Source organism: Stegodyphus dumicola, chromosome X1, assembly GCF_044657685.1.
Source record: "Stegodyphus dumicola isolate Sdum_Otavi_A_Nest chromosome X1, ASM4465768v1".
NCBI classification, from domain to species: domain Eukaryota; kingdom Metazoa; phylum Arthropoda; class Arachnida; order Araneae; family Eresidae; genus Stegodyphus; species Stegodyphus dumicola.
The window spans coordinates 58295329-58583686 of NC_140780.1; the positions used below are offsets into that span (position 1 = coordinate 58295329).

The following is a 288358-nucleotide window of genomic DNA, read 5'->3' on the forward strand; positions in this document are numbered from 1 at the left end:
GGGGGAAGGAATCATTAGATTTTAACTACTTTGAAATTAAAGAATATCTATACACAAAGAGAAATATCTAATATTGTTTCTTAATATATAAAACTTCGAAAGTAGCCTTCTTTGTTTTAAATTCCAGCAATGTACTACATTGTTACTAAAATCATGATTGCAGTCGATAGAAAAGCAAATGATTTTCCTTATACGACAGAAGTACAGTAAGCGAAAGAGGTTTTTAATGTATGGGTACAACATGAACAATGAAAGGAAAAAAAAAAATTATACAGTTATTACAGATACACAGAATAAAAGGGAAAATGATGTTTGAGATAAGTAGACAATTTTAGCGCAGGTACAAAAATGGCACCGAAAGTCAATAAGCAGGTAATTTTAAATGACAAATCAACAAAATAAACTTTACTGTTAGCTTTGAAGCAGGTGTTATATATAAAACTATCTTAATTCACACACAGAATTAGTGACATAACAGATCAAAAAAGAGTAAGAATCAAACTCGCAATATATTGACATTAAAAGAGCTATACATATATACTTTTATGGCTTTTTTTTTTTAGAAAGGGCTCAAAAACACCATTCTAAAAACAGATTTCGAAAAACATCTTGGAAACAAAAGTCATAAACCATAAAATAAATATTTCATTCAGAATTTTAACGCAAGAACCCTTTCTAATTTTAAGTTCTTTACTTAGGTACACTCATCCATGAGAGACGACAGCTTAGTCCAATGTACAAGAAATTATCCTGTAATATTACCACGTCACTTTAATGAAATTATAGCAATATTTCACTCAGGGAAAGAACATATTGTCCAGCTGCCCGGGTTCGAGCCCAGCTTTAATACAGCAAGCCGAAACACATCAAATCCCATTGAATGATATACCATTTTGAAATGTTGCAAAAAATTTAAATAAAATTTCGTGAATGAGCTATTGCAATTACCTATATACTAAAATTTTGACCAAAAATTCAACAAAACTAAGATACTCTTTTTTTATTTCGAAGGAATCAAAGTCATATACTAATGTAGGGATGCTCAACTTATTGTACTATAAAACCTAAACATAGGAATGAAATTTTGTCAGCTATGTGAGATGTCCAATACCGAGAAATTCCATAAATTGTAGATTAGAACGTACCTCTCAAAACATACGAAAGGTAAAACACAATTCAAATACTTTACTTTTAGTCTTGAAGCAGATGTTCTATATTAAACTGTCTTAGCTCACATAGAGAATTAGTAATATAATAGCTCAAAATATTGTAAGAACCATATTATGTCACTTTCAGTGAAATGATAGAAATTTTCACTCAGGGAAGGGACATTCTGTCTGGCTGCCTGGGTTCCATCCCAGCTTCTGTTACAAAAGTTTCATAGAAGAATTTTAAAAATCTAGAAACGAAACTTATGAAGAAATTATTGTCCATTATTGGTTCTATGATTTAGTCATTCTTACAGACATAATAACTAAAATCTTAAACTTGAGGGGGGGGAGAACTAAACTAAAGTTTTTGAATTTAAGGGTATTTTAAATTAATTTTAAATCAGAATTAATTTTGTAAAAATATTACACAAATATAAGGAATATACATTTTTACCATAATGCAATGTACATTTTGCCACTTTGAAAATCTGGAGAACTAAAGCGTGAAATATAAGAAAACTGAAACAAACATTTGGAAAATCTCATCGAGCTTAAATTAGTTTCTAAATTAGATGTTTTGAGTGTATTTAAAATTAGGCCAACTACTACGTTCACTTCAAACCCATTACATAAAACTAGTATTTAAGAAAAATGGTAAAAGATTGCAAATATGTTAACAATTCTACTGATCTAGATATAGAAATAACTGGTTTTCATCCTAATTAAGATGAAGAATATCACAAAAAGCCATTTGAATAGTCCTAGATCAGAAAATCATGAACTGTTAAACTTTTAAAAAGATAAATTTCTGCTTTCGATCTACCTAAAAATGTGAAAGAGGATTTTCAACAACAAACTTGTTAAAATCAATGTTCAGATACAGAATAACAAACAAACATCCGGACGACTGCATGGATTTAGCAATAACATCGCATGTACCAGAGGGAGAAAAAAAAAAAACTCTCAAAAGAAATGCAATGTTAAATTTCACATTAAAATATGATTTCCCTGTATTTAATTTTCATCTTGCTGAATTTTTTTGTAAATAATACAAAGAGTATACCTTTTCTTTAAGATATTATACCACACATTTTTATACTTTGTGTAATGCACTTATAACTGAAATATTAAAAGTGCAATATATAATTGCAGCTAGCCAAAATTTTATAAACTTAAAATTGGCTCCCATTAAGTTAAAGTTGTTAATAACTGCACCAAGGGAAGGAATGCAATTTTATTTCTTTGTCTGTATTTGGTTTCATTTTCATATAGAAAGAGTTAAAAATAGGTTACCTAGGTAACAAAATTTAAACACACATTTTCAGGAAAAATTACAGAATAACAGATTTTGTTTCCCTGAAGACACAACACCTCGCTATTCCAGCTATGATACAGACTGCATACTGTCATAGAGAAATTCCCTTCTTAAACAGGGAATTCATATACTTTAATCTGTTTTTACACAAGTACTGTTTATGACTAATCCATGGTCCAGGAGTAATATACATTATAGTACACCCATCTAAATTTTTATTATTTCTGGTCATCTATATAGACTGTTTACCTATCACGACTAAACTCCCAATCTGCATTCCACATAACTCATACGATTCTTCAACTCATGTTTCGTAGTCTATCATTTTTAATACCGCCGGTACTTACTGAGCGCAGAATTGTAAAGCGTCATTTCGCGTATAGCAGTACCTTAAAGGATCCCATTTAATTTGTCCACAGCTAGAATTTCATTCATACGTGGTGCTACATTCATCCATCAACACCGGAAAGAATTTATCTGCTACTTTAAACAATTTCCATCGACTGAAAATGAAGTCCCAAAATTCTTACAAATCTCAAAAGGAAACGATGCCAAAGAATTTTCACATATGGAAGACAGAGAATTCAAACAATGAATCAGAAAATTACAAAAGAAGTATTGGGGTCTTATAAAACCCCTTGATAATAAAAGTGCTCATTATGAAGAAGAGCTTTTAACTGAAGATAAGATGAAGGAATTGTTAAATAACACAAAAGCAATGTCTGATCTAGCGGAGAATGACCCAATTAAGGAAGAAACAGGACACTGGGAAACATGTGCTCTTTACAGCGACACGCATACAGTTGCATCAATCATTCTTATAAGCAAAAGACATCAGCTTTCTCAAAAAATAATTCTGTCATGCATTTGCCAAGACAATGGAATATAAGTCCAAAAGAAACTTTCAGAGTGCTTTGCAAAACAAAGTGGAAAGTTATTCTGCAGAATTTTACTTCGATAATAATAAAACATCTCTGATTTTATTTCAAAACGAATTTTTATTAGTGGTATCAATTTTAAATAGATCTTCGCAAATAGGTTCATAAAACTTCACAATATGCCAAAATAGTTGAGATTAAGGGAAAAATATAATAAAGTATGCTTAAAACAACTAATAAAAACACATTTTGAGCAGCCTTAACAGAAGACAATTTGGCCCCACTAACTTTCTTTATGAGTACTCATTAAATTTTTATTTACATTTCTTTTTTGTTCAACATTTAACTTTCAATGGTTTTAAGAGAAACAGCACTTTATAGAGAGAATCTAAATTCGGAAAAAACTGAAACAAAATTGGTTTATATACAGGCAGTGCAATTACACTGACCTGCTGGGAAGAGAAGACCCCATTAGGCAAGGAAAATATTAGGCGAGACAGAGAGGAAAATGCTTAGCCTCCTCCTCGTAATTGTAATATTTAATAATTTGTAAATGGTAACATTTAATATTTAGTAACTTGTAATTAACAACACTTTGGATACAGATTTGAAAAATAGAACTATGCTGGTATTGCAGTTCTCTGTGATTATACATTCTAAGATTGTAAATAAATAGTTTCTAAAAGCTAAAAGTGTACCCTCATAATTTTATATGGTGTGAGGAGTGTTTTGCTTTCAAAATGGAAAGTTTAAAACCACCAGAGCCGATGAAATTTGATGGAAATCTACCTTGGAATTGGCAGAGATGGCTGCAATCATTTGAAATATATGAAGTAGCTAGTGATTTACATAATAATGAAGAGAAGGTAAGAGTTAATACTTTTCTTCATGTAATAGGAATTTGCTTGAAATATATAATACATTTCCTATAGAAGAGGGTAAAGAAATTAAATTAAGTGAAATTAAAACAAAATTTACGGAATATTGTATTCCTAAGAAAAATAGTTTGATCTTTACAATATGGTAACTGGTAGTTTGGCGACATTTTGGAGGCGATAAAGGTTACTACCTGGGACTTTGGTAATAATGTGAGCAGTACTCAGTTCCAATTACGCATTATTTTGTGTGAGGGAAATGAGAGATCATGGGATATGTCATGTGATATTAGTGGACGAATTACGGTTCTTTAATTGGGAAAGGGGGGAAATCGGGAAAAAATCTGGAAATTTTGTATTTGGCTTTATTCTGTGTTGTGTGAAACAGTGTTTGTTAATTTTTGGATCCCATGGCCCTAACTAAAGTGAATTCGAAATGGGTATTTAGGCATTGTGATAAAGAGAAGTTTGCTTTTTATTTAGCGGAGGAAGTATGGAGGAAAAATTCGCAGAAAAAATCTTTCAATAATTTTATTGAATGAATTAGAAAAGTGTATCCGCTACATAATCAAGATTCTGAAGAAGATTAGGTAAGTTAGTATTTTTAATTATTTGAGGATATTATTTTTATGCATTGTTCTAAATGTAAGTTGGAAAGGAATTTGGTATTATTGGGAAAATTGTTATTAGCAATGATTTAGTTTAAAGTAATTAGGATTGTAAGGTAATTTTTATTAATTTAATGTATGTGCTCATTTATATTTTAAGTAGTGTTTTTGAATTTAATTATATTTTAATGAAATGATAGTTATTTTGTGAATTTTATGTTTGTAGGAATTTGGTACACGTTTAAGTTGAAATAAACGTGCATGGAAATAATTTAAATATTTGATACTAAGTATTTGTAATGCTTGCAGTATGAATTCGTTGGTGACGTGTATAATGTAATAGATGATCTAGAGGTAAAAGTTTTTGGATATTTTATTTATTTTATATGTGGAAATGTTCATATTTGTAAAGGGTAAATACTTTTTCGCGATCAGGTAATTTCATATACGTTCTTTTTACTGGGTTTAAAGATTGAGAAAATTGTCATGTATTTTCGTGAAATTTTTCTAATTTATGAGAAAAAAGCAGTGTACATGGATATAGTAAAGAGTGTGCGCAATGCCATTTTTGTGCAATTCTGGGATGTTTTTTTTAAGTAAAAATAAGTCGACGTGTACATGGTTTAGTGATATTTTAATTAAATGATAGTTATTTTGTGAATTTTATGTTTGTAGGAATTTGGTATACGTTTAAGTTGAAATAAACGTGCATGGAAATAATTTAAATATTTGATACTAAGTATTTGTAACGCGTGCGGTATGAATTCGTTGGTGACGTGTACAATGTAATAGATGATTTAGAGGTAAAAGTTTTTGGATATTTCATTTATTTTATATGAGGAAATGTTCATTAAAGGGTAAATACTTTTTCGCGATCAGGTAATTTCATATATGTTCTTTTTACCGGGTTTAAAGATTGAGAAAATTGTCATGTATTTTCGTGAAATTTTTCTAATTTATGAGAAAAAAGCAGTGTACATGGATATAGTGAAGAGTGTGCGCAATGCCATTTTTGTGCAATTCTGGGATTTTTTTTAAGTAAAAATAAGTCGGCGTGTACATGGTTTATGTGTATGTGTTATTTTGAAAAACGCGTAAGGAGTATGGTATTGTGCACATTTTCCCAATTTTGCAGTGAATATTTGTCATGATTAAGCAGTTTTGTTTGATAAAATTTCTAGCATAATTGTAATTCGGCTAGTAGATAGTTGGAAGAAGTGTTCAGTAGATAAAAAGAAAAGAAACATGTCTTTACTTCGTGAAGACAAAATGGCGGCGGGGAAAAAAAAAATAGAGGGTTGCTGTAGGAGAATTGGTTGCCAAATTTTCACCAAAAAATCGCCAAGTTACCATAATGTAAAGATCAACCGAAAAATATTTTATATGAAAGACATTTATTCTTTACTAGAAATCAAACCGCGTCAGAAACCATAGATGAATACATAACTGACCTACGAAATAAAGCTAGAACATGCGAGTTTGCACAATTAACGGATAGTTTAATAAAGGATAAAATTGTTTGTGTTATTAAAGATGGTACAGTGACAGCAAGATTGTTACATGAAACAGAATTAACATTAAAAAAAGCTCTTGATATATGCAGATCTGCTGAAATAAGTGCACATCAAATGAAAATCATAAAAGATGAGGAAACCGCTGTAAACTTAGTGAAAAAGAAACTAAGTAAACATAATAAGAATACTTACAAAGAGGTAAATACTGATAAACAAAAGACAAAAATTTGTTCTAAATGTGGAACATCTCATGAGTATCGAATGTGTCCAGCATATGGAAAAATCTGTCATAAATGCAAAAAGGCAAATCATTTCGCGAGTCAGTGTAAAAGCAATATAATAAAAAATGAAGCAGTCAAGGTAAACAAAAAAGATAGACAAATTAAATTAATAAATCATGACTCTGAGGAAGAGTTAGAATTTTATGTTGGCACATTAAACCTTAATTCAGATAACAAGGAAGGGAAATGGACTGTTGACATTAATGTAAATAAAAGTAAACTAAATTTGCAGTTAGATACTGGAGCAATGTGCAATGTTATTTCTAAAACCAAAGTGAAATTGCTAAATGTTCCGATACAGAAGTCTGAAATTAAAAGATTAGTTACATTCTCTGGGAATAAAATGGATACTTTAGGAAAAGTAGTACTTAACTGCCAATATGGAAAAAATAATTATGTTGTGGAATTCCAAGTTATTGACAAAGAAGTACCTTCTATATTAGGATTAAAATCATGTTTGCAACTAGGTTTGATTCAGAAAGTAATGTCTGTTTACACTGAAGACTTACTGGAGGAATACAAAGATGTATTTGAAGGCTTAGGTTGTTTGAATAGAGAACATAAAATCCAGTTAAAACAAGATGTAACACCAGTCATTCATCCTCCAAGAAAAATACCCATAGCTATACATGATAAAGTTAAGAAAGAATTACAAAGAATGGAAAATTTAAATGTTATTGAGAAAGTAAGAGAACCAACTGAATGGGTAAATTCAATGGTCACAGTTGTCAAACCAAACAAAATAAGAATATGTTTAGATCCTAGAGATTTAAATAAAGCTATAAAACGAGAACATTATCCGATGTTAACCATTGACGAAGTTGTCACTAGAATGCCTAATGCAAAAATATTTCCTGTTTTAGATGCTAATAGTGCTTTTTGGCAAATCCAGCTTGACGAAGAAAGTAGTAATTTGTGTACATTCAATACACCTTTTGGCAGATACAAATTTAAAAGATTACCTTTTGGCATATGTTCAGCTCCAGAAATTTGCCAAAGAAAATTAAGCCAAATAATAGAAGGTCTAGAAGGCGTTGAATGTATTATACATGATATCTTAATATGGGGATCTAATGAAAAGGAACATGAGCTACGACTTAAAAAAGTACTCCAGAGAGCACGAGAAAATTATTTGAAGTTCAATAAGGCTAAATGTAAAATAAAAGTTAATCGTGTGAATTATATAGGGCACGAGTTAAGTGAAAATGGACTAAAACCTGATTTTTCTAAAATGGAAGCAATTGTTAAAATGCCAGAACCTACAGATGTGCCTTCGCTACAAAGATTTTTGGGAATGATTAATTATTTAGCCAAATTTATTCCTAACTTAAGTACTATTACTGCACCATTAAGACAGTTACTTGAGAAAAATGTCCTCTGGCACTGGACTGAAAAGCATCAAAAAGCTTTCGAAACACTTAAAGAATTGATTGCAAAAGCACCCGTATTAAAATTCTATGATGTTAATAAGGATGTAACTCTTTCAGTAGGTGCAAGTTCTGAAGGATTAGGTGCTGTTTTACTACAAGAAAACCAGCCAATTGCTTATGCTTCCAGAGCTCTAACAAAAAGTCAGAAAAATTATGCTCAGATAGAAAAAGAGCTTTTAGCTATTACTTTTGGATGTTCTAAATTTCATCAATATATATATGGCAAACGTATTACAGTTGAAACTGATCATCGACCATTAGAAAGCATAACTAAGAAACCTCTTTTTAAAGCACCACAGCGATTGCAAAGAATGCTGTTAAATTTACAAAAATATGATCTAGATGTACGATACAAAAAGGGGAAAGACTTATTAATAGCAGACACTTTGAGTAGAGCAAATTTGAATACAACAGAAGATAATGATGAAGATACAGAAATTTGTACACTGATTCCAGCATCTGATGACAAAATTTATGCATTGAAGAAAGAAAGTGAATGTGATGCTACACTACAGTGCTTAAAGAAATATATTCTGAGAGGCTGGCCAGAATGGAAGCATCAGGTAGAACCTCAAGTCAAAGTATTTTGGGACTACAGAGATGAGTTGACAATGGAAAAGGACTTATTTTTCAAAGGAGGAAGGGTAATTATTCCTTTATCTATGCAAAAGGAAATGTTAAATTTAATTCATGAGGGTCATTTTGGTATAGAAAAATGTAAGAAAAGAGCTAGAGATGTTTCGTTTTGGCCACTTATGAACAAGCAGATAGAAGATAAAATTTCAAAATGTTCTATATGTAATGAATACCAGAACAAAAACATAAGAGAGCCTATGATACCACATGAAATTCCCAATTTACCTTAGTTGCGACAGATTTATTTGAGATTAACAAAGATGTATATTTATTAATTGTAGATTACTATTCCAACTTTTTTGAAATCTCCAAACTACCGGATACTCGAAGTCACACAGTGATCAGTTACATGAAATCTCATTTTGCAAGATACTGTATACCATTGATAGTGATATCTGATAATGGACCTCAGTTTGCAAGTAAAGAATTTTCAGAATTTGCAAAGAAATACCAATTTAAACATATAACAAGCAGTCCATACCATCCATAGTCGAACGGATTAGCAGAGCGTTCAGTACAAACGGCGAAGAAATTGTTAAAGAAAGCTCAAGCAGATCATGCTGATCCTTATTTAGTTTTGTTAGCTCATAGGAACACTCCAACAAATGAGATGCTAGGATCACCAGCTCAACGACTTATGAGTAGAACAAGAACAATTCTTCCTACATCTGAAGAATTACTTAAACCTCAAGTTGTGAGAAATGTAAAAGAAAAAATCAACCAAGAAAGAACTAAACAGAAGTCATATTATGATCGTCATACAAAAACATTACCATCACTAAATAAAGGAGATTGTGTTTGGATATATCACAATAATCGCTGGAAACCAGCAGTTGTAGAAGAAGTGCATAAGACGCCTACATCATATATACTTAGATCAGGTGGATCAGTATTGAGAAGAAATAGAAAAGATATTAGAGAAAACAGTTCAGCTGTTGATGAGAATATCAGAGGAACAGAACAAGGAGTTAATACACAGAAAACAGATGTAAAAGGATATGATTCCAGATATTCTCAAGGGCAAGGTTTAGAAGATCAACTGTCAAACTCTGCTAACTCAGAAACAAGGAACGGTGAGCTAAGAACTAGAAGTGGGAGACTGATTAGAAAGCCGGCCAGGTATTTGGACTGATTTTAGACTGTTAAAACTTTTGAACTCTTTAAAAAAAAACGGAAGATGTAATATTTAATAATTTGTAAATGGTAACATTTAATATTTAGTAACTTGTAATTGGCAACACTTTGGATACAGATTTGAAAAATAGAACTATGCTGGTATTTCAGTTCTCTGTGATTATACATTCTAAGATTGTAAATAAATAGTTTCTAAAAGCTAAAAGTGTACCCTCATAATTTTATAGTAATGCGAAAGGAGGCCACTTGGGAAAAATTACACTACAGCAGTAATTTTGAAACCACTAAGAAGCAACAGAACTCTAACAAATCTCAGACTTCTGATAATTATAGTGTGATTAACAGTTCAACCTCACTACGAATATTACAATACAATATAAAGAAAGAACCAATTCAGACACTTCAATATGGAATTCAAAACCTAAGAAATTAATGCATAAATGCTACCCTAAACATTAAAACATAATGTGAAGCGTTCACGTAAAATAAATAAGTAGTAAAACTCCAATATAAAGCAACATGTGAAAAGTGACCTACAAATTATAACATTCAAGCATTTCTAGTGAAAATAAAGTTAATATAAAACAAGAATTACCAGCCACAGATGTCTTTTTGCTCTGCACTATTTCTCCGTTCTTTTCATGCTCGTTCTTTTTCTTTCATGATATCATGTTCTGCAATCCAAGATTGCACAAAAATGATGACAAATTACACTAGAAGAGGCCAAGAGGGGTGATCATGCGATGCGTGCGTTGTTATACAACAATTTCAAATTAACTAGAAGTGGACTGTACTAAATATTTTATTCGACAACTTTAATCAAATGCGTGTCATCTTTCAAGCGATGACTTACTACTAACAACTAGAGCTGGAGCAAACCGCATGTATTCGTTACTGAGTAACGGGTACATCGGTTGACTCGAAGTACCGATTCGGTACTCACAAATTCATTTCGTTACTCGCATCTGTGGTACGAATGCGGTTTGTTCGAGTACGAATGATGCGCTTTCTATGCGAATACGAATGATGCGGTTGCTGTTCGAATACGAATGATACGGTTGCGTCACAATGCGCTCATATTTTTCATAGATAATTTTGAATTTTTTTGGGCATCGGGCAAACTCTTGTTTACATTATGTGTTTTAGTTGGAATACTATTTAGTTGTTGATATTTAAGAAAATGAGCTTATGTTTGTAATTTGATAATTTAGATAATTCTTCTTTTTTTTTTTTTTTTTTTTTTTTTTTTTTTTCCCTTGAGCTTGCCATAGTCGTATTTTATTGATTTGAAATATTTATATACTGCACTTAGGTATTGTTTATATAAGAATATGTAGGTTAATATAGGTTCTTTACTTCCTTGTATCAAATAAAATGGTAGTAATTATTGTAATCGAGAAAACTTTTGGGTATCATATTTTAACGGAAATATCCGTTTTTGACGATTACGGAATCCATGTGAATTATTTTTTGGGCTGACGCCTGTACGTACGAACACAATGAAAGACTCTCTCTCTCTCTTTTTTTTTTTTTTTTCAAAAAAACTTATTGTTAAATGTAATCCCATTTACTCTAAGCTGATACTTATGACTAATGATTATTATTATTTAAGTTGATTATTTAAGTTGATACTTGAAAGGGATTTTTTTCGTGATGTGTAAGTACGTATATATGCATTTTGCATAACTCAAAAACGGTTAGTTATAGAACGTTGAAATTTTGTATATGGGTCCGTGATAACATCTAGATGTGCACCTCCCTTTTTATTGGAATCGGTAATACTACCAAACGTAAATAAGTATATATATATCAAATAAATTATAATTAAATGTAAAGTACACATATATATGTCCTTATAATTAAATGTAAATTACAGACACACACATTCTTTCCTTGATATATATATATATATAATAAAAGCCAAGTAAGGCGAAAATAAAAGCTTTGGCTTTTATTTTATTTAATTATCACTAAATAAGTTACTTGACTTTTATTTTCGCAATCATTGGTTGTAGTCAGGACTTAATTTTTAAAATTAGAAGTGCTGGAGCTCTATGGAAGGCAATCAGGAAAGATGAATAAATAAATAAATAAATAAAAATAAATAAAATAACTATTACAATAATAAAATAATTAGCAACTAGAATATTAAATGATTATTATTATAATTCAATAAAAATTTAAAGACAAATGAAAATTTAATTAATGAATAACTAAGTAATGAAATAAAATACCAAACATCGTCTTGTTTAGGGGCTGTGGCTAAAATTGCAATTTAAGAACTAAGCTGAGCATAAGCTAAATTTAGGCTTTTGATGAGCAAATAATATACTGTTTACCAGAGTATAGATAGAAATTTGGTTATGTAGCCCATTCTTCTAAAACGACGTTTCGTAGCTGCCTTCCATCACCAATTCCTTTTTTTTTTTTTTTCTTTCGGTTTCGGTTTATTCGGTTACAGCAAAGCACACTACGGCTATTGCCTACGGGGAGGGAGGCCTTCGTGTAGGATTTTTTAAAGGGAACTGACTCATATGCAAGTTACACACGGGAATAACAATGAAAACGCCCGTGCAGCTAGCCGTTAGCCGGGAATTGAACCCCGGACCGAACTATTAGTGCTCAGCGACTTTACCTCTCGAGCTCTGGTGGGCTCTTTTTTTCTTTTCATTCGCTGTTTGAAAAACGGGTGTTCACGATAAAGTAAGCACCTGTTTACTTCAATTAAAATGGGTTAGACGATGTGACTCTTCCTACTTTAATCTCACTTAGCTTTTGATTTCTAATATTGATTCAATATTTTCTGTAGACAAAGTATTCTGATTAGAATAATAGATTTCAAACATGTTCAAAAGGTGTGTATCTGAATATAATTAGGTTTTTATAACATAGGGCCCATTTTATTAGTTTCACATAGTTCTAAAGCAATTGAACCACAGCATCGTTGTTTTGAAAGAAATTAAAAATGTGAGAAATGTATAATGAACATTAATATACAAGCTTTATTAAAAGTAGTCAGCCTTTTAAAACGTGACCGTCTATGCTTTTAGAGGATTTTTGGAGCTCTGTGCATTTGCTCTGGCATCTTAAAAAAGTGATGTTCAATATCAACGTATGTTTATGTTCTCAAAAATACAGGTTTCTTTCAGAAAGCGACCTCTTAGAAGTCGTCAATAAATGATTCAGTATAAATATTTTCTAATAGACCATACATTAAATTTATTTTAACGTCAATTTAAAAATGGCTGCTTGTACTAAGAGTTAAGAGCAATAAGACTCTAATTTTTCTTTCGCAATTAGTTATCATGCCAGCTGAATTGTTTTCTGCATAACCTTTATTGTGTATAATTGAAATATTTAGCTATGCATTCAACAAATATACAACAAATGTAAGACAAATCATTAAAAAATTAAAATTTGGAACATTAATGATAATTTTTTTGTTATACATAAAATATTATTAATGAATGATGAATTTATATCATATTATATATAAATCAAAATTTAAACTCCTATTCATTTATAATAAATTGAAGAAAAGCTTTAAAGTGAATTAATTTTTAAAAACAAAACGAAAATTAAAAAAAAAAATTTGTCATATACCTAGAATCTAAAAATGACGAATACTGAATTTTACGACTCATGTGTGTATGGGTGCATTTAATTATGGCAAGGCACACTATGGCTATCTGCCTAAGGGAGGATGCCTTCGTGGAGGACTTTCTGAGGGAAACTGGCTCGTATACACGTTACACATGGGGAAAACCACGAAAACACCCATGTAGTCGGACCGTTCGCGGGATTCGAACCTCGGACCGAACTAACAGTGTTCAGCGACTTTACCACTCGGCCGCTGGTGGGCCGTTTTACGACTCATATAATAATAAATGCATGTTCATATTGTAACAGAAATTTTGTTAGAAGTCTAGCATATGTATAGTTATTTGTGATCTTTTAAAACTGTCGTAACATGATGCATATTTATCATTATTGTGAACCAAAACAGTATGCTTTACATCCTTACAAATATACGTGATAGATTTAAATATTTATTTCTGCATATACTTACGTTTCCCAAAGACACGAAAGCAAGTCAAGCAGATTTTTGTTGTATTAAGCAGATTTAAGTTCTCTGTTAGCTAGTGTAACATAATTTCGGATGTTAGTGTAACATAATTTCGGACTCTATGAGCCTTCCAGAATTATTAGCAAAATAGTGGAAACGTCTTTACAAAGTGTTTTTATAAGCAAACAACAGATGTACACTGAGCAGTGATCAACTGATATATTTCTTAAATGATTTGGTTTAGTTGATTATGACAAAACACACTGGGGCTATGTGCCTAAAAGGAAAAATGCCTTCGTAGAGCACTTTCTTAGGAAAGCTGGCTCGTATGGTACGTGGTAAGCTGGCTTGTAAGCTGGTGCGGGAAAAAAAACCACGAAATGCTTATGAAGCCAACCCGTTTGCCTGAGATCGAACTCAGGTCGGAACTACCAGTGTTCAGCGATTTTATCGCTCGACCGCTGGTGTGCCATTTTTTAAATGAATAAAGGTATACTCATAGCATTATGAAATATTTAGTGCTTCACTATTATCTCTAATAAAGTAACATAAAACCTTACCTTTTATAGATTTCTAAATTTCTTTTAAGTTCTTATTCTTACTTAACCTATACATTTGCGAATGTTTTATCGATTTTATTGTTAAGTGTAAAAAGCAAGTTGACATTTATAATACAGCATTCCTTGTCTCAACAAATAACAGTCTCAACAAGGAGTTTTTGGAGAGGGTATGAATCGGGGAAATTTCACCCTTTCGCCATTAGCGGTTCTGATGAAGGGAATGGGGGAAGCAGCAAACGAAATAACGAATAACGGACGAATAACGAAAGCTAATCTTTAATGCGGTCTCCCAGTTTCTGTATTTGTATTTGGGAAAGTTTTATGGTCATTATGAAAAAGTGAAAATTTGATATGGATTCCGCATGACTTCCTTCTACGACTATTTAAATTATGCTTATTTTTTCTGCACTTCATTTAAACTTATTTCCTCGAATTATTCTAACTCAATTAAGCGATACCCAAAGGCAAGTTACAAATGGAATCAAACATTGCAAATTTTGAAACTAAATTTCCTGGTCAATCTTTGTCCTACGGGACTCAAACTTCTTGTATTTTTCTTTTTCATAACGAGTATAAAAGTTTTCCAAATATAAATATAGAAACCAGAAGACGACATTAAAAGTTAGATTTCATAATTTGCCCAAAACTAATTCTTTTTTAAATTTGACATTGACAAAATATGAATATTTTCGTTATTTAAAATACTTCTGTATTCTTGTTGCACCGTATTTAAACTTGCTTCCTCGAGTTATTGACATTAAATTACATAAATTCCATTATCTATCGGAAAATAATTATAGCAAATCATCTATTTACGACATATCTAAGAGGTCACCTTTTAAGAGATCTCTATTTTTGGGAACATAAACAAACATTGGTAGTGAACATCATCTTTTTAAGACCACCACATGTAAAATCCTCTAAAAACATGAATGGTTGCATTTAATGAGGACCCATTACTTTTAATAAGGAATGTAACATTAATCTTAATTATACATGTTTTTGATGTGTGTGCCAAAATAGTGATAACGTACTTCTGTTGCTTTAGAAATGTGTGAAATTAAAAAAATGGATACTATACAACAAAAATGTTTTTATATTCAGATACACACCTTTTGAACACGTCTGAAATTCATTATTCTGCTCAACATAATTTGTCTGCATAAAATATTAAATAATATTAAAAAATCAAAAGCTAAGTCGAAGTAGAAACATTCCTCTCTTCTAAAACATTTTAATTGGAGTAAACAGACGTTCGCCTTACCGTAAAGTAAACACCTATTTTTCAAACAGCGGATGAAACGGGAAAGAGGGAATTGGTGGGGAAAGGCAGCGAACGAAATAACACTTTTTCGAGCTGGGGATTAAATGAGAAAGGACAACGCAAAGTGCATTTGTTAGTTCAGCAATACAACAGCTACAACACCACATCCATTCGCTAGAGACTTGGCTGACCAAATGGAAAGTCAAAGTGAATGTCGACAAGACACATGCCATACTGTTTACTACTAAGAAGAATTTCCCGACTCACCTGCAAATGTATGGTGGGGACATTCCCTGGGTCAAGCAGGTCCCTTATCTTGGGGTGATCCTCAGTAAATCTCTTACATGGAACCCACACGTTACACATATTCTCAGGAAGTTTCGAGCTAGTAAAGCTTCACTCTTCCCCTTAATTGCTCGAAACAGTGTTCTATCTATTGATAATAAGTTGCTCATTTACAAAACCATGTTGCGTCCAATTCTTAGTTATGCATGCCCCGTCTAGGCATACTCGTGCAAAAGTTTGAGAAGGCAGTTACAAGCTGCCCAAAACGGGGTATTGCGTATGATATGTAATGCCCCCTGGTACATTCAGAACAGCCAAATTCGTAAAGAGTTAAGAATAGAGGATCTTTTTGATTTTTATTGCCGCCTATCTAGGGCATTTTATGATAAACAGGAACTTCTGGACAATCCTGTGGTTGTTAACTATTGCTATGATACTAGGAACCCCAATTTTAGTAAACGCCCAAGGGCGATCCTAAATGTTAGTAATGTGTAATTTTGTATATGTGTTATGCAAATTGTTGCTCAGATTCTTTATTGTATATTGTTCTTTTTTCTTGCTTTTTGTTTTTACTAGTGGCACTAAAGCGTCGCACTTCGTATTTTGTTTCTCTTGTGTGTACATGTATTCTTCTGTGAAATAGTTGTTAAAAAACTAGTTAATTATGTATGGATTAGTAATTAGGTACTTAAGGAAAAAAATTGTATTTAACTATTAGCAATTATGAATTTAAACTCTTGCTCATTTAATTATTTAGCACATTCAGTTATATTTCTCATAATTCGAAACTTTTATCATGTTATTCGATGAGGGGTAGGGCTATGGCGCCCAGGCACTATGGTGGTTAAGCACCGCAGTTCAACATAGGATGAGAAAGGACGAAACGATACTAAGCCAATAAGACAAGATCTGGTATTTTACTTTATTATTTAATTAGTCATCATAAATTTTAAAATTATTTTAATTTTTATTTGTTTTTACATTTTTATTAAATTGTACTTATAAGTATTTTATATTTCAGTTGCTAATTATTATGTTACTTTAATTATTCATTATTTTAATCACTACTTTTTGTTATTTTAATTATTAAGTTTTTTAATAAGTAATTTTTTGTTATTTTAATTACTAATTAATGTTATTATTGTAATATTTATTTCCTTTCTTTCTTTATTTTTTATTTTATTTTTTCCTGTTTTCCTGACGGCCTTCCGTAGGCCCTTCTGATTTTAGAAACTAAGCCCTGACAGCAATAGAAAATTTAATAATGAATCATATCCAGTGCACCAAAAAATAATAGCCAAAATAAAGTGAATTATTTCTACCCAAAAAAAGGCGACGGAAAACTAGAATAGTCACGTGATTCAATGCAATGCGACGTTTCAAAGCCCTTTTTAGGGGGAGTTTGAACAATTATGTACAGCCAAACGCCAAATGTTTACGGAAAAATGTACTTTGCTGTGATTGGTTGGAGGGTTATCTTTTTCACGCCAAACTGGACCTGGCGCCAAATACGTAAATCTAGTAAAAATAGAAATCGTATTCCGCCATTCTCGTCGGTGAGTGTTTTTTCTGCACGTGCTAATTCTTAATTTGATTTTGTTATTTGTATTATTTTTATTATGTCTTTGTCTAAGCAAACAGGAAAAATGAAAATACTTATAATCGGAGATTCGATGATAAAATATTTAAAAGAATATTTATTGCTGAATTTACTGGATTATGAAGTTCATTTTCATTGTTTTCCGGGTGCTACGATTGAAAGGTTGACACGCAAGATAACCTTGATAGACAATCAATTTGAGTTAGTTTTGGTTCACGTTGGTACCAATAACTCTTGTGACACTTTGGATGATATTCATCATAAATATGATTGTCTGTATAAGGTTATTGAGCGTTTAAACCCGAAGATCATTCTCTTTTCAGGTGTCCTCCCGCGTGAACGAAATTTATTCGAGAATGGTTTCAACCCGTACAGTTTAAAGAAGCTGAACAGAAAATTAGCTCGGATAAACACTAATCTTTTCGAAGCATTCAAAAGCCGAGAAGCTTTTTCTTTTTGCAGATCTGGTGAGTACTATTGGAGTACTTGTCTGTCAAGAGACGGATTGCATCTGAACCGTAAGGGTAATGCACAGCTTGGGAGAATTTTTGTGAAGGACATAAAGAGCGTTTTGAGTGTGAAATCCCTTCCAAAGGTAAGTGCTACATCTTTTTCCTCTGTATCTGCTAATGAGTTTCCAGCTTTATCCACTGTTTCAGGAAAACATCCTTCTGTACCTATCACGATTTTGGATAATTATCCTCGTGCTTCTGTCATTTCAGATACTTCAAGTACTCACTCTAAACCTCTTTATTCAAGTGTTTTGAAACGGGTTTCTTCTGTTTGCAGCACTTTGGATAGTCATCCTGATACTTTAGGCTTATCAGATTCTAGTGTTTCAGTTTTGTGTGCTCCTTCAAGTGTTCCTTCGAAACCACTTTATTCAAGTGTTTTGAAACTTTCGCATGTCTGTACTACATTGGATAGTCACCCTAATGCTTTAGCATTACCTGGTGTTTTGACTGATTTGGATAACCATCCCAGTATTTCAGTATTGTTGGATTCTCCTGATGTTCTTTCTAAACCTCTTTATTCAGATGTTTTAAAATATGGTTCTACCAACACGTCTTTGGATAATCATCCCAGTGGTTTCTTGTTATCGGATTTTCCAGTTCTTGAGCCTATAGCCGACACTGTTTCGAGTATTCTTGACATCACTGCACCAGTTTCTCAGAATTCCAGTACTCCATCTGTTTCTCATTTTTCTGCTGATCCAAGTGTATCTGTTTCTCAGCTTTCTGGTTCTTTGTATCCTGTTACAGTTGCTTCTGAGCTTGCAATTAATTCCATTTCATCTGCTTTATCAGATTTTCCATTTCTTGAAAGTGCTGTTAACATTGGTCCAAATAATGTTGATGCCATTGCATCTGTTCCTCAGTTTTCTGTTGCTTCTGTGCTCAATTCTGAATCTTCTGCTTTTCAGGTTCTTGCCTATTCTAGTTCTCCTGTTTCAGACTCGGCTTCTTTCATCTCATCAGATCTTACAGTTGTTGATCTTCGATCTCTCGGCTGTTTTTCAACCATTTCATCGATTTCACTTTTTGAAGATGATAATGAATGTTCAAACTTTAAGTTTGGGGGTGCTAAGAGTCCAAATAAATCTGAAAATAACAATAAAATTGAACTCGTGAGTAATTATGATAAAGAAAATTGTGCTTCTAATGGAAAATCTAAGATTTGCCCTAAATGTAAGAAACCTTTTTCTTCTAAACAGTCCTTATCTAATCATAAACGTAACTGTAAAGGTATTGTAGAAATGAAATATCCCAGAGTGTGTGAAGTTTGCATGAAGTCGTACTCCACTAGACAATCATTTTCCAATCATAAAAAATGTTGCAAAGCACCATCAGCTGAATGTATTCCAAAGGCATATATTTGTGACCGGTGTGAGAGAGATTGTAAAAGCCGCAGTAACCTTTTTCATCATAAAAAGATCTGTAGTATTAAAAATCCTACATCTAATAATTCTAAGCCTTGTGTTATTCCTGATTGTAAGGAAATATTTTGTTCTGATAATGAATGTAATAAACATTTGGCTGAATATCATGATTATGAGATGGCTATGCAAGAACTTACATTTTCATCAATAGGAGAATTTCAATTCTGGTTAGAATCGCATAGTAAGCAGACATTCAGTTCTTATAAAAAGTCTGCTGGAAGTAGATGTAGGAATGATAAAACTTTTCATTATTACTGTTGTCAATTTAATGTAATGCATAAAAAGAAAGTTCCTGTTTCCAGTAGAAAAAATCTAAAAGATACTTTACCTTCCAACTTTAAGTGTCCGTCAAAAATTTTAGTTTGTGAAGAATCGCACCTTGTCACAGCCATATTTTATTCGAATCATAATCATGAATTGTCTTTTGAAAATAGCAGGTTCCACCAACTTAGTCAGAGTTTCCGTAACAAAATTAAAGCTTATGCACAGTTAGGTGTATCCACGGATCAAATTCAAGAATTTATCAGAGATGGAAGTGGACTGCGGGATAATAGGGAGGGCATATATGATAAAGATGTATTTGTAACACGAAGAGTGATAAACACTTACAAAAAGCGGTTAGTATGTTCCTTTCCTGGTGATGATTCACTTTCAGTTGCCACAATAGTTGAAAAACTCAGGCAAGAATCATATGATCCAGTACTTATTTATAAACCACAAGGAAAGCCAACATTGTACGGTCCAAAAGAGCTTGATGAACTTTCTTCTACAAATGAGTCTTTTGCATTAGGATTGCAGACTAAACAGCAGAAAGATATGATGATTAAAGGTTGCTCCAGGATTTTATGTATTGATTCTACTCACAAAACAAATCAATATGATTTTTATTTATTAAATTTAATCGTTCCTGATGAGTTTGGTAGTGGTTATCCTGTAGCGCATTTCATTACAAATCAGTTAGACCAGGATACAATGTATAATTTATTCCTTAGTATCAAATGTGTAATACTGGAACTTTATGTCAATTGTCTTATGACAGATGATGATAAGACTACCCATCCTGCATTTGATAAAGTATTTGGTCCTGGTATTACACATTTGTTATGTAAATGGCATGTGCATCGTGCTTGGCAACGTAATTTGTGCCGAATGGTTTCTAATCAAAAACTTAAAGATGAAATCTATTTTAATATGGTAGTATTACTTGAAGAAAGCAATTCTGCTCGATTCATAGTGATGATGGATAATTTCCTTCAGAAGTTTCGAACTATTGCACCATCTTTTATACAATATTTTGAAGAACATTACTATAGCCGTGCTATTCTTTGGTCAATGGCCCATAGAAACTTCCCTCATGCGTTCACAGATACCAATATGTATTGTGAATCGTTTCATAATAAATTAAAAACTACATATTTTAGATGAAAATTTAACAGGCGTTTAGATAAATTAATTGAAGTACTTTTAAAAATTGAAGAGGATACATACATGGCTCACAGCTATAAAATTAAAACTAATTACAAGCAGAGTACTTGTCCACCAACATATAATAAGCGACATGATTCGGGAATAAAAATTTTAGATAGTGATGTAACAGGGGCTGGTTTTTTGTTGTGGATTGTAAAATCACAGACTTCTAATATTCAGTATACAGTTAAATGCTTATATGAGTTATGTCCTCAAACTGATCACTGTTACTCTAAATGTATTAGCTTATCTTGCCTTAATTTGTGTAGTCATTTATATAATTGTAATTGTCCAGATTTCAGTCCATTATGTAAACACATTCATAAAGTACATTCAGTCAGACAAAGAGATCCATCCTTCTTCTTAACAGATACTTATAAAAGCGAAAGCTGTTCATCAGCCATACAAACAGGTACAAAGTCTGTTATTTCGAATGCAGTAGCATGTAACTTAGAACATAAAATTGATAATTGTAAGACTTTAATATCTGAATTACAGGTTATGCTGCCTAATCCAACAGTTAAAAAAATATTGTTGCCTACTATAACAAAAAATTTGAAAGAAATTGTTTCTAATTGTAAAGGTGTAATAGAGTCGAACTATCTGAAAGAATTTCCTGACAAAATGCCATTTGTCAGTGTTCCCCCAAATTTAAAATTAGCCCGTCAGACTTTGTTTCGTACAACTGCTTCAAAAAGTGCAAAGCGTAAAATTTCAACTTACCTGAATATTCAGAATAAAAAAACCGTTAAAGAAGATTTATTAGGCATTAATTTAGCGTGCACAATTAATAAAAGTACTTTTACTCCCAAGCTTATTGATGAGGATATTTCGAAATGCATTTTATATGTTGGAGAAACACCGCTAACATTTTTGGATGTAAAATCTCTGGATCCATACATTCCATGTGAGGAAATTCAAACATTAAAGTCTGCATCTTTAAATTTTCAGCCTGGTTGGCTCAGTGACAATGTTATTGATGCTTTCCTTTTTATTAGTCTTTGTGGTTCTTCTTCAGTAGCAGCCAAGTGTTATCATACACCTTTCTTTCAATCAGGTAGTAAAGATCAAACTGTATGGCAAAAAGAGGATTTAGCTTCTGTTGATTTCTTTTTTATTCCAGTTCTTGTAAAAAATAATCATTGGGTTTTACTGGTAGCAAGAATTAAAGATAAAATGTTTCAATTTTATGATCCGCTTGGTTTTAACTCGGTTCAAAATTCAGTATCTTCATTAATTCAGCTGTGGCAAAAAGTCATAAATAGTATTTTAAACATTAGTGATAGTTGGTGTGTTTCATTTCCAAGTCACACTGTTCAAAATGATGGTATGAGTTGTGGTGTATTTATATGCTATTTTGTGCATCAACTTAGCCGACATTTGGATATCAGCCTTTTAATACATATGATTTCAGAAAGTTTGTTTATACTAGTTTAGGTGGGAAGATAAATGAAGGAAAGTAAGTTCAGGAAATAATTTTGCATGTTTTAATGATAAGAAACAGAAGACCAAGATTTTTGAGTTTTTATTCCTACACCAAAGTACATTAGTCAGGTTATATGGTTTCATCTTACACAGTTTTAATCTGTTTCATTTTTTAATACCTTCATTATGTTGAAATAACAGTGGCTTTCTGAAGCTTGCCAAAATCTTCTGCAGGTCATGATTTAAAATGTTTAATGATTTTTTTTAGTACAATTTAATATTCATGTAATAAAGTTTGTTTTAAGAAAATTTATTTTTGCTTTATTTGTATAAAAATACTGTGTCTGTATAAAAAAACCATGAATCTGTTTAACCATAGTTCTATTGTTTGTAACCTTTGTTTATAAAATTTTAATTTTTTGTAATTTTTTGCCAAGCCATTGGAAATGATAAAAAAAAAAAATTTAAAGATTGGAAACTCAAGTAAATGGATGTGTCTGAGATAATGAGAGCTAAAGTTTTAACTAGTCTGGTTTTGAATGATATATTTAGTATATTTGTTTTTTAAAAATTTTAATTCTCTTGTAGTATTAAATTTATGTAAGTGATGTATTTTATCCTGTTTTTCATATTCAAAATAATTAATATGTCCTAAACTTATTTTTTTATTAGTATTTTATATCATATAAGTAAACACTTTTTAAAAAATTTAAACAGCTTAATTTTTTTTTCTGAAACTTTCATTTCTCATGAAGTTAGTTTATTATAGGCCTTTAACAAACATTTTTACTTTGGCTAGCTACAAACTTTACTTTTAAAACCTAAATTATAGTAATTATGTAGAACTGAATGTAAAAATGCAAGTTTTGGGGAACCATTATGGTAACGAGCTGACACAGTACCTCCTGGGTGGCATGGAAACCTGTGTATTTTTATGCTATGCTATTTCTAAATATTAAATTTTGTAAGATCTATCTACTTTTCTACATACACTGACTTAGATCCTACAATGACCCTGGCAAATTGTCACAGGTGTGAAATAAATACCAGCACAGTAGAGGCGTGCAAAATAACCCTTTATTCACCTTCTAAAACTGGGCCGAAATTCTCATAATATAGCCTTCAGACCGGCGTAATCCAAAACAGTTTTGCCTCCTCTTTGAAATTTCCTAATGAGAAAAGTCGTTAGTCCCCCCCCCCCATGGATACAGTAAAATTTACATGTTTGTCAGACGCTGTCCCATAGTAGATGAGTTGCTAGATTTGTGATTTTTTCAATATTTATTTTGCTTTCATTTAAATGAAGTTCTGAATAAATATGCAGTACTGGATGCATATCTAGTGCACTATTTATTTAGAACAAAATGTATGCAATGTTTATATTTCACTCACTATTTCTGATCAATCTCGTAAATAATTTGTGAATTTTTTAACTTTGTTTTCACTCTTCATTTATATTCGCGTATTTTCGTATTAGAAATAAGAAAACAAGAGAAAAATTTAACAAAACATAATAAATACAAACTAGCTTTGTAAGTCTGCAGGCTGGAATGTGATTTTTAATAACATATTTTCATTAACAAAATAATGGTAATGACTAATTTAATGAAATAATAATAATAATATTTATTACCATTAGACGATTAGAATGAGATTCAATACAATTAGATTTTGAGATGAACTTACAGCAATAATAAAGCTTTACATAACAACTTTAAATCTGCTTTTTTTTCGATAATTTTGTTATTATAAATCACAGAATTCTAATCGGTGTGATACTAAACGGATGAGGCCAAAAGGCTTACTCGAGTGACCGCGAAATTACGAAATGTGTGCTAGGCTAGCGAAACACGCTCTGAATAAACTGATATAATCACACATTTAAATAGCACTTCACTTAATTTTAAATTTATGTCCTGGAGAGAATGTGAAGGGAAATTTGAGAAGTTGAGAACAGGAAAACTTAAAATAAATATGTTATGCAAATTAAGAAAAACCATACAATTTGATACATTCAAAATTTTATATATTAAAATTTAATAATTAAATTGCTGTGATGAATCTTGTTTCGATTTCATATTTAGGCCTTGATGTCTGTCAGTGTTGGGACTGTTTCTAATGTTAATAATTTTAAATAGTCTCCTAAAACTAGTTTAAATTTTTGTTTCAGGAGGGATTTTTTTTATAATCAATTTCTTTTTCTCTGTTAGCCATTAAAATCTCTGCTGACATTTTTTTATTGTTAATATTGAAATAAGAGCTTACATGATGTTTTTGTGTCTGTTTAAAGATATAAATGTAAATTAATTTACGTAGATTTCAATATAGTTTTGACCATATTTCATGAAATCCCAATGGCACTTGTTTTTATGATTGTCTATGTAGTACATTTGGATAGCTTTCAAAAAATAAGTGCTTTTAGGATATTTTCAGATTTCCCTTTTGTGAAAATTAGGACATCTTAGTTCTATGTCTGGTGTCTGGACCCTCCTTAGGATAGCAAGTTCACCTATGCTCAGTTTTGCTTTATTATAGTTTTTCTTGATTGTTATTTTATCATCTGTTGATTATTATATGAAATAAAAATATTTCTTTAATATAATGATATTTGTCAAACATCAGTTACACATGTGCATTTATTAGTAACAACTGTGTTTTATAATGAAATTTTGGTACTGTTTTGTTACCGGGACTGGATTCAGAAATGTACATACATTCATGTGTACATATATATATATATGCGTACATGAACACATACATTTCTGAATCTGATCCTGATAACAGAACAGTACTGAAATTTTTGAAGGAATTGATTTTAACAAATGATAGACAAAAAAATATGTTAGTTTTTGCATGGGGTGAAAACAAAAAATGGAAATGTGTAATCACTACTTTCAATTAAAGTAGCACAAGGGAAACACTACATTTCAAGACATAAAAGAAATGGTAAGATTTATTTCATAATTATAATATGTTTTGAAAATTACATAATGCTTTTTTTTTTTTTTTTTTTTTTTGACAAGGAATTGCAGATATTCCATTTTAAGTGAAGACAGTTTTTTTAAGATTGCTTGGATGTGATTTGCTGTAGATCTTTGAAAACCCTTTGGTAACAGCTGTTCTGACAAGAGAGATTGGATTGATGTGAAGGTGCTAAGATTCTTGGTGTAATGAAATGAATGGCTCAGGACATTATTAAGTAAGGAATAATTTTTGTTGTACTAAACAAGAGTCGCAATGTCAGAGTCTAGTTATGAAGAAAAAGTGAATCCTGTTGCAACTGTCGAATGTCGTATTGGTGATCAATATGATATTAATAGCCAGTCATCTAATTCGTGTAAAAGGTACAATGATGGCTTGCTGGTATGTGGCTGAAAAGCTGCAACTAATCACATTTCCCTGCTTTCCAGTTGCAAATTGCTGTTCTACAACAAGGTAGTGAAATAGCATCTAATGGAAAATATTTGTAGGAATTAATAAATCTCAAAATGTCTGGCATACTTTCTGTATAATCTAGCAAATCACAATACATGCTTTTGATCAATTTGCATTAAAATCTGTCTTGTTCATTCACAAATGCTACATAATTTTTCCTTTTATTTCTTTCCTTTCTCTTTGAATAATTTTCCTCCTAAATTAATTAATTTTCTTGTTTTTAGAGCAGAAAATGCCTTAACTAACTACTCATTTTCCTATGCTATTATTTTTTGAAAGAACTGTTAGTTTTCCATCATTTGTTGAAAATCGTGAATATTTTTTTATTGGCTTCACAAAACTGCATTCTTCTGAGGCTTTATATATTGGGATGCACTGATACGCACCGGAGGAAAAGTTTCCCAAATTATTTTCATATTTGTAATGTAGTATAGTTAGACAGCTGCTGATAATTTATTGAAATATTGGGGAAAACAGCCTTAATTCATCTGCAAAATCTGATACATTTTGGTGCTATGTTTTTGTTTTTTGTCTTTTATGACCAGGGTTTAGTTTCTAAAATGCCGAAGCCCTATGCAAGACCATCAGGAAAGAGGAACAAAAGTAAATAAATAAATAAAATGGCTATGAGAAACTTTAATAATTTAAAAACCTAAGTAGTTATAATAATAATATAAAATAGCCCGGATAAGCTGGACCCAACCAGAATTTTTGGTTATAAATTTCGATAGAAAAACTATAAATAGTTTTGTGGAAATAATCTACGCCTCTCACCTGCACATCCATGTCCATATTATTTGTCTATATCAAATTTGCGGCTCCGGGTGGTAAGAGTGGGATGACAACTATAATGAGTCTTACATCAGGAAGCAGGCAGATGAATTAGACTACAGACAGTACCTTACCAAATATGTAACACGACACAAACATTATAAATAAATAATGGAGTGTGGACTGCCAGAAAAACAAAACGATAGATTACTGTACTGGTTTGCAAGATAGCAGATAGTAGTGAATAAGGTAAATTATTAGTAGTAGTACTAGCAGAGCTACCCGTTCTGAGAATGGATTTTATAGTATTCATCTTTAAAAGTTTTTTTTAAGTATATATATTTCATAAAAGTATTGCTTCTTTTAATCTGGTTACAATAACTCCTTGTAAACTACATTTGTAATATGTTCTTTTGAATCTACGGGCAATGCGATTTTTAAATTGTATCTATTTCTTACTCTACTTAATGTGACAAAAGGTTCAGCTAAGTGTATACCTACACTTTTTTGAATGATTGTCCTTGTGCTTTATGTGTAGTCATAGCAAATGCTGGTATAATTATTATTTTTTTTTTTTTTAAGAATACTGTTTATTTTTATATATATTTTTACAATAAAAATTAAAATTTTGTTTCATTTGTTATCGCTCCTCCTTGGATCTGCCAGTGCCAAGGGGCCCCCTAGATCCTCTGCGCACAGCGCCGGAAATGAGCTTAAACCAGCACTGAAATGTACAGAGATGAATTAAAATTTAATAAGCAATTTTTAATATAATTTTATTGCTAAAAATAAAATTTTCGAGACCATATTTCTACTGAAATTATTGTTCAGTTACATAGAAGTGCCGGAGCGTTCTTATTTAGGACTCCGGTGCGCTCCGTCTAGAATTATGATTCATCTCAAAAAACCAAGCTTATACAATTTTAGGTCTGTTTATGACTATATACTGTTGGTTAGTTGGTGGATATTTTGGCACATGACTATAATGGGTCAAAAGCATGATAATCTATTCTCTCCTTTAGAAATGGTATGAAATTATAAAAATCAGCTAACACATGTTGAAAATGCATTATGTAATGAGAAAAATGCAAAACAACATAAAAGCAACAAAATAATGAAACGCCTCGTAGTAAAACCGTGATGTGAAGGGATGCATAAAATTCACAAGATCAAATAAAATATAAAGCCAAGTAAAATCTCTAATTATTAAAGTACGTTAAAACGCTTTACAACCACTTCAGATTAAGGAATAAAACCCAGTCTCCCTTAAAAACTTAAATGGATTAATATCTGGTTAATGTTTTCATTAAAGTTAGGGAGAAAACATGAAACCAGTACCTTTAGTGCGGGCAGTAATCACTTCCCAAATCTATGATTTTCTGCCAAAGTTTTGGTAGTTTTTCGGCATAGAAACTTGTTGGCCAAGAATCCAAAAAACATCACCCTCATTTCAGACGTCCTGTGCCGAATGGAAGATAGCACCAGCAAGATGTAACTGCAGATGTGAAAAAAGGTAGAAATCCGAAGCAGCAATGTCAGGGCTATATGGGGGGGGGTGTGTGACAAAAGATTCCATTCGAGTCCTTACAGAGTCCAGTCAGTGAAAGCAAACACATGTGGTCTTGTATTATCTTGATGGAACATTACCTCTTTGCTCCGGAACTCAGTTCAACGTTTGCCCTTAATAGCAGCGTCAACACAGACTAGCATCTCGCTCTTTATCTTTTTCCAGATACATATTGCAGATAATACCCCGGCAATCCCATCAGATACAAAACATTATCTTTTTGTTAGCCAAATTGGCCTTTGCGATGCTGCCGATGGGCTCGTCGGGTGCAGACCAACCCCTCTTTTTGGCCTGTGTTGTTGAAGTCCACTTTTCATGACAAGTGATGATCCGGTACAGAATTTTATCCTTGCGTTGATATTCGAGCAGATTAGTGCAGGCCCAAACACGTCCGTCCTTATCTGCTTTAATCATCTCATGTATCACCCAGCGATTCAACTTTAACGTCAAGTGTATGAGATGCATACTGCGACCAATGGACATGGCACTAACTCATTAACAAGCTCTCAATTGGTTGCATACTGCACTTCTTCCACATACTCTCGCAGGCGGACCTCGTCAACATCAGTAGGCCGACTCGAATGCTCTGCCTCTTGAATGTCGTAATGCTTGTTTTTGAAATTTCGATACCAAACCTTCACCAGCACCAGATTTAGATTTGACGAGAGCCTAAGCTATTTGAAATATGGGGCCCTTTATGAGGGATATCAGTCAATTTTTTTATATGGGATATGCTACAATATTTCGGAGGGCCCTAAGCTATGTTCACCTTATACATAAATCCGGCACTGACCTTAAAAATGTCAAACATTAGTAGTACATAAAGCTATACGAGGTTCGAATCCCGTGAATGGGCTGGCTGCATGGGTGTTTTCGTGGTTTTCCCCATGTGTAACATGTTTACGAGACAGTTTCCCTTAGAAAGTCCTCCACGAAGGCATTCCTCCCCTTAGGCAGATAGCCCTCGAGGCTTTGCCATAGTCACACACACACCTAAAGCTATACACACGATTTGGTGACATTCTGTAGCTGACTTTTTGCAATAAAACTGGAAGTAAATGATAGTTTAAATCTCGTAGCGTGATAGTTCCATTTCAGACATCTTGTACATAATAATAATGATATTTTTTTTTTACAAATTTCACAATATAGTGTTCTAAAGCAAGTCTCTTCCTTTCAAACGCCAAAAATTGTTTGACAAAATATGATTCAACACGTCAACGCGAACTATTTGCTCAAACGATATTTGCGGTGGCAGGAAATTTTCGTGAGACCCGATTGGTTTTCCAATTAAAAGTCGAGAGAAGTACCTGAAAAAGTGAAATAGTATTTCCTGAAGTCTATCAAAACGTGAGCATTTCTAACAAAATCTGTCATACAGAACATTAACTCCGATTCGGGCAACATTACCTGGCTGCTTCTAGAGCGCCTTAACATGATACAGAGGCCTTCCTCAGTTGACTGCGCTGGCGGGGCGCCAACCCACCGAACAGCCCGCAGGGACTTCTCATGTTCATCGCCATAATCCATCACACTGAGGGCTACGCGGGGAGCCGTCCCCCCCCTCGGCACAGCACTCAAAATCTACATGAGAGCGCCCTCACAGCAAAGGCAACGGATACGACAGTACCAGTACGGTCCCTGCCAAGCCCGCGCCTACCATAGGATGGACCTGTGGTTCTAGTCCTGTGAAGTCTGATTATTTACCCAACAAATCGAAGCTGGCAGGACACAAGTCCAGCCAGTGGTCTGGGAGAACCCCGGGTCTCCTCCCATAAATGGTCGGTTCCGGAAATTCCCACCAGTCGATCCCCTGGGATTGGTTGTTTAGCGTCATTAGCCTATACGAGCAAAGGCTTGGACCAAGGCACAGCATAGTTTCCAGCGGGACCACGAGGAGGCTGACGCTAAGCTGTGGGAGACGCAAGCAGGCAAGCCTAAAGCCATTCCCACAGTCCCCGCCCATTGATCAAACGCCAGGTCTCCTGCCTTCCGCCACTGCCTACGACGATCTCAAACGCACGGTTCACACCGCCTACAGTGGTTTCCAGCCGGTTTTGGACATTTGTCCTCGGGAGGCCAATCGCCACCCGCCAGTCATATAGGACAGATTAATATTACAACTGGAATATACTGGTTCACTATCCGCTTTTAAGAGATAATTGTGCGTAATTTGGAAGTGACCGTTTGTCAGACAGGTTCAAATGACTTCCTCCTACTCTGATTCCCAATATTTAATTCTAGGCATTATGCTTCTAATTTTATTATTCACTTGCAGGTCCTTGCCATAGACTCAGGATTTTACCCTTGATAATCACTTTAATATTTCTCAAAGTAACAAGCTGATTTAAACAGTCCCACGGCAGATTTTGCTGTGATATCTGCCAGTTCGTTACCCGTTATCTGTATGTGTCCAAGAACCCAGCAGTAAAGGGTCTCGTACTCACGGCTTATTAAGTTTTAAGGTAGTCAATAACACTTCTGTCACCATCGGTTTCTGGGTCTAGAGAAACTTTGAAAAGCTTTTTGTGCACTTAACAAATCGGTGTAAGTTGTAGAGACATTAGGTTATTTCGAAGCAAGAGACAAGAAAAATGAGCAATGCTCTAGCCGGGACTCAAACCAAGGAATGATAGAAAGGCCAGAGAAATAACTTTATAAACTTTTTTTGGCTTAGATGAATATTTAACAGCGTCATACACCGAATTATTTAAGTTCGTAATACCGATACGTAAGTATCAAAGTAAATATACGAAGTAACTTGAATGTATTGTAATACCGATACATTCAAGTTACTTCTGCTTTAAATAGTCAGCAAGCACATTGCAGCCTTCTTTTCTCTACGTGACGTCGAAACGCAAATGATGCTTCCACATGACCTGTTGTTTTTGAGCCATTAATGTATATTGGAATGTAATTGCAGTGTTCGTTCCTTGTTCATAGAAAAGCTATTTGTAAGCTAACTCGTTCGTGTTTCTGTTATCATAATCGTAAAAGTTTCTATGAGCCGAATTTCTGGACCATCTCACGGTAGGATATCACGTCATTCTGCTCGGGGCACGGTTATTCACATCAAGCACTGAATATTTTTCTATCAAAGGCTCAGCTCTTGCAGGGAACGTAGAAATGCAGAGAGGCCGTGCTGCAAATAATAAGCTATAGCAGTCATCAAGAGTACTCAGACAAGGATGTTTAGGTTGCGACATTATACGAAACTAGTGATGAAGGGTCAATTGTTCACGTTTTAATTTAAACGATGATTCTAAGCAATAAATGTACTGTTTTTATACAGGAGATATTCTAAAGGCTCTAGGGCAAATCCGCAGAGCTCAATGAGGAATCGAATCAAGTTTCAATAATACAGAAGTCTCTACCGAATCATTAACTTCTGAGCCAGTCTAGACATCGCTGGTGGCTCTTGAGGCATCAACCACTAGGAGTTTTGACCTCTAGTTGGCGTTGTGCTCTGAGGCCTTTGGCTAGAAATAGAAGGATAAACGCTTTTGCGCGACTTAGATTAGTATCTAGATTAAGACACTGTATTCTAGCGATGAGGATTGAAAATTATATGCAAAGTATATAAATGCGCTAACACTAGAATAATAAAATGTGTTGAGAGTAATAATATGGGTTGAAGTAAGGTACAAACAAAGACCTAATCACGTTTTATCGGGAGTCCAGTCTAGAGCGGATGAATGGCCTATATATGCGGGACAATGATCCCATCCTCTGCACCCCAAAAGGTGTTCGCCAGGACCTTTGAGAAGGTAAAAAATCTGAAACGTTTCTTCCTCAGGTACATCATTCGTGGAAGGAAAGTAAGTTTCCGATTGAACAATCACTCCTAGGAATTTCCCTTCGGGCGTAGTTGGAATTAATGACCCTTCTTCAAGTTAAATCTCAGGATGCAGATTTCCCTTTCTGCAAAAGTGCTTGTGACAGCCTTCCGTTTTGAAGACGCAAATCCATTTTTCTTTGACTATATCTGGATCTTATTAATAGTGATCCGTAATTGCCTCTCCACATATCTCATATCTGCCCCTTGGTAACTTGAAGATTGTCAATGTACAATTATCCTGAAACAGTAAGAGGAAGTTCCTTTAAGATACGGTTTATTTTTAGCGTGATTAAGATAACACTCAAAACACACCCATGAGCAAACCTCGTCTTGTTCAAAGTTATACAAAAAAAAAAAAAAAAAAAAACAGAGCCAATTCTAACTTGAAAACTTCTAGTCTTAAAAAAATTTTGAGTGAAAATTGGAATGTTTTCCACGTCACAGAGCATTTATTTAATTACGGATAAAAGTTAACAGACTAAATAGAGATATAACAGTTGTTTAGCGGTTCCTCGCGCTAGATAAACACAAGGAAATTTTTCATTTTTTTATACAGTCACTTCTTGCCCTCACGGAATCAGAACAAAATCGGAAGTCGATAGCCTCCACCTTCGCATAGTGTCTATCCTTGTCTGTCTCAGGTACGCAGGCGATGATCTGCCTATCAGGTTGTTGGCTGCAGAACTTAGCGTTCTTACACACACACACACACACATTAAAAACGGTGTCACTTTCTGAAGATTTCCTGATGGATTACTAATTATCAGAAACTGCAGTTTATTTTTTATTCTTGTCAGAATTTGCATTTGTCTTAACTTTTATAGAAATAGGACAATTTTCATTTTGTTCATTTGTTTGTGTATTAGAAGCCATATTTAGTGAAATAAAAGATTCAGCCCCGGCAGCAGCCCAGCCCACCACAGAGTCCAACATAGGGATGCAAATTCCTGCGACAGGGTGAACTGACTTTATACGCAATCTGAAGCCCCACAGTAAGCTTTCCAAAAAGCGGAAACACCCGAAACCACTGATACCAAGGACTAGTAACCAACCGACTGACACTACAGGGGACAGCTAAGAGCCTCCTGTTTTAATCTGAAGCAGAGGGCAAAGTAGTGTGTTGGGGACAGTACCCCACCCCTCAACTACCAGGATCCTCCTTTCCAGCTTTATGGGTGACAAGGCACGGCAAACGCGTAAGCGGTTTCCTGTTCATGAGAAACTGGAAAGAAAGTAATGTAACAGAATCACACATTCAGTCCCAACAACCGAAAAGGAAACCCACTAAGGTGCAAGAAACGAAAATAGAACAGAAAAGCAGAGACGAAAAAGAAAGGAAGAAAGATCACTAGGGCTCCAGGATCGCGAATCCCATTTCACCAAGAGGGTGATCTTCTGAAGGATTAGGATACTTCGGGATTGCCAGACTCACAACAAGCTCTGAGGGTGCTGTTCAGCTGTTATCATTGTTAAATTTATAAGGTATTTCTCCCGCTTTCCTAGCGTGCCTTCGTGGTGTAGTGGTTCTGCACGCTGGGCTGGTATTCCAGAGGTCCGTGGTTCGATTCTAGGCGGAGACGGTTGCTAATTTTTCATCTCTCTGGCCTCCAGAAAATACCTAATGTCTCTACAAATTGATTAAGACAAAGCACAAGAGGCTATTTCTCCAAAAGATTTAACTTTGTAGAGGACTTTAAAAGGGATTCTGGTGAGACATGGGAAAACACGAAAATTATAAACATCCAAACCAGGTCAAACTACTGGTATTCAGTGGTCCTATCCATCCAGCCATTGGTGGGTGTCAACTGCTGTTCATAGCTCGTTCACTGTGAATTTCTTATTGTATCAAATGATTCCCAGCACAACACAGGATGACTTATATTGTTCAAGCTTCTATCTCCAAGATAAAAAAGGTAAAAACGTTTACTCATTGATGATTTTCTTGCCTAAAATAGGCATATCTCTGCTTTTCTCAAAGAAATGCCTTTAGAGAGTTCTACACGTCATATATGTAGAATCTCAAAATTAAGTTACACTATAAGGTATTTCTCCCGCCGTCCTTGCTTCCTAGCACGTCATATATGTAGAATCTCAAAATTAAGTTACACTATAAGGTATTTCTTCCGCCTTCCTAGCGTGCCTTCGTGGTGTAGTGTTTCTTCACGCTGGGCCGGTATTCCAGAGGTCCGCGGTTCGATTCCCGGCGAAGGCGGTTGCTACTTTTTCATTTCTCCAGCCTCCAAAAAAAATCCCAATGTCTGTCTTTACAGTGGTGCCCAAACTAAAAGGGTTGTGGATGATGACTCTCCATACCCAGGATTTGACGATTGTCCGCTAAAAACCCCAGTCGCCCTTTAAAAGGGGGGGAGTATATAAGGTATTTCTCCCGCCTTCGTGGTTCTGCACGCTGGCCCGGTATTCCAGAGGTCCGCGGTTCGATTCCCGGCTAAGGCGTTTGCTCATTTTTCATCTTGCCTGCTTCCAAACAAAATCCTAATGTCTCTACAACGCCTGCGAAAAGTGTTATCAATCATATGCTCTTTTTTTTGGGGGGGGGGAACTATTGATCTAGAAATTTTCAGTTCTATCTATCATCATACAGTCTTAATGTAGAGTCATTAGGATATTTTCAAGCAGGAGACGTGAGAAATAAGCACTGCTCTCACCGGGGACTCGAATCTGGACTTTTCAATGCACCGACTGTGCTAACTGTTACACCACAAAGGCATGCTGGAAGGAGGGAGAAAATACAAATGGTTCATTAGGTTGTAAGATTCTGTAAGTAATCAAGAATATGTGATCGATGACTCATACATTCTTGATATTCAAGTAATGAAAAAAAGTCTTAAACTTCAAAATTTGTGCATGGAAACTTGCTTGTGATATGTAGCAAAAATATATGCTCTATTTTGAAAATGTGAAGTTACAGTAGAGAAAAGCTTTTGTTTTAGTAAAAGCAAAATAATTATAAATTTTTACTATGCAACACATATGTCAAAGACAAGCATGATTGATATACACTGATGTGCAAAAATTAAGGACAAGATGGTTTTTTCAATATAACTTTGTACAAAAGCTTTCCAAATCAACACATTTAATACCGTAAGATCCCCAATACGTAAGGACAGGAGTAATGTACACAACACTTACTAAAAGAGAAATCAGAGGGATAAAAAGAAGCTTTATTGAAAAAGTAGCATGGAGCGCAATGCAACTGAAGGCCGAAACATCCCTTTGATGGGTGTCCAGCAAGAAACATCCGGTCTTTAATAGGGGATATGATCTCCCCTGACTGCTAGGCAGGTTTCACAGCGTTTGCCCATGCTGAGAATGAGGGTGTGAATGAGTTGTTGAGGCATTGCTGCCCATTCGTCTTGCAGCGCCAATCAAAGCTCCGGAATCGTTACTGGTGGTAAGATACGAGCTGCCAAGCGTCTGCCTAGAAAATCCCATACATGCTCGATGGGATTGAGATCCGGTGATCGTGCCGGCCAATCCATACGTTCAATATCCTCACTCTCTAAGAGCTGTTTGGCAGCTACTGTGCGATGACATGGTGCATTGTTGTCCATGAAAAGGAACTGCGGTCCCATAGTGCCTCTAAACAGACGCACATATGGAAGAAGAATCTCGTTACAATAACGGGTCCCGTTGACTGAACCTGCATCGAAGATGTGAAGGTCTGTACGACTACCAAGCATGATGCCTCCCCAAACGAGAACACCACCACCTCCATACCTGTCCCCTTCAATGATGTTCGAGGGATGATTGCGGCTTCCCCGCTATCTCCAGATGAGTATGCGATGAGAATCGCTACTCAGACTGAATCTGCTCTCATCTGTAAATAGTACTCGTCCGCATTCATTGTCTTTCCAATTCCAGTGTTCCCGGCACCACAGAGAACACCTTCTCCGATGAGCAGGCATTAGAGGTACACACCGTACAGGGCGTCGTGCAAACAGACCACCACCGTGCAGTCTTCTGGCCATGGTAAAACGCGATATCGGTCGTCCAGTCACCTGTGTTGTGTGTCTAGCGACTTCACCCGCTGTCTCCTGCTTGCTTCTTCTGGCCTGTAAGGCAATATACTGGTCATCTGCGGGTGTGGCTCCTCGTGGACGACCACTACTAAACCCCCGGATAGCTGTTCCTGTAGTTTGAAATTGTCTCCAAAGTCGTGAAACGATGCTGTGAGCAATTCCGAACTCTGCAGCCACACTTGTCACACTGCGGCCTTCCTCCAACTTCCCAATGATTCGACCTCGGGTAAAAGCATCCAGATGTCGTCTAACAGATGGATTATTCGCCATTTCTCGCTGAGGCAGCAACTCGGTGTGATTTTAACTGCTATACGGCGTGCAATCTCTTTGCCAGAAATACTGATCTTACACCGACAACATGCTGTATAATACTCAGACACTCCCCCATTACGTCTACCTGCATATCTGCGCATGTGCTACCATACATCACCTTACTTAATCTCCTGATTGGTCTTTCTGTCCGCTCTACCTCTTCGTTCAGCTGATATGCTAATTTTTCAACTTCATCCTTAATTTTTGCACACCAGTGTACACAAAGCATCCTATGACTCTAAGCCTGCAGAGTATCCTATGATGGTATTGACAGTTCAAGAACACTGGCTACTTATATAAAGGCAAGAACCCCAGATGGCCAGTCATTTCCAATGAAACAGTGCAAAAATTTAGTTTCACATATAAATTAGTAACTGAGCTATAGGAAACTTGCATTAGCCCCTTATTAAATTTATATCTAAGCTATAATAGATACAACTTATTCTTCTTGTTTAGACTCAGAAAATGCTGCTGCTGAATCTACACATGCATGTATAATGAATGGTTAACATTCATACCTATTTTTTTAAAACTATTTGAAGAAAGATTTAATTGCAGTTTGTTCACATACAGCTGGTGTGACATTAAGAAGGGAAAAAAAGTAGCTGTAATCAAACTTTTAGATATTTTTCTTAATATTGTAATTTATTACTGTATACTGCTTAGCTTCTTATTTACAGTAGTATCACAAGATTCAGTAAGCAAAACCATTAAAGAAATCATTTTGAAATATTTCTTGATACATTTTATCACCAATCAATGAGATTAACCCTCCAAAATCAATGAGATTAACCTGAGACTGGTAAAGGTAAACGTATTGAAATATTTAAAAATTGATATTTTGTGATTTATTGGTAAAAGATATTACGTTTTTCTCATTCATATACAATTATTAGTATTTTCTGTTTTTGTAAAAAATATAACAGTTCATTAGAATTGCATAAGTTGTTTATATAGAATAAAATGCAAACTCTTTGTCAAGTTTTTCATAGCTCATCACTGCATGTAATCCACAAACAGGATAGGTCTAAAAATTACATTAGTAGCAAATATGTGTTCTATAACCAAACATAGGGAAGATTTTGCAATGTTGATTACAACTAAAACCATATTATTTACAGATACTGCAATATAAATTTTGCAATCGTATGCATGGAAGACAATTCTTCCACTATCTAGTGGTGAAGCATTTGTTGGATAGGTACGTTTATGTACTGGACATGGAAAATTGTCATGCTGTTACTGAATAGAAATTATATTTACTTGAACATTTTATATGCCATTTCACTGATAAAGGTACATGGGCCCTTTTTTTCTACAGAAACACTGTAAAAGGTATGTCAGATTTTAATACGTTATAGTTGTTATTTCTCTAAATGAAATATGATTCAGAAAAATACACATTTCCTCTCTGAAAACTGTTGTATTACCTAATAATAAATTTCTATCTTTTTTTTGGATTGATCAATATCAGAAGATGACTCAATGTTGTTCAGATGACCATGAGATCATTGACCATACACTCCGCAATCTTTTGCTTTTGGAATGTGCTTTAGACTATATTTATATGCTCCTATTGCTAATAATATCAAAACTCCAAGACTGCATTATAGCTCCTTTGATGACCATCAGCAGGGAAATTTTACTATGTTTGTGAATAGAATTGTGATACCCGGTCGATATGTGTCCTGTACCAACAGGAACACACAATGACCTTTATGGTATTATGTCAAATTTGATGAACTTTTATTTCATTTCATGTAGTAATAATTTTTTATCTGTAATATGTTACAGAATAAAACATTTTAAAACTTACAAATCATGTAATATCTGTATATTTATTAATTTCATTGTACTATAGCTCACTGTATGACTCCCTCTTGAATTTTTGTAGTAATTTAATTGATTTGATTAAAAAAACTGCACCAAATCACAAGGCAAAAATAAAATCCAAATATTGTAATCTGTTTTAGCAGAGTGAATGTACCAAGAAAACAGATAATTCACCTATTTAAATTTTTCATTCAACTCATTTAAGAAATGAAATACGTTCTTAAGTTTGTGTACGATAATTTTAATATTCAATCTTCATACCTTACCTGATTTCACAAAGTAGTTTCAATCTGAAGTATACATGACTAATCATAATTTATCAACAATTCATATAAAAGAAAATAAAAATAGCAAGTTATGTATCATATTAAATACATTTAGTGCAACTTTTTGAGTGAATTTGACATCTCGTGTAATTACTCATCCGTTTCCAATTCATCAGATCTGTTTTACTTTTCGTTTTGGAACCAGACAGCAAATTTCATTTTGTGAAACCACCAAGTGATTTATCTGAACATGATCAACCATTGACTACTTTTTGAAAATAAATAAATAAATAAACTGAAAGCTTTCAGATTTTATATTATGCCCTGAGGTTTTTTTTTTTTTTTTTTTTTAACATTTTGTGTTATCTTTATTTATTAAATATCATGTTCTTCCCACTTAAATCATAAAATTCAATTCAACAGCAATATCACAAATATTTAAAAGAGCATGTCTTTCGAATTCCCAGTACACAGTCTCGCACATTGGAGATAAAAATGTTCCCTCCTCCCATACAGAGTTGCTATTGCTCACTTTGAAATCATTGAGTTTCTTAATCAAAGACTTATAAATGCGTTACAAGATATGAAATAGATAATAAAACAAATTCCAAATTAGGGCTTCCAGATGCCCATATTCTAATGGAGACATACATTATTCAAAATTTGATGGCCCTAAACACAGTTGTTTTATCACAACGTGAGAAACATACATACATTTATGCAGATTCTTCATTATTTAACTTCTTTAAATATAATACTCTAATATTTGGTGGCAACAATTGAAAAAGTGATTCACCATTTATAATGAATCAACGCAAAATGCCAAAACAAAATTAATAGCCTTTCTGGGCAAATTGCCCCTTTGAGCTAAAAAGATTATCTTCAAGAAAGCTGAAAATAAAAAAGCAGGAAAAAAAAAAGATTGGCCCACTTTGAGAACAGCACATGACACTTTAGGAGACATTAATTTTTCCTCCCACAGACCCATCCTTTAAGGAGTTGGGAAAAAAAAAAAAAAAAGAGGAGGAAAAATATTTAAAATAGAAAGCAGATGTCAAATTAAGCATAGCAATGCATATCATAAAGATGAGGTAAATAAAGGTACAGTGAGGACTATACATGCTCTTAATAGAAAAGAAAATAATTATTGATAAAATATTGTAAGCAAAAGCTACAATATCATTTCATCAGAAGTACAGGCAATTATATAAAGCATCGGTTAGAGTAGACTGAAGGGTACCCCTTGTATTATTGCGAAGATGTTGTTTCATTTATTGCCAAGTTGTTGTTTCATTTATGTTGATTGCTGAGTAGTTGAATGTTCTGTACATCCGTAAATATACTCAGTCAGTAAATAAAGTCAAGGAAGTGAACAATGCCAAGTTTCTGCAATTCTCTGGTGATTTTTTAAGTGAAAATAGGTCAACGTGTTCATGGATAAAGAAAGTCAAGGCAGTGCACAATGCCTAGTTTGTGCAATTCTGTGATGTTTTTTTCCATTAACAAATGTATTTGTTATACCAATGTTTTATTATAACTCTCTTGTTCTGATCATAATTTGTAATTTTTCGTGTCGCATTTATGTAGGTCAATGTGCACAAACGAGGTATACATGTGCCGCCAAAAATCACCAATGGGTACTCGTAAATATACTTTTACCAAAACATCACTGTGCAAGTAGTAATACCTTATTGATTATGCCAAAGCATTCAACTAGTTGATTTATACATGTATAATGGAGAGAAAATTTATGTGAAGAGGTCCTTTGCGAATGATTAGCATACTTGATATAAAATAAAATAATGGCTGATAATAGAACATCACTAATAGCACATTTCCTTAGATAACCACTCCCATAATACAAATCTATTTAAGTAAGAGGTTATTCTCTTTGGAAAGTTCGATTGCATTTTCTACAAAAAAAGCACACACTGTTTTGCATATCATTACATTCGTCCATATCTGTGTTGATAGCAAAAACTGAATCATAATATTAAATGATGAGAAATATGCCCAAGGAAATTGCAATACAGTTTAACTAAATAAATGGTTATATAATAGAAATATAAAATTGCATGTTTCCACAGGACTTTTATTAAGAAATAAGAGCTAAAAATTCAATAATAGTGGAGAGCATGCAGTTGTCATGAAAAATTTCATTCATACACAGTTTATGAGCACTGGGTGAGACAGTTTTGAGAAATAATAAGTAAGAATTTTCTCATCATCATATTCAAAGACATTTTTTTTCATATTTTGTACTTGGATCTGTTTGGGAAAGTGACTGATTTTGCCATCAGTAAAAGTTATCCTGCTTAAAACAGTTTATTATTGTGTTTTCTGAAACATGGTTTCAAAATATGTATTTAGAAGATGCAGAAAATACACCAAGGAGGTTAGTCCTTATTAATTCATTTGCACTTTCATCCAAATTTTCCACATTATGAAGAATACAGCTCACCTCACGAAGATCATATTCTTTCATCGCTCTATAAAAATTCCTTAATCGCAAACTGGAATAACAGATATCATGTTTTCTGCAAGGAATAAAATTCCAAATTTTCCTCATTATGAAGAATACAGCTCCCCTCACGAAGATCATATTCTTTCATTGCTCTATAATAATTCTCTGATCACAAACTTGAATAATAGATATCATGTTTTTTGCAAGGAATAAAACTTCGGCATACTTTATGAAGTATATTTTGTGACATGCAGTTGTGAATCAGATCAAAGGTAAAATTCTTTTCATCTTACAGTTTCTAAATTCATTCATTAAAAATTTCTGTCATCATCTACACCATACGTTATTTTTTCATAATTTCAAATTCATCAAGAAAAAAATCAAATACATTTGCTCACATTAAATGACATAATAATTACAACAAACGATGAGTCAATTTCCCATGTTTCTGCACAAGTGCCGATGGAACATTGACATTTTGATACACTTAAAAACTCGCAAAACATTAGAATAAATTTTTATTTCAGAGGCAGAAACAATTTAAAAAATCATCACATCTGAAATTTAGTGTCATTCACTTCACAAATGATGTTAAATTATGCGAAAGCACAGTCATTTTACGATTAACTAAATTATCAACAGAAAAAATGCGTTCAAAATTCAGTATTAAAATAGTATTTTTATAATTAAACAGTTTCAGTGCTTTCGTAAGAGGAAAAAAAACTCAGTTTTGTATCCCTGATGGTAATAGTTTTAAATCAATATGCACAAAATTTATTCATACCACTAAAAAAATTATATGAAGTGCTAACAGAGATATTAAAAATTGAAATTGTTTTGTTCTTTTATTTATAATACGTTTAGCAGGAAATAAATGTTAATTCAAAGAACACTGCAATGGAAGTTCTCACATGTCCTATCAAACTTTTGTCAGTGATTTTAACTGAATTATCACCAGAAGAAATTTATTAATAAGCGAACACTACAACAACGAATATCTAAGATATTCTTTGACTACAACAACGTTTGCACCCTAACAAGAAATCTTCGATGTTTGTTTACATCGCACGATAAATTGTTAATCTTTGCCATAATTCACCGCGAAACATGATAAAAAGCCAAATATTGTAACCCATCCAGAAGCCAGTGACGTCACGGTAAACTTTTCCGTACACCTTTGGCGTGTGTCTGTACATAATTGTGACGGACTACTTTTTAGGGCCGTAGACCGATAAAATAGGCTCAGTATACGGATACCGATCGATTTTACCGAAAGTAACGAGTAACGATACGATAGTAACGAGTACTGGCTCACCGAGTAACGAATACATACGGGTACACAATTTCTCGTTACTTCTACAGCACTACTAACAACTAGAGCTGGAGCAAACCGCATGTATTCGTTACTGAGTAACGGGTACATCGGTTGACTCGAAGTACCGATTCGGTACTCACAAATCCATTTCGTTAAGGCCCGTCCACACGAGGACGCTCCCGACGTAGTTGACGTAACTTTTTTGACGCCGGCGTAAATTCGTAGGACGCAGAAGACGTAAAACTGAGTACGCTCCTGTTCAGCTTTTTCGCCCGCGACGCGCGCGTATAGCCAATAGCAGACCGAGTTCTTATCACGTGTCATAATCAGAAAACCTTCTTGCTTACCCGTTTCAATATGGCGTCAGAGCCACACAGAGATGAGTTTTTGCTTAGAAATATAACTGTATACAGCAATAAAATAATCAGCATTGTTCACGCCATCTTCAGATTTCTCAAACCGTACATATTAGTATACATTTAAAATTCTCATTAAAGGGGAAAACTGTATACTTATAAAGCAATGATCCGACCAGTATATCCATATGCTTCACCTATTTATAACACCGTAAGTAATAGGAACCTAAATAAATTACAGTTTATACGAAATCAAAGTTTCTGCCTTACAAAATTCTCCTTAATTATTATAAATATTGGCTATATGATGTGTACTAAAATGCTCTATAAATATCCCTATATTAAATACACCAAAAACTAACTTCAGCAATATAATAACTTCTAAAATAAAGCAGTTGACTGTGAAAGAGTATTCAATAAAACACAATTGCGAAATTTTGGAGGAAAGTTACAACTTGTGTCATACAGCAATCATTTATTGAAGTTTAATTAAATTACCTTTGCAGCGATTTCTACTTGTTACGTTATTTTTTCCCAACACTGCTGTCACAGATAGCTGAGTGGTCAGCGCGCTGCTTTGTTGGCGGAGGATTGGAAGGTGGTAAGTTCGAACCTCACCCGTAGACGGTATAATTCAGTTAGCTTTTCTCATTTTGAAACGTGTTTCTTATATTTAATCATGAATCATTATATTCTTATTTTACCTATTATTATTGTTTTCATTTCTTATTTTATTCATTATTATTATTGTTTTTAATTTAGTTTAAAAATGTGCAGTGTAAATAGAAATCCTTATGTAAAAATATATCTGCATCTCTTTATCATATATCATCTATAAATTCTCTCTTTATTTTTACTTTATTGCATATTTTATCATGAACATAATTTCTCATAAACTGTCCAAAGTTTGAACCTCATTCTAAATTCAAAAATAAATAAAAAGAAAAACAAAAGACCAAGGGAGAGCGAGTTAAAAAAATATGAAGTTGGTTTTATTATATGGTGGATGGTGTATATAAAGAGAATTAAGTAATTTAATTCTCTTTATATACTGTATTATAAACCAATTTTATAAATCCTAATTTTCATACGATATAGAATCTGCAAGTCTGTCAAACTGGTCGATACTCATCCTGAAGGAATTAAAAAACAAGTAATATACACCCTCCCCCCAAAAAAATTAAGTCATTTCCTACTTAAGTCCACAAAGAAAATTTTAAAAATACAAAAATAAATAAATAAAAATACAAACATAACTTGAATGGATGAATAAAAAGCATTTTATGTACTGAAAATTTGAACAAGATATAGGGAGAGTGTGAGCTAATAGTAGGAATTTAATAATTCCAGATATTCCTTTCGCAAACGAGGCAGTAAAAAAAAAAAAAAAAAAAAAAAAAAAAAAAAAAAAAAAAAAAATCTCTTTGAACATGTCGCTCTAAATAAATCTTTCGGACCCATTCTTGCCATTTTTTGCCGTTTTGCCTTTGCTTAATAATTGCACATAATAGTAAAGTTTCAGCTATAAAAGAAATCATCTGATTTGGACAACTTGCCGCAAACATACAGAAGAACAGCGAAGTAATAAGATACAGCTCTGTTGACGCTATATTACAGCGTCACGTGATTTTTGCGCAAAATAATTCCATTGGTTAAACGCACTCTTCGCAAGCGTACTCGTTTGGACGCTTTTACGCTGGTAACGTAAAAGCGCGTTCGTCAGCTACGTTTCGAGCGTACTCGTGTGGACGGGCCTTTACTCACATCTGTCGTACGATGCGGTTTATTCGAGTACGAATGATGCAGTTATCGTGCGAATACGAATGATGCGGTTGCTGTTCGAATACGAATGATACAGTTGCGTCACAATGCGCTCGTATTTTTCATTGATAATTTTGAATTCTTTTGGGCATCGGGAAAACTCTTGTTTGCATTATGTGTTTTAGTTGAAATATTATTTAGTTGATATTTAAAAAGATGAGCAATTTTGATAGCGTGAAGCGTTATTTTGTATTTCTTTTTACATTAAGATTTATAGTGCATATTATGTTTGTAATTTGGAAATTTAGATGATTATTGATTTTTTTTTCTTGAGCGTATCATGGTGAGATTTTATTGATTTGAAATATTTATATACTGTACTGAGGTATTGTTTATATAAGAATGTACATTTAAAGAAAAAAAAAAAAAAAAAAACCTTTTTATAAAAAATCCGGTTGAAATGGTGTTAAGCTCCCTTTGTTAAATAAATTCGTACTGAATCGATTTATTGAAAGACGAATTTATTTTAAGTTCGTAAAATAGCTAAGTGCCTACGTTTCATGACGATGTGAAAATGGAGTGTGTAGAGTAAAATCTCGCTTTCCTATAGCCCATTATGTCTCAAAATGACGCGATTTCGTCACAAAACATAAAATAAAATAAATTCTAATTCTAATTTCGAAAAAACTGCTTCGAGATGCACTGGCTCTTAACTATATGCACTTACTATGTGCCAAATTTCGTAGCCGTGGGTCTATTAGCTTATGCGCAGCGCGAACGAAAGACACACACACAGACACTTTCTTTTATTATATGTAGAGATTTTTTCAAAAAGAGATATCATATTAATTTCCAAATAATTTAAATCTGCTGTGCTGAAATAAAAATTTAATAGAGAATATTTTTTGTGTTTGTTTATTGTATATGTAGGATTTACTATTATTACGTGTGTGTGTGCCTGTCTCAAAGTAAATATTTCAGTTATGTATAATAAAAAGTATAAAAAAAGAATTAAACTCGCATAACAGCTAATTGCGAAAGAAAAATTAGAGCCATAAATCGCTCATTTTTTTAAAATTACATTAATTCCATTATCTATTAGAAAATAATTATTGCAAATCATCTATTTAAACAACATCTCTAAGAGGTCACTTTCTAAGGAATCTGTATTTTTGAGAACATAAACAAACATTGGTAGTGAACATCACATTTTTAAGACCACCACATGTAAGATGCTCTAAAAGCATGAATGGTTGCATTTAAAGAGGACCCATTACTTTTAATAAAGAATGTAACTTTAATCTTAATTAAACATGTTTTTGGTGTGTGTGCCAAAATAGTGATACCGTGGTTCTGTTGCTTTAGAAATGTGTGAAATTAAAAATATGGATACTATATAACAAAAATGTTATTATATTCAGATTGGATTAGATTGGATTATTCAATTATGGCTAAACACACGAGGGCTATCTGCCTAAAGGGAGGGATGCCTTCGTGGAGGAATCTAAGGGAAACTGGCTCGTATACACGTTACACATGGGGAAAACCACGAAAACGCCCATGCAGCCAGCCCATTCGAGGGATTCGAACCTCGAACCGAACTACCAGTGTTAGCGTCTTTACGGCTCAGCCGTTGGTGGGCCTATTATATTCAGATACACACCTTTTGAACACGTCGGAAATTCATTATTCTGCTCAGCATAATTTGTCTGCATAAAATATTAAATAGTATCAGAAATCAAAAGCTAAGTCGAAGTAGAAACAGTCATCGCTTCTAAACCATCTTAATTGAAGTAAACAGACGTTCGTCTTATCGTAAAGTAAACACTTATTTTTCAAACAGCGGATAAAACGAGAAAGAAGGAATTGGTGGGGGAAGGCAGCGAACGAAATGACACTTTTTCGAGCTCTGGATGAAATGAGAAAGGACGAAACGGTACTAAGCCAATAAGACAAGGTCTGGTATTTTACTTTATTATTTAACTATTCATCATAAGTTTAAGAATTATTTAAATTTTTATTTGTCTTTAGATTTTTATTAAATTTTACTTATAAGTATTTTATATTTCAGTTGCTAATTATTATGTTACTTTAATTATTCATTATTTTAATCACTATTTTTTATTATTTTAATTATGAAGTTTTTTAATTTATTATTTTAATTACTAATTAATGTTATTATTGTCATATTTATTTCCTTTCTTTCTTTATTTTTTCCTATTTTCCTGACGGCCTTCCGTAGGCGCTTCTGACTTTAAAAACTAAGCCCTGACAGCAATAGAAAATTTAATAATGAATCAAATCCAGTGCACCAAAAAATAATAGCCAAAATAAAGTGAATTATTTCTACTCAAAAATGTGACGCAAAACTCCCTATCGCAGCACTACCCAGTTCCCGCGGGGTAGAAAAGCTCACGTGATTCAATGCGATGCGACGTTTCAAGGCCCTTCTTAGGGCCGTAAACCGATAAAATAGGCTCAGGATACGGACACCGATGGATTTTACCGAAAGTAACGAGTAACGATACGATAGTAACGAGTACTGGTTCACCGAGTAACGAATACATACGGGTACACAATTTCTCGTTACTTCTACAGCACTACTAACAACAGCAGCAATAAAAAAAAACTGAGTAAGCGTTTACAGGGTTGCTGTAATGAACATCTGCGCCATGCAAGGCGCCAAGAAGAGAAAAAATGACGTAATCTTACAGTTAAATAGTCTTAATGACTTAACATACCCCCCGGCATTGAAGGGTTACTTCAATAATTTCGTGCAATAATACTCATAATAACCTACAAAATTGTACAATTACTACCTTATACAATAATGCAATACGAATAACATCTCTTAATTCAATATAATAGTATTCAATTTTCAATAAAAATTTTATACACAATACAATGTACAATACAAGTTTTATAATAATAAGCTAACACTTAACTAACTTAGGAAGCTTCTTCTTGGGGTAAAATTGCAATTTTTGTAATTCCACGCTTAATGATGCCCTTTGCTGTCTGTATTTCTACTACTCTAACCTTACCGTCAACTCCAGGAAAAATTCTTGTAATGCGCCCTAACATCCATCTACAGACAGGAAGCTCATCCTCCTTAACTAGTACTAGCAGACCTATTTTAATATTCGTTTGTTCTACCTTCCATTTTGAACGCTGTTGTAGTGTGTTTAAATAGTCCCTATGCCAACGATTCCATATCAACTGGACAAATCTGGTAGTTCGTTTCCATCTTGAGAGTCTGTTTTCAGGTATATCAATTAATTCGGGTTCTACTATAGCATTCAAGGGTCTTCCAATGAGAAAATGACCTGGTGTTAATGCCTCTAAATCATTTACATCGGAAGATAAGGGAGTAATAGGGCGAGAATTTAAAACAGACTCTATCTGAGTTACTACAGTTAATAACTCCTCGAAAGTCAACCTTGCATTACCTACAATCCGCTTTAAGTGATATTTCGCGGATTTTATTCCAGATTCCCATAGTCCACCAAAATTAGGTGTCCGTGGGGGAATAAACTTCCATACTATTCCTTCTTCACCTAAATAATCTGCTAATTTTTTGTCAGAATTTCTAATTAAATTGTTAATTCTTTGCAATTCGGCATTTGCGCCAACGAAGTTTTTTGCATTGTCTGAGAAAATGATTGAGCATTTTCCGCGCCTAGCAATAAATCTCTTTAAGGTGGCAATAAATGCGTCAGTGGTGAGTTCACTCACTAGTTCGAGATGCACTGCCTTTGTTATAAGGCAAATGAAAAGAGCTAAATATACCTTATGAAGAGTTCCTTTCCTCTGTCCCTTGTACCTAATAAAAAATGGACCACAAAAATCGGTGCCGACATGATTAAAGGGTGAGCTTGGATTTACGCGCTCTGCAGGTAATGACCCATAATTTGTTCGATAGTGACTGGTTTATTTTTACTACAAATTATACATTCATGGGTAATCTTTCTAGTTAAATTCCTACCTTGGAATGGCCAAAATTTCTGTCTCATAAAACACAATAATGCTTGCGAACCACCTACGTGTAAATATTTCCGATGATAATGCTCAGCAATCAGCTTAGTTAGTTTGCATTTAACAGGCAAAATTATTTGATGTTTTTGTGAAAACATTACATTGGCCCCTTGTAATCGGCCTCCTACTCTCATTACATTATTTGCATCCAAAAAAGGGTTCAAAGAAAGTAAATTACTTTTATTATTAATGGGTTTACCTTGTTTGAGGGAGTTGTAATCTGAATAAAAACTACATTTTTGAACCTCTCTTACTAAAAAGGATTCTGCCTCATTTAACTCCTTTGAACTTACTCCTCCTGTTCTTCTCTGTGCTCCTTTCTGTTTTGCACACCTAGAGTTCCAAATGAACCTGAAAATATAACTAACAACACGTAATAATTTTAAATAATTGTTAGTGATATCTAGGACATTATCAATAAATTTTGAAGGCAAAGTGCATAAACAAGCAATGTCAGTTCTTTTTCTCAGTTCATTAGAAAATGTCTCTGTTTTTTCTAATTGTTCAAAGTCAATGTTCTTGTTAGGTATGACACCCTCACTCAAGAATGGAGGACCTTTCCACCACAGATCAGCATCATGCAGCTTGTCAAAATTCAGTCCTCGGGAAATAAGGTCTGCTGGGTTCTCCTCTGAACGCACATAATTCCACTGGCATGTATGTGTTAGCTCTTGGATCTGCAACACTCGATTAGCAACAAACGTTTTTAGTACATGCGGAGGATTCTGAAGCCATGCTAACACTATGGTTGAGTCACACCACAGACATATTTTACTGATGTCCAATTTCAATAAAGGCACCACCTTTGCAACAAGCTGTGCTAGCAGTACAGCTGCGCAGAGTTCCAGTCGAGGTACTGTCAGCGATTTTAGTGGAGCTACTCTGGACTTGCTGCAAAGCAAATGTGAAGATAAATTATTGTCACTTCTACAGCGTAAATAGATGGCTACTCTGTACGCGCGTTCTGATGCATCTGAAAATCCATGAATTTGTATATCAGAAAAACTATCCTGTAAAACATATCTACTGACTTTCAAATTTTTGATAGATTGCATTGAATCAATAAAAAGTTGCCAATCCTTAATTATCCTTTCGGGTAGCGGATCGTTCCAATCAAGCTTCAATAACCAAAGTCTTTGGATGAAGATTTTTGCTTTTGTTATCCCTGGACCAAGCAGTCCTAATGGATCATAAATGCGAGCAATATCAGACAACACTGTTCTCTTGTGTAAGTAGTTGGTTTCTTGATGGTTGGTTTGTACGAAAAACAATCTATCTTTGGATTCCATAATAATCCTAAGGTTTTGATGCTCTGATCGTCATCGAAATTACTGAAAGAATATTCCTTTTGTCCATCCGGAAACTGCAAAAGATCAGGATGATTAGCACACCATCTGTGCAGACGCATTCCTCCACGTGATAATAGGTTAATCAATTGCGACTGTAATTCTTTAGCCTCTATTAGAGTATGGGCTCCTGTGAGTACGTCATCGACATAAAAATCCCTTTGTACTATTGGCGCTGCTAACGAAAAATTATTTTTCTCGTCTTCTGCTAATTGATTAAGTGTGCGTGTTGCTAGATATGGTGCGTTGGAAGTACCGTAAGTTATAGTCTTCAGTCTATAGACCTTAACTGGTTCTTCTTAACTACTCTTCCATAAGATGCGTAATAAATCTCTTTGATGTTCTTTAATCAAAATCTGACGATACATTTTTACAATGTCTGCTGCGAAGGCAATTTTATGCGTTCGAAAGCTGCAAATAATATCAAATAGTTTGTCTTGAGCTAACCCTCCATTCAGCAGAATATCGTTTAACGAAATTCCAGTAGTCGTAGGAGCAGTGGCATCGAACACTACCCTAAGTTTAGTGCTAGGTTTCTCGGGTCTGAAAACCCCATGGTGAGGAAGATAATATGAGAAACTAGAGCTATCCTCTTCATCAATTTCTTCGGAATGGCCTAATTTATTATATTCCTTAATGAAATCTTCGTATAAGTGTTTCATTGCGGGATTGCGAGTGAAGCGTTTAAGTAGATAATTCAGTCTTTTGCTAGCGTTTTCTCTCGATTCGCCTAAAAGGCTAAGTCCTTCCTCCTTAATTGGCATTTCCACTACATATCTGCCATCATCTTGCCTCGCGTGTGTACGAAGAAAGTGCTGTTCACAAAATTCCTCTTCCTGACTTTTCACTTTTTTTGCTTCATTAATACCTTCAATCTCCCAAAACCTTCTCATGTTGTCAGATAAATTATCCCCATTTTCCACAAACCCACAAAAATTATCAACACTGCCTTGCTGCGGCATGCGTACTGACCCGCTAACAATGTATCCAAAAACTGACTGATGGAGAATCAGGTCTTGCATATTTATTCTATTTGTTTCCAGTAAATCAAAAAATATTTCGTTAGATAATAAAACATGTATTTGACCAGGTTTATAAAACTCTGGATCAGCTAAACCAATGAGTTGCAACTGCTTAACATCAGGAATGTTTATATATCTAGCAGGCGTTACCCGAGTTATTTTTGGAACAACAAAAAATTGTAAGGTACGAATAAAATCTCTAGTAGCGTTAACTATGGTTGCTATAGCTTTTTCCTTAACACCCATAACTGTGCCATTGATACCTGAAATAGAAGCGTTTATTTTTCTTTTCTTCAAATTCAATAACTCAGCACCTTCTTTAGTAATGAAATTATTTTCAGAACCGGAATCCAGCAAGGCTCTCAGCGAGATAAATTTTCCATCATTACCCTTAACGAAAATAATTGCAGTTGAAAGTAGAACTTGTTTATTAAAAGAACTGGAAATATTCAGCGCAGTACCGTTAATGGACTTTGCTTGGTTGGTTTCATTAGTGTCACTAACCTTTTGGCTGATTGCCATTGGAGTAAATGTATCAGCATTTGGAGAAAGATTACTGCTTAATTTATTAGTCTTGTTTGTGATTTGATTCGATGTGCCATTTGCTTTATCGAAATTTTCTTCATTTCGATCAAAATGTAAGAGCGAATTGTGAAATTTCTGACATTTTCTGCATGTATTAGAACTTTTACAGTCCTTGATTGTGTGGACCGAAGATAAACAATTGAAACATAGTTTTTTTGTCTTTACAAATTCCAATCGTTTCTTGACTGTTAGATTTAAGAATTGCGCACATTTCAACAATAAATGATCAGCTTTACAATAAAGACAACTTTTTGAATTTTCCGAAAGTGATGTAAGAGCTTTGGTATTAAATGAACGTTTCGATTCCCCATGCGGAGGTTTGTAATGTGATAGGGTGCGAGCGTGTTCCTTCAAAAAACATGTCAGTTGTTTAACCGTTCCCATCTCGTCTTTTTTAAGTGACCTTTCCCACCAACACCGAGTATTTCTATCCAACTTTTCAACTAATAAATAAACAATTAACGTGTCTGAAAATTCTTCCACCTTTTGCTCCAATGCTTCCAAGGATCGTAAACATTCATGCACCTTATCGATAAATTTTAAAAGCGACGAAGTAGAATCACTCGTTTGAGGTATAGAAATTAATTTCTTTATGATAGAATTGATCAAATCTTTTTTGTTGCAATAGCGATCAACCAACAGATTCCAAGCTATGTCATAATTCGAATCTGAAATTGGAATGGACTGAATAATATTTAAAGCGTCTGCCTTACACGAACTCTTTAAATATTGCAATTTTTGCGCATTAGTTAATTTGCTATTTTTATGCACAGCTGCGGAAAATAAATCCTCAAATTCAATCCATTCTTCGATTTTCCCACTAAATATTGGAAGAGACAATTTAGATAATTTTATATCCGAAACAATTATGTCTTTACTCGAACCGTTTTCATTTGAACAGCTATTCCTTTGAGAACTGATCTCAGAAATTTTTCTTTTAATTTTCAAATGAATTTCATCGAGATTATCTACTACATTTTCCTTGTAAGGATCTTAAGTTTTACTAACGTTTATTTTATTTTAAATCTTTACTATCACTTCTTATTTTCTACTTCCGGCCAGAATTATAAGCGTGAAGGATTTTATGCAAAGTTTGTCTGGCGAACGCCAAGTACTTAAGTTGTGGCTTTTTGCCAAGCAAGAGAGAGGAAGCAGTAAGTCAACGCAGGCCGCTTACCTTAGAAGTTACGCAGTTGCTGTTCGCCTTCCAGGCCAGAGGTTTTAATCCTCTTGATAAATTAAACGTATTGTAGTGTTCACAGTCTCTGTGCTACATACGCTTCCTGTTATTATAAGGCCAATCTTCCACGTGTATTATTCTAAAGTTAAATTAGAGTTTAGTTTTATTTTTATACTTGTTTACGTTAGACCCCGAGTGGAGGGTCAGTGTATTCCGAAGTACGGAAGTTATTGTATATAGAGAAAAATAAAGGGTTTTGTATACCCTTCGTCTGTATCCTGTCTACTTACCACAATTAGTGAACATAGCTTTAGTAAGCTCTCTGTTCCGAGTCAGGTCCTTGTATGTTCCCGAAGAAGGTTAGAAGGAATATTGAACCTGATAGTGGCGCCCAACGAAGAAGAATAACCATGGCCGAGTTTCAAGAAGAACCTGTGCTGCCTGCAGAAACGGCTCAGAATCCAGAAATGCCAGCTGCCGCCCTGGAAGGATTCGGTTACATCGTCCAGACCATGCGCGCTTCGATGAAACCAGAAGCAACGTTTAACGGAAACTCACCGGTAACCAGTTTTTTGGAAAAATTGGATGACCACTTCATGCTCTACCCCGTGCACGAGTTTCAAAAAGTTACCTTAGCTACCAGCGCTTTGAGGGGCCAAGCGCTTAACTGGTTCAAATGTATCGGCAGAAGTCTCTTGGGTCAAGCAGGAAGTCCCACCTATACTTACGAAAATTTCAAGACTGCCCTACTAAAAGCCTTCCCTGTTGTAAGGGATCGTGCGAAATTAGAAACGGAACTTTTTAGTATATATGAACAACGAATCGAAAACCTCTCGAGCTTTATTTTAAGAAAAATTCACGTTTTCAAGCTCTTGTATGGAAACCGTCCGGATCCTGAAATAATTCAAGTGATTTTGCCGAGGTTACTACCCCAAGTGCAAGACTTTATTGAATTGAGAAATCCGACTACACTGGAAAAATTATTTGAGCTAGCAATCCAGTTTGAAAGTAGAAGAACGGCGGACGTCGAAAGAAGACGCCAATATCAACAGCGAAACCAATTTGGTACGCCAAGACTACAGCAAACTCAAGCATACGGCTACGGAGAAAAAGCGAATCAGTGGGCAAGGAAACCCGAGCATTCAAAAACAGCCGGCGAACGTCGACAGTTCAATAGCAACCCAGGAAAAAAGTCTCAAGGCCAGGGGAAAAAGAAGGAAAGCACGGAAAGGAAAAATAATTTAAACTAAAACGGATTTCTGCTGACGAGAGGGTGCGGAAATCCGAAGGCCACGAAAACCCCTCTTCCTACAAGTTAAATACAGTAATGGTGAAAAATTTGACTCTTCCGAAGATTGAAGTCTTGGTGAATAATATCCCGGCCACCGCACTCCTGGATACCGGCGCGCAGTGTTCCTGTGTGGCAGAAGTCTTTTTTAGAAGGTATTTTCGCAAATACCGCATATATAATGCGGATAATTAGCTGCGCAAGGAGAAAGATGTAAGTGCATAGGTAAATTACCGCTATACATCCGTATCAAGGACGAACAATTAAAAGTTATGTTTTTCATAGTAAAGAATCTGCAAGCACACATTATCTTAGGAATAGATTTTCTTTCAGAGGCACAAGCAACGCTGGATTTTAATGAAGCGTCCCTTACAATGAAACCTGATGGCTGACAATGAAACCAGTGCGTGTAGAAAAGGTTGAACCGCCAAGGTTAAATCTTGACCACCTGCCTAATGACGAGCAAGATAGAATCCGACAATTGGTAAGTGAATTTGCTTCCTTATTTAGTGATATTCCAGGATTTACTCAGGTTACTAACCATAGTATTGACACCGGAGATGCATTGCCGGTTCGTCAAAAACCATACCGGTATGATAAGAATAAGGAAAAAATTATAGAATGGCATATTACCGATATGCTACGTAAAAAGATCATAACGCCCATCTCAAGTAGTTATGCTAGCCCGGTGGTTTTATGTAAGAAAAATAATGATTATCCTTTGGAGCATCCAAAAAGGTGGAGATTCGCTATTGATTACCGTAAATTAAATTCCATAACGAAATATCCGGTATATCCGTTACCGATCATAGAAGAAATTTTAAGGAACATAAAATCAACCAAATTTATGACGACTTTAGACTTAACGACTGGTTATTTTCATATAGGGGTCAGGCCTGAGGACGTGCCTAAGACTGCTTTTATAACCAAGTCTGGCACTTATGCATTTTTGCGTATGCCGTTTGGCCTTTCTGGGGCCCCAGCAACATTTCAGCGATTCATGGACATTGTGTTAAGACCTGTTCTTGGAAAGTCCACATTTATCTATTTAGACGATATCATTATTACTAGTGATAATCTCGACCAACATATACAGGATTTAAGACAGGTGTTTTCTTTATTAAATGAGGCCGGTCTAAAAGTTAATGTCGAAAAGTGCAAATTTGCAGCCCCTGAATTAAAATATTTAGGTTACAAAATATCGCAAAAAGGGATCGAGACAGATGAATCAAAAATAATCGCTGTACAAAAGTATCCGACTCCAAACACGGCAAAGAAGCTCTCTTTTTTTCTAGGACTTTGTTCATATTATAGGTCCTTTATAAAAGATTTTGCGGCTATCGCTGAGCCATTGTTAAAATTAAAAAGGAAAAAGGCAAGATTCTCGTGGACGGCCGAAGCCAATAGTGCTTTCGAAAAATTAAAACAAGCATTAACGCAAGCGCCTGTGTTGAAATTTCCTAAAATGGTTGAAAATTTAGAAATTTCAGCGGATGCTTCGGATTATGCGGTACGAGCGGTACTTTCGCAAAATCAGCAGCCCGTGGCATTTTTTAGCCGAACTTTAAATCAAACACAAAGAAACTATTCCGCGACCGAGAGAGAGGCACTTGCAGTTCTGTTAGCAGTGCAAAAGTTCCGAGTCAATTTTGGAAAGGCGCCGATAACAGTATATTCTGATCATGCGGCGGTAACTAGATTGTACTCAGGGAAAAATTTATCCCCAAGGTTAATAAGATGGGCACTCAAGCTGCAAGAATATAATCTGGTAATCAAGCATACCCCCGGAAAGGAAAATATCGTAGCAGATGCCCTATCACGAATTAAATTAGACGAACAGGGTAATACCGTAAAAGTTGCAATGCTTACAGCGTGTACAATAAATTCCCGAGAAACTGTAATAACAGAACTGGGTAAGGATCCTGAGTTTGGAAGTATTTATGAGTATTTGAAGGATCCTGAAAATTTTAGCCACCAAGATATTGTGGCGATAAGAAATAGGGCGGCCCATTACGAACTAATAGATGGTCTATTATTCTATACAAAAACTACGAATTCCAACAACGAATTTCGACCTGTTATCCCAGCTAGTCTTAGATTAAATATCCTGCAGAAGCTCCATGACAGCCCTTTAGCTTCTCATGCTGGTATTCGAAAAACTATCCAACGCGTACGCGAGGCAGTCTACTTTCCTGATCTTCAAAAGTTAACAAGGGCGTATGTCCAGTCCTGCCCAACATGTCAAGCAGTTAATTATATTAATTTCCGCCCGGCCGGGTTTCTAAATAGTATTAAATCCGAATTTCCAAATGAAATAATTGGCATCGATTTATTGGGCCCTTTCCCAAAAAGTCAGTTAAATAAAAGTCGCTATCTCCTTGTTATGGTTGATCATTTTAGTAAATGGACCGAAATTGTTCCCTTAAAACGAGCCTCCGCGAAATTAGTTACCGATTCTATTTTAAATAAATATATTTTAAAATACGGGGCGCCCCTAAAAGTTATATCGGATAATGGTCCTCAATTTTTAAGTAATATATTTGAAGACATGTGCCAAAAACTGGGCATACGTCATTTAAAAATGGTCCCGTATCGGTCGCAATCAAATATAGCGGAACGGGTCAACAGAAATATAGTGAAAATTATCCGTAGTTATGTTAAAAATTTTCATAAAAGCTGGGATAACTATGTCAATGAATTTGCTTTCGCCCTTAGGACCGCAAAACATGATACAACGGGAAAAACTCCTGCTGAGTTATTTCTAGGCAGAAAGATTATAACACCGTTAGATAAATTATTTTATGTGCAACAAAGAGCCCCAGAATTTAAAATGGGTGATATAGAAAAACTAATTAAGGAGGCAAAGAAGAATACTGAAGTAGCACAGAGAAAACAAAAATTGTATTATGACTTGAAACGACGGGGAGTAACTTATAAAGTAGGGGATGAAGTACTAAAAATTAAGCATTCACTTTCTTCAGCACCAGAAGATAAAACTGCCAAATTTTTTCCACGATTTGAAGGACCATATGTTATAGAAAAAATAACTCACGCTGTTGTAGTGTTAAAGGCCAGAAATGGTGAAACCTGTTCCGCAAATATTGATCAAATTAAGCCCTACTTCGATCGTAATAAAATGCAAATCTTTTCAGATCTTTTGCAGGATCCGGCACGGCAGACACCGCAGGTACAAGTTCCAGAGGTGGGAAAACGACAAGTACAAGGGCAAGCCAATGAGAGACAGAAGCAAGTGAAAAGAAAATTGCCCCGCGGAAAAATTGAAGGTAACAAGAAAAAGAAGCCGTTCCACCGTCCAGAAAACAGAGTTCACGAACACCCCCAGAATGAAGAAGGGAGAAGGACGACGTATGTGAAGAGGACCAGGAGAAATGACGGCAACTATAAACCGGCTTTAAAACGGAAGATCTACTCATCCGACAGAACTCTCCGCAGCAAAAGTCGCCGAACTGCGGAAGGGCCATCAGCGGCGGAGGAAAAAGTACAAGAAAAATTTGAACGGCCAACAACGAGGTCCAAGCAGGATCACGACAAAAGTTTCCCGGTTCCGCCAAGACCAGCTGCCTTCAAACGACCAAGACCACAAGCAGAGGAGAAAAGGAAGGTGTTCAAGGGTGGCCGTACTGCTGAAAAACGGAAGCTTCCAGAGGAAAGCACTGAAGGGCGAGCCCGTACAAGAAGGAGGATAAATCAAGCTACTATCTGCAGTACCTTTAAAGACTGGGCCCAGAAAAGGATGTCCGAATATTACAAAGATAAGTAAAATTTTATGTTACTTTGCAAACTTAAGTTAATCTTTCATTCTTACTGCAAGTGGCAGATTTCAAGAAGTTTTACCTCATGCGAGGTCTACCTTTATCGCCAAAAGGGCGAGAAATGAGTTGTGACCGATTTTCGTATTATGTTTTTAAATTACTCGTGCGTAAAACTAAAGTTGATGTATAATAGCGTTGTGTAAAGACTTAAATATTGTAAAAAGTTATTGTATAAATTTTGTTTAAAACATTCTAGCAAGAAAGAAGTTTTAGTCTGAAAGAGTTTTTGAAATGTAGTATTATTTCAATGTAGAAAGAATTGGCACTTGCTTTGAAAAGAATAGAAGTTAACAATGTACTACTAATGTATGTTTTCAAATGTGTAAAATTAACGGCATGTTGATATGTTCTTATATACATGTGAACTGTTATTTTAAATGTTAAGAAATACCGTGATATGGTAAAAGTGAAAGTAATGTTAAAAATTTGTTATTCGTGTGACTGTAAAGATTAAATCATGGCGAATATGTGGTAAAGGTTGAATGATGTAGTTAGGCTCTCTGACGCTACACTTTAGAGTTAGCCACTTTTAGAATAGTACCTCAGGGTTTAGAGTTGAAAGTAGGGTGTGTTAAGAGGTCTCGTTATGTTGAATTTTAACACGTTAGTGTTTTGATTGTAGGAGGAAGTGTGGCACACGTAGACAGAAACACATTCGTGTTTGGTGTTCTTTTTACAACACATGTCTGAGAGCACGGGGAGAGATAATTAAAATAGTCATGAATGAAATAAGAATGTTAAGAGAAGTATATTCTATATGTTATTTGCAATGTCATTGTGTAACATTTCATTAAACTAGTTTTCCTTCCAGATCTCTGGAAGGAACCAGAATTGAATAAAGCTCCTGTTTAGATGCAGTACAGATGAAAAAAAAAAAGATTGTTGTATATCCTGGGAGCTGCTATTGTAACAAATTTCTTTCTTTTAAATTTTCTAGTTTCTAGCTAAGTTGTGTTTGTAAAAGGTTGGCCTCGCGTTAGTTTCTAGAGCTAAAAGATTTCAAGAAGGTCGTTTTAGACCTCAGTTTCAAACTAATTAACTCTGGCGGGAAGTATGTAAGGATCTTAAGTTTTACTAACGTTTATTTTATTTTAAATCTTTATACTATCACTTCTTATTTTCTACTTCCGGCCAGAATTATAAGCGTGAAGGATTTTATGCAAAGTTTGTCTGGCGAACGCCAAGTACTTAAGTTGTGGCTTTTTGCCAAGCAAGAGAGAGGAAGCAGTAAGTCAACGCAGGCCGCTTACCTTAGAAGTTACGCAGTTGCTGTTCGCCTTCCAGGCCAGAGGTTTTAATCCTCTTGATAAATTAAACGTATTGTAGTGTTCACAGTCTCTGTGCTACATACGCTTCCTGTTATTATAAGGCCAATCTTCCACGTGTATTATTCTAAAGTTAAATTAGAGTTTAGTTTTATTTTTATACTTGTTTACGTTAGACCCCGAGTGGAGGGTCAGTGTATTCCGAAGTACGGAAGTTATTGTATATAGAGAAAAATAAAGGGTTTTGTATACCCTTCGTCTGTATCCTGTCTACTTACCACAATTAGTGAACATAGCTTTAGTAAGCTCTCTGTTCCGAGTCAGGTCCTTGTATGTTCCCGAAGAAGGTTAGAAGGAATATTGAACCTGATATCCTTTTCCTTAATGAATTCGTCAGTGTCCTTTTCTTCACAATGTGCAAATAAAGAATCGAAAATGTTACTTAATTCCTTTTTAAATTCTAATATTTTTGATTCGTATAACTCCAATAAGGAAATATCTGCTTCATCCACTGTAGAATTTACCTTATTTTCAAACTTTCTGATACTGCATTTTAAACTTTTTTTGTTAGCTTTAATTGCTTTCAATTCACTCATCATGAACAAATAAATAATTTATCACTTACCGTGATTGCAGATTTCTCGACAGCAACACCGGAAATGAACGATGACACAGTATCCAATCTTAATTGCGTAATCCACACGAAAACGAAAGCATTCCAAACACTCTATCTGAAGTTATGCGTAATACAACCAAACGAAAGTATTCTAAATGTTCTAAAAAGTTAATTTTAGCAACGATGTCTTTTACCTGTGGCTCGACGGGCCATAAAGTGTTCATGCGATGCGTGCGTTGCTATACAACAATTTCAAATTAACTAGAAGTGGACTGTACTAAATATTTTATTCGACAACTTTAATCAAATGCGTGTCATCTTTCAAGCGATGACTTACTACTAACAACAGCAGCAATAAAAAAAAACTGAGTAAGCGTTTACAGGGTTGCTGTAATGAACATATGCGTCATGCAAGGCGCCAAGAAGAGAAAAAATGACGTAATCTTACAGTTAAATAGTCTTAATGACTTAACAAGGGGGAAAAAAGGAATCATTAGATTTTAACTACTTTGAAATTAAAGAATAATTATATACGAAGAGAAATATCTAATATTGTTTCTATATATATAGAACTTCAAAAGTAGCCTTCTTTGTTTTAAATTCCAGCAATGTGCTACATTGTTACTAAAATCATGATTGCAGTCGATAGAAAAGCAAATGATTTTCCTTATACGACAGAAGTACAGTAAGCGAATGGTGTTTTTAATGTATGGGTACAACATGAACAATGAAAGAAAAACAAATTATACAGTTATTACGGATACACAGAATAAATGAGATAATGATCTTCAAGAAGAGTAAATAATTTCGGCGATGGTAGAAAGATGGCACCGAAAGAGAATAAGCCGGTAATTTTAAATGACAAATAAACAAAATAACTTTACTGTTATTTTTGAAGCAGGTGTTATATATTAAACTACCTTAATTCACACACACACAATTAGTGACATTTTGGAAAGTTATGTCACATAACTTAAAAGAAGTATTTTAATCAGAAATTTAACGTAAGAAACGTTTCTAATTTTAAGTTCTTTACCTAGGTACTCTCATCCATGAGAAGTGACAGCTTAGCCCAACGTACGAGGGTTTATTCTGAAATATTACCAGGTCACTTTCAACGAAATGACAGCAATATTTCACTGAGGAAAAGAACATGCCTAGCTGACTGGATTCCACCCCGACTTAAATACAGCAAGCCAAAACATATCTAATGCCGTTTTTCCAAGATGAAGTCGTCCGCTTTTTCCCAAAATGGCGTCCCAATTCAAAGAGAGGGAGAGGGGTAGGAGATTCTTTGGGCGTGGTGAGCGGTCATATGAAAGAATAGAGCTGGAGCAAACCGCATGTGTTCGTTACTGAGTAACGGGTACATCGGTTGACTCGAAGTACCGATTCGGTACTCACAAATTCATTTCGTTACTCGCATCTGTCGTACGAAGCGGTTTGTTCGAGTACGAACGATGCGGTTGCTATACGAATACGAATGATGCGGTTTCTATGCGAATACGAATGATGCGGTTTCTATGCGAATGCGAATGATGCGGTTGCGTTACAATGTGCTCATATTTTTCATAGATAATTTTGAATTTTTTTGGGCATCGGGCAAATTTTTGTTTACATTATGTGTTTTAGTTGAAATACTATTTAGTTTAGTTGTTGATATTTAAGAAGATGAGCAATTTTGATAGCGGGAAGCGTTATTTTGTATTTGCTTTTTACTATTTCTATTTATGTTTGTAATTTGAAAATTTAGATGATTATTTATTTATTTATTTTCTTGAACGTGCCATAGTGAGATTTTATTGATTTGAAATATTTATATACTGCACTTAGGTATTGTTTATATAAGAATATGTAGGTTAATATAGGTTCTTTACATCCTTGTATCAAATAAAATGGTAGTAATTATTGTAATCGAGAAAACTTTGAGTATCATATTTTAAAGGAAATATCCGTTTTTGACGATTACGGAATCCATGTGAATTATTTTTTGGGGTGACGTCTGTACGTACGAACACAATGAAGGACTCTCTTTTTTTTTTCAAAAAAAAACTTATTGTTAAATGTAATCCCATTTACTCTAAGCTTATACTTATGACTAATGATTATGACTCTAAGTTGATACTTGAAAGGGATTTTTTTCGTGATGTGCAAGTACGTATGTATGCATTTTGCATAACTCAAAAACGATTAGTTATAGAACGTTGAAATTTTGTATATAACATCTAGATGTGCACCTCCCTTTTTATTCCAATTGGTAATGCTACCAAACGTAAATATGTATATATATATCAAATAAATTATAATTAAATGTAAAGTACATATATATATGTCCTTATAATTAAATTTAAAGTACACACACACACACACAAACATATATATATATATATATATATATAATAAAAGCTTTGGCTTTTATTTTATTTAATTATCACTAAATAAGTTACTTGACTTTTATTTTCGCAATCATTGGTTGTAGTCAGGACTTAATTTTTAAAATTAGAAGTGCTGGAGCTCTATGGAAGGCCATCAGGAAAGATGAATAAATAAATAAAAATAAATAAAATAACTATTACAATAATAAAATAATTAGCAACTAGAATATTAAATGATTATTATTATAATTCAATAAAAATTTAAAGACAAATGAAAATTTAGTTAATTCTTAAATTAATGATGAATAACTAAATAATGAAATAAAGTACCAGACATCGTCTTGTTTGGGGGCTGCTGCTAAAATTGCAATTTAAGAACTAAGCCGAGCATTAGCTAAATTTAGGCTTTTAATGAGAAAATAATGTACTGTTTACCAGAGTATAGATAGAAATTTGGTTATGTAGCCCATTTTTCTAAAACGACGTTTCGTTGCTGCCTTCCACCACCAATTCTCTTTTTTTTTTCCGGTTTCGGTTTATTCGGTTACAGTAAAGCACACTAGGGCTATTGCCCCTACGGGGAGGGAGGCCTTCGTGGAGGATTTTTTAAAGGGAACTGACACATATGCAAGTTACACACGGGGAAAACCATGAAAACGCCCGTGCAGCTAGCCGTTAGCCGGGAATTGAACCCCGGACCGAACTATTAGTGCTCACCGACTTTACCGCTCGAGCTCTGGTGGGCTCTTTTTTTCTTTTCATTCGCTGTTTGAAAAACGGGTGTTCACTTTACGATAAAGTAAGCACCTGTTTACTTCAATTAAAATGTGTGAGACGATATGACTCTTTCTACTTTAATCTCACTTAGCTTTTGATTTCTAATATTGATTCAATGTTTTCTGTAGACAAAGTATTCTGATTAGAATAATGGATATCAAACATGTTCAAAAGGTGTGTATCTGAATATAATTAGGTTTTTATAACATAGGGCCCATTTTATTAGTTTCATATAGTTCTAAAGTAATTGACCACAGTATCGCTGTTTTGAAAGAAAGTAAATATGTGAGAAATGTATAATGAACATTAATATACAAACTTTATTAAAAGTAGTCAGCCTTTTAAAACGTGACCGTCTATGCTTTTAGATGATTTTTGGAGCTCTGTGCATTTGCTCTGGCATCTTAAAAAAGTGATGTTCAATATCAACGTATGTTTATGTTCTCAAAAATACAGGTTTCTTTCAGAAAGCGACCTCTTAGAAGTTGTCAATAAATCATTCAGTATAGTTATTTTCTAATAGACTATAGAATAAATTTATTTTAACGTCAATTTTAAAATGGCTGCTTGTACTAAGAGTTAAGAGCAATAAGATTCTAATTTTTCTTTCGCAATTAGCTGTCATGCCAGCTGAATTTTATTGTGTATAATTGAAATATTTAGCTATGCATTCAACAAATATACAACAAATGGAAGACAAATAATTAAAAAAATTAAAATTTGGAACATTAATAATAATTTTTTGTTATACATAAAATATTATTAATGAATGATGAATTTATATCATATTATATATAAATCAAAATTTAACTCCTATACCTTTATAATAAATTGGAGAAGAGCTATAAAGTGAATTAATTTTTAAAAACAAAACGAAAATTAAAAAAAAAAATTGTCATATACCTAGAATCTAAAACTGACGAATACTGAATTTTACGTCTCATGTGTGTATGCGTGTGTTTAATTATGGCAAAGCACACTATGGCTATCTGCCTAAGGGATAGATGCTTTCGTGGAGGACTTTCTAAGGGAAACTGGCTTGTATACACGTTACACATGGGGAAAACCACGAAAACACCCACGTAGCCGGATCGTTCGCGGGATTTGAACCTCGGACCGAACTACCAGTGTTCAGCGACTTTACCGCTCGGCCGCCGGTGGGCCGTTTTACGATTCATATAATAATAAATGCATATTCATATTGTAACAGAAATTTTTTAGAAGTCTAGCATATGTATAGTTATTTGTGATATTTTAAAACTGTCGTAACATGATGCATATTTATCATTATTGTGAACCAAAACAGTATGCTTTACATATTTACAAATATACGTGATAGATTTTAATATTTATTTCTGCATATACTTACGTTTCCCAAAGACACGAAAGCAAGTCAAGCAGATTGAGCAGACTTAAGTTCTCTGTTAGCTAGTGTAATATAATTTCGGATTCTATGAGCCTTCCAGAATTATTAGCAAAATAGTGGAAATGTCTTTACAAAGTGTTTTATAAGCAAATAGCAGATGTACACTGAGCAGTGATCAACTGATATATTTCTTAAATGATTTGGTTTAGTTGATTATGACAAAACACACTGGGGCTATGTGCCTAAGAGGAAAAATGCCTTCGTAGAGCACTTTCTTAGGAAAGCTGTCTCGTATGGTACGTGGTAAGCTGGCTCGTATGGTACGTGGTAAGCTGGCTTGTAAGCTGGTACGGGAAAAAAACCACAAAACGCTTATGAAGCCAGCCCGTTTGCCTGAGATCGAACTCAGGTCGGAACTACCAGTGTTCAGCGATTTTACCGCTCGACCGCTGATGAGCCATTTCTTAAATGAATAAAGGTATACTCATAGCATTATGAAATAACATTGATTGAAATATTTAGTGCTTCACTATTATCTCTAATAAAGTAACATAAAAATGTCCTTACCTTTTATAGATTTCTAAATTTCTTTTAAGTTCTTTCTTAATTCGTACTTAACCTATGCATGTGCGAATGTTTTTATCGATTATATTCTTAAGTGTAAAAAGCAAGTTCACATTTATAACATAGCATTCCTTGTCTCAACAAATAACAGTCTCAACTAGGAGTTTTTGGAAAGGGGATGAATCGGGGAAATTTCACCCTTTCGCCATTAGCGGTTCTGATGAAGGGAATGGGGGAAGCAGCAAACGAAATAACGAATAACGGACAAATAACGAAAGCTAATCTTTAATGCGGTCTCCCAGTTTCTGTATTTTTATTTGGGAAACTTTTATGGTCATTATGAAAAAGTGAAAATTTGATATGGATTCCGCATGACTTCCGTCTACGACTATTTAAATTATGCTTATTTTTGCTGCACTTCATTTAAACTTATTTCCTCGAATTATTCTAACTCAATTAAGCGATACCCGAAGGCAAGTTACAAATGGCACCAAACATTGCAAATTTTGAAACTAAATTTCCCGGTCAATCTTTGTCCTACGGGACTCAAACTTCTTGAATTTTTATTTTTTCATAACAAGTATAAAACTTTGCCAGATATAAATATAGAAACTAGAAGACGACATTAAAAGTTAGATTTCATAATTTGTCCAAAATTAATTCTTTTTTAAATTTGATATTGACAAAATATGAATATTTTCGTCATTTAAAATACTTCTGTATTTTTGTCGCACCGTATTTAAACTTGCTTCCTCGAGTTATTGACATTAAATTACATTAATTCCATTATCTATTTTAAATAATTATAGAAAATCATCTATTTACAACATCTCTAAAAGGTCACCTTTTAAGAGATCTCTATTTTGGGGAACATAAACAAACATTGGTAGTGAACATCATCTTTTTAAGACCACCACATGTAAAATCCTCTAAAAGCATGAATGGTTGCATTTAATGAAGACCCATTACTTTTAATAAGGAATGTAACATTAATCTTAATTATACATGTTTTTGATGTGTGTGCCAAAAAGTGATACCGTACTTCCGTTGCTTTAGAAATGTGTGAAATTAAAAAAATGGATACTATACAACAAAAATGTTATTATATTCAGATACACACCTTTTGAACACGTCTGAAATTCATTATTCTGCTCAACATAATTTGTCTGCATAAAATATTAAATATTATTAAAAAATCAAAAGCTAAGTCGAAGTAGAAACAGTCATCTCCAAGGATAAATAAGTCCTGAAGTCTTCTAAGTCCTGAGTCATCTCTTCTAAACCATTTTAATTGAAGTAAACAGACGTTCGCCTTATCGTAAAGTAAACACTTATTTTTCAAACAGCGGATGAAACGGGAAAGAGGGAATTGGTGGGGGAAGGCAGCGAACGAAATAACACTTTTTCGAGCTGGGGATGAAATGAGAAAGGACGGAACGATACTAAGCCAATAAGACAAGATCTGGTATTTTACTTTATTATTTAATTAATCATCATAAACTTAAAAATTATTTTAATTTTTATTTGTTTTTACATTTTTATTAAATTTTACTTATAAGTATTTTATACTTCAGTTGCTAATTATTATGTTACTTTAATTATTCATTATTTTAATCACTATTTTTTATTATTTTAATTATTAAGTTTTTTAATAAGTAATTTTTTGTTATTTTAATTATTAATTAATGTTATTATTGTAATATTTATTTCCTTTCTTTCTTTATATTTTCCTGACGGCCTTCCGTAGGCGCTTCTGACTTTAGAAACTAAGCCCTGACAGCAATAGAAAATTTAATAATGAATCATATCCAGTGCACCAAAAAATAATAGCCAAAATAAAGTGAATTATTTCTACTCAAAAATGCGACGCAAATCTCCCTATCGCAGCACTACCCAGTTCCCGCGGGGTAGAAAAGCTCACGTGATTCAATGCGATGCGACATTTCAAGGCCCTTTTTAGGACAAGCGCCTGGCCCCAGCCAACACCTCCTTATAGAAGGAAGCCGGGACACTGAAGCGAGGGGAAGCTCTGACGTCACAGGTAGTCGTCTCTGACTCACCTCGCTCCTTCAAACAAAATCAAAGCCCCGTAGTTGAGCCAAGAGCGATGGACGTGGAGCGGTTATTTGCGTTAGCGACAGAGTTTTTATATTGTCTCGTGCTTTTTTTATGTATTGTCTCGTGCTTTTATAATTTCATACGATGCCTCGTAAATGTGCTGTAGCCACATGTCGTGGTAATTATAAAAACGGACCAAAAGTGGCTGTATTCAAGTTTCCAAATGAGACTGAACTCCGGATGAAATGGATAAGGAGTCTACGAAGAAAAGATGGCTTTCAACCTACTAAACATACCAGAGTAAGTTCAATTTTACTGCATTTTTTATGTTTTGTATCTTTACATTTTTTTATTACTTTTATTGATAGGTATGTGATGTTTATGCTTACGGTATTAGATTTTGATCTGTGGGTAAGAAGTTTTATGTTTGAAAGATTTTAATCTTGCCTGTTTTAATCATTTCAAAAAAATATTTTCCTTCAAAGTTTTATGAATGAAATAAAGTTCCATATAACAGGAATAATTCTAAATTTAGTAGTTACATAAATGCCAATAATTTGTAAATGCTTTCTAGTATACTGTGCAGGCAGATTCTGTAGTTATTCCAAATTTATCATAATTTATATGACAAGGAACTACTAAGTAATCATAATAGGTTTCATTTTAAAATTTTTGTAATGATATATGAAAGTTTGGTATGATGTATTCAAGGTAATTATTTGTATTTGGTAACCAGTGTTTGTTGTAAACAATTATCTCAAATATATAATTTTCTTTAAATGTAAATAAAGCTGTAATCATTATGATGAGCATTCCAGATTTTACAAATTACTTAAATTATACACGTAATTGAAATGATATTACTGGTTTTTTAATTCGTATTTATGTATCAAATTATTTATTTAAATCATAGGGCTTATTGACTTCTGTTACTAAATATTAACATGCATCTAACTTTTGTACTCACAACAAGTTGATTTTTGAATATTTTCTTTTATAGGTATGTGAATTACATTTTCGATCAGATGAAATAATACGAGAAATCGAAATGTATGATGAGAAATCAGCGAAGTTAATTAAAGCCCCAATTTCTAGGCCACGTTTGAAAAAAGGATGCATACCTTCTCAGTTCCCTGATGGCCCATCCTACATGTCATCAAATTCTGTATCGAGAATGTCACCAGAAAAGAAGAAAGCTCGTTTAGAAGAGAAATACCTGGAGAAAGCGATAGAAGAAAGTTTGAAAATGAAAGAACGGTATGATAATGAACGATCATTTGAAAGTTTAATTGAATTCAATAATTGCCTAGAACATCAGATTTTAGAAACATTTTGGACAACTGTACATACTGAAAATTCAACTATGTTACTTGATATTTTAAGTGACCCAGCTCCAGAAATTCAGAAATCGGTAGTAATAAATGAGGATTTAACAGTATGTGTTTATATTAAAAACATCGCTATAAAATCTATTGGTAAATTTGTTTTCCCTCTAAAAATTAGTAATGTAAATATGTTTCTAGAAGTACTAAAGGAAGCTGAAAGTCTGTCTCATAACTTACAAAATGAAGAATATATTAAGAATTCTATACAAATTGTGGATGATATGCTTTCAGAATTGAAAAGAGTGTTACCTGAAAAAGAAACTGAACTGAACTTCCTTTCAGAGCAAGTAAATAAACTAAATGTAAAGAAAGAGAAGTATCGATATACTCCAGATTTACTTATTTTTTGCAGTTTGTTAAACTCGATCTCACCGCATGCATACAAGTTTTTACGACATTCAGGTTACATTTCTATTCCCCATCCACGTACTATTCGTAGAATTTGTTCAACGTTTTCTCTTAATCCTATTACTGAGCAATTTAATGATGACTTTTTAGGATATGTTAAACAAAGATGCAAGGATTTAGAAGAAAATGATAAAACTGTAATTATTATGATGGATGAAGTGCATTTAAATTCATGTTTCGATTTTAAAGGAGGAAATTTGTGTGGCATGGCCTACAACTGTGAAAAAGCTGCTACAAGTGCTTATGTTTTTATGATACGTAGCTTATTATCACCTTTCAAGGATGTGGCACATATATTACCAGTTAAATCATTAAATGCTGAGGATCTGTATCAATATCTTAAGAAAATTATAATTGGTTTAGAAAATATAGGTTATAGAATTGTGGCAGTTGTCTCTGACAATAATTCAATAAATAAAAAAGCCATGTCATTATTTTGTATGCCTCCAAAAATTAGTATTGTGTATAAAAACCCTGCAGACTTATCTCGGCCACTATTTTTTTTATTGACTCAGTGCACATCTTGAAGTGTGTCAGGAACAACTGGATAAATCAAAAAACTTCTGGGCAATGTTTATTTTATCCAAGTTTTGAAAATTTTTCCAAGGTCGAAACAGCGGCATTTGCATGCATAAAAAGTCTCCATTCATTAGAGGCAGGCAGAATTGTAAAATATAGTTTACAGTAAAATATAGTAAAATAAGTTTGGTGTTGACATATGGTAAAATGCTTTCTCCTGATAAAAGTTATGTTTCAGCATGCTTACCGAATGATATGTATATAATAACTGCCACTGTTATACTGGTAATGAGTCATTATAATTTTGTTGATATGAACATATACTGACTGTTTTATATTTAGATGACTTGAAATATTGAAGAAGGCATGTGCTTTTTTTAATTTGTCATCGCGTAAAAAAGTATCTCGGTTTGTGTTTTAGTGCGGCCACTACTTTTATCATTTGGGTATAAGTTTGGTGTTGACATATGGTAAAATGCTTTCTCCTGATAAAAGTGATATGTTTCAGCATGGGTACAAAATGATATGTATATAATAACTGCCACTGTTATACTGGTAATGGGTCATTATACTTTTGTTGATATGGACAGATACTGACTGTTTAACATTCAGATGACTTGAAATATTGAAGAAGGCATTTCCTTGCCTTTAAATTGTCATTGCGTAAAAAGGTGTCTCGGTTTGTGTTTTAGCGCAGCCACTACTTTTATCATTTGGGTATAAGTTTGGTGTTGACATATGGTAAAATGCTTTCTCCTGATAAAAGTTATGTTTCAGCATGCTTACCGAATGATATGTATATAATAACTGCCACTGTTATACTGGTAATGGGTCATTATAATTTTGTTGATATGAACATATACTGACTGTTTTATATTTAGATGACTTGAAATATTGAAGAAGGCATGTCCTTTTTTTAATTTGTCATCGCGTAAAAAAGTATCTCGGTTTGTGTTTTAGTGCGGCCACTACTTTTATCATTTGGGTATAAGTTTGGTGTTGACATATGGTAAAATGCTTTCTCCTGATAAAAGTGATGTTTCAGCATGCTTACCGAATGATATGTATATAATAACTGCCACTGTTATACTGGTAATGGGTCATTATAATTTTGTTGATATGAACATATACTGACTGTTTTATATTTAGATGACTTGGAATATTGAAGAAGGCATGTCCTTTTTACTTCCTTGTACGAAGTAAAAAGGAAGTATTGTAATCGCGAAAAGTTTCAGGCAGCATATTTCACCGAAAATATCCATTTTGACCGCTATCGAATGCAATTTAATGATGTTTTTGCACCATATCTGTACGTAAGGACAGAATAAAATACTCTTTTCCTTCAAAAAAATTATAAAACTGCTTAAAAAAACTGAAATTAAAATTAATTCTGAAGAGAATTACGTACGTTCGTGCGTACGTACATATCTCACATAACTCAAAAACGAGTATCCTCAGAACGTTGAAATTTTGTATATAGGACTGCTATAACATGTATATGTGCACCTCGTATTTTGGTTGCAATCGGCCACACCAAACGTATATAAATATATTTATATATATATCCACTCTATGACTTGAAATATTGAAGAAGGAATTTCCTTGCCTTTAATTTGTCATCGCATAAAAATGTGTGTGGGTTATGTTTTAAGTGGCCACTACTCTTATCATTTTGATATAATTTTTGTGTTAACATATGGTAAAATGTTTTATCGAGGTAACAGTTATGTTTCCAGCATGATTAGAAAATTGTATGTTTATAATAGCTGCTGCTATTATACTGGGAATGGGTCATTATAATTTTGTTCATATGGACATGCACTGACTGTTTTATATTCAGAGCACTTGAAAGATGATAATATTGAAAAATTCATTTTCGTGCTGTTGAGTGTTTGCTGCATAAAATGGTATCTGGGTTGTATTTAAATGGCTACCACTTAATGTTTAGTAAGTGGTTATCATTTGGTGTTAACATACTGTAAAATGCTTTCTCATGATAAAAGTTGTGTTTCAGCATGCTTACAAGATGACAAGTTTATGGTAACTGCTGCTTTTATGCTGAGAATGGGTCATTATAATATATATTTTTTATATGGGCATGTACTGACTGTTTTACACATAAAAATATTGAAAAATTCATTTCCTTGTCTTTAATTTGTTGTTGTGTAAAAAAGGGTCTATGTTGTGTCTTTAAGTGGCCATTACTTATATCATTTGAGTATAATTTTCATGTTACCATATGATAAATTACTTTATCAAGATAACAGTTATGTGTTTCAGCATGGCGACAAAATAACAGGTTTGTAATAACTCCTACTATTATTCTGGGAATTGGCTGAATAAAGGGTGTCTCTGATTAGGAGCACTCATTTCACAAACCTGTGATTTTCATGTGCATTTTGAAATTACCGGTGTCCCATAATTAAGACTGGTGGCTTTCTGGACAAATCATTTTGATATATTCTTTGCTTAAATTAAACAAGCCTGATAGCGAGTAACTTAGAAGATCACGATTTTAGCTTGGAAAAATTACAACAAAATTGTGTTGCATGTAGTGACCAGATACTTTCAAATTGGATACTGGTGCATAGGTAAAACATTTTTATTATTTTCTATATTTGAAACATTAACTGATAATCACTTCCTTTACACAACATCAATAAATGTTTTTACATATACTGGTGATTCTGACATCCATTTGCTGTTGAATGTATCTTTATATGCTTCATAAATAATAATAGCCATCGTATAAAATTTAATATCATTTGTGCACCTGAAGTGTTTTAAATGGTAATGGACGGTCTTCTCAAGTGTTTGCCCGATATTTATCCATATTATGGCAGTATCGTAATACATTTTGAAACTATTAATTGGCTGTTGTAAAAAGTTAATAACGGTGTTTGTAATTGCCAGACAAAATGGGTTGAAATTTAACGAATAGAAACTTGAACTTGCAGTATCAAAATTTAAATATTAAGGTCACATAGTCTCATCTTATTGTTTCTGATGAGACCCAATTAATATAGAAGCAGTTTTGAAATTTTCACACCTGTTAATAAATAAGAATTGATGAGATTTCTTAGTATGGCAATATGCTTAATGAGATTTCTGCTTCAATTTTTACAAGAAAGTTTGAATAATTTATTGATAAAAAGAGATCAGCTGGTTTTAACTTATTTGTATGTTATAACTTAGGTGTTGTGTTGTTATGCTGACTGCTTGCATAAAATTGTAAATAAATTTTTTTTATTTTTCACTTGTGAATCTTTATTTTCAAGTTCAGCTATATAACTAACACAATACAGTTAAGTACATATACAACTAATATTATTGGTTCTACAGATTTAAGCAATAATTTTAAATTGCACATTGAATTATTTGCTAAGCAAACCTCTGCTATACTAATTTATTTGAAACTTGCAAGACACATAGCATATTATAGACAAAATTTAGTGCATTTTTATACCATTTTCTTTAAAGACAAATTACTGATTGGAAGAAAAATGAAATGAGATAAGTAATAGTTTGTATGCAGATAATTAGGTTTTTTTCATAAATATTAGAAAAATATAAAGCAATATTAAATTATGAGGGAAAAGTCAGAAATTCCTTTTTTGAGTTAGTATGGCTGATTTTTAACTTTTTAAATGCTGCTGTGAAACCTACAAGGAAGTATAATTCATTAAAGTCAAGAAATAAGAAGAAACAAAAAATTCTTAAATTTATGTCAAATTTTATTGTGTTAAATTTTGAAGTAATTAAATTATTCATTATATATAATTGAATCTCTGAATAAAATCCCACCCAAGTATCTATATCAAATAGTGAAATCAACGTTAAGTACGGCACTAGCGCGCAGCCTGTTTTGTTTCGTTGCTCTCTCGGGGTTTCGACATAGACGACTACGCGTGACGTCACAATCCAGTGTCCCGGCTTCCTTCTATAAGGAGGTGTTGGGTAGGGTGGAAATACGCGAACGGGACAGGCGTAATTGATGATGGCCCGCAACATGGGTTTGTACAGGAGCAACTTATTACCAAAAGGGAGAAAGAAGTTTCGGGAAATCAAGGGGAAGAGTGAAATTTTTGAAGCCCGGAATTCTTTAATAATAAATCATTAAATTCTTACAAATTCCTACAAAACTAACTACTCGAGTCAAGGCCAACTAGATATCTACAGGCCTGCTCCACCGATTTGTGACGTCACAATCGAAGGCGATCGTTCCCACGGTAGACGCAGCCGACTGTTTCATTTATGTAGTGCGCAGCGTTTTATTTCCAACACAAAAGTCAAGTCAAATTAATTTTTACAACTAATATTTCGAATTTTAGGAATAATAAAGTACTATGTTATATCGTAATGATATTTAAATACTAAATACCGATTTATTAAACAGAAAATAAAAATAAGATTTGAGTGATATTGTAAATTTAGCAGAGCTGATTTAAATTAAACTGAAACATATCTGAACTTTTATACGGAAATAAAATGGACACAAAAATTATACGGTATGATAATATCAATGAAAATATAACATATGTAATGAACTAAACATGAGATGTTTTCATTTTGTAATAAAAAGAAAAAATATGTTAAAGCTCTCAGATGATTTTATATTGCTTAAATTATGAAGACTGATTTATACTGCTTAAATAGTAAACAAACATATATAGTATTTCATAATAAAATTAATATCAATTCATTAATTCTAATATAATATTGCTTTATAATTGTTTTTGGTGCAATGATATTGAAGCAAAATGAACTCTTTCTTTTCTTTATTCCCATAAAGATTTTTCAAGATTCAATCAGAGATCCTAAGATGCCTTTTAATAATAAATACACATGTGGATATTAAGTGAAATACATAAATCTTATTAATACATTAATATATTAAAAGTATATCTGAAGTTTAGTCTACATATTGAAAAAAGATTCATTCTAAAGATGTTTTATAGCAAAAACATTACACAGAATATTCAAAAATATATTTCAAGTTCTCTTAAAAAAAGCAAGATCATAACTATGCAATCAATCCCAATGAGCATCATATCATGCTCCGCTCCAAAAAATTCTTATGAAAGAAAATCTTATTAAAAATACACTCTTAATACATCTCATTAAAAATACACAATATTAAGCAATGAAAAATCCTGCGAGTCATTAAGATAGTATAAGATACTGATTAGCCAGTTGAAATTATCATTTCACGTCTGCAATAAGTTGTCATTTGAATTTTTTAAAGATTAATAATGGAACATTATTATTGCAGACTCTGATGCGAGGTCCACAAAAATAAACTTCATAAACTTGAATAAGTTTCTATGACTCACTGATATTACAATATATCATCTATATCATTCTATATACCAAAATGGATATAGTTTACAGATGCTTAGTATTCAATTAATTTAGACATTCTTTTTTTTTCTTTTAAAAATATTTAAACTCTTTATACACCACATACTACTACATTAATTTGTATTGCTTAAATTAATTAGATTGATTTATACTGCTTAAATATTAAAAAGATATGTGATATTTCATAACAAAATTCATAAACATATTAATTTAAATAAAATTTTGATTTACATTTATAATTTTACATGCAATTCTATTGAAGCAAAAGCCATTTTTTTTTTTTTTCTTTCTCATAAAAACATTTCAACATTTTTAATCCAATATCTTAAGGTACTTTTTAATTATAAACATACAAGTGAACATTTTGGGAAATATATGACAAAAAAAGTTTTATTTTAAAGATGTTTTAAAGCATGAACATTATACGAGAAATCTTGTAGCATATCCAAAAATATATTATAAAATTCCCTGAAAACAAAGTGAGATCATAACTATGCAATCTACCCCAATGAGCACCATATCATGCTATAAAAAATTCTTATAAAAGAACATCTGATTAAATATACACTGTAAATTTATTTAATAATAGACAAATAGTAAAAGATGCATGCAGTATTAAGCAATGAAAAATCCAGCATATCATTACAATGTTATAAGATATTAATTATTAAGTTAAACATCATTAATTCACATCAACAAAAAGTGTGCCATTCAAATTTTTGAAATATGAATGCCAAAACAGGCTTATCATTGTAGCCTCTGATTTGAGGTCTACAAAAATAAACATGATTTAGCTAGTTGATTTGGCTTACGGCAAAGGATTTCGATTAATGTGCCTTGAACTACTACCTTTTTTTTTTTTTTTTTTTTTTTTTTTATCCAATCTATTAATGCTTGACAGTCTGAATCTGATTTAAATCCAGGTGGTTGTTCCATATAAATTGGTTTATTCAAGTATCCATTTAAATATGCAGTTTTTACATCAAAAATCTTATTTTGTAGTTTTCGTAAACATCGTAATTTTCTTATTGATAGATCTTTCAACTAATTTCCAGACTTCATGAGCCTCCATTGAACTTAGTTCTTCTATCATTTCATACATCATACTACATAATCTTTTTTCATTGTTCTCGCTTGTCTTTTCTTCTGCTTTAGTTTTGGTAAAAATTTCTTTTAAATCATGACCTACAATTTGTTTATCTTAAAGCTTGTATAATTGAAGCTATATCTTTCTCTTTATTACTTTTGATAATTTTAACAATAATCAACTTTAACGTCCTTCTAGTATGAGGTAAATTAATTTTTTATCTCTTATTTCATCCCAACTTGAATGCTTTTACTTTTCAGAATTACAGCTGTATTCATGTAAGCATCTACAGATTCGTTTTGACTCATTTTCAGCTGAGCTAATTCTTTCTACATTTGATATGAATATCTTCTGTTCTTGCCGCCATTTCATTTTTTATTTTCTCCCATCTTTTCTTTGTATTCTGTTCATTCACACATTTTAACGCTTATGGAGCTGTCACAGTCTAATTCATTAGATTTCTTGCTATCGCATTATCATCCCATATTTCCCAAGTTTTTATTTCACTTTTAAAATTAACATCTTCCTTTTTGTTGGTTCATCAGCTTCTATCACACTTGTCAATATTTTCAAACTTAATTAACTTTTGATTCTATTTGATCATATAAGGTAATTATCAATTCTATTTGCCCGTATAAGGTAATTATCAGCCAGCCCGTTTGCCGAGATTGGAACTCCAGACCAAACTATCAGTTTTCAGCTATTTTACCACTCAGACACTAGTAGGCAGCAGCAAGTTTCTATGGCTCAGTTATGCACAGTTTGCAAATACTAATTATTTAACTTTAAAATTACATAAAAAATTCACCTAAATTCCAGAATTATTTAATTTACCCATTTTTCTTTTTTGGTCATTGGTTTCCTTTAAATTGTTATTTTTAACCTTACAGTAAATATTCTGCAATATATTGGAAATGCATGTGACACAACTTTTCAACAAATCATGCAATGATTTGCCACATTCACAAATACTATCATTCCAAATAATCCTGTTTTCAACTTTCTCTGTGATGAGACTTATTAATATAGAATGTTGATTTTTTGATAAAATATATAATTTCTCATACATTTCAGATATTAGGATTAAAAATATTTTAAATGCAGAGGTATTAATGAAAAGCACGAATTCTGTTGGCCAAAATAAACCACCTCGATCAATAGCAGCTAAGTACGCAAAATCTTCCCAATATTCAACTATCATTTCTTTGTCAAGAATTAATTTTTTCCTGGAGAGATTACAATTTATATGCTTCAATACAGATCTACAAACATATCCAGAAATGTAAATTAGACACATTGTATCTTTTTCTGTAACATTAACATCGTTGGATTGATGCAAAACATCACCAAATTCCTTATCAATAAGTTGATCATCATTAAAATCTTCAATATCATTACAAGAAAAATGTTGTAAAATAAATGAACCTTTCTCAGAAATTGCATTTTAAGCAAACTAATTAATTTTAGTTTTCTTTCCGACTCTATAATCTGCTGTAAGGATACATTATAATTACAGCTACTCATTTGTTGAAATTGACCAAAACATCCCTCAAGGTCATCTGTCTGAAATTTTCCTGAAGGAATAAAAGGTAATTTAAATTCTTTTAACAAATACTTTGAAAGTTCATTCAATGTTGCTGTTGTATGGAGAAGAGCAACTTGGGCTTCTTTTGACAGTTTCCCCAATTTGTGACTTACAATTTTTTGTTGTTGGGCAAAAATCGTTCCATGATATAAGCCACGAACAAAACTGTGATAAACATTCTAAGCTTTTATCTTCTGTTGTCCTTATAGGCTGCATAAATACATCTTGAAACTGTAAGGCCTCTTGAGAGTGTTTAACAGTCACAATTTTCCACCACTTTAAAATTACATCAACAAAATGTTTAGTTCTTGAGACATCTTTTCCATGCCGAGTTCTATTATTCTGCGATTCAATTTGCAGAGCAGCTAAAGTCTTTTCATCAAAAAGTTTAATAGCAGTACTTACATTCTGTTCCTCTATAGAAGACGGAAATAAAACTTTCCTTGATAAAGTTGGAGCCATTTTAATATTATCGTTTTTTTCTATTTTATACAATTTTTTTAAATGTAGAACACTGGAATTGTAAACAATATTTGAGTTTTCAAATGACGGTATAAAAAATGTTTGGTTTGAATCGTTCTGATTGAACCAGTTGTTTCATATAGATTTTGATAAATGAACTGGCTTTAGTGTAGAATTGGGTGCCCCTTCAATTGGCGACATTTTTTTAAAAATTTTGGCGATGAAACCTCACTTCTGGTTACCACAATAGTTTTAAATTTGTTTTAGCTTCCTGATTTTATTTAAATGAAAATAGATTGATGTGTACATGGACATATTTAAGGCGCAATGCCTAGTTTGTGCAATTCTAGGATGTTTTTTTAAGTAAAAACAGATCGATGTGTACATGGACACAGATCTTATGCAATTCTTCGACTTCTTATTTTGGTTTTGTGTAGCGGCCATCTTGAAATTGTGACTTCCTGGCGCCGATCTTGGCGTCAAGAAAGAATCGCCAATAAACGAGGGGAACCCAATTGTAAGCTTTTACCAATGAACTGTATCAAATAATGTAAATATTAGAAGATCGTGCATGGTAGGGTTTATAAATGAGGATTTTAATGCACCACCACAAAGCATTTTGAACATATTTCTGTTAATTCTATTATTGTCTTATATTAGAGTTATGATTCGATAGCCACAAGACTGTACATGGTCAATTACTTGTTTTGTAAATATTAATAATTGATGTGATGATAAGTTTTTTTGCGGGAAACATTGCTACAATATCTCTGTTTTTTGCTAATATAGCTTATCATAAATGTTTGCAGAGTTGTGGCCTCCATCTGCGAATTATCCGAAAAACCTAAAACACGACCACTTTTATACGAAACTTGTGATTTTATATATATCACATCTAATAATAAATTGACAATTTTTTCAGAATCATTTAAAATTTCACATTTTTTTTTTCAAATACATCCAGTGACTTGTTTGTAATCCAGAATCTGCTTGGCCAATTTTCAGAGATAACTTCCTTAAGTATGACGGATGAGGCAATATAAAATACTTACTGTTACGTATAATATTGTAGCTGTTTGGATTACAATAAAATATATAACAAGACCAGGCAAAGAATTCTGCACTATATGAATGCTGTTTCATTTGCATTAATTGAATCTGTTCATACAAAAACTTAAATTTCTCAGAATGTGGATTATTTTCTGTTTCTGCACATTTCAACAGTAGTTCTGATATTTTATCTAAATTTAAATTGCAGTCATCATGAATATCAGAAGCAGAAAAACCATCCAAATGGCTAATCACTGTCTCAAGTTTAAACCATTTATCACATAGTTTTTCTTCTCCAAATATCCATTTGAACTTTTCAATGGGAATTTCATTTTCATTGAAAAAAACTCTTACATTTAAATCGTCCAATATTTTTAAAGATACAAGCACTTTTGAACAGTTTAAAAATTCTAATTTCGATAGCCAAAAGATCTTACCTTTGGTTATGAATATCCATGAAGAGGGAAGATCTATTTTTCTTGCAAAACCATTACTAATGCCGTTCCATCATCACGAACAGCTTTATCTTCTCGAAAGACAAATTTTTTCTTCAAAATGCTTAATGCATACACTACTGTGTTTGCCCGCTACAAAATCTTTGCGATTAATATTTTTTATCCATTTCTGAGAGAGTACAGGATACGAAGAAAATTTGAAAGTCGTTGAACATGTTCATTACTGCTATCGTAATTTGATCGGCATTTAGGTACACTACACTTTCTTGGCATTCTAAAACACACTTTTTCTTATAAATTCAAATTCACAATATAATATTTTACTTTCCGGTAAAATACAAAATTTTTCAGAAGAAAAAACACATGTAAACAATTATCCCACTAGCACTAAACCTACGGCGAAGCAATGTCAACTTACAAAATTGAAGGACTAAGATTATGACGTCAGATCATGTGATCATCAGATTGGAGCAGGCCTGTAGATATCTAGTTGGCCTTGCTTGAGTAAACCGCTACCTGACACTCGAGAATAAAATAGGATCTGTGTGTGTGTGCTACCTGCAGCAGAATAGAGGGCGCTTCTTCTCGAAACATGGATCTCGGAAATTTTCTAGTTTATAATATGGCAACACCTGTCTACAATGCAGAGCGCCATCTATTATCTTTGTCAGAAATTAAATACTCATAGTAATTGAAGTTTCATAGTTAAATTAATACATATTATTTACATTGCTTTTGTTCCTGTGAAAGGTCCAATCTGTAGTTATTATATGTATAAGAAATTTTTATAATGATTCATATAAGAAAAATTTGACTCCTCGTCTTAAGAAATCTGAGTTAAGATAACTCTCCTTCTTCATATTTCCAAATGCAACACTCTTGACAGTTGCTCAGAATTTTACTAAAAACTTTATGATAATAAATACTCTGGAAGAAGGCAGGTATTTTACCTGCTTCTATTGTTTCTTAAATATAGAGTGCGTAGTTTTACCTCTCATTATTTTGATATGCTGTCATATATTCGATGTTGTAGTGTGTGTATCATGATAATCATCTTGCCGGAACGTTCGTTTTGAAAAATTATTTTGTATTAAATTATGTGGTTGCTTAAGTTCGTAATTGTAAGTTTCTTAGGTTGCCTATGTAATGTTTTTTCAGTCCTATGTTACTTTAAAAGTAGGGACATTTCATTATATATGAATGGAATGTAAGATTTATAAGATTGTATGTCTTATATTCCAAGATTGTATGTCTAATATTAGGAACGGAATTGTTCCGTGACAGTGTCAATGGTATTTAATGTTATAATGCATTAGTATGCTGATTACTAAAATTTGATGTGAACTTAAGCATTTGTTCATGCTTATTACTGAAAGCAATTTTCTTTGTCGTTAATTTAATATCTGTCAGCTACTCTGGTATACCACGGCATTATCTGTTTACATACAGATGGTCAGGATTAATACTGAGGCTTTAAAATTCTAAATGCAATGTATTTTAAATATTATTGCAACTGCAGTATTGTATCGAATTCAGCACTGTATATTTAAATGAAGGAACTTCAGTTTCTTATGCACTGGTAGCTGTAAACAAAATGCTTAGTGATTAAGTATTAACATTATCAGTTTCCTTTAGAATTTTTAGTGTTTAAGCTGTGAATATTATCAAGAAAATATTAAAACTTTTAGCATAGCAGGAGAGCTGACTTGTTTATTAACCGATGTAGTAGAAAAAACTGTTAAGTCTTCGAACTGTTCAATTAAATTTTACTGATTGTTACCTATTTTATTGCCCTTTTATTTCATGACTCGGCATTACCATATAAGGTATTTCTCTCGCCTTCGTGGTGTAGTGGTGGTTCCAGTCCTGGTGTGGATATTGCTCATTTTCTGTGTTTTCTTAAAAATGACCTAATGTCCCTACAGTGGCACCCAAACTAAAAAAGGTGGTGGCTGACAGTTCTTCACCATCAGGATTTGGCAACTGTGTCCTCTAATCCCCAGTTGTCCCATTTCTCCAGCCTTCTTAGCATGCCTTCGTGGTTTAATGGCCAGCACGCTCGGTGTGTATTTGAGAGGTCCAGGCGAGGGAATTGCTCATTTTTCACTTCTGCTTAAAAAAAAACTAATGTCTCTACAGTTGTGCCTGAACTCAGAAAGGTGGTGGATGGTGATTCTCCACCACCAGAATTTGGCGATTGGGTCCTCTAATCCTCAGTCGCCCTTTAAAAGGGGGAGTATATGAGGTATTTCTCCCACCTTCTTAGCATTCCTTCGTGGTGTAATGGTCAGCACAATTGGTGCGTATTCAAGAGGTCCGTGGTTCGAGTCTCGGCAAGGGCATTGCTCATTTTTCATTTCTCCTGCTCTAAACAAATTCCTAATGTCTCAACAACTATTCTAAATATAAAACTTCTTGAAAGCCAGCAAGAGTTTTTCCACAGTTAAACATACACATGTGCAAAAAGGGGGGAAGAAAACAGTCCATTATATCATTAGAAATATATTCCATTTATGTTAATAACTCATAGATCATTTAGGGAACTTTAGTTAAATATCTGTATATTATTCATGATGCATATTTTGCTTTGTAAAACCAGAATTATGCGGGTTTCTTTGATTTCATAAATTGTTTTTTTATTGAGCAAGTAACAACCAAAACTCATGTAGTAATTCTTCTGTAATAATTGTTTATCAAGAATCAGTTTCTACTATGTTCATTAGATCCGGTAACTTTGGTCTCTTATGGTGGTAGTCATTTATAGGAAGTGTAGTAGAAAAAACGGCTAATCTTTGGAATGTGGTAACGGGTAGTTTGGTGACATTTTGTAAGGCGATAAAGGTTACTAACTAGGACTTTAGCAGTGTACATAGATAAAGTCAAGAGTGTGCGTAATGCCATTTTTGCGCAATTCTGGGATGTTTTTTTAAATGAAAATAGGTCGACGTGTACATGGATACCGTGTATGTGCAACGCGGCAAGCAGTTTGCGATTCTGCACTTTCTTCCAATTTCTCACCTAATCTTCATCATGATTAAGCACTTTTGTTCCATAAAAGTTCTAGCATAAGCATAAAGTGGCTAGCAGATTGTTGGGAAAAAAATGTTGAGTTAAAAAAAAAAAAAAAAAAAAAAAAGAAAAGCGCCTTTACTTCGTGAAAACAAAATGCCGTCCAGAAAAAAACTAGCAGAGTTGGTCGCCAAATTTTGGCCAAAAAATCGCCAAGTTACCATAATCTGGAGATTAACCGAAAGAACTGTCCATTACAGTTTTTATGAGATATGAATTCATATTCATGTCTGATTGCAGCACATACATCTCTAATTCTGTTCATTTTCCCATATTTTGAAATGCCTTAAACTTTAGGAAACACTCATAGATTTCAATCTAAAATTAATGAATTATTTATAGATCAGAGTGTTATTGTATTGATTTGTTTATAGATAAAAATGTTAGTTTAAGATTTGATCTATAAGAGTGTTGTGTTGATTAGTTGCTGTTCTGTAGCTGATCCAAAAAGAAGTTTTTGTAAAAGTGTTAATCTCATGGTTGTAATGTGCTTATTTAAAAAAATCTAAATAAGAATTCATTTTGCATTAAAATATATTACTGATTGAAAATCTTTGAAGCCTCATTAGTTATGTGTTTTTATATATGTGTATGTGTGGGTGTGTACATGCAGTGCGACGTTCGAGTTCAGACATTGTCAGGACTTTAGTGATTCCAGATCATACATCATAATTTTAAATCTGGTAAGATCATGTGTAAAAATTATAACATTAAAAGTAGAACATTTTATGAAATAATAAAAAGAATATAATTTTATGAAACAATAAGGGAACTGAAATTTTTCAAAAACAAAATAAAATAAAAGAGCCAAGTCGTAACATTTGTTTTGTTTCAGTAGACTTTTTTTAATATAAGCTCTTTAAGCAGTTTAATTTTATAGAGAAATATCATTTCTTCTTCAGGTGCAAATTTTCAAGTCTTTTAATTGACATGTTGAAGATTCATACTAAGCATTCAATTGAAATCTTTTTATTCTCAATAACCTTTTTGTCACTTTCTTCATAACTAATGGTGATATTATCTGGATTTAAAAATATGCTACAGGTTTTCATCGTATGTTAATTGATGACAGGGGCATTGTCATTGTAAAGGAAGATTTCAGTTATCTCATCTTCATGTGGCAATTCTTGATATTTTCCATTAATAAAAAAATTTCAATTTTTCATTTTTAATTTTAAAAAATCTTCATGTTCAGTGCTGTTATCATCATAATGAAACATGCTAGCTGGGATATAAACAGGCCCTGCTGTAGCATTTTCATCTCTCTAGATGATCAGTGTAGTTGATGCCTAGTATTAATAAAACATATTAATAATTCAAAGCAAAATGCATCATTATTAATTACTACATCTGAGAACAACTTAATTGGCACCCTTAAAAAATCAGTTGCATAGACAGCTGTGTATGTAGCCTGTGTCTGTGTAAGCATTTAAAAAAAAAAAAAAAAAAAAAAAAAACACTGGGGACCTGTTTTTAATTTGTCCTTGCAGTACTCTACACAGTAGATGTAACATCAAAATATTTCAAGAATTCTAGGACAACCTTTCTGCTGCATTACTTTTACAAAGGCTACTTTATGTCTGCATTTCAGTACTTGCCAAATTATGATATTCATTGGCTGAATAATGGATATAATGTTTTGATGAAAAAGCTATTTACTACTGTTATGGATAACAGTAGTAAATGTAATCTTTAATCTTTTACTAAATGTACACAGAAATGTAATCTTTTATGAAAACATAAGTTTGGATAAGATAGTAGTTCTAGCAGACTGAACAAAATAATAAACTGAGAAAAATTGAAAGTTAAGGAAACGTGCAGTTCAGAGTGCTTGCCGAGCTTAAGTTAATCGGAACCTAAATCTCTTTTCTTCTTTCCAGCTTAGTCAACAAAAGAAATCAATATTAGCACATTCCATTCCAAATAAATACTGGTCTTCAGGGTTTACTTATTGTGTAGAGGGCTGGATAGAATAATAGAATGCTGCTACCCCCTCCACAGCATTGTGAAAAGTGAAAATATGATTCACTAGCTGCCAGTTGATTAAAGCCGAAACAAAGTGCAAGATGATTCAGTACTATCACAGGTAATAATGTTTTCAAGCAATAGAAACATGACTAATTGGAATAAAAATAGATTTATAGCATACTTATTTTTGCTTGAATGTCGTATTATCCATTCCTACACTGAGAAAAAGAGAAAAAAATTATTATGGGAGTTCCAGGTAACAGGTAATTCTGGTTATTGGAATTCAGATTTTAGCCTTTTTGCTGTATATATGTATACATACACACACTCAGAGGGTGACTGAAGAGTCGCACATATTTGAATTATATTGCCTTGGATTAAATTATATATTTACAACATATGCTCAAAATGGTAGCTGTATGCAGTAATAAATGCACATGCTTGAGGCAACTTTATGGAGCAGATGCACACTGATGTTCTTAACCCTTTAACTGTCAAGTTATTTTGATGATTTGGGTACACAAATTGTCAAATTTTTTTATTGGAAAAACCAAATGTAGCCGAAATGAACATCTCCCGATATATATTCGGGTATGACAATACAATGCACTCAAAAAAAAAAAAAAAAAAAAAAAGTTACCCCGAGAAATACTCGGGCGTGACATTTTCGAACACCAGTTCTCGGGCATGACAGTTAAAAGGTTAAACACCGGCATAAAGTTTTACCATTATGTCCTTCAGTATAAGCAGATTATTTGTATAGGCATTTTCTTTAAGGTATCTCTCCTCATTCACAGGGGAAATTGTGTTGGTAATAAATTTAGTAAACTTAGGAGCTATCGTAATATGATTGCTGAAAATTGTATGCAAGAACTGCATGTTAAGTCTTAGGAAGTGTAGTAGAAAAAACGGCTAATCTTTGGAATATGGTAACAGGTAGTTTGGCGACATTTTGGTAAGGCGATAAAGGTTACTAGCTAGGACTTTAGCAGTGTACATGGATAAAGTCAAGAGTGTGCGCAATGCCATTTTTGCGCAATTCTGGGATGTTTTTTTAAGTGAAAATAGGTCGATGTGTACATGGATACCGTGTATGTGCAACGCGACAAGCAGTTTGTGATTCTGCACTTTCTTCCAATTTTGCACCTAATCTTCGTCATAATTAAGCACTTTTGTTCCATAAAAGTTCTAGCATAAGCATAATTCGGCTAGCAGATTGTTGGAAAAAAATGTTGAGTAAAACAAAAAACATGCCTTTACTTCATGAAAACAAAATGGCGTCCAAACAAAAACTAGCAGGCTGCTGTAGCAGGGTTGGTCGTCAAATTTTCGCCAAAAAATTGTCAAGTTACCATAATCCAAAGATTAACCGCATGGCTTTATTTGGATGTGTGATAAGTAGCATTTTGCTGGATCCATTACCGACAAATGACTTCAAGAAGTACTCTAAACTGTGTAGTGACATCTTTGTGCATTGTACTATTCATCAGTTTTATATAATCCCACCATTGAGAATAACAACAATAATGACAATAAAAAAATTGTTACTTTTGGGAAAATGACATATCTATCTATTGAAAAACAGAGGTTGTAATAAAGACATCGTATTACTAGTAGAGGACAGATATTGTGTACATTTGTTAATATTCCTACAGTGTCATTTAACAACAGACATTGCAATTATTACTACTGACATTCAGTTCATAATAAGCAAGTTGGTACTAGGTTTTTCAAAACCTGGGGCAAATTCTGCAACTTCTAAATTCTGCCATCTTGCATGCCTGCATCGGGACTGGCCCAATAATAAGATGCTTAGTTGATATGCATATCTTCTCAATTTCTCTGTATATACATATACACACATGTATTTTTAAAGATCATAATGAATATACATAGATGTATTTATAAACATATACAGTCAAAAGTCTTTAATCCGGTCTCGTTGGGACTTCGGCGATTTCGGATTATCGATTTTTCCGGATTATAGGTCATCAGTTTAAATTTGGTAAGATGGCATGCAGAAATTATAAAATTAAAAATATGAAACCGTAATTTATGAAATAAAGAGCAATTATGATCTATCAAAATTTACAAAAAAAAAAAAAAAAAAAAAGCTTTAGATTTGTTTACTTTATTAAACATTTCTTTCAACGCGCACATGCATAAAGCATACATTATGCATAGTCAAAATTAGAAAATTGCAGCCAGAAAACTATCTGATGTGTATCCGTGATATTTATAATAAGGAGGAATTTGATTTAAATAATATCAAAGATGGAGTACATTGAGATGAAATACTACATTTGGTAAGAAATTATAAGGCGAATAAAATAAAAACATCTGCCCTGAAGATAAGGATATAGTGCTGACAGATCAACTTCCAGTTCATTGCGCGCTGCCCCCCCCCCCCCCGCAGAGCAGCCTGAAATTGATAAACAGATTTCGGAATGATTAGAGAATCAAAGGATATGCCTTTATTCATTTTTTGCAGCAATTTCACTTTTTGTTTGATGGACATCAGAACATGCTTTCGCTTTGTAGATCCTTTGGCAGCTCCAGAATCGGAAATTCTTTTTGACGTAATCGAAAGTTCAAGCTTACTTTTATAAAATTGCTCAAAGTCTGCAAAAAATAATAAGACAGATCCAATTAGAAGATTAAGGAACAACGCAATCTGCAACATTAACTGAAATAGATAATTAGATAATTTTAGCTTAGCATATACCGTCCGTTATACATTAAACGCGCATGCGTAAAGGTATTATGCACATGCGTTAACGCGTTATGCGTTGACACATGCGCAGAAAGTTTGTAGCTTTGAGGTCCGGATTAGGGACATCTGGATTAAAGACTTTGTATATATACATATGTGTAAGGCAAACAGCCCTTGTGTGTTTTGCAATATTTAAATAATCCACGCTATAAATATAGATTTATGTACATATTTGATCTTTCTCTCTCTATATATATATGTATATGTATATACAGTCAAAAGTCGTTAATTCGGACACCCATAATCCGGACCTCGAAGCTAAAAACTTTCTGGGCATGCGCCGCGTTGACACATGCGCATAGGCGTTTACGCGTGCGCATAAGACCTTTACGACTGCGCATATGCGTGTGCGCAAGTGCAGAATACATTTTCGCGTGCGTGTTTAATGTATAACGGACGGTATGAGCTAAAATTATCAAATTATCTATTTCAGTTAATGTTGATGATTGCGTTGTTCCTTAATCTTCGAACTGGATCCGGCTTATTACTTTTTTCAGACTGTAAAAGCAATTTTATAAAAGTAAACTTGAACTTTCGATTATGTCAAATAGAATTACTGATGCTGGAGCTCCCAAAGGATCTACAAAACGAAAGTACGTTTCGATGTCCATCAAACAAAAAGTGGAATTGCTGCAAAAAATGGATAAAGACATGAAGAAGGTGACAGAGAGGTTAGTGAAAACGAAAAAATTTCGATTGACAAGTTAGTCGGTATTTTTGGCACAGCAATTACGGGACTTGAATAGCAGAACTTTGTAACTGAACAAGAAATTATGTCTGTTTATAGAATTAAAGAGAAAGTATTATCACATAAAACGAAGCAACTTAAAACAACTTACATTGAAAGAAATGTTTAATAAAGTAAACAAATAAATATTAAGCTTTTTTTTTTTTTGTAAATTTTGATACCCTTTAGATCATAATTGTTCTTTATTTCATAAATTGCGGTTTCATATTTTTAATTTGAAATTTCTGCATGCCATCTTACGAGATTTAAACTGATGATCTATAATCCGGAATCGCCGAAGTCCCGATGAGTCCGGATTAACGACTTTTGACTGTAATAAAATAATTTTAACGATATAACCAATTCATAAGAAGAACGGTTCTATTCTTGGGCAGTCTGACACTCCTTTTGTTCTTGATAAAACATTTTATTACATACACAGCTAAATTGGCACAAAGAACATTCTTTTTCTTGAATAAATGAGGAAATGAAGAGCAGCAGGCTTGTGAGCCAGAGAAACTAAGAGGAAACTGCAGTTAACGATAGCACTGAAGTAGCTTGTATAATGTTAACAGTACAGAGCCAAGCAAGAGCAACTGTATAGATTAGAATAAGAATAGGTTAGAAATTATGATTCTGTTTTATTTCCATTTGATGATTACGATTTTGGTTTGTAAATTTAAATATTTTTACTGGCTGAAATTTTTTACCTTTAATCTTCCAGCACGCACGCTTGGCAATTTTACATGAGCACGCGCGCGTCGTATTTTTTACGACATCCATTATTTTACCGAAAAACGACAGAAATGAGTGAATATTGATAATAAATGTGTTAAGAAATAAAATATTAATCTTATTATTGCAATATACAAATGATATCACATTCAAATATGCGCACCAGTGGCCGAGCAGTAAAGACGCTGAACACTGGTAATTTGGTCCGAGGTTCGAATCCCGCGAACGGGCTGGCTGCATGGGTGTTTTGGTGGTTTTCCCCATGTTTAACTTGTATACGAGACAGTTTCCCTTAGAAAGTTCTCCACGAAGGCATACCTCCTTTTAGGCAGGTAGCCCTCGTGTGCTTTGCCATTATTAAATAATCCAATCCACATTCAAATATAAGTAAATTATTTTTAAGTTCTTATGTTAGTGAGATGAAAATGCAATGATGTATTTCATTATAGAAAATTTTAAATTTATTATTTAATAATTATATTTTAAAATTGAAGCTAATTTTAATATTCATCAAAGATAAGTATAGACAATAAAAAAGGAAAACACCTTGGTAGGAAGAAAAGTAAGTTTAGCATTACTTACTTCTGCGAGGAAATTTACTTCTTACTGGTTACAAAAATGCACTTTAAACTTAACTTTAATGTTTTTATTTATTTCTAAAAAATAAAAATAAAATGAAATAAAGAATGGAAATCGCTATTGTTCTCCCATCCAAAGGTTTCTTTGTCTTCCTTTTCTTCAACAGATAATTCTAAAAGAATCCGAGCAAAATCAGCTGGTTGCGCATATTTTTTTTCCACGATAAAGGATATAAAATTTACCGAGCCAAATGTATTCAAATTAAAATAATACACGGCAATTAATAACACAAAATTACAAAATATTTTAGAAAAAAAATATTTTCCGAATTTTAAAACACGACCATGCGCGTGTCGTAAATTTTATGAAAAAGCTGCCAAGTAGCAGAAAAGCCCAGTTAAAAAAAAAATAAATAAACTCAAATGACTTCCTGTTGGCACATTCCATGATGTGGGAAGTGTAGAAGAGGAATAGAAATGACCTTCAGACATCTCAGCTTCGATATGTGAAAAATATGCTTTAAAAACTGAATTTGTCATAAATTTTGCACATACGCGCATGCTGGGAGGTGAAGTACATGCATCATGAGCGTAATATAAGTCATATGAAGAAGTTTAATTTAAGATTTATTATGAGCACGTTAACTGTTTTTAGGATCAAAAAGTAAAGTAACCAAAATAACAGAGGTCTAAGGGGCTACTGCAAATTAAAGTTATAATTTTGTTTTGCTTATTTTTATCTTGTGCTTATTGTACATGCACATATATGTGAGTGTTCTATTAATAGGCCATTGCTAAAAATTTGCAGACTAAGTCATTGTACCAATTTATTTATTATTTTTTTATTGTAGTGTTCACATGTGTGCTTATTGCCGTTACATATAAAATGATTTATTAGTTTTCTTTTAAATGTTTTAGCAGATAGGAATATAAGAAGAATATGCATAAAGTTGTATTTCAAAGCAGCACAAAATCCTGTCATCTTCGAGCCTGTTTTAGTCACATTTCATTTCCATTTCGGGAAAAGAAAAACAGTAAAGTGAATAGAATTCTTGTGAAATTAGGAAAGTTTGATGGTATGAAGTTATTAAATATTTATTATATATCTACCAAAAAATTCTATCTTTAGTGAAGGTTTTAATTTAATTGGCTGTCTAATTTTCTTTTTTTTTTATTACGTATTGCACACAATATAAAGAAAGCTGCCGAAGATTTTTCTAGTTCTTGAAATTCTGTATTGATGTACAATACGATGTACACTGCGCAAAAAAAAAAGGGGGAAGCATTTCTATATCTCCCATTGGCCCAGTAGAATGAAATTCAATTCATGTTTTTTATGTGTCGAAAGTGCGACTTAGGATATGTATTAGATTTATATATAACATTTTTCTAGTATTGGTATTCTGACACAAAGTTGGACTTTTTCTGAAAGGACATGTTAATTTTTTTCCGTATTTCAATTCTACGACTCAAATTATGCCAAACTGCCAAGTTTTGTAAAAATCACACGAGTAGTTTAAATTTTTTTTTTTTTTTTTTCCTAATGGCAGATTGTGAACAGTTACAGTGTAACCCAGTTCATTAATCTACACAAGGCCAGATGTGTTGGTCTCTTTATTATGGAGGCACCTAATAGGTGGGCCACCATTGCCTCCTATGAAGGGATGATCAGTTACAACCATGCCTTCTCTGGAATTCGAACCCAGGCCCTTTGATATCGCAGTCAGGCTTCCCTAACCACTATACCGTCTTAGCTCTCAAAATTTTAGCTCCTCAGTTTTAATTATTCAATTTGGTATTTATTTATTAATCTCTCTTTTTTATTAAACTTATTTGATTCTTTCCTTAACATTTTGAAATTTAGGTTCTTTCCAAATAAAATTTGATTTTTTATGATTTATTTTAAAAATTTTTATTCTTAAATAATTTTAATAATTTTTTTGAAAAACATTTTGAATTGTAATCTATAACATTTTTAGCATCATCTTAAAATAGATGTATTCCTAAGCATACCTGCAAAAAATTAGAGTTTTTCTATTCAAAATTTCCGAAGATATACATGAATTTATATATTGGCACATTTTGAAATTTGGCATATTTGTTGAAAGTGATAAAACATCAAATGTGGTGTAGGCATTTTGTTAAAATTATTTGAAAGTAGGATTGATGTGACTTTTACCCTCGTGCACAATGTGAAAAGGGAAAGGAAAATAGGTTGCCATATATTAAGAAGTTCGCAAAGTGAAGTATTCTTGGCGCAACCTGAAAAAAAAAAAAAAAAATATGCCAAGATAAATTTTTGAATTTCTCCATGAATTTCTCTCCAAATTGTACAAAATGTAATATTTAGGCATAATTTAAATCGTAGAATCAAAATATGGAAAAAAATTGCCATGTCCTCTCAACAAAAGTCTGATTTTATGTCAAAATACCTACATTAGAACAAGGCTATATATATCCTAAGTCGAGCTTTTGAGAAATGAAAAACACAGTTTGAATTTCGTAAATTGGCCCAGTAGAATAGGAGATGTAGGACTGTCCCCCCCTTTTTTTTTGCACAGTGTATATAGATCCAGACTAGGACTTCAGTGATTCTGGATTTGGGGTTTTTTTTGGATATCATATCATCAATTTAAATCTAGTAATGATGTAGGAATTGCAAAATAAAAAAATTTGAAATAAGGAAACACTTCTTTCTCTTTAATTTCCTAAGTAATTTTTGTTTTCAGTTACAAAGTTGCATTGTTCAAGTCCTGTAATTGCCATGTTGAAAATTCCCACTTAATTGTCAGTCAAAAGTGTTTCATTCTCTGTAACGCCTATAAATCCATTCATTATTGGTAACAATATTTTCTGGATTTAGAACCATTCTACAGATTTAATTGATGATTGGGGCATTTTCATCACAACACAAAATTTCTATTATATTATCTTCATTTATTGCCACTTCTAAACTTTTTTTGTAAATTCCATTTATTGGAAAATTTTGTTTTTTGATTTCGGTATTTGAAAAACCTTCTATTTCGTAACTATCATCATAAAGCTTAACTATCATGTTGTCTAGACTATTTTCGATATATCATGAGATTGACGATTAAAGACATGATGTTCCATTTAATTTGGCTTGGTGAAGTTATATGGTGAAGTTACCCTGGTGAAGTTATATGTATTAGTAGAACTAAGGGAGGTCAAATACAAATGAATGTTGCCCAAATATTGGGTAACATCCATTTGTATTTGACCTCCCTCAGTTCTACTAATTATTTGTCACTTTTGACAAATAATTAGTAACTGTATTATGTTAGTATAATATAGGTATTTATTATGCCTATTTCCCACACATGCTTATCCGAGTTCTAAATAAATAAATTTCCACCTATACTTAAGGGTTATTCAAGGCTGGCACTAGACATTTTGGGTCTCGATGCAGGTTCAATAAATTCTAAATTCTGCTGCCAACAACCTCCTAAAATTCTAAAAGTTTCGCCATACCGTAATTTTGTTGCTTCTCTAAATTCTAAAAAAAAATTACCTTCCCTAAATTCTGCTTGGTGTACAGCTGTTGTACCAGCCCTGGGCTTATCTGAATAACAAATCAGTTATTTTCAATTCAAACAGCACTAAATGTAATCTTTTTTTGGGAGGGGGCAAGTATCATTTTCAAAATCTATTCTGTGCATATCAAAAGAAATTTCTGTTAAATTTCTTCTTGTCAACATATAAAACACTTCACAGTGCAATTAATTAAAGTCTGTAATCATCCATTGCAAAGTATCATCACAAAGGTCAGTGCAAAAAGGTTTCCATGCTTTTTGTGTTCGATTACTAGTATTTTAAAACAAAAATGTTTATAAAAATTATTATCTGCTTCAAGTTGTTTCTCGAGTTGCAGTGTGTTGATAGTCATGCCGTGATGAAAGCAAAAATTAATAAAATAGTTAGTTCACCAGGTTGCCTTCAGGGATATAAATTATTTAGTAGGTATGAAGTTATTGATGTTTTGAGGAAGAATGTTTCAGTTTGAGGTATATGTCAAGCAAAAAGAAGGTTACTGGACAAAATTGTTGATCATACAGATCTATGCTAATAAATGATTGTTTCTTCAGTATGTATACGTTTCTTTGGTGCCGAAGGAAAAAAGACTCTCCACATGTTTTGTTATGAAAAAATATCAAATGTACATTAGTTTAACATACACATGAAAATTCTCTTTTTTAAAAAAAAGGTTATTAGTGGTCAGGTTTTAGATCATTTCAGGTATTGGGTGGTTGAATTTCAGATATTATACTGTATATATATATATATATACACAGTGGTCATCAAAATTAAAAGGTAATTACAAAAATGAAACATAACTGTACTTAATAAGAAATTATTCATAGAAATTTGTACAGAAGGATTAGTTAACATAAATTACAATATTTGGCAGTTGATTATTTGCAAAATATTGAAATTAAAACAAAATTTATGGAAATTGAAAAATTATGAAAAAATTAAGTGACTTCTTGTGAAAAAAATTTTTTTTTTAATATGCTGTATGGCCACCTCGGACATATATGCATACCTCACATTTTGATTTCATAAACTTTACTAAAGGGTTGATCAAGTCTTGTGGAATTGCATGCCACTCTTCTAAAAGTGTACTTTTCAGCTGCTGGAGGGTCCGGGAAGGAATTAGGCACCATGAAATTCAGTGGCCTAGGGCATCCCACACATGCTCAGTCAGGTGAGTAAGGTGGCCAACCTATTCAAGTGGTATCAACTGTTTGCAAATATTCAGACACCACATATGCTCGATGAGGCCAAGCATTGTCATTCATTAGCAAAAATTCTGCACCAACAGCACCCCTAAATTGTCTGAATTGGGGTTCCAATACCTTGTCCACATATCTCTGAGTGGTCACAGAACCTCCTCAAAAGATATGCAACTTGCAGCCATTTGCCATGATTCCTCCCCAAACCATTAAACCGCAGTCATGGAAACGGGATATTTCATGGACAAGCAAAGGCAATGCTCCTTCTTCTCTTCAGATCAAAACATGATTAGAATCACTGCTCAGATTATATCTAGACTCATCAGGAAACAAGACGTGGACCCAGTAATCTATTCTCCATTGAACATGACGACGGCACCAGTTTAAGCAGGTCCTTCTGGAAGTTGGAGTGAGTAGGACGTAAACCATTGTTTTTCTCGCATACAATCCAACTTCAGTAAGCCTTCATGCAGCAATAGAATGGCTAATTTGAGTTCCTGTTGCAGCCTGAAGGTCTAAAACCAAATTTCTTGTAGTCGCTTTGTGGTTTCTTCAAGCTGACAACTGCAGAAAATGATCTTCTAATGCAGTTGTTGCTCTTGGTCACCCTTGACCAGACTGTCTGTCAACTGATCCAGTGCTTGAAAAGCAGCTCCAAACTCTTGATATGACATTTTGAGGGATGTTCAAATATTGGGCAACATCCATTTGTATTTGACCTCCCTCAGTTCTATTAATTATTTGTCACTTTTGACCTTCCCTTAAATCAGGGTTTCTTTAAGTATGGGTCGTATGCAAATGAAAATTTTGGGGTCAGGAAAATTCAGTTTGATAGTTGAATTTAAACAAACTGCATTCATAAGACTTTTAAAGAAATTACGTTAACATTAATGAGATTAGACTTTTAAAGACGTTGCATTAATTGATATTAAAGAGATTAAATTACCTAAAATGCAAAAGAATTTGTAAAGCTATCTAATGATTCAAACTTGAAACTTGAGTTTTCGCAAAAATCCTTGATGAATTTTGGACCGGAGTTAGAATTAGATTTCTCACTATTTCCGAAATGGCATTAAATGTTCTTCTATCATTCAGCACCACATATTTTTATAAAACTACTTTTTCAGCTTTAACGCTAATTGAAACCAAATGTTGTACAACGTTGAGACATGTAGAAGATGCTTTAATGTCCAGCAGTGTCAAATATTGCACCAAAATTTAATTTGTTATGCAGCAGAAAACAAGCACATCTGTCTCATTAGAATTTTTAATTTTTGCTTGCTTAAAATAACTCCTAAACTACTTCTTTTTATATGTATATTGTTTACCAAAGAAGTAAATTATTTACGGGAGGATATTAATTTTTATATCTTTAATTTATATTTAATATCTGGGATCGTGAAAAAAAGTGTCAGTGATAAAAAGGGGTCGCGACTGAAAAAAGTTTAAGAAGCCCTGCCTTAAAACTTTGCAGCATAGTGTGTTCGGTCTGGTCACGCCTAAAAATTTCCTTCTGTATGCTCAGTAAAATTGAATGAAAAAGGATTTATAGGTTACTATAGGTTACTCTGAACCTTCTTTATTTATAGTAGACGGCAGCTCAACGCATATTTTAGCCATGTTTAGTTTTTTAAGACCCTCATTTTTCAAAATCTTCCAGATTTTTTTAGGGTATAAAAAGAATTGTTTGAAAAAAAATTTCTATGTTATTTTTTTGGCTGTGTGCTCTCCTTATTCTATATTAGTTTTAAATTTTTACCTTGAAATCTTGCCTAAAATCAAATGGCGAACCCTAGGTGTGTGCAGACCGGGCTCACCGATAATCTAGGACAACTGAGAGTCTGTATTCTTTGTTTCTCCGCATCTCATCGGTCAGTTCATTGACAATGCTCGTTTCAGCACTCTTTTCGAAGCTCTTCAATCAGTGTGCCCACTTTGGGCACACCCACGGAATTAAAACGATAAGTGCTATCTTCACAAAATTTTACTTGTGTACTCCTGTAACCCTAATTAGACTGCCTACCTTTTTTTTTTTTAATCAAAACTCCAACGTTAAAAGGTAGCGTGCTGGAAAGGGTTAAATGATGCCTTTAACCATAACTACTGAATATTGATAACTCTCAGAAACTACATTCATTTTAAACAACACTACAGATCGTAACTCCAACATGCATCTATTGCACGCCACTTTTGTCAGTCACTGAAATTTGCATATTTCTTATGCTGATGTACATGTGTATGTGCAATTTTGTATTCAATTGTACTACTTAACATAAATAATTGCAGCATTGGGCACTGGTTGTAACATTAACTTCATGAGCATATTTTCACATTATCCTTTAGCTTTGATGACCAGTGAATGTACATAAAAAATTGAATATTAAAACACCAGAAAACGTTTAATGTTCGCTTTATTTTAATACTCTTGTTTCTCATTTTACTTCTACTTCATACTTCAACATGCATTTATAGTTCTTATTTTTTTTTATCGTGTTCATTATGGATAAAAATGCAACAAATTAGCACAGTTAATTTTTTATGGATTATAAACATCTGAAGTTTTATAATTACTATGTACATGAGATGAATTTAGTGCTAGAAGAGTAGCACATTTGATTCTAGTGTGTTAGTTTAATATAATTGCATTTATTGTGATTTATGATGGTAAAATGTATATCTTTGTATATAATGATTGTAATATTTATCTGATTAATTTCTTATTATGCAGTCCTTCCTTATGTAGTTAGAAATGAAAAACCACCAGTTGTGAAAATACTAATGTGCAGAGTGTTTGAGATTGTCTACAAGTAAAAACACTTGAGTGTCTGAATTTAATACAAGTGTCATCATGCTTGCTTTTTATTATATGATTATCAGTTCCAGCAGTTATTATATTTATATGGGAAAATATTTTTCCCATGTCATTTATTTTGGATCCGTTTTGTTATAAAACAATGCGTGGCAAGAAATTTTCTGTAAAAAGCAGAGTGTCAATTATTTTAATCTGTGGATTAAAAAAAAAACTATTGATTAAAATTGGATATTCTATGTTTTTTAATGATGGAAAAGATGTTGAAATTAAAGCTCAAAGTAGTGTGTAATACTTTAAAAAAGATTTTACTTACTGAGTAATAAAAATTAAAAAAAGAAGCTTTTTAAAGAAGTAAAGGTAAATCCTGATTATATGCACCCTTGCCAAAAAGTCAAAAAGTATTCATGAGGCAAAGTGGAATGTTATCTGAATAGTTATTTGGCCACCCATGATGTCACCAAAAAATTGAAGGTAATTGATTTTATGTTTCCTTACAATTTTGATTAAGCGGGACTTGATAATGGTATTAATTATTTATAGTTTTTTAATAGTAGATTGCATCACTGTGTTACATATAACACCTGTATGTACACTACTACCAAAATTGCTGCATTCTGAAGGAAAACAGATAGGAGAATCCTACTTGCTTCACAAATGCAGTATAGCAAACAAACAAACAAACAACAACAACAAAAATTAAATTTGTTAAATTTCAGGCAGTTTTGAGGTACAGAACATGCAAAAATTAGAAACTTGATTATCTGTTTCTTACAACACAATAGCAGCTGATATGTGGGTTGACATAGAGTTGAATAGACTCTGGATGGCATTTGCAGGTACTTTAATCTTTGCAGCTTCAATTCTGTGCTGGAGTTCATATGTCTTACTTGCTTGCAGATATTGTTATTCCAACTTATCTGATTTCATTGACCACACATTTTTTAATTAACTAGAGATTTGTAGAACTTGCTGGCCTAGACAGGAATCAAACACAGTGTGTGTTGAGTAAATATGTGACAGTGTGCGTAACATGGGATTTTGCATGTGTTGGAAATAGGGCATTAGAGACCTCAAAAATAAGGCACAGCCACTGTCCATTTAAATTTCAGTAAAAGGACAGTGACCAGATATATAGTCTAGAGATAAATGGGATGTGTACCTATACTATTAATTATAAATCTAGGCTGATAAATGCAAGCTTCTAATGTTCATTCTGCATGCAGGTCTTCACGCAGAGATATGGCCATCACGATACTGTATGCAAAATTGTGATTCGACGTCATGCCATTAATGTATTCAAGTGAGAAAATGATTTCTGTATTGTAGCGTCAAGGGAAGACAAAACAATGTTCGTCTTGCTGATAATCTGTGGCACTGCAGCTATTGCCACCCTGTATGTGCAGATGCTCTGGGCCATGCAACAAGCTCGGTTTCTCGACCCAGGGCCCCTGATATTACTATTCAATACCTAATCAGAGTGCAAACAAGAATTCTATCTCTTGGGCATTGAAATCCCTCACATTACTGTATGTCGTTGTTCTGGACCCATTGATTGCAAATTCCTGTAACAGTTACTGGTTCTCAACCCAGTGGTGCAAGCAGCAGTTGTACAGTAGAATAATCTACTGTTCCAGGCTGCTTGCAATTCTTTCATGACCAAAATCTGAGCTGTGCTAATATGAGTTCCTTCATATTTGTATGACAGCAGTATAAAGAAGAATTTCTCAAAAATAACCGATATTTCTTTTTAAAAAATTTTATTGATTGACTGCTTTTATATGGAAATACTAGTTTGTTGCTAGTTTAAATATGGTTCTTGCCTTTCACACGTTAGCTCTCATCTCTGATTTGACGAAAAATGTGTCAGCAATGAGTTTGCAACTTTTTGATGAGGATGTGGAGAGTCAGAAAATACCTTTCCTTGATGTTCTAGTTAGCTGTAGTGAATTTGATTTTGATACTACTATTTAGCTTGCGTTCCCCCCCCCCCTATATGTGTTCTCCATGCTAAATTGTGTTACTCTGCTAAGCAAAAAATTTCTTTTAGCCGTTATGTTTATATTATGTTGTTAAGGCCTGTATTTCACAAACTTCGCTTTTTCATCAACTCATGTTTTGGGAATAGATTGCCATTAAAAAAGAATGTTCTTCTATGTTCATTAGTAAAGCTTTTAAAAAAATTTCTTTATCAAGAAAGGCATTTTGCTATTACAAATAACTGTAATAATTTTGTCTTTCTACTATCTTTTTATCAGTAACAGAACTGCTTGGATTTTCAGGTCATTTTTTCATTTATTGATAAAACTTCTTTGATACTGAAATTCTCATCTCTGATTTTAATTCTTGATGAATGTATGACTATATCGGTATGTTGAATGTAGGAATATGTATATCTTGTCGGTATAGTTTGACATATATTAGCCACACAATGAAATGTAAAACAGCATTAAAATTTCTTGTCAAGTAGCATGAATCTATGTTCAGAAAGAAGAAATGAACAAACTATCTTTAAATTAATCTTCACTATCTAATCATTGCTGGGCATTTAATCACACTTTTGACCTCGATTCTGGGAGAATTATTCATAAAGTTGATGAATTGGATTTCCTTAAATGTTTCATATTCACAAAGCTTTTATCTTTAGTAGTTAATGACATTAATTCTAATTTAATTCCTTCTAACATTTTCAGAATTCTAATATCTTAGTTTTTCATGCTTAATTACTATTATCCTTAACAGAATATGTTGTGTTCATTTTTGCTTTGTTCTGGGCATTTCTTTTAATATAAAATATTAGTCCTAAATCCCATTTTTTTTCAAAAATGCTTTTGCTTCCAAGGAAGCGGAACCTGTGTCTGACTACATTCAAAACTGATAGTTATATTCAAAATTGACACCAAAATAAGCTAGTTATTTTGCATAATGCTAAACACATTGTTAGCTGGTGTGCATATGTTATATAACTATTATTGATTTCTATTCTCTGTTTCAGACTTATGGATGTCAAAAATATGACAGATAATTTTAAGTTTGGAGAAAACCTTTTTCTGGGCAATAAGTATGCCAACATAGCGAGAGAACCATTTGAAGCTTGTAGTGTTGGAAGAGGAAAAAATTGAGGAATTAATGTGCGTGAACTTCTTTGATTAATAATTGATAAGCTCTTGACCAGTTTCAGAGGCTTGGAAGCAGGAGTTGAGAATGTGAGTGCTGTCATGCAGCGGGTTGATTAATAATTGACAGATGTATAAAAAAAAAAAAAAAACAGTTGGGGAGTTATATATTGAAAACAATGTAGCAGTTTGATCTGAATTTGACTGAGCAGCTTACCATTCATATGCATCAATGATTTCATGCAGAGCAGTTGTACATTTTATATTTTCTAAAGCTATCCTAAATGCTAAATCGCAATATAGAGTAGGTTATGGCTATGGAAGAGGCAAGTGAACATACACCTACTATTTTATGATTTTGGACATACAAAAGAAGAAAATCTTCTTAGACTGATACATGAAAATTGATTTGATTGCATGCAATGTTCTAAAATGTGGAGATAGCATGCGCTGGTATTAAAGAGACATATTGAGGGATTTTGATGTAGTCACCGAAACAAAAGCAGTGTGAATCCGCATAGTGTTTGTTGTAATTTTCAGAGAGTCTGATGGCTTAACCACTTATTAGAGTATTTTTGGTATTCTAAAGATAACAAAATATTGGTTTGAAAGGTATACAAATGAATTTGTTATGAGTTTGTTATTTCTAATTCAGAAGTCAAACAACAAAAATCAGCGTTAATTTACAAAATTTGTTGTTTGACTTCTGAATTAGTATTTATTCGGCGTGTTATTATGCCTTAATTTGTTATTTTAGTTAGCCATCATTAAACTGTATCTGCCAATGCAGAAAATGTGCTGGAAAATTCAAGTAAATTATTCAAGTAAAGTCTATCTTTTTAGTGTGGTGCCCTTTAATGTCTGTTTCCACACAATGTCTCCTGGAATTGTAAGTATTCTGGAAACACTGCATTAACTTGAAATTCTCAAATTTGTCATTTTTTAAAATAATGCCAAACACTGGGATAAAGCATATTTTCACTTGTTGAAGCCATAACTATGTGTTCGTGATTCTTTCATATATTTTTTTTATTAAGAACTGTTGTGATAACTAAACTTAATATACTGCTTTCAACAAAGCAAAACGGTCTTAAAAAATAGAGACAAAGTTATGCCGAAGCATGGCCTTGTTTATTTGCTTGAAACTTGTTAAAGATCTCAAAATTTCAATAGTAGGCTGTTGTAAAACATGCAACAAAATTGACTTTCTCAGGTCAAGGATAGTAAGATGGGAAAATATATCTTATTCTTTTGTTTCTTGTGCAAAATTGTAAGGAAGGTTTCTTTTAGGAGGGTGTAATGTCCTATTTACACTGTTGAATCCCTTCCCTGCAATATGAAAATGCTTGAGTGTCACATAAAGTATTACAGAAAGTATTATTGACAGCTTTCCGGAGAGGTTAGAATCTCTGTATTTATATTGCTTGTATTTCTAATATTAGTCCTAACTTAGTTTTTATTTCTCTCTCATCTCAAAACATAAAGTTTCATGCATTATTAAAAATAATAAAAATATGTATATATTTAAGATAGATTTTTATTGTAGGGTTTGGCAGTTGTGTGTTGCTTCTTGTTCCTTCACCTCTTACATCCCGATTATGCGGCTTTTTGTATCCCTCTTCCCAACAAATTGACTTATCTACAAAAAGGAGTTTTTATTTATCTTGCTGTTTGAATAAAGATGGTAAACTTCGAAATGAAACCACTGAATTGCCTACTTCTGAAACAGAAAACAAGGCTCATGAATCAAAGGCAGTATCAGCCAAGTCACTGGAAAGTATGTAATACTCAGTTACATTTTCAAATTGTAGCAGATATAGTTTTATAATAATTTATATAAATTAAAGTGTATAATTTGGCATAAATATTTGTAAAATTTTATGTTAGTGACCAAAAGTGTTACAGTTTGGGGAATCTCTGTGTTATAATGAATTTTTATCTTTATTGTAATTAAAAACTCATTTTTCATTTTCAGAAATGATGCAAACTTTTTTAAGTGTTTGAGAATAAGTTGGCATAAAACTTAAGTTATGCGGGATGAATAATTTTTTATACACATTTCAAAATTAAGTAAGGAGAAAAATTACATAGGAGACTAGAAGTATTAATTAAATAAATTAACTGAAGTTAAATTATTGATTAGTTAGCTCATCCTCTAAATGCCTATGAAGTAACAGTTCTGTTAGCCTATGAAGTTTAACAGTTCTGTTAGCCTATGAATGCCTATGAAGTAACAGATGTGATTAATTAAAATGGTGAAGCATATGACTAAAGTCCAACCTTAAAAATAAAAATTATTTGATGAAATTTTTCAAAGAATGTAACAATTATTAAATGTAAACATTAAATTTGTCATGTAAAACAAGTAGGTAAAAAAGGGAAACTATATTCATTTAATAATTTTTCAAACTTCTGTTTTTAAAATTACTGGTAGCATTTAAAGAAATTTGATTAATGGGGCAAAATTTAATTTTAGGTATACCATAAAATGCAGTAAGTGTTAAAATAACACAAACAGTTTTTAAGACCAAAGATAATGTTAAATATATGTAATTCTAGATAATTAACATAATAAAATAAGAATTAACCTTCAAAGTCTCAGACTTGTTTTACATTCAAAAGACTTTGTTCACTGGTGTGCTTTTCAGCTAGCAAAATGGTGCAGTTTTTGTTAATTTTCTGTTAATTAATTAAGTAGCAGAATCTGAAATATAAAAATTTTGTTGCAGGAAACAGATTCATCTTTTTATATAAGAGCTATTGGTTTTGTGCAATGAACATAGCTGCTTGGTTGTCTACTTTTATAACTGAAGGCAATGAAATAAACTTCAACATCCTCAGTTCCTTCAACAGTTCCCTTATCCATAAAATTTCCTTTTATGGATATTCGGCTTTAGCCAACGATAGGGCAACAGCTGCTTCTTACTGCACCAAGATATTGCAACACCACCTAAGATCAGAACATATCCACTGATGGACTTTCTGTCGACATTGTCAGCACACCAGTTAGCATCAGAGAATGTTTCAGTGGCTCTTCCTGTTTTTCTGAATGTAAGGGATATATGTTTCGTCTCTTTAAGATAGCAGAAAAGATGTTTAACACTCCTCCAGTGAAATTCAGATGGCTTCTCATTAAACTGGCTCATATAGGTTGCACTAAATGCAATATCAGGACAAGCATATCCGCAAGCATGGTATAATAGGCTACCTATGGCTTGCCTATACGGAATTTGGTCACTTTCTGCTTTTATACCTCTCCACTCTTCATCATCTAGCTTTTGGAGTTTTACGGTGGGATTCATAGGTGTTGATGCTCCCCTGACTGATTTTAATTTGAAGCCTTCCAGAATTTCTTCTACATAAGCTGTTTGATCTAGTGTTAAGGTGCCATCAGTATGCTTCTGGATCCTCATAGATAGTATTTCATTTACTTCATCAAGGTCTCTCGCTTTTAATCTTTGCACAACGTTATGCTTAAATGTGATTATTTCCTGTAAGGTCCCAACAATTAACATGTCATCTACATAGATACCAAGATATAATGCTTTGTTTGGATGGTAATATATGCATGGATCGTTTTGAGCGTGACAGTTCACAATTCTTCAAGAAAGTATCAAAGCATTCATTCCATTGTCTTCCTGATTGCTTTATGCCATAGAAGCTTTTCTTTAAATGGCACACTATATGCTCTTTACCTTGCTCTTGAGATTCTTCAGGTTGTGCCGTATATTGAATATCCATATATATATATTGAAAAAGAAAATGTAAAGCTAACTTGTAATTAGACGTAAGACCTATCTGGTCTCAAAAACTTTTGCACATAATGCTGCAAAAAGATTTGAAAGAATAGTAGTAGGTAGGAACATTGCAGCAAACTTGCTAAAAAGTTACCAGGAGCTGTAGCTCCAATCCATTTGATGAATTTCCGTAACTTGACAGCGAGGGCTAGAAGGATTCTTATAGATTTTATCTTTACAACAGGGGAGAAAGTCTCTGAAAAATCTCTACCAGGGATTTGTGAGTAGCCTTTAGCTACTAATCGAGCGTTAAATTTGATTGTCTCTCCTTCTGCATTGTGTTTTCTTTAAATACCCATTTGCATCCTATGGGTTTGATGCTACTTGGCTTTGGAACCAATTCTTATGTCTAGTTTTCGTACAAATTAGTAAAAATCTTCCTTCATGGCTTCTTTTACACTTGTTGGGTTTTTACAGATTTTGATGGCAGGTTGTTCTGCACAAACAGCTTTATATAATACTGGATCCCCATAGTAAGTCTTAGGTCTCCTTTCTCTAGTGCTTTTCCTAATTCCAATAGGGTCTTCCTTACTACTACTATCAGAATCTTCCAGGAATGCTGATTCTGTATCTTCAATTTCTTTTGCTTTGTCATTTAATGGGGTTTCAACATCATCGACTCCTGTGATGGTGCAACTGATGGGTACTTCTAATGGAACAACATTTACTTCAGTATCAGAATTATACTCATGATTTAAGTTAAAGGTCACTTCATTTTCCTTCTTTGCTTGAGTAGCTGTCTGGCTCCTTAATAGAAAAAAAGTCTCATCAAATTTAACATTTCTGCTCACTAAAAACTTATTTTCCTCTGTATTCCATAGTTTGTATCCTTTCATGCCTTCTGGGTATCCTATAAAGACACATTCTTAAGCACGTTTCCCTAACTTTCCTTTCTGTAGCGTTTTATCAATTTGAGAAAAACTCTACAGCCAAAGATTCTCAGGGTACTAATTTGCACGGGCTTCTTGGTCCAGAGTTCTTCAGGTATGTTTCCTTTGGTAGCTTTTGATGGACACTTGCTGCACAAATAACAGGCAGTAGTCACAGCATCTGCCCACAATTCTTGTGAGATGTTGGAATCTAGGAGAAGACATCTAGTCATATCAAATAGAGTATGGTTCATTTTTTCTGCAACTCAATTTTGTTGTGGTGTCCAGGGAACTGTGAGTTGTCATGTTATTCCACTCTTAGTTAGGAAATCGTCAAATTCATTGTTGACATATTTCCCTCCATTGTCGCTTCGTAGAGTAGTAATTTTGAGTCCCTGGAAATTTTCAACATTTGTTTATATTCCATGAAATTTCAAGGACTTGATCTTTAGATTTCATAGTTTTAACCACAGCATACCTTGAGTGGTCATCAACAAAGGTAATGACATACTTTGATCCACCTTTTGATGTAGGTGTGATAGGTCCAATTACATCAGTATGTATCAATTGAAGTAATCTATTTGAACGTTCGGCTTTTTCCTTGGGAAATGGAGTCTTCTTCATTTTCCCCAAAACACATATTGGGCAAACATTCCCCTTTTCTTGGATTTTTTCACACGTCATATTTGAATCATACCTTTTCATAAGTTTCTTAACTGCATCATGGTGGAAATGTCCTAATCTTTGATGCATAATTTCTTCATGTCTGGAAAGGTATATTTTGTGCGTTTGCTTCTCTTCAATTTTGCGTAATCTTCCATACCTATGTGCAGCGAGAATGACCTTATTTTGTTGTCTTGGATCTTTTATGATTGATTTGCCCCTCTCAAAATAAACAGTCATTCCCATTTCTTCTATTTTTTCCACTGAAAAAAGGTTACCATCAAGATTAGTGACACACAGAACATTTGCTAGATGAATAGCATCTTTCCCACATTCTCTGACAGGATTCAAAACAATGTCTCCCATGCCAGAAACTTCAATTTTTTTCAGAATTTGCTATCTCAACTTGTGATTTCACTGAAGCTAAATTCATAAATTTCTGCTCTTGAGAACACATATGTTCAGTGGCTCCGCTATCGAGGTACTAATCACAGACAGGTTTCCCACTGCAAGAATCAGCAAACAGTGCTTGATATACTTCATTAAAAACCATTTTTGCATGTGAGGTTTTAGCAGCAGAGCAATTTTTGGTAATATGATCTCACTCCCCACAAGGAAAACAATGTGTTTTTCTGTCAGTATTTTTATGCTGTTTCTGTAATGGCTGCATAGTTTTAGTTCTGCAATTATCTCGAGTTTTGAGAGCTTTCTCTCTTATGACCTCACTGGTAGCAACTTCTGTTTTCACTTCTATGTAGCGCCGTAACTTTTTCTCTTCAACGATGAGATGCGATTTTATGATTTGAGTTGACAACATATGTTCTTCATGCTCTAAATTGAGGATAAGGCCTTCATATTCCTTGGGCAAACTCATTAACATAACAAGAGCAACTTCTCTGCCCGCAAGTCTGTATCCGCAAGACGGTATCTTTCGGTGAAGGTCCATTTTTCTCCTGGTTTTAAAGTTGCATTAAAAAGTTCCTTTAAACATTGTAGAGAATGCAAGAGTCTGAATTTAAAGTATCTCATGCTTCTTTTGCTTTTTCATAGTCAGTGATGTCATCTAAGAACTGGTCTTCAATCACTGAGATTAGGAAGGTTAAGGCTTTCTCATTAATTTTCTTTTCGTCATTCTTTAATTCAGCAACCATAACCTGGATCAATTGCTTCCAAACAATTTTTTTGAACTAAAACAGCTCATGCTCGGATTTTCCAAGCATTGTAATCATCTCCGTTGAGTTTCTGAATCTTAACTTCTTCCATCGGATCGCTTTCAACATGTTAGGCTTAACTTTGACGGCGCTGTGGATGTTGCTTCTTTTTCTTTCGAAAAATCAAAATTTCTTCATTTCTGCCAAATAAACTTCTTTAGAGCATATCGTGCTGATGACGTGATAGAAATCACTTAAATGGCAGATATATTTTTGAAATATAGTAGAAAGAAATAAGCAAAACACAAATGTATGTTACATGTATATTTACTTGACTAACTAACCGTTGCCATTCAGCAAAAAGCAAAAAGAGCTGCACATGATTATTAAGGAACATAGAGTCTATACTTAGAGCATTCATTGGCAACTACCACAGAAAAATGAAATAAAGTTTATTTATAACAGTTCTAATATGCATAATGTTTAAAATGCACTATTTAAAATTTATTGGGAAAAAACATTAAGACATTAAAAAATGTCTTCATGTTGGTAATAAGACAGTATATTCGCAACATTATGCTTACTGAAGAATACTGAAGTGTAAATCTTTTCCAATTTATTGTAATTAAAATGGCACCATATAAAAGAAATTATAATTTGTGCATACTGATGTTCTGTTTAACAGATGCAGATGTGTGAGCCATAAAAGTGTTTTCTTTTCAGTATCTGCTCAGGTTTGAGAGTATGATTCTTGGCTTCACAAGCCTTAACTAGCAAGCCTTAGAATTGCTGCCGTTTTAAAAGAATTTTCTGTTTGATAATGTTTTTTTTTTTTTTTTTTTTTTTTAATATCTGTATAAAGAACACCATTATCAAAGAGAACATCAGCAGTGAAACAAATCCAACAATGCAAAATGCATTCTTGGAGTCCTCACTATCCTGGAGAGCAAAATGAAAATTAATAGTCATAATTTTCATAAATGTAATAATTACATTCAGTTATCACTGCTTCATAATTCAAACATTTAAGCATACTCTGTGAGTTAGAATAAAGAATGAATGTTCTTCCTCATTATTTTGCAGCTCAAAAATGGGGAAGAATTATAAAAACAGCCATTTCAAACTTCTTATTTGGAAATAAGACAAAGTGTGCTTGTCTTACAAACAAATTTTAATGCTGGTTTTAAATATGTAATCTAAATTTGCATAAAATGCAATTCCAAAGTCAAAGCAAATGCAATTCCAAAGTCTATTTGAAATAGAACACTTCTAACTTACTCTTCAGATTCCAATCTGAGGGCATTTTGAGAAATAGACGGTTTGATTAGAAATCATGAGTTAAAAAAAGATGTCTGAATGGTGAAAGGAAAATCTTAGCAAAGTCACAAGCTAGTGCAAAAAGTCTGATATTGCAAGAGAGCTTAATTTTTATTTTGACATCATTAGTTGACAGTGAAATCATAATCAAAGTGACCAAATTGTCCTTTGAGGTTTCGGAACTGGATTCTTTAGCATTGCTTCTGCAGTAGATGATCCTTTCTGTTCTCAAATAAGAGACACTGTAGAACATTAACAGCATTACTACTGGCTACAAACCTTCATGCTAGCATAAGAATGCTTGTATCTCAGCATATTTTATCATGTAGCCTTCATGAGAATGGGCAGTTTACAAGAACACACAAGCTGTGTTCTTTTGCCCCATTCATTATCATCTAACTGAATTGGAGCAATGAGCATTTAAGGTAGAACCAGAATCAGTGCAATTAAAAATTAAGTACTTGATTTAATTTCAAAAAGGATTTTTGAAATGTTTTGATATGGAGGCTTGAGAATTGATATCAAGAGGAAAGTATCATAGAACAAGGTCATTATAGAGAAAGTATTTCATTGTTATGGGCATGAACAACAATGAATGCCTCCCCTGATCATTATATTTTTGTTTGTATATTCATCTGCATATTTCTGATACGATACTTGCAGTTGATAAAGCATGATCGTGTGGTGCTATCTTGGTTCAGATTTTTATGGGAAGTGAATTAATTGTGTATGCAACAGCTTCTAAGATCACTGGACTTTAAGGGAGTACATTAAGAAGGATTAAGAAAAGGAATTTTAGTTCACATTGATCAATTACTTAACTTCCAAGAGCTCTGACATGTATTTTTATGAGAGCACTTATTAATGTCACAACATGCCATCAACAGCACTATTGAAAACATGAAATGCTGTATATAGAGGAAGCATTTCAACTAGATGGTTCATTTCAACTAAAACCATAACAGCCAAAGTGTACTCATGAGAACTGTGAAGCATTTCAGCTGCATCACACCAGAAGCAGCCAGCATTTGTCAACAGAAGAGTTCTCAATGATAAAGCCATACCTCATATGGCAAAAGTGGCCGAAGAGGTGATCAAAACATTGGGCAAGAAATTTCTGCCACAGCCACCCTATTCCTTGCACATTGTCCATCAGACCATTACCTATTTTTGGTCATGGATTACCACCTGTGGAAAAGGCAGTTCTGAAAATGCTACAATGTTTTAAAGGCTGTATCGCAATTCTTAAACTCCAGAAAAAAGGATTTTTTTCCAAAAAGGCCATTTATAAGCTTCTGTCTCATTGGGAACATGTAATTGAAGCCAAAGGTGATGACTTTGAAGAATGAAATGGGTGTTTAAATTTTTGTGGGCTGTTATTGATGAGTAGCAAAAGCTGCATGAACTTTCTTGGTTATCTGGTAGCTAGCATAACTGGTGTACTGTTGACTGAAATAAAAAAGATATAGTAAGACCCTGGTAGTTTGATATGCTTTGAGGAAATAGCGAATTTCTCTATTTTTGAAATAAGTTCACTAAATGACTATTTCTCATGACCAAATTTACAAGCAAAAAGTTATACATAAAACTCTTGCTTAGTAGAGAGTCTGAAAAAGGTGTCTTCAAGCTTGATTTCATAGCTGTGAAATTTCCTAGTTTTCGACATCTCCTAGTTTGCTAGTAGATCACCAAATCCCTTGGTTTTTAAATTTTAACCTTTACCAAGGAAAATTTTCTTCAGTAATGAATGAAATTTATTGAATTAATGAAACTTAAATTCTAGAAACTCTATCCCTCACCCTAAATGACTTTAAGCATAACTTTTCGTATGAAATTTTATTTGATCTGAATTGTTTTAATCTACTGGAGATATCTGTAGGACTCTTTTTGAAGATTCAACCAGTGCTTAATCATTTAATACTTTCATTTAATTTTGTTTTGCATCAGTATGGTGTATTTCTAAATTTACTCGTGCAATAATATGCACATTAATTGTGAATTTGATTTTAATCATATTTAAAAGTGTTTTTGCAAGCAAAAGCTTTTCTTATCACCTTTTTTTTTATTTAAAGTGTAAGAAATTGACAAAATAAAATTAACTAAAGAACGTAAAATTTTCTATATCAATATTTTGCATCAGAATTGCGTGATAAGTAGTTCATTAACCTCCTGGAAACTCCCAGTTTTCATATGAAAACCTCTTGGTTTTTTATGTATGTGCTTTGTGACTGGGACATATTAAAATAATAATTAAGAGATAAATGTTAATTCTTAAATTCTTGGTGATTTACATGCATCAAAGCAAATTAACACAATAAAAAGGACAGAAAATATGGCCCTCTCTTAGTGTATGTTCTGTGTTATATAGAAGAAAAGGTAAAATATTCCAGTTCCAGAAACTTCTGGTTGGTTATTTAAGCTGTTTGCAGTCTTGCATGTTCTTGCTGATAGTTGAATAGTACTGTCATGCAGGCATTTTTCAGTAACATTAAATAAATTCCAATAATAAAATTTAAAACTTGGAAGAGCTGCTTTTAAAATATAACACCGTGTAAATCTCAGCAAATGCATATCACTTGAGGAAAATGAGTCATTGTTTCAGATGGAGCTCAAGCAGTTCTTTCTCGTACATCTAAGTTCTTGTGGACTTCATATCCACATGAACTTTGATGAATGTTTAACACCTTAGCAAGCTCTCGAGTGGTTGTGTACTGATCTTCTACCACAAGTTCTCGCAGGCAGGTCTCATCAACATCAGTAGGCTGGCCAGAGTGCTCTGCTTCTTGAATGTCATAGTCCTTGTTTTTAAACTTTTGGTACCAAACTTTCACAGTGTCATATGATACAGCATTAGTACCTAAAGCTATACACATGATTTGGTGACATTCTGTAGCTCACTTTTTGCAAAAGAACTGGAAGTAAATGATGGTTCTAATCTGGTAGCGTGATAGTTCCATTTCAGACACCTTATACTTACTGATAATGTTATTTTTTTACAAATTTCACAGCAGTGTTCTAGAGCAAGTCTTTCTTTCAAGTACCAAAAATCGTTTAACAAAATATGATTAACATGCCAACATGAACTTTTTGCACAGTTGATATTTACAGTGGTGGGAAACTTTCATTAAAACCCAATATTTCAGTGTCTATATTCTATCTCTAAGTAATTTAAGCAGAGAGGAGGTGAATTTTAGTTTATTTGAGTATTTAAAATAAATTTTATCATTTAATTTGATTACATGTGCTGTTTATTTTATGTATTGAGATTTTACTTTTATGCTTGCATACCTCATTAGTGTTTCTGTTGTATATTTGTTGTTTGAATGAATAAATTATCATCAAAATTTAATTTTAGTTGTTTTTAAAATTTTATAAGCTTAGTTTTTATTATGCAGATGTATAGAAAGAATGCATTCACCATGTTTATGGCATTATCTTGATCTTTAAGTTATGTGGCCTCCCCCCCCAAAAAAAAAAAAACTCGCTACAGCAGCATTCAGTATTTAATGTTTTCTTCAGTATTTTATTTGAATTATTTTCCTATTTAAAATTTGACTTTTATATATTTATGTAAGAATAAATATTTTCAAACTGAAACTCCCAAGTTGTAAAAGTAACATGGAAAGTGTTTTACATTTTTTTTTAACTTAAGGTAATTGTATTTATTTATCACTTTTTTTTTAAAGTACCAATTTATAAGTACTTTTTAATAGTTTTGAAAATAAATTTTATTTTAGGAAGGTTTATGCATAATACTTAATTATTATGTAAATGATATATTATTTTCATTCATTCACACTGTAAGGAAAATTGCTGTTTATAACCCTGACTTATGACATTTTGCCAGTATTTCAAAATGCAATATCTTAAAATGTGATTTTTTTTTGCATTATCTTGAGGGGTGTGTATTTTTGATTAAAATGCTAGAAAATTTGATTTTATGCAAATTTTACAGTTTCTGTACACCTTTTTAGCTATCAGTACAGTTTTAGAATTGTGTTGTTGATTTACACCTAGCGAGTTTTAGCAATTTTTTTATACAATCCGTATCATAGTATGCCATTGTATAATTTTCAAATGAAAACTTCATTCCTATTTTCGTATTAGGTACCAGAAGAGAAGAACGAAAGAAGGTGGATTATGCTGTAACATTCACTGAGAGAAATTTTATTACTCCTTTGCGAGCTATGAATGAGTATCTGTTAAAACCAAGGTAAAAGTAAGGATTATAATACTTATCAAGTAGTGCAAGTAAAATGTATTTTTTATATTACAAGCTTTTTTTTTAATGCATGAAATGTACTGTACATTTTAAAAATTTATTTGTGCTTAAATTTAATCAAGCTTTGTTTATTTAAATGCTATTTGCAAAGCTTGATGAATTGTATAAATTTTATTTGGTTTATTACTGTATAATTTTACAGCTTTTCACATTAATTTTCTTTTTGTTCATAATTAATGCTCAAAATGCATTTTTCATAGGGACAGTTTTATTAACAGAGAATAAAGGTTATTAGATATTAAAGTTAATTTTTATTCCTTGTGGGTAATTCTTAATCATTATTATTATTTAAACTTATTTGGCTTCAAAATGCTGCTGAGTAGAGTTCTTTAGTAACTCTGGAATATTATTAAAACATTATACTGATTTTGATTGTGTTTTACCTTTCTTACCTAGTAGAAGTAAACATTTTCTTTTCAATTTACAGTTATTTATGTTGTTACATATGTTGTATTTTTATATTTTACTTATTGAAAATGTACTAATTACTAATCAGATTTATGTTTTCAAAAACTGTTTACATTTATACAGGAGAAGATTTTAAAGAAATTGAGGGGTAAACCATAGATATTATGTGTATTTCATGTATTATTCTTAAAGATTTAATGTGGATGTTGCTTTCTGTTTTTAAAAAAGGATACTTCAAATTCTATAAGATAAGGGAAAACTACCATATAATAAGTACAATATGCTATGTTCGGAAATTATGTCTGATAAGAATTGAAAGTTGCATTAAAGTTTTAAAATTTATTTTTTTCTCCCGTAGAAAGTGCATGATATAATTTGTCAATATTGCATTCAAAATGAGTTTGAGTTTAATAATAGTATAATCATTATTTGGAATGCTTTCATTCCATGGTGAGAATAACGTTTAAAAAAATAATCTACAGGAAAATCCTGACCGAAATGAACCGAAAATGAACAAAACTTATTACTATAGTTTACCACAGTCAGCTATGAAAAGAATCATGCAGAGGGAAAACTAATTTATCCCTTGTCAGCTATGAAATGTATCATGAAGAGGAAAAACTAAAATAATCATTTGTCATTAAATGATATTGTAATCATCATTTTATAGGTATGCATTATATTGAGTGCTTGAAAACATTGGATTCTTAATTATATTTGTTTAGTTAACCAGTAGAAAGATCATACATGCTAATTTTGAATGTTTAAGCCAGTATTTTACCAAACATTTTCTGCAGTTTGTATTTTCAAATTCTTTGTCATCAAATCTGTTTTGCTTGTAATAAAACTCTTATACCATTTGTAAACACGGTAGAAGAAAGGTTCTTTTCAGTTTTGTTCTTTGGTTTTAGGTATGATCTGCTTTTCAATAAAGCAGTCCACTTTTGGTTTTAGAAAAAGTACAATGATATAGATATATTTTATCAAATTCTTTTTCTTATCCCTGACAAAAATTATGTCAAATTGTTGCTCTTGGTAGTATGAATAAATTTTAAAGTATGAAAAAATTAACGCTCTCTGCTGTTGATTCCACAGTTTGCTATTCTTGAATATTTGCTTTAGTTTCCTGAATATTAGTCATATAGATGGTTTCTAAATAATAATTGATACTTTAGGTATAAAAGGGGCAATACTTTTTATAAAAGTATGATATGGAAGAAGGCAGTGTTTTTTCAAAACATGTTAATAATAAGTAGCAAGTCAAAATTAATGTAGAGATATAAGTAGTTAAGCCATTTAGGAAACCAAACTAAAAAGCTAATGTGTAAAATATTATTATTATTATTCAAACTGCTGTATTCACTATTGTTATGTCCAATGGGTTAGTACTAAATTTGTCTGATAGTAGAAAAAAAAAAGTTAACATTCAAATGTTATAAAAACGTTAACACTCAATATAATCAGAAATAATTATAATAATTCTAATAATGATAAATAAGCCAAAAAATTTTGTATAAATAGGAAAAATTCTTTCAGTTTCAAAATATATGCAGTGCATCTGGAAACTGAGGGTGAAAGAACTCAAACACTCAGATTGGAAATAAATCACCATCAGATGAATAAAAGCTAAGCTTGAAAGGCAAACCTTTTCTCTGTGCTAAATATTAGACAATCTTGACTGCAATCTCTGATCACTAACATATATTTAGTCTCCTAATGTAGACCTTTTGCAGTTGGAAAGGGTTCCCAGAATTTTTGCATCCTTCATTAACCACAAGAACTCGAAATCAAAAGTTCAAGATATTTATAAAAGTCAGTGAACTTGGTGATACTTAAGCAAATGTTGTGATTATGTCACCAAGTACTCGCTACAGCAGCATTCAGTATTTAATGTTTTCTTCAGTATTTTATTTGAATTATTTTCCTATTTAAAATTTGACTTTTATATATTTATGTAAGATTAAATATTTTCAAACTGAAACTCCCAAGTTGTAAAAGTAACATGGAAAGTGGCAAACTTCAAAGTCTAATTTCTTTTCTACCAAAGCTACTTACATTTGAATATTTATATCTATAATTTCACTAAAATATGATAAACAATGCACTTCTAAAATCTGACTAAGTGGAAAATAAGTGTAAACAAATTCATAGTAATGCACATAAATTTACACTTATTTATAACAGACCAGTTATCAGTGATTATACATGTCAGTATATAATACAGTACAAAGACCAATGTCCGGAATTATCAGGACTTTGGCAATTTTTGGATTTCAGATCATTAGTTTATATCTAGTAAGATGATAGGTAGACATGGCAACATTGTGGGCATCACTTATTGTTTAGGTCAAATAGAAAAATGCTAGCCCTATACAGAAGCCAACACCAGAGCAGGTGCAATTGAGATAGCAAAAATTTTATAATATTTGGGAACTCCAAGCGGCAAAAATTAGGGGTGGCTGCATTAAAGCTGGTCTCCAGGGTGGAGTGAAAAATTATATTGCAATAATTGAAATGTCCCTCAAAGTGTCCCTCAAAAGTGTATTGACTAATACATCACCATAGATTTAAAAAATTTTTTCTTACTTTATCTTCACTTCATGCAACAGCCTTGAAATTTTTCAATTTTTTAATGGTATGGTAAAACCGTTACATTTTCTTAAAATGTCATATGAATACGAACTGCTCCTCAAAAGTTATGCTTTGATTGATTAGTATATTACTCATGATTTTTTTCATAATTTTTCTACTTCATCTTCATTCCCTGCAGAAGCCTTGAACTTTGTAATATTTACATTAGCAAACAGAAAAATAAGAAAATCTGAGTGGATTCATATTTTAACATCAAACCAGAGGCTGTGTTAACCCTTTGATGTGCGCAATAATATTTTTATAATTTTTTTTTAACTAAAAACTCTAGAAATTGAATATTATGATTCTAGAGACAAATAATATATGAATTTAAAAAAAGTGTACTCTTGCCCATTGTTCTGTGGGTGGTAGTCGCACTGTGAAACCACCGCGCGTCTAGGACTTTGAAACTTACCTAAGTAGTAGGGGGGAACTTACCTTTCTCTGTGCGCGTTTCCAATAAATGACGAAATTTACATATTTAAAAAAAAAATTATGTAGGAATTGCATAATATATAATTTTTTTACATTATTTTACAAAGTGAATCGTAGAAAAAATGAAAAAATAAACATGTAATTTTTCTATAGCAGTGAAAATATAAGTACCTACATAATAAGGACGTTTGGCTAAATGAATTAAAAAGCTCAGTAAAATAAGAATAAAAAAAAAAGACTCTTTTTTTTTTTTTTTTTTTTTTTTTTTTTTAAAATTTTTTAAGGAACACATATTTTTTGTGACACTGTTCAAAGCATGTTTTGTCTTTTTTGTACATGCATAGACCCACATTCCACGTTTCGTTAGCTTGGAGAGCAAGCGTGTTGAGGTCAGAGAAAAGTCTCTGGAAAAGAAAGACATTTTTACTGGGCAGGTGAAATCATTGTTTAGTATTAAAATAACTCTGTGGTTTCAAAACTCCGTATCTATATCTGGGTAAAAATAAACATTCCTATTTGAGAAGCAAGCAAATGTCATTGTGAAGAGCAGTGGTTCGAACCTCTAGAGTATTGTGAAGTGCAGTGGTCGCGCCCCTGAAACCACAAAGCAAATGCCATACATATAGTGGGTTTTTTTAATATATGCAGTTTAATTATTGCTATTTTTTATTGTTTATGATAGAAATCATGATGTGCGGTGAATAACTTTTGAAATTTAAAGTTGTTAATATTAATAAAAGGAAGTTATTTTGTCTCATCGAAAACGAATTTTAAAAGGCATCCGATTTGAAGTACTAAGACCTAAAACATGTATGATTTTGCAGTCATTTTGTGTTGTTTAGAGGTAAAAGATCAGTAATCAATTGATTTTCACTCAAAAATTTCAGAAGGAAGAGGAGAAAAAAATTCGAAAATTCGTGGTTTCAGGGCGTTACCACTGCGGGTCAAAGGGTCAAAGTTTTTTTATGTTCTCACTGAGCTTGCAGTTTATTAGTCCACACTTGGACTCACTCCTACTTACAAAACATTTTTGTCTTTTCATCTTTATTATTAAACATCACTTTCTTTTCACTTATACCACTCAAATTTCAGCATTAAAATTACAGTTTTTTTTAAAATTCTCAGTAGAGTGATAAGTGTTGCCATACATTTTCCTATTTTTAAAAGTCTTTTCTCATTTCATCATATCAATGTTCAGTTATTTTAACAAGTTAATCTACACATCTTTAATATTTTTAAAATTTTATTGTTAAGTATTACTTTCTTAACATTTATGCCACAATAAAAATTCAACAACAAAATCACAAAATTTTTAAAAACAATATGTCTTTAAAATTCCTGATACAATGTTGGTGTTGCTATACATTTTTTAGCCCAGAAGAAATATTAATCTCTCCTCAATTTTGCATGGAATCGCTTTTCTAAATTGACCAACCACCTAAAATTGTTACCATCTAAAATCCAACTAGTGTAATTTCATGAATGCAATTGGTAATTAATACTAAGATAGCTGTGTTTATGGCTTTTAAATTGCTTGGATTGTGAATCAGTAACACAAAAATTAATTAAAAAAATATCTTATGCTATTCCAAATAGTGACAAACTAGAAGATAAAAATATTCATGTCTGAAATTATCTGAACATGCATAAAATCATGGTTTTCTCAGAAACTGTGAACTATAATTTTATGAATTAGTGTGGAATGATACATACATAGCATTGTAACATATAAATACAAAGTGAAAAAATAAAAGGCCTGCATATGATATAACTGGCGTGAAAGAATCAAAAGGGTAATATGTTACAAGGAGAGTTCAGAAGAAAAATATAGCTCAGAAAAAAATTAAAGTGTATGAATTTAATATTGTTGCATTCTATGGGTTCGTAGATTTGGAGTAATTGAGTATAACACTTGATGAAGAATCAAAACACAATTTATTAGCCAGTAAGCACTATTACACAGGACAGTTCCAAAGACACGTTTATACTTGTCGATAAACTACAACAAACACGCTGAAACAATCTGCAACACAGCCTTCAAGCTACAACAGTGAAGACAGCTTTACGGGGCTAAGCACTAAAATACAGCTTCCGACTTCTTCGATCACTCTCAAGCTAATCTCTGAACTCAAGACCTTACTCTACACTACATTCTCCCCCATACAGGCAGCATATATATAGCTTTAACCTACCTTCGAGAATATTCTCGAGAAAGCTGCTAGAACGTGTTCTAAAATATTCTTACTCTGTCTATGGCATATCGCCAATTTTGTTGGCAAATGGGAAATTTCATGCCAAGTCTGGTAACCCTGTCTCTCCCTGTCACTTCCTGCCATCCCTAAACCCACTTTGCTGGGAAGCTGTCTCACTGTAGTTGGTCCTTTCACAACACCACCCCCTTCCAAGGGCTGCACGTCCTGGGCAATACAATGCTTGGTCAGAAGCCGTATTTAGTACAAACAAACAAATAAATGTAATATTAAAACCATAATTTGAGTAAATAACAAATCAAATACCAAATCAATAACTGAGTGAATAAAGTTACAAATTTAGAAATAATAAGACCATGGTCTTATACTGTTTTCATTATATACATAAATTAACCACAAAACAGTTTTAAATTGTAAAGTTCAGACTGAATTTCAGTTTCATGCTTTTCATCAAGTTTTATCCTGGTTAATTACTTTTTCACTGCAATTCTCAGTAGTATTTTAGTTTTGCATATCACAGTCTGAAAATTCAGTCCTTTCAGATTTTTCATCCACAGGGAGATTTGGAACAGTTTGCTCACCACTCTGTAGCTTGTGTACTCTCGGCATTTTTAGCAGTTGGTACATGCCTATTTTCCTCTCTTTCTTGAAAACCTTTTCGATTTTCATATTAGCATTATGAATAGAATCCAATTCTTTACAAACAGAAGTATTGTGATTTAGAGTGAAGTTTGTGTCTGTACACTTGGATTATGAGACAAACTCAGTTTGGGAAGTGGGTGTATTTTCCTGCAATATTGGAACACACTGCTTAAGCTATACATCAGTTTCTCCCATCTCTGTATCACAATCACATGAATTTTCAGATAGTTCAATACTTGTTAACTGTGACTTCGTAACTTCACTATCAGTTTCTATAAACTTAGTCACATTTTCACTTTTTCTGTCTCTACTTCAGGCATTTGAGGATCATGAACTTTATTTCCATGAATTGTTTCTTCACCCTTTTCAGATGCTTTATCAGCCGTTTCTTTTATTTCTTCATCTTTACAAACAGTATTATTACTTTCTTCCATTTCCACTTCAGGCACTTGAAAATCAAAAGCCATTTTTTTTCATCTTTTCATTCTTTTTTCTTTAATCTCGTTAGATATTTCATCCTTCATTTCGTGATCTTTCTCAGACACTTCACCAGCTACTTCCTTCATTTCTTCATCCCTTGATTCTTCAGATGTCACTTCTGTCATTTCTGCATCTTCTGTTTTGGATCTAGTTTCCTCTATTTTTTCCTTCATGTCCAATTCTTTACAAATTCATGTCCAATTCTTCACAATTTAGCTACTTCATGTCCAGTTCTTCACAATTTAGCTTCGATTTCCTCTCTAAGCACCACGATATCATTTCTGATGTTGTTTTGCTTCACTTCCATCTGTTAGAGTTTCTTTGCAGTTTTTCTTGTGTGGCTTTTATATCTTCTTAACCTGATTATATTTTGCTCTCTAACTTTTCTTGTCCGACCTTGATCTCAGCCTTCATTTCTTCTTGCCTGGCTTTCTTCTTGTCCAGCTTTTACAGCTGCTAACAAGTCCATAAAAGCCTTAATTTCCTCCGCCATGGCTTTCTACTGTAGGCGGGTCACTGGCATTCCCCCACAAATTGTACTTCTGACGCCAGTTGTTGCATTCTACAGGTTCGTAGATTTGGGGTAATTGATGATAACACTTGATGAAGAATCAAAACACAATTTATTCACCAGTAAGCACTTTTACACAGGACAGTTCCAAAGACACGTTTACACTTGTCGAAGAACTATGACAAACGTGCTGAAACAATCAGCAACACAGCCTTGAGGATATAATGGTGAAGACAGCTTCACAGCAGAGCACTAAAATACAGCTCCTGACTTGGTCGATCACTCTGAAGCTAATCTCTGAACTCAAGACACTACTGTATGCTACTTTCTCCCTGTACAGGCAGGGTATGTATAGCTTTAACCTACATTCGAGAATATTCTCAAGCAAGTTGCTAAAAATTGTTCTAGAATTTTCTTGCACCATCTATGGCATGTCACCAAATGGACGATTTCACACCAAATCTGGCAACCCTGCCTTTCCTTGCCACTTTCTGGCAATCCTAAGCTATCTCACTGCAGCTGGGCATTTCACAACAGTATGGACTTTGTTTTCTGTCTGACTTATATACATATATATCACAGTGTGCTTTCATGCTGACAATAACATTAACTGCACCATGCATCCAGCAATGCGGTCTTCAGGGTAATTATATCTCTAGGAGAAGGAAGTCCCCATGCAACTGCTTTTACAATGTAGGCCTATAAGTTCTCTATTGGGTTAAGATTGGGAGATTCTGCTTCAGTATTCTCTCAGTGTCTTCACTTTCAATGAATTTGTCAATGGGGTTTGCTCAGTGTGGATGAGTATTGTCTATAAATAAAAATCACACCCATGTGCACCTCTAAAAGAGCTCTAAGGTTTCACCCTGATATCTCTTTCTGGTCACTGATTTGCTCTTGAAAATGTTTAAGGACATATGTCCAGTTATTATTCTACCTTATACCATCACACCTGCATTACCAAACCATTGTGTTTCATAATATTCAAAGGAAGATTTCATGTTTCTCTCTACTCCCAGATATAAACATGTTTAGAATCAGATGTTAAATTATCTTGTCTTATCTGTTAAGAGAACATGGAAACGTTCCAGAATTCTGAAATTGTTTCCATAGCATAGTCTATCTGTCTTAAAATATTCTCAGATCTCATTGCTTCCATGATTGTGTGCTGTGCTTCTAAATGGCTTCACAGATTCTTCTGAATAACACTTCAAAGCCATATCAAACTATTTTGAGTCCTTACACAGTGAAATCAAACACTGTATTGCAGAAATTCCCTCAAGTATTCACCTTGTGCGAAACGCTTGTTTCATCATCATATGAGATGTCTCGATTTGCATATCAAAAACTGTTTGAACACTTCTATAATAACACCTCTGGTGCTAATTATTGCTTTGATAAGGAGACAGCATAAAAAGAAACACAGTCTCTTAAAATCATATAGCAGGAGAAAAGAAACAGATAAGTTTAAAGCTAAAGTTCAAGCTCTCAGAGAGGAAGGATAAATACGGTTTGACTTTGTCACAGGCAAATAAATGCACTGACTATGAATGCATTGACTAAGTAGTCATGAGAAAGTATAAAAAGTTCCTATGAGAGAGTGGGTTTTCCTGTCGTTTGGCTTTTTTAGAAAACTGTACGGCGAATCGCCATTGGTTCTGTTGATAAATGAATTACTCAATAGCTGAATAAAAGAAAGAATAATAATAAAAAAATAGTGTTGAGACAAACATGAATTGCCGAATTTCAAGAGGTCAAGCAAGGTAGATGTGTTTCAGTTGAAGTCATAGAAGAAGATTCTAAAAATCCCCAAACCTGTTCCAGTAAAGAACCAGGTGTCTGAGACTCCGAGTCATCAACTTCATCTGCACCCCTAACCAGAATCAAGCTTACAACATTTGCTAGAGTATGCAACAGGTACAGCATTCCTGAAAGGCCTGCTGTAGCCCTCACGCATTATGCAATTTGTGAAGCAGAAGGTGAAAAAATTAAGAAATGTGTAGATTCACTGATCATTGTAGACATGTCTTAGTCATGGTGTATAATATATGATTTCACTAGATGTGACTGCATTTGGAAGAACTGTTGCATAGAAGATGCATTGTGTTCCAATAAATGTTGTCCTGCCAGTGAAATTTGGAGGTTATAGTATAATGATAGTATTATACCTACTTGTTGGTGCTTGGCCTTTTAGCTCTAGAGTGAATTGCTGATATTTACTAAGGCATTTATATGTAAACCTGTTTCCCACATTGTGATTACTATTTGGATTATGTTTTTATTTCAGTAGAATGAATTCTAGAATGAATTGCTGATATTTTCTATACTAAGGCATTTATTTGTAAACCTGTTTCTCACATTATGATTGCTGCTTGGATTAAGTTGTTATTTTAGTATGATAGTGTATATGATTGCTATGTAAGATATGTAACATTATAGTTTAAATATTTGCTGGTAACATTATAGTTTAAATATTGCACTACAGCTCCATTGTGAAGGGGGGTCCGTAAGGGAATAGTTGATGTGTTTGTTCTTTTACTGGCATGTGAAATCAACTATCATTCTCCCATTATTTAACATATAAAATAGGAATAGAAACAAAATTCTCTAGCACTTTTCTAGAATTCAGTAGAGAACTTATTCCAAAAGATAAATTTTAATGTGAGCATTGGTTCTGATTTATTATAAATAACACCACTGTACACTTTGGAAATGGCAGCTAGTGGATGTGTAGTTTTGTTTGGCTACATAGTATAAGTGTGAAATCCGGATGTCCAATAACAAGAATAATTTAATATTTGGACCTCCCATAGAACTTTGTTTTTTAAAATTTTCCCTTTTTCTCACACAGTTAGGTACAGATAATTTGATACTCAAGCAAGTGTTCCATAAATCAGTTTTTATTCCGATTAGCTGAGGTTCTTTCCCCTGTTCCTAAAAACATCATTATCTGCACTAATATTGGATTATCCTGCATGTTATTTCAGCTTTAAATACCTGCTAGCTAGGGAATCGTATCTTCATTATTGGCTCTTGTATAATTAAGGGGCTTAGGAAGCATTTTTTGTTTAAATTATCTGGTGCACAATAAGTGGACTCTGAAGCCCAGTGTATATTTAGAGTGGAATGTGGTACATACTGGTTTTCTTTTGTTGGCGCAGCTGGGAAGAAAGAGAAAGAATTAGGTTTCAGTTCAACTAGTACAGCTAACTGCACTTTCCCTTTCTAATTGATCCAGCTTATTTTGTTCAGTCTATTATTACTGTTAGTTTTTCAAGATTAATATTTTAGTAAAATCTCATTTTTACTTTTCCCTCAGAACTTCATATCCACCAATCAACCTAAGTATCAGAATTTTACATGCACTGAAATGCAAATGTAGAGTAGCCTTTTAAATATCAATGCAGCTGCCATAGAATTCTTGAAATATATAAACATTAAAACCTGCTATGTAAAACATTGCAAGATCTTGAGAAAACAGGGCTGGAGATATTTTTAAAAGTGCTTGCATAGACATAGACAAAGAAGTATTAAATTAAGAAGAAAGTATTAACACAGAACACATTATTGTGTGAACAACTTATGTTGAAAACATTTTTAATGAAACAGAACAAATGTTGCAATTGATGATTTTTTCCCCCCCTTGTAAATTTTGGTTCTCTGAATATCATAAATGCTTCATTATTTCACAAACAATCTTCCTCTTTTGAATTTTATAATTTCTACACATATTCTTGTTGAAAATCCAGAAATTTCTTAATTCTGAAATCCCGATAATTCTGAATCTAGGACTTCGGGATGAATATGCAATCTTTAGAGTTAATTTTGAGTAGGAAGGTTATTTTTTTAGAATAACATTTCTAGAGGTGCTTTGAATTTCATTCATCATGTTTTGCGTAGGGATTAGAATTTTATGTTCTGTGTTTAGCATTATGTCTATTAATTATTCATAACTATTAGTGAAGAGAAGTTTTTAATATGCTATGTAAATATGTAATAGCTTTAAATAAAAATTTATGCAATAATAGTAGTGTTATGGGTTTTTCATGTGTCATATTTTTATGCAGTGACCTTGAAGGCCTGAGGAAAATTCAAAGACGCAGTCCATTTGAAGACAACCCGCCAATCTATGTTTATCTGCGACGGGATGTTGAAGAAAAGTAAGAAATATGTCTTTTATTTGATAATCCTATATGTTTTTTGTGTTGCATACTTACTATAGTCTGTTACTGTAAAATAGGCACTTCAAGGTCATAAATCCCCATTTTAGGATCCTTACATGTAATTATAATTGCACGGTATTTAATTCTTCACCTCTCATGTCACTGTAGTTCTCATCAGCATTTATTTGCATTCACTAGCGAATGTATGAGTTTCTTTATAAACTTACACATTTGCTGATTATATGCCAAAATTTGCAGCTTGATTTTTGTCCTGGTGTTCAATGAAATTATACTTTTAATTTGGAAAATGATTGACGGAAATTGCTGATTGTGGATCAGGAAATGTGTAATTCAAATTAAATTATTTAGAGTTCTGGAAATATAAAGTGTGGCTTACATCTCCAGTGCCATATAAAATTAGCCCTTGTATCTGCAGAAATGCAGAAGTTGCCCTCAGCAGTCTATCCATAAAGATTGTGAAGAATCTTCTTAAGCAAAAAACTGGCTTTCCAACTGCACATCATTTCTAAAAATTAAGTAGTTTTTAAATTGCTAAATATATTTGCTGTGAAATATTACAGTCAGATGAATGGATGGTTCAGTTAATAGTTATTTGAATTTTATATTTTTTTTAGAAAAAGATGGATTCTGAAAAATTATAATTTCTGAATTTTTTTCCCCCATCTCAAACACTTCTTAATGTGCATGCGGCACAAGTTGAGTAATAGCAAATGCCTCCCACTGTGTAAAAACCTGTCCATTTCTAGCTAAAGATAGAAAAGGACAATCCCACCTTCACTTTTGTGATTGGAATTGGCACTAAGTTCCCGTACTGTCTAAAGGACATACGAGAAATCATAAACAAAATTATGGATACGGAGCAAAACTTCATAATCTGTAAGTAGCCTTCCAATCTTGTCACTATTTCATAAATGTTTGGTATCTTGGTTCATCTTCTCTAAGTATATCAATTTTTGTATATATAGTACGTATCTTTCTCTTGTATTTTTTTTTTTTTTTTTTCATTTCTTGTTTTGTATTTTCATATTTGAATGGATGATGAATGAGATCTGGCTAAAGATATTTGTAGGTCAAATTTAATATCTTGTGTATCTTTCAGTCAAATTGGATCTTAATGTGGTGCGCAGACAAACTCCAAAAGATAAATTTAGCCCAATTGTGCTTCAAGTGCTAAAAAGCCACCAGAATCTTTCTGCCTTAGTGAGTTAAATCTTAAGTGCCAAACTTTCAATTTACATCATCACTAGCCAGTTGGCCATTTAGTTTCTCTGTTCCTCCTACCCAGTAAGGAGTTAGATGAAAAGGAGCATTAAATCACAGTTGCTTTAATTAGCAGGATGGTTTTATAAATTTGATTGATTTTCCTCAATTAACAACTGTTATTGTTTTCAGTTTGTGAGAAAATAGTATCTGTCAAAAACAGATGTTGCTATCAATTGATGATGTTAAGATCTAATTGTAAAAATATGTTGCATGAGTGTCATAAGTAAAATTGGTTTCTATGGTAACTCATTAACAAAATTTCTCATTTTTTGTGTATGCCGTCATCTTCCATGAAAACTAAAATCAAATAGTAATGATGTAATTTTACTCTGATACATAGATTACAAGTCTGTGTGTATATTTCTTATTCCCTTTCTTTTAAAGGGTATTTAAAACAAAATTCATTTTTACATTGTTATTTTAAGAACAGTTGTGAAATAGTGGTCTGATTTTTCTTTTAAGAAATTTTAAAGATAAACTCTTCCTCAAGATATAAGACTGCAATCTGCTACTTTTAGGTTACAAGATATAAAAATTTTTGAAAAATCCATTTATAAAATTGCTAGATTTACTAAAATTTAATTTCTAAAGTTTCTTGCAGGATTTGATAACTTGTAAAATCTAAATTATTTCTGTTATTTCCTTTTGCCCTTTTTGTTTTTTTAAACTTTTGCTTCATGTATGAACTTTTAAATGCCCCTATATAATGAAAAGAACTCAAAATTGATTATTTTGTTCTTCAGAAAATCATGGACTTTGAATGAGGAGAAAATTAGGGGACGCGAAAATCTTTCATCAGAACTGTTGCCATGGTTATGAAGGCAAGACTGTGGTTGGGGGGATTGACCTTAAGGCAACTATTCTCTAAAGTAACAGATTATAGACATGTATTTTTTAAAGACTAAGTTATGTGAGATGTTGATATTTTATAACAGTTGATATAAATTGTTTAATTCTAGTTTTGAGAAGATTATGTCTTATGTGTCATATTTGATTTCTAATCATTTTTGGGATAAAAAAGATTAGGTTTCTGTCAAAGGTTGTGAGCCAAGAGTAAAATACTGTGGTGCATGTGACACTTCTCAGGACAGAATCTCGAGCTGTAATTACTGCTGGATGCATCTCAAAGCTAATATCGTAGGTCTAAACAGTACTGCACATATATAAGGATATTTGAGGATAATTGTTGTTATGGTATTGGAGAAAAAATGTGCATAAATTAATAGTAAGGGAATATTAATATTTCTAAGAATTCTTCCTGCTAATTCTTATCTCTAAGGAAAGAGTGTCGTGTTTTCTTTTTAAAATTGACATAAAAGTAAAGCATTGTTATATTACGGAGATTATTTTGTACTTAATTTGTCAGTGAAATTATGAAAATTTCTTAAAATGGGTCATTGAATGTATCTTAATTTAACTCCTGTAACCTTTGCAATTTGTTAATTCATTTTTGATTTCAGCTGTAAGCAGTAGTTTATAGTTCAACTAGAATTGTAAGTGTATTTTCATAAATGAATAGAAGAAAGCATAAAATTGTATATACTATACAATACTTATGTAGGGTAATCTAATAAGAAATTTGTAGTCATGTAATGTTTAATTATTTTGTTTGTCTCATTGGACAATGTTTATAAAATATATAAATGTATGGCTGAATGGATAAGCTTGCTGAACAATGGTTATTCATCTTGGTGTGGTTCCCTGCAGATGGGTTGACTGCATGGAGTTTTCATACTTTTTCCACATGCTATGTGAATTTGAACCAATTTTCCTTAGAAAGTCATCCATGAATCCTAAATCAGATAGCCCTTGCATATTTTGCCATAATCAACCAACTAGTTTATCATAATAAACTTTTTCCTTTTAGTGCTAGTGGCTGCATGGGCATTTTCGTGGTTTTCCCCATGTGTAACGTGTATACAAGCCAGTTTCCCTTAGAAAGTCCTCCATGAAGGCATCCCTCCCTTTAGGCAGATAGCCCTCATGTGCTTTGCCATAATTAAATAATCCAATTCAATCCTTTTAGTGCTAGTCTATAGCAAACAAATTTTACAGTTTTGGTATGATCTGTAAGGATTGTATTCTGCCTGCTAGACTGTAATGTCAAGACATACAGATCAAATAGAGTCTCCTGAATAATGGATGCATATTCTACACAAGTCTACATGCACACCAATCATAGACTATGTAAGAGATGTCATATTCTTTTAAAAAATAAGATCTCTCTGAATGATCTTATCATTTACTTGGAAGTAAAGAATTTAATACTCTAAATTTTTTTCTAGTTTGTTATGTCTGTTACTTCCTTGTCAGTGTTTTTATTCATTTAGATATTCTGGATCTGTGCCAGATGACTAGAATGGAGGAATTGAAGAAATGTTACAGAATTTTCAGCAAAAACAGTTTTAGTCAAAGCTGAAAAATTTACTAGAAGTATGACGTTGCATAATCAGAAAGTAATTTGTATTTTAGAGCGATATGGAACTCTAAATAAAATCAGCAGCAGATGGACAGTATGATCTGAGTTGATACATTTCCTTTACTTTTGAAAGCAGGATACTAGCCATTTTAAAGTTAATCAGCCTGTAATTTACTGCAATTCTGACACTTCTAGAAACTACCAACAGCTGAATGTATAAGGCATTCTAGTGTCCTAAACTGAATGCTAGCATGTGGATTTTTCCTCCTTTTCTTCTTGTATAACTAGAATTTATGATTAGTTTGTCTTAGAAAGTCCTCCAGGAATGCATTTCTCCTGAAGTCAGTAGCTCTTGTGAGCTTTGCAGTTATAAATTTTCTCTGAATCATCAACAGAATGTGCTTATAAAGCATAGGAAATTTCTCCAGTTTCACCCTTAAAATGCTGTATAAGGATCCGCGCTCTTTTTGTCTAAAGTAGTGCTGTAGAAGTAACGAGAAATTGTGTACCCGTATGTATTCGTTACTCGGTGAACCAGTACTCTTTACTATTGTATTGTTACTTGTTACTTTCGGTAAAATCGATCGGTATCCGTATTCTGAGCCTATTGTATCGGTCTATGGCCCTAAAAAGGGCCTTGAAACGTCGCATCGCATTGAATCATGCGAGTTATTCTACCCCGCGGGAACTGCGATAGGGAGTTTTGCGTTGCATTTTTGGGTAGAAATAATTCACTTTATTTTGGCTATTATTTTTTGGTGCACTCTATATGATTCATTATTAAATTTTCTATTGCTGTCAGGGCTTAGTTTCTAAAGTCAAAAGTGCCTACGGAAGGCTGTCAGGAAAATAGGAAAGAATAAAATAATAAAGAAATAAATGAAATAAATATTACAACAATAACATTAATTAGTAATTAAAATAATAAAAAATTACGTATTAAAAAACTTAATAATTAAAATAATAAAAAATAGTGATTAAAATAATGAATAATTAAAGTACATAATAATTAGCAACTGAAATATAAAATACTTATAAGAAAAATTTAATAAAAATGTAAAAACAAATAAAAATTAAAATAATTTTAAAATTTATGATGACTAGTTAAATAATAAAGTAAAATACCAGATTTTGTCTTATTGGCTTAGTATCGCTTCGTCCTTTCTCATTTCATCCCCAGCTCGAAAAAGTGTTATTTTGTTCGCTGCTTTCCCCCACCAATTCCCTCTTTCCCATTTCATCCGCTGTTTGAAAAATAGGTGTTTATTTTACGATAAGGCAAACATCTGTTTACTTCAATTAAAAGGGTTTAGAAATGACTGTTTCTACTTCGACTTAGCTTTTGATTTTTAATACTATTTAATATTTTATGCAGACAAATTATGTTGAGCAGAATAATGAATTTCAGACATGTTCAAAAGATGTGTATTAAATATAATAACATTTTTCTTATATAATATCCATTTGTTTAATTTCACACATTTCTAAAGCAACAGAAGTACGGTCTCACTATTTTAGCACACACATCAAAAACATGTATAATTAAGATTAATGTTACATTCTTTATTAAAAGTAATGGGTCCTCTTCCATTCATGCTTTTAGAGGATTTTACAAGTGGTCATCTTAAAAAGGGGATGTTCACTACCAATGTTTGTTTATGTTCCCAAAAATACAGATCTCTTAAAAAGTGACCTCTTAGAGATGTCGTAAATAGATGATTTGCTATAATTATTTTCCGATAGATAATGGAATTAATGTAATTTAATGTCAATAACTCGAGGAAGCAAGTGTAAATAATTCATTTAAAATAAAGAAGTATTTTAAATGATGAAAATATTCATATTTTGTTAATGTCAAATTTTAAAAAGAATTAATTTTGGACAAATTATGAAATCTAACTTTTAATGTCATCTTCTGGTTTCTATATTTATATCTGGCAAAGTTTCATACTCATTATGAAAAAATAAAAATACATGAAGTTCGAGACCCGTAGGACAAGATTGACATTGACCGGGAAATTTAGTTTTAAAATTTGCAATGTTTGATGCCATTTGTAACTTGCCTTCAGGTATCGCTTAATTAAGTTAGAATTATTCGGGGAAATAAGTTTAAATGAAGTGCAGCAAAAATAAGCATAATTTAAATAGTCGTAGAAGGAAGTCATGTGGTATCCATATCAAATTTTCACTTTTTCATAATGGCCATAAAACTTTCCCAAATACAAATACAGAAACTGTGAGACCGCATTAAAGATTAGCTTTCGTTATTCGTCCGTTATTCGTTATTTTGTTCGCTGCTTCTCCCCAGGGTGAATTTTCCCCGATTCATCCCCTTTCCAAAAACTCCTTGTTGAGAGTGTTATTTGTTGATACAAAGAATGCTATATTATAAATGTCAACTTGTTTTTTACACTTAACAATATGATTGATAAAAACATTTGCACATGTATAGGTTAAGTACGAATTAAGAAAGAACTTGAAAGAAATTTAGAAATTTATAAAGGGTAAGGAAATTTTTATGTTACTTTATTAGAGATAATAGTGAAGCACTAAATATTTCAATCAGTGTTATTGCATAATACTATGAGTATAGCTTTATTCATTTAAGAAATGGCCCACCAGCGGTCAAACGGTAAAATCGCTGAACACTGGTAGTTCCGACCTGAGTTCGATCTCAGGCGAACGGGCTGGCTTCATGGGCATTTTCATGGTTTTTTCCACGTACCAGCTTACAAGGCAGCTTACCACATACCGTACGAGCCAGCTTTCCTAAGAAAGTGCTCTACGAAGGCATTCTTCTTCTTAGGCACATAGCCCTAGTGTGTTTTGGCATAATCAACTAAACCAAATCATTTAAGAAATATATCAGTTGATCACTGCTGAGTGTACATCTGCTGTTTGCTTACAAAAACACTTTGTAAAGACATTTCCACTATTTTGCTAATAGTTCTGGAAAGCTCATAAAATCCGAAATTACATTACACTAGCTAACAGAGAACTTAAGTCTGTTTAATACAACAAAAATCTGCTTAACTTGCTTTCATGTCTTTGGGAAACGTAAGTATATGCAGAAATAAATATTAAAATCTGTCACATATATTTGTAAGGATGTAAAGCATACTGTTTTGGTTCACAATAATGATATATATGCATCATGTTACGACAGTTTTAAAAGATTACAAATAACTATACATGTGCTAGACTTCTAACAGAATTTCTGTTGTAATATGAATATACATTTATTATTATATGAGTCATAAAATTCAGTATTCGTCATTTTTAGATTCTAGGTATATGACAAAAATTTTTTTTTAATTTTCATTTTGTTTCTAAAAATTAATTCACTTTATAGCTTTTCTTCAATTTATTGTAAAGGAATAGGAGTTTAAATTTTGATTTATGTATAATATGATATAAATTCATCATTCATTAATAATATTTTATGTATAACAGAAAAATTATTATTAATGTTTGAAATTTTAATTTTTTAAATGATTTGTCTTACATTTGTTGTATATTTGTTGAATGCGTAGCTAAATATTTCAATTATACACAATAAAGATTATGCAGAAAACAATTCAGCTGGCATAACAGCTAATTGCGAAAGAAAAATTAGAATCTTATTGCTCTTAACTCTTAGTAAAAGCAGCCATTTTTAAATTGATGTTAAAATAAATTTATACTATTATCTATTAGAAAATAACTACACTGAATAATTTATTGACGACTTCTAGGTGGTCGCTTTTTGAAAGAGACCTGTATTTTTGAGAACATAAACATACGTTGATATTGAACATCACTTTTTTAAGATGCCAGAGCAAATGCACAGAGCTCCAAAATCCTCTAATAGCATAGACGGTCACGTTTAAAAAGGCTGACTACTTCTAATAAAGCATGTATATTAATGTTAATTATACATTTGTCACATTTTTACTTTCTTTCAAAACGGCGATACTGTGGTTCAATTGCTTTAGAAATATGTGAAACTAATAAAATGGGCTCTATGTTATAAAAACCTAATTATATTCAGATACACACCTTTTGAACATGTTTGAAATCCGTTATTCTAATAAGAATACTTTGTCTACAGAAAATATTGAATCAATAATAGAAATCAAAAGCTAAGTGTAAAGTAGTAAGAGTCATATCATCTAACCCATTTTAATTGAAGTAAACAGGTGCTTGCTTTATCGTAAAGTGAACACTTGTTTTTCAAACAGCGAATGAAATGAAAAAAGAGCCCACCAGAGCTCGAGCGGTAAAGTCGCTGAACACTAATAGTTCGATCTGGGGTTTAATTCCCGGCTAACAGCTGGCTGCACGGGCGTTTTCGTGGTTTTCCTCAAGTGTAACTTGCATATGAGTCAGTTTCCTTTAAAAAATCCTCCATGAAGTCATCCCTCCCCATAGGCAATAGCCTTAGTGTGCTTTGCCGTAACCGAATAAACCGAAACCGAAAAGAAAAAAAAGGGAATTGATGGTGGAAGGCAGCGACGAAACGTCGTTTTAGAAGAATGGGCTACATAACCAAATTTCTATCCATACTCTGGTAAAGAGTACATTATTTGCTCATCAAAAGCCTAAATTTAGCTAATGCTCGCCACCTTTCAGCAAATTTCAGCCACAGCCCCCAAACAAGATGATGTCTGGTATTTTATTTCATTACTTATTCATCATTAATTTAAGAATTAATTAAATTTTCATTTGTCTTTAAATTTTTATTGAATTATAATAATAATAATTTAATATTCTAGTTGCTAACTGTTTTATTATTGTAATAGTTATTTTATGTATTTTTTATTTTTATTTATTTATTTATTCATTCATCTTTCCTGATGGCCTTCCATAGAGGTACTTGGCTTTTATTTTATATATATATATATGTACTTTACATTTAATCATAATTTATTTAATATATATATACATATTTACATTTGGTAGTATTACCGATTGCAGTAAAAAGAGAGGTGCAAATCTAGATGTTATAACCGACCCATATACAAAATTTCAACGTTCTACAACTAATCGTTTTTGAGTTATATGAAATGCTTGCATACATACTAACACCTCATGAAAAAATCCCTTTTATGTATCAACTTAGAGTCATGTTAGCCAAAAAAATAATTCACATGGATTCCGTAATCGTCAAAATATGATACCCAAAAGTTTTCTCAATTACGATACTTACTACCTTTTCATTTCGTACAAGGAAGTAAAGAACTGTACATTTCATTTTCATTTCATACAAGGAAGTATTGAAATATTTATATACTACACTTAGGTATTCTTATATAAAGAATACCTAAGTGCAGTATATAAATATTTCAAATCAATAAAATCTTACTATGGCACGCTCAAGGAAAAAAATCAATAATCATCTAAATTTTCAAATTACAAACATAAATCTTAATGTAAAAAGCAAATACAAAATAACGCTTCATGCTATCAAAATTGCTCGTCTTCTTAAATATCGACAACTAAATAATATTTCAACTAAAACACATAATGTAAACAAGAGTTTGCCGATGCCCCCCAAAATTAAAAAATTATCTATGAAAAATATGAGCGCATTGTGACGCAACTGTATCATTCGTACTTGAATAAACCGCATCGCGAGTAACGAAATGAATTTGTGAGTACCGAATCGGTACTTCGAGTCAACCAATGTACCCGTTACTCAGTAACGAATACATGTGGTTTGCTCCAGCTGTAGTCTAAAGTAAACGTTAAGGAACCTAGTGAACTGTTAGCAACTTATTCGTGAGTTCAAGTAACTAAAAGTGTAGACTCAAGGGTTAAAATACCCTTTATTTCACTCAAAATGAGACCAACAGTTGGCCACTTTTTTAGGCTTACAACAAAGCCTCCACTCAAGCTTAAATTCAGAATAAGAAATAAGAACTAAATTATAACTAACTTAAAGCTAACACAAGTATCTAATGTAGTTAGCTGTTAATTTAAACTAGCCGCCGAATATCAAAAGGCACGTAATATACAGCTGAGCATAACAGCTTCAAGAGAGATTTAGCCTGAAGGTAAACATGCACTACTCGGACTCCTAGCTGTCTCTTACGAATTGAGCCTTCCTTAAATACTGCTTTTAACTCATTTGCATTCAACACGATTCTAAAAACTCATTCTGGTAGAGAGTTGTAAGTGGAAACAAGAATTGATAGGAAAGCACTTCAAAATTAAAATAACTGTTATAAAATTAAAATATACCTTACAATGCAAAGAATTTTTTGTTTTTCATTTGGCAGCTCATACTAATTATTTGTAGTATAATGAGGTCATTATGACATTTTGCTAAGTGAAATTGATTTTTAACAGTCTGTGTTCAAATTTCGAAAACAGGTTTGAATTAAATTATTTCAGTTATTATTTGAAATTTATTTTATTATGTTATTTTAGTTCATTTATTTTGTTATGCTATTTTAGATCTATTGAAGTCTGGGGCAGTCAGGAAGCTTTACAACGGGAGCTTAAACGGCGTCAGGAAGAAGAACAACAGTATCGCGATAGTAAGCTTAAGCAATTTCTCTTTCTTATTACTTTTGATTTATCATTTGTTGTCCTTTATACATATTTGTAAGTGGACACATGTGAAATGTTTATTTTAAAATTGTTACAGGTTTTCTGTAATTCCTAATATGTGATAATAGTGAAAAATGATGCAGGGCAATTTTTTTCTTTTCTTTCTTTCTTTTTTCTTTTTTTTTTTTAATTTTTTATTTTTGACATGAGTAATATAGCCCTCCATTAGAGGCAAACATGGTGGTAAAATTATTCTAAAAATCAGCAATTCAAAACATTACTAAAGCAAATAAGGGATTCTTCAATTTCCGATTACATTTAATTCATGCTCACATTAACAAGTCTTTGTGTTCTTGGCCCTCACAGGTTTATTTTACGATATGAATGTGGAACACATCTACCCATAAACATATTTTCATAAATTTTAACACATTCAAAATTTCATGTACTTTTACACACATATTTTCATACATTACAGCTCCATCAGCTCATTTGTTTTAACTCTCTCTACAGTTCAAAAACATTTCTGTATAAAAAAAATAATCAAGCAAAATAAAGGGGGAGGGAAATTAGTGTTCATTTGAATAAAAAGCCACTTATGAACTCTTACTTCCCTCAAAGCAGCGTAATTGCAAAAGAGCTTCAGACAAAATGAGCATGTAATGCAGTGCCCCCCCCTTGTGCACAAACTCGAAACACACCCCACTTGTACTTTATGAAGAGTATACTCGATAATTGATAAGAAATCGAATACAATGCAAATTACCTGATAAGCGTAATAGAAATACAAAATATCACACTGTTAACCGCTTGCCTGATTATCCCGAGTTATCCCGGGTTCGTATATATTGCAGTTAATTATTATCCCGAGAAAACTCGGGCAAAGCAGAATTTGTCAGTACGATTTGTTTTATCATGATTTCACTCAGCTTGGAGGAAATGGGAGGAAATATTCAGCTTTTATTGGCAACTCACCAAGTTTTGATGATTTCGCGGTTCTTTTGGCGGGACTGGTTACGTGTTTTCCCTATTGTCTAGTATATGTTGGCTTGTGGATTAGTAATGTATAAAGAATGATAGTTGCGTTGAAAAAAGTAAAATAATGGCGATGATGCAAGATAACGAAAGCGATGATTTTTCAGATAGTGATTATAAACTCAAGGCATTTTCCAGATGTTATTCCTGCTACTGAAAAAAAATCAAATCCAATGAGTCAGTGTCCTCTGTGCTCCCGCAAAAGAGATTCCAGAGGTAAGCCAGTAAGAAAAGAGACCAGATACCAGTGTATAGAATGTTAGATATCACTTTGCATCGTCCCTTGTTTCAAAAACTCTCATACAACGACTAATATTTAATTTTTTTTATTTGCCCGAGATAACTCGGGATAGTGAACTAATATAAAAACTAAATGCTTTTACACCTGTAAAAAATTAAAAATTCAACTTAGAACCTATATATTTTGTTTTGTTTCGTTTCCTAGTATTTAATAATAAAATAAAAAAATGTGATGATTTTTTGCAATTTTTTTCAAAAAAATGTGTAAGGGAAGCGGTTAAGCATATTACATAAATATACTGTATTTAATGATATTTGTTATATAAGACAATATTAATGTAGCAAGAATCAAGTTATTTCAAATGGATAAGTTAACTCGATTGATTGTTTATGTTTGTCCTTATAAATTCGAACAAGGTGCAAATATGCATGTGCATCAAGACTAGTAAAAAGCTTTTTGACAATATGAAGTGGCTGTAGAAATTTTGATTTTGTGCTTCTTTCAAGTAAATCTGTTATATCCTTTTTTAATATCCTTTTATGGTGATGAATTTACAAAATTATGTGCAGTTCTCTATTGCACTAAATAATAATCCTTCCATTTTGCTCAGAATTAATGTAAAAGTTTAGTCTGATACAACTTTTGACGAGTCAGATTTTCTTTTGTAGAAGATTGATTGCCAGACTTTCAACAAAATGTATGGGGTAGTTAACATTATCTTAACCAGAAAGCCAAAAATGGGCTGGAGTAAGAGGTTTGGGTTCATCTAACTCATTACTTATATGTGAGTAAGGGTATCTGTGATTTAATGACAGTTCGGTTTCAATAAAAATGGTTGTCATTTGTTTTACCAAGGATTTTCCTCGTAGGATATTTTATATTTCTCCTCTTTCATAGAACCTGCCTATCCAGGAAGCATGAGGGGTAATAAACTGCCATGTTATTTGATGTGTCTCAACGAAATTTTTTTAATCAGAATCAGCCAAAATGTGGGGAAAACCTTCCAAAAATTTTGTAAATAAAAATTAAATGTTCCAGATCTTGGGGTATTTTTTTGAACACTCACATAAAATGTTTGATCTTTGATTGAAATGAAACAGGTAACTTGCAAATTTCCATGACCAGATAAAAACTGAGTTACTTTAAGATTAATAAACAGGAAAAGACTCAAAAGGGCTTTCAATAACTCTTTGGAAGGCTAATATTGATATCAATGGGTAAATTTAAAGCATCTTTAATTCAGAAATCAGCTCTTTGATTTCCACAGAATCCATGATGACCATGCACATAAGCAAAACAAGCATCAATTTCCCTATTTCTAAGCAAACTAACTGCTAAAAGAGTTTTGATTACTAGTTTGTCGCTGCTGGTAATACTGTTCAAAAGGTGAAGAGAAGAAAGAGAATCACAACATATAAGGTATCTTGAGGATGTTATCCCATTATCCTTGATCCCCTTGACAACAAGATAGATACAGAGAAGTTCTGCTTGAAAACTGTGCATTCATTTCAAATACGGTTCATAAAATACCAAACCTTAGATTGGTCTTCAGAAAGAACCAATGCTAGACCAACATTATTGTTAATTTTGCTGCCATCTGAAAAGAAAACAATATGAAGATTCATTTCAGTAGTCTCTTTACAATTGCAGAAATTTATGGGCTCTAAAAGTAGTTGGATGAGGAATATTGGTAAAGGGAACATTTCCATTTTTACATTCTTCCAAAACATCATTTGCCAGTGCTTAAAAAAAGATTATTCTTATTTTCTGTTTTGAAATCAATAGAACTCCTAAAGAACAAAAGTAGCCTCATAACTTAATATTCTATAACCACTAATAATGCAAAAAAGAAATCTTCATTGAATCTTTCTCAGATTCCTTTAGTTAATAAGAATGCTTAATGATGCATCAGACAACAAAAAATTTACAGGTTTTTATCTAAGACCTATTAAAAGTGACTTCCCATGATGACATGAACATTGTTAGCGTAATGTTCAGATTCGTCCCATGTTAATTATAGTCTGTCATTTACTCAGTTTGGCATTTCACAGCTTTAGCAATGTTGTTTTTCAGTGTTGATGTATATAATATGTATTGTATCTGTCAACAATATATATTGTATATGTTTGTTGTTGAATGTTGAGCCCACATCCCACATGAGAACAAAATTCATATTTTTACTGTTTTAAAGTCAGTGAGAATTATTAATATAAAGTGATATTCAATAAATTTGAATGTTGCCTCAAACTGTATTAAGTTCCTTGGAGCATTCAGTTAGATTTGAGATAAAATTTGGATTAATTACTCAGCATCTGTAAACTTCAAAAGTATAATCATTTGAAATCCATTGAATCAATTGAGAAAATTTTTCTCGAAGAATAACATTTAAAGTCATTTTGTAGTTTTCATTGCAAATAGTGAAATATGAAATGTAATTAAAAAAGAATGTTTTAATTTATACATGCTTGTTCAAAAACATTTTGTCTATAAGAACTGCAGAAAGACAGCATTTAAAAAGTTAAAAGGTGTAAATTTGGTGAGCTTGTTTGTCATGGTTTTGTTAAAAATAGACTGTAAAGGTAATGATGTTTGTTAGTAGGTGTGATTTTGGGTGGGTTGAAGTTTATATTAACTGGAAAACTATTTTACTGTTTTTAGTATTAAAATAAAATTAATACTATTATGCTGCTGCGTCACTGCATTAAAAAGATAGCTGCAAAAGGTAAAATGTTGAAATTTTTAAGGTAAATTTATTCAGATTTAGTGAGATTTCTATTTTATAATAAATAGGTAGCTAGCAATTTAAGGATAAACAGTGAATGCAATTTGTAGAAATGGAAGGGGAAACACTTTTTTTTTTTTTTCTCCTTGTTGTTGTTAAAAAAATTACAGACTAATGTCTGCAGAGAAAACATTAAAAGTTTTCATTTTAGAATTTAGTTCTCAAACTGAAGCTGTGTTAAAATATTAGTTCTTTTAAAAAATACATTCCATAAACACTTAAGTGTTTGAGCATACTAATACCCCTGTAACATAAAGCAGTTGTGGAATATTATCAAAAATGATTGACTTTCTAGTGATAAGAATAATGTGTTACAGCATTAGCTAAATTATGCTGAAAAAGAATACGAAAGATATCTGAAAGATAGTATTAAAGAAACAAAGTTTAGGCCTGAAGTATGTATGTTTTGTAAATGGTAGAAATAGATGCTAATATCAAATTAAACATTTAGTTTTTGCACATACCAGGTGAAGTAGAAATAAAAAAAAAATCAAATAAACAAAACTATGACTTACGACAGAAAGCTAAATTAAGAAAAGATCATTTCATATTTACTCACTGTCCATTTGAAGATCCCCTGACTCCATCAACAGGGTTTCCTGTGCCTTTATTCAAACTAAATGTAGTTAACTGAATATGGTATAATAAGTATACTAATAACAGTGTAAAATATGAGATCCAGAATCATCGGGACTTTGATGGTTCTATATTTTAGATCATTAGTTAAAACCTAGTAACACGACATGTAGAAATTCTGACACTAAAAATGTGAAGTAGTGTTTTATGGGATAATAAAACATTTATGACCTTTAGAAAATGAAAATTTACAAAAAAAAAAAAAAAAAAAAAAAAAAAAAAGAGCTGTACATTTATTTTGTTTTATTTCTGCTAATATTTCCTCTTTAATTTTATAGATAGACAATTTCTTATTCATTTAAAAGTTCTAGTGTTCAAATCCTGTAACTGGTTTCGTCGAGAATTCCCACTAAACTGTCAACTGAAATCTTAATTCTCAGCAACCTCTTTGTCACTAACTTCACTATTAGTAATATTTCACAGATTTCAAAACCATATTACAGATTTTACTGTCCATTAGTTGACTGATGATTTGGGCGGCATAGTCATCCCAATGGAAAACTTTTTTTATACTATCTTCCTTTACTACCACTTCTGTACTTTTTTTCACAAATTCCATTAATGGAAAAATTTCACTTCTTTCTTTTGATATCCAGAAGTCTTCAAATTTGGTCATCATCACCATGATGACCTTGCGATGCTGCACGTAACAGAAGTTACGTTAAAACATTCCAAACATTCTAGAATGGTCTTGCTACAGATAATATAATTTAGCATTGATTTAAAAAGGCTACTTTACATCTGGATTTCAACATGCACTGGACTTGATATCTATTGATTTAATGATATGTGTGTACAGTTTGGAGAAAAGGAGATGGAAACGTTATCATTTTAAAACTTTGAGTGAAATGCGAGTCGAAGATTTGTCTTTATACTGAACAATTTTTGTTTCATCCAAACCAACCAGTTTCAAATATTGCCAAGCCTCAGGTGTGGAATGATCTACAAACCACTCATTTAGTAATATTTATGTCCAGACCTGGTGGCAGAGTAGCTGTATTGAGTGGCAGAATTTGGTAGTAGTTGAAGTTGTGTTACCAGTGTTCTTTTATTTGAATGGTAGATGATGAGGGAAATCTTTATTCCTTTAAATTCCCTAGATCATTTATTTTTTCCAGTCATGAAAAGTCTACATTTGTGCATTCCTGCAGTATGTGCGGATACCAAAATCATTAGTCTTGGTGTGGATGCTTTGGCACCATTTGGGTGGCCTCTGCAGAGATCGCCAAGCTATTTTGGATGCCCTCTATGTTGCCTATATATTGCCTGAAAAGATTAGTTTGCTGATTGATATAAATTTGTTCAAGAGGTAAATTTTTCCTATTAATGTGTCTGATAGTTCATCTGCAAATTGTTCAGATACTTCATTATCAATAGAAGTTTTTTTGCCTGGAACTTTCAACTACGTTATACCATGGCAATTTTTTAATTTGATTAACCAGCCTCCTGAGTTATGTGCTCTCAGTTTTAAGTTCATTTGCTCGTGAAATATTTTGGCTTGAACCATTAACATTGGACCCTTCAATAGCATGCTATTAGTACAATGTTGTCTCGCACTTTCAGTCATCCCTTTGTCATGATCATCACTTTTAAGATAACGAATGATTCTTTTTGTTAATCATTGCAAGTGCGCTATCAGAATCAATAAAAAATTCAAAAAGTTCTTTTTTTTCCCTCATTTTATTTTTTATGTCTTATTCTGTTGATTTCCCAATGACATACTCCTTGTATAATTTTGAGATGAGTGTGATTTCATTCATTTTTTACGACAATTCTTCTGCTTGCTTGCTTGGCATCAAAATATGCTTTCACTCTGAAGATTCTGCCACAGTTCCGGGATTAGAAACGCCTTTCGACATAATTGAAAATTCAAATTTTAAATTAAATAGGATAGCTCTATAATAATAGTTTGAGGATATAATAAGCTGTATAAGTAATAGAAGAGGGCAATTTGCTATGCTAACTGAACTTATTCCTCGGGATGTTTCTATCATCTCTTCTGCTATGCCTAAAAAAGATAATCAGTATGAGCAACATCACATTTGAAACAAATATGTCTTGGGGGCTTTACTTTTTGTTTGAATCAGATGGGAAAATGCTTACTCATGCAACCACTCAGTGGCTGAAAATGTGGTCATGGCCGGTGTCAATACATTGCCAGTCAGTGTATTGTTATTGGCTGTGGTGCAATTCTCTAGTCAAGTGTTTGAAAGTTACATAGCAGAATCTCAGTTAGTCAAAAGAAGACTCAGTTCTATGGCTCACCTTTTTCTCGAGTATTATAATTTTCATTCCTAGACTTTGTAAGGAGAAAAAAATTTATCTCCCCATCCCTGAAAAAAATTGCTGATGGTCTGGAAGCCTGGATATTGGATGACCGGTTTCAGACTTTGTACTGTATATATTAATAGAAAAAAGTTCAAGATTTAGTGCATTAATTTTACTCCAGTGCATTCAGTTACCACATGAACAGCTATAGATACCACATGCACGAACATTGTACTGCAATATTCAATTAAATTGGTATTCAAGTTGAAAATTTATTGGTGCATCTCTTATTTATCTATTCCCAGCTTATTAAAACTAATTCGGACCTATTTTGGTTTCTACTTTTTTGCCAGGTATCTGATCATTGTGTTCCAGCTTGAGTGTTGAGTTAACATTTGATTATGAACAAGCCTGAGTCTCAATTAAAGTAGATCTATAATGCACACAAGCAAGCTGAACTGTTCAGAATAATTTATACTTAATGGAAAAAGATGTAGCTTAAATGCAAAGCAAGCATTTGCCCCAATGTGCAGAATTTATATCTTATTATGGGAAATAATCCATTGTCTTTTGAGCAATATTCTGGGAACTGACTGGTAAGAATATTGTTTAACGTAAGGATTTTCCTCATTTCTTCATATCCACATTAGTTTTGTAGCTAAAGTAGAAGTTCAGAAGTGAAAGTTTAATAAACTTTTAACTAATGAATCAGATTCAGAAAATATTGAATTTTAAGAAATGATTGTGAGATGTTCAAGTTTTGAAGTAATGAAACATTTTGATATATTCATGATTTCTGAAGAGACGAGCAAAGCTCTTAATTTCAGGAAACAGTCATAAAACTAAAAATTATCTTATAATTCTGAGTCAGTTCAAATTTTTAGGTGTTGTCAGTGTGAAAGAATGAATATTTTGCATTGATATGTTATACGTAGCTTCTGTTTCAAAATTAAACTCCAACATTTTGCAGTATCCCAGAAAATGAAGGCAAGTTTTTTAAAGCAATTATGGAGGGGGGAAATTATTAATTCATAATGGCAAAGCTCTCTAAAGCTACCAGACTAAAGGGAAGGGATGTCTTCATGGAGAATTTTCTAAAGAAATTGATTATCATTCAACTTACATGTGAGGGAAACTATGGAAAGGTTCATTCAACTAACCCATTAGCCAGGATTTGATCCTGAATCAAACTACCATTGTTCTAGTGATCTTATCCACTTGGCTATTGGTGGGATATGAGAAAATTAGATGCCATTTTCTGTTACTACTGTTGTGGCGTATAGTGCTGAAGGTTTTGATAACTGCCAAAGGGTGAATGGAATTTGTTTTATTTCTTATGTTCTTTTGCATGCAACTTCAGGTAGAAAAATTGTCTTCTAAAAGGCAGTAGCTGCCTGTTGTTTTAAATGTGTTGTGCCTTTTCTGGTGCCATCAAAAACCACCAGAGGATGAATTTTGCCTTTTATTAACATTGCTCATTTTATCATATTTTAAGCATATTTTATGTGTATACATGTCATATATGGATGTCACATTTTTTAAAAATGCAGTATATTCACAAGTTTGGTAGTCTGAATTTGTAATTTTCTATATTTTATTAATAGATATTTTCCATGTGAAAAGAATTTTGAAAGAATATACTCGCTCTTCAATGCACAAAGAAGAACGTAAGGTATCTTTGAATCTATAAACTCTTTATGTAAAATCTGCATTGTATGTTTTCTTCTTTATCTTATCTGTAACTAAGAAAGTTCATTCTGTTTCTTTATTTTATCACTATCAAGTGGTACATTAGCACCATTTGCCAGCCAAAAGTATGATTATCCATGCTTAAACAAAGGCTTGTTTATTAGAGAATATACTTGTGTCTAATATTTATGGAAATTAAGCTCTTAAAATTTTGAAAAACTGTAATTATGTCAAAATTGATTATTTACATTTATATAGTCTATGAATTCAAATTGGACACTAGGCCTTGGAGGTTAATCAGAAAATATCTGGGGATTTGGTGTTGATAGAGTGAGTGAACATTATGGTCACAGTATTTCAGAAATTTTCATCTTGTCGATGCTTTTTGTTTTGACAGTCCATGAGGCCTTTATGAGATCCAGCTAGAGAGCTGAATAAAGTAAAGTTTGTCAGAAATTTTTAGAACAATTAACATGAGTGTTGGAACCATCAGGGCCTATTTGTGTGTGTTTGGAAAGAGATGTAAATTGAGAGCGATCCTTGCATATTGAGTGAACAAACAAGCTCTGGAGGTTAACCATTTGCTTTTTCTTTTTTCTTTTTTTTTTTTCATGTCATAGAACTGAATAATTTATGATTGATGTATTTACCTATGCAGTTAAAATTGTATACTTCATATTTTTATTATTAAGTATTTACTGTTGGTTGTCATCAAGAGCCTCAAAGACCATTGATAGCAGAATCCAAAATCTATCAATGAAAAGTGCTACTTGGGGTTTTGGTTCACTTTAAATGTCTACCAAATGGGGAAACCATGACATAAGAAATCTGGTACATTTGTAATCACTTTGGAATATGCTGCATTGTATTATAGATAAGAAATTGTTTCTTGCTGCTAGAAGAATGGTAGAACTATAAACAGCAAAAGCATCTGAGAAATTATTACTGACCCGAGTTGGAAAATTCTACTTCATTTTTTATACTCCCCAGGTATCATAACTTTGGAATATCATCTTTTCTTGGTAAAAGACAAGCATTTACAAAATTAACAATTTCAATATCAGGAACATCCTGAAAAATAGTTAAAATACATTTTTGATAGCAGGGGTTCGCTTAGAAAGATTGAGGTGATAGTAAAATGGTGTTACATTTTTGGGGAGATGTAATAGAAGCCAAATATAACTACTTTTACAAAATAAAGAATTGTTTAGTCTACATTGTGCATCATTTATATGTACTGAATTAAAATGTTATGAACTTTCTTGGTCCTCAGTGGCATATTTCTATGTGTATACAGTATTAATTTTTGATTGAAATTTTTATATGTAGTGAAATATTTTATTAATAAGTTATTATTTTGACTCCAAACAGCGCCAAGAGATGATATTACGCACATCTGGAAAGGTTGTGATGACAGCTGTGATAATGTAAGGTTTCTGTATGATAATCCGTATACAAATTTTTGTTTGAGTACTATGCATATCAATATATATTATGTTTTATAAAAGTTAACTGCTAATTTTATATGGTAAATATAGGATTTTTCAAAATCCGTTTTACATAAACATTGTCTTTCAACTGCTATATAAACTCAAGCAAACCCCGTTATAGCGAACTCAGCTTATAATAATTGAATGTCTATAACAAACCTTTTTGTCCTGTCCAGTTTCCCGTATACCAGCGGTTCTTAACCCTTTGACTAATACGTACCATCTAAACAAAAATTGAAAACCTCTAATACCACCACTCATGAGCAAAGCTCGGATTGCATAAATTTACGAGTGTTAGAGAAAAAATTCAATCAGGATGTTGAGGTTTTAATTTTTGAATTTATTAGTTAAAAATACTTTGCTTCTTTGCGTACCACCGGTTGAGAACCCTTGCCATATATACTCATATGCAGTATTAAGAGAATTTGAAAATTATGTCTATTTTTGTGAAAAAACAACCAATGAACCAATGTTTTTATGAGCAAAATATATTAATTATGCTGCTGAAGATTTATACAAATATTCCGAGTCAAATATGTAAGCATACATCTGTGTCTACAGAGCTGTGATTTAGGAGAGGATGTAAGCACACAAAGGATTTTCGGCAGTTTGGTGCTTTGTACCCCTTTATGACATTTGGCATGTTTTTAGCAAGACTTGGGTAAATTTTATAAGGTACCAGTGAAATGAGTAGGCACATGGATGATGGGATGAGATGGAGAATAGTCAGTCGACTTGAGACATGGAGCAAAATGGAGACATGGAGACAAACACAGGTGGCTAGCGAGCTGAATGTAATGCCCAGTGTCATTTGAAATTTTTTGAAATGGTTTCATGACACTGGATCCACATCAAGAGAACCTGAACAAGATCGACCAAGATCCACAATGATAAATAAAGATCATTACTAGTGATCAATGTAATGCCCAGTGTCATCTGAAATTTTTTGAAACGGTTTCACGACATTGGATCTATATCAAGAAGACCTGAACAAGGTCGACCAAGATCCACAATGATGAATAAAGATCATTACTTGGCACTTTCAGATCAGTGGTACAGGAATGCTACAACTTCACAGCTATTACATGAGCTGTATGCTACCATTGGAACCCAAGTTTCATGGTCTACAGCTGACCAAAGGCTTCTTGAAATAGGCTGCATGCCAGAAGACCTGCTGTTTGCATCCCGCTCAGTGCAGCACAAGCGAGCACTTTTAGCATAATGCAGACAACATGAGCCTTGAACCAGACTTATGGAGCACCGTGCTTTTTACTGATAGCTGGAGATTCAGCCTGGATACTGATTCTTAGTGTACTTGTATCTAAAGAGAAACTGGAACATAAAATAATTACTTCTTCAATAGGGTAAAGGATCATTACAGTGGTGGAGGTGTAATGGATTTAACAAGTATTATTTTTACACAGCCACACACCTTTGCATGTGTTTGACAAAGGTTGCCTGACTGCTGTGAGGTATGAAGGAAAGATTTTAGTTTGACCATGGTTCTATGTTCGACTTTTCAGTTATGTGGTTGATACTGAGTTCCTCTTAATGGACGACAACTTATATGGCATAGGGCTCAGCTGTTTAATGATTATCTGGAAATGGATTGGGCAACAGAAATCCTGACCTTAACCCTGTGCAGCATATCTGGGATGATCTTGTAAGGGCAGTTTCAACTGCCTTGCTGCAGAAGTGAGATCAGCAGCCATAGAAACTCCTCACCTCTTCCTGACCAGTATGCTTTCGTGCTGCCTGACCTGTCTGGTTGTGAGAGGAGACCATACCCCATATTGAGATGGATATCACAACATGGATTCTGGACATCTCTGCATTATATTCTTTACTGATAATCATGCATACATAAAATGCCTTTTGAATGCTATATCTTTTTCTTTGTTATAAATGTATATTCATAGCAAATTTCATGAAAATTCGTCCATTAGTTCTTCAGAAATTCAACATAATGTGCAGATGCTCTTAATTTTGCACACAAGTCTACTTAATGTTGTTTTATAGAGGCACGGGAAAATTCTTGATGTATGAAAATTGGGTACAACAAACTTTATGAGTAACTTCAACTGACTCTTTTGTATTTTCATATTTTTTTCAGAATATCTGCAGGTTTTAACTGAAGAATTATCAATTATTGAAATTATCTATGTTAAGGATGCTAGGATTCTATCCATGGTAGAATAGTGAAAAATGCTTACCAGGACAGTTTTTCTTAGGAAACATATGGTATCTTTTGCATTTGAATAAAAAATTTTGAATTGGTTCTCTGGTTCCATTCAAGTTCTTTGACAAAGCTGTGTCCAAATTTGATGCTATGGTGGAAATTTTTGCTGTTTAGAGAAAGTAGTGAATATATATTTATAAGCTTGGGGATACCCAAGTGATTTATCTTTTAGGACATGGAAATTTTGTATCTTTCTTGGTTTGTTTTGTGTCAGTAATTAAAATGCCAGCAAACTTCTCGCTTCTAAATGGGGGTTTTGGCTTCTTTATATCTTTAACAAATTTATGATGTTCTTTGTAAGGGCTATTGCACCTTTGCTCAGCAACCATGTATATCTTGGAGGAACTGAGCGTATTTTCATTTGGCATATGACAGATTCGTGATCTTATAACTAACTTCACTTTTCATATTTTTTGTAGCTATGAAACTTCACATATACTTTTAGTAATTACTTCAGTTTGTACTGGGAAAATTTTCTGTGTCAAAAATCTATCCATTTGCTGAACAATAAAGACATGGCATTCTTTATTAAAAGTAAGATAAGTATTATTTAAAAAATACAGAATGAAAATACCCAAACTGGTATCTCTAAGGGATATAGTTTATCAAAATCTATACTTGGTACCATGTGGAAAAATCGAGACTCAGTTTCTATTCCTGGGGAAAATGTTTCGATACGAGGGAAAAATTTAATAAACAAGCCGAGCATAAGTATAATTAAGAAACATTGTTGAAATGGTTCGCCATTCAAAAGAAGCCACATTCATTACCAGGGCATGTCCTATTTATGAGCCTGTATTTTAGATGGGCATGTTATAATTAAAGGGACATATCTAAACCATGACTTGTATGCTGAGTAATTTATTGTGTAAAATTATTGATATATGGTAAAACTGGAAAACTGAGGAAAAGAAAGTAATTGCTAATAATAGTACTTTTAATGAAACATTGATATTTTTTTAATTAGAGTTATATTTCACTTCTTTTGGGAGATGTGACAATGATAATCAGTTTTTTATTGATATATTTTTACAGGGTTTTGTGAAATTATCTACTTTTTTCTTATCAGATCAGGTATTAGCCAGCCAAATTTCTGGTCCTTTGATGTTTGTTATAGCAGGGTTCAGCTCCATTTGCATTGAGTGAAACATTTATCATAAGCATGTACAATTGAAGGATGTGAAAATTTCATCATGTCTGCAATGTTTTCATTGTAATAGTTACAAAACAAAAAAGTCAATATATTTCTTCCTCAATAATATACAGTTATTACATAAGAAGTTAAGAGATTTAGTTTTTGTTACTGCAAAAGAAGAATGAAGGTTTTTTTTTTTAAATGATGTAAAAATGTATAGTTAATCATTCATTACCAAATAGGAGAAAGATATATTTGAAAGATTTGAGGAATTAAATTTTGTATTTTTGAAGAATTTATGGAAGTTTTAATTTTGTACACAATCATGAATACTTACCCCAGGTGGCACACTTCCAAAAATAAACATATAATAGAGAGGAAATAGTGTATTTTTTGTGTTATTTAAATATATATATATATATATATATATATATGTGAAAGACCAAAGATAATGTTGAAGTGCAGTTTATAAGAATGAGCTGCTGCTTTGAATGACAAAAACAAATAGAATCAAAATTCAAAAACAAATTCATCACAAATAGCTACTTGTTGTCATTCAGCATAAAAGAAATATAAATATCAATATTAACAAAACGTTAATTTTACGAAATAATTAAACTCAGCCAACAATATAAAATACTTTAAATTAAAGGTTACTACATGTGCAATAACTGAGTTTCTGTGCAATTATAATTTCCACACTTTAAAAAAAATATAGGCATCTAGATGTACAGAAAAAAGTATCCAGCTTCATGGTATTTTTCATTTATTTCTACAAATATATGAATTCCGAATATCTAGTGATTTTATGCCCTTTTAAATTCTTTTCTCGCCAAACATGAAATAGGGAAGACTATGCAAACAGAATTTTTATCAGCATTTTAAATAATTTGAGTTTTAAAAATGTTCTCTACCCCACCTAAAAAAAGTCATCAAAATTGAAAAGTAAATCCTAGATTCTGGTATATTACATAAATTTTTCTGAAGTCAGTAAGAAAAATGAGATGTAAAAATGCTTTCTTTTTATAAAGATTGGCGAGAAGTTACTAACTTATTAAAAATGTGTTTCAGGTAAGGAAACAATCAGCCATTAAATATAATTCTTATATTCTAAAGCAATAGTGAAGTCATCACACAGATAATTTTTCTAAATGGCATTCTGAGTCATCAAAATGAATTTTTATGTTATTAAAATGTGTTTTATGAAAGAAATATTAATTTGTAAAGGGTTAAGAATGGAAAATCATTGTTTAAATGTCGTTTCCAAGTTTTGCTGTCTATTTTATTTTTGATACCTCAACATCTAACCTATCCTAACTATAAATCAGAAGATCTTTTTATTATAATGATGTTTTGCATTAATAATCTAAAGCAAAATTTAATTAAACAGAGATATAAGTGCATTAGTCAGAGAATAGTAAATTTTATGAATAGAGGATTTTGTTATAAATTTTTTATAACCAGCTGAAAAGAGAATTTTTGTGCTTATGTATGTATTTTGTTTTTAATTAGAATGACACTGTATCATGTCTAAGGCTCATTTTAATTTCCGTTGAATGCCATTTAATATGTGTAGGCTGTGAATAATAAAATTTAAAGGTTTTCTTTCAACAGTCGCTTCAATTGTAATTTTTTTAATTCTTTGTCTGTTATTGACTTAAAAATTCTCTTCAGTTACGTGAGAGAATCAGACCAATAAATCAAAGCTTGCAATTATATGTGAGTAAGCGTATATTGTTTTTAAGATGGCCAAAATATTTATAATATTAAATAATTAACTGGAGCACGCATTTTAAAAATAACCGAGGTAGTATAAAATTTGAAACATTAATCTAATAATAAATTTAGATAACTAAAACAGATTTTAGTAATCAAGAAAATTTCATATAGCAGAGAGATTCATAGGTATAGCTTGAAAGTAGAAAAAATTATAGGATATTTTGTTCAGTCATATAAATCATATATTTTTGGGGGGGGGGGTATTTTTCTTAAAAATATATATATATATACACCAGTGACTGTACAATTTTTAAACCAAAAATTTACACAATTTTTATATTTTTCAATTCATCTTAAATTATTAGCTACATTTTATAAGAGTAATTATTTCAATATGAAGTCCTACAGTATTCATTTATATTTTGGAAAACTAATATAAGCTTCTAAGCTATATAATAAGCTAGTATAAATTTTGCATAAGTTCATTGTATTTAATAAATACGAAAAAGGTCTAAATGATGTGTTTTAAATACTGCAAAAGAATTACCATGCCTGATACAGATTCTATTTGACTCATGTGTAACCGAAAACACAGACATGTCAAAATGATGCACATTTAAGATGACATTTTTGTACTTTAATTGTAATGTGCGTATGTTATTACATGCTTATATATGCAAAAGAAATACTGTACATAAAAAATGTGACAGTGAAAATTTATGCAGGTTTTGGAAAACATGCTCATATAAATGCATTAAAATAGTAGTTGAGGATTTATATAAATTTTTACCAAAAATGTGCATTTGTTTGCAGTAAAAAGCAGATGAGTTTAACTTAAATTTTTAGCAAAATTGTATGTGAATTATAAAGAAGAGCAGATTTTTGCCATTTTTGACTAAAAATATATGTTTATGCAATGCAAAAAATTGGAAAAAATATGTAAGCAATAAATGTATGTGAATCCTCAAAATATACAAAAATTATACCTTAAACCTATGAATAAAGTATCAAGATATGTAAACTTAATTTTATTGAAACGTAAAAACAGACATAAATGTACACCATTTTTTCCCAACATATGCCAAGAAAATTGTCTATTTTCTTATACAAAAGGTCATTCATAAATTGCACAAATTTTTCATTTGCAGTATATGAATGCATGCTGCTTGGGATCTTTCATATTTTGTTAATTATTTTACATTAATTTTTGCAGTAATTTTGCATTCAAATAAAAACTTTCAGTGTTCTAAACCCCATTCATATTTTCTATAATATGATTTTATTATGTAAATTTTGTTGTTAATAATCATGTGCTTTATGTGTTAATGCATTATTTTCTGCCATCAGTTAAGACTTGATTATGTTTATAGAAATGCCACAAATTTTGCTTTAAAGCTCACTGCTTGGCTTTATACTGGTTCTCATAGTATGTTTGCTGAAGCTATACATTCCTTGGCTGATACTGGGAATCAGGTTAGAAATAACTTAAACTTTTTAATCTATTGCCATTTTATTTAATGATGGTTTTCATAAATTAATTTTAATTTTCAGTTACTGTTGGCTTATGGTATCAAAAAGTCCCTCCAAACACCAACAGAATATCACCCGTATGTATAAAAACATTGTTTTAAAAGCATTTATTTACTGTTATCTCGAATTTTAATCTATATCTATCAGTTTGCACTTGATTTATTATGTTTTGCCATGGTAATCATCAGTAGCTCATGTTTTCTGATTTCATTTACTTTGTTGTGAATGAAATAAATAATAGAATCTGCATGGTAAAATCTTATGAACATGGATTTCAGAACGAGTAGTTATTCAATGCTACAGGTTTATCCAAAAGTCAGTGAACTTCTAAAAACAAAGTTATAAATATGAATTAATACTTAATAGTACTTCAATAAGCACTGAACTTGAAATTATGGATGGAGCTTAAGAAATTTTTTATGCAAATGTATTACAAGTTGTGTCCACCGGATTGCATTCTGTTTGAAATTATGAATATGTGTGTGTGTGTAAGCTATGTTGTATTCATTTCATTATTTTGAATATATGTGTATGAACGTATGTGTGTATATATATATATATATACACACATAATAATTTATTTACTAAAGCAGTAAACAGTAATTTACCAAAACAGTATCCTTACACTTAATAAAACTAATAATTCACAAAATAGCATAGACTATCTCGATCTTCAAATCATTAACTACAAAAAAATTTTACTTTTTGACGAAACAAGAAACTTCAGTTTCAATACTAACAAATTAATAAATGGGAATTCCAACATATCCAAAAAAGTAATTAACAATACAATAATAAATCAAATACAACGAATTAAAAATATCTGCACAGATACGATAGATCTACAACGTGAATTTGCTCCTAATACCTAATCAATTTATTAACCATTGTCTTAAAAGAGCAGGCATTAAATACTCACTCTAAATCATTTAACTGATAGGGATATGATAATTTGTTCCTAAAGCTGAGAAGGCGGTATAAGTTGGATGACTATCAATTGAAGGATTTGTACATAGTGTAATTACAAAGCTGTATATAATGTAAAAAGCTAATTGTCTTCAGACTTATGTTGTTACTAAAAAAATGGACCTATTTCATAATCTTTAGTCTGTCAAATAGCTCTTTGACAGTGAAAATTCCTTTTTTCCTTTTCTTAATTTCTTCCTCATTACGACACGACAATTAGCCAGAAATTAATTAATTTCCATTCACTAGTATATTCAAAAATTTTTAACGGACTGTTTCACTCAAATAAGAACTCCACAACATATGTCCCTCAAGCATTCCTAGTCACTCCCTTTCCCATAAATTGCTTCACACAAGTTTTGCAGACTGAAATAATTCAAAGCCCCTGCTGCCGATAAAGAATTTTGGAAACGCAACCCTTCTGAGTAAGACGCAAAGAAAACACTGCCCACTTCCCACTAGAAAGAACGTAAGTTAATTAATGCTTTTTCTGGCCTTTTATATCTTCATGTACATTCCCTTTTCTTATTATATATATTTTAAATTTCAATTTTTATTTTGTTTTGTTTTTGCAAAGATTGCATTATATTTCTTATATTTCGTAATTTTCTAATGTTTATTTCAATTACTTTGAGTTCTATTTCATAATACCAATTTCCAATTTTTTACAAATAGTTTTGAATTAAAATGCATAAACACGAGGGTGTCAGGGGACAATTGCTCAAGTAATTTATAAATTTTACTGCATAAATTACTTTTCACTCAAAATTGAATTAGCAAAAATGCTTAATCAGAATAAGTTCTTTAGTGCTCTGCATTGGTTCTTGATCCCTTCAATTCACGGAAATATTTGGCCTCACTTAAATTGCCAGTTTGGCATCGCCTTATTACTTGAGTAAAGGACGAAACACCTTCGTATTTATTTCTTAATTATTGTTCATTGAATGTTAGTTGGTTTGTTCCCCTTGAAAAGTCAACTAATTTCCGATCAATGGCAATGATTACTTTTTACAATTTAATTTCTTTTTACAATTGAATTTTGTTTTTCATGATTTAATTCAAGTCCCCGTTAAACATTTTTAACAATTTACATTCAAGTTACTTTAAAACAATTTTCGGAATTAAACTTACTAACTATGGATTCACTCTTTTTAGATAATTCTACTAAAATTAATCTTAGGAGATAATATAATCAATATTTCTTTGGTAAATAAATTATTATTAACTTACTTTGCAGCAATTGCGCAAGTAGTAGAATAACTCGATTTTGCACTAAATGAATTTAAGATTATACGCACACATACATATATAGGGTGTCTATAATTAAAGAACCCTATTTCAAAGCTGCCTACAAGCGAAACCAGTGATCTGAAAATTGTAAAATACTTTAGTGCACTTAATGAAGGGATGAGAATTTCAAATAGCATCACCAGAGGGCATCATATTAATAAATTATACAAATAGCTATACCTTTGCAATAGTTTTACAATTTTATAAATTTTGTTAGAAAAAAAACATACTCCACATGATGGCCATTATTTTCAGCAACCATCTGAAATTGCAAGATGTCATGTTCCATGGTATGTACTGGGAGATGTTTAGCACCTGCCAATAAAATACTGGCTTTAAGATCAGGTAAAGTTCTTGGATTTTTATAACTAACCAGATGTTTTTAATGTCCCCAGTACCAAAAATCTTATGGATTGCCGAGGCTGCACATTATATAAGTGCTGGCTAATGACATATTTTTCTGTAAAATAAAAATTTTGAGAAATAAAAATTTCTGTAAAATAGAAAGAACATTCATAACTCACTGTGCAATGTGTGGAGAAGCTCCCATCTTGCATAAAAATTGTGCATGCAAGGCTCCGACATGCTTGCAGAATTTCATTTTCTAACAGTGATGCATATCACTACCTGGTGATGGAGCATGTCACCGGACCTGTGGAACTTAGCTCCTCGAAGACGTATGGGCCAAGAATAAATGACGCAGAAAATCCACACCCTACCATTAGTTTTGATGAATGCAGTGGAATAAGACATGGTGTGGATTTTTCTGATTCACAAATTCGGCAATTGTGAGTATTCACTGCACGATCCAAATGAAAATGTGCTTTCTCTGTCTAGAGAATATTCCAAGGCCATTCCATATTGACCTCAAAGCAAGGAAAAACTGAAGTGAGAACCAGAGTTGAGCATCAAAATCATGTGGAAGCAACCCATGCACTAGTGTAAGAGTCATATTGGAGGATATTATGAGGATCTTACGGACAGCTGAACGTGGTCTGTCCAGCATCTCTACTATACACTGGATGCTTTTTAGTACCACTGTCTGAAGCTGGTGTCCTCTACCTGAGCCTGAAGCTGTGTCCTCTGCTCCTGTACTGCTTCTTCTGACACTTTTTTTTCCTCTTTCAGGATGAACAGAAAATGATCCTCTTTCTTAAAATTTTGTTTTCACTTTTGACGGCTTTTAACATTTACTGGACCTCTTAGAATCCTCTTCAAAACCCAAAATTTCTGTAGAGCAGCTACTGCAGAATTACTGTTTGGGTAAAATAATTTTACTTACAAAGTGCAATCTTGTAAACTTATCGTCATTATGAGCAACAAGCACATTGAAAACAAAGTCTCTGAAGGCATTTTTAGATAACAGCTGCTGCGTGATGTCGACAAAGATTTGCATTTTTACTGCAGGTTTTCAAAGTAAAACACCCTCTGGTGATGCTATTTGTAATTATTTTGTTTTGCTGAAAGAAATTCTGAACCCTTCATTAAGCCCACCGCAAAATTTCATAATTTTCTGGTCCCTGGTTTCGCTTGTAGGTAGTTTTGAAAGAGGGCTCTTAAATTATAGACAACCTGTATATATAAGCTTTGAAATTTTGTTATTCATAACTTGGAAGAAAGGCAGGCATTCTGCTGCAAAATTAATGTTCTGAATAACACGTTTCACATGTGAAAATGTTACACGTTCTTTTTGATTCTGTATGGTATGTCATGGGTATGTCAACATTTACCTTTCATCCAATTTTAGGTTATTAAGACACACCAGAACCAAGTGTTAATATTCTCTTCTATTAATATTTTTGTCGGTCTTAATGTAAAACATGGTAAAAAGCAAATTTTAATTCTCTTTTCCTTTTGGTGAACATTTTGGACCATGACTTTACTTTTTATAAATAAAACATTTTAAATTACTTTTTTGCGATTTAATTCAACAATATTTGAAACAAAAATATATGTTGTTTTATTCTGCTACATAACGTTATGATTTTTGTCTGCAGTGGCATTTAAGAAATTCCTTGCTTCCCTTTGGAACAATTAAAATTCTTTAAAAACATTTTAGGGGGGCTGATACTAACATATTTAATATTCACAGACATGCTTTTTGCCGAGGTGGCAACAATTTAACTTACAGAAAATGATGATATTTTAAGTTAGTCTTTTAGTAAAATTCTTGGCCGTTTGCATATTGGCCATAATTCACTTGGCACTCTAATAGTGACTTTTCAAGAACATTTACATTTTTGATATTGCTGCAATATGCAGAGAGCAGAGTGAAATAGCATTTTAACATCAAGTGAGGTAAAAGCTAAAGTGTGCAGTTATCCAGTATGAAAGCTAACTAAGAATAGGTTTTGGTTTAGATTGTTTATTAAGAAAAGGTTTCAGTTCTCAAAATTTTGAGTTCAGGTTCCGAATTAGCTGAGTCATTGGCATTATGCAAGCCATGTGACATAGATTGATCTAGAAATTTTTACACAGTCCATAAACGTTATTACTATTTTTATAATATATAGAGTTGGAATTATGGGCTATTGGTATAAATTATAATTTTGAGATTTTGATTCCCACTTCAAAGAGAAAAAGGCTTGGCGACAGAAAAGCTTTTAGAAAAAAGCATTCAAGCACTATCAAAACAAGGGAAATATAGTTTTGAAGATAAAAAAATAAAATAAAATTTTGATATAAATAATTTCTTAAAGTAACAAAAATTTGTCCATATCTTTTTTAACAATAAATGCGAATTGAAAATTCTATTAAAATTTTGAAAGTCTGCAAGTTCATTTGTGAAAATATTGTAAAGAGTATCCTAATTTTTTCAAGAATTAAACTAGAGAGGTTCATAGTTCTGGAAAATCTTTGCTTGAATATCACAAACATATTATATTACAGTCCTTGTCTTGAAAAATTGTTTTTGTCAATATAAAACCGAAATTTTCTTTTACTTAATCATGAAATTTGTATTAAAATCAATTATTTAACTCACATAAAACAATCTGCATCTTCGTGTTTGTAAAGGAATATAAAGTATACTTTAGAAATTAATAACAGAAAAATAACAAAATACAATATAATAATAGAGCAACTTGGATTAAAATTAGCAGGTCCTCACGAAGCAAATCAGCGTTACAACTTGCTGACGGCTCTGGGATGCTTAAATATAACAGAACCTAAAACCTCCATTTAAAGCTTTTCAAATATAAAAAAATTTAAATGCATCTATTAATTACATTATAACATCACAAGAAATTTCAAAATATTATGATCTAATAAATTTTTCATTTCAAATATTGCTAAAATTATGCTTTCTATTATTATTGGCATTTCTAATTTACTTATTTCGTACATGCTGGAAACACCCACAGCTTTCTTGTAATAGAAACATTGCCATCTTATGGGGAAATCTACATTAATGAATGTGTACTCACCAATGGTTAAGGGATGCTCAGACAGTTACTTATAAAAGTTTCCATTCCTTGTTTAAAGGCAATTGGCCTTTTTGAACTGTGCTATAACATTCCATGTATAGTAAAAAAAAAAAAAATAAAAAAAAAAAAAAAAAAAAAAAAAAAAAACCCTTCATTCCATTAAAAAATAATTATATGCAAAAAAATTATAAGGTGGGAGCCTTCGAAGTGTATATTCATTTCAACTTTACAATAATCAGAAAATTCTAAGAAACATACCATATAGAAATGTATTCTAAGAAACATACCATATATTTTTTAAAAATAATCTCATTGTTAAAATAATTCAAAATATCAATTCAAAAATACAAAAGTTGATTAACTAAGTTAATAAGGTTCCCTAAATAAAATCTTAAAATTCATTAATTTGTTAAACCAAATTTGCAAAATTTAAATTTCTAATACCATATAATTTTTAGTATTCCAGTAATGCTATGCAAGTAATCCAATAGAACAAACGGCATCATGTATTCAAATTCAAAATAATAGCAATTTTTCTATTGTGTAAAATATGTTTAGTTACTTTAATGAATGCTCAAATTATTTCATGACCAGTAAAGTATCTAGTGTAAACTGCAAGAACATTAAAAATGCATTGCAAAATAACATTAAAAATACTATTCCAGCTCCATACATCTGTTAATTCATGTTAAGGAAAAGTATAAAAATTTTCTCTCACTCTTGCCATCTGTTGAAACAGAATAGGGGACAAGCTAGGGCATATAGCAACTAGTAGAAACTTTCTAAAATTATAACTGAAATTAATTTTGTGCTGTGTAATTAGTGGTATATTAGAATTATCTTCATTGTCATTGGAGTTTTCATTTACTATGGCATGGCTGCAATCACTCCCATTTTTTTAATCACATCTCCTGGCAGGCCCACCAGCAGCCTAGCAGTAAAATTGCTGAACTCTGGTAGTTCAGTCCGGGTTTGAATCCCAACAATCCGGGTTGCTGCTTGAACGCTTTCATGGTTTTCCCCATGTGTAACGTGTATATAAGGAAATTTCACTTAGAAAGTCATCCATGAAAGCATCCCTCATTAGGCAGTACTTGTCAAGTGCTTTGCCATAATCAAATAAATTAAACCTAACAAATTATCTCCGGGTAGATTGCTAAATCTTCTGGTTATTTTTAGCCTTTACTAAGGAAATGTGCTGCAGCAATAAATGAAAATTTATTGAATTAATGAAACTTAAATTTGGCAAATTCTATCCCGCAGCCTCTAGTGATTTTCAGAATATTTTTTAAATAAATTTATTTCATTTGAATTGTAATTTTTATTGCATTTTATTTACCTTTGTATTAAATTTCATTTAATCTGAGTTTTCTTAATGTACTGCAGACATTTGTAGATTTTTATATGAAAATTCAAGCAATGTTTAAGCAGTTAATATGGTACATTATTAAGTATGTCAATGCAAATATTGTGTACATTAATTATTTATTTTAATTCTGTTTAAAAGTACTATGATAAATAAAAGCTTTCCTTCCCTACTTGAGATTTCTTGAGTATAAAAATGTAAAAAAATTTTTTAATGAAATTAGCCAAAAAAATGTTTAGAATATCAAATTAAATGCTACTGTATCAGGTTTTAATAAAAGTTTCCTATCACAGTAAATATCTGTGCAAACAGTTTGCATTGGTGTATTTAATTATATTTTGTCAAATGATTTTTGGCATTTGAAAGAAGGAGACTTGCTTTACAGCACTGTGTTGTGAAATTTGTAAAAAATATGGTTATCATTAAATACAAAGTGTCTGAAGTAGAATTATCACATTACCAGATTAGAATCATCATTTACTTCTGTTTTCTTGCAAAAAGTCAGGTACACAATGTCACCAAATCATGTATATAGCTTTAGGTACTGATGTTGTATCATATGAGACTGTGAAGGTTTGGTGCCAAAAGTTCAAAAACAAGGACTATGACATTCAAGAAGCAGAGCTACTGATGTTGATGAGGCCCACCTGCAAAAACTTGTGGAAGAAGATCAGTATGCAACCACTCTGCTTGCTAGAGTTAGACGTTAGTGCTACGTTCATCAGTCATGCTGTGTATTGCATAAACTTGACATACAAGTTAGTTGTTGAGTGCTGCATGAGTTGACTCAAGCAGATAAGGACAGAAATGTTCAGGCCTGCACTACTGCTAGAATATCAATTTAAAGACAAAATTCTGGACTGATTTGTCACTTATGATGAAAAGTGGGTTTACTTCAACAACACATGCCAAAAAGGGGGTTGGTCTGTGCCCGGTGAGCACGTCGGCAACATCGCAAAGCACAGTTTGACTAACAAAAAGATCATGTTTTGTATCTGGTGAGATTGCTGTGGTATTATCCACAAAGAGTATCTGGAAAAAGGTAAAACCCTCGACAGTAAGGTGTGCAGCGAGATGCTGGTTCTTGTTATCAAGGTAAAATGTCGGATTGAGTTTCGGCACAAAAAAGTTAATGTTCCATCAAGATAAAAGCAAGACCACATATGTGAGCATTCACTCGCTGGACTCCATACGGACTTGAATGGGATCATTTGCCACACCCACCATATAGCCCTGACATCTCTCCTTTGGACTTCTATGTTTTTCACACCTGGTGCTATCTTCCATTCTCCACAGGATGTCTGAAATGAGGTTGATCTGTTTTTGCCCCCAAGTTTCTGGGTTGAAGGCTTTGAAAACTACCAAAACATTGGCAGAAAATCATAGATTTGGATGGTGGTTACTAAAGGTACTGCTTTCATGTTTTTTTCTAACTTTATTAAGAACGTTTTTTGGCGGAAAGTTTTCGTTACAACCAGATATTTTACATCAGAATTGTATTGCAGATGGTTCAATAACCTGAATCATGCATGATAAAATTAATTGAAGTCATTTTGGTGGTTCTTTGAAATGGTTGTTGCCGTGCAGCTTGAAAACCTAGTTTCTTCTGGTGTTAAGTTTCCAAGATTGACAGCTATACCATGTAATAATGGAAAATTTAAATACTGAAACTGCGGAAGTACTATATATGTCTTAGTGGGATGAATTTAGATCTTAATGGGTAAATTAGCTCTATATTTACAGTAGCATATCCTTAAAATAAATAAGGAGCTGCAGTAAAAAATAGGAAAATTTAGTTGTAATTTTGTGCAAAGTGATATATTTCAGATATGCATTAGGTAATTAATTTTGTTTTTGGAACAATGTTCATATAGTTATTTCTGTTTTTTCGTTGGTGGCTGCCAAAAACAACACAAAAAAACATCATGGAGAAGAAAACAACGCAAGCGAAAACGTCATAGTACACAACATTGTGGGAGAAAAAAAAAGCAAAAACACTGCAGTTCTAAAATATCATCGTACAAAATATCGTGGTAAAAAATAAAGTACCTATTGCACATATGCAGTTTTTCAGGATTTAAAAGTTGAAAGTGTATTTTTGCATAATGATTTGGGAACCCAAGAAGGAAAGGAGAGATATATATTTTTACTTCTATATTTTATATTTTTGAGTGAACTAATAAATTTTTGCTGGAAATGTAAGAAGGAAACTTAAGCATATAAAAATTGAAAATGAGTAGAAAATTGATGCAACTTATAGCACTTAACAGAATTTTTAAATCTATATAGTTATTTAACAAAGGTTATTAATGAATAAGTCTTTTTTTAATAACGTTTTACTGATAAGTTTTCATGAAAAATACAGTCTAAAAATGTTTAGAAAAGGAAGACAACTGCATGAGGTTACGTCTATACAAATTGCTTAGTTAACTATCAAATGTTTTTTCACGCTTGTTAATCTATTATTGTTTTAGTGAAAATTATATCTTGTTTTGTTTACTTTAATTCTTGAAGTGTCGTTAACATTTTCTCCCCCTTTCCTTCTTGTGCTGCCAAATCATTGTGCGAAAATGCAGTTACAACTTTTAAAACCTGAAAAATGCATATGTTTGATGTTATCGTCATGTGATGATTTGTAGGCACTTTATTTTTTACCACGGTATTTTCGACCACGATGTTTTTAAACTGCGAAGTTTTTTAACTGCTTTATTTTCGACCACGATGTTTTAGAACTGCGATGTTTTTCTCTTTGCTTTCTTTTCTCCCATGAGGTTTTTGCAGTGCATTGTTTTCTGCGCAATGTTTTCGGCTGTAATTGTTTCATTTGATGTATTTTAATTATCTTATGTTAGAGATGAATTAAACAGACACACTAAAATTAAAAATGCTAAATTAGCTAACTAAAAATCTTAAATTAGGTAGCTATAAACCCCAGCCATTGACTCTGAGAGTAGGTTAAGAGGCAAATGATCTTTGTTTTTTTACTGTAAACAGTTATTTTTTCCTGGTGTCTGTAAAAGTGCTAAAGTAATTAATAATGATTAGAAATAATTTTAAAAGGTAATTATTGAATTTTTAGTATGATAGCTATCAAGAGCATTTCACATTTGTGTGTATTGCTCTCATTTTGTACAGGATTCCTTTTCTTGAATTATATGATTCATTTTTCAAAATTTGTTTGAAATTTTTTATTAAATTTTAAAAAAAAATGAATTTAAAAAAAATAAAATGAAATGCCTGAAATAAGAGGTGGGCATATTGCTATACATTGCTGTAGCATGATTTCAATCTTTTTTTTAAACTCTTTTATGAAGTGTGTAAAATCTAGCAATATTAACATTTTTAAGTATGCAAATGAAAGGTTAGTTTTAAAATTTTGTATACATTTTTTTTTTTTTTTTCTGTTTTAGGTATGGTTATCATAATATGCGTTATGTGGCTTCCCTGGTTAGTGGTGTTGGAATATTCTTCCTTGGCACTGGGCTTTCAATTTACCATGGAATAACAGGGATTTTAAACCCTGAGACCATGGAATCACTGTATTGGGTGACGTGGCAAAATTTGATTTTTTGTAATTTAATTCTTTGGCTGTTTAATGATAGGCCTTTAGTATTTTTGTGTTTCACTTCTGCTTAATTTTACTACTCTGCACATTCATTTCATTATATTGGAAGAATGTCAAGTAAAAGCTTAATTTTCCATTTATTGAGCTTAAGCATTGTATATTTAATGAAAGTTTGTGTATTTTAAATTTTGTGTATTAATACATCAACATTTATTTTTAGGCTTATATTGTTTTAGGAGGTTCCTTAATTTCTGAAGGAGGTACTGTGATAATTTTTTGTAATCGATCAAATATTTAAATTTCTATTTTGCTTAAAATTTATCTTTGCTGGGCATGTGATATTATGTGTGAACATTTTATGTAGGTACACTTGCTGTAGCATTTAGAGAAACAAAAAGTGGTGCTAAACGAGAGGGCATGAGTATTACACAGTATGGTAGGTATATCACCTTTAGTTACTCATATGGTTATCTATACAAAATGTAATACTTGTAGAACTCAGATACCTCTTTTTTTTTTTAAATAATTTTGTTTAAATTCAATACACTATTTTACATTTCCTCAAACACTTCTTTTCTGAGATTGCCTGGGACTATTTTTTTTTTTTTTTTTTTTTTTTTTTTGTTTGTTTTTGACAATTATTATGTTGTTTTTGCATTTATGTATGGAAGGAGAATAGCTGCCAAATCTGTGTCATGAATATAGTTGCTTTTCTGATACGTCAGAAATCTCATAATTAATGCGTATCTTAAATCTTTTGTCTCTCATTAGATTGTATGCCTCTTAATTTGCACATTTCGATCACTGCAGTCAATAATTTCCTTTTTCAACTGTTTCATGTAATTATTAATTATTAAATAAATGTAGGATTTATCTGCATGAACTATGATTTATTGGAATTTCTTTGCGATTTGAAAAGTCACTTATGTTAGCAACATTTGTTAAAAGATTAAAAATTACTTAAATTTAAATCCTGCAGCTATAGGATCTAGCCATTGCTAAGTTTCAGAAAATGTAAATCTCCATAAAGGAGTTTCTGTGTATCATTCAACTTATGTCTGACCATATGCTTTTTCTTCCTACTCTGGATATTTATTGCTGTGATGTCATTAATTAGGCACAAGTTAAAACAGAGTTTAACAGAATGGCTTCAGTAAAACAGTTCTGCAACTTCAAACAATTTCAACTTTTATTTTCAGCCAAAAACTTTAAAAAATCTTTTTACATTTAAATGATAGACAATTGATGATCCAGTATCACAATATTCATGCAGTAGCTTTACAAGTATTCCAATTTTTTTCATTAAGTCCACCTTCTGATTTATGCAGAGAGATTTATGCTGATGCTTAATATTAGCATTCTCTTTTACACTTCTTGGTCACTTAATTTACATCTTAGAGGGCAGTAATAAAACTGAAAAAGAGAAATTAATGTACACATTTGTTTCTTATATAAATAGATATAGGTTTCTGTTCATGATTAATACTGATGTGGTAGCAGATGGATGTTGAAAACATGCATAATTAAGGGAATTACTTGATTAAAAAGATACAGCCTATGTTGAGATTCATCTAATGTGTAAAAAATTCATTCTGCAAAATACTGATTTTTTTTTCAACTTGAATTATAAGCAATTTTTGAAACAGGCAATACATTACATGAATGTGTTATGTTTTGATGAAATGTAATGTAGATAAAATGTCCCACATTTTATAAAAATCTTTTAAAAATTGCGGTTAATGTTTATATTTGAAGTAAAATTTAAACATTGTTATAATCTGATATTTCTCATAAATGTTTATATTTGGAATACTTCAGGTAAGTATATTTTAAATATTTTTTCTAAATATTGATGAAAAAATTTATTTCAGGGAGATTTAGAAACAGTTCAATTTTAATATTTAATTTAAATATGTTTTCCATTTTGTGTAGAGATTTTAGAATATATTTCCATTATATGCAGATTTATTTAAGATTTGTGATTGTAGTTTTGCGAGGGCAAGATCCTAGTGTAAATGTTGTATTGCTGGAAGATATAGCTGCCGTTGTGGGCATTTTCATTGCCGGAACATGCATGGGATTGACATCATATACAGGACTGCCAATTTATGATGCTATAGGCTCCCTTGCTGTAGGAGGTGTTTTGGGAGCTGTTGCTTCATTTATAATCTATACGAATACAGCTGCTCTAGTCGGCAGGTGAGAATTTTTAAAAAGTTTCCTGTATTTAATTAGTACTATAGTTGCTTTAGATTTGTATCATTTTTACACATTGTATAAATTAATTTGCATTTTTGTATACTTTAATATAGGTCTATTCCAGCTGAAAGACTGCAGGAAATAAATAAGGAAATGGAAAATGATGTTATGATCAGGTAAAAATATTTTTAATGCATTAGTTTTATCTATCGGTGGGCATTTAACGTATTTTATTGTCAGAACCTTAATGATCACTATAACAAAAAATAAGATGATACAAGAGGACTTTCTTAAATAAAACACATAGAAAATGTGCTCATGAATATCAAATTTTTCGGGTCAAATAATCATTTTTATTAGCTTAGGGAATTTCTTTTAATGATGTATCAAGGAGTATTGTCACAATTTTTAACAGCAGGCAAAAACATTGAAGTGATGCATTGGCTCAAATACATCAGTCATGAAACTCATTACCTACATTACAAAAAAAAAAAAAAAAAAAAAAAAAAAAAATTCAGTGTCACTGCTGGATATATTAAAAAAATAGTTATAGCCCAAAAGACTTTTTCCTGTCAGATTTCATGATGCTCACAGATGGAATAAACATCAAATTCTTTTTATTGGGAAAAAGTATCCTGCAAATAATCTCTAAGCTATATAAAATCTGCTGGTACTGTGATACAATAAGTTACACAAGGTAGTACTTCACCTTTTCTTTAATTAGTTGTAAAACATACTCTTTTCCAAAAATTGATATCTTAAATTTAAAAATACTATAACATGAATATTTGCATCACTTAATCTTGTAATTGAAGTATAAGTTTGTGGCCAGCAGTTGTGAGAATAAAGGCTGTTTGTGCACAGCAAGGACTTAAATCATCATACTGTATAATTTACATAAGATTACATATTGATATTTTGAGCTGAGAAATAGACATTGATACCTCAGAGCCCATGTTATTGATGGGAATAAGCTGTTTTGTGATAAATATATGGATGGAAATTTGTAAAAATAATTTTTCCTTGATTTACTAGAATGTTCTTGATATCTGCAAGTGATGAAATTGTTTAATATCAGCTTTTGAGAGATATGTGCCTAAGCTCCCAGCAATAATTTTTAATGCACCTTGCAGTGCATTTCTATGTTGAATGTTGAAGTTATTCATGCAACACTGCATAACATTGTGTCTTCTTTTGCTGAAAATCTTCTTCAGTCAGAAACGCTGGGAAAACAATTTAATGAATAAAAGAGATGCTTATAATTTGAGTATAAATTGTAAAGCATTTCACAAGAGGCCTTCTTTAAACAAGTTAAAACTTGATGTAAATGTAGTGATTAGTTATGATTGTATTAGTTTATTTTTGTATTTTGTGTGGAGATGCGTATAATTTAAGTATAAATTTTAAAGCATTTCAAAAGAGGCCCTCTTTAAAGAAATTAAAACTTGGCATAAATGTAGTGATTAGGTACGACTGTATTGGTTTATTTTTGTATTTTGTGTAATAAATAATGTGTTTATCTTAGTTCTATTTAACTATTTATAGTATGTCATATTAGAGTTAATTATTATAAAACATAATATAAACAAATATATTGAGAGGGGGGGACTGCAAAGAAAAATCAAACCATGAAATAAATATTTATTCACATTCAGTCCATGTTTTTACCTAAGCATGAACTGTCTTTGAGAAATTTTTCATTTTTTATCATTTCATAGAATGCAGTTCATAAATTCCTTGTATTTTAAGGCTGTTTTTGTAACTGAAGTTTCATCTCTCCTGAAAATGATGCATTTGAAATTATTAGAGGATACCATGAAAAATTAAGGTTAATACTTCTTTTAGTGAATTTTGCAAAATGTTGCATCTTTAGTTTGAGGCAGAAATGATGAGAGAAAATAACATTTCAGTTTTGAGAAAATGAAGAAAATCCTTAGCAACAACTCTTAGAAATGTTATAATCTTGTGTCAGAGTACATATTTGTGCAAAACTTCATCTTTACAGCTCCTAGTATGACTATTTTAATCTATTAACTGTGAAATATTTTAATTACAAGTAGACCTTGGTTATCCAACTTTCAGCATTTCAATTCTTAGTATAACTATTTTAAGCTATTAGCCTCTTAATATACAAATAAAAATGCAAGTGATATTTTTTCCAACTTTTTTTATTCCTTATTTTCATACACAAAAAATTAATGTATCTTTTGAAATTAAACACAAGAAATATTTAAAAAAAAAAAAAAAAGGTTTATTAAACTCTGTATGTTGCTGAGTTGAGTTAACTGTGGCAGTAAAAATGTCAAGGTAATAACAGTTTTTTTAGTCAACATTTACCATTTTGTGATAAGTTTTAAAGCTTGAAACTGACATAAAAAAGAGCATCATAGTCTGGACACAAGTATCTTGTTTCTTTACAGATCTATTTAATTTCTCATTCCTGTTTCTAGAGCAAAGGAAACACTGGCAGGGTGATGTTGGGATATCTGAAGGTCATGAAGTTCTTGTATTAGCTGTCACTTTATATTTTTGATTAGTGAGCTGTATTACTTTGAGGTGAAGATCAGGTGAATTGATTCTAATGTCATATTTTTGATAAGTACAAAAGAGTTCCATTGTGTTAAGTCTAAGAAATAAAAAAAATCTTTTTGTAATACTTCTTGCCTCTTTTCTGAATACTACTGTACAGTCATTAGGTTAATTGGAAGCAGAAAAAAATGAAAAATATGCAACCGCCTTCGCTGGGAATCAAACCAACGGACCTCTGGAATACCTGCCCAGCGTGCTACCGTTACACCAAGAAGGCACACTAGGAAAGTGGGAGAAATACCTTATACTACACAGGGACAAGGGTTGATCAACATAGGTTCAAGTTGTGGTTTATTTAGTTTTTCCTATTAATATAGTGTGCATGGGAGCAATTAGGGATTTTTCATCTGTCCACTTCATTACACAGACTTTTCCTTTTTGGAAGCCAGTAACTTCTCCAGTTTTAAATTTCTTGCTCTTCAGCTCCCTGGGTACTTCTTTGCATAATATGCTTAGTTAACATATTTTTATGAAAAGATCAACCTATTCAGGTGAATTATAAAAGATAGCTATCATCATACAATAATCTACTCCACCAGCAGTCGAGCAGTAAAGTCGCTGAACACTGGTAGTTTTGTTTGAATCTCGCGAACAGGTTGGCTGCACAGGTGTTTTTGCGGTTTTCCCCATGTGTAACGTGTATACGAGCCAATTTTCCTTAGAAAGTCCTCCACGAAGGCATCCCTTCCCTTAGGCTGATAGCCCTCTAAGCTTTGCCATAATTAAATAACCTAACCTAAATAACAATAATCTTAGTCAATGAAGGTTTTGCCAATGTCATCACTTTTTGCAAAGACACCAGGAGATTGATAAAATGGCTGTCCAGAATGAAAATCTTTCCAGTGTATGTCATAAAATTATCGATATATTCACTTTGTGATTCACATAATACAAGTTTTTTTATTGTAAATTTAAATCTTTTGAGAATGTATTGAACTCATCCAGATGATTTTTATAAAGTTCACCAGCAGCTGAGTGGTAAATTCACTGAACACTGGTAATTCCATCCAGATTCATATCCCAATGGATGGGCTGACTGTATGGGTGATTTCATGATTATCCCCATATATAATGTGGGTAGGTTCCAGGTTTCCTTAAAAAGTCCTTCACAAAGGTATCCGTATCATTAGCAGATATTCTTTGCATGCTTTTCCATAACCAACCAAACCAAAAATAATGAATAACATTTATAATGCAATAAACTTTTGTCAAGAGTCACCAGTTTTTCTGGCATGCTTGAATGCTAAATTCTGAATTCAAGTCTTCATAAAAACACCAGATTTTATGTAGTGTTAGGCAAAGGTAATTAGCTGAGTCATAGTTATCATCATTTAAAAAACGTAGAAATTGTTTTATGATCTTGAAGCATTTTCTGCTCATGCATTGCAGAAAAAGTGGTGCGTACAATAAAGAATTTTCATTCATTTCAGGACAGTACAGTACAAAGTCTGTAATCCGGACATTTATTATCCGGAATGACCTATAATCCGGACCTCAAAGCCACAAACGTTTTTTTTGGTATGCTTTACACATGCGCGTTTAGCACAAAAAAAATGAAGAAACTTAAACAACTTGCATTGAAAGTAATGTTTAATAAAGTAAACAAATAAATATTAAGCTTTTTTTTGTAAATTCTGATACACTTTTTAGATCATAATTGCTCTTTATTTCATAAATTACAGTTTCATACTTTTAATTGTATAATTTCTGCATGCCATCTGACCAGATTTAAATTGATGATCTATAATCCGGAAAAACCCTTAATCCGGAATCACAGAAGTCACGACGAGTCCGGATTACTGACTTTGTACTGTATATGGTTTTCTCACTATACTTTGCCAAAGTACAGCTGCTAGGACTACTCAAATTTCCCTTGGATTTTTGTCATACCATGAAGTATTTGCATTATTACAGGCATGACTCATCACATATCGCTGTATTTAATTTGCAATAGTTGAATCAATTGATCATCAAAAATATCCCAAAGAAATTTAGGCAATTATAATCAATAATATGAATATCTTTTTATACTTGGTGCTTAAGGAAAAGCAAATGATGTGAGTGTATGAGCATTTTGTAGCAGTGGATACCATTGCTGGGCCAAAGCAAAACTTCTTTCATTTTCAGAAATAACATCAGGTTCTGCATTGCTGCAACTGTATTTTAAAGTTATGTCATCTGACCTAAGTAACAAGTCTGCCAAACACTATCCATTATAGTATTATGTAAAGATAAATTTTCAAAGTTTACATAATAATAGAAACAAATATGCAGTTGTGAAACCCGCTGGCTGTAATTCACTGCAGCTTTTTGAAATGAAGGTAAACCCCAAAGTGACAGCAAGGATACATGCACAAAACCAAATAGCTGATACATCGCAAAGGGAAATTTTCCCATATGAAAGGAAATAAGCTCAAAACTGTAGTGGAGGTATTCGGTAGTATTCACATGTGAAAAAAAAATTCTTGAACATATTAACTGTGGTGAACAGAAAAATCTTATTTCAGTGTACTTGAGTTAACTTGGTGGAGTGCATGAAATGGTTAACTATAAAGTATTTCAATCGCAACTGGACCTAGATTATCCCAAACCTGTATTATCCAAATTAAGCAAAGTGGACTGTGACAATCTTGTGAGATTAATCTCAAGTGCTATTTTTCCATTCTTGGCTTTATGTGGATTTCTAAAAAATGTTTCTATGCAAAATGTTGTATTAGTGTGACTGATGCATAAATGAGCATGTAAAACATCTCAAACTGCATGCATGGTCTATCCATGATGAGGACTTAATTTACTTACGCAATTTTTATTTACACTGCACAGCTTTAATTAAAGTACATCAGTTTTCCCTAAACTTGTGCATCTTAATTTTGTTTCATAATATTCCCTTAAAAAAAAAAAAAAAAAAAAAAAAACCACCCTATTTCACTCAAATGACATATTTTTTTCCATTTATGACAAATTAGATGTCTTGGAAATTCCTAAAAAGATGTAGATCAATTCAAATTTCTGACATCAAGAATTCAGAAAGTTGAATCTAAGACTACCACAATGATTTTATTATTTTTTATTTATATGTTTCTGGTGAAGCAGTACATTGAAATTTTTTTTAATCGACCTGAAATAAAAATGTAGAATACGTGTTTTACATGTAATATATTAAGCAATGCAGTTTGAAGGCTGCAATGTAATTAACTTGATTAAATTGACCATATTCTGAAGATTATGTAGCTCTCACAAGACTCTATCTGAATTTCATTCAAATAGTCAGTTCAGCAGTACAAAAAAAAAAAAAAGAAAAGAAAAGAAAAGAAATAAGTAATCAAAATAAAGCAGGTAGTCTGCTCAAGTAACAAAAATAAAACAGGCAGTCTATCTCGGTATGAAGACATGGCACATTTCTGCCTTTCCTTTTTAATATTCTAAATATAAACATCAAACTAAAAAATACAGTGTTCTCAAATAATGAAAAATAACTTGAAGGAAAGTTACTACACAACTGTTGAGTTCCTTGATGCATCTCCTCCCACCTTTTGATTTATGGTGATTGGAACTTAAATCAAAATACAATATATTTAACAAGGAGAATAAACAACAGTATACTTACTTTATACTACTTTATGCATAAAACTGGTCATAACATGAAGGTTTTACTGTTATCCTACCACATTTAGTTTCAGTGTTTTATCAGAAACCTTAATGTCTTCACCACAGTGAATATTAAATTGTTTTTTGTTTAGATAAAATCAAGCTATCATTGTTCATCCCTTACAAAAGGATACAATCATTACCATAGGATGAATACATTCACCTGCAGCTGTTTTCACCTTTATAATTTAAATCTGAAACAATTCAATAACTCAGACCAAATAGCCAGTTCAACCTAAGTAATCAAATAAAGCAGGCAGTCCCCCAAAGTAATCAAAATAAAACAGGTAATCCACCTAATAACCAAATAAAACATAATCTAATAAAGAGCTTATTTCATGATCTGTTTCAGTTAGCTGAGAATAGATTCTATATAAATTAGCAAAATTAAATCTAATGCTCTCTTGCTAAACATTGTCTCCTTTTAAGTCATTCAAACCATTAAAGCACTTTGTAGAATTAGATCTTATATGTGATTGCTTTTTAATAAGCAATTCCATTTTCAGAATAATATGTAATTAAAAAAACGTACCTTTAAAAATCACATCATTTGGTCACTGTGTTATGAGACTCTCTCTGAATTTCCTTGATTCAGTCAATTCTCCAGTACAAAAATGTAAAAAAGGAATAAGGAATCAAAATAAAACAGGCAATCCACCTGAGTACAAAAATGGCACATTTCTGCCTTTCTTTTTTAATATTTTAAATATAATTTTAAAACTAAAAATTATAGTGTTATCAAACTGTGAAAAATATGGAAAATTATGTTTACACAACCGTTGGGTTGCTCATGACAGTATGAAGGACAGTTAGGTGTGATCCAAGGGGCCTGCTAATTCTGCAAACACTGCATGGTTTGCTGTCTTTCAAAATTCTAAATTTGATGATGTAATAATCTAAACCTGTGTAATATCCTATTTGAAGTCCTTTACTAACTGTTGATAAACCTTTTATATGTTTATGTTAAATCCAATTTAATCACATAAATTGCTTTCTTCATTCAATCTGGAATAGTATCAAAGATATCTTCTTCTGAACATATGTAGATGGGCTGTGCTTCCTCTTTTTCATATTTGCCTTCAAGAACATTTTCTTCCAAACTCTGTGTATGCAAACTTGTAGTCTATTGTAGTATATTTTTGTGAAGCATTGCAATTTAAATGCCCCAAAAAGCGGAGGTGAAATTTGTTTTAATTTAAATGCCCCAAAACAGAGGTAAAATTTGTTTTAGTTTAAAAGCATCTAAATGCTTGCTTTTGTTTATTTTAAAGTTTTGTACGTTAGTGAGTTTTTTTTAAAAATTATTCTGGGAAAGATATTCATTTTACCTGCATTTGTTAGCAATTGTTCAGTGCCTATGTTTTAAGTAATTGGTTTTGTTTCTATTCTAAGAGCCATACATGATGTCAAAGCAACTGATATGGGAAATAATTATGTGCGGTACAAAGCAGAAGTTGATTTTGATGGCAGACAGTTAACTCGCTCATATTTAGATTCCCAAGATTTAGACATTTTACTTGAGGTCTGTAAGTTTTTTGTTTATTTTTTAGTTTGTAGTTTTTTTATGATTAAATTTAGGAACTATTTTAATTATGATAACTGATATAATATAATAAAATTAATTATCAAGTACATTCTTGATAGTCATCTTTTTTAGATAAAGTTTTAAGAGATTTTAAGAAAATTTTCACTAAAATCATGTTGATTCAAAGCAGCCTTCTGCTAATATATATATATTTATTTACCAGTAATTATCCTTCTTTATAGTAGTTGTTATGATGAGTAGGGAAAAGATTTTAAGGTGAAAAATTATTATCAGAAGTTGCTGCTCAAGTTGTGAGCTCTAAAACAGTTATCCAAACATTTATTCATTCTTGACTAAATAATAACTGTATGCTATAATGAGTAATCTAATAACCTTATACGGGGAAATTAATATACCATTTACTGGACATTAAGAAGCTTTCTCCACTGGATGATATTCACCATTTGTGCATTTTAGAAAGTAAGTCGCTGGCACTTTGAGCTTAGGAGATCCTTGTATTTTTAGAAACTGCTCAGCATCTACAGAAACCAATGGAATATATCTTGTAAGAATGCAGAGATTCATTCACCGTTGCAAATGTGTCCGCCCCCCCCCTCTGTATTGTTCCTCATATTTAATACAAACTTTGCTTTAGCATATCTATTTAGCTTGCATTCACTTTGTCAGCTTCTTTCATTTTACTCCTTTTACCATACATTCTCCTTCCAAATACAGAATCGCATCAGGCAAGTACTTGTAGCCAAGCATTGTGAAAAAATTCCGACTTTAGATTTTTATCCTTGAGCATTGTTGGGCAAGCTTGATGTTTGCAGCTTCTGTTGAATTCTAAGGCAGATATCAAACATTTATTTAGTTTTTGATTTTTTTTTTCCAGGAAAATACATTTGATCCAAATATTCTTCCTGCTTATTATATAAAAACCTGATAGGTATGGTAAGAGCTGAATAACATCTTGGTACAAAATGTTATGACTCAGTGCCTTTATGAAAATCTTGTTCAAGATAGCAATGAAATCATTTATTTAAGTTAAATATTCTTTACATTTGAATTAATTTAAGCATTGTAGAAATCTAGTGTCATTTATGGCAAAAAAATGTTTTTATGTTCCTGCTTGGAATGCATATTTAATACTCATATCATTTGATGGAAAAGTGAATCTTTCTATGTTGAAATACTTGCTTCTCTGCTTGCTTTCTATGTATTGAAGTACTGAAATCAACATGGTCTTTATAGCATATTATAGCTTTATTAGATGCTGCGTTTCTTCACAAACTCAGTTAAGTCCTCATCCATTTTATCCATCGTGGTTGAGATTCATAATCTTCAGCTGTTGGGAAACTGAAAACATGTACAGTGCAAAGTCTAAGATCCAGAGTCATCAAAACTTCGACGATTCAGGATTTCAGAATTTTCTGCATTTTAGATCATCATATTAAATCTGTTTAGACGACATGTAGAAATTATATTAAAAATATAATTAGTAGTTTATTAAATAATGAAGCATTTATGACCTTGAGGAAATTAAAAAGTAGGGGGAAAGGGCCCAATATTTTATTTGTTTACTTTATTAAACATTTCTTTCAGTTACTTCATTTTTTGTGCTATTTTCTCTTTAATTTTATATACAGATGTAATTTCTTGTTCAGTTTCAAAGTCCATTGTTCAAATCCTGTAACTGACATGTCAAGAATTCTCACTATATGATCAACTGAATTTTTTTTTTATTCTCAACAACCTGTCTGTCTTTATAGTTGGTAGTGATATTTTCTTGATTCAGAACCATACTACAGGTTTCACTGTCTGCTGGTTGATTATTGGGGCATTGTCATCATAATGGAAAACTTCTGTTATATCATCTTCATTTATTACTTCTATACATTTCTTCAATGATTCCATTAATTCAAAAATTTTGCTTTTTGTTTGTGATATCCGAAAACCTCAAATTTGCGGCTATCACCATTAAATGTGGCTAGCGTCCATTGTACATAATTGTAAATGTATTATCATGAGATTGGAGAGTAAAAACATGTTGTTTGTCTAAAATTTGTCTTGCTTTTTTGTGCTTTAAGATAATTAAGCCTAATAATATTAGTTTAATTATGCACTTGTGACTAGTTTCCACATATGCTTAAGGCTTATCTAAATCTTGAATAAATTCCCACATATACAAAACTTATCTGATTAATTCAGCAGTTATTCTTAATTCAAACAGCACTCATTTGGCCTATGGATTATCATTTATGAAAGCTTATATGTTACATATGGAAAGAAATTTATGTTAAATCATCAACACACTGAGCACTTCACATTGCAATTGGGTGAAGTCTGTAATCATTGCCAAGCATATTTGCGACAAGGAAACTTTCCATGCTGTTTGGTATTCAGTTACTAATATTTAAAAAAATGCTTTAGACATCCTTGTGTGAGTCATTTCTTATTGGGATCTTCCACGTGCTTTATACGGAAAAATGTGTACCATGCATGTGTGAAGCATTAAACATACACTAAAGCAAGATGCTATTCTTGGAATCTAATTCTTTCTTTCTTTTCATAATAACTTTCTAAAAAAAAAATTCTTGTGGTCCAGGTTTTGGACATCAGGATTTCTAACTTTGTGCCGTACTGGACTTGTTCACTTCTTACTAGCCTTACTTTCTCATATTGTGTGCCTAGGAGCCACAGCTTCATGTAACAGTAATTGAAGTGAGGGCATTTCTCTATAGGTATTTAGCTTGGTATATCTTAAAGAACATAGTTTCATCAACTGACCAAATAATGGAAACATTGGCATATTAAATATGTATCTGAATAGTTTGCCAATAGTTTCATAGAATATGAATGGTGGTTCATGATTGTGTGTAACACCTTTATTTCTTCAAAAATATTTTATAAAGCTCTCATCTTGTACTGAGATTTGCTTGCAGTTCTCAAGGAAGGATATAAATGTGAGATTTTTTGCCTTATAAACCGAAGTTCGTGTCTAGACAATGCCATAGTAAGATCTGCACTGGTAAGAACTCACTAGACAGCTGCTGCTTTTCAACTTCAGAAATGAAGGCATGCATTAAGGTTGTATTAATAGCTGTAATAATATTAGGTTATAGCTTGTGAAATTCAATGTTCTCTTATTCTTGCTGTGCATTAGATGTGCTAGTTTTTCTGCTGCTTCGATGCTTGTTGCCCCTAACTATACTTCCATCTCAGATGACACATTGCAGAATTAGACTATCACTTCCAATGAACTGACTTAAATTCTCATAAAAAGGCACACAGCTGTGCTTTCTTAACCTTAAGCATCGCTGCAACTCCTGAATCATGATTTAAGACTTTTTGCTGATGACAGGTATTGATAGTTTGTTTCTCTAGCAGAACACAATAGTAATAGGCCATATAAAACTATTCATAAGACTATAATTAGATTTGTATATGAGATTTTTCAGCAAAACTTACCCCCTTGAGTGGCATGACTGCTTTTATTTGATCATGAGTTTTTTGGTCACTTGGTATATATTAACGTAGAATTTAAATTAGTTTGATTTCTTACTTTCTTTAATGATGTAAATATTATTTAATGAATGGAAGTTTATGAAAACAGGGACTAAAATAAATAATTATGTAAATTTGGCTAATATATGTTATTTAAATACAAGTATTCATGAGCAGACTCAAAAAGCTGTGCTGCTCAAAGTTTAAGTTAAGGTGTTTTTCTTTATCACAGCCTACTAAAGCGAGTAATCATCATCAAGATTGAGGTGTCAAGTGCGCTTATCTCCTGAGCCTTACTTACATATCACAAAAGCTTATGGGCTGCAGAGAGTATAAAAAATACAGTACAAAGTCCATTATCCGGAATGATCTATAATCCGGACCTCAAAGCCACAAATTTTTTTTGTATGTTTTACGCATGCGTGTTTAATGCATAACGGACGGTATAAGCTAGGCTAAAATTATCTTTACTGATTCTAAAGCATTTCTGTTAATGTTGCAGATTGTGCTGTTCCTTAATCTTCTAATTGGATCGGGCTTATTATTTTTTGCAGACTGTTAGAGCAATTTTATAGAAATTAAACTTAATCTTTTGATTACGTCAGAAAGAGTTTCCAATTCTGGAGCTGCCAAAAGATCTACAAAGCGAAAGCATGTTTCGATGTCCATCAAACAAAAAGTGGAATTGCTGCAAAAAATGGATAAAGGCATATCCGTCTTTGTAACTGAACAAGAAATTATGTCTGTTTATAGAATTAAAGAAAACGTATTAGCACAAAAAATGAAGCAACTTTAACAACGTACATTGAAAGAAATGTTTAATAAAGTAAACAAATAAATATTAAGCTTTTTTAAATTTTGATACCCTTTAGATCATAATTGCTCTTTATTTCATAAATTAGAGTTTCATAATATTAATTGTATAATTTCTGCATGCCATCTTACCAGATTTAATTTGATGATCTATAATCCGGAAAAAGCTCTAATCCGGAATCGCCGAAGTCCCAATGAGTCCGGATTACGGACTTTGTACTGTATAAGAGATAAAAAAGAGAAAAGAGTTATTAAATAATCAGGGAGGGAGGGATGAAATGCTGATCTCACAAGCATATGTCCGGAAATACATTTCTCAAATTGTATATGTAAATAGCTATACAGTTTGAAAATTTTTTCACTTTACAATCTTTTCCCTAGCTATGCAGCAGATGCTTTACTAGTTTGTAGTTTACACTGGGGCAAGCATTTGTATGTAGCTTAAAGCTGTTGCATATAGTAAGGTAAAAGTTCACTTCACCTTGTTGATTCTTTTACTTTAAAGTGCATTTAGTGTACACCGTAAATAACACATGTATCAAGATATGAAAAATAGCATTATCTTTAGAAGTTATACTCTGCACTAAACTCTTATGACTTTCTCATCTGTTATGCAAAAGAAGGAAGAAAAATGTAGGAGAACTTGAAAAGTAATAGATGAAGTGATTTTGCTTAGATAACAGTTTATAAATTGCTGTTAAATTACTCCAGTTTCTTTTAATAAGCATGTCATGAATGTTCTTACACTTGAATCATAGCATTTTGATTCACAAATTCTTGTTTATATATAGTTACCTTGTTTTTTAAAAGTAATATTTCTTAAGTCTAATTTGATTTTGCAAATTAAAGGTCTGAAAATGGTTATTGTTAAAAATGTTAGAAAGGTTTTTAGCTATATAAGATGTGGTTCAAAACATCAGGGTGAAAAATAAAGAAAAAGAATCTTCTGGTGTTGAAATTTCATCATATAAAGCATCATTACAAGGGCAGATGTTAGCAAATATTTGCACTTTTGAAGTAGTATTTTACAAAATGCAGATTAGGGGGCAAAAGCAGTTGTAAACCATTGTAGAAATATACTTTTTTTACATAAATGAAAACTAAAAAATGTGTATAAATTTATTTTTGCAAGTGCAGTGCTGATGTGAGGAATTAAGTACAAGAAGAGCAAAAATCTTTTTATTCTAGATTTTAGATATTGCTTAATTTTCAATTTGAAATTGTTTAGATGTTTCTTTTCCCGTGCATGCTATTTTCTGTATTCCAGATATCTGTAGGTATAGAGGTACTTGAGTCTGTATGTACAGAACTTCAACAAAGCATTTAATACAGGTTTAAAACTATGCAAGAAAGCAAACTTAGTTTAACATAAATTTTGAGTAAAATTCTTATTGGGTTTGAGGCTATTAGACACAGCCCCTTTTCTTCAGAAGCTGATCTCTATTAATCGGTCTCAGTAATATTAGAGTTTTATTCTTAAATTTAAGGAAAACTAATGCTGCTTTATGCCTTATTTTTTAATTGTATTTTGGCATGTTTTCTTCCAATTTAATATAGATCTGTTTTCTTAAATATAAACCAGTGCAGCTTTATCAGTATTCTCAGTACAGTTGCCTCTAAATTATTATTTCCCCAGAACCTTTTAATTGAAGCTTTAATTTAGTTATTTTAACATAATGTTCTATGTTTTAATATGGTTTGAAAGTTATCATGAATTAATGCCTTGAACGATTGAATTATAAGTACTTTGCGCATAGCAGTATCGCTATTATGCTTTATGTCAAAAGAGCTGCAGACAATGATATAATGGAAAGATGATTTTGCTAAAGAATTCTTCTGAGCAATCAATTACGTATAAATCACATTACAAAATTCATTAATGAAGTTAAAAAAAGTCAAAATTGCTCATTTGTTTGGCATAATATGAATGTTCTGAGTGTAGGGGAGCTAGGGGCTAATTGTAACAGGGGTAAGTAGTAACATACACATATATGGTGTTTTTAAAATTCTGTATCAGAATTTTCATTGACCATCATTCTTATGGTGGGCCCTATTATATAAGCACATTCAGTGCCATGCCAAAATAGATAGTGAGAAGTTGTGGGCACACGTACTATCTTAGCTACTTAATGGGGGTGGGGAATTAATTGGAAATTTCAGTTAAAGTAAATTAAATATTTTTTTTTAAATGGTTTTCCCTATTTATTTTGTGTATGTATTAGTGTTTAAAATGTTGCTTTAATTTTTTATTGATTGCAATATTTTTGTATAAATTAACAAAATTATTTGAAGTCATATGATGGGGCAGGTTGCATCTAATTTTCCTTCCCCAAACGGAAAATCCTTTTTTTCATTTTCAAAGAGTAGACCTCATGGTTCTGCTCTTATATGTGGCCTAAGATCACCAAATATGGCGATATGTGTTCTGCGCTGTTTTTTGGCGTGATTCTGTGCTGTGGGTTGGTTTGATGGATGATGCTGTTTGTATGGCTTTTGACGTTGAAACTTACAGACGTGGTGGCAAGATTACAATCGCGTATTTTGGATTGTGTGAAAAGTAAATTTAGTATTAAAAGGTACGATGTTGGCAGTGTTAATGAGTCTTTTGTTCACGGGTGTGTTTATGCAGATAGAAGTGCATTTTTGGAATTTCTGTGTGAGTCAATGACTTTTAAAACGGAGTTTAACGTGTCCGAAATGTGGAGCTGATATGAGAAGTCAGACAAAGAATGGTGTTTCTGATAGACTTGTGTGGGTTTGCAGTCAAATGGTTGTCGAAACTGGCGGGAAGTTTCTTTGACGATGGTATACGAAAACTGGTCACCCGCTATAACAAGTGTTTGATCATTGGTGGAAACTATGTTGAAAAATAGTTTAAGACATGTATTTTCATGTAAAAATAAAATTGGATTCGAAAAAATTGTTTTACTATTTTTTTTTTTTTTTTTTTTTCAAAATGGTACTTAGTTTCTGAATATGCCTCATATAAACCTGCTTCAAAATGCTAGACAACCAAATAATAAGTTTTTATAGTGTTGGAATATTAATGTAAACCTTGGAAATTGATGTGAACAACATTTCGCATGGGAGAAAGCACACAATTTTCATTACCATGTTTAATAATATGCTAAATTTTGTGTAATATATTTTTGAAACAGGATTTCTAATCCCTCTTCAGAAATGCACAGCATTGACTAACCAAACAATGCTCAGAAATACACAACACTGACTGTAGAACTTGAATGTACTGTTGTGTTCTATTTGAGTTCTTTGCTTTAGCTGTCAAAGTAGTTTTCAAAAGTTATATGGAGGACTTACCAAAAGATAAAGTGAGCCTAATTGATGCATTTTGGAGAACTTAGGCCTGTTTTTACCTAGGCTCAAACATGATGTTTTAGATTCAAAACTTACTTATCTTTATTAGACTGCACATTAAGTAAAATGTGGCTCAAGAGTTTTAAATCAACAAATTTATTGTATTTTAGGTACTAGTAGATATTTTGTATAAAATGTAAACTTCATAATCAAGTGATTATTTTTAAGCAATTTTTTGTAAAATTTATGGTGTTTTAAAAAATGTATAGTTAAAAGGCTCTGTCATGATTAGGATTGTTTGTAGCAAAAGTATAAATAAAAACATGCAGTGCTTTTAAAAAGATTTATATGAAATATAGGCTATGGTTAATGTATAAGAAATTTATATATATAATTAATGTATTGTATCATTTGCTATCTGGTTATTACCATTAGGAAATGCAGAAATTAAAATCTATTGAGGATGTTGAAGCTTTTATGCTGAAGCATGGAGAAAGTATTGTAGATATGCTTGGTGGACAAATTGATAGGATTGAAATGACTCTGAAGGTAAGTCTTGTTAAATGTATTAGTTTATTAATTTGTTTCTCATAATCTGATGATGGTGTAATTATGGACCCAGCAAATAGACCCAGGATAGGACCACAGTAGCCCATCCTGGGGAGTTGGCTGGCTGCTGGAAGTTTTTATGGTTTTTTGCTTAAGTCAAAGGAATACAAGCCAGTTTTCCTGTAAAAGTCTGCTACAGAGACATCTCACTCTTAGTGTCTCTCACAATTTGCCTTAATCAATTCATTAGTTGATTGTAACAATTTACAGTCTAATGAATACATACTGTAATACTACTATTGGTGTGTTATTCATTGAAGGTTTCCATGAAGGCTACTTACTATACTAAGCCAAATTCCCTTTTCCTATTATATCACAATACCCCATTATTTCAACTGATGTACCTTAGTAAATTGTTATAACCACTTTTATAGGTAGAATAATAGTTTGAGTTGATTGTCATTAACCTTCTAAAACCTGGCTTAAATTCTCATAGTTCATTCATTCTTTAGGACAGTGCAATTCAAAACACTTTTTCCTCCTCCTCTACTGTTCCCTAAGTCGTTAGAGTAGTCATTTGTTCCCTCCATAGATGCAGTAAAATTTACTTGTTTGACGGATGCTGGATAATAGTCTCGAATAGGTTACTATATTTGCGACTTTTCCGAGGTTTATTTTGATTTAATTTAATCTAAATTGTATTTATTTATTAAGAGCAAAATGTATACAATGTTTATATAATATTTACTATTTTGGATCAATCTCGGTAATAATTTGTGGATTTTATGACTTTGTTTTTAGTAGAAATTAGGAAACGAGAACAGAACTTGACAAAATATAACCAATATGAACTAGCTTTATATGCCTGCAGGTTGGAATGCAATATTTGATAATCTATTTTCATTAATAAAATAATGGTAATGAATAATTTAATGAAATAATAATAATGAATTCATTACCACTAGATGATTAAAATATAATTTATTACTATTAGATATTGAAATGAACTTATAGCAATAATAAAGCTTTAAATCTGTTTTTTCACAATTTTGTTATTGTAATATAAAAAAGAAAATCAGAGCTATATTAGTTGTGTTTGATTATTTAACTTTAACAAATATTACTTTGGACTAGCTAGCAAAGGAGGTGTATTTGTTGAGAGATTTTCTTTGTAAAATTGGATTTAGTGTACATTAGCAGGGAAAAAAATTCTCTGAATGCCCATATATGCAATTTATTTTATACCTGAAGTGTGAAGTCTCATGAAATAATTTCTTAAATCTTTGCATTTTCGTGGTGTCCGTAGAGAGAGAGAGAGAGAGAGCACTTTTAAGCTTCTTTTTAATACAAGGGCTATTTTTTTTTCAAGGTCCAATTGGTTGCTAAAGGAAAGCTTCGGAGGAAATCTGCTAGGTCTGTGTGCAGACGTCTTGTGCAGCGTCTCTAGTTGGCCCAAGGAACATGTTGATTCGCAATTGTCATTTCTGAGTATGTAGGGAGCACATAAACATTCTTCAAAAAGTAGTCTCCCGCCAAATGTGAATTGCTTTCAGTCATTCGATTTCTGCATGCTAAAGGAAGCAATGCAGCTGAAATTCATAAATGAATGAGTAAAGTGTAAGAGGAAACATTCATGAGTGACAGCAAAGTGTGGAAATGGTGCTGGAACTTTGAAGCTGGACGCACAGGTGTTCATGGTGCAGGCAGCCAGGGAAGGAAGCCAGTGTCAACCGATGATTTTGTTCAGCCTGTGGGTCAGGCAATTTGTGGAAATCGTCGGTTCACAATTTCTGGGTTGTGTGATTTGTTTCCTGAAATTTCACGGTCAACTCTCTATAGCATTGCGAGTGGAAAACTCCAGTACCACAAACTTTGCCCGAGATGGGTTCCCAAGGTGCTGTCTGGCCATCACAAAAACTCAGTGAATGGGTGCCACATTAACCTTCCTCCAGCACCACCGTCAGGACGTAGACGAGTTTTTGGGAAAATTGTCGCAGGAGATGAGACATGGGAGCATTATGCAACTGAAGAAACAAAAGTGCGATCAAAACAGTGGATGCATTCACATTTCCCAAGTCATAAGCCATTGAAGTTCAAGCACACATTCTCCACCAAAAAGCGTATGGCTACTGTGCATATATAAATACATGCTTATCTAAGTGCTAGTTTTAGCAACCGAATGAAAATGCAAGATATAAAAAACGTTTTTGAATAGTTATCTAGAAAATATTTATCATATTCGCAAAATAAAAAATGTTTCTTAAAAAAAAATTACATAATTTTTTTAAAATCACTCTGTTTACGACATTTTAGATAGCTTTTAATAATTTCATAATAGATTTGAAACAGATAGGATTTTTACTCCAGTACTTTATTTGCTACAGGTTTGAAAAGGAAGACATTCAGAAGGTCATCATGTTTATGTATTTCACTTCTCTCTTTCCTCTGCTTAGAATATTTTTCTATGGTGAATCACACTCACATATCTATTCAGTATTCAATATGACATTTTATGTTACAGAGTTATATTTTCGTTTAATTTATAAAAAATACTAAATATTTTTCAGGTTTTAACATTATTGCAATATATTAAAAAATATAAATTTGCATTATCAACATAGAAAATGAACGATACTTCAATTTAAAAATATTTGAACAGTACTGCCATCTAGTAGCAGCAATTCCTACATGTGCGGTGGGACGTATTTGTCCCACCTTTTAATTTCAACCATTCTTAATTAATATATATGAAATCAAATAGTAATTTTTATTAGAAAAGGAAACTTTCACATAAAAATATTCATTCTGACATCAAAAGTAGTTGTTCAGACGATTTGAATTGCATTAGAAATTAAGAAAGAAAACTGCTTCAAAGTTAGGCCTGCAAAGAATTTTTATTTTACATTATTTCCATGAATGAATACTAGTGCCGCCATCTGTTGTACAATTAGAGAACTAAAAGGTGTAATTGTATGTATTTTAAATTGAATTTTGCAGCTTTCATCTGTGAGATAAAAACTGATTATGCCTGGTGGTGGTGGTTATTAAGGTGGGACACCTGGCACCCCATCCCACTTCAAAGTGTTAAGCTTTTATTGTTAAAGGATGCCTGCACGGAGCAATTTCCCATCTTCTGATTTCAGAAATGTTCCTTTTTTTTTTTTTTTTTTACTTATTTTTACCTAAATTACTTTGCTTGCAATATCTGTTAAGAGAAAACTGTTATACAATGAAAATTTAGAAAATGTTCTGAATTTTGATTCAAGTTGAAATTATTTAAATATTAATGTGAGTGGAAAAATAAATTGTATTTATTTCTCGGCACGAAGTGACTATAATAAATACGGCTTATTATTATTTATTTTCTCTATTTTGAACTGCAGTTTCATCATTAAATCTTGCAATATAATTTAGTTTTGTGTTTTCCCCCCTATCATTGCAAATTAGTTCTGTAAATTGAATTCTTATTTAAAATTTAAAGAAAAAAATATAATTATTTTCCATGGTTGAGTAATACTCATTCTCTCTTAATAAATACTGAATCTCTCATAAAAATTACTATTTGATTTCTTATATAAATTACAAGTCTAATTTTTCATTTAAGATTATGCAGTTGTGTATAATGTAATTAGACATTTTTTTTCCCCTTCTTAAAATGGGCTTCAAAAGTGCTTTTATAGGTGCTTATTTTTTTAACTAAAATGTGGCTACTAACCCTGTTAAAGTAAATCATGCATAAATTAGTGTAGAACACTAATGCAAAAGAAGTACAGTCAGATTAAACAAATATTTAAGCAAGTATTTTTCTTGAAAATTTCATTCAGTATGAGGTGTGTAAAACTCTTTTATGTAATATGGCTGCAAAAACGTCCTCTTTTTCACTACCAAGCATGCTAATCGGAAACACAAATAGAAAATTCGGGGGAAAAAGCAAACATATTTCTCCCCCCTCCACCTCTTTTTTTTTTCTAATCTTTGAAAAATGTTAACAAATAGTGTTTACGTACAGATTCCGTAAAGCCATCAAAATTTAATTTGAATAGTTCCCTGTTAAAGTAAATCATGCATAAATTAGTGTGGAACACTAATGCAAAAGAATTACAGTATTAAAATTAATTACATAATTCTTTTTTAATTCTCATTTACATAGTATGTACAGGATTCCTGAAAAAACTACAGTCAAAAGTCTTTAATCCGGACACGTCGGGACTTTGACGATTCCGGATTATAGATCATCAGTTTAAATCTGGTAAGATGGTATGGAGAAATTATAAAATTAAAAATATGAAACCATAATTTATGAAATAAAGAGCAATTATGATCTAAAGGGTATCAAAATTTACAAAAAAAAAGCTTAATATTTATTTGTTTACTTTATTAAACATTTCTTTCAACGCGCGCATGCTTAAAGCATATATTACACATAATCGAAATTAGAAAATTGCAACCAGAAAACTATTTGATGTGTGCTCATGATATTTATAATGACGAGGAATTTGATTTAAATCATATCAAAGATGGAATACATCGAGATGAAATACTACATTTAGTAAGGAATTATAAGCTGAATAAAATAAAAACATCTGCCCTAAGATAAGGATAGTGCTGACAGATCAACTTCCAGTTCATTGCACTCCGCGACAGGGGGGGACTTGATTATTAACCTCGCAGAGCAGCGTGAAATTGATAAACAGATTTCGGAATGGTTAAAGAAACAAAGTATTTGCGTTTATCCATTTTTTCCAGCAATTCCACTTTTTGTTTGATGGATATCGAAACATACTTTCACTTTGTAGATCCTTTACATATTAGCAACTATATATCGGAAATTTTATTTGACATAATCGAAAGTTCAAGCTTACTTTTATGAAATTGCTCTAACAATCTGCAATAAATAATAAGCCGTATCCAATTCGAGGATAAGGAACAACGCAATCTGCGACATTAACAGAAATAGATAATTAGATAATTTTAGCTTAGCTTATACCGTCCGTTATACATTAACAGGGTTCGTACGGTCCTTAAGAGTCCTTAAAAGTCCTTAAGTTTTTTGGAATCGATATTTGGTCCTTAAAAGTCCTTAATTTTGGCCAAAATTTGCAGAAGGTCCTTAATTTTAATCATCTGAAATTTCTCTCTGTTTTTACGACTGCCATTTTGAGTGTGAATTAGCATTTTGCAGGAATATTTTTGGTGATTCACTGACAACTATGGCTGTTTTTTGAGTAGGTTCACGAGTTATAATTTGTTCCTATTTGTAATATAAATAATAGTGGGATACTCGAGTTTCTGAGCAAGAAGTGAAACAAGCATTTCAAAATTATTTCATTTTTTGTAATGAAGAGCTCTCAAACAACTTTCTGCTTTTGGGGATGTAAATTCTTTTATTAAATGGTTCTAAACTTGGTGATTATCAGCATTTTGGTGATTTTAAGATCTGTTTCTGTAGAAAATTTTTAATTCCGAGATCTGGTAATATATGGAATAATGGTAATATATTGGAATTATATTTAAGAAATAACATTAAAATAAAGCATTTTTATTTTTCACTGTCATATTATAAAGTTCCATTTTGGCCACATATTATACAATTTTTTGAATCTGAAAAATAAGCAAGGAATAATGCTATAAAGCACGAAGTTTACAAAACAGTTTTTAGCAAAAGCAAAATAGCTATGTAATTAATTAAAAATGTCTTTTTAATTTTTTCATGGTAAGAATTTTCCCCATTTCTCAGAATGATCAGAATTCTCAGAATATGCATCAGTTTTCTCTATAAAATTAACTTCACACTTTTTTCCTCCGATTTTTTCTAAAAACATTTCTGGATTTTTGCTGCTACAAAATTGGTAGGGGTAAATTTTCTTTAGGATTTTAGACATTGAAGCTTGGAAAGTTTAGAAAGATTTCAAGACAAATTTATAGACCCACGATTCTAAAAGTTTCCAGAAAAATGTGATAAAATGAAAAATGTCTCCATGGTAGTAACACGCAGTTTCTTACATTTTGGAGAACATCTGGAAGAACAATGAAAACATAATAGTTGAATGTTTTACTTCTGATTCTAGAATCGCTTTCTTAACATTTTTATCTTCCCTTTATTTTCTCTACTTAACTACATACAAGCATGGGAAATATCAAAAGTACTTCTAATCTTATCATATGAACAGGCATTTTAGAAAGCAATTTTTTTATTAATAAAGAAATTGAAAACTGACAATTCAAAAGAATCATCTAATATGTCTTAATGCATCATACACAGAGCTGGCGCTAGGCATTTTGCGACCTGATGCAGTCTCTCTGGATCCTAAATTCTGATGCCTGGTGCCTTTCTAAATTCTGCTCTCAATGCTTGCTCTAAATTCTAAAAGTGTTGCCATTTCTAGATTTTTTTTGCTTGGTGTGTCCCTAAATTCTAAAAATTATGCCACACCAGCTCTGTGATTAGACCTTACCATATGTATTGCATATTTCTTCTGAATGCTCGTATTACTAAAAAAATAAAATTATCAGCTTTCTCCATACATTCTAAATGCATTTAGTCTTTTAGAATAACAGAAGTCTTTAATTAAATCTAAAAAATTTTAAGTGAAAAGGAAACGTGTTGAAAAAAGAAACTAAATATGTAAAGAGAAAGAAAATTATTCTTCAAAGATATGTACGTTATTATTATGTAAATTACCCAATTGTTTACAGTTTCAGCCTTTACTATAATTTTGCATTTCTATTTCCTCATCAAAATGCAAATCACTTGGACAGTTTTTAAACTGAGTTTTTTGGAGTGTAAGACGAGTGTTTCTGAACTCCACTTGCTCCCTGCATTAGTTCCTGTCAGCTCTGATGATTTGTAATAATTAATCTTTCTATTACTGCTGTTGACATATGAGTTTATTATGACAATAGAGTTACTGAACCAGATTAAATTGAAATTAAATTGTGTAGTTTTTAACCACTAGTCCATATTTTTAGTTTGAATTTCACTCTTCTTGTTTAATTATATCACCACAATTTGTATTTTATTTTGTTAGCATAAGAACATGCCTATATGTTCTTAGTTCTTTTTTAATAAGAAGCTTATTTAAACCTTTATTTAAATTTTTTATCTGATTTATAGTTACTTTCAGACATAGTGATAATTTGTTTCACGTCTGTCGGGGGGGAGGGGGAGGACTATTTAACTTTTACCAGATCAAATAAACCCTCATAGAGGTTGGCAGCTAGGAGACAAAACACGCAGAAACTAATGAGAACATTAACTGAGTTGCATATTGAGACAAATTTCTAATTGTTAGAAAACGTGCTTAAGGAGAAGGAAATCGATATAAATTAGCCAAAATGTCTGGGCAGGCCTTCAAATTAAAAAGACGCATAATTATTTTGTTGAGTTTTATGTTTTGTATCTTTTAATGTGTAATTATCCTAACACTGTAAATCAGTGTCATAAATTGCATGTGTTTTAAACTGTGAAATTTTACAAGATTGTGATATTAATAGGGTTTTTTAATAATTATTATTAAAAAATAAATTTAATAGTGGCCATGTAAATCCATAATGACTAAGGTTATCTAATACCTAATTTAATTATATCTAAATACATTCCTTTAAAAAATTATCTGTCTTTCGTTAACATGCTGAGCCCGGTGTCGGTCCCTGGAACCAGCAAAACTGGAATTTTCGTTTTGCTGGCATCGGTCCACGGGACAACAGTATTAAAGTTAACAAATAAGTGTAGTCTCAATGAAATGTAATGAAATGTAGTTTTAATGAAATTTATTGAAGCTTACGAAACAAAAATACGGCTTAGCTTTACACATATTACAATACGAAACAACTATTTTGATAACACTTTTGGCTATCTTGCATCCAAATAGCTTTGAATTGTCATCATAACATTTTGAACAATACTTTTGGACTTTATGTGCATCTCCTTCCTTTTTGTATAATTTATGAATAATTTAAGTCGGCAATATTGCACCGCTTGATTGCTCGCTGCTGGCTGAACGGAAAGGACAGCAAATTCGGCGCCGGGCTCAACTTGTTAACCTTTACTGTGGTCACAAGATAAAACACAAAAATATAAAACTTCATGTGAAACTTATTCTTTGCATCTAGTGAGACTTAATGCAAAACAACTTATTACTGCTAATGCTTTAGTGGCTTAACCTTAAAGTATATTAACTGAGTTACAATCCCTGGAACTCTACACGAAGCTACGAAACTAACAGCATCAGACAGAGGTCAGCTAACTTTCAGAACTGGCTTAACTGTACCTACATCAGGCCTTTCAGGTTTGTTCTGATCAGCAGGTTTCTCTATAGGCAAGCAGGAGCGGTGACAACAGCCAGTCTTTTGTTATGAATCATGCTGATTATGATTTTAATGCTCATTTTAACCTATGCTGCTTGACATAAAATCTACTTGTTATTTTATAAACATCTAGATTGAGCAAGTATGTGACAAAATGAGACATTAAAAAAAGCTAACTGTTAGTAAAATGTAACTAAAATGTCACTTATCTTCTTTCAAATGTGTCAATTTATTATAAGTGTAAAATATTTAATGCTACTTGATAAATTTCATAAAATTAATTTTATTCTCAAACGTATTAATAATTATGTCAATTAAATTATGTTTAGTAATAATGCATCCTATTCACGTTCAGGCACAGATATAATATTTTTAATTGAATTTACTCAGTTCCCATTTGCTCATAGGTCCTTAATTTTTTTCATTAATGGTCCTTAAAAGTACTTAATTTTCGTGTGCAGAAATGTGTACGAACTCTGATTAAACGCGCATGCGTAAACGTATTATGCGCATGCATAAACGCCTATGCACATGCATGAACGGCATTATGCATTGACGCATGCGCAGAAAGTTTGTAGCTTTGAGGTCTGGATTATAGATCATTCCGGATTATGGGTGTCCGGATTAACGACTTTTGACTGTATAACTAATCTCTTTATGTGATTTATTCAAAGGCTTTTCCCTTAGGCAGATAGCCCTCAGGTTCTTTGCCATTATTGAATAAATAACCTCTTAGGACGTTTTTTTCTCTTTAATTTTCTGACTCGCCAATGTCAATATTAAACTGATAAACTTATTGGGCAGTACCTTTCTTATTATTTTCCATAATAACAAACAAGTTTAAAATGTCAAAAAGAGCAAACAAATGAATAAAGTGAACTATACAACAAGGAATTTGAAACCGAACGCCTCTTTGGCCAATCTGAGTGATAATTGATTCCTATTTGGCATTCAGGTCTGCTTATCAAATGAAGATGGTTATGTAGCTATGCAGGTTTCTTGAAAATGGGGGTTCTCAGAAATGTTTCAACGTGCTGTCCCACAAAACTTGCAGATGTGAGAGTGGTTTTAGTTAAATCATGCCTTAGATAAATTACAATTTGTGCTATTAAAATATTGATAAACTTGTATTGCTCAGGCATCTGCTAAACATTTTTATCAATTTGTCAAGACTGCTGAAGCAAAATGTATTCAAATATTCATTTTAAAAGCAAGACGTATGCAAATTTTTAATTATTTACATTCATTGTTAAAAATGGTTAATTTGTTGTAATAATGGTTAAAAATAATTGTACACTTTTTCTCAAAGTAAAATGTTGTTGTTAATATGAAATTACTGCAACTTCAATTTAATTGTAAATACCGTCATTATCTTAAGCACCATTTATTAGTTATGTTTGACTTAGTACACACATCTATTTCATTAAATAAGCAGACACATTCACTAAAATCATCCAAGCTCTTCTCAGTTTGAAATTTGTAGCAGTATTGTGTTATGAATTTATGCGTTTCAGTTACACAATGACGACAATTTCTGAAGCTCGCTGTGGGTTGGATGCTTTTTATATTTTCCTTCAATTCATTCATCAGTCCTAGGCATGATAAACTGCATCTTCATGCTAGGGGTAGTAAATTGTGCAGCCAAATACATTGCACATAAAATTAATTTGATACACTGTTCAAATGCTTTAATCATCTGAAAGCATTTCACTAGAGATGCTGAGGAAAGCTATAAAGAATTAAGACAGGAAGAAAAAAGCATACATAAGAGTAAAAAGAAAGCAAATTTTGATGAATTTTATGATGAAATTGAAAACCTAAAGACACAAAAGGAGGCTGGAAAATTTTATCACCTAGTGAATAACATAAGAGCTGAGTTTAATCTGAGAACTGTAACCTGTAAAAAAGAATATGGAGAAATTGCCAGAGATGTGGAAGAAGTTCTATCTGGATAGCAGGAATATTTTAAAAAAATCTGTTTTAGGGTAGTTATAATAAAAAAGAGACTATTGCATATAAGATACTTATTAAGTTCATCTATGAAGATGAGGATGAAGGAGTGGAACACAGTCCTTCAACCTTCTGTGATGCTTAGTTTGCAATTAAAAAGCTGAACCTTAATAAATCAGCTGGACCAGATGGTATCAAAGCTGAGCTATTAAATATTAATGAAATGAAACTAACTAAAGCAGTCTATTACATTACGTGTGGTATATGAACACAGGAATGAATGCCTACTGAGTGGGAAGAAAGGGTTTGTCCTATTTTATAAAGAAAGAGACAAGTTGGACTATTTAAATACGAAGGAATTACTCTATTGAATACAGCATACAAAGTCTTCTTCACCATCCTTTTATCAAAAGATTGCAGAGATATACTTCTAAAGTTATTGAGAACTACCAATGTTATTTCCAGAAATGAAAAACAATAATTGAGCAAATACACTCTATCAAACAAATTTTGCGACCAACGAAGGAATATAACATTGACACTTCTTGTTTATTGAATTTGAAGCTGCATATGACAGTAGAGCTCAAGCAGAAGTTCAAATGCTTTCTTTGCTCTTATATGGAGATTTCTGTTTTGAAAAAAATCTTGTTTTTTTACTTACATCCATGCATGTGTAGGAATATTTCATTAATTCATGTTTGTATCCTGTGCTGTCATATGTCCATAGCAGATCTTAAATTAAAAGATAAAAAAAAAAAAAAAAAATTTTTTTAATATATATATATATATACTTTGGAATGCTATTTCATTTAGTAATCTATAAATCAAAATAACTGTGAATATTCCCTAGTTTGACATTTACTGGACAGAAATTTCAGGAACTAATATTTTTTTAATGCCATCATAAATCTTACAATTAACATAAGTTAGAAAAAATAAGGATTTTGGTGTGTATTTTGTTGTTTCAGCATAATAATACCAAGTTGTATATATTAACCTAGAGAATGTGTTTAATATTAATTCCTTGAGTTATGATAAGTAGTGTACTTGCATGAATTGATATTGATTTTATGCTGTAAAAATTAGTAATAGCATTTGGAACTTCACTAAACGATGTCTTTTTTTTTTTTTTTTCCAGAAAAAGCATCCAGAAGTCCGACATGTAGATCTAGAAGTATTATAACTACTTACATGATATCACATCTGTAGGCTTGTAAATAAATATATATATATATAAATGTATTTATTTCTATATAATATATAAAGTAAATACTATAAAATACTCTTTAATGCAACAAAATAGCACAATGTTTTGCAATTGTGAATTATGTATGATTTGTATGACCTCATTTGTACTAGTAAAATTCAGTTTTAACTAATAAAATGTACAGTTAATTTTGGTATCCTTATCTTTTAATAGAAATGGAATAGCTTTCTATTTCAGTGTACTTCCATCATTAATAATCTGGAAGCTCTCAAATAACATGCTGACCATTTTAACCTAGGTTAATCCTAAATCTGTTGCATAGAAACTAAGGAGAAATTTATTATCTTTTTTGAAGAAAAAATTCTATGATGTAATATAGGATGATATAAAAAAAGTCCAAATCCCCCTTGTATTTCTCAAACTGTATAAGAATCGAAACTATATGTTGTGTGGATGATGGGTAAGAAAAGCTATCTGTCAGAGGATAAGTATCATAATCACCACCTCAGGAGGCAAATATTATTCACAGTTTATAAATGAAAAAGAGGATCATATGATGCTTCATTTTAAGCTAAAATATTTTTCATACTTATATTAACAGGTTAATTTTAAGTCTTAATTTGTTTTAAGAGATGTGAAGTTGACATCAATGATCTGCTAATGAACTTTTTCATTATGGGAGACCCAACATGATACTATCAATGCAGGAATGAACTGAGATCATATTTATGAGTGTTCAAAAGCTTTGCAATTGCTAGGCTAAGTGGATGGGGGAGTTTCACCCTTTATCTAATTGATATAGTTACTATATGTAAGCAAACTGCATACCTTTTTCCAGACAGGTGTCGCATATACATACTCCCTACGAGCTTCTCTCACAGCTGGGCCTCCCACCCATCCATTGTTGGAGAATGAGCTTGGAGGACAAGTGATGTATATGTACATTTTAAGCTGAATTATTTTTTAGAGACCACTAGATTTTGCCTTGTGTCTTATTACTTTTTACCTGAACATAGTTTTAGGATCCTGACCTGCAGTTTGTTCACATTCTGCCTGACTTTAGTATTTTCCTCATCATCTGAGGATGGAAAGTATAATGTAAACAAACAGAACTCTTTAACTCGCAACATGATCTGAGCATTCATGTTCTTGATATATCTCCATGTTCTTTTTTATTTTGTACTCTAGTATGTGGTACTCTAGTATCCCTTTTTATTTCAGAAAGCCTTAAGTTTATTATGGAAAGAAACTTTGTTATCAGAGGAAAACTATACTCACATGGTAAATCAGCCAATTTAATGACACAGATGAGAATGATGATTCATTATCTAAAGGGTTAGAAGTGATATTTCTAGTGATTCTGACATGGAAATTTTGTCAGAGCCTGAGCTCACCGAGTGCTTGCTTTCCCTTGACAGTTTGACTCAAGATACTTTATCTTGGACTCGAGGGCGTGAGAAATTGCATTCCCATCCATTTATTGGAACACCAGGAACAAATTCTATAGTAAATGCTGATAAAGAGATTGATTTCTTTAATATTTTCTTTGATGATCTACTCAATTTGATTTTTGAAGAAACAGACAATTTTACTCGAAGTGCTCCATGAACTTCTAGGTCAGGCATATTTTGAAATGTGCTGAGAATATAAAAGTGTTTTTTTCAGTGATAATACTGATGGGTATATCAAGAATCCCAATTTGAAAATGTATTTTACTACAAATGAGGTATTCATTACTCCATTTTTCAATAGAGTTGTGCCTGGAGATATGCTCATTAACATTTTTAAATGTTTGCATTTCACCTCAAATAAGAGTGCTAAAAAGTTGGGAAAACTAGTACAGTACAAAGTCTGTAATCTGGATGTCCATTATCCGGAATGATCTATAATCCAGACCTCAAAGCCACAAACTTTTTTTTTGTATGCTTTACGCATGCGCGTTGGGAGGATGTGTCTCCAGATATGTTAAAAGATGCTTGGCATAATTTATGACCAGCTACCATATTTCATGGTGAGGATGCTAAAGCTAATAGCCGCGAATTTGAAGGTTTTCGGACATCGCAAACTAAAGGTGAAATTTTCCAGTTATTGGACTTTGTAAAGAAATGTGGAGAAGCGATAATAAATGAAGACGATATAACAGAAATTTTTCATTGCGATGACAATGCCCCAATCATCAATCAATTAACGGACGGTGAAATCTGTAGTATGGTTCTAGATCCAGAAAATACTGCTTCCGATAGTGAAGAAAGTGACAGAGGGGTTATTGAAAATGAAAAAATTTCAATTGACGAGTTAGTCGGTATTCTCAACCCAGCGATTACAGGACTTGAGCAGCGTAACTTTGTAACTGAACAAGAAATTATGTCTGTTTATAGAATTAAAGAGAAAGTATTAGCACAAAAAACAAAGCAACTTAAACTACTTACATTGAAAGAAATGTTTAATAAAGTAAACAAATATTAAGCTTTTGTTTTGTAAATTTTAATACCCTTTATATCATAATTGCTCATTTCATAAATTACGGTTTCATATTTTTAATTGTATAATTTCTGCATGCCATGTTACCAGATTTAAATTGATGATCTATAATCCGGAAAAACCCCTTATCCAGAATCGCCGAAGTCCCGACGTTTGTACTGTAGTAATCATAGAAAATCTGATAAATAAATTTAAAAGAACTTACATACCCAAGGAAAATATTTCCACGATAAATCTCTTTTTGTTTGAGGCTTTTTTCAGTATGTTCCATCCAAAAGGTGACATTATGGGATAAAAGTGTATAAGTTATGTGAATCAGTTACTGGTCATGTATGAAATTTTTAAATTTATTGTGAGAAAGACAGAAATAATGGGAGCAAGAGTTGTGAAAACATTGATGAGTGACTTATTTGAGAAAATGTATAATTTAGATTGCTTTCTCATTTCCCCATTGATTGCAGAATATTTGCAGTCCATAAAAATGGATATTTGTAGAATAGTATTAAAAACAAAAACAACAAAAAAAAAAAAAAAAAGATTCCCCAAAGACTTTCTAGAAAGAAAAACTAGAAAAGAGTGAATGAGATGTAATGCAGTGAGACATGAATATTTCCTTCAAAATAAAAAAAAAAAAAAAAAAAAATGTTTTTTACGCTAACAAGCACACATGGTCCAGAAGCGGCTAAATCTGGCAGAAAAGATAAGATAAGAGTTGCTGGAGAAGACATTTTAAAACCTAAATGTGTTATAGATTATAACAAAAACATAAATGGTATAGAAATAGGCAGCAAAGTTATGGCACACTATTCATGTTTTAGAAAATCAGTGAGATGTTACAAAGCATTTTGAGGGATTGATGGATATAACAATACCGAAATCCAGTATTCCTCTTGACAAAAAACATGGCAGTAAAATGTCATTTCTCTAATTTAAAATGAAACTGATTGAACAAATTTTTGAGAACTACGGAAATTTTCGAGAAAAGCAGTAGCACGTATCTGATTATTGGGTAGGCATTTCTCTACCATCTGTATGAATGAAAAGGGTGAAAAAAAACTATGAACATGCATAGTTTGTTCACAAACTATGATAAAACAAAGAAAAAAAGCAATGGACATTTCATGTTTGTGGATAATACTATGTAGGACTTTGTGTTTTTCCTTCCTTCAAGATTTAGCACACTCAGTCTTCATTTTAAATTTTGTTACTTTTTGTAAATAATCTTTCTTGTATTTTTTGTTCATTTTAAGGTTTATGTTTAAAGTTTTAACATATATGACATCTTAAGTAATAATCTAAAATGTTACCAAAAATACACAGTTGGGACTTATTTTTAGTTAGACTTAGTGATGCAAAACCCCAGTCATGTGGATGATTCATTTCTACTCTGCTTCATCCCAAGGCAACATCTTAAACAGAGTCCCTCTGTCTTGGAAAGTCCTGCAAATGACTGGCTGCATGGCTATTTTTGTGCTTTTCTCCATGTGTTCCCCATGAGCCAGTTTTCCTTAGAAAGTCCTTCATGAAGACATCCCTCCCCTTAGGCAGATAGTCCTCAAGGCTTTGTCGTAATCACATAAACCAAACCAACTGTCTTGAAAGGGTTAAATTTCCTACTGTTTAAAAAATGCAAATGTGAAGATGACCATGATTGGTGGGTCCAGTTTACAATATGAGATCAGCAGGAAATCCATATGAATCTCTTGTTCCCATGAGCATTTTCAGTAACAAGGCAGTTTTGTGTATGTCAAAATGAATTAAATTGTAAGATGAGGTTGTTATTTTAATCCATTATGGACAGACTGTACCAAAATTGCCGATGGTGGAAAAATCATAGTATTGATATTTTTCCACCACTCAAGGTGATCGTGATTTCTTCATAGATGATCAATATTATGCTGAATAATTTTGCATGAAGAAATAACAGGACATTTTGTTGTCCATTTACATCTTATTCATAGATCATTATTCTGATAAAGAATATCACAAAACTTCCTGCCGCATTGAGGATCAGATCATATGAAACTTGACCTAAGTTCATGTGTCCTGCTATGTTTTCATTTAAACATCTTGAACAAATTCTAGGTAGGGAAATGTTGCTCATAACCTCCCAACAGGTAGTGCTGTCTTCCTGTATCATACAAATTTTCTAGAATAAAACTCAAGTTATTTATATATAACTTACTATATGCACATATAGGTGTTATGTAGCAAAATGCAGCATCATAAAAAGTGATTCAAAATTCTGAAGACAAGTTTCTATTTCATAAGATATTATGGAAATTATATTTCAATGTCACATGTGAAACTTGGCTGGGTTTTCTTTGCACTTTACAAATGCTTTGTTTGTGCTTTGTTAGTCAAATTGAACACATTGAATTGTAACTGAATTTTGTAAACATCTTTTGCAGTATTCTTCCATCAGTGGTCATCATAGCCACACTGGTGTGTTTTCTAAGCTCTTCTAGTGTTTTGGAAATTCAGTCCTTGATGTATCATCAAAGAATGAAATCATTATGGCATTAGATCTAAAGGACCTTGGTGTCAAGTGGATGAGTCAAAATAGTAACAAGATATTAACATAGACAAGATAGTAATGTTGACTACGGGATGTAGTCTTGTTAGTCATGTGTGCATGAATGACATTTTTACAGCTTTAAAAATGTGCACCTAACATATATTTTTTACTTAGCCAGTTCTACATTTAACTGAAATTCCATAATTATAAAATAATTCGAAAATTAAAATTACTCCTTGTAAATTATATGAGTAATTAGAATTTTTTATTTTATTATTCAAGCAAAATTATCCCTAAATCTGTTTTGAAGTGAATATTTTGAGTCATAAATAATCATACAAAAGGGAAATCAAAATTCATAAACTATGTATATTTACGAGGTTTCAGGATTCTGATTTTTGTTGGAAGATGAAATTAAGAAGTATAATGATAATCACTAAAATCACTATGATGATCACTAAAAATATTCATAATTTACTTTTAAATTACCAGTGTTAAAATTTACAAGTAGCAAGCTTAAGTTTTGAATCGGAAAACTTTTTTCTATAACAAATTTTTCATTTACCTATATGTTTACTTTATCAATGACAACTGCTTCAAGAGTTCCTATACCTAAATTTGGCCAAAATCCATTCTGACTGTTTTTGATAATATTAAAAATTGTTTCTCATTTTGCATTTGAATAAGGTGGTAGCAAAGCTTACAATAGGGAGTGCCTATTGTAAGCTTTTGTATTTGATACACCCATTCATGTCGGAAATGAATGGGTAAAAGTAAAACATTTTGATCTCAGCAACTTTGATGCATTTTAAAAATAGATCATATGGAAGACATTTATCTATTATGTATGAGCAAGCAGTTATAAAAATTCTCATACTGAATTAAAACATAATTTCGCTTTCATTCAACTGCATGTTTTTTAAATACTCTGCTCCAATAATTAAATTTTCATTTTTGGCGGGTGATTTTTGTTTATTACATTTTTGAAATGGAACCGATGCCAGACTGACTTCTGCATTTTCGGAAATTGCTGATGGTTTTATGAATCTAACTAAGAAATTAATCAAAAGTTTCAATTACTATTACAAACAAAGGCAAAGAAGATAAGAGCATAATGGTAGGTAACATTTTTCTGGTGTTTTGCAATATCTTTTTTTCCATTCTCATTATTTGATTGAGTAACCCCTTCAGGGAAAAAAAAATAATCAGACCATCCCATTTTTCAGAATTCATGTTATAGACTTTAAAAGAGAAAGCTATCTTGTACTACAGTATTTAAGAAATTTGTGAGATTTTGAAGTCTGTCATAAAATTTCTTTGAGTGGGTTTAAAGCTGTGCTTCCTTTTCCAACTTCTCTCTAAATAAAAAAAAATACAGGGTCTGTCCAGAAATTAATGAGACTGAATTTTTCATGCCAAGCAGAAATTTCAGGCCAAAGGGATGGAATCTGTGGGTGGTGGGGGCTGTCAGTTACAGAATCTGGTGGAAGTCAGCTGGCCTTGAGGCTTTCTAGTGCATAGATTACTCGTGAAGCAGTCGCGCGGTTGAAAGTGACATTAAGGTTTTAGACTGCAGCCAAGTGTCGAGCACTGATGCATCATAAAGTTTTGCATACTGTGGAATATGATGGTTTTACAGAAATTTTAAATGCTTTGATGTAGGGAAATTCGGAATAATGAGTAAATTTCTGACGTGATCCTTAGCCTTTTTTAGGTAGCATAATTCACAAACTTTCATTTTAATAACAACTCACAAAGTGCACATGCTGTTATTTTCTCACCATAATTTAAATGAATGGAGCTGCATGACTTGCAGGGTACTTGATTGGAAAGATTAATGGTCGGAATTTGTAAATCTATCATTGTTGCTCTTCAAAACGAGCAAGACTGTCAACTTAATATGCGATGTACATGATCTTATGGTCATTTCACAAATCATTGCATGAATAAGTATGTTTTACTTTGCATAATGTTTCCCTTAGCCCCATTTTTTGTGTAGTTTATAGTTTTTCCCCAAGATTGTTGTTTTTCCCAAGTTTATAGTTTGCACCCTAGATTTGGGTAGCTCATTGTTTTTAAGGAGTTTCTATAGAAACTGTGGAGAATCTGTATTAGCTGAGGTCTGTGCAATGCAGCACATAGAACGAGAGCCAGTTTGAGGAATTTCGAATCTCTCACAAGTTGCAAAATTTGGTTTCCACTAAGGGGTCTCCTTTAAAGCTCTATTTTCTATAGCAGGCTCAGACTTTAATTTGCTACCACTAAACATTTTACTTTTAAAACAAAAATTGTAGGTGCTTATTTTATATATCGTATATTAGTCATTTTCAGATTTATTCTGTACATAGAATTATAGTTTTGAAATAAAATACAACATAATAAGAACAACCTTTATATAATATTTTCTATAAAGAAATTCAAAGAAGTGTCATATTTCCTCAAAATTCTAAATTATAACACAATCAGCAATTTAAAAATATTGAATTTGAAAGTGTGAAAAACTGAGCTGCTCTAATTTGTTTTATTCCACAGCACACTTCTAGTCCTTTCTAGGTCATACAATGCCATGTCAGAAACACTTTCTTTAAAGGACATATCTGATTGTTGATTTCTTTCATCTTTTTCTGTTTCAGCTTTCAGTCAAAAATTCTGCTAATTTGTATGCTGATATCCACTAGTGTCCCTAATCAGTAACTTCTACTATGGAATTTTTCTCTTTTCCCTTGTTAAAAAAAATGTCTTGTTGAGATAGTGATCATTGCATGATAAATCCCATTGACCTACATTTCAGTCTGCATATGAAAGGAAAATATACCAACAAAGTTTTAATTTTTAGTTAGTAATATTAAGGGATTAATCACTCTATAACTTAATAAGTGGCATGGCTTTTTGAATGTATTTATTAAGAACATCTTTTATTAACTAAGTTTGTATAACTATTTATTTCAGTCTCTGGTTTCATAAACTTCCATTCATTAAAATGGTTACATCATTACAGAAAGTAAGAAAATATTTTAAATTATAAGCTAATATACATAGCAAGTAATAAAAAGTCACGTGGGTGGGAAAATGTGGTCATGCCATTCAACGGATTAAAGCTTTGTTTGTACAGTGTGCAGTCATTAAATACATTTCATTGACAATATTAATTGGGAACCTAATAACAAGAGGGGAAAATTAAATTTTTTGCAAGTTCTTGTAAAACTAATCACAGGTTCTCCATTTTAAGGCTCAGTTCTATTAATTGTACCATAAATTTACAATTTTGAATAATTTGGGAAAATATATTTAACATTAGATGTTCTTTTTTGGAAATTTTTTTAAGGAACTTTTCGAAGTCAACGCTAAAAATGAATAACAGATACACAGTTATTGGTTACCAGCCCCCCATACTGTTGGTAATATCCCCCTTGCAGTTGCCTGAATATAGTAAAATAGAAAAAAATTATAAAACGCATTTTACTTATTTGCTAAAAATATCAAAACAAAAAACAAGAGATGAGTTCTTTTTGGAGTTTTGTATATTAAGACTTAGTAAGAGCCAAGCCTAACTGTAGTTTCCATAAAGATAGACCTAAATTTATTGATGTTTTTAGCATGAACTTTAAATGGGTTGGTATAATTCGATTGCTTTTAAAGCATAGTCATCAAAACAGAAGAAACTCATAAAAAGACTTTTTTTTCCACAGTCCTTTTAATAATATTTGATAAAATAAGTAGCTAAAAGTAGATACAAAAAATGTTCAAGAACAAGCTTGATTGAAACTTTCTGCCATTTTGTAAACAAACGTTGGCGAACTCTTAAAGCACCAAATGTGTCTACATCAGTAGTAGTTTTATTAAATTATTAATTATTTACTAGATGTGGGGTCTAGAGACCAAGGAAGGTTTCAGTTACAAGGCTCATAGGCTTAATGCCCTTATCCTCACATCATCAAAGATTAATTAGTATTAACAAAAGGAGGGTTTCGCAAAGAGGTAAATTTAGTGTGGAATTGTTAAAAATAAACGGTAAACTGCCTTCCACATTGAAAAAAAGGTAAGAACACTGAACGACTTTAATTTAATAATTTTGATATCGGAAAAAGGCCAGAATCAATTTTGAAGGGTTACATCATTAATTTTGAAAAAATCCTACGTTTTCCTGATCAATGGTGATGCGGTGTAACAACACGAGAAAGGAACCATTCGCGAAAGGTCATTAACGTCGCAAGTGATTCGGGTGTCGGCAGGGAGAGGTGCGGGAACGCGTTAGGCAAGTTAAAGAGACAGGGCCAGATCTGCTTCTGAGGAGAAACTGGATTGACAAATAAATAAGTAGCTTTCATTTTAAGCGTTATGATCCAATAATACAAAAGATAAATTCTCAAAGAGATTAAAGTTTAACATTAGAAAGTGCACGCGAAACCTTTTTAACAGGAAACAAAGAAGCGCTTAATTTAAATTGGAACCTCTTCCGGTTGAAGGAGGTAATACAGCTCGTTTGCGAGACAAAGACAGTGACTCTGAACGAAGCTGAAAGAACAGCGAATTCGCTCAGGCGGGAGGTGGGGGTGCATCGAACGAGTAGAGTGATAGCTTCGAGGCGCCTCGTCTCCATAGCAACTTAGGAAATGGTAACGCATTATATGCGTTTTCCAGAGTACCTCTGGGTCTTTTCTTTGAGGAAGCAGTTCCAGGATTATAAGTAGGTAATGCGTGGAAAACGAGGTTTCTGATCGAAGGAATCTTTTTGAAAAAGTTTACCGGAAGTCGCTATTTAAAGGAATTCAAGGGGAGAAATTTGGCAGCATTATGAATGTTCTGGTTTGTAACAAATCAAGGAGCCTTGGAAATTTGCCCTAGCATAATATTTTGGAAAATTTGGATATGTTTCTTGTTAGTAATTGCTGCTGCGCCCCATACGGGACTTGCATATGTCAAAATAGGCCTTATCATTGATTTGTAGAGCAAGATGTTGTTTTGCGTGGACAGGTCGCTTTTTCTAGCGAAAAATGGCAGTAATTGGGATTTGAGAACCTTCGCATTGGAAACTGTTATTTGAATGTGAGGCAGTCAAGTTAATTTAGAATGAAGTATCACTAATAGATACTGGTAAGTAGGCACCCAGGGTATTGGTTCTCCGAAAAATTGCTAGTTAAGTAACTTAGGGTTAGTTCTTCGGGCTAAATAAAGTGGCAGCATCTTTGGTGACATTAATTTTAATTTTCCACGGTCCGAGCCAGAGCTTTTGGATTGAAAGATAATTCTGCAGTGCAGAGATTACCGTGGTGGTGTTAGAATGTTGAGAGATGATGGCTGTGCCTTCCGCATATAAAGCTTGATCGACATTAAGTGACTTAGGACTATCATTTACAAATATGTTGAACATCTGATGCGAAAGTAAACTTCCCTGAGGGACGGCGGCATAACTTGGGCGGGGAGTTGAGTATTCGTGGTTAACTCGCACTCGAAAGGATCTACTTGTCAAGTACAACTTAAGAATTTTAATGAATTGCGCCGAAAAACCAAGCCGCATGAACTTGTAAATAAGCCCCATACCAAGTCCTGCCAGAGGCTTGGCAATGTCGAGATAGACAATTCCAAATATGCAATGTCAAGATAGACAATTTCGCTTACGAAAGCCCTCGTGAATGAATTCTACTACACGGAGTAACTGGTATACTGTGGAGTGTTGAGGCCGGAAGCCAAATTGTTCCGGGATTATTAAATTTCGATCACGGCAGAATTCATTCAGGCGTTTAAGTAAAATAAACTCATGAATTTTGGGGGGAGATGAGAATACGCTAATTGGCCTATAGTTGACGGGAAGATTTAAATTTTATCCCGGTTTCGGAATAGGAATGACTGCGGTAATTTTCCAACAGTCAGGAAAGTAACACTTCTTAAGCATTAGATTAAGTAGGACCGTAATCCACACTGTATACATTACGGGGAAGGTTTTGATCATGTGATTCGAAATGGAATCTATGCCTGGTGCCCTCTTGGGTTTCGTTTTATCCAATAGTTCGAGCACCTTAGTTGGGTCAGTAGGCCTGAGATCAGGCGTAATAGGTTGAGTTAGAAAATGTTCAACACGTGAGTGTATTCAAACAATTATCAACTTAACACTGGATGTTAAGTCAATAATTGTTTGAATTTTCTGTTGAAAAAAAGTTCAAAGTTATTTATTGATTTTTATTTAAGAAAAATCGGAATTTACTTCCTTGGATTATTAATTTAATGTATTAATATTCTGTTGTCTGAATTTTAACGTTTTGGAAAAAACCAATGCTTCAATGATATTTTCCACTTTGCTTAATTTAACCGGGAGAGCTTCGTTTTCTTTGTGAAAAGCTTCAGGAAAAGACAGTAATTCTGCTGAGTCATTTCTTTCGAACATTCTAGAAAGAAATTTCGGTACTATTCGGTTTCGAGGGCTGTAAAAAAATTGCAGCGAAAATGTATGCGCGAAAGCACTAAATCTAGCAAACACGCCCATTTAACAGCGTGCCAAATCTCGTGTACGCGCTCATTTCAGATTGCGTAAGTTTATATAGTTCTATATTTCTTAAGACGCCATTGAAATACTAGTTTAATTTTTAATTCCTTTTTTGATATCCTATGGATTTAACAATTTGGGAATTGCCTATGATGAAAAGTCTGCGATAGAATTTTGGGTAAAGTGCAGAATCACCCACTGCTTGACGCGTTTTTAGGAATTGCACATACTCGGTATCCATTGTACACATCGACTTAATTCCACTTAAAAAAAATCCCAGAATTGCACAAAAAATGGCACTGCGCACACCCTTGACTTTATTTATGTACACATCGACCTATTGTCACTTAAAAAGTAAAAGAAAATTGACAAAATTCCAATTGTTTTTACCCTTGTAGAAAGCGGCAAAGAAATATGCGGGCGACTCTGCACTTTACCGAAAATGTTTTCAAAGAAAAGGCATCATTCATTATAGAAAATAATGTTTGAACAGCCAACGAGATGACATTATGCTTTAGCGATAACTCGGTAGCGAAATATTATATGAAATTAACCTTTCATCTAAATTAAAACATCAATATTTAGATAGTTATTTACTATTATAATACTTCCTTTCTGTCGTTAGGGTTGCCGCAATTACTTTTGACAGCACTGGCATCAACAATAGTTTGGCGATTTTTTACGGCCCTCGAAACCGAATAGTACCGAAATTTCTTTGTCTCAGTTGCTAGGAGGTAAATAGGAGTACGTGAGGAGGGGTCGAAGGTTGATGTTTTTCTTACGAGCAGGTTTGGCGAAGGAGGGGATCCAATTTGGCTCAGGGTCGCATATTTCACAAGTGCACATCAGTGTAGCCACTGAGGGAGGGGTTTCGAAAATGGACCAATGAGCTGTTATTGCTCTTGTGACGCTAAATCTTCGTGCATATGAGCATATGCTGTTTACGTTTTAATTTGAATTTATTTCGCAGTTATAAATATATGGCGTAATAGTAGAAAATCTCGTAGTGCTTTCGTTTTATGAATTTGATTAATCGCTGACATTTCACTTTCGCGATTTTTATTACGCATTAATATTAGGATTGATGTTCACGGCATATTATGTAGATTAAGATTGCGTATAGAAAGATTGCAAATTTCTTACGTTTAGAAAACTTTTCGATTTTCGAAACGAGTTGCTGTCAAAAATGCATCTTCTCGTTGCTGCATATATTTATTTAAAGCAAACTGTTTCGCGCGTGTGCTTTTATATTTGAAAAGATCCAGAGAATTTTCAACAGGGAAATAAAGTTATTAATTTTATTGAATTTTTTGGATTCTTTGTGTTTTGAGGTAAAAGTCAAACCATCAGATATGTGATAACCTTAAAATAAGGGTATATATAATCAAGAATTTGCGACCAGACATTCCCAGCGAAATATATTACAAAAAATTATCTATGTAGAACTAACGTATCGTTTAGTATTTGAATTTATCAGTGTTATTACACATCAGTTTATCAGTGTAAGTTATATCGAGAATGACTGAAAGTGTTACAATGAATCTAGTGTTTTTTATTTCAGTGCTTGCATTCTTTTGATTTTTAAAGTGTAAGATTCAGAATACATATGATCTGATTACATCCATTGTTAACATTAAAAATTATATGTAAATAAATTGAATATAATCGTTGTGAATACGATAAATTCACTCTGTTTAATGAGTATTTCTTGTGTAGACAGTACATTTAAGAGTGAGCATTTATTAAATGTGAAATTTAACGCACTAAATGTATACGAATGCAAATTAGTTCACTTTGAATAAAGTTCTGCATTGGTTATTATTATAGAACAACTTTTTCATACAGACTGCAATAAAAAGTGCTGACTTCTATTTACATATATAATTGGTGTAAATATTTTTCTCATACGCATAGTTTTATGTAAAGATTGCATTTGGGCTCAGATGTTTATCACATATCTCTTTCTTCATCTTATTTACCACTTATTAAGTAATATTTCACATCGATATTTTTGCGAAGTATCCAACATGTGTTTGTATTTATTTCAACCAGGGAGTGAAATCTTCATAATTACCTATATTTGATCTAACTTCGCAATGAAAAGCTTCAGAAGCAATCGACGATGCATTAATTATTTTGTACAGAAAATTGCGTGGCAGAATATTTTCATCCATCTTGCTTAAATCTTAAAGCACGCGAAAGGTCATGTGACATGACAGAAATATTACTGAATGCTCATTGGTCCATCCTAAAAGCCACTCCCTCGGTGGCTACACAGGTGTGCATTTGTGAAGTATGCCTCCGGGTCTTGACTGGCTGCGCTTGCGCAGATAGGCTGTTTTGTGTAATTTGGTGAAGGGGTGGAAGATTAGTCCTAAAACAGCGACAATACTTGAAAATTACGGTTTCGGGAATTTTTGAGTGATTTGAGAGGAGTACAGAACTGAGTAGCGGCTAGACCTAGCATAGCTTATGCTTCACGCGTGCGCAGTTACAAGCTTCGTTGGCGTTATTAGCTGGGCTCCGCTATACAGAATTAGCGATATATCATGATATTGGCAACTAAAGACATGTTGGTATTCCACTAAATTTTGTCACGTTGCAGAAGTTAAGAAGTTAATAAGAAGACCGAAGCTTAGGGGGCATATGTCATAAAAATTCTCAATTTTGGGCTAAAAAAATAAAGTAGACTGAGACGATTCTAAAAATATATAATTTATGCAGGTTTCGAAATTTTAAAAGACCAAAATCCTTCATTACAAAATGTAAACGAGCACTAGCAAGTCCACAAGTTTAGAAGGGATAGATGTCTGGCGTGGCCAGAATAACGCCATATCAGATGCTAAAAAGTATGTTCATAAACATTCTTTGCCAGAACCTATTTTATTGGCTGTTAGAAGTGTGTTTATAAGTCTCTCTGGAAAAACACTATTGTCAAATTGCATTCATTGAAGAGCTCAAAACCCGAAAGAAAGTTTTAATAATTGCATCTGGACACGCATACCAAAAACTGTTTGTGTGAGATCTTTACATTAAAAATAGGCTTGTTATATGAGATGCAGATATATATTGTTATATATCTGTTTGACGAACATAATGTGTCCTGATTAGACAGTGAGTTTGACTACAAACTATGTCCTATGGAGTGTAGAAGAGACGACAAGATGAGAAGGGTTTAATTCCCCTTTATTTTCCACGATATTACAGGCGCTCCCGCACTTCGGGATACAAAGACCAACCACTTGTGGTCTGAACGTAGAGATATAAGAACTACTAACTAACTAAATTTAAAATAATATTTAACTTTGAATACTTTACACAAATGACTAACACTAAGACTGGCCTTTTAAATTATTACGTATGTAGTACGCAAAATGCGGAAAATTTCTTAGCTCTTCAAGAGGACTAAAATCTCTAGCCTTAAAGGCGGACAGCAACTGATTGCAGCTCGCGTGAAGTACAGTGGAAAGAAGGCTCACTCTCTCTCCATCTAACTCTGCTCTTGGCAAAAAGGCACAACTTAAATACTTCAGCGTTAGCAAATACAATTTGCATAAACATATTCACGCGTTTATTCTGGCCGGAAGTGGAAAATAAGAGAGGACAGTAGAGTTTTAAAATCAAATAAACGTTAGTAAAACTTAAGATCCTTACAAAGTCTTTGCGAAAAGTAGATTGTGATCGATCGTGAGGCCCATCTCGCTTACCAAAAGCTTTCTAAAATGGCCAGAAATAAATAAAAATTAATAAAACAAGAACAACTTGCTGTAGAAATGTCAAGATGGCTATTGTGCAGAAAATTATTAAAAGGATTTTTTTTATAAATTATTTGTGTTTAAATTTTTTTTCAGTTTTTCTCATAAGATTTTTTTTTAAACTTTTGGTCCATTTTTCTTTGAACCTATTCAGCCTGGAAGGTTTAAATTTTCCACAGTTGTTTATCTTAACTATTTCTTTGAAACTATATAGGATACAAAATTTACGACCATTAGTTTGTGAATATATTAAAAATTTATTACTATTTTTTCTATGATTTTCAAAACATTTTACTAAATTTTTAAAAATATTTCTTTAAAGTAAAATGTAAACTACTGCTTATTATTCTTAAATTATATGTTTTTAACCCTCATGCAACATTTGAAGGAGTTTGGTGCAATATATTTTTTTTTTTTAAAGTGTACTAAACTAGCACATTGTCACAAAAGATTCGTCACAGGTAAGAGAAAATGAACAACTCGTTATTAAAATCATTAGGCTTTTAATTTATATTTTATGTGTTTTATATAATCTACAATCTCTCTGTTTTAAGTGGAAAAAAGAATCTAGAGTATAAGTTTATTTTGAGAAATGTTATATCCTAATAACTTTTGTCTTGAAATAGTTGCATTTCACCAGTCAAGATGTCATATGTCTCCTTAAGCTGTTACTGATTTCTTATATTTAGCGTGATTAGTATGGATGGCAATTTTGTATGTTTGGAATGTTCGAAGACCTATTCATTCCGACCGAAATATACGGGCACATATTGCTAAGTGCCATCCTTCGAAATTACAGGAATTAGCTCCTACATTAAGAACTGTTCGCAAATTTACATGTGATGATCGTGAGAGAGTTTTTTCAAAACAAATCCCTCTTCTTGCACATAAACATACAGAGCATGGTGAAAGATACACACCTAAAACTCACAGAAGATGGTAAATGTTGCAGCTATAAAAAGTGCCCGTTAAGTGATTTTACATCTACAAAGGCAGAATTGCTGAAACATTTTGAAAACGTCCACGATAAATGTATTGTAACAGAAAATTTGCAGTTCCCTTCTTTTCAAGAATCTACTGTATGGAAAACAGGCACTGAAAATCAACAAAGCAAAATTTACAGCTATTCTTTCACTCATGCTGGCCATTGAAATTTGCCAAGAAATAATACAGTTTTTTTTTTTTTTTTGTAATAACTCTCAAAAGTTATAAATATTTCCACATTTATATGGTTTAAGTCATTAAACTAAAGAGTTCTGTGAATTTGTAAAGTATAAAAAGGTTCTTCAACATTAATAACACCTGTTTTCTTTTACTACTTTCAGCTATTGACAGAAAGCTTTAAACCTCCAAAAGACTGAAATCTTATTTCACATGAACACCTTGCAGGGATGATAATGATTGTACTAAAATATGCTTGTGGTTTATGCAAAGGCAACTTAAATTATTTAACAAAATTATCTTGGTTAGAAAGTACAAAAGAAACTGTAACTGATATTGTCAGTGATATTGGAAAATAAAAACAAACCTTGATAGTAAATTTATGTTTCAAGAAGTTAAACACGTTCTAGAATACTAGAAAATTATGAAATTATTAATATCAGTACAATCTTACAAAAGTTTACATTTTGTGATAGATATTTTTCTTACACTGAGTAATGAGAAAACAGTTTTGGTGAAGCTGACTCTTTTATTTGGATAAAAAAACAGTGAATTAACACGGTGTCAAACTGAAGCTTCAGTTGAAAAAATTAATGAAAATATCGTAGCTTATACAATGAACACGAATTTATGTTTTTGAAGAATTAATGATTTCAAAAGCCTTTTGGTCAGCTAATTATAAAATTTGGAAAAATAGAAGTGAAGAAAAATGAATACACCTTTTCAGTTATTTCACAGGAAAATGCATTTCATTGCCCAGTTCCATTCAAATAATAGAATATATTTCCTAGCGTGACAAACACATCAGCACCAGTCGGGAGAGTATTCTCAATAAGGAACATCACATGGTTTGCAGAAAGTGGTAAATGGCTGAAGCAAAGGTAAAAGCTTTAATGAGCTGCAAAATTAATAGTGAACAAAACTACAGTGCAATTTTTGATGCCATTAAAAATAACAAAGAAATTTTTAAAAAAGTTCACACTAGTGAAAAATACTAATGACACTAATGATAAATACTGCCAAATGAGGTGTGTTGAATCACTAAATATTTATTAACTCATTGCTGTTTTTTGTTAACAACTTCTTTACCATAGTAGCCAGCCTTTTCAGTCATAACAGTAGCTTTCTCAAGTTCTATTTTCTGTTGTATTTTTTCACAACTGTCCCAGTTTCAGCAAAAAATATTATGGTATGCCTAATCAGAGTTCTTAGAGTATTGATAAAGAATAAAATGCTATAAAGTGTATGCCTTTTGGATTACTACTAAGGTAAGATAATGTAATTAAGAATAAGAAACGAAAGGGCCAAAGTATGTTGTTTTGCTGAATGCCTGTTAAAAGATTATCTTTTATGATAACTGTAAATATCATAACAAAACTGCAAAATGAGGTTAAATTAATTGATTATGTCAAAGCACTCAAGAGTAATTTGCCTAGGATGAGACATGCCTTTGTGGAAAGCATGAATTTAAAAGCAAGTTTTATGATAACAGCAAATATAAGGGGAAATATCAAACAAAAATACGTTTGGAAAAAATGTAAAATATGGTTAAATTAACTGATTATTGCACGTTACAAAAACATCAACAGGAGTGAAAAAAGCATGTTCTATTTTCTTGCTTTTTAAGCAAGAAGAAAGGAAATGGGGACTTTGGCGAACGCCGTTTCCTCTAGTCCGTGAGGGTTAATATTGAAAGGAAGACATTTAACAACAAACGTTTTTACAACATTTTATTAAACATTTACAAACATCCATGCCTTCTCCGAGCTTCGAACCCGGGCCCTTCGGCACGGCAGTGAGCAATGCTAACCACTTATACCGGTTGGGCGGCGGGCACAAAGCTCATCCCATACGCTTTTTTAAGTACCCAGTTAATAACTGCTCGCACAATTGGGCACAAAAGTGATTAAATTTCACACATTCCGCAGCACTTCACTTACGCATCGCTGAAATCTGAATTCATCGCCAAGCCAAACATACACAGATGTTTTTTGGCCAAGCGACGAAGGTTACAATGCTGAAAATATGGCTATTGCACATGCGTGAAGCATAAGCCATGCTAGGGCGAGACGCTACTTTTGGAACTGGGGACTTCACTTTTTGCTGGAACGAAAGTGAGTAGAAATTTCTTCGTGTGCGACTGCTTTTTGTTCCGATGGCCATGTAACAAATTTATTTAAGATCCAAATGAACTCCCGGTGCAGCCTCCTGAGGCTCCAGGGAGTTGTTTCTAGATAGTGGAGGGCGCGGGACATGCGTCTGTTTACCTATGTTAAACACTAGGCGTCCCCGTCCTGCGTCACCTGTACCTGCTTTTTGTTCCGCGACCATGGACAGCGGGCTAATTTGCCCTCTCATTATGAAGAGACCTATGGTGTCTTCCTAAAAGAGGTTTTAGAAGAGCTTCTAGTTTTTTAGAGCGAATCTCTGAGAGCTTTCCTTGCAGTAGACAAATGAGCGGTTGACTTGGCTTTGGAATTCCTGACTGGAGTCCGTGTTGTGCCTGAAATATAATGCCGACTATTCCTCGTCGAGTCGCTTAGGAACTGTAACTCTAATAATGCAAGCTTTGAAACTGTAGCTGCTAACGGTTTCTAGATGCTGTTGCCTACTTACAACGACGGCGATTCATTAGGATTACCCCGCGTGTTCTGGAAATCTGATTTCATGGCCGCGTGTTCGAGGAGAAAGCTCTGTTGAACTAGTAGTTCTATTCCTTTGTATCTAGGCTTGGAGAGTGAGAATTTCATTCGTAACCTTTGGAACTGTTTCTTCGAACGATAGCCAGAATAAGAATGCAGATATGTTTGTTTTCACAGACGACACGTGTTCCCTTTTGGCCCTGGAAAAGAGACTCCGATGTCTTGCAATTTTCGACCTTGGACAGCTCAATGGATAAGTACTGTTTCTTTCTTTTTTACATAAATTCATGCTAGGAATTCTCATTGCCATAGTGGCACATCTCTAGAGTTAACTAATTCGAAAATTTGGAAATTAATGAACAAAATTAGAACTCTAATCGGCTTGTTGAATTCGCCTATTAATTACGCCTTTTCCTGTTTCTTAAATGCACATGGTAATAATCAGGAATGTGATTTGGCTGAAAGCTCTTCATTTATATTAAACCTGTTATATTCGTAATAAAACAGGATGTAACTAAGAAAAATAAGATTGTAATTTTTTGAAATTTTTGCTTGACCTCGTAGTCAATGAGTATACTAAATTGTGATGGTGTACTCTTATCGTACTATCCTATTATTATTATGGTAATAGTGTTCAACAGAATTATATTCAGTGTTCATAACTTAATTTTTGTTTAACATAATTGAATTATAAGTAGGAAAATAATTGAGTAATAATAACAAAATTGAATTTATAAGTAAAAGGATAACTCGGAAATAATTAGAAAATTTTGTAGGTAATTATTAATTAAGAATTATAGCTATGAGCTTTGAGTAATTATTGATGAGAGGGATAGTATTTTTTAGAAAGTAATAATTGTACCCTATTATATCTTTTAGAGGGGGAATAAATTTGCTTATTAATGGTTGATATGTATTATGTTTTCTTGTGTATTGTTATGGTCATTTACCAGATCTTCTCTTGAGCTCGGGCCCGGCAAATAATACACAACGCAATACTATTTCGTAATTACGATCACTAATGTTAATTTGGTTAGCACTTATTTTTATGATTATTTATGCATATCTAGAAAAACCACAATATTACCTTTTGGTATTTTCCGTATTAGATTAAGATTTATTTTTATTTTCGATCGGATTAACCAATTAATGTTGTGCCTGAAAAGGCACAATATTACATTGGTGCCGTGACCATTTCAATATTTCGTCCGGCACTCTTAGAGGTTGAGAATTTTATATTTGTCAGGTAAACCAGTTAATACTGTGGCCCATAAACCACAATATTACACTACTGTGTAACCGGGCGGTTACAGTAGACGTCTTTATTTGGACTGAATTGTGTAGCAATGCTGTCAGCCATAGCTTCAGCCCTTTCAGTGTCTGTAAAAGGCCATCTGATTAACATTGGCCATTTCAAGGGGCGGAATGTGTTTAAATTGCGTGATCGAGCGGCTGCTCGCCAAACCGACCCGTCGTCAGTCGTTAAGGGCTCAATGTAGTGTTTCCACTATGCTTGTTTATTCAAGCGGGTTTCAGACCTAATCTTGTTCTGGAGTCTGCGAAATTGAACACGGATACTGGGATCGCGTGTTCTTTGCCAAAGTTTTCGCAAGTAGTTTCGCTGCTTAATTTTGGATTTAGTCTCAGGCGGGAGCATAGTGCCCGGATGAGTGATAGGTTTCGAAGCCGCAGCTCTCGCTTCTTTCAGTAAAGACTTCAAATTTTTTATACACCTGTCATAGTCCGCATTGCTGGAAATTTTGATAGGAGGGTAGCTGTAAGTTCCAAAATACAGTAGACTCCCGATTATCTGCGGGCGGATTAACCGTGGAGCGGATTATCCGCGCCTGCCGCACAAAGTTTTTTTTTAATTTTTTACAAGCGTAAAGAAAAGAAAATAAAAATGTTCACAAAACTGAGCGAAACGTTAACTCTGCTAACATCGTGCTTATTTATAGTAAAAATATCCCAGGCCTTCTCGGAACCTTTCCCTCTGATGAGTAAGTGATTTTTTACTCACCCTTGCAGTGCCCGCTCCACCGCCCTCTCTCATCTTAATCTTACTGACACGTCCACTTCCTCCCACTCGCCATTGTTAGTTTAAGCCTGATAGTGTTTGCGAACCGGTCGGTGTTAATTTCTTATTTTATATTGTGCTCAGTGCTTGTGCTTTTTGGTTTTGTGTTTTTCGTTACCGATTTAAAATGTCAGGAAAACGAAAGAAGGTTGTGTTGACGATTGCGCAAAAACGAGAATTAATTTCCAAAGTAGCAAGCGGCGCTACAAAGCAGCAGATGGAATTGGATTACGGAGTCGCGGAAACAACAGTGCGTGACATTCTAAAGCAAAAAGACAAACTGGTGAACTTTATATCAATGTCGGACAGTGCTTCCGCAACGCGAAAAACTGTGAAACTTTGATGCGCTAGACACGGCATTGACAGAGTGGTTAGCTCAAGTTCAAAAAGAGGGTACTCTTGTAAATGGTCCTATCATTGCGGCGAAGGCAAAAACCCTTTTTGAGTTGTTAGGCCTGAAAGGAAATTTTGATGCGTCTTCTGGCTGGTTGACTCGTTTTAAGCAGCGACATGGAATTCGAGAAATTGGACTTCATGGGGAGGAACTTAGTGGTGACCAACAAGCAGCCGACGATTTCCGCCATGAATTTGAAGAATTTGTTTTAAAAGAAGAGCTATCTTTTGAACAAATTTACAATGCCGACGAATCGGGACTTTTGTGGAAATGTCTTCCCACTCGCACTTCCACTTCGCATTTGAAAGTGAAAGTAAAGCGGCGGGTCATAAAAGCAGCAAGGAAAGGATCACTATCATGTCTTGCAGTAACGCTACCGGTGGACATAAATTTAGACTTGTTGTCATTGGAAAGTAAAAGAAAAACCGAGATCTTTCAAAGGCACAAGGCTAGAAAATTTGCCCGTTGATTACTTTAACCAAAAAAAAAAAAGGGGGGATGGATGAACCGAAACATTTTTCAAGAATGGTTCGAAAAAATCTTTGTTCTTCAAGTGCGTAAACATCTTAAATCGAAAACCCTGCCTGAAAAAGCTGTGCTATTGATTGACAACGCACCTTCTCACCCAGCAACAAGCGTGCTAAAGTCTTCTGATGGACAAATTTTTGCGAAATTTCTCCCCCCAAACGATACTGCGCTAATCCAACCCATGGACCAAGGAGTCATTGCAACAATGAAGAGAACATACGAAACCAAGGTGCTAATGACCAAAATTGAAGAAGGTTATCATCTGAAAGAGTTTTGGAAACACTACACAATCTTGGACAGCAGCTACGATATTGCATCTGCATGGGACTCAGTGAAACCGTCAACCCTCATAAAATCATGGAGAAAACTCATGCCTAAAGTTGAAGCCAACAACAACCTAACCCCTTTGAGTTGTGAAGAAGAGAATGAAGATGTAGACACGCCCACGGCAACTCTTGCCGATATGGTGAAAACAGTTCCGGGTGGTGAGAATGTCGATGCTGAAAACATTAATGAGTGGTTGGAGTGTGACGTCAACGAACCTGGCTTCGAATGCTTGACAGATGACGAAATTGTGAAGAAAGCAAGGAGAGAGACTGAGAATGAAGGACAGCGAAGTGAAGGCGAATAAGAGCCCACTGTGAAGATGCAGAAGACTCACGAAGCGGCTTTGCAACAAGTAGATGGACTGCTGAGCTATTCGGAAGAACAAGATGACGCGGAGTTGGTCGAGAAACTTATGCTACGAAAAATGCAATCTCGGATCAAGAGAAAATGCTTCCAAAGCAAGAAGCAAACACAAATGACTGGGTACAAAGCACTTTTCTGTTTTCATTAACAAAATGCATTTTAGGTTAGTTTTGAGTGTTATACTAAAATATTAAGCTTTAGTTAAACATTTCCTGCTGTTTATTTTACGTTTTATTGTACATAAAACGATTTTGCAAAGATGGAATGACTGTTTCCTCTTTTGCTATACCCTTTTTTAGCTTTTTTCGGATTATCCGCGATTTTTGTCATCCGCGGCGGCAGCGCCACCCAATTCCGCGGATAATCGGGAGTGTACTGTAAACCGAAAATCATCCCAATTTGTAGAGACTTGCTCCTCTAATATTGAGTATCAATTTTGAAGAAATCTGAATAATAGTAGCTTCCAAATGTTCCAAATCAGAGGGACATATCATGTGATGTTTAATCGAACGTTTCACATAGATACAGGTGCCACCACTTGCTTGTCTGCCACATGACACCCTGTCACTCGAGTAAATGTCATAATTCCCAATTTTGGAAGTTCGCCCTGGGATAAACTGAGTCTCTTGGACTAAAAACACGTCAAGATCGTGCTTTGCAATAAAATCCCGTACTTCATGGATTTTATTATACAAATCATTTACATTTTATGTACAAATACATAAGGATCTGCTGGCAAAACAAGTTTTCAGATTCGAGAGTTGAACTTTAGGCCGTTACAAGTACATTCTGCAAAAATAACAAAAGACATAGGTCGAATGTTTAGCCAAATTACCCTGAAAGCTCAATATAGCTTTCATAGAGATAAAAAGCTCTCATTAAGGCACTTGTCTCAGCTTAAGCAGAGCTTTTTCGAAAGCTAATAGCAAAATATGCTTGTCTACCTCAGAGTTGCGGCAGATGTCAATCAAGCATTTTAGAGTGGAGGAGAATATACCTTCCGAGTCGGCACTCTCTGCTGAGGTAACGGCTGGGGTTACAGAGTTTTTGATTTAACTGTAAACGGCAGTTTTAAATGTCTGGAATCACATTTCAGTTCCTTAGTTTTATTCCCTATCGCCGCTGCATAACTCAGCGGGTTAACACCACTGGGACGAGCATGTGTGGGATATGTTTGAACGGCGTTTGCTGGAGGAGGTCATAGAGTCCTGAGTTAGAGCTGCCGAGGCAGCGGCCCTATCCTTAAGCTTAGTATTCTTCCTACGAGACCGTTTGTTTCCTGGGAAACGAGGACAAGAGCAATAGTTGGCTGGGTGGTCTTCTCTGCAATTGCAGCAAGTAGCAGTAATTTCTGGCATTCTGGTGCATTCAAAAAACCAGTGTGGCCCACAGCATCTCTCACAACGGATTTGTAGGATTCAGACTTCCGATGAGTGGAAGAATCCGAAGATTTGAGTTAGGGCCATTGCGGCCGCGATAACGCTCAATACTGACTTCTGTGCCCCACATCTCGTAGACAGGAAACAGATGGTGGATGAAGAGGGTGTGGGAGTACTTGCAAGTAAACAAGTGGCATAGGATGTTTGGAATGTTGCTGTGACAGCCGAACACACTGATGCACTTTAAAGCCCATCAACTCCACTTCATCCTTGATATCCTCGATTTCAGTTTCAACCGGGAGACCTCTAATGAAAATTTTGAAAGGCCGGTCCTGCTGTAGATCTAATACCTTATACTGGACGCCAGTCTTTTCACCTAGCAGGTAACCTCCCGGAACTCAAGTTCGGTTTGAACGAACAATTTTAGTTAGGGACCAGTCAGTCTGCTCTTAATATTCGGGGCAATCGCACGCAAAAATGACATTTGCGTTTTCTACTTGCTTGCTTGATTTTACGTGAATAGCCGGAATATTATTTGGTTGCTGCGGAGGGTGAAAAATCTCCTCACATGCTCACTAGAATCATATTACTCTTTTCTCCTCTGTTTACCTCCTGGTTGCCAGGGAAAACCGAAACCTCAGCCATTGGATTTTGGCTCTTTGTCAGAGTTCAACACAAAGACTTCTTTATTGCCTCGAACGTGTTTCTACTAGGTTTCACCTTCGACCTTTCACTAGATGCTTTAGTAGGAGTAGATTAAGCGGACATATTGGGTTTATGTACATTACTAACATTTGAAGTTACATTTCCACAATCAATTACAATATCTTTACGTAGATCAATAATCAGAGGTTTACCTTGCTTCCTGGAAGCTGGGGTAATAAATCCCTCGTTATCAATTAGCTGGTCTTTGCGTTTTCGCGCGGAATTTTGCTACCATCAGAAATACTCTGTTTAAGTCTTTCAAGTCTCTCTGCTTCTTTCTCTTTCAATTCATGTTCTTTAGCTAATATTTCTTTCTCGATAACATTTAGAAAATCATCCCTGGTCGGGGGAAGGTGGAATGTCTGAACGTCAAGGTAATTTGCAATCTTGTTTATTTTAAAGGAAAAGAGTTTTACCAGCACGGTCGAATTGCTCGAAGCCGGCTGCGTCCAGTGGCGTTGAGGCCCGCTTCATCCATCGCTTCTGTCGTTGTATCTCCATTGTCATATTGTTGTTTCATTTCGTAGAACGTCACAATTATTCCAGACCTGTCGTCACATTGCACAGGGGGAACTTCATTCTGTTTTTGATCATTAATAACCTCATTTTTGACCTAAAATATCCATTGAATTTTCATTCAAATCACAAAATTCCGTCGAATTTGGCTGAGTCGGGGGATGCGTGTCTGCGACACGTCAGACCTCCTTGGCGTCCATCCTCATAATGGGGATCTAGAATTGATATATATGTACAATAATAATTTTATTACTTAATTTTGGTAGTAGAGGAGTATACAGTGTTAATAAAATTCATATGCATACAGTGTTACGTAGAACCAAGGAAAAAGTAGGTGTAGGCACACATCGTTGCAAAAAACCACATTTTATTGACGGCACAACACACAAATAGTAAAACACAGAATACTGGCAAACACAGACAGACACTGAACAGAATCAACAGTTAGTACTTATGCATACGCTTGACTCAGCTTGACATCTTAAGGACGCCAACTAGAGCTGAATTTGGCGTGAGCATAAAACATCGTTAACGTAGTGGGGCCCGATGGCCTTTCAGGACGTCAAATATTATAGAATTACATGAAATAAATATATATATACCTATGTAAATATACATACCTATGTATGTACATACCTATGTAGTTTAACAAATCACTAAATAGAACACTTATACAAACTTAGCATAGTGAAGCGTAGGGAGCGTTTTCCGCATAAATCAGTAATGTACAAATAATCTAAACTACAAAACAAAACAAAACTTAATAATTAAAATCATAATAAAGAAATGAAGTAATATATATAGTTCAGTTCTCAGACATTAACAGTACCAGTTTGTGTATTGGTCTAATTAGTTCAACACTGTTTTTAATTTGACAACTCGAATCTTTTCATTACTGCCGGGATAAACTTGTATAATTCAAGTCATTCTCCACTTTAAGAGAGGTAAGTTATCCTCTTTAATCTTTAATCAACACTAAATCTCCAATTTTCATGTTATTCATGGGCTTCCTCCATTTATTTCTCAATTGTAACTGCGTTAGATATTCCTTAGACCGTTTTTTCCAAAAGACTTGCGAAAGCTGTGTCACGAGCTTCCATCGCTCGCGCATGGTAATTTTTTCATCTATAACACTAGGTTCAAGAATTCGCTTTATTGCAGTCCCAATAATGAAATACGCTGGAGTGAGTGCGGATAAATCATCAGGATTGTCTGATGCCGGATTGAGGGTCGGGAGTTCATCACTGCCTCTATTTTGGCAAGATATGTATTGAACTCTTCGATGGTTAATATCTATGAGCCAATCACATTTTTCATATGGAATTTCATGGTTTTTATTGTAGCCTCCCAGAGGCTTACGAAATAAGAGGCGGAAGGAGCATTAAGTTTCCACACAACCTTTTCATCTGCTAGGAAACTCGCAACGGCTTTTGAAGTCCACATCTTCAATTCATTTCGTGCACCAACATAATTTGATCCACAGTCACTAGAAATTATTTGTGGTGTCCCTCTACGTGCAGCAAACCGTTTTAGAGCACCAATAAACCCCTTGGAACTCAAGTCACTGACAGCTTCCAGATGAATAGCTTTTGTGATGAAGCACACAAACACGTATGCATACATCTTTGTTGGTCGTATTCCTCTGCCACGTTTATGGTAAACTTAAAATGGGCAGGCAAAAATCGGTCCCGGTCCACGAAAATGGTCTTCTTATACATTTACTCTAGATGCAGGAAGGTTACTCATAAGTTGTAGAGACAGTTTCCCGCGATGACGAATGCAAATTATACATTTTTTTGTTATAATTTTACGCATTACTGATTGCGCTCCAATAATCAAATAATTTTGACGAAGGGCGGAATGCGTCAACTGAGAACCTGCGTGTAGGTATTTCAAATGATAATGATTTATAAGTAAGTTGGTTATGTGATTACTTTTTGGAAGAATAATTGTATATTTAGTTACTTCTGGCAAATTTGCATTTTTTTAATCTCCCCGAACTCTCACAAGTCATCATCCGAAAAAAGGCTTAGCTGATATAATTTATTTTAGACATTCAAGGAACTATGGCTTTTTAGCCTAGCAATTTCATCGTGAAATTCAGAATTTTGAACTGCCTTAATTATAATTTTGTGAGCCTGATTAAGTTCTCTTGTTTCTAGGTCGGGTGTCAGAATTTTACATTTCCTGGCATTACCAATAAACCTCAAACACCAATACAACCCTAAGCAATCGATTCCACGAAGAAAATTTATTCCACAATTCTAAGCTTAACCTTACCACCATACTCTTAACTATAATCCCCTTTTCCTCCTTTTTCACAACAGCCTTATCTAACTGAAGTCCCTTCAACTGCGTAGACCAGTGATGCCCAACCTGGCCTATCGCCAGCACATTTGGGCCTATCGCCAGCACGTTTCCAAAACATCAACATTTTTGTTAAACATATTTCCAATCTTATGTGATACATCTGAAATATTAACTTCGGCAAATGGGTTTGAGATGAATAATAATATTGGTTGAACATTATGGAAATCAGAGAAACGGAATTCAAAATTATTTTTCAGTGCATTTAGGTTTTCCGAGTATTTCTCTGTTTCATTTGGCTTGTGGTTATTAATATGGCTTGATAAATTCTGAAAATGGGTAACATTTGTTTCTTTCATCTGATTTATCCACAAATTTAACTTTATCTGAAAAGCAGTTACAATCCCAGTCAATTGAAAAAGAGTTTCTTTCTTTTTCCTGGAGTTCTTCGTTCAGTTTAGCTGTTATATCCGTGTGAAAATACAGATCGGATAACCAATTATTGCCGTCTAATTCTTTATAACTTTCGTTTCCGGATTCCAAAAACTACTTTATTCGCGAAAGAAGTTCTACAAATCCTTGAAGTACTTTTTCCCTGCTGAACTATCTAACATCAGAATGAAGCAATAAGATACCATGCTCGTTATCAAGTTCATCAGTCAGCAATGAATTATTTTATAACATCTTGCAAGATATCTTTTATGACTATAAATACTTACCATATTTTAACTATTAAGAAATACAAATGAATGGTTATTTTTAAAATATTTTTTGTTCATAGTATCTAATCGGGCTAGAGAGCACATACAAAACGATCACCAAGCACAAGGTTGGGCACCACGGCGTAGGCCAACATTCCTTACTTTTGGGTATCCAAATGAGGTCCGTAAAACCCCTTTTTACTCGAAATCAAACCTCTAACTGATATACCCCTTGTCATTAAGTCTGCCGGATTATCTTCAGATCTGCAGTAGAACCAACTTTTCCGATCTGTTTTTTCCTGAACTTCCAAAACACGATTAGAGACAAACTGTTTCCAACATTTAGCACTTCCTTTAACCTAACATAAAGCTATTTCCGAGTCAGTCCAATATACCTGGTTAGTGCTCAAATCTTTAACACGACTGAAAATATATTTTTTTAACTCGAGCACCGATTAAAACTGCCATTAATTCTAAACGAGGTAATGTAATTTTCTTTAAAGGAGCAATTTTATTTTTTTGACATAACAAATGACACCTTTGTATTACCACAACTTACTGATAACGAAAATAAGCAACGGCTCCATATGCATTTGGTGACGCATCGCAAAGTACATGCAATTTAACTTCGGCATCCTTACGATTCACATACCCCAACAAACAATGCCTTTGTAGCTTTATTTGTCCTAAACTTTTATTTCCGAACACCACGTTAACCATTTTTCTATGACAAATCGCCTGGTAACTTTTCATCCCAAGTTATACCTTTCTCCCAAATCTCTTGCAACAAACGTTTTATTCTGACCTCAAACGGTGCTGAAATACCAAATGGGTCAAAAACCATGGCCGCTAATTGCAGAACACCATGTTTATTACTCTTCACGGAACTCAAGTTATCAAGCAACGGTTTAACATCAAGGACAAGGATATCGTCCTCAGGAGTTCAATTCACACCTAGTACTTTCAACTGTCTTTTACTATTCTCAACATTGAGATTATTCAAACCATATAATCTTTCTAATTCAGGAGAGTTGGATCTCAATTTCGGCAAGTTAAACTCACCTGCCTTTAAAATTGAAACAGCATCATTTGATAATTTATATGCCTCATTTGTATTTTCTGCACCAAAATATAAATCATCCACACACAATGATGTATTTAACATGCGTACTGAATCAGGATTAGTTTTCCCATATTTTCTAATGTGGGTTTTAATAGTACTAGTTAGAATAAAAAGTGTGAAAGTTGGTGGGAAATTGCCGACAAAATGAAGTCAGGGCAGCCCCAAGTGCACAGTGACTTGAATTTAAACCGTAGCATCATGCGAAGAGATTAAGGATGCCGGATACACCAAGAAAATGGTCTGGATAAGATCATATGAGAGCCACAATGGCAAATGGAATCGCAGTTGGTCCATTTTAGTGAGACTTAATGGAAGTGCAACAGATTTTTAGCTCTCTCTCGTAAGCTCCATGCACAGGAAACCAAATTTTCAAGGATTACTGTTTCTAGATATATGTTTGCAAGAAGACTTCCCGTTTATGTCCATTCACTTTTGAGTATATAGAGCCCATTTAGCATACTACAGAGAACATCAACTCTGGACCAAGCACCAGTGGTAGACTCTCCTTTCAGAGATGAGTACCGTTTCAGCCTAACCACTGATTTTTTAATGAGCTTCATTCGGAGAAAACCAGTGGCCCGCAAACTGCCCTCCAACATCCAAGAAAGGGGGAATTTTTGTTGCGGAGGTTAGATGATCTGCAGAGGCATCATATTGAATGGATGCACAGTTTTTCAAGTCGTCTTCAGGGGCTCTGTGATTTCTGCTACGTAGAGAGGAAAAAATCTTAGAGCACTATGTTTTCCCTTTCAGGGCGTGGGGAAGTTTTCGTAGGTACCCCACTTTGTCAAAGCCTTCAAAAAGCAAGCGCAAATGCAAGTAAAGTACGACGAAACAGCCAGAGGGATTCGTAGATATACTATGTGTCATTAATAACAACCTTCACTCCGAGTAAACAAGTATGAGAGAGTGTGTTTGTGTGTTTATTTAATTATGACAAAGCACACTAGGGCTATCTGCCTAAGGGGACAGATGCCTTCGTGGAGGACTTTCTAAGGGAAACTGGCTGGTATACACGTTACACATGGGGAAAACCACGAAAACGCCCACGCAGCCAGCCCGTTCGCAGGATTCGAACCTCGGACCGAACTATCAGTGTTCAGCAACTTTACCGTTCGGCCGGTGGTGGGCCGCACAAGTATGAGAGAAAGTTGGGAAAGGATGCGGTATGTATAATGATCTCGCACATTCTATTTTGAAAAAAAGGGGGTCGAGAAAGTAGCACCCTAGAAGAAATTGCAAATACTGTTGGTGAGATCTAGCATTTCCTTCTGTTAAGCTATGCTCAGAAAAATTTTCCATATCCTCCATTTCTTGTAACTCGGATCCTCTAACAGTGATTTTACTGTGCTTGAGCTAGAGAGAGCTTTGTCTGATAAATCCCTGTAACTATCGGCCCATTACACTAACTAGTTGTGTCTACAAATTCCTTGAAGAAATGGTAAACTGTCGCTTAGACTATTAATGTAGAGAAGAAGACGTAATACTTCCATACTAGAGTGGTTTCCATAAAGGTAGAACAATCATCGATAATATTCTCTTTTTGAAAACCTCAATCAGCAAAGCTTCCTCAAAAGAAACCACCTTGTTTCGGTGTTCTTTGACATAGAGAGAGCATATGATAAGCCTTGGAGATATGGTATTTTGCAAGACCTTCATACCTGTGGTTTGTGTGAAAATTTACCGATTTTCACAGACTTTTTTGAGGGCTAGAATTTTTCAGGTGAGATTGGCTCTTGATTTCTCAGATGTGTTGGAACAAGAAGAGGGTGCGCCTCAAGGCTGTGTTTTAAATGTTATTTTGTTTAGTATAAAAATAAATACTATTTTAAAGAAAATACCGTCTACTGTATTAGGATCATTATAGGTTGATGACCTCCAAATAAGTTGATGTGGCACAGATATGAGATTTGTGGAGAGAATTACAAAGCATTCTCAACAAGATTGAGAAATGATCAGAAAAACATGGATTTATCTTTTCAAAGTAAAGATTGTCTGCATGCACATTTGCGAAAGCGAAACCAGTATGCTAAGCCAGAGTTTCAACTTCAAAGGTCATTGATTCCTGTCCTACTGAAGTCAGGTTTTTAGGAATGATGTTCGACCGAAAGATGACTTTAATTTCTCATGTCCTGTATTTGAAGAAGTGTTTCAAAACACTAAATATGTGTTTCAAAACACTAAATATTTAGTGTCTTAAAACACTTTTTCAGATACAGGACATCAAGTATTGCCGAACACCTCCTGGTGTGCCGAACGAAGGTCAGTGTTTCACATTTATAGAGCTCTTGTGCACTCTAGACTGGACTATGGCTCGGTTGTTTATGGATTGGCACGATCTTTGGCTTTATTAAAGCTAGATTCTGTGGATCATCAGGCCTTGCGGATTTGTTCTGGAATTTTCAGAACATCTCCGGTTAAGAGCCTGTATGTTGACAGTCACGAAAATCAGTCCGGTTAAGGTGTGAACAGTTGTACCTTACTATTACTTCAATATGATATCACAATTGGACTATCCTTGTGAAGTTCTGCTTGATGACATGTGTGATCCCTTATTTGAAGCATGACCATTTCGTATTCCTACTTTCTTTTTAAGGGTTCGCTCACTAGTTGAGGAATACTGCTGTATGTCTGACACACACCCCGGAGGGGGTCCTCCCTCCGGGTGTCGACGTAGAGAACTCTGCGAAACTACAGGCTAGGAGATCTGTACCTAGGCAGTCCCGGCCACGGGGGTATAAAATTTATGAACCTAGTGGTTCTGGAGGCCACGGAAAGGTCACTCATTGGCCGTCCTGATGGTCTGGTGAGTCCTAGAACAGTGTGACTCCGGGTAGTAGCCCGGGGGGTTGCGCCTCGGGTTCGCTGGGTAATGTCCCACTGCGACAGGCAGTCCGAGCGACTGGCAGGTAGCAAATCAGTCGACGACCAGTGTCGCTTAAGGCGATGCGTCCTTCTCTCCAAGGTGCGAGGGCGAAGGTTGAACCTCTGTGCCTGGCTCTAAGGGCGAAGGGACTCATAGTGCGGTTAAGTCTCGCGGAGTGAGGAATGACTATATCTTATCTTATCTTACACACCCAGTTAGTAAAGCATTTTGAAATCCCACCTTGGCAAAATATGCAAATTAAGCTTTCTGATGTTTTCAACGATCTTGATAAAGCAATTACTAATGAGATCATGTATTAACAACATTTTTAGAGCATAGATAAAGATACAGTAGTTATATATTCCCGTATATCCAGATGAATCGAAAGCAATTGGTCATGTTGGAATGCCTTTCCTTATTGAAAATCATATGCTGGGAAGACGATTGCTTGATAATAGTTCAGTCCTGACATCAGAATTGACTGAAGTTTATTATACTGTTTCATTTATATCCAGGCATAGCCGCGGAAAGTTTATTATTTATTCTGATTAATTTAGTGCTCTAAAAGCTTTAGAAACATTCCCTAACACCCAGAATCCGGTTGTAATTGAAATTCTATTTAAAAAGTTGAGTAGAAACTGAAAGTAGATACAGAATGTTTTATTGCTGTCTTCCTGGATAAAGGTAACGAATTGGGAGATATCACAGCCAAAGCTGCTGTTGAAGAATTCAGTCAAGGTGTTAAGTATGGTCGATTAAACCTCTCTGACATGCCATCTGATTGGGCGATATAAAGGTGTCGTTTGGGTTTTGTTGATGTCGAGTAGCTTGCAAAATTCTTTAATTACAGCCGAGATGATTTTCATTCCTTGATTGGAATGTAACTAAAGAAGCACCCCAAACTTGAAAATACAATGATGTATCATTTACCTCTGCTCCCGTGATAGCCTCTTGAACATAAATAGGATGTGCTTCAGGCCACTTGGTGAAGTAACCATGCCAACGAGGATGTATTTGTTGCCATCAGCAGTTCGTGGCAGAGGTCTCAGGATGTCAAAGGCAATACGTTCAAGAGGCGCACCTACATTTTAACGTTGCAGCTTCCCTCAGTTGCGCTTCTTCAGTCGTCTCCCACCCACACAGTCATCGCAAGGATTGGCACCACTTTTTTGCTGTCAACCCTTGAATTACTCCAGTAGAAGCGCTCTCGAAATCTATGCAATGTCTTCATTATTCCGAAGTTGCTTCCAGTAGGACTGCTAGGCAATTCCTTAAGGATATTCAGAATCCTGTATCTTGGAAGTATCAGCTGCCAGCGAAACATCCATGTGATTCGAGCTTCCGGAGTAAAACGCCGTATCGGATATATAGTTAATCCCAGAGAGCCCAATATTATATTGTCGTACGACTGTAGATCGAAATGTCCTGCCAGGGAAGTTTCGTACTTGAAGTCTCCATTAAGTCATTAAATGAGTTAGAGGTTCAATTTCGCCGTCTGCCAACTGGTCTTTCCTGGCTTCTTGGACACTCCATGGAACTCGATCAGCCGATGTTGAAGTTATAACTTGTCGTGCGACCGGATTAAGCAGCTCGGATTTCACTTCGACCCTGGAACAATATCGGCAGTTTTCTGGGCAGTATCTTCTAGACAGAGCTTCAGGGTTTCCAATAGAGGATCCCCTCTGAAGACAGATAGTTATGTCATATTCCTGGATTTTCTGTATCCATCCTGCCATTTATCAGCGGACGCAGTCTGCAGGGTAACGGAGGTAGACGTCCAGATGGAGTTTAACTGCCAAATTCTGAGCCAAATCTTTTAGGATGGTGGTAGCATTGACTCCTGTATTGATGACCATATTGTAAGGAACTCCATTTATAATGTCCATAATGAAGAGTCCATTACTGCCGCCACTTATTACAAAAATATGAAGCTCTGTAAAATGGGGTTTTTCAATATTTGGCAACCTCCACTCCGTGAGATGGCCACCCTTCTTCTTGTTGCGATAGGTCTTATTTTCCGTGCCTTTGGATGTTCTGCAGCTTCTTCGTACGTGGCCTTCACCACCACAGTTCTAACCCTTTAGAGTCGGTTTGTTACCACTCCTGTTCCGCCTCAAAGCATTCAACTGGCTGGCTAAATCCTCTAGACGAGCAGCTACTTGATCCACTGGCTCCTGCATATGAGCAGCTCTAATTAGGTGGTGGTCTCTCCGAGTTACTTGCTGGTCTGCCTCGAATTTCATTTCGTATCATTGACAACCGCCATTTGCGGGGTTTTCTGAATCCAATATCTTGTATGTCATCGATGAAATACTGCAGAAACAGGATTTACTTTGTTTCATTTAGACAGTCGGAAAAAGCGAGATCAGACAGCCTTTCAACATCCGTATCCAGGTCCTGGACTGTTTTTATAGTTTTCTGTTCTCTAGATTTCAAATGAAGCCTGCTACGCTTTCAAGTGAAGCTAACACTTTTCGCCAAAGCGCAGTTCGAGCGCTCCAGATAGAGCTTCGCAGTCTAGCCTCTAGTTTTTCAAGCAAAGTTTGGAGTATATCCTGTTCTTCCGTTCTCAGTGAAGCGGCGAGATAGCAGGCCTTAGCTTAGGAATCCCATCCATTTGCTTCCACCCCCACTATAGAGAACTTAATCTTACATACTTACCAGGAGGTCTTTCGATCATATGTGGATAGCTTTAGAGGGGGACGGGAAGACATGGCTAGGGATTTAAAAGCGTTAGAATTGTTCCCTGCTGTAATTATGGATTTCTTTATGCATTAAACAGCAGAAACTCTGTAATCGATTTCTTGTTTGATAGCAGAAACGTTTTCTCCGGTTTGTTGTTTGACGGCAGAAACTCCTTCTCAAATCTGCTACTCGGCAGCAGGAACTCTTTTTTCAATTTTTTGTTCGGCAGCAGAAACTCTTTCTTCAATCTCTTCAGCTTTGTTTCCAACCGTGTCTCTTCTGCCTTCCATGACTTCAAATTTGTTTTCTGTTATGGCAGAAATTTCACTTTTCATTTCCTCTTGACCTGCTTCAATCATTTCTTGGCCAGATTTCATGTCTACTTGGCCTGCTTTCATTTGTTCTTTAAGAGCTTTCAACTCTACTTTAACGGATTCTTGGCCCACGTTCATCTCTTCTTTGAATGCATGAAAGGCTACCACCAGCTTTTTCAGTTGCTCCTCCAACCATTTTGCACCGGTTTTCAACCCTACTTTTGTCATTAAAAATTGTTGCTTTTATACTGGTTCGTAAGAGGTTGAATGCACATAGATCCGATGGTAGTCTGACAAAATTTATTTTATCGAAAGGAGCACCTTACCGCTCTGTAACTTTCACAAAAGAACTTATAGAGCTCTTCTCAGTATCACACAGCCCAATCAGTAGTTACACTTCAAACTACTAAGAACACGTTAAACACAACATAATGCAAAGCGCATCTAAGGAGAGAAGCTCAGACAGGGATATCTCAATACTCCGTAGTCGACTCTGAACTGAAAAAAACAACCGAGAGCTGATACCCTCTCCGGTTTTATATAGTTTCATCTCGTTCACGTACCACCATCCATTTATTGAAATTACTGAAAGACATATACGGTTAATGCTGAATATAAGGGCGGGATACGGTTACAGTTGCACATAGCGATCAATAACATTTATTCAATTACAGGACCAGTTATAGTTATATGGGAAGTGGGCCATCCGTGAGCTGGAAGTCCTCTCGAGAGGCTGTGGTAAAGGAAGAGGGGTGGGAGACCTTTGAACCCCCGAGGTGTTCTTCCTCATAACTGGGAGGGAACTGTTCAGTTAGTGAGATGAAACTATACCTGTTAGACCAATGGTGAAATTTTGGTGTCTTGTCCACTTCTTTTTAATGACTATGATTAATGAATATGGTGCCTTTTTATTGAATATGATTAATTCAGGTATGACACTGACTATGAGGGCAACGTACCAATATCTGATACCATTTGTATCAAGTTGTCTCTAACATTGACTACATTCACTACATTAAATGTAGTGAATGTGGAGGAGTTCCACATTCACATTCACTACATTAAATGTAGTGAATGTGGAGGAGTTTAAATTTTTCAAATAAGAAAAAAAAACATAGAACTAGTTAATGATTTTTAATCTTAATAATATTTAAAATTTTACTTTAATTTTTAGTACTTCCCACTAAAAAAATTCAATTAGTTGTGGTAAATTATAGTTTTGTGTCAGAAGAAAAAGGTCCTAATTATAAGCTTTTAAGCATAGAAGGAGCCGATTACTACGACTGCGTTTTTTATGTGTTTCATATTACCTGTTACTAATTCTCACATTTGAGTCACACATTACGAAATTATTAAAAAAGATCATAAATATTTGAAAAATTATATAATACTGTAAAGAAAATTTACTAATTAGTATTTTCACTGAAGAAAAGCTTTAGCAAACAAGTATGGTAATAAAAACTCAGTTTTAAATAACAGAAATGAAAGATAAAGTGAAAGTAATACATAATTAATAATATAATTTTAATTCATCATTCCTTTATTTGAAAAAACAATAATAATCTAAACTAAACAGTATGGTGTATAATAGCAGTTTATGGTAGGCTTACAGGGCCAAGCAGCTGCCAAGCGATAACTTACTGATCACTGGTAATTCGATCCGAAGTTCGAATCCCGCGAATGGGCTGGCTGCATGAGCGGTTTCGGGGCTTTCCCTATGTGTAACGTATATACGAGCCAGTTTCCCTCAGAAAATCCTCCACGAAGGCCTCCCTTCCCTTAGACAGTTAACCGTCGTGCGATTTGATACAATCAAATAATACAAACCAAACCATAAAGTTTATAAAAAGACGTAAAGTAAATGTCTCTATGAGCTTAAATTAATAGTGTGTTGCAACTTAAAATAATAAGTTTAAAATTTATGGGAATTACAGCTTTTCAGATCTACTCTGAATTTTCATCAGTGTTTTTAACTAAACATTTAGTTTTGATATATTCTTAAGGTATAAACGCAAATAAGAATCATACGGTAGTAACAATGTATTTACATATGCAACATGCTTATAACCTGCCTTCAGTATACGAACATCAGGGCATTATTTCGTAAGACGTACGTATAATGGAAACACATAAAAAGAGATTAAACATGATCTCTTACAATGCATTAATATCTAAAATTAAAAAAATAAATTAAGCCAATTAATTTTAGTTTTAAAATTTTAAAAAGAAATATTTCCTTTTATGAAAAAAATTTGAATTAGAATCAGGTATTCTATTACGTAAAAAACTAACCTGTTTTCGAAAAATTCCGATTCAACAAATAGGCATTCCCTAAATTCAAGGCTAGTGATGCCCATGGTATGTATTACATTTAATCTATTTTCAGTCTCCTGAAATTTATACAAACAGGAATGCAAAAATTCGTTTAGTTTATACATCTGCACATAGATGGCAGTACTGTGTATGATTTCGGAGTATATTTTTTAGGAGTGCGGATTAAAAAGCTTCCGAACTTTTTTTAAACAATGTTTTAAACTTTATTTTCGCCGCATGTATTTTAAAACCGGGAGTATCTTCGTCACTCAGCTTGCCATCTGCGAACATGACCATAGGCCACAATTTACAGCGACGTAATGTAATGCTGTTTACATCTTTCAAAGCAACAGGCAAACTAAATATGACGTCCTTCAATGTGAAATGTTTCTGAAAGTCATGGTCACTACTTTCAAAGTTCGTACATTGACGAACAAAAAGCGGTTGTTCATCTTTATATTCTGGATAATTCATTGGTTGGATAAGGCTTGTTACATTGGCTGGCTGAAATATACTACAGATATTTCCTTTAGCCCGTTGCATACATCTTTTTTTTTTTTTTTTTTTTTTTTTTTTATCTCACAGGCCTAAAGTTTGGATTTAAATTTAAACTTTCATAAATATTTTGATATTGTTGGTTAACTGGATGTTGGTTACGAGGGATTTCGCTGTACAATGAAATGTCTCCAAGAACCGATCACCTATCGGTTTTTCATGATTTTGGCTTCTTTGAAAGAAGTGAGAGGCAGTGCCGACGCTAGGCGTTTCCCCCCCCCCTCTCCGGGGCCCTCACTGCGGTTTCTAAAGTTCTTTCTCCCAATGACTCCCTAAAATTTACAAATTTTGCCTCCCGGTGCGGCTGCACCTGTTGCACATGTTTTGGTGCCGGCCTTGTAGCGAGGTGATGTATAGTACAGATAGTTTTTTATGGTCTTAGAAACACTGATCACTTTCAAAAATGGTCATATTATCGAATTACTCAATATGAGAGGATTCGCTCTAAATTTAATAGCTTGGTGTTATTTCGGTATGTGCTTCTTCACGTTAGCTGGGTGAGAAAAATGCTAAATTATTTATATGTAAAAGCATGGCAAATTGGTAGTTTAAAATTAGGAGTTTTTTTAAAGTTACTTAGGAGTTTAACTTTTTTAAAGTTGAATTAGGAGTTTTTTTAAAGTATCTAGGCTGCGCTTTTAGCTCAGAGTATTACATGCGGCACCCTAATTTTTGTTCTTTCTAGAATAATATGATTAAGGACAAAAAAATTCCTTTATTTTTCTCATACTATATTGTTCTACAGTCGAATGAAAAGTTTTCACATTGTTATAAAAATCTCAATGCGTCCTTTCGATTTCAGCTTACTCTTATTAAATCAGTTCATAGTTTTAATTAGGGTAGAGAGGAGTATGACACACACGAAAGTGCTTCTATTTCAATCTAGACAACAATATTCTGTCCACCACAGTTTAAAGATTAAAAAGTTAAAATTTTGAAACTCCATCCCATAGAGTCTTTCATGAATGCGCAAGAAATAACTTGACAATAGGGACAAGAATTGTTTATTTATATTTAAAAATAAGCGCATGAATTAAAAATGTGAAGTTGCTGTTCATTCCTTGAAATATACTTTTCAATTAAAAAATAACGTTATAATTGTATAAAATGGTATATAGGGACTCAAAGAAAGACGGACAAAAATTTTCCACTGCCATAACACAAATATGTTCCATTGTCAGTTTTGCCTTGGAATGATTGGTGCAGCTGAATCAAGACAGAGAGAGAAATGAAGGAAAAACAGGCATAAATGTATCTGGGGCATCAAAATCTTTTAAGCGCTTAGGACCTCTGAAAGTCTTCATCTGGCCTTGTGTGGCTCCTAGTCATACAAAATTTGAATATCATTGATGTAAACAGTATGATAAATTAACACTGTAGCCTTTAGTCTGCGTTCATATCCTATAGATGGCGCCACTGAAATGGTAGTGAAGGGCCTGGCAAGTTTCGTTTACAGGACGACTTCTTAATTTTTTTCAAGACGCGACCCCTTTTTACCACTAAGATTTTTTCGCGACCCTAGGATCCCATAACATTTACGAAAATTTTGTGATACTCCATAAGCATTGCGCAAATCCGACACACGCGTGAATGAAACTGTCATTTTTTTCACTTGTACTGCAATATACTACTGAAGTTTCAAGCCATTAATTTTAATTTCTAATTTTAAGACATAGAACAGTGTGAAAAATTTAAATAAATAACAGACGAAATGACAGCGTCACGTGCAAAGCAATTAAAATGAACGTTTATATTATAAAAAGAATGCGTCGAAACGTTTCCGTTTTTTTCTTTGTCTGTATTGTCTTATCTTTATCTATTTTCAGATACGTTGTGTAAAAATATTTGGTAATTGTAAAATTATTTTAATAAGTTGAAAAAATATCAAAACTGCTAAAATTTTTGGCGATCCTCTGCTGTTGGTCCCGCGACTCACAGTTTAAGAAACTCTGGTTTACAGTACTGATTTTACATTAACCCTTCTCTGGCGGATAAGTAATGTTATTTATAAAACCAAAAAAGGTACTTAGAGAAACTAATTATTTTTAAGGAACTTTTTGATTGACTGGTAAAATTATAGCACGGAATTATAAAATCTTACTTTTCCTAAAACTTACCAAAATTTCAGAATTTTTCGTAGATTTTGCTAGCAAATAAATTTAACTAAGGAACCTGTGATTAATTTTATTCATTTTTTTAAGTTGAATTATATTTCTATTTACTGAATTATATTTATATAAACAAGCAAAGATTATTATGAAAGCCCCAGTGGGACAGAAGTATTTAGCAAGTGTCTACCTAATTTTAGTTTTTGCAATATTACTTATCCTTCCAGGAATGGCTTCGAAGATCCTTCTTCAAAGATCCTTCAAAACAGCAAAGAGCAAAAGATGCAAATCTTGTAAAATTTTCGCAAAAGAAATAAAAGTATAGGTCGGTTGAAGTTTTGCCGTTAGCTGAAAATACCGGAGGGTTCGATATGACTCCTATAGTTAAATTGTTCTTCTACCTATTACAATATCTTCATATGTACAGGCAATAGTAAAATGACGAATATTAATGACAATAAGTAATAGTTGTAAAATTTAATGATTATTAAATTATAAAATATATTACAGGTATATTGCATTTAATTAAAGTAATTAACAGTTATTATCTTATAAACATAGTAAATGCATAATTCAGTGCTGCTGTTTTTCATCTTAATTATTTTAACAGTTTTTAAAAGTAATAATAAATTAAATAAAAAATATCATCAACAAAACAGTTCCAGTAAAAGCTGAAACTTGAAAATGTTCAGTATCTGAAAAGTCACAGTCATTCCAATCATAAAAGCCAAGTAACTTACTTTCGGTTCAGATGTATGCATGAAGTATTGTTAAAGTAAATCTTAAATTCCGTTTAATTAGTTTTGCAAAGAACTAGAATACTATAAAATAAAGAGATATTTCATCAAACATATCAAAGTTAACATGCATCATAATCTTAGACAAAATTGAGACTGCAACTGAAACAAAACATAAAACAATCATTTTTCTGCCTTTCATTTTAATTCAATAATTAACTTATTCCCAGATTCAATTTCTCGAGGCTGTGAAGTAGAAAATATGTCTATAACTTTGCCAACTAATATTTCTTCGTCATAATGAACGCGCAGCAGTGCAAGAGGTCAGAGGACATCTGTGAGTAAATATGTTGTAAACGAAGTGCATCAGTATATCTCAGTAACGAAGTACGTATATTAAAACTTCAGGTCAGGGCCGTTCCTAGCGGGGGTGCAACGCGTAAAAGTACGCAGGCGGCTAAAATCAGGAGCGGTCTGACTCTTGTGATATCACGACTAAATATTTTAAATTCATTAAATTCATTGTAAGTACTTGTCATATGTAAGTAATTAGTGAGTATGAAATTAAAATTTTATTAATCATTGAGCCTTTTTTTAAATTTGAGGGCGGCAATTTTAGTAAAGTACGTGAGCAGCCAATGGCATAGGAACGGCGCTGCTTCAGGTTGTAATTCAACGTTGCTTCAAAGTGTATTTCGATCTGGAATGTGGAATTTTCTAAATTCACACGCTTTACTTTGAAAATTGAAATTTAGGATGGAATAAAGAAGAAATGAAATGTAAATTTTGAGGAATAACATAGTTACAGTTGCATACTTATGGTTTCTTTACAGCTAAAGGTAAAGTTTTAGGTACATGAAAATAACTCAACTAAATAACTAGTTAGAAAGTATATAATAGTTCAAAAGACCAGTTACGATTAAAAAGGCATACGCCTGTCAGAAATATAACAATCGATTTCACAGTCACATACTGTACAAGACGTCCAGTTTTCACCATTTTAATTTATGCTATTGAGGAAAATGTTGATTATTTTTAGACAAATTCATCTTAGAATTGCATTTTAATTGTTAGAAAAATTTGAGCGAAACACTTTCTACCAGACTGGCAAACAAATATTACAGCAGTTCTTATGTAAACATGAACATTTTTCAATTTCCCTTCCAGAGATATCAATAAATTTCACTATAGGCAGAAGATTTAATTCGTATTTTAACTTTAGACACTATTTTAAAATAGAAAAGCTTCGCAGATATTTACATGAAATAATATTACATGACATTATCTTACTTTACTCATTTTAATCAAAAATTCCTGCATTATGTAAAAATATGTTTTCAGAAATGCGGTTGAACATATGAATTGCGCGTATGATTATACAAAATAGGTGTTTTTTTTTTTTTTTTTTTTTTTTTTTTTTTCCAAAACGGAATGCATTTTTAAGTAGTTCTTGAAAGTTCTGGTCTTTGTTCTGGATATGTTGTACATTATTAAACTTTTCTTCTTTAGTGTGCAATGTAGTGTGCTTCTGGTATGCTTATAGCTGCTTCTAGTCTGCGTTACGCGAAATTTATGAATATTGAAAATATATATAAACATCGAATTTGGCCCTTAAAATAGTTTGTATAATAAAAAGTGAAAATTTATATGTGAATAAAATTTAATTGATTCGATGATTTAAACTTTATATTTCGCATGTCTGCATATGCGAAATATAAATTTTTAGTTTTGGGAAAAAAATACACGAAATGTATGAAATCATGTAACAAATTTAGCTGGTTAACATGTCTTCATGCTCGATTGAAGTGGTGCAAGTTCGGAAGTAATATCTAAAGCTAAAATATCTAGAGCTTTCTATGGGAATTGAGATTTTGAAAATAATTTTATGTTTCTGAAGTTGTTTCATAGTACATGAAGACTTTAAATTTTGATGCCCTGTAGTAATTATTTATTAATTTTCATGAAAGATGAAAAAAGTTTCATTCCCTCTTTTAAGTTTCAGCGTTATTCAGAGAGCCTCTGCAATAGAATCACACGGTACTCTTTATATAATACGAAATGATAAAATTCTTTGAAAAGAATACGATATGTTCTAATAATCTACAATATATTAAAATTTCTGGTACGAAACGGTTAAAATCATTCATGCAGTTCACTATATTTTTGTTCTAATTAGTGAAAATCCCTCCTTAATTCTGAAATAGTAATGTTTTTCCCCTTATTATTTTTTACGATTGCTTATTTTATAAAATAATAAATAGGATTGGATTATTTAATTATTGCAAAGCACACGAGGGCTATCTGCCTAAGAGGAGGGATGCCTTCGTGGAGGACTTTCTAAAGGAAACTGGCTCGTATACACGTTACACACGGGGGAAAACCACGAAAACACCCATGCAGCCAGCCCGTTCGCGGGATTCGAACCTCGGACCGAGCTACCAGTGTTCAGCGACTTTACCGCTCGGCCGCTGGTGGGCAATTAATAAATAGGATAACCGTGTTAAATCTTAGGAAAATTTCAAATATTTTCCTTATTGGTTAAAGTAATCTTCTATCGGAAATATATTCACATTAATGGATTGTATTCATAATCCTGGCAACTGAAACTGAGTTAAATTTTTAAAAATAATATATAAAAATGTTTAAAGTGCTTTTCCATTTGAAAATAGTGTCTAAATTTCGAGCATAAAGGAAATTAAGAAGCGCACGCATAAATACGACACTAATCAAAATAATAGTAATAATAATAATAATAACATATTTACATTACTTTTAAAATAGATCATATTAAATACGTTCGTTATATATTCTTTGATATTTAATATGTACTCTTGTGTTGGGCAATACATTTGCAGGAAATAGTGCTGGTGCGCCTGCTCTATCTTCTAATGTGGTAAGTAAAGTGTGCATTTTTAAAGAGCCACTAGCACATGGTACGTTGTCCGCAAGGATAGCTAACAATATATGTGTTTATGCAGTGTACTGTATGTTCATATATTTATAATAACCCATGTAAAACATTGAAAAAAGAAGAAAATGGCAAGTGATTTTTAAATCGAGTGGCTTAATGAAATATTTGAAACAGAGACACCGAAAAATGAAAATTAATTTCGAATTCCATTACGAGAAATACTTTTATACGATGAAGAAAAGGGAGCTATTTGTATTTTCTGTCGTTAAAAACATGGAAATTAGGATTTTGTTAGCGGAAAAAAGTGGATAGATAACTGGAAACTGGATTTTTTAAAAAACCACATTTAAATAGTAGATCTCACGCGGTCAGCATGACAAAATTAAGAAGTAAAAATCCCTTGCTACAAGGAAGAGGATTACCACGTTTATTAAATCAGTCTTTAGAAATGTCAAAAGAAAAATTCCATTCATGGAAAAAAATATGAGTTGATAATGTATTGTCAGCAATAAAAATAATTTCGTTAACCTCTGTCCAGTATTTAAATGATCATACGACAGAATATTTTAAAATTCCAGAAAAGTGGCGAAGTAATAATTATACTTTCACGTTTTAAGAAATTATTAATTCCGTTGTAAAAAAATTGACATGGTAAAAGAACTCAAGGCATCTAATTTTCACACTTTAACTGTTGATGAAAGCACTGACATATCTATAACCAAATATTTAACATTATGCTTAAAACGTAGATGTCAACAGGACAACCAGTATAAAACTATTTTTGGGGAAGTATTTCAATAGCAGTCTTGTGATACTTTCAGTTGTTTCTGCAATACAAGAATGTTATGGAGAAAATAATAGTGGTTTACAAAAAATAGTTATGTTAACTTCTGATGGGGCAGGTGTTATGCTAGGTAAGACAAATGGAGTAGCAGCAAAACTAAAAGAAAGTATAACACCTTTTGTTTCATCAACACTGTCAACATCGTGAAGATTTGAGTATTTGCGATGCTTCAAAGAAGATATATTGAATGTAATTGGTAAAATGTTTCAGCGATGCGATCTAACACCTCTTGTTCGTAGTAAAATACATGAAGGATGATATATTAACAAAGCAGCATTACTTGCAATAATGCAGTGAAAATTCTTCTGTGAAAAGCGAAGTAAAAATATTGAAACTAACACTAGTTCTACCCTAACGTTTATAAATTTACTTTGCTCTCATTTAGGAGAAAGATCTGAAAACAGAGCCGTGTCTACATACTATATTTTCATCTGAGGCAAAAAGGTAAATGCGCTTCATTTGGACCCCTTTCCATCCAGAAATTAGTACTACTAATAATAAATATATATGTAAGAATACACGTTATGTAAGAATAACGTGTAACACGTTATGTAATATGTAAGAATGTACGTTATAACGTTCTAACAAAGAAAGAGGAGCATAGCGGAGGCGAAAGCAGAACGAAGGCGAAAAGGCATCTGTGTAGGAGAACTTATGACGCAGCATATGATTAATATATATATATATATGTAAAATATAAAAAAAATACGATGGCTTTGCTCTTTGCGAACCAGCAACCTTTAATTAATTTTCTTTCTACGCGATGATCGGAGATGCATAAACATTGTGAATATTCGAAGCGAGCAAAAACGATTAACCATATTTCACTACGTTGGCGACACTGACCTTGATTCCGAACACTTTCGATTTTGAACTTACAGATACTCGATGATTTTTAAAGCACTTTTTGAATATGCCGTTAAATCACATACCGGAAACGAATTTGGTAATTCACTGGAAGTTTGAGGCAGCAGAGGTCGAAATCCATTCGGGAAAACTTGCACCAGGTTAATCCTACCGGCTTTTTATAACTGTAATGTTTTCAGTTATTCCAACACATCGTGGGTGAATGGTGGTGAGGCTATTCCATTTCACGTTTTGGCAGATGGTTGACGAAGCTGGGATGATTGCACCACGGAGAAAAATGACGACTCAGGACTTTTCACTTTTAACAGCATATCTTTATTTTATTTTAGAGCAGATGATTTTTTTCCAGATGAAGTTACTCAAATAACTTATTCAGTAATTGAATTATTAGATACCACTGACTTTAATACGTTATAACGTTCTAACAAAGAAAGAGGAGCATAGCGGAGGCGAAAGCAGAAGGAAGGCGAAAAGGCATCTGTGTAGGAGAACTTATGACGCAGCATTTATACGAAAGGTTATGCAACGGAGTAGCTTCTAAAAACATGTAGAAAAACTTATGACGCAGCATTTATATGAGGAGGTGATGTAATAGGCGCGAATGTTCTAGAAGGTACTGGTCTAGGGGAAGATCCTGAATTGCAGAAAATTAATTAAAGGTTGCTGGTTCGCAAAGAGCAAAGCCATCGTATTTTTTTATATTTTACATCTAAAAACACACTCCATTTTATGAAAAAATAAAAATACTTGGATTAAACAATGTATTTTTTCATAAGGTGAGAGCCTTCAACGTTTATCATAAACACATTAAAGAAATTCCTACAACTCAAAAATTTCAAACAATAATTTCATTCTTAGCATACAGTAAAAATTAAAAAATATAAATTCATAGAAATTTAAACAATAGTACAAAAATCTTATTCACATTAGGAACCTTCCCTAAGTCAAACCTTCAAATTCTTTACCTAATTTTTATCAAATTCATTAATTTTTATAAATAAATAATAAAATTTTTAAATTATTAACTTTGATCTCAATATGATTTAAGTAAAATATTACCATTAATAAATCATAAAACTATAACTTATAAACTCAATTTGGAACTTAATATCACTTCACGATCACATTTCATGACTTTTGATAATATTGCATTTTTTGAATATGAAGAATTAGCCGAATAAAGCACTGAACATGTAAGAGAGCACAAAATACTATTTGGCATTTCATATTTCACTGATGAGGTTGATGACCTTCAAAGCACTTTGGATGTTTAATTTTCATTCTACGCGAACTCTTTTTATGAAAAGGACTTTTAAAAAACAAAATGGACATTTTTAACAAAATTGAGGACTTATTATAACTTATTTATTTATCAGTATTCCATATTTATTACGTTATAGTTTTAAAATTAGTCATATATTGTGTATTTATTTATAACTCATCGTTTCAATGTTCACAATTTCATATGCTATAAAGTCAAAATTTTATATGAGAAAGTCATGAACTATGATAGGCCATAGTTAAAGCTTGTACGCTATGTCCTGGATGTTTTCATGACTTTTCTCATACTTTTGCTTTACTCCTGTACTAATGCTTTTCTCACCCCGGCCTCTCCTTTTGACGGGGGGGGGGAGATGTAAAATATTAAAAAAAATACGATGGCTTTGCTCTTTGCGAACCAGCAACCTTTAATTAATTTTCTGCAATTCAGGATCTTCCCCTAGACCAGTACCTTCTAGAACATTCGCTCCTATTACATCACCTCCTCATATAAATGCTGCGTCATACGTTTTTCTACATTTTTCTAGAAGCTACTCTGTTACATAACCTTTCATATAAATGCTGCGTCATAAGTTCTCCTACACAGATGCCTTTTCGCCTTCGTTCTGCTAACGCCTCCGCTATGCTCCTCTTTCTTTGTTAGAACGTTATAACGTATTAAAGTCAGTGGTATCTAATAATTCAATTACTGAATAAGTTATTTGAGTAACTTCATCTGGAAAAAATCATCTGCTCTAAAACAAAATAAAGATATGCTGTTAAAAGTGAAAAGTCCTGACTCGTCATTTTTCTCCGTGGTGCAAGCATCCCAGCTTCGTCAACCATCTGCCAAAACGTGAAATGGAATAACCTCACCACCATTCACCCACGATGTGTTGGAATAACTGAAAACATTACATATATATATATATATATATATATATATATATATATATTGAGGATATATATATATCATCAAACGTACAGCACAATATATACATACACGGTGTCTCAGTACCACGTTTCAGAAACTCCAGAACGGGTAGAGTGAATCCCAACGACTCGGAATCATATAGCAATGCAAGGTCTGAAATGCTTTTCTAACGCGGTAGATAGCGTTGTGCGAAAGTTCTAAGAGTTCTTGCAGAGAATCACCATTTCGCACAAGGATGCAAAGTTAGTAAGAGGAATAATTATATGAACGGGCGGAGTTAGCCGATTGCATTTGACATACGGGACTGCAGATTGTAGTGGGCCAGCCATACAGCGCTTACACGCGGAACGGTATCCCATGAGGTGTACTCGCAAATATAATTTCTTTAGAAGGCTACACCGGAGTTTAGCTGAAACAAGTTTCTTTCAAAGAGCTGCCATGAATCGGGCACGATTAGCATGGACTCTGAACATCGAAAAGAATGGACTCAGGTTTGAGTACGCGAAGTGTTGCGCATGCAGTCGGAGTTTCTTTCTTCAGCATGTGGACGATTTTCGAAGAAAACGAAATGCATCCGTATGACGTGCAGCGTATCCAGGCTATTCAACTGGGCGATCCTGCACCTCGTATTGCTTTTGCATAATGCTGTCTTGAGAAGTGCGCTACAGATCACCGTTTTCCCACTAATGTGTTGTTCACCGATGAGGCATCCTTCTCAAGGGAAGGAATATTCAACGTACATAGCGCTCTTCTCTGGGCGGTAGAGAACGTCATACAATACAGCTTAGTGCAGCGGAGAGTCGGTTTTCGGTTAATGTTTGGGCCAGTGTTGTGGGAAATCATCTCATCTGACCTTACCTTTTCATCTAACCGGTTGTAACTACTTGATCTTTCTGCAGCAAGATATGCCACAACTTTTAGATGACGAACAAATTTCTGCATCGATGAGACCAATGTGGTTCCAACACGATGGGGGCCCCTGCCCATTTCAACCATAACGTTCGTACCCACCTAGACGTCAGATTTGGCCAACAGTAGATCAGAAGTGTTCGTCTGATGAGTTGGCCTGCTCGATCGCTGGACCTATCATGTCTTGATGACATATGAAGACGCTGGTTTATGACACCCGCGTTGGCAACAACAAAGAGCTGGCTGCACGAATCGCAATAACTGCCGGGGAAATTCAAGATATGCTTGGAATATTCCAGAATATTCGGAATTCCAAGCACCATAAATGTGAGGCGTGCATTGAAGTCGATGGACGAAACTTCGAACACTATATTTGACTTATGTTACTTTTGTTAAGTTTATTATTAAAATGAATATTAACTTACTTGGCGTCTTTTAATTTCTGATGCTTCTATGTACACCAGCGCGTCAGGAAAGCATTTCCGACCCTGCATTGCTATATGATGCCGAATCACCAGGGTGCGCCTTACTCCTACTAGAAGTTCTAAAAACATTGTGCTGAGACACCCTGTATATTCATATATACAATTCAATACACACTGCGTCCACAAGAGTCCTTACCCATCCTTTATTTTCGCAACCATCGGTCGGGAACATATAATTCCAATTACAAAATTATTTAAAATGGCGAAAATTTTTATGTTTTCACATTTTTAAATCCTTCTTCCCCTCCCCCTAAGAAAAAGTAAAAAGAAGAGAAAAGAAAAAATACATTATTTTATATTAAATGCGAAATCCAGCTGTTTACATGTTCCTTCTGTCCCTATACTTAGGAAAATTTTGTACTCGCTATAAAATTAAAAAGCAAAAGTTTGACTCCCGTATGACAAATACTGATCGAGATACTTAATTTCAAAATTTATGTTATTTGACATCATTTTGAATTTGCATTGAGAAGTAAGTTAGCAAGTAAATTACGACAATTCGAGGTTGATTTTTTCCCCTTAAATGCCATTCAATGATATTCTTTTCTAATTAATTTCTTTATTTATAATTTTGTTAAATTGGTATGCCAAAATAACTTTCGAGCAAGTAGTTGATCAGTTTCCAAAGTCTAAAAATACGTCATTAAAATTCTTATGAAGTTTTATTACTTTAAAATCATAATTCGGTGATCGTAAAAAATTTATTACGTCACATTAACAATTAAAGTACAAATATTTTTTTTTAAAATTTTAAATCAATGCAAACGATTATTACGAGTTGGCTACATGCCAATACTGTAGCCTGCCAGTGTTTTCTGCTACCCTAATTCGTTAAGATTCTGTGAATATCTCCTTTCTGAAAAACAAAAATTACATTCATCAATATTTTTCACAATAATCTGCACAGAAATGCTACTCACGTAATCTCTGAACATCAGAACCCATTTCCTAAACTGTATTTTATTTTTAGTTACATACAAATATAAACATTTCCCTTTTCAATTTGTATACAGCCCCTGAATATGATTTCCGATTTTGATATCAAATATCTCTGTCAATTTTTGTTATACGCGGATCAAACTTTTTGTGTTTTATTTTTTATAACGAGTACAAAATTTTCCTATATATAAGCATAGGAACCGGAGGAACGTGTAAAAATCCGGATCTCGTATTCTTTACAAAATTGGAACTAATGTAAACTGAACATAATTTTTAGTTTGCGTTAGTAAACTGAACATTTTGGATTTTCTAAAACTGTTTGGATACAGTGAAACCATTTGGATTTTGTAAAATTATCCAAACATGTTTACATCGCCGGTTGGAATTTTTTTAAAAAACAATTTTCTTTTCAATAACATTTTAAAAGAAATTATATCTCTACAGTAGCATAAGTATAATTTTAAAATTAATGAGTTTACACCCGTAACAAAAAATTGTTTTAAAATTAATGAGATTTAATGATGCTTCATATTTTATCTTTATTTTTACCCCTCGTGCCCACCGGCGGCCAAGCGGTAAATTCCCTGAACACTGGTAGTTCGGTTCGACGCGCGAATTCTGCGAACGGGCTGGATGCATGGGCATTTTCGTGGTTTTCCCCATGTGTAACATGTATACGAACCAGTTTCCCTTAGAAAGTCCTCCAGGAAAGGTATCCCTCCCTTTCCTGCAGTGCTTTAGGGCGGAACTCGTAAATAATAATAAACTTTTATCCCGCATCATCAATGAACAGTTATGTGTTTAGCTTCAATGTGTTTAATTTCGAGAGTATGACAAGAGTTTGGCTCATATTTGTATTCTCAACACTGAACAAGTTTGCTTCTTCTGGTCTAAATGATTTCGATGTTTTATTTTTTTAAAATCTTAAATTAACAGTTCATAGCGTTCATGAATGCCTGTTACGTCACGTTTCAGCCTTTCCCAAACTGTAACTTTTTTAAAATATGTTATTTTGTGATAAAATCAATTATATTAGAATTAGCCAGAACAGTTTATTTTAAATCTTTCACAAATAATTGAAAATATTACTCTTAATTCTTCATTTCTTTGAAACTAAAAAAATCATTTTGTTTAGTTATAAATAATAGGATAACTAAAAAAAAAAAAAAAAGCGAAGTTATACCTTACTTAACATATTACATTCCAGTCCACAAAGAATGAGACAAACTCACATACCGATTCATTTTATCTGTCTACCAATATGCTTCTGCTTAAAAGTAAAATAAAATAAGAATAATCTGAAAGGTTTCAGATTTTAAAACTACGTCCAAAGGGGCGTTTAGTTAACGTTTTTGTGTGTTACCTTTCTTTATTAAATATCATGTTCTTTAAACTTAAACCATAAAATTCAGTTTAATAGCAATGTCGCAAAATAATTTAAAAATAAGCATATCTTTAGAATTTCCGATACACAGTTCCGCAGCTGGAGATAAAAAGGTTCACCCCCCCCCCGTAGAGTGTTGCCATTGCTCGCTTTTAAATCGTTGAGTTTGTTACTCAAATATTCGTTTAAGTTTTACAAAATATGAAATCGATAATAAAACAAATTCCAAATTTCAAATTTGGTCTTCCACAAGCCCATATTTGTAAGAGGAATACGTCATTCAAAATTCGATGCCTCTAAGCACAGCTATTTTATCACAATGCGAGAAATATACATACATTTATGCAGACTTTTCATCATGTAATTTCTTCAAATATAATGCAGGACTGTAACATTTGGTGGCAACAGTTTGAAAAGTGATTCGCCATTTATAGTGATTCAACAAAAAATTGCAAAACAAAAACAATAGTCCTTTAGGGACAAAGCCCCTTTGGACTAAAAATTATTTACATTTATCAGATTTATTAAATGTCAAAAATAGTAAGAAAATTTTCTTTATGAGTGCATGTAGCTATGAATATGGTTCTAAAATTACGGATGAAAGTTGTGAATTTGTTGTAGTACATCAAACATGAAAATACATTAAGCTCATTATTAAAAGTAACTGCAGTTCGAAACTAAATGTTGCTGTATAAAAGACCTTAAAGTACCGAACGGCCAGGGCTCGAATATCGAAGAAGCCAAGGATGTTTATAAATGTATAGTGTCTTTGCGGCATGGGGATACTCTAAATAAATTAAGCTATGTCGTTTAATTTGATGAAGAAAAGTGTTTCTTAAAATTAAGTCAAATAAAATCATATAGGGGGAATACAACAGGTTCTGAAAATACAACAGGTAAATTAAAAATTCTAAGGAAATATCTGAATACGCAGAAAACCTTTTCAAAATGTTAAAAAAAGTATAAAAGCATCTAAAATGGAATGAAATGTTAGAATTAGTAATGGTAAGACTATTTCAAAATGAAAAATTGTACAGCTAATAAATTAAAATAAAATCTATAAAATATAAACAGCAATGATTCAGTCTATAGCTTATGTGTAATCATTAACAGAGTAAAATAAAACGCTTAATTTAAAAATGTTGCACAGTGTAAGAAAGTCATTGTAAAACATGCGAAAAGAATTTCTGTTTAAAATTAAGTGAAATATTATAATCAATAACGTCAAGTGTTACGATCACCGATAACGTCATTATGAATAGAAGATATAAGAAATAAGCTAAAATGATGTGTATATAGGAAACTGTAAAAAATAAAACATAAAATAAATTTTAATAGTCTTAGTTACATGATGCTGACATATCACCACGGCCAGCTTTTCAGCAACAACCGGTTGACACAATTTTTTTTAATTTATTTGCAGCACTTTCAAAAAGGGGGGCGCCCACCGGCGGCCGAGCGGTAAAGTCTCTGAACACTGGTAGTTCGGTCCGAGGTTCGAATCCCGCGAACGCGCTGGCTGCATGGGTGTTTTCGTGGTTTTCCCCATGTGTAACGTGTATACGAGCCAGTGTCCATTAGAAAGTCCTCCACGAAGGCATCCCTTCCCTTAGGCAGATAGCCCTAGTGTGCTTTGCCATAATTAAATACACACACACAAAAAAAAGGGGGGGCACTGTCGCATCGTTATAGTAACCCACATTAGCCGTTTGCCAATCTGTAAAAATAAACTTTCGGTGTTGCTACTCGCACAAATCTAATTCCGAAGCAGCAGCACCCAAAGCTGTGCACCTATGGTAATCACTCAAGCACCTATGGTAGTCTATGGAAGCACCTATGGTAATCACTCAAGCACCTATGGTAGTCTATGGAAGCACCTATGGTAATCACTCAAGATAGCCTGATTTTGAAAATGCGAAATGGTCAAGAGCGGGCTGACCAAATGAGAACTATCAAAGAAGTCTTAAATATTAAACAGCAATTTCAAATAACTACTTACAATTACGAGATTAAATTCTATCATAATTTACGAGATTAAATTCTATCATAATTTACGAGATTAAATTCTATCATAATTCCTGTTCTGACCAATTTATCTATTTAGAACGCTAGTGAAGTTCAGCAAGTTATTAATGTAACATATCAACAGAAAGTATCGATATAATTCCTTTCGAATTCATGTCTAGAACTGAAATAAAATCGGATAATCATGAAAAATTTGAGAGCTGCTAAATGTTGAGATGCAATTAGATTTTGTCAACGCTTGCAATTATCTTTGTTAAGGCAGCCCAAAAGCAAGTTTTTACAACGCAAGCAAAAAATCGCAAAAGCTATAATTTAAGGCGCCATCCTATCCGTTAATTCTAACTTCTGATGTGATTTAAACACATACAATATTGACCTGGTCTTAGACTAAAACGAAAGTCTCTTGGGCCATACGAGATCTTGAAAATCAAGCCGAATGACACTTATGATGTTAGAAAATGAGCTTTCGTTGTCGGAGCCATAAAAACAAGCACTTATGTCCAGTTTATGAAACACTAGACCGGTTTTTCTGAACATACACTCTTTTGTAAAAAAATCGAAGTACCATGAAGGAAGTGGTTGTTTTTGATGAAATTGAATATGTATATAGCTCATACGCAGATAATAAAATGATTAAAAAATCAAGGTCATAATACCTGTTCACGGTTCACAACCACCCATTGAGTGCTCAAATTAGTAGTTGGTCGAACCGCCCTTGACGGCAACGCATGCTTGAATTCGTCGAGGCAAGGAGTGGTAGAGGTTCCTAATGTCATCCTGCGACACATTCTGCTAGGCATTCATCAGTTGTCGCTTCAGATCTGCGATATTTTGTGGTGCCCGAATCTGGCGGCCTACCATGCCCCAGACATGCTTGATTGGTGAAAGGTGTGGTGACCTTGCTGGCCAAGGAAGAGTATCAACTACACGGAGACAGTCCACAGATATACGAGCGGTATGCGGCCTGGCATTATCTTGTTGAAAAATGGCCCCAGGATGACGTGCCATGAAGGGTAATGCAACCGGCTGCAGGATGGTATCAACATATCGTTGAGCTGTTAAAGATGTACGGAGGATGACTAAAGATGACCTGCTGTCATAAGAAATACCGTCCCACACCATCACACCAGGGGTTATGGCTGTATGCCTTTGTAAAACAAAAGCTGATTGGGACCGCTGGCCCCGTCCTCTCCAGACACGAACACGGTGGTCATCTGCTTCAAGAGTAAAGCGCGATTCATCGCTGAACACTATATAATACCAGTCTGATGGCAGCCATGATGATAGGCTGCGACACCACTCCAGACGACTCCGCCGATGTTGTGGGGGTCAAAGGCAAACTTCTTAAAGACCTCTGTGAGCTTAACCCATTAGCGCCCAGTGTCCTCATTTGAGGACGCTGTAAAAATTGTTATTCCCTGCATTAAATTAAAAAATTTTTTTATATGTACAATTTGGTCCGATAGATGACATCACCATACAATGGGAGATGTGCAATTATTTTGGAACTAAGTAAAATTGCGCGGGAAAGATAAAGTATAATTTACCCGTTTTTTGGTAATCGCGTTGTTTATTTTATGTTCCACTGTATGGCACTGAATTTATGAGGTAAATTCTTTCAATTTGTTATAAATATAATCTAGATAGCCCATATTGTGTCATCAGCATGTTTGTTAATATTTATTGTTGCAATAAACAGGAAAACATATCCGTCCTCGTTTGAGGACACTGGGCGTTTGGGTATAGTTTTTATGCAGTATTCAGATTTATTTTTTAAGTGTTTGTTACTTTTGTTGCAGAAAAACTATAAATAAATCTTGAAAAATGAGTAGAAATAAAATATTTAAAAGCTTAGAAGAGGCGACTGCTTATCTTTTTTTCTGAAGAAATAGAAGCAGATATTATATCGATGCCTCCGGATGTGGATGAGCTAACAGATGAAGAGCAATTCGATGATGATAATTTGGGTACTCCAGTTGTATCAGATGTTGCAGGTACATTAGAAATTACAATGCCAGATGATAATGATAACCCTATTATTTCGGATAAGAAAAAGGAAAACAATTCCCGTAAACGTAAAAGAGAGTCAATTGTATGGACGAATGAAAGCCCGGCTTACACATTTGGGAATTTGGAAAATTTGTCCAAGAGAAATTCTGATATTTTAATAGCGCAAACTAATAATATGAGTCCAGTTGAGCTGTTTGAAGAATTTTTTACTGAAAGTGTTTATGATATGATCGTAGAGGAAACTAATCGATATGCTCACGAAATGAAAAATAAATTGAATTATAATGTGACTAAAGATCAAATAAAAACATTTATAGGATTTCTGATACTTTCGGGCTATCATACTTTACCCAGTGAACGGGACTACTGGGCAGAAGCAGATGATTTAGGAGTAACAATAGTGAAGAATGCTATGACTAGAAATTTCTACTTAGAGCTCAAAAGATTATTGCATTTCCAAGATAATAAATTACATCAATATAACAAGAATGATAAATCGTTTAAAATACGTCCCTTGTTAGAAATGCTTTCCAAGAATTTTCAAAAATGGGGCATTTTCTATGAAAATTTGTCTGTTGATGAAATGATCGTCCGGTATTATGGTCATCATACACTGAAACAGTTTATAAAATCTAAACCTATTAGATTTGGGTATAAACTCTGGGCTCTGTGTGGCAACGATGGATACTGTTATAACTTTGCACTGTATTGTGGAAAGGAAACAAATACTTCCGAATCTGACAAACTGCCTTTAGGTACAAAAGTGGTGCTAAATCTACTATCTATTGTAGAAGATCCGAAGAGCCATCGTGTTTATTTTGATAATTTTTTTACCAGTCATGCATTACTAAAAAAACTGAAACTGAAGTATGAACTGAAGTCATGAAAATGAGTAAGAAAGAGAGAGGGTTTTACGATAGTAAATTTGACACAACAAATGAAATTCTTGTTGTCAAATGGAAAGACAATAAGTGTGTTTCATTGGCCACTAATTTTGACACAATAATGCCGCTATCTTCAGTACAAAGATGGAGGAAAAAAGAAAAGGTGAAAGTAAATCAGCCTCATGCTATAAGTTCCTATACCTCATTTATGGGGGGTGTCGACCTTCATGATTGGCTTCTTGAGAAACATTCTATAGCCATACGAGGAAAGAAATGGTATTTTTGTCTTATTACTAGGATGATAGATATGGCTGTTGTAAATGCCTATCTCATTTATAAAAGGATCCATCGTTCAATGTCAATCAAAGATTTTAGGAGATACATTGCAGTAACCTATTTGTAAAAAGGAGCCGACTCAAAAGCAATCCTAGGAAGACCAGTACAAAGGAGGATAACATGCAGATCGAACGTGCTTCCTGACATAAAATTCGACAGAATACAGCATGTTATTGGTAAAAGAGATAAACAAAGGCGTTGCCAATATGACAATTGCGCCTCAAAGCCAAGAACATATTGCATGAAATGCAATGTAACATTGCGCATTCAATGCTTTCCTCTTTTCCATAAAAAAAATCTATCTTAAAAATGTAAAAAAAAAAGTTTTCTTACACGTCTTAAAATAAATTTTGATTTTTAACATTATTTTGTCTATTAGTTTGTTTATATATTAAAACTAAATCATTTTATGTAAAAAATTTTGATTTTTAAAAATTTTACATTTTTATATACAAACGCCCAATGTCCTCAAATGAGGACGGCTTAAAAAATATGGTTGCAGTTAAAATTTTTCAAAATGCTTTTGAAATACTTTTAATTTATGCATTTCTAACAATGTCTATCAATTTCAAGGCAAAATTTCAAGAATTGTTAATTTGGGCGTTAATGGGTTAACCCCGCAATCATCCTATCTTGTCTCGCATTTGTGATCCTTGGCCTTTCAGAGCCTTCATTTCATCGGCAATTTCCATGTAGCAAACATTGCTGCCAACATCTTTGCACAGCAGTATCTGTACGCTGCAGGTGGCAGTCTATTGCTCGGTATGACCACCCAGCTTAACATATTAAAGGCGGGAGTCGTAGTACTACGATTTACCTCGACTGTAGCTTAAAGGCGGGAGTCGTAGTACTACGATTTAACTCGACTGTAGCTTAAAGGCGGGAGTCGTAGTACTACGATTTACCTCGACTGTAGCTTAAAGGCGGGAGTCGTAGTACTATGATTTATCTCGACTGTAGCTTAAAGGTGGGAGTCGTAGTAATACAATTTATCTTGACTGTAGCTTGCGCATCTCGACTATAGCTTGTGCATTTATCTCTACTGTAGTTTGCAACCACATTGCGCAATCCATGCGCCACTTTACATTTGTATTTAGTATGTTTTGTGGTTTGAAGCTGTTCGGTTTAAATTCTACTTGCAGTAAATTCTACTTCCAGTAAATTTTGAAATCCTTCAATATGGTTTCACGTGAAAATAAAGATATAATTGCAGACGATTTGATGGACATTGAAGAGCCACAACCTGGTACATCGAACTCGGCACCACGGACTCCACGATATAAAATTGATCCGCCTGGACGTCTTTCGCTAGACATCAAAAAGCACAAATTAATTCGGATAGAAAATAAAGGCAAAAAGCTATATGCCCAACGAAATTGCGTAGTTTGTGCGGCACATAAAAAAAAAAAAAAAAAAAAAAAAAAAAAAAAAAAAAAAAGTTGACTTGCTTCAAATGCGAGTTTTGCAATGCAACGCTTCACCGTGGCGAGTGTTATCAACATTTTCACACTCATAAAAAATACTAGATTCTTCTCATAAATATATACTTTAAAACATTTTTTGTAATTAGTGTTTAGTTCTTTTTTAATATTTCTTGTAGTTTTAAGAGTTCAAATAAACTTTTTCAAGTCTAAATTTTTTTATGATTACACAAAATATCGCTCGCTCCAGGACCAAAAACGAGGCGAAGCGGTCGCCGCGTTACCTAGTATACTTTCGTCAAGATCCCCCGCCTTTAATGTGTTAACGCTACCCTACAATGCGACCACGTTCGAAGTCGTTTAGTTGTCTGTAAGGTCTTCGATATCTTCGTAATGGCATCTTTAGTTGCTTCTTTACGGAATTACAATGGCAGCAACAAGAAAGATAAATTTTCTGCCTCTGTTACTAGTTTTATACTTCGCAAATTGCTCACTAGAAATGCGCCCTATTATCGCAATTCCTGTACATTTGCTTTGAAACTTTGATAATTTGCATGTTCGATCAAGATGTTTTTGCATACCAAATTTCGTCACGATCTCAAATGTCCTTTTTGGTGCTTCGATTTTTTTGCAAATGGGTTTATATATATAACGTGACTGTTTTGTGGATATATTTTTCATGTGAATTGACTTTGGACTTTAAAAAAAGAACTTTCCTTGCTATTACTTACTAACTTTTTAAAATTTTATATAGGAGCTGTTTCTAAAAGATTTCTCTTGATTTACTAGTATTTTCTTTTTTGTTTTGTAGTTTTAATATTTTCATTTGCTGTTTAGTAACATTAAATATTTTCATCGTTTTCGTAGTACATTGTAGTGTATCTAATTTGTTACAGACTGTATTTGCTGCTGTCATCTGAGGGCAGGTGAAGATGTAGGTTGGCCGAATTACATATGAAACGCCCAGTTGTAACTGTGACTGAAATTATAACTAATGTTGCGTTATTTAGATGTGTGCGATCACGGCGAGAGAAGACGTTGACAGCAGCTGAAGGGGAAAATGTTCTATTCTCCAGTCAAAGCTTCATTAAAAAAAAATCTTTTTTCTGTAAATGTAAGAAAAATCCTATTTCTTGACGTTCTAGAGCTTCCTTACCTGATGACCTATATAAATGCTGTCAACTGATATGCATACTTATATATGACTTATATATGACACTTATATATATCTGATATGCACACATATATATGGCGAAATGTAACTTTCACCTTTACGTGCCTTATATGTTTCAGTGACTCAAGCTTAGTGAGTTCAATACAGGTATCTTAGAAATTTAATATGTTTACTACCAGAACTAAAAGAAATCGAATATTTTAATCTTTTTTATATGAATTTGAGTAATTTTCAAATGGATTAAATAGTTATGAAAAGTTAAGAGTTTAGACAATGGTAAAATATCATTTGAGCTAAGTTCTCTGATAGTCTGTCGCAAATCCAGGGACAAATGATAGGACGCCTTTGGATTGTCTATTATTTGTATGCTTGCCCTATACTTATGAGTAACATTTTCCGTATGAAGCATATATAAAAAGTAAATAGGAACAAAAATTTAAAACGATCGTCTAGAAATATGCTCTTCACAATCGTCACAATCCTCACCATGTCTATTAAACTAGATATAGATAGCCTAGTATTTAAAACCAGGATCGGTGTTCACATTAAAATTATTCATATTATTTTCCTAAATTTTTTTTTGTCAAGTAGTAAATTAATTTAATCAGAAATTATACCAATATGTAGGTTATAACTTTTGTGAAGTTGAATCAAAATTAAATTGAGTATTCAATCTAAGGGTGAATCATAGAGTTGTCTTAATTTGTTGACGAGTTATCGCTTTGAACATCTGTTAATTGTGAACACATACATAAGCCAAATTAAAATCTAATAAGAATATATTTATTCACTCCTGATGGGTTACATCTAAACTGATAACGCAAACTAAAATAATTGACTTATCGTGTACACAGTGTTACGATATGAAGCTATTATTAGAAGTTCAAACAACAGCAATCAGCCTTAATTTTTATTAATTCACTGTAGAAATTTCGAAAGTTTTATTACAGCGTCTGCTTCTTCAGCTGCAGGAGGGAAAACGACGAAGGACATGCACGTTATACCAGAGGAAAAAAGCAGACTTGAAAATTTGAGAACGGGGTGCCAGCAGCTAAGTTTTAATTTTTTTCTGGAACTTTTTCGAATTTTCAAGTCTATTATTTTCTCTGGTATCACGTGAGCACAAACATGTCTTTCGTCATTTTCACTCCTCCAACTGAAGAAGCTTCCATAGTAAAACCTTCTAAGTTAGTATTAAATTTACAAAAATTAATTCTGATTACTTTTGTTTGAACTTCCAAAAACTGTTATTTGTCGTTTTACTTTTGCTTTAATTGAGATGAAGCTATTTGCGCTTTTCTCTATGATTCAAATTATTTACAACAAGATTTGAACTGAAATGTAAACACCTGATTAGCTGCCCTAGTTTTCAAATCATAAAACACTTACCAAGACACTGACAACACTAGTGATTAATTAACTTATAAGATTATACTGGTCTAGTACTGCTACTTTAGTCCTGCAACTTGAACAGACATATAACGAGTTATCGCTATATCTGAGATAGTACGACATAGTCTTACGAATGTTTTAAAACAACCTTTTTAAGGGCACGACTTTGTGCTACAAATAATCACAGCTTGTAGAAAGGCAAATTAAAATAAGAATAGTCAATTAAATTAAATGTTGATCAGTCGTATAAAACTGTACAGCTAAATGATCAGCTATAAACAACCAACTAATTTGCATCCTGGTGATTACCGAAAGAAGAATTTAAAGTAAAGCTCCAAATCATAATAACTGGTTAGTTTAAAATGATAACCTTAAAACTACAGTCGTTTATGAACACTGTAGGGTTTATATTTATTTTAACTAACATTTATTTTAAGTTTAAACTATCTTTTCTGTCAAGCCTTACTTTCCCCTGGAACTGCCAATGCCAGAGTATGTAAATTTTAGTAGAACGCGCAAGGATTCAAATTATCAGCGGAAGTATTCTGAGTTAAATAGAAAGGAAACGAGTTCGAGGTGTGCTGTTCGTACTTCACGAGCGCGGAGGTAGTTAGACAGAAATTGAAGAACCCCGCGTTTCGGCCTGTGTGCTTGCCTCGGAGAATTGTTAATCGTTCAACGTGATATTCAAAGTTTGCTGAATTAGCAGCGGCATTGTAAAACGCGGTGAGGTTAGTTACTTTTAGAGAGCCTCGTAGTTAGAGTCTTGTTATTATTTCTTTTCGGGTTCTTATTTTTATTTTACCGCCGGGTCGGCGTAGTTTGTGAGCGTCAAGAGCACGCAATTGTAACTTCTTAAGTTGAATAAAAAGGGACTTAAACCCTTAGGAAGACTCTGTCTGTTTTCCAGTTTCAACAGTCACCTCTTGGTTGCGTGCAAGTTGGAGGCGCGCAACTCTACAACACAATAGGAATTAATGTTCAGTACGCTATAGCAGTGACGAGGCGAAAACTCCAACAACTTTCTCAAGTGGCACACGACGCTGCAAACTGGTCCGAGAGGTTGCAAAGTGGTCGTGGTAACTTTTACGACGTCTTTACAACGTTGCGAAGACGCAAAATATTTGCCGTTGCATATTGGCAATTTGTCGACGTCGCTGAAACGTCATGATATGACCGCTTTTAGACGTGGTCGTTTTAGCATTTTTTTTTTAGTTCATCAGCATTACTTTTAGAATGAAAAGAGACTAAATCTGCCCTTTCAAGAATTTGAAGTCCGCATAAGATTTACTTTGCCATGTTTCATTACTTTATTTCATCTAAATATATTAATCTAAGGTAGATTCATCTAATGAAATGATAAGTATACTTAATATAAATACTAATTTATTATATAATATATTATAGTATAGTATTTAATATAAATACTTTTGATTTATTAAATTTAATTAGTACTAAAAATGCGTGCTAAATAATTGTTTAAAATTTTATTAAAATATTTTTTATAAATATTATAGCAAAATATTTAAAAATGAAACTAATCTATAAAGTAAGTTATTAAGTTATGCATTTTATATACTTTAAAAAATCATATTTCCGAAATCAATGCAAATCACATGTTAACAATTATGTCCTACTGAAATATGACTTTATTTATTATTTTTGAAGTAAGGACGAATTTATTTGAATTAATATGGTGATATTATATGAAACATTTTAACCGCATATAGTGCAAAAAGTACAATCTTCGCGAAGATATGATTTTTCGTGATTCACGGATAAAAATGGAGCGATTTTAAGAATTCCGAGAAAACGTCCAATGTTAAAAGACGATGCATATTTAACGGCTGTCCAATATATATGACGGAAAACTCATCGACAGTCAGAAAAAGCGGATCTGTACATTATTTACTGGATGCTTATAATAAACTAACATCTCGAGATTTGCACTCTTTGGCTAGCTGCTAAATTCGAAGAAGCACCTGCGCAATTAACTGAGATTCTAGCAGTTCTTTCAAGTAATTTGGTAAGATGCCATTTGTAAGGGGTTTGAAAAGACCGAACTCATGTTTTAAATTGAATCAGGCAATGACTGATATAAATAATATTGCGTATATTAAAAGTAAATGTAATGCACTGTCAATCAAAGAACGCATTGTGAATCTTCTCATTGTTCTGTATCTACTTACTTCAACTGCATTCAGCGAGTGAAATTCCATTGCTGTTTCTGTTTGGAAGCCTTTGAATTGAGAATGCTAAATCATCGTGAGAATGCTGAATTTGTGCTTATTTTGTTTGTGAGTATCTGTTCTATAAGAAATGCTACAATGCTAATCGTGAATCTAGTGTGTTCGTGAAATATTGTCTCTGTGGTCTATAGTGGTCTGTGGAATATAGTTTTCGTGAAATAGCGTCTCTGTGGTTCGTGAAATAGTGTCTCTGTGGAAGTAGTGTCTGTCTCCAATCACTGTGGTTCTAGCGGAGCAATATTTGGATACCCTTATTAGCTTTCTGCTTCGGTTATAGCGTCCTAAGTGCTATATGGTATATAATTCATATTAATCGATTATTGTGTTCATATTGAAAGGTTGATTCTCAGAATTAATTCATATAAAACCAAAAATAACATACAACGGTAAGGCACTTTCTGGTTTTGCTGAAAATGCAATCAATGCAGAAACAACAACAATTCAAGCTGTTATGTTATGTTCATTGTTTTCAAAATACAAAAAAATTATTAGACTGGTACTAGTACTTAATATGACTGCTGAAGATGAATTATATACATGTAATAGCAAGAAGCAATGCATTAAAATTAATAGTAATGCACATTTTATAAGTATGTTGTCTTTTGTATAGTATGCAGAAAAGGTTAATGATTTTAAACGGTGTATGAAATGTATAATCGAAAAAATAGTGTTAAGGAAACATTAGCATTTCTATGAAATATTGTAATCTATAACTATGTGATATTTAATTGTGTAATATTAAAAAACACTAAATATTTTTTATTGATTGCAAATTGCAGTTTTATTACTTTTCGCTTGGTATCTATTCTTCCAAATACTGTGTAATTCGCGTTTTTTTAAATATTGCCGTCAGGTATGTTTATTAGATTATCTCAATAAATGAAAGTTGGAAATTTGGTTTTATTTTTTTATTAAATTTAAGTATATTATATTGCTGTTATGTATGTTTATTAGATTATCTCAATAAATGAATGTTGGAAATTAGGTTTTATTTTATATTAAATTTAAGTATATTCTATTTTCTTCGTTTACTTTTTATGCGCTTGTGATAACAGAGAAATTCATAATAAATAGAAAAAAAAAGTTTCATCGTGTGTTATTTAACGAAGAGCTTACTTTAACGTACTTAGCTTACTATCGTATAATATATTATTTAAATTATTTCTGTACAGTAACAAAAGGAAACTTATTGATTATAAAAAGTGCATGAAATAATCATTGTAATCTACCCGCTATTCTAAAATGTAGAAACTAAAAATAAGTAAATACATTAACATATGATCGAAAGAAATGGTGTTAAGAAACATCAGCATTACTAGTAAATACTGCAATCCATAATTATTGCACTTTTATTTGCTTACTATTTAAAAAACACAAATATTTTTACTAATACAAAACTAAAATTTCCAATTAATAAACTGGAAATTTTAGTTGCGTTACCTTCCTTCTGCTATTTATACTTTCAAACACTACTATTTCATGTTTTTTCTTAAATAATGCTCTCATGTATGCTGTTTGTTAGGTTATTATTTCATTTTAGATATGAATGTGGGAAGTTTTTTTTGTTATTAGATTTAGGTACATTTTTGTATGAAATATTTTTATCTTATTTATTAACTGCTTTATACAGTCTTTCATTTGAATACCTTGGAGATATAGAAGTTAATGGTTATATTTTTTACTGTGAAACGCGAATGAATTTATACTTGAGTTCAAGTAAAATACTGATTATTGTTACCTTGAGAACTGCTTCCTAATTCATCATGACAGGGGCAATTTTCAATGTCTCTGAGATTTAACAGGAATAAATGTGATAAGGCTGTTATCAGAAAAGCTCTTTTTTTCACCCAGATATCTATCTTTACTTTTATATTTACTTTAAACCTACTGTTAATGTTATATATTTATATGTTTATAATAACCAATTTCATAATTACTCTCACTTAAGAAAAAAAATCATGACATCTTAAATAATCGTAACTTAGAATAACTTAGAATCGTAATTTAAGTTATTTAAAAAATATAGTTTAAAGTACTGAAAATAATTAAGGCTATCCTTAATTATGCATATTTAGTCTAAAGACAAAAAATTGTATTATCTTCTGGTTTTCAGGAAATGATAAATTATTTAAACTTTAGAAAAATACAAGGAATACAGAATTTTAATAAAGAAGAAAAGTATATTAATTATTAAGCTAATTTTTCTGCATAAATCAATATGTAACACAAGAACATAATAACGACATTTTCACAACTGTTGCAAAAAGGTGTAATTTTGCGAATATTTAGGCGTCGTTAAGACGTCGTGATACGATGCTTTCACAACCAAAATATCACCTGCGAAAGACGCAATAACGACGTCTATGCCACAAAAACCTCATCTGCACAGACCTAATAAAGACGTCTTTGCAACTCTTGCAAAACAGTGGAGTTTCGCGGACATGTGGGCGTCTTAAAGGCGACACATTGCAACGTTTTTGCGACGACATCCGCGACGAGTTTGCAACATCGTTACGACGTTGCTGTGCTACTTGGGTTACCGTTAAAATTAATTTCTACTTTTAAATTATGCAGCATGCCATTCAATTTGCCTATTTACTGATCTGAGAGAACTTTGTGACATGAGCCAAGACAAACAGGATAGAGTTTCATTCAAATTTATCTGTTAGTAAAATTTAAGAATAATTGTCATAAGGTTACATTATGGGAGCTATAATTAAATTTTTATGCGACACTTGATATTCTTTTATTGGGCTTTGCTTATTACACCTTTTATTGGACATTTTTGGGCCAGAAGCTCATATGTATTAGCCACCAATAATTTTCATGATTTTATTTTGTACCTCTCTTTCACGTATGATTTTTGAGACAATATGAACAAAAAAACATGTTGGTCCTAACATAAATAACAATCATCTTCATAGTTTAAGTTCATTTTACACTGTTCATTATGCTACAGTAGTTCATTACGCTTCATTATGCAGTTCATTACATAGTTCATAATACTATAGTTAATTAGGTTTGTAAATAAGTTTATAAACTTAATTAACTTAAGCGATTTTTTATGAATTTCAGTTCAGTAATTATGATTTTTAATTTCAGCACACTGTGTTTATCTTTTAAGTTTTCGCAAATAAAGATCCTTGACCTTTTTTTCAAAAAGCTGTTAAGCGCTGAAAATACAAACGACATTATGAAATAAAACATAAATAAGAGATCTACACTTCAAATTTAATGCGGATAAAACTAGTTAGATAAATTAAAGAAGGGTTAAAGGGCGTATTCGGAATTCTGGTCAGTTGCATATTTATTTTTTGTTTGAGGGCGCTTCAGGTAAATGTGTACTTACACATAAGTAAATGTTATGAAATATTTTATTCTGATGGAGATAGTTTCGATAATGGCAAGTAGCCCCCCTGAGGATATTTCAAGTTACATATCTGGCAGTTTATTTAAGGGTTTTAATGAAAAGTGAACTAAGTCTGCATTTGCTTCGTTTTCGTCTCTTAATTTTTCAGATTAATTATATGATAATTCATTATTATAAAATTAATCTTAAACCATAGATCACTAGTGCTAGCTGAGGAAAAAGCAGTTGCTTTACTTCTGAAATGAAAAATATTTATTTTTAACATAAAATATTACATAATCAAAATTATAATACCCAGATTTTTGGATTCTCTACTTTATGACTGCATTTTACGGGATATTTAACTTCAGTATGATTTATTCTCAAAGTGACATTGAGTTCGAGAATAAACAAATCAATCTCTATAGTCTAACTGCTATCAAAAGATTTCGTATTAAACATAGAAAGACAAGAATTAAAATTAATTGTTACAAAAAGTTGCAGATAATGAAACAGCAGCTCAAAGAGATTATTTAGCTTAAAAATTAATATACACATAAAACAAAACACAAAGTAAGGACAACAAAAGATTGTTCTCTGAAGTAGAAAGATGACTCTATAGGTTTAGAAATGGTTATAGAAATATGGTTATAGAACTCTGTAGGTTATAGAAATGTTATTCTTATCTTTCGATGTTGAAGGTATCAATCTCAAATGAACTATTCTTTTCTTCTGAAAAGTTCAAATACAAATTCAAAATTCCTAATATAATATATGAGGAATATTAATCAATTGATAGGATGAAGTAATCAAAATGCAAATTTAACTTCCCTGATTTCGTAATTAAAAATTTCTTACCTAAAACAAACTTTTACATTCACCAATAAATTTATTACTTGTACAATTATTTCAATGATTTGAAATGAAATTTTTCAATGACAGTTAATTACTTCAATGACAGTTTCAATGACAGTGCATTATAAAATAAAAAGAGCGTTCAAAATGATGCACGTATAAGTCGTTTAATAGGCGCCAACTGATTTCAAATAAGATACAGATAATTTATATTTTTTAAAACAAAAACAAATTGCCTGTTCTCTTATAACGCCTGGTTTTTTTCACATTAAATAAAGAGAAAAATCATGCATCTTCAACGATTATCAACAAGAAATCAAATGACTGTGTTATACACAGAGCAAATCCTTATGAAAACATGAGAAATTCTAAGAAATAAAAATGGATTTCTGGAGAAAACTCACTAAAGAAGCTAGCCACACTAAACTGCTTAAAAATATGTTTTCAGCGAAATTCTCCTAAAATGAAGGTTTAAGGAAAACTCTAATTAATTTGTAGAGACATTAGGTATTTTTGGAAGCAAGCAAGATGAAAAGTTAGCAACGCCTTCGCCGGGAATCGAACCACGGACCTCTCAATTACGCGCTGAGCGTGCAGACCACTACACCACGAAGGCTCGCTAAGAAGGCGGGAGAAATAAATTAATAAAATGATTCAAGTGGAATGAACTGTATTTTCTGTTTTACTCGTAATCTAATCTATAACTAATCCTGCTGAATTACATACCGTAATAAATTAAGAAATTATCCAAAAGCTTTTTTAACTTTTAGGAAAAAAACATAATCTATAATTATTGCTCTTGAATTACATAGAGTAATAAATTAAGAAATTATCTAAAAGCTTTTTTAACTTTTAGAAAAAAAAGACATAATCTATAATTATTGCTCTTGAATTACATAGAGTAATAAATTAAGAAATTATCCAAAAGCTATTTTAACTTTTAGAAAAAAAGACATAATCTATAATTATTGCTCTTGAATTACACAGCGTAATAAATTAAGAAATTATCTAAAAGCTTCTTTAATTTTTAGAAAAAAACATACTATTGAACGTGTCTAATTTTGAATATCTGATTCTTGCCAGCAGCGTGAATCAGTTGTTGTTTATCTTGCATCCCAAGAGCATTAGAACCTTAGAAAGAGATCGAAAATTATATAAGTCTTCCTAATAAAAATTATATAAGTAAGCACTTATATTATAAGTAAGAAAATTATATAAGTAAGCAAATTATATAAGTTAGTTAATGAAAATTATATAAGTTAACCATTCCTGTACTGCCATTAACTTAGTTTGGCGGAACAGGTTAAGTAAAGTGACCATCTCTTCCTAAGGGGAATTACTAGTACCCTTGAATTTAATATTTATTGTGAAACAGTGAAATGAATAATACCTTTTTGTCAACTTACAACAGTAAATTAAATATGTATTAGTTATAATCTCCAGTATTCATTTTCCTAATGCACAGAAACTGGTTAATATTTTAATGAAACTCCTTTTTCACGTCAGATTAATAGATACCCTACATTCCGGCGTATACGTGCACTTTTATTACAAAATATAAGATCGAAACTTACGGCTGCGTGTTAGCTGGATATAAAAAAAAATGATAGATTTAAAACTAAAGAAAAGCTGAGCATACAAAAATCATATTTCTATATGTACCTAAATGCTGTTTGTTTAAAAAATAACATTCCTTATGAAGTTAAAATCTTCATTATCTGAAGCATGAAAAGTTCGTCATATTCGTCTTCTATTATATCTTCAGGCACATCATCGAATTCTGTTTCATTTCCAGCATCACTGTTATTCTGATTCATAAATAAATAATTAACTTACGTTCCTCCTAGACTGTTAGATATACTGCTTCGTTGTTCATACCTTACCTTCGATGTTCACTCCGAAAATCAAGGCTTCAAATGACTACCGAAAGATAAAATATGTAACTGTAATTCCGCGAATTCGTCGCGGTCGGAAGTGCATTCTAACCTCAAATAATGTTCCCCTTTCTTTTCTTGAAACACTAGAATAACATTCTTGTGCACATTTGCATTGGATACAACGCACTCTCTTTGAAGAGTTATTTACTCTCTCAAGCTTCCCCCCCCCACACATATTGTTCCGCTTATTGCTTTGTCAGTTCAGTATAACATTGTTCGAAAGCTGGGAAAAAATCTTCGAACGAATGACATCAAAAGATAAGACATGCATCTTTCAAGTTTCTTTTCAAAGAAATGGGTGCGCGTTATATGGCGAATGTACCTAAAAACTAAAAAATGTAGTTTTAAATTATAGGTGCTTGTTATACACCGGTGCACGTTATACGCCGGAATATACGGTCATTCACCGAGCACAAGCATAAAGTCAAATGATTGACCATATGAATTATGACCCTTTATGTAATGTCGGTAAATAGCAGGAAAGACATTCTAGGAAATGAAGAAGGAATTATGGTTAATAACGCTTTAAAAAAGCTGAGATTATGCATCATTTGAAGAAAATAAAAGGAGGGAAGGAAGCTGTATTTGTATAATCCAGCAAAAAGGTTTCACGCTTAAAAAAAATTCAAACATGAAGTCCAACTAATAAATTAATGAAATATTTGAAAAGTAATACAAATTTCAAATAAAACGAAATTTTTGAAAGAAAGAGTGAAACCATTCGCCCACCTGGTACGCGATAATAACAGATCCAATGATTTCCCACTTTCTCTTAAAGAAAGATGTTCATGACTGGACATGTAGTCAGCGGAATTATGGTGTTTGTAAATATTATTCATTTAAATCTGTGAAAGGCAGCTTTGTTCTTTTGATTAGGTTCAAAGAAGTTGTATACTGCTTTTTACGGAATATAATTCAGGACCAGGACTTAGAGATAAGATAAATACGACTAGGATGATAACATGACGTAGACTTTAATGTAAGGAATAAGAAATTATGATATGAGAATATTATATTCCGACCATTGTTTATTAATAAGCTCACTTAAAAATTCATCTTATAAAATAAATATTAATATATTTTTCCGTTTTTGACATTTAACTGAAGTTTTTAAAAACTGGATTAATAGTAACACCTAATTATATGAAATTAGTATATTATTGTATAAAATGGTATAATAAATAATTTTATTTTATAAGAACTTTTTTGTATATGTTAATATAATTATAAATAACTGAAAATGTTATGCCCTATTATATTAAACACTAAAATGAGGGTATTAAAATTATACGATAAACATGTTACCAGAGTTACAGCCTGGAATTTCATAATGATAACTGACAAATGCTGGTAATGGTTTCAGAAGTGACTGCAGCCACCAGGTTTGTCTTTTTTTTTAACTTGCTAATTTACTGATTTTACATTCAGTTAATATTTAAGGTTATAATATCTTGGAATACCCTAAGCGGAATGAAACAAAAGAAAATAAGAATTTGTTATAAATTAAAATAAAAATTATAAATTATTTATTATAAATTTAAATATGGAACTATTCCTGAGCACAGGAACAGTTACAAAGAAAATTTACATCAGTACAGAACATACACTGAAACGAAACACCTAACATTTAGAATTAATATTTACAATTTAACGTTAGCATTACGGAGACATAATATTGTCAAGAACCTATCCTCATCGTAGCTGGAGGTCGACTGATTGTAAGTTCTTCTCGTCGCCACTAGATGGCGTTCGATAAAATATTTCGGTTATGACCAAATAGTTCCTTTACAAAAATACAATCCCACCTCCCAAGATTTAGTATTATTTTCTGACGTATCGTGCGGTCAGCTTCGATAATGACATCCAAGACTTCTTTTATGGATAGTTCACTAACGCTTTTTAACAGATAAATACGAGTACTGGGAGTTTCACGCGCAAGACATGGTTTTTCCCACAAGCAAACATACACACACAGAAAGACAGAAAGAAAAGTCTTTTATAATGTAGTGTTAGTTTGTTCGTACTTTATGATAAATGAGCCAGTAAGATCAGAAAGAACCTGTCACCATTTTCTCAAATTACGGAATTTTGACAGCTGTACAAATTTAGACCCTGAATGATTGAAAAAGCATTAGCTTTCACTGTGTAAATCATGAAAAATGTAGTCTTATGTTCCATTTAGCGACCCGCAACTAAACTAATCCAAGGATACGGGTTGCTTTAATTAGGAAAAAATAGCAGAAGTACTTCAAATATGCCAAACATTTTGATTATGAATTATCATATACAAAAATTTTAACAATATTAAACTGAGTAAATGGAAATTCTAAAATTTTCAAACAAAAGTCGATTAGTACCTTTATGTTGCTTAATTTGAGCGATTCAATCAATATGTGGAGATCTTAGAATTCCTTTGAACTATCAAACAATAGCTGATTTAAAAGCATTTTGTTGAAGTTATTGCGAAAAGAATACTTTAAATTTTAACTTCTATAAAATATTAGAGTTATACTTAATATTCCACAGATGAACATGGATTTGAGTCCGTAGAGCATAATTCTTATATGGACTTAATTGTATGTGCACATTAGTATCCCAATCGAGAATGAATGTATACTAGTAGGTGTCTTGTGACGGGGAAACTTTGAAAGCTGCTACTTATATTTTATTTCGCAGTGTTTTTCATATATTTGTTTGTATTCGCTTCAGCTTCTTTTAATAAAACAGTGAAATCACAAGAAAGTGGTCGGCAACGAATTTTCAACTATTTTACTTTAAACATGGTAAAGCTCGAAGGCACTTTAGATGTCATGTAGCATGGCAGAAAATACTCTCTCGGTTGTGATACCGCTGTGCATTTACGAATCATACGGGTCCGCAGTTGTTCCCTCTTTTTAATATATTCTACTAAATTTACATTAGGAGATAATATAATCAATATTTCTTTAGTAAATAAATTATTTCCTCTGGAAAGGTATTGAATTTTTTCCAAAGTAATTTATATATATATATTTTGCATTTTATTTCGCGTGTAGGCTAATTTTTCACCCTTCAATTTTAAAAAATACTGCGTTGAACTATTTCTTGGAGCCACAGCTCCTGGTAACTTTTTGGCGAGCTCACTACAATATTTCTTCCTATTATATATATATATATATTATATACGGACCCGTGTAATTCGTAAGTGCACAGTGGTATCATATATATATAAATTATTTTGAAAAAATTCAATACCTTTTAAATTTATTAGAGTAATGCCTGAATTTTTTTTTTGTCTGGCTTAGATTTAGAGTATGGAAAAATTATTAAAAAAATTACTTAATTTATTTTGTCATATTACTTACTCTACGATGAATATTTACGCTCAGTTATAATTTCAATAACTTTTAAATTTCTATAAAATTTCTATTCCCCACTATAATTTCTGTGGTGGGGGGAAATTAATCGGTTAAGGTGTTACCAGCAAGAACAAATGTTTCCTCAAGAAATTAAATTTTAAATTGGTTTGAAATAAATATTTTTTTCCCCTTCTTGAGAAATATTTTTCAGATTTTACATGAAACGTTTGGACTGAATAGAGATTTGCAAAGACGCAGAACATGTATGTCGTTTTAAAGCCGTGTTTATCGATCATTTAAATAAAAGAGAGGAAATCTGATCCCGATTAAAGACACTAAGTAAAAAAGAATAGATTCAGAATGCTTCTGTGAAAATAAAGTACAAGAAGAGAAGAAATGAACATTTTTTTTTGAAGTTAATGAAACTTCATTTCGGAAGTGCTTTCCAAGGGTAATAAAAATACTTGTGTAACTGAAAGCGAAATTGATGTGAACTTTTTACGAAAGACCATTTCGAAGACTTTTCATTATTGGGGGAGGAGAAACAACTGTTATACCACAAATTGCAAAATTGACTTGTATTGAAGAATATCCTCCCCCCCCGAAGATCATCATTTACCTATTCAAGACACTATTTACAGACACTAATTTTATTTTTCAGTTATACACTCCGGTAGCCCTGTTTAGTGTTCTTTGTCTCGGTTAAGTAATTCAGTTTAATCTATTTAGTGAATCATATTTATTTTTCATATATTGTTACCAAATTTTGCAAAAACGTAATACTGATATTTAATTAATAAAATGCTGTCAACAATGGGTCATTAGATTTCATGAGAGAGGATTTATTAGAAGAGCTTCATTATCAGAGGTAAGAGGCCAACCTTCCGCTGTCTTTGAGGAATTTTAAGAGCCACCAGCCAAAGGCCAATTGTCCACGGCTTTTAATGACTGAGCTGGTTCGATTTTCTTGAACCATACGGGTGTAAGATTAATAAAAATTTGGCCACTCAGCTGTACAGTTAATTAATTAAAAAAAGAAAACTACTCGAAAATATAAAAATTAAAAAATATGTATAAGAGATGTTGTTATGCCTAATCCCGCTTGTCTGAAATGAGAAGACGCCCACTGAATTCATCGAGGCAAGGAGTCAAGAATGCGCTGTCATTGACAAGAGCTTTGAGCACCATACGGGTGACAGTACGACTTTGCTCGGTTCTCCCCCCCTAATTTTGACGAAGGGCAAAATTAGGGGGGGGAACCGAGTCCAAGGGTCTCCTACTGCTCTTTCCCTAACACCAACCTCTCGAGAGGACTTTCAGCTCGCCGCATATTTAGAGTTCCGCCGTGCCGCATAGCCATTATACATTTACAAACATTCATGCCTTCTCCGGGATTCAAACCCGGGTGCTTCGGTAGGCTTGTCTTCCTTGCGAAAGCTGCTTCAGGGAAGCTGTCTCTTATACAAGTTACAAATACGGAAAATAACGATACTTTTGCCCAACAATTACCGGATCAACAAGATTGCTAAGCCTCGGCAAATGCAATACACCTACGAGCTAGTTTTCTATAGATAGTCCTGCACGAGGACATACTTTGCCTTAGTCGTAAAGCCTTCGAATGCTTTGGCATTAGCAGTTAAATAAATGTGAAAATCCTTTGCAGATATCCCATTGGCTGGGATTTGAATCTTTCTCCCAGTACCATTATTCAATGATGATATACTGTTGGTCACTGTTGGCCTCAAAAAGACGGAAATTTTAAGAAATCATTGCTTTTTTTTTTTTTTTTGGTAGTTTTGCCATATCTTACCGAAGACAGTAAAAGAAATTTCTCCAAATAAGTAAAAGACGGTTTAAAAAGTATATCGATTTTCTCTAGGTTTGAAAAATATAGGTCATGGAAAAAGAATTCATGCCTTAATTTTACATTTTTATTTGTTTAATTAATTGGACTCTCAAAACACACAAGGTAATTTCCTAAGGAGAGGGATGTATTAAAGGAGGACCTTTTTAAGGGAAACACGCTGGCTTCATGTTATACCGGAGCAAAACCACTTTTATTTTTAAAAAATAAATTCATAGAAAAACGAGTTTTCGATTGGGGACCAAATGACTAAGCATCACAAAATTCCGCCTACGCAGTTAATAGAAATAAGTCCCTCTCCTCTCCTCTGTATCTGCGATTTATACTAGAGAAGGAAGAGGGGAAAGGCAGCCGTGAGTGTTAATTTCCGAAATGCATGTTAGTAACAATGGGCTTTAACACAATGGGCCTTATCAGCTCAGGTACGTCTACGTCTGTCTTCTCACGCACTTGCATTCTCATTCCTAACGAATGTTTGGGAGTAGTCACTGTAGATTCTTAGGCATGTTCTCAGTTTATAGTATGCTAAGAAAAGCTGGAGTAGTAGCGTTTCTTAGCATACGAGTTTGCTTTGATGTCAGAGCCAAGTCAAGGATGACGCAACTGAAGCTCTTGCCTTAAATAAAGCAAGTAGAAAAGGCTCCAGATTATCTACGAAAAGTTAGAAATTCATTCTAAAAAAAGAAATTATAATTATAAACTTTGAAGCACATCAAGAAATATTTCCATCAATAATCTTTTCGCAGCCAACTTCCGAGTTAGGATGGTGCCTCTCAGTTTACGCTTTGACATAACATTGTCAGCTAAATAAACAGGCCACCCTGATCGGTACGGAGATTTGCATTGCTGCCTACCAAGTCGCTGGATCCGGTCTTGAATCCCGGAGAATGCGTGGATATTTTTAAATGTACAATGTGGCATGGGGGTACTCAAAAATACAAGCGAGCCAAAAATCTTCTCGAGTGGTTTGGTGGTAAAGGAAGAGGGATAGGAGACTCTCAGATCATTCCTTAGGGTGTTCTTCATCAAAACTGGAGCGGAGCAGTACAGCTAGTGCGGTGGGACTATACCAGTATGACCAATTGTAAATTCTGGTGTCCCGCCCACTGTATTCCTTGTGGGACATATTTCATTGTACTGCAGTTCCTGATGCTGGAAATTTGATCAAATGGCTAACCTTTAAATTCATGACAATAATGCAAAAATTTACCTAAATTCTTTCAAATATTTTGATAGCTCTAATAAATAATAATTTGATATATGTAGATCAAATTATTTATCTAATAATAAATAATTTGATATATGTAGATTTGCTCTAATAAATATATTTATATATGCTTCAAAAGCCTACTTATCTCCATACATTAACTAGAAAAACCTTTAGCATTCAAAATAGGCGATGAAAATTTAAATTGTATATGTAGTAAGAAGAAATAGTGTTATTTTTTGTAATTTAAATGCAAGAATAGGTTTATATGAATTAAAAAAGCAAGCAATATTTGAAAGAATTCCTGAATTTATTCCTCATGAATAGCACAATGGAGTTTAGTATATGAAAACTTTAAGCGCGATCCAATTCAATCAAATAAGTAAAATACTTTTTTCTGTTTAAAAACCTGCCATATACAAAGAATATTCAATACTCGATTCTTTGCTATAGTTAAGTTGTTTCCGATTGTGAAATGTTACCTACATTGCACCACTCATAAACAAATGTACATGTTTCCGTTTGTTATATGAGCTTAGGAGTTTGATTTGATGATACTTATTATTATTTTTGTGGGATTAAAGAGTATTAGTAAAAATTACAATAATTTTAAATGCATGCTGATTACGGTTCAAAGACTGAGGAAAATTTTTGCAGAAGACAATTTTAGCAAATAAACTAGCTCTCATTTATGTATCCGTTATGCATTAGATATTCGAATACATTTGTGTGGTGAAAAAGAATTTTTAAATTTTGAAACGTACGTGGAAATTTTGTATGTATACTCAAGTTAAGTAGGATTTAATAGGTATATATTTCCAGGTGTTTTTAATGAGCGATTCACGTTTGTGTTAAATCAGAATGGGTAGAATATTAAGCTTATTGAAAATCAAAATATCAAATCATGTTACGCATATTTACGTTACTGCTTCTTGAAAAAATAACGCAAAACATAAATATACAAAAATAAGCTGTAGAGAAATAAAATCTGAATGTACTCTATTGCAGCGAAACTGAAAGAAATCTGGTTTGCAGTTTCAGATTAATCATTAATTCAAGCGGAAGTTTCGTTTTTCGTACAATAGTAGTCTGTCGTCAAAGGCATAAAATCTTTCTTGAATACTTAGGGAGATAAGATGCTTTAAAGTTCTTTTATGTTTCCAGGTATCTTTCAGATCCAAAGGTCCTATTCCTGAACCCCACTTTAGCCGCAGTAAAATGTCAGACCTTCATAATAAATCCAGATCATAACATACACATAAATATAATTTTGCCCTTTAGGAAGAATACAAATATATCTGACCTTTCGCAATAGTTTTGTTTCGAGCAGATGTCCCTTAGAGCAAGCACCCTTAGCTCTTCAGTGGCATCAAAAAAGGACACTCCATGTGTGCCTTACGCTCTTACATGGATCTTCTTCAGTTCGTTGCAATAAAAAGAATGAGGAATTTTACGACTTAGGTGCGAGACTTTGTGAGGGTCCGGAAAGGAAGTTGAGGGGGAATGCTCAGCTTCCTTATGATTACTTCAATTATGTTCACTTTAGCTATCTTGCGACACTTTTACGCGATCTGCTCAAGAAAACGCTTAACCTTAAAATATAGAAGAAAGCAGAGAATGAAGTCATAGCACAAATTAATAATTGTAGAAACCTATTTAGTTCTGATATAGGAGAGATTGTAGTAGCGCTTTTTGTACTGACATATAATGCGGCATATAAACTTATAGGCTAATTGTTTTGTACTTCGACATTTCATTAGATCCGTGCCTGGATATTTTTTCGTCTGAGGCAAAGAGGTTAAATGTGCTCCCTTATATACGGTCAAATTAACCGTATTCGTACACTTCTGTATGAAACGAAAGTCACTGCTTTAAATCGTAATACTGTGACTATCATAAAATATTTAATCGTAGCTTTATATATTCAGAAAAATAATGCATTTAAGGATTTTGAAATGAAAAATACTAAAAATACTCAGAAAAAATAATACATTTAAGGATTTCAAAATGAAAACGCTAAACATACTTCTTTGATATATATCAAATGACCTTAAAGCAATAAAACGATATAAATAAATATGCAATTAATATACAAAATAATTGTCAAAATTTTAGAGCTTTTAAAAGCTATAAAATTAAAGCTTGCAATTAAATTTTCCTTGCTTTTAATGAAGCATACTCGTCAATAATATTTAAAATATTTACTTGATAATTTAATTGATGTTCTGTAGAGATAATAGCCATGCTTGCAAGTTATTCTTGACAAAGGTAAGATTATGTGTAATTTTTTTTTCTATTATTTTAAAGATCTCTGAATATTCTAGCAGAAGTAATAGGCAATGTTCAAAATATTCTTTACGCAGTTTCCAATTTCGGATGCTATTGAACTAAACTGTATTCATGAATTATCTTTAAAAGACAGAATCTTGATAAAGTATCTAGAATTGCAGAAATAATGTGGTTTTTAATGCTAGATACTTCTAATGAAGTTTCTGGAGCGTTCATATCATTTAGGTATTTAATTAATTAAGTTTGGAAAGTAAGTTATAAACTGCTTCTTTTGAAATACATAAAACAAATAACATTAATTTTTCATTTGTTAGGAACTGGAAATCGGGAAACATATCGTATAATTTTTTATATCTCCTTTTCAGTTGTGAAATTTGTAAGGTTTTTCTCTCTTCTTATGGCATACCTTCGGGGTGTAATTAGAAAGCATCTCCGGCTGGCAATCGGACGGTCAGGAGGTACTGCGCAACTTTCAAGTTTCCTTCTCCAAAGAAAACTTAAGGACTCTGTAGATTAAGCACCTCAAACATTACTTTCATTACTACTATGAAAAAAAAATTTCTGAAAACTTAGTTCTTTCTCAAATGATTTCTGATAGTCAGATTTAATAATCGATCTTTTTTTTTCTTTTGTTTCTCTTCAAATTTTGTTAATGTATTCATCATTAAAGCTAAAATTTAACATTTCTCAGGAATATTTTCTTTCATTTTTTGTAATTCAGTACGACAAAGCATACGAGGGCTATCCGTCTAAGAGATGTTACAGTTTTTCATTGCAAAGCTTTATTTACAATTTCCGCACTATTCAAGTTCCACGCAGATATCGGGCATAAAATTTAAGATTTATTTACTTCAAGAGGTTATTTTAGCAAGTCCAATGCAATGAAATTTCAATTTATGCTTTGTACAAATTTGATATATTTACGTAAATATTGCGAGAAACATTATGGAGCTAAGAATTATATAATTATATGATAATTATTTTTCTGTCTCATTTTAAATGTTTCATTCATAATTACTTGTTTGGTTTAGCATGATTAACTGATCAAGGAAAATCACGCGAATATTTTCTGCCTGAGAGAATGAATCGATGTCTTCTTGGAAGATTTCCTAAAGGAAACTAGCTTGCATCTACATCACAATGGGGAAGCGATAAGCGATAAGCGACGGAGGACGTGGGCACTGTCCCTTTACCATTTGGGTTAATCAGTACAGCACCACGTCCACCTTTATCTTACATTTCGTATTACATTATATATTACGATACATGATTTACACATTGCATTATATACTACATATCTAATTAATACCTTACCCTAACATTACATTAACTTCACATCAACTTATTACATTAAAATTCTTTTCTAATAAACCTTATATTGGTACATTATAAAAGGGTCATTTTACACAGGATTCACATTAGACACAGGATACGCATTATATTATCATTATACACTGGGTACACATTACATATCACAATGGGGAAACATGAAACTGCCTATTTAAGCCAGTCTGTTCCCCAGGATGTGAAACAATTTCGAACTACCAGTATTCAACAATCTTATCCGCTCGCCCACTAGTGGGCTAATAAGCCCCTTTATTACAAGTAATTCCTAAGAACCTTAGTTAATAATAACTTCCCCTTAACTTAGTTTCTACTTGTTGAGGGGAACTACTACTACAAAAAAAATCTTGTGTCTTATTTTTTTATAAGTAGTTTTTTACAACAGCTTTTATTTACTACTCGTATTCACCCGAATGGATGACTTTTTATTTTATAGCGGTAATGGGGAAAATCAATGTTTTTGCAGTCTGTATTAACACTTATGTTAGAATTAGCAGGAACAATTTATCTTAATTCTTCCTCAACAAAATCCAAAATTTGAAGTGCTTCTTTTCGGTTCTTTAATACTAAACATTTAAAAAATAACTCAGAAAAAGAGAAATCATGCCTAACCTAATCTTTTTACATTCCAGTATTGAACAGAAAGTTAAACTAAGGTACCGAGTCTCTTTATTCGTCTATTAATAATTGTAACAATTCTGTGAAATAATTCTAAAAGAAACCAAGTGTACAGTTGTAAGGGAAATTAAGTTTGGATAATCTTGAATTGTATGTAGTACTATTGAATGGTATACTTTATAACAAAAAGGGAAACTTAATAATAAAAATAGCTCAAGAAACTAATAATGCGATATTCAAACATGCTCGATTAATTTTTTTTATGGATTTTTGCGAGTCAGTTCTAATGAAACAAACTATAGTAACCACCGCATCTTCGAAGTTCAGTTCGTAGATTCCGGGGAGCTTATTATGGTGGAGTTGAACTAATATGAAGTTTAGCAAGATTTCTTATAGTGGAAGCTTCTCTCTGTAAGAGCTACATTTAAGGTTAATCAAAGGCAACGCAAAATCACTAACCCCGGTACATGGCATTTTATATTGAAGAAGTTTGGTCTTTGTAGTTCATTTCATAAACGAAAGTCGCCCACCAGCGACCGAGCGGTAAAGTCGCTGAACACTGGTAGTTCGGTCCGAGGTTCGAATCCCGCGAACGGGCTGGCTGCATGGGCGCTTTCGTGGTTTTCCCCATGTGTAACGTGTATACGAGCCAGTTTCCCCGAGAAAGTCCTCCACGAAGGCATCCCTCCCCTTAGGCAGATAGCCCTCGTGTGCTTTGCCATAATTAAATACACCACATCACACCATAAACGAAAGTCAACATTAGTATCTTAGTTCCCAAAATAAAATTTAATGTTATAAAACAATATATTTAGAATTACGGAACCGCAGTATTTTTTAGAGTAAATTGCTGACATTAATTCTTCTTTTACTTTAGCTGAATTATTTATAGCAAACAATTATTCTTAACCCTTTTCTTGGAATAAACTGAAACCATGCAATAAAAAATGTATATTTCAGAAATCTGATTGCATGTATTGAAGTAAATCAGTTAGTAAGTATTTAAATAACTTTACTGCTTATTATTTTGACATTTTAATCTGTTACACTCAAATTGTCCAATCCTGACTGAGAAAAGATTGCAGAGATTATTAATGGAGAGAAGACAGTCGACCCTATAGCACCAAGGAAGAAAGCAATATCGGGAATTTAAATGCCTTTAAATTTTCATAAATAAGGCTTGTAACATTTTAGTACTTTAAATATTGTATTTGAAAAGCTATGCTTCTTAATATGCTTCAATGTCTGAAGTTAACTTTCAAAATTACTTTTTAAAATTAGTTTTTAATTTTTTAAAGTAATTTGGAGTTTCTTTTGAGTATTTACCTGAGGCCAAATGGATCACTTGCTTCACCATCGTCCCAGATGCTCCGCATTACTCTATCCATTAAACACAAGATCTAAATAGTTTTGCTTTTTGTAACCATATCTGAAATGATTGTGTATGAAAGTAGCTGTGAAAGCTATTAAAATAATTATTCTAATTATAAATTGCTAAAAAGCTTCTGTATAGTGCATTTAAGAGAAATTAAACCTGCGTAACAAAGAATTTCTAATTCTGAAATTTGGAAAATTATTTGAATAATAATAAAATATGCACAGATTGCCGTTGTTACAATTGTAATGTTTTATAACTAAATTGATTTTTTTCTCCGAAGCTATTTGATAGAAAAAATCGACAGATTGTTTCATGATAATCTGTCGATAATTTTTATAATTTTTAGTGCTGATATGATAGCTGATATTTTTTATGATAATTTTTAGTGCTGCGTGTTTATTTCAAGTACTAGATATGCCTCAGCGCTGAGCTTCGAGTTTTTTTTTTTTTTTTTAGAATCAAAGGTACATAACTTTTAATTCATAATCTTTGACATTTTAGCATTTATATGAAGGACTGGTTCTGTAAATAACTGTTTGGAATGTATAAAACTGGATATGTTTTTTTAATTTGATTCTATTCTTAAAAGGCTGGTTGCATTGCGGTCTTTTCATTATGCCATACGCAATGACGATACAATGCAAAGTTGTTTCTGTTATTTCTGAAATTTAACTAATGTGGTGACTATATGAAAAAAAAATTAGGAAACTTAGAATCATCCATAAAGATGACATGGTTGCCAGTATGATAAAGGTCTCAATACCGTCAATTTTGCGAATAAAAACCCGAGCTATTTACTTTTATTGCTGGGAAAAAATTTTTGCTTGATGAACGACAAAGATATCCGGTTGATCTAACAATTCTTCTGAGGGTTTCAGGAGAAAATGATACATCCTTTCTTTCATTTAATCTTTGCAAAAAGCTTAACGGCATCTAGGAGTGGATTTCTTGAAATATTTTTACTTAGAAAACGCTGGTCTTTCAGAATAAACTTGGTGAACGATCTCCTTTTTTTTTTCTTTAAATTTATAATTTGATTATCTTTTTTTGAATTGATTTATGACTTTAACCCATAAGCGACCGAGCGGTAAAGCCGTATGTATGAATGTATTATAATATAAATCAATCATTTGGATACATTAATTTTACGTTATAGCCATTAGACACATTATTAACAGTCTGAAAGTTAAATTAAATATTTTTTGAAATATTGAATAGCAACACTGTGAAAATTGGCTGTTATCCGTGCTGGGTAGAATATAAAGTAAAGATCGCTAGTTTCGGGTAATGGAACATATATGGTGAATAGATGCTAATGTTGCCAGATTGCTTAAATAATAAGTGGTTCGGTAGTTTAACATAACGGCGCAAAGCTGGAAAAGTTTCCGATAATTCATAAAATATCCTACATTTCTGATATGTTAAAAATAAGAAGGTCTAAACATCTAAATTACGAATAAGGGTACAGTAAGGTATGATATACCTAATAGGGGGGCCGGAAAGTAATGTCGCTTTTTTACATTAAATTCAAACGAATAAATTTGTAACAAGTTTTTATTTTTAATCAATAATATAATCATCCTCGTTATCAGCAACCTTTTGCCATATAGTATGCAAATTTCAACCTCAGACCGATAAAAATCAATTGGGTTTTTGAGTAAAATATCACAAGATGACATTTTGGACATCATCCAAATTTTCAAATTTTTTGTCACTAAGAAAATGTTGTAGGGATCGGAATAAATGGAAATCCGAGGGTGCGATATCGGGCGAATATGGTGGGTGAGGCAGTACCTCCCACCCCAATTCATTATATTTTTCCAGTGTTCGTCTTGCACAGTGGGGTCTTGCATTGTCGTGTTGCAGAATGACGCTTTTTCCGTTGACACTCGCCGGATATTTTTCGATTAAAGGTTGGTTCACTAGATCCAATTGTTCACAATAAAGGTCTACATTAACAGTTTTTCCAGGTTTCAGCAATTCAAAATGAACAAATCAGCGAATACTCCATCAAACACCCAGAAGCGCCTTTTCGGGATGTAAACCAGGCCCACCGTCGGCCTAGCGGTAAAGTCGCTGAACACTGGTAGTTCGGTCCGAGGTTCGAATCCCGCGAACGGGCTGGCTACATGGGCGTTTTCGTGGTTTTCACCATGTGTAACATGTATACGAGCCAGTTTCCCTTAGAAAGTCCTCCACGAAGGCATCCCTCCTCTTAGGCAGATAGCCTTAGAGGCTTTGTCATAAACACACACACTCGGGATATAAACCCTTTCAACCCCTATTAAAACTGCCTTTTGAGTTTTGGATTATCATATAGGGCTTATTTTTTTATCTCCACTAATCCAACGATCAAAAACCGGTTCTGTATGGTGCCGTTGAAGCAATACGTTGCATGTGATGGATAGATTGTCTTTATTCTTTTCGGACAGGGGGACTCAAACACCTGCTTTGCTTATTTTTCCTTAAATGTTCTTGGATGGTCGACCAAAGTTGGTTAAGAGTGTTTGATATGGATTTGCTTCCACTTCTGCCTTTAGCATGTTGTTGTCGACATACGCAGAAAAGACATTACTTTCCAGTCCCCCTATTACATCCGTAATAAATATATTATAGTAAAAGAAAATGTTGAAACACGTGAAGAAACATATACTGTCTCTAAGTTCTAGCACTTTCAGGTGAAACGAAACGTAAGATTCAAAATAATTTATTGTTGAATGATGTAATAATCAGTTAGCATAAAGCTCATTGTAATACAAATGCATAAGACCATTTTTCTCTTTACAGGAAGGAAAATGGATGAATCTTACCTGATTCATTACCTGATTCTAACTTACCTGTTAGACTATCTGCAAATATACACGAGTATACACGAGGGCTACTATACTGAAATACTGCAAAGTATACACGAGGGCTGTCTTCGTAAGGGGATGTTTGCCTTCGCATATGAATTTCTAAGAGAACCTGCTTTATATCCTCGTCACACATGGGAAAAACCACGAAACCACCCATGCAGCCAGGTCGTTTCCCGAGATTCGAATGCAGGCCGAACTACCAGTGCTCAACCATGCAGCCACTGGTGGGAACGGAGAATTAGTTAAAGGTCTCTCGAAATCTCAGGTGACGAAGAATTTTAAAATAACCTGCTGTGAACCGACACTTCTACTGTATTAGCAAATTTAAGAATCCGAGCATATTATGGATGGCAACATTTTGTGTCCCTTTCATATTTACTTAATTCTGGAAAAAAATTTCAGTTGTTGATAAAAGCTTGTAGAAAGTATAAGTGCTTTCTGTTAATAACTTTTCCATAGAGAGCTATAATCTCAAAAAATGGTTAGATTTCATTAAGTTAATTGATTAATGCAAACCAGGCAAGGTCTATACGCCTAGGGAAAACAATGCGTTCATGAGGAGAGCCGCAGCCGCGAAAGAATGAACACTGTTAGTCTAATCATCAGTTTCCTTTTGATAGGCCTACACGAAGGCATCCGTTCCCATAAGCAGTTTTTGCCGTAATCAAATAAACCAACCTAATAACCGGAATGTGAACCCGGATCACAGTTACAATTAGTGCTCAGCGGCCTTGTCCACTCGGTCATTGATGGCCACTGACTGATAATGGATTGCAGGTGAGGATACAGACTAGACATGAAAGAGCAGAAGTTTATTTTAGAAACTCTAGTAGATTATTCAATTATTTTAAATTAAATATATATTGAAATGAAGTCTCGTAATTGACTTCTTTTCCCAATATACACTTAATTATGTGAAGAAGGTGGCTGATGTTTCCTAGTTCTTTGCAAATTTGTGCTGAACTATAGTATCTGTTAATATTGCCAAAATATTAACACTCAATGAAAAATAGTAAAGAGAAAAGGAAATGATTTAACAATAAAAGCGACATACGCAAACGAAGTAAACATTAAGAAAACATCAGCATTTTAACTATTTTCCTGTTTCTTCTGCTTCACCCTAAAATTATAAAATTTATTCTTTATACTCCAATGGGGTCATACGAACTCATTGCCATCTGCTTATGTCTATTAGTAAAAAAAATCGATTCTGAATGCATTGTAAAACCGCAAAACTTACGACGTATTATAACAAAGCAAACATCTATTTCATTCATAATTTCTTCAGGATTTTTTTTCTTCACCTTCCTTTTCTTGACGTCACCTATACGCTTCATTGGCGACCTAAGATGACCGCCAACCGTCGCAATAAACATAATCCTATACTTTAAGGAAGCCAAAAAAAAAGTTTATTCTTTGCTTTTTAGCTAAACGGTGCGTTAGGCCTTAAACGGAGGACTTTTTTACGATCAGGGTGTCGCATTGTAGGCCAATTTTATACGGTCAGTCCCGACAAAAGCTTTCTTACGAACGCAGGTAAGGCACGTGGACTTAAGCGAAATTTCATCTGGGTCCAAGTACATCAATTGGCTGATTATCGCCACCTTTCAGCCGTTTGGCGAATAAAACTTGAGGGAAGTATCTTACAGGATGATTTAAAAAACTGTAATTTTAATATTAGCTCTTTTATGTGGCATTTAAGTAACTACTTATAAAATCAATTGAAGTCATTAAATTCATGCATACAGCATACATTTTCTGACTGCAAATTTATATTAGTATAACAATATAAAATTAATTACTTCAGTTATAGAAACATTTTCTAAGTTTTCTGCAAAACGTTAATTTGTCATTACATATTTACTAGCTTGATTAATCATTAAGTAATGACTTAATTTGTTTAAAATACATTAAGGTAAAGATGCAAAAACAAAGGAAAGACGCTCATTATGGCAAAGTAAACCTGGGATATTGATGACAAATGTGATTTCTTATTTAAACATAAAATTACTTTTCCTTATTACTCTAGAAAATACAAACAGGAAATTCATTTGTTGCTTTCCTTTATCTTAACCAACTGTTGAAAAGATCTGAACATTTAATTTAAACATTTTGTCATTCCTAACCCAGTTTTTTAATATAGGTATATATATATATATATATATATATATATATATGCTAAAATCGCTTTTGTTTTGTGCTTATGCAAAATCTATCAGATAACTCAGTTATTCTTGAAGTATTTATATCGATAGTTATATCGATATTTATATCGATCACGTACGTAATCGAATGAGTATGCCTAAAGCAGCGATCTTATCTTCGAGTCTTTCTTCATATAGGAAATATACCAGTAATGAAATCAATTCAGAATTTCCAGCGCAGTGTCAGTATGATTTCTTTAGAGATGAATTCAGATATTTTCCTTTTTTCTCCTCTGACTTACATATTTTACGTTATTATAATTTTAATTTCAAGCAATAGGTAGTGTAACAAAAAGCTATTCACAGCCTACCAAAGCCACGATATAAGACGTACAGCGTGGGAAACATTAAAAATCTTAAAATCTGTTCTTTGTGCAAAATGACAGGTTATTTCGAAAAGTCTTGTTTAAAAATTGTACATATCATGCAGAATTTATTTGACCATGAGGTCATATTTAAAAGGGCATGTATGATCAACCGGTTGATCATGATCAATCAGTCAATCGCAAAACAGTTTCTGATCGATCTTATTAACAGTAGCATATAACTCCTGTTTTTACTTAATAATTTTTGGTGAAGCAAATTTTGCTTTTTTTCCTTACTAAACATTAAGTTTTTAATTTATTATAGTTTAAGTTATTAATATATTATATTAATTATTATAGTTTAAGTTATATTTTATTATAATTTATAAGTTTTTTTTTTCAATATGAAAATATATTTGTTCCAAATGAGTCCATAGTTTTTAAAAATGTGTGTCTATCGTTATTCGTTTTATAATTCTTTTAGTGAAGTATATTATCCTCGTACTCATTAACAAACTGTTAATTATTACTAAGCCTCTTTTATTTATCTACAAATGCATGTATAGTTTTTATCACGTATGCAGGGTCATTTTGCTATTAGGATAATATGGCTAAAGCCCTAAAGCGTCTATATTTTTATGGCTATTTTATATTTAGGCATAAAAATATCTCTTTGTATTCATGAAATCATCTATTAGGTTATGGACACATAATGCAACATCATCAGCTCAACTTTATTATCGATACTATTTAATGTTGCTTGATATTTAATTTCTACCCCTGTCATTGATTAGACCGGAGCTTGAATTAAATTTCTAGAACGAAATTTGTGCACCAAACTTCGATCTCAGCAACAATTTAGTTGGACACTTCAGGATGACTTGTGATCTCCAGTATCAGTGTACTAAACATTGGAATTTTTCTTCAGGGTTACACTGCGAAATTCCTCATTTCGTGCAGAAAAGACTACTTATATGAATGTTTGCATTTCTTTCCCAAGTATAACGTAAACGCGACCCATTTTCCCTCACAAAGTCCTTTTCGAAGGCAGCCGCCAAGCACAAATATTTTTAACCTAGTACCTAAAATCGAAAAAACTAAATAATAATAATAATAATAATAATAATAATAATAATAATAATAATAATAATAAATAAATAAAAAATAAAATAAAAATAAAAAAAAATAAAGAAATTAAGGTAACTGACTCGGATAAATTACAGATTCATAAAATACAGATACATATTTTTTACCCATGTATTTTTCAAATTATATTTTCATGAAATATAGCTTCCTTTTAAAAAGTATTTTATTTAGTTTTTAAGTTCTGTGCGTAGTCCTGAAGATGTTATAATAAGCATTTGTTCATTAATTATTATTTTAACTATTTGCATAAATATTTTAAGAGGCAATTTTGGCGAAATTTTTCAGCTCTTGGCATCAGCGGCAGGTGATCGCAGAAGACAACAACCCTAGTCTCGATTGGCCGGTTCGATCATAGTAAACCGTCTCACCGCCAGAGGGAGTGGCAATTTTTACTAGCCGTGTCGAACGCGTTTCTTTCTTTACATTTTTTTAAACGCGCAGTGCAGCTAAGGTTCAGGAACTTTCGATTTTTATTTTGTTGCTGCTTTTTTCTTCCTAGCAAAATCTCTTTTACCATCCAAGTGATCATAACCTTTTTTATGCATCTCTATATTAGCAGTAAATGTTACTATAGCCTTTTATCAGAGCTCTTCATGGCTATTAAGACTAACAAGAAAAAAATCGGAAATTCGTAAATGCGATTGGGGGTTAAGAGGGGCAGTCGGTGTATTGTGCGCAAAAGTGAGATTCGAAGTTATAAGTTTCAATGCTGGAAAAAAGTCCTTATTCCTTCAAAAGAATAGTTCAAGGTTAGTATTAAATACGAAAGTTAAACTTTACAGCACACTTTTTTACTCCCCTTTTAACTTCAAATTCATTGAAGCGAGCTCTAAGGTTAGCATCTGACAATCGGAATTTGTCAGCGGTATATTTAGTCGCCTTCGTTCTAGGTTAATACGCCGACAAAAAATAACCTGTACTTCCTTGCGTCTAGTCCGTTGCGCATGGTGCTTAGCAATATACGCATTTAACTGCAAGTTATATGGAGTTATAGCAAATTTGATACATCCTGGGTGTAACAGGAAGACCTTTGGACTCGTTTTATGCAACGATATATTTTGTGAATGTAATCTTGACTTTATAAATTTGAGCCCAGATGGCTGAAAGTTGTAATTATCAAAAAGGAGTTCTTAATGATTAAGACATTTTTTTGTTTTTTTGTTTTTATGTAAATAAAACACTGGATCTTAACAGACGAATGCAAACTTATCTCACTCCACCCTCCCAGGAAAAAGTTAAATCTATTTTAACTTTGTTATTTCATGCGAACTAATTACTTAGTTCTTGCGTAGATATCGCATAATCAGTAACAGGCTTATAAAGACATAAAAATAAAGCAATTTTTTTTATGATGCAAATTGTACTTTAGATTTTAGAGAAGTTTTCAAAAATTAATACTGGAAATGTTTAACCACTGCTGCTTTTAATTCCTTCTGCAATTGGCGAAGAGAGTATTTAAGTGCATCATCAATGATTTTACTTCAACGCATAGTTTTGATGAGGAATGTATCTCCAAGAGTGTGAAGCATTTAAAAGAACGTGTAAATGTATGTTTTGTGGCCCACCAGTAGCCGAGCAGTTAAGTTCGCTTGACACTGGTAGTTCGTTCTGGTGTTCGAATCCCGGTGAACGGGTAACTGCATGGGCGTTTTCATGGATCCTGATGTGTAACATGGATACGAGTCAATTTTAATTTTCGATAATTAAATGTAATAATTTTCAATGCCTCCACAGGGTATCTTTCTCTTTGGCGGGTACCATTGTGCACGTCATCGTAGTCAAATAATAATTAAAAAATTGTTTCGATAAGATATGATTATTGTGATATATTTCATTAGAAGCGAATTTTGCTTTAGGTAGGATTGAGATCTAGAAGAAAGCTTACTTATTTGATAGCATTTTAATTTTGATTATGTGAAGAAGTAGATTTAATTTATTAACAAACATTTTCAATAAAAGATAAGTAATGAACTTAAATTATATATTTCTAAATACAGATTCTAATAGAATTATTCTTGAACTTACTATTATTACAATTATTCTCTGAAAGATTTGGTTTGTTTTGCTTGATTACGGCAAAGTATGCGAAGGCTATCTTTCTAAGAAGAAAGATGCCTTCGTGAGGTTCATTTTAATTTCCTAACACTTTTTTAAAGTTACTTAAGTTTTTAAGTTAGTTAAGTTTTTTTAAAGTTACTTAATTACTTTTCAATGAAGCCTTGTTTCATTTCTCTGACAGAATGTAAATTTCCAACGCACTCGAGATTGAAATTATATGGAAAAAAAGGAAGAGAGGAAGCACTTAAGGGAAGGTTTTGGAGGGTGAAATCAGAGCATGTTTTGCTTGCTTGAAGGCCACACTGCTAACTTTGATCCTCTAGCGATTTCAATTCTTGGCGTTGAGCTATTCATGCAACTGGCTTGTTTTCGCCGACTTCAGCCAGCTTGCGCGCTAGTTAAACTGTGAAGCCGTTTGACTATACTTCATTAAGTTTAAGTTTATTCATTATCTTTGATTATAAGTCAAAAGTGCTTGCTTCTGTAAACACGAGTTGGAGACATCTGTCAAACTTTATCTGAATTAATAAAAGTGTCCTTTACACCTTTTCCCTGTCTCTGTGGTGTTTATAAGACACAGTGAAAAGTCACTAGTTGTCTTTTAGTGGTCTGGTCTAATTGTATGTTCTCGAAGACGACCAGATCCTATAACTTTCTAAGAGAAAATGGCTCTTATTCATGTTACGTTTTGGGAAAACCACGAAAACGCTCATGCCGGCCAGCCCGTTCTCCTCTAATCGAACTCAGGTTGAACTGTCAATATTCAGCGCCCTTTTTGCTCGGGCTTGTTGAGCCCCATTTTCTGAAAGAACTCTTACTATTAGGAATGTAATTTACTAAGCTCAGATGTTTATATCATATTTCACTTTACTTATGTTTATTCTTTGATTTCAGAAACTTACTTTATGTTTTATTCTTTGATTTCAGAAATGATATCAGCCACTTTGCTTGAATTCTGAAATCACATCGATTTTAAATCGTAACTTTTTCGTAATATCGTTGAGAAAGAAAACAAAAATAATAACCGTGGTAAAGAAAGCGAAAACTTTTGCTGGTGTAAGTGAGAAGCAGTAAGTCATACGTATTCTATTAATGAACTTGTAAAACACCTAGAAACATCACTCAGACATTTGGTGTTATATAGCGAGTTCTGAAGTTTGGTTTCGATTAAGTTTCGACACCAGAATGGAAACGTTACAACTGCGCTGCCGAAACTGTTTTGGTAGGTGACTTCTCTTGATGTGAGTGAACGATCCCTCAATTGAGATTAGACTAAGATTTTGATCGGGTTGTAATATATCAACCTTTTACTGGGACTTAAATTCAAGATCACTTTTTCGGGCAAGCTTGTAGCCAATTAATTGCTTATAAACTGAACTTGGTAAGAAAGAATTTTTGAATTTAGATTTCATCATAAATATGACAGGCAGGCCCTGTTACAATATTTTTGGCCTCCTAGACGATGATTGCTATTGGTACTCATCATGCCAACCAAACTATTGGCACCTCGTATAAATTTGATTTATTAATATTTTAATAATATAACTTTATTTAGTTAATTAAAACTATGTAATATTCTTAACGTTACAGCTTGTTATAAATGAACTCTGTATTTTTTTAACAGGAAGTCGTCGGTGATGTTATTGTATTGCAACATTTGAGCAATATCATTTCCTGTGGAAAGAAATAGAAGGAAATTTGACTTTTCTTGACTGAAACATGATTTCAAGGAAGATTTTTTTTTTCAGTTTCAGCTTAGAAAATCGCCTTTCATCTGCAGCTACTGATACCAGAATTGTTAAAAATATTCTTATAGCAAACCATACTTTAAGATAAGCACATTTTGTAAGGCGTACCGTGTGAACAAAGAACAGGACTTCTTTAGGTATGTTTTTAAGGCTCCAAAAAGAAGTTATTGCATGCTTCTCGGTTCTGTACTTTGACAAATAGACGTTCATCATCCCGAGTTTGCTCAAACCGTTTCTTCAAGAAAGGAAGTGTGTTATTTATAAGTTAATTGACAAAATAATTTTAACTACAAATTATAGTACAAAAGGAAAATAATTACAGCAGCATGTTTGCGAGGTGAAATTAAATGCATAGACACGATTTTTAAAGTGAAAAAAATCGACTTGACATAATAATGATAATAAAACTATCACACACGAAGCTAAATTTAGACTTGTAAAATTGTAAAGTACTTTTCTTTTTAAATGGTCATTGTGGAGTTTCCAAGCAATAATTACATGGTACGACAATAAAGTTGGGTGAAATTGTTCATTAACAAAAGATTCTTAACTATCAGAAAAAATGTTTTATATTCCTTTAAAGTAATCTCCATCGTTTGCAGCGCACTTTTGAGAACGATTATGCAGTTCTTGAAAACTATAAACAAAATTCTCTTTCGGTATCATAAAGAGAACCCTCGTGAAACAGCTTTGAATGTCTGAAATATGCAAAATTTGTTCGTTTTTAGGTCTTGGTTCAGGTGCGGGAACAGAAAGAAATCTGATGGAGCAACATCAGGTGAGTACGGGGAATGATCGATGGCTACAAATTCTCTACAGGCCATAACTTGTTTCAAGACGAGGGCTTAATATGGCCGGGTGTTGTCATGGGCAAGAAATAAAGAGCCAGCCTCGACGTATTCTGGACGTACATGATGGAGACCTTGCAGTAAATTTTGCCAAAACATCCGTGTTTATCTCCATCTAAAATTCAAGGCATGCTTTCTCATACTCTAAAATCCAAAACCCTTCATCCGGACTTGCGAACAAAACAAATACTATACATATATATTTTAAAAAAAATTCAATTCCTACTTAGGTCAACAAAGAATAATTTTATTTGAGTTTTTAAAACAGCATATCTTTAGTTCAGATAAACAGGAATAAATTAGTAGGAATTGACTTTAATATTTGAAAAAATGTATTATTAACATCAAGTGTCATCCACTACAAGTTAAAAAAATGTATTTGAACTTGAGTGGGTGAATAAAAAGTATTTTATTAACGATTGAAAATTTGAACAAGATATAGGAAGAGTGTGAGCTAATAGTTGGAATTTAATGAGAATCCCTGGCAGGGTTTTAACAGGTTGATAAGCACCATCTCCAGCTGGACCCAGCTGCTGTGCCGGTGGACTAAAGCAAAGTATAAGGTATTTCTCCCGCCTTTTTAGCGTGCCTTCGTGATGTAGCGGTCTGCACGCTGGGCGCGTACTCCAGAGGTCCGTGGTTCGATACCCGGCGAAGGCGTTACTCATTTTTCACTTCTCCTGCTTCCCAAAAAAGTGACCTATTATATCTGCAAAAGTAAAGGACATCCGTGTACGTGTTGGCATTTGTTGTTGCTCTTTCTGGTTAATAGCATTGTCACTTTTTTAACATTTTTGTTGCAATAGGAAGCCGTAGTCCACTGCGCTTAACAGCTTCTTCAATAGAACCCGTCCATTCTACCATTGATGCACTTTTGAAGTGTTACTAACAGAAATCCATACTGCCGTTTCCTATGCCATGCTCAGACGTAGTCAAACATGTTGTGGAGTTTTTTTTTTTTTTTTTTTTTTTTTTTTTTTTTTTTTTTGTGCTTCATTGTTTGTCCATTACCGCGTGTGTGCATTCTAGGATATCATTCAGTAAACATTATTGCCATACCTTATATAACTATAAGAAACAATCCGGCCTTATGCTTATGAAACTTATGCTTTTCACTAGATGTCCACAATTTGATTTTGTAAGCACGCTTAAAAGCGCTATCACGTATTTCTCTGGTTCAAACAAGAAACCTGTTTCAAACAATTTTTTACGCTGAAAAGAAAGACGGGACCTCTTTTTCTAAAAAAATTTGCAGATTGTACGTATTTCAACCAGTCAGCTATATGAATCAAGATTTCATCTCTATGGTAATTATAGAATATCAACGTTACTCTTGATTTCTCAGTGGTTGCCTGTTTTGTATCATGTGAAGAAGCCAAAATATTTCCCAAAAGAGTTGTCTTTTCCAAATATTTTCATGTGTGATACTAGCTTAACCGCATAATGCCTCATACTTGAAATGCTGTGTTATTTAATTAAACGTCTAAGTTCTGTTAATACAGCCTACACTGGATTTATTCACTAGCCTTTTCGTTATAAATCGAAAATGCTTGTGAATAAATCGATTTTACGATGAGATCTGAACTTATTAGACAATCAGATTATAAATAATGTTATACTTCGTAGACAGCCCATTGAGTTTCATTTGGGCGTGATAAATTCAGTTAAAAATTATAGATTAAACGATTCAGAACGTTCTTTGTAACCGTGGAATACATCCATAGCAAAATCTCGATCAAAAGTTTTCATTAGATTTTTTATACGGGTGTAGTTGTAAAGAAGTTTCCTGATAATCATGTACGCAGTTACATAAAAACTATGGCTACTCACATGCCAAAAGAACAGCAAATTAGACCAGAAAAGCATATGTATTGCGTGTTTGTACACATATAATTTTCTGTTTGACACACTATCGTAGGAATGACAAATTTAATTCATCCCGAGTTTTAAAATATGAAGTATTTAGTTAACTCAGTCTCTTAGAAGAGATATTCGCCCACCAGCGGCCGAGCGGTAAAGTCGCTGAACACTGGTAGTTCGGTCCGAGTTTCGAATTTCGCGAACGGGCCGGCTGCATGGGTGTTTTCGTGGCTTTCCCCATGTGTAACGTGTATAGGAGCCAGTTTCCCTTAGAAAGTCCTCCACAAAGGCATCCCTCCCCTTAGGCAGATAGCCCTCGAGGCTTTGCCGTAATTAAAATAACCTAACCTAACTTAGAAGAGATATTCGTTGAACGAGGAAAGAAAATAAAAGGTGTTTCAACAGAAAATCGAGATCTCTGTCTATTTATAACCCTTAATAAGACCATGCGACTTTATAAGACATCTTAAAATTTCAAATTGAAATACTTTCCTTTAGTGAGATGTATATATTGTTCTTATATAATAATACATTTTTTGTTTACACTGAAGCAACGCAAATGATACCCAAAATAAAAACACTAAACTTTATTCATTTTAGTATACTAAAATATCAACACAAATTGCTTGATAGTTGAAATTTTGAATGAATGAGAATGCATACAGTTTGATAGGTGATATGATCCGAATTCGTTTTTAAATCATTTGTCAATTACACTATACAAATATTAATTTTACTGTACAGTTAGTTTAATGTTACAAATTATAGTTTTATCATAATTTTTTGTGAGTGATTTAGATATGTCAAATAATTTTATTTCTTCTAATTTATTACCAAGTTTTACATGAAATAATTTTTGTAGTGTATCAAAATGTTAGTTATAGACGTATTTCTCAACCCATTTGACCGCATATAGAGCTTTAGCGACGAAATTGGATATAAAATTGAATCTTTGAAGCTGGAGTTAAGTTTTGGAAATTTAAGTACTTACACTATTTCAATAAGTGCCAAAAATTAAAGTTTTTGTACTTAATAGTATTTTAATAACTTGACATCTGTAATTTATTTCTCAGTTTCATTTTCGTTTTCATTTAAAGTATGAATTTCAATCAAAATATGTTTAGAATCAAGGATAAAGAAATCAAGTTAAAATTTGCCTGTGCGATGTGTTTTGTTATGCGATCTGTTAGATGCGACGTTCATTTTTAATTAAATCCTTAATAAACCTTAATTAATGAAATGTTACATGTTAGGTAATTTTGCTGATATTTCGACTCACAGAGAAAGATTCTAAAAGGAATAGATCACGGCAACGTTCCTCTCATTTAAAAAACCAATAATTATAATATGTATACATAATTATAATAAGTAATATGTATACATGGGGGATGTTTAAACCATGTGTTACGGTGAAACACCGAAATCTGGAGAATGTCCACTTTCACCGGTGAATGTCAACATTCACCTAGTCGCTTGGTGTATGTCCGAAATATTTTCCAAATACTCTTACTTCTGACTTACACCAGTAAATGTCGACATTCACCATGTACTAATGGTGAATGTTGAACGTATAAGAATATTATATTTTCTTCTCCGTAGTTCAGTCGGGAAAAAAAAAAAAAAAAAAAAAAAAAAAAAAAAAAAAAAAAAAAAGAAACCGCACTTGAGACTTAAAATAAGAACTTAATAACATTAAGCTTAAAACACACAGTACATTCAAAATGAGAAAGGAAAACAATAGAAGTTAAAAAGTTACTCAATTATGTGATTCAAATCTTATTTATTGCAACAACGTAAACAATTATGACACTTTGAATTGCACAAGAAGCCCTTGTTTTTACAACTGCATTTATTTGTGTAACAAACACTTCCTTTAGCAATGACAGCGTGTACATATACTCCTCTCTTTTCGACCTACACCAGAGCATATCTGTGATTGTCGACATACACCGGTGAGCGTCCGAATGTATAAGAATGTAATGAAATATTCGATCTTTCACCGACGTATTTGGTGAATGCTGACATTCTCCGGTGAAAGTCGACATTCTCCGATTTCGGTCTTTCACGGTAACATATGCATATGAAGTAATAATTTGTAAAGTATGTTTCTTGATTCTTAAATACTATATATTATATATCAAATTGCTATTAGTTTAATTTTTGTATTTTAAAGTTTTGCATTCTTGACGGAAAAACACCGTTAAAGTTTTTTAACGGATTTTTAACTAGAAAAATATGTTAAAAAATTGTTATCTGTGTAAATGCTTATACACTTTTTTACAAAAATATCGAAGCACCATGAAGGAAGTGGTTGTTTGTGATGAAATTGAATATGTGTATAGCTCATACAGAGATAATAAAATGATTAAAAAATCAAGGTCATAGTACCTGTTCACGGATCACAATCACCCTCTGAGTGTTGAAATTAGTAGTTGGTCGAACCTCCCCTGGCGGCAATGCATGCTTGAATTCGTCGAAGCAAGGAGTGGTAGAGGTTCCTAATGTCATCCTGCGACACACTATGCCAGGCATTTATCAGTTGTCGCTCCAGATCTGTGATATTTTTTGGTGCCTGAATCTGCCGGCTTACCGTATCCCAGACATGCTCGTGGTGGAAGGTCTGGTGACCTTGCTGGCCAAGGAACGGTATCAACCTCACGGAGACAGTCCACAGATATGCGAGAGGTATATGCCTGGCATTATCTTGTTGGAAAATGTCCCCAGGATGATGTGCCATGGAGGGTAATGCAACCGGCCGCAGGATTACATCAACATATCGTTGAGCTGTTAAAGATGTACAGAGGATGACTAAAGATGACCTGCTGTTATTAGAAATAGCGCCCCACACCATCACACCAGGGGTTTGGCTGATTGGGACCGCTGGCCTCGTCCTCTCCAGACACGAACACAGTGGTCATCTGCTTCAAGAGTGAAGCGGGATTCATCGCTGAACGCTATAGGATGCCAGTCTGATGGCAGCCATGATGATTGGCTGCGACACCACTCCAGATGACTCCGCCGATGTTGTGGTGTCAAAGGTAAACGTCTTTAAGGCCCCTGGGAGCGTAACCTCGCCTCAGACAAGCGCCGTGAGATGGTGGACGTTACCACGGGAGATATAGACGTGGCTATAGTGCGTTGAATAGTCTGCAATGATACCGTTGGGGCGGCTCGGACCTGGAGAATAATAATCCTATCTTGCCTCGCATTTGTGCTCTTTGGCCTTCCAGAACCTTCATTTCGTCGGCAATTTCCTTGTAGCCACCACTGCTGCCAACATCTTTGCACAGCAGTGTATGTACGCTACAGATGGCGGCCTGTTGCTCGGTATGACTACTCACCTACACGCAACCATACAATTAGACCAATTTCGAAGTCGTTTAGTTGTTCTTTGTAAGGTCTTCGATATCGTCTTAATGGCATCTTTATTTGCTTCTTTACGGAATTACAATGGCAGCAGCAAAAAAAAAAAAAAAAGATAAATTTTTCGCCTCTGTTACTGGTTTTATACTTTGCGAATTGCGCGCTATGATCGCAATTCTTGTTGTCCAGTAAAATTCACAGCTTGAAAGTGCTTTAATATTTACTGGACAAAAGTTAATAACATTATTTGTTTGTATTACGGATACTCTATAAGCTGTGATTCATAGTAATCTGATATAATTTATATTTCTTCACCTTACCCCTTGGATTACTCTTATTAGCAGACATAATAATTTTTTCTCGTATAAATCTATATATGTGTTCTATATTCAAATGGATATAAATGTTTTTAGA

At 32.9% G+C, this 288358-nt stretch overlaps 2 protein-coding genes across 14 annotated transcripts; both read left to right on the forward strand.

The window, feature by feature from the left end:
- The first annotated feature begins 66708 nt into the window (after nt 1-66708).
- LOC146993156 (uncharacterized) lies at nt 66709-72264 on the forward strand. The gene is made up of 2 exons (XM_085807407.1): nt 66709-66996; nt 67697-72264. The coding sequence occupies exons 1-2, from the start codon at nt 66841-66843 to the stop codon at nt 69014-69016; spliced, it is 1476 nt and encodes a 491-aa protein (XP_085663533.1). The 5' UTR covers nt 66709-66840; the 3' UTR covers nt 69017-72264.
- A 7393-nt stretch (nt 72265-79657) lies between these two features.
- Nucleotides 79658-190506, forward strand: ZnT49B (solute carrier family 30 member 9). Of its 13 annotated transcripts, none has more exons than XM_085807935.1 (19): nt 79659-79985; nt 83958-84163; nt 89780-89934; nt 101084-101314; nt 111442-111547; nt 123001-123093; nt 133238-133320; nt 141900-141967; nt 143356-143411; nt 149938-150040; nt 150119-150174; nt 160555-160690; nt 160930-160969; nt 161074-161145; nt 162698-162908; nt 163022-163084; nt 170538-170667; nt 178750-178854; nt 190250-190506. In XM_085807935.1, the coding sequence occupies exons 3-19, from the start codon at nt 89799-89801 to the stop codon at nt 190292-190294; spliced, it is 1734 nt and encodes a 577-aa protein (XP_085664061.1). In that variant the 5' UTR covers nt 79659-79985; nt 83958-84163; nt 89780-89798; the 3' UTR covers nt 190295-190506. The 13 variants fall into 13 exon arrangements, with proteins under 13 accessions (XP_085664064.1, XP_085664061.1, XP_085664062.1 ...); XM_085807928.1 differs by having other exon boundaries at nt 79660-79985; nt 89777-89934; nt 178741-178854; XM_085807927.1 differs by having other exon boundaries at nt 79661-79985; nt 178741-178854.
- Nucleotides 190507-288358: the final 97852 nt, after the last annotated feature.

Bases quoted from the DNA above. Each gene is read 5' to 3' on its own strand.
- LOC146993156 (XM_085807407.1), top strand. From the start codon at position 66,841: ATGCCTCGTAAATGTGCTGTAGCCACATGTCGTGGTAATTATAAAAAC. The intron at 66,997-67,696 runs GTAAGTTCAATT...TTTCTTTTATAG, and splicing joins AACCTACTAAACATACCAGA to GTATGTGAATTACATTTTCG.
- ZnT49B (XM_085807928.1), top strand. From the start codon at position 89,799: ATGCATAAAGTTGTATTTCAAAGCAGCACAAAATCCTGTCATCTTCGA. The intron at 150,041-150,118 runs GTTAGAAATAAC...TTTAATTTTCAG, and splicing joins TGGCTGATACTGGGAATCAG to TTACTGTTGGCTTATGGTAT. The intron at 163,085-170,537 runs GTAAAAATATTT...TTCTATTCTAAG, and splicing joins GAAAATGATGTTATGATCAG to AGCCATACATGATGTCAAAG.